This window comes from Salmo salar, chromosome ssa25 (genome assembly GCF_905237065.1).
Source record: "Salmo salar chromosome ssa25, Ssal_v3.1, whole genome shotgun sequence".
In the NCBI taxonomy this organism is placed as follows: Eukaryota; Metazoa; Chordata; class Actinopteri; order Salmoniformes; family Salmonidae; genus Salmo; species Salmo salar.
In genome coordinates this window covers 28277438-28565795 of record NC_059466.1, presented here as the reverse complement: position 1 = coordinate 28565795, position 288358 = coordinate 28277438, and the positions used below count along the sequence as shown (strand labels likewise).

At 43.0% G+C, this 288358-nt stretch overlaps 8 protein-coding genes, 1 long non-coding RNA gene and 3 other non-coding genes across 27 annotated transcripts in view; 6 read left to right on the top strand and 6 right to left on the bottom strand.

The window, feature by feature from the left end:
• The window catches only part of LOC106586506 (matrix-remodeling-associated protein 5), an 18911-nt gene extending 6842 nt beyond the window's left edge, over positions 1-12069 (bottom strand). The window contains exons 1-8 of the mRNA XM_045707430.1: positions 11740-12069; positions 10044-10243; positions 6608-6737; positions 6156-6394; positions 5877-6028; positions 5315-5768; positions 1094-5222; positions 217-880 (exon numbers count right to left, since the gene is read on the bottom strand). Of these exons, the coding sequence (XP_045563386.1) occupies positions 217-880; positions 1094-5222; positions 5315-5768; positions 5877-6028; positions 6156-6394; positions 6608-6737; positions 10044-10222 (5947 nt within the window). The 5' untranslated portion in view covers positions 10223-10243; positions 11740-12069. The remainder of the gene's footprint in view (positions 1-216; positions 881-1093; positions 5223-5314; positions 5769-5876; positions 6029-6155; positions 6395-6607; positions 6738-10043; positions 10244-11739) is intronic.
• A 49522-nt stretch (positions 12070-61591) lies between these two features.
• On the bottom strand, positions 61592-84657 carry LOC106586504 (neuroligin-4, X-linked). 2 transcript variants are annotated; one of them, XM_014173887.2, is made up of 9 exons: positions 84235-84657; positions 81006-81660; positions 80406-80558; positions 74431-74616; positions 74010-74290; positions 66843-67004; positions 66308-66669; positions 66038-66184; positions 61592-64241 (listed from the first exon to the last, which is right to left on the bottom strand). In XM_014173887.2, exons 2-9 carry the CDS (start codon positions 81490-81492, stop codon positions 63422-63424), a joined length of 2598 nt encoding a protein of 865 aa, XP_014029362.1. In that variant the 5' UTR covers positions 81493-81660; positions 84235-84657; the 3' UTR covers positions 61592-63421. The 2 variants fall into 2 exon arrangements, with proteins under 2 accessions (XP_014029362.1, XP_014029364.1); XM_014173889.2 differs by having other exon boundaries at positions 74010-74275; positions 84235-84655.
• An 8373-nt stretch (positions 84658-93030) lies between these two features.
• On the bottom strand, positions 93031-104129 carry LOC106586502 (serine/arginine repetitive matrix protein 1). Of its 9 annotated transcripts, XM_014173882.2 has the most exons (10): positions 103991-104129; positions 102945-103054; positions 102452-102508; positions 99861-100068; positions 99309-99385; positions 98461-99223; positions 96164-98427; positions 94672-95150; positions 93918-94025; positions 93031-93795 (listed from the first exon to the last, which is right to left on the bottom strand). In XM_014173882.2, the coding sequence occupies exons 2-10, from the start codon at positions 102970-102972 to the stop codon at positions 93793-93795; spliced, it is 3987 nt and encodes a 1328-aa protein (XP_014029357.2). In that variant the 5' UTR covers positions 102973-103054; positions 103991-104129; the 3' UTR covers positions 93031-93792. The 9 variants fall into 9 exon arrangements, with proteins under 9 accessions (XP_014029357.2, XP_014029353.2, XP_014029356.2 ...); XM_014173878.2 differs by having other exon boundaries at positions 96164-99223; XM_014173881.2 differs by having other exon boundaries at positions 96164-99220.
• Positions 104130-109393: 5264 nt separating this feature from the next.
• Positions 109394-149581, top strand: LOC106586501 (WD repeat and FYVE domain-containing protein 2). Its single transcript, XM_014173877.2, has 12 exons — positions 109394-109925; positions 115737-115804; positions 116072-116145; positions 116832-116886; positions 117164-117314; positions 128197-128309; positions 137582-137708; positions 138035-138140; positions 138583-138684; positions 138927-139057; positions 146673-146781; positions 146917-149581. Exons 1-12 carry the CDS (start codon positions 109789-109791, stop codon positions 146944-146946), a joined length of 1203 nt encoding a protein of 400 aa, XP_014029352.2. The 5' UTR covers positions 109394-109788; the 3' UTR covers positions 146947-149581.
• Positions 149582-152716: 3135 nt separating this feature from the next.
• Positions 152717-158517, top strand: LOC106586500 (uncharacterized). The gene is made up of 3 exons (XR_001324209.2): positions 152717-152962; positions 153334-153431; positions 156362-158517. It is a non-coding gene; the product is annotated as an uncharacterized lncRNA (long non-coding RNA).
• On the bottom strand, positions 153984-160053 carry LOC106586499 (dehydrogenase/reductase SDR family member 12). The gene is made up of 10 exons (XM_014173876.2): positions 159422-160053; positions 159014-159147; positions 158562-158644; positions 157771-157863; positions 157479-157560; positions 157293-157354; positions 156903-157007; positions 156665-156755; positions 156385-156522; positions 153984-156226 (listed from the first exon to the last, which is right to left on the bottom strand). The coding sequence occupies exons 1-10, from the start codon at positions 159475-159477 to the stop codon at positions 156114-156116; spliced, it is 957 nt and encodes a 318-aa protein (XP_014029351.1). The 5' UTR covers positions 159478-160053; the 3' UTR covers positions 153984-156113.
• trnal-caa (transfer RNA leucine (anticodon CAA)) lies at positions 159828-159936 on the top strand. Its single transcript has 2 exons — positions 159828-159865; positions 159891-159936. It is a non-coding gene; the product is annotated as a tRNA-Leu (tRNA).
• Positions 160054-160405: 352 nt separating the features above from the next.
• Positions 160406-160515, top strand: trnal-caa (transfer RNA leucine (anticodon CAA)). Its single transcript has 2 exons — positions 160406-160443; positions 160470-160515. It is a non-coding gene; the product is annotated as a tRNA-Leu (tRNA).
• A 531-nt stretch (positions 160516-161046) lies between these two features.
• rubcnl (rubicon like autophagy enhancer) lies at positions 161047-169100 on the bottom strand. Of its 2 annotated transcripts, none has more exons than XM_014173873.2 (14): positions 168789-169100; positions 168448-168555; positions 167468-168131; positions 167249-167325; positions 165386-165578; positions 165001-165055; positions 164725-164860; positions 164321-164460; positions 164123-164187; positions 162549-162787; positions 162076-162137; positions 161580-161733; positions 161358-161448; positions 161047-161260 (listed from the first exon to the last, which is right to left on the bottom strand). In XM_014173873.2, exons 2-14 carry the CDS (start codon positions 168469-168471, stop codon positions 161157-161159), a joined length of 2004 nt encoding a protein of 667 aa, XP_014029348.2. In that variant the 5' UTR covers positions 168472-168555; positions 168789-169100; the 3' UTR covers positions 161047-161156. The 2 variants fall into 2 exon arrangements, with proteins under 2 accessions (XP_014029348.2, XP_014029349.2); XM_014173874.2 differs by having other exon boundaries at positions 168448-168552; positions 168789-169098.
• Positions 169101-170634: 1534 nt separating this feature from the next.
• On the top strand, positions 170635-270962 carry LOC106586495 (leucine-rich repeat and calponin homology domain-containing protein 1). 6 transcript variants are annotated; one of them, XM_014173865.2, is made up of 20 exons: positions 170635-170977; positions 212059-212203; positions 226767-226893; positions 227402-227507; positions 240337-240473; positions 240898-241028; positions 241936-242023; positions 242469-242574; positions 245345-245463; positions 246626-246693; positions 247414-247494; positions 253803-253880; positions 253955-253997; positions 255518-255634; positions 257103-257172; positions 258462-258578; positions 264390-264499; positions 264631-264768; positions 264883-264960; positions 269003-270962. In XM_014173865.2, exons 1-20 carry the CDS (start codon positions 170761-170763, stop codon positions 269114-269116), a joined length of 2190 nt encoding a protein of 729 aa, XP_014029340.2. In that variant the 5' UTR covers positions 170635-170760; the 3' UTR covers positions 269117-270962. The 6 variants fall into 6 exon arrangements, with proteins under 6 accessions (XP_014029340.2, XP_014029337.1, XP_014029342.2 ...); XM_014173862.2 differs by lacking the exon at positions 269003-270962 and adding an exon at positions 266922-268705; XM_014173867.2 differs by lacking the exon at positions 258462-258578.
• trnat-ugu (transfer RNA threonine (anticodon UGU)) lies at positions 180968-181063 on the top strand. The gene is made up of 2 exons: positions 180968-181006; positions 181027-181063. It is a non-coding gene; the product is annotated as a tRNA-Thr (tRNA).
• LOC106586496 (S-formylglutathione hydrolase) lies at positions 270179-277307 on the bottom strand. Its single transcript, XM_045707591.1, is given in 5 exon segments — positions 270179-272460; positions 272596-272701; positions 272703-272752; positions 272878-273138; positions 273237-277307. Coding segments are annotated over 4 exon segments (345 nt in total). The 5' UTR covers positions 272986-273138; positions 273237-277307; the 3' UTR covers positions 270179-272379.
• Between the last annotated feature and the right edge of the window lie 11051 nt (positions 277308-288358).

The following is a 288358-nucleotide window of genomic DNA, read 5'->3' as shown; positions in this document are numbered from 1 at the left end:
GATTAACTGTCAGGAATTGTGAAAAACTGAGTTTAGATGTATTTGGCTAAGGTGTATGTAAACCTCCAACTTCAACTGTACATATTGAGTGGCGTATTGTGTGACAGTAGTGAGTGCATTGAGTAAGGTGTATGTATGACAAAGTACGTATTATATGTATGTGAGTGACAGTAGCATGTATTGTGTGTAGAATTGAGAGTAGAGTATGTGGCGTACCTGTGGAGACCTTGATCCAGGTGATTGTCGGAGGAGGCTGTCCAATGGCCTCGCATGGCAGGAGGGCGTCACTCTCAGCTGGGACAGACATGGAGCGCACGTGGGGGGGAGTGATAAGGGGCCTGACACGCAGGACAGGGCTCTGAGGGAGGCGTTGGGCAGTCACACTACGGTGTGGAGAGAGGGGAGGGGAACGAGGAGTAGAGCAAGTGTTGACCTCGGCCTGAGGGTCTGTGGTGGGTGGGGAGGTGTTGGGGGGGCTGGACGGAGCTCTTGTGGTGGGGACTACAGAGGAAGGGGTCTCTAAAATGTCTGGGAGAAGAAGTTTGGGGTTGACATGGTGTGGGAGAGAGGGTGCGTGTTTTATTGGGGGTGGAGTTCTGACTGGGTCAGGCCTAGTGATAAGGTGTTGTGGGTAGTTGGGGTAAGGTGGGGGGTGGTAGCGACTGCCATGTGAGTCTGGGATGGAGTTTAGCCCAGGATTCCTCCAGACTGTTGTAGTAGTAGGAGTGGTAGTAGTAGTTGTAGGAATAGTGGTAGTAGTTGTAGGAATAGTGGTAGTAGTTGTGGGAATAGTGGTAGTAGTTGTGGGAATAGTGGTAGTAGTTGTGGGAATAGTGGTAGTAGTTGTAGGAATAGTGGTAGTAGTTGTAGGAATAGTGGTAGTAGTTGTGGTAGTAGTTGTGGGAATAGTGGTAGTAGTTGTAGGAATAGTGGTAGTAGTTGTAGGAATAGTGGTAGTAGTTGTAGGAATAGTGGTAGTAGTTGTAGGAATAGTGGTAGTAGTTGTGGGAATAGTGGTAGTAGTTGTAGGAATAGTGGTAGTAGTTGTAGGAATAGTGGTAGTAGTTGTAGGAATAGTGGTAGTAGTTGTAGGAATAGTGGTAGTAGTTGTAGGAATAGTGGTAGTAGTTGTAGGAATAGTGGTAGTAGTTGTAGGAATAGTGGTAGTAGTTGTAGGAATAGTGGTAGTAGTTGTAGGAATAGTTATAGTGTTAGTTCTTCTAATGGAGGTGATGACTGTAGAGGAGGTGATGGCTGAAACAGTGGCAGCTACTGTATCAGTTGTGTTTGGGGACAGTAGTTGTGTTGTAGATGAAAGAGAGCTGTTTATTTCTGACTCTGGCTGTCTCTCCTCTGGTTTATCAGGTGCTAGATAGACTGGTTCCATCTCTCTGTGTTCTTCATCAGTGGCTGGTGTTTCCATCTCTCTGTGTTCTTCATCAGTGGCTGGTGGTTCCATCTCTCTGTGTTCTTCATCAGTGGCTGGTGGTTCTCTCTCTCTGTGTTCTTCATCAGTGGCTGGTGGTTCTCTCTCTCTGTGTTCTTCATCAGTGGCTGGTGGTTCCATCTCTCTGTGTTCTTCATCAGTGGCTGGTGGTTCCGTCTCTCTGTGTTCTTCATCAGTGGCTGGTGGTTCTCTCTCTCTGTGTTCTTCATCAGTGGCTGGTGGTTCCATCTCTCTGTGTTCTTCATCAGTGGCTGGTGGTTCCATCTCTCTGTGTTCTTCATCAGTGGCTGGTGGTTCTCTCTCTCTGTGTTCTTCATCAGTGGCTGGTGGTTCTCTCTCTCTGTGTTCTTCATCAGTGGCTGGTGGTTCTCTCTCTCTGTGTTCTTCATCAGTGGCTGGTGGTTCTCTCTCTCTGTGTTCTTCATCAGTGGCTGGTGGTTCCATCTCTCTGTGTTCTTCATCAGTGGCTGGTGGTTCTCTCTCTCTGTGTTCTTCATCAGTGGCTGGTGGTTCTCTCTCTCTGTGTTCTTCATCAGTGGCTGGTGGTTCTCTCTCTCTGTGTTCTTCACCAGTGGCTGGTGGTTCTCTCTCTCTGTGTTCTTCATCAGTGGCTAGTGGTTCTACCTCTCTGTGTTCTTCATCAGTGGCTGGTGGTTCTACCGCTCTGTGTTCTTCATCAGTGGCTGGTGGTTCTACCTCACTGTGTTCCTCATCAGTTGCTGGTGGTTCTATTTCACTGGGTTCTTCATCAGTGGCTGGTGGTTCTTCCTCATTGGGATCTTCATCAGCAGCTGGGTAGAGGGGTTCTATCTCACTGGGTTCTTTCTCAGTGCCAGTAGGTGTTGTTCTGCCTGGTGTGGTTCCAGACTGAGGGGGAGCTGTTTTGATATCCTCTGGGTTGTGTTGGTTGAAGACAGATGGAACCTGCTCTTTTGGAGTGGCCCAGACCTGAACCTCTGTTTCAGCATAACTCTGTTTGTCTGTATCACTGTGTGTAACTGTGGGTGTATGTTGGTCTGTGTGTGTACTAGTTGTTGTGACTGTGGGTGTATGTTTGCCAATGTGTGTGTGAGTGTGTGTGCAAATCTGTGTGTGTGTGCTAGTCGTTTGGGACCTGTCAGGGAGCCAAGAAGCAGTGTTTGCTGAGTGAGTCACCCTGTCTGTGTGTGTCTGGGGGGGAGAGGCAGGAAAGAAGGCAGGGGGGGAGACGGATGTGCTTGATGGAGCAGTGATCCTAGTAGAGGATGGAGCAGTAGTTATAGTAGTGGTTGTAGCAGCTGCTGGCAGTTCCCTGGGGTCTGCAAGTGCTGCTCTGGGTGTATTGTGGAGAAGGGAAGTTGGACCTGGGGTATTCTGGTGAGGGGAGGTTGGACCTGGGGTATTCTGGCGAGAGGAGGTTGGACCTGGGGTATTCTGGCGAGAGGAGGTTGGACCTGGGGTATTCTGGCGAGGGGAGGTTGGACCTGGGGTATTCTGGTGAGGGGAGGTTGGACCTGGGGTATTCTGGCGAGGGGAGGTTGGACCTGGGGTATTCTGGCGAGGGGAGGTTGGACCTGGGGCATTCTGTGGGGCGGTGGGTCGTCCTCTGGGTCTGTTGATGCGTCTCCTCTGGGCGGGCCTTCTCCTGGAATTCCAGGGGATTCTGGATTGCGACGGGACAGAGTTGGAGAATGTTACCTGTCCAGAGTTTGTTGTTCCATACCTTCCCCTCTCACCTGTGGTCCTTACAGGATTAAGGACCACCTCTTTGCTAATGTCATTGATGCTGGAGGTTGGCTTTGTGCTTTTAGGAGAACTCTCTGTCTCTGTTCCTGTCCCTGTATCTGTGTCTGTGTTTGACTGAGGGGTCTGGGGGAAGTTATTGGTCTGATCTGCAGTGTTTGTTGTCTCTGGGGCCACTCTATCCTTTGTTAGCAAGTCTGGGATCAGTGATGTGTGGACAGTGTTCAACCCCTCTTCCTGTAGACTGGGGACATCTATGGAAAAACCCTCTGTGGTATCAGCCTCTGACTCCAATACAGTACGTTGAGGGGATTTTCTTCCCACTGTAACCTCTGGTGTGCTCTTTGGTAGTGTGGTGTTTGGTAGTGTGATGTTTGGTTGTGTGGTCTTTGGTTGTGTGCTGCCTGGCTTTATTCTGGTTGTCTTTGCTTCAGTTGGGGTTGAGGTGGTTGTCTTTGCTTCAGTTGGGGTTGAGGTGGTTGTCTTTGCTTCAGTTGGGGTTGAGGTGGTTGTCTTTGCTTCAGTTGGGGTTGAGGTGGTTGTCTTTGCTTCAGTTGGGGTTGAGGTGGTTGTCTTTGCTTCAGTTGGGGTTGAGGTGGTTGTCTTTGCTTCAGTTGGGGTTGAGGTGGTTGTCTTTGCTTCAGTTGGGGTTGAGGTGGTTGTCTTTGCTTCAGTTGGGGTTGAGGTGGATGTCTTTGCTTCAGTTGGGGTTGAGGTGGTTTCCTTTGCTTCAGTTGGGGTTGAGGTGGTTGTCTTTGCTCTAGTTGGGGGGGCTGAGGTGGTAGTACGTGTTCTAGTTGGGGTTGATATATATAGGGAGTCTGTGATTTTAGGGGCAGTCCTTTCACGTATCTTAGCCAGCAGCTCGGCCCATTTCTGAGGGTCAATCTTGTGTTTGGCCAGGTTAAACCTCCGGCGGCCCTCCAGCCTGTTCCTCTTCTGCTCCACAGGGAAGCCTCTCCTCAGGGGCCTCCTGCCCCTCTGAGGGGGTCCGCCTCCCTCCACCCTCACCATGTGGGATCTGATGGGGGGGCGCCGTGTCAGGGGAGGTTTAGGTCTAAGACCTCTCCTCCTGGTGTTACCTGCCCTGGTGGACAGTATGTTCTCCTCCCCCCCCTTGTCATTTCCTGACACCCCCTCTTCAACCTCCTTGACCCCTAGAGGGGCTGGTACCCTGTTGGACAACCCCACCAAAGACTGTGGCCTCATGGGATATCTCATGCGTGATGAGGTGTCAGAAGGACGTGGGGTTAGAATCAGTCTGGTGGAGTGAGAGTCAGCACCGTGCTGGTTCACCGCTACACAACGGTATAGTCCTGCGTCTCTCTGCCCAGGGAAGGGGAGAGACAGGGTACCATTGGCTAAAACAGTCACCCCTGCCTCCCCCGTTCTTCTCCCCTTGTTCCTACTCCCTACCACTCCCCCGTCAGGAAGAACCCAGTTCACCTCAACCCTCGGTGAACCAGAGGCCTCACACGGTAGACTGACAGGGTCTCCAACCAATCCAGTCACAGCAGGGCCTAGCTCCTCCCCTGGGGGAGGGTTGGATGATTCTACTACCACCAGACGGAGGGGGAGAACATCAACATTTCCCCCCGCCCGCGCCACGCAGTAGTACAGTCCAGCATCAGAGTGATCCACTCTCTGCAGGATCAGCCCTTGGCCAGACACCCGTACCCTACCATCTGAGCTGTGGTAGGGGAAGGAGACTGTTGAACCATCTGGAAACACCCATTGGAGCCTGGGGTCTCCAGAGCTTAGGTCTGCAGCAGAGCTAAGGACAGGACAGGGCAGGTGGACCTGGCTGTCTGTGGCTGCTGTAAAAGCTGTGTGGGTGTGGTTGGTCTGGATGAGGACCCAGGGGTGTGGGGATGGGGGGTCTGGGGGGGCAGACACCAGGGTGGACAGGGTCAGTTTAACCCTGTGGGTGCTGGACTGAGCTCTGTTGAACTGGAGACTGACATGGGGCTGCAGTAACCAGGCAGGCTGGGCTTGGACACTGGCTCTGACCCCTGTATGGTAGTAGCCCTCTCTCTCTGCTCTCTGTCTGTACCTGAAGGACATGAAATTAATGTGTTGGGGTTAAAACAAAATTGTAGGATAATAACAGAGGAATGTGTTGTCTGTGTTTCTGTAATTTCATACCTGTAGGCAAGTGTTGGGGCTTTACTCAACATGATTTCTCTCTGAAGCCTGGCAGGTGTCTCACTGTAGTAGGCCATCAGCCTCCACAGCCTCTCATAGCTGTGCCCATCCACCCCACAGACCAGGGAAAGGGAAAGAGAGAGGGAGAGGGGGGTGAAGGAGGAGGAAAGTTGTGGTGGGGTAATGTCAGGAGTCTGTGAGGAGTGTGTGATGTTACACTTCAGATCAACGGCATTCCCCTGTTGGTCGGACATCCCCAAGAAGGCGTGACCTAAAGCCTCCCTAAAAGTTTCTATTGACTGAATTTCGCCATCCTCCTGAGATGAGGCTCTGGAATTGGTGGCAATTACAGGCGAGGTGCAGGATAAGTCTTTCTGCTGCAAAAGACCACGTCCCTTCAGGTGATTGGGTGAGGCACAGACCAGGCACTGTGGCCCCGGACATTTCAACAACCCTGAGAGAGAAGAGAAGAATCAGTATTTCCTCACCCAAATAAGCATCCCAGTTCCAGTGATTTTGAGACTAGTGTAAGGACTAGGGGTTAGTGTTGTGTGATTGTCACCTAGGTGAGAGATGCTCCAGGCCTGCAGCCAAGCCATGCTGCAGTCGCAGGTCCAGGGGTTGGCCTGCAGAGCTAGGGACTCCAGAAGAGGGGCGGTCCTCAGTATGTCTCTGGGCAGGTTAGTCAGACTGTTGTTGGACACGTCCAGATGCCTGGGGAGAGGAGGGGGATAGTCCAATCACAAATGACACCCTATTCCCTAAGTAGTGCACTACTTTTTAGGTGTGACCTATGACTAAGAGTGAATAAATGAATAAATTAAGACTGTAGAAAACCCACCTGAGGGTGGAGTAGCAGAATGTCTGCAGTAGGGACAGAGTGCAGAAGGCCTGGGGATGCAGCTGGTGGAGCCGGTTCCCCTGCAGCCGGATCAGTCTGAGGTTGGGGAGGCGGAGCAGGGCCTGGGGGTGGAGGGACTGCAGCCAGTTGTGATCCAGGTGGAGGCGCTGTAGAGAGGACAGGCCTGAGAAGCTCTTTGCTGAGATCTCCCTCAGCTTGTTATAGCTCAGCTTCAGGACCTGGGGGGGAGAGGGATGGATGGATGGATCATTGAATGAAGGATAATTGAAAATACATGGTATAAACTCCTCCAGCTATAAACAACAATACATACACATCAATGTGAGTCAAATGAACACAAATACACAATACAATAACAGTGTCTAAGCGCAATAGAACAATTGACATTTGCTTCCAATTATTAGCTAATTTGACCCCTCTCCTCTCAGTACCTGAAGAGAGGACAGATCTTGGAAAGCTCCGTCAGGAATCTCATGGATGTCATTCCCATGAAGCATCAGCAGCGCCAGCCTCCTCAGACCAGCCAATGAGCTGTCTGGGATCCTGCTGATACTGTTGAACCTTTTAGAGACCAGAGAGAAACAGCATCAACCAATGGAATGCCTTTAAAATGTGTGTGTGAGAGTGAGAGTGAAAGTGAAAGTGAGAGCGAGAGAGAAAGAGCTAGAGAGAGAGAGAGAAGTACAAACCCTCCAACCCAAAAAGGCCTGTGGTGTTGATGGTATCCTCAATGAAATGATAAAATATACAGACAACAAATTCCAATTGGCTATACTTAAACTCTTTAACATCATCCTTAGCTCTGGCATCCTCTCCAATATTTGGAACCAAGTGCTGATCACCCCAATCCACAAAAGTGGAGACAAATTTGACCCCAATAATTACCGTGGGATATGCGTCAACAGCAACCTTGGGAAAATCCTCTGCATTATCATTAACAGCAGACTCGTACATTTCCAATGTACTGAGCAAATGTCAAATTGGCTTTTTACCAAATTACCATACGACAGACCACGTGTTCACCCTGCACACCCTAATTGACAAAGAAACAAACCAAAACAAAGCCAAAGTCTTCTCATGCTTTGTTGATTTAAAAAATGCCTTTGACCTTTTAGCATGAGGGTCTGCTATACAAATTGATGGAAAGTGGTGTTGGGGGAAAAACATAAAATCCATGTACACAAACAACAAGTGTGCGGTTAAAATTGGCAAAAAACACACATTTCTTTCCACAGGGGCGTGGGGCGAGACAGGGATGCAGCTTAAGGCCAACCCTCTTTAACATATACAGCTCTGGAAAAAAATTAAGAGACCACTGCAAAATAATCAGTTTCTCTGGTTTTACTATTTATAGGTATGTGTTTGGGTAAAATGAACATTTTTGCTTTATTCTATATTCTATAAACTGAAAGCTGTGATTGAAAATCAGGGTTATTCCACCAAATATTGATTTCTGAACTCTTCCTAAGTTAAAACATTAGTATTGTGTTGCTTGAAAATGAATATGAACTTATTTTCTTTGCATTATTCGAGGTCTAACAACACTGCATCTTTTTTCTTATTTTAACCAGTTGTCATTTTCTGCAAATAAATGTTCTAAATGACAATATTTTTAATTGGAATTTGGGAGAAATGTTGTCAGGAGTTTATAGAATAAAACAAAACAATTTATTTTACCCAAACACAAACCTATAAATAGTAAAACCAGAGAAACTGATTATTTTGCAGTGGTCTCTTAATTTTTTCCAGAGCTGTATATCAACAAATTGGCAAGGGCACTAGAACAGTCTGCAGCACCCGGCCTTACCCTACTAGAATCTGAAGTCAAATGTCTACTGTTTGCTGATGATCTGGTGCTTCTGTCACTAACCAAGGATGGCCTACAGCAGCACCTAGATCTTCTGCACAGATTCTGTCAGACCTGGGCCCTGACAGTAAATCTCAGTAAGACAAAAATAATGGTGTTCCAAAAAAGGTCCAGTTGCCAGGACCACAAATAGAAATTCCATCTAGACACATTCACCTAGGGCACACAAAAAAACTATACATACCTCGGCCTAAACATCAGCGCCACAGGTAACTTCCACAAAGCTGTGAACAAGCTGAGAGACAAGGCAAGAAGGGCCTTCTATGCCATCAAAAGGAACATAAAATTCGACATACCAATTAGGATCTGGATAAAAATACTTGAATCAGTTATAGAACCCATTGCCCTTTATGGTTGTGAGGTCTGGGGTCCGCTCACCAACCAAGAATTCACAAAATGGGACAAACACCAAATTGAAAAAATATCCTCTGTGTACAACGTAAAACACTAAATAATGCATGCAGAGCAGAATTAGGCTGATACCCACTAATTATCAAAATCCAGAAAAGAGACCTTAAATTCTACAACCACCTAAAAGGAAGCGATTCCCAAACTTTCCATAACAAAGCCATCACCTACAGAGAGATGAAACTGGAGAAGAGTCCCCTAAGCAAGCTGGTCCTGGGGCTCTCTTCACAAACACAAACAGAACCCACAGAGCCCCAGAACAGCAACACAATTAGACCCAACCAAATCATCGGAAAACAAAAAGATAATTACTTGACACATTGGAAGTAATTAACCAAAAAACTGAGCTGAACTAGAATGATATTTGTCCCTAAACAGAGAGTACACAGTGGCAGAATACCTGACCACTGTGAGTGACCCAAACTTAAGGAAAATGTTTGACTATGTACCCAACTCAGTGAGCATAGCCTTGCTCGGGGCTCCCGAGTGGAGCGAGCCGTAGGCAGACCTGGCTCTCAAGAGAAGACAGGCTATGTGCACACTGCCCAGAAAATGAGGTGGAAACTGAGCTGCACTTCCTAACCTCCTGCCAAATGCATGACCACATTAGAGACACATATTTCCCTCAGATTACACAGATCCACAAAGAATTTGAAAACAAGCCCAATTTTGATCAACTCCCATATCTACTGGGTGAAATACCACAGTGTGCCATCACAGAAGCAAGATTTGTGACCTGTTTCCACAAGAAAGGGGCAACCAGTGAAGAACAAACACCATTGTAAATACAACCCATATTTATGTTTATTTATTTTCCCTTTTGTATCTTAACTATTTGCACATCGTTACAACACTTTATATAGACATAATATGTACATTTGACATGTCTTTATTCTTTTGGAACTTCTGTCAGTGCAATGTTTACTGTTAATTGTTATTGTTTATTTCACTTTTGTTAATTATCTACTTCACTTGCTTTGGCAATGTTAATATAGAGAGAGAGAGAGAGAGAGAGAGAGAGAGAGAGAGAGAGAGAGAGAGAGAGAGAGAGAAAGAGTGTGTGTAGAGAGAGAGATTGTGTGTGTGCAGAGAGGGAGAGAGAGAGAGAGAGAGTGTGTGTGTGTGTGTGTGTGTGTGTGTGTGTGTGTGTGTGTGTGTGTGTGTGTGTGTGTGTGTGTGTGTGTGTGTGTGTGTGTGTGTGTGTGTGTGTGTGTGTGTGTGTGTGTGTGTGTGTGTTTGTACACAGTCCTTACCCCAGGTTGATGTGTAGTGTGTGTAGAGAGAGAGAGAGAGTGTATGTATTTGTACACAGTCCTTACCCCAGGTTGATGTGTAGTGTGTGTAGAGAGAGAGAGAGTGTGTATGTATTTGTACCCAGTCCTTACCCCAGGTTGATGTGTAGTGTGTGTAGAGAGAGAGAGAGTGTGTATGTATTTGTACACAGTCCTTACCCCAGGTTGATGTGTAGTGTGTGTAGTGTGTGTAGAGAGAGAGAGAGTGTGTATGTATTTGTACACAGTCCTTACCCCAGGTTGATGTGTAGTGTGTGTAGAGAGAGAGAGAGTGTGTATGTATTTGTACACAGTCCTTACCCCAGGTTGATGTGTAGTGTGTGCTGCGGTAGGGGCTGTGGTATGTTGACCAGAGATCTGAAGGTGCAGTGTAGTTCAGTGGGCTGGTAGCAAGAGCAGGGCAGAGGGCAGGCACAACCAGGGGACACCAGGGTCAGCAACGCCACAGCCAGGGACACACCACACACACTGGGAACCATCTTATATAGGAGGGCCGCTCACTGACAATATAGAAATATATATGTCAATGTGTCACACACACACAGTCTCTGCAGTAACAACTATAATGCAGGGTAACACTTTATTTGGATAGTCCATCTGTAGATGCTCTACAGACTATCAGTAGCATTTCAACTAACTATCTACTAACCCTAACTCTTATCCTAACTCTAAATTTAACCCTTACCCTAAACCTTATTTTAAACCTAACCTTAGCAAGCATTTACTTATCAACATATAGTTTGTTAATAGCAGTGGTGGGAAAAGTGCTCAATTGTCCTACTCGAGTAAAAGTAAAGAGACCTTATTAATAGAAAATGACTCAAGTAAAGTGTGAATGCCACCCAGTAAACTTGAGTAAAAGTCTAAAAGTATTTGGTTTTAAATATACTTAAGTATCAAAAGTAAATGGAATAGCTAAAATGTATGTAAGTATCAAAAGTAAAATAATAAACCATTTCAAATTCCTTATATTAAGAAAACTAGCCCTCATCATTTTCTTGTTTTTTTATTGACGGATAGCCAGGGTCACACTCCAACACTCAGACATCATTTACAAACGAATAATTTTTTTTTAGTGAGTCTGCCCAATCAGAAGCAGTAGGGATGGCCAGGGACGTTCCCTTGATAAGTGTGTGAATAGGACCATTGTTGTGTAAAAATGTAACGAGTATTTTAGGGTGTCAGGGAAATTGTATGGAGTAAAAAATACATGATTTTCTTTGGTAATGCAGTGAAGAAAAAATATTTTTAATTAAGTACTTTACACCACTGGTTGATAGTATGACCATCTGTAGAGTATCTAATTCCGGACAATCCTAATTAAGTGTGTCCTAATGCAGCTACAGTTTCTGCATTCCTAAACACTCTGGGTCAGTAACTGTGTTCAGTTGGCCAGTGTTCTACTGAGAGATGATGGCACTGACACACGGCACTGACAAACACTCTAAAGGCATGTGCTGACGTTCCCGTGCAAATTACAGTCTGAGTCTGGTTATTCTAACGTCTTGACCAGCTATCTTTGACATTGCTCTGACATTTAAATATATGTGAATAAATGTAAACAGTAACGTTCACAAAGGAGAAGAACGAGCTATCTAAATTCAACAACTAATAATTTACACCATCTGCGAGCAGAAGCGCCAACTGTTTCCAATTGTTTGTTTCCTATTGTTTTATGCGCGAGTGGCTTTCCTCTAATAATCCACAACCAAGCATTTAACCATCATCATCTGACTATTAACACTCTTGACCCGATTCTGATACTGACTATTCTGTGACTGACTGCAAAACCAGCTGCCACAGAGAGTGATGAAATTGAAGAAAAGCATACATTTTCCTCGGTGCGTAAACGCATAAATATGATACAACTTTACATTGCATTACGTACATTTTAAATACATTTTATCATCTAGCGGGAATTTCACAGAAGTTTCCCCGGTCATAATATGAATAGTAGGATGAGCATTTCATTTGGGAGCTATAACTTTCAATTTACCTGTCAATCCTTCAAATCGAAGATATCAAGATTCTTCATTTCCTTATAGTCCAATTTCCATCAAGTGCTCATTTTTATCCAAATGACGATTTGGCAACGGTAGAAATGATAGAAAGCCTTATCATTTATGTTGTATAATATTGGCATTCAAAATGTTACTGACGTTTCAATAGACTACAACTTTATCCATTGAAAATAACAGAGTTGAAAACCAGTAGCCTATACAATCCAAGAAAAAACGAATATATCTATATTTGGTATTCCCACACAGCACGTCTTGTGCAGTTGAAAGGAAGGGAAGGGATAAGAAAGAAAGGATTGTAACAAATAATCTCGATCCCACGCGCTGTGCGCAATAGCCAGGGGACGAGGTAACTTCTCTCCGGATAGCCTGGTCTCATAAACTACACGTAACATAGTACATTTAAATCAGGGTCATGCAAATTAGTATGATAGGTTATGTTTGGAATGGTTACGTAACACAAAAGGTTACTTAAGGCAAAGACAAAATGAGGGTGGTTGGTTGGGTGTATAACACGAATGTCTAGCAACCCAAAGGTTGATTGTTCGAATCTCATCATGGACAACTTTAGCTAATTAGCAACATTTCACCTACTTACTACTTTTAAGCAACCTAACTAAAGTTAGCCACAACAAATTGAAATTCATAACATATCATGCATTTTGCAAATTCATAACATATTGTATGTTTTGCAAATTCGTTACGTATCATACAAGTTGTAATTCATAACACATTATAAGAAATGGATGATGGACATCCACAAATTAATACATACTATACAAACTGTAATATATCATACTAAATGGAGTGTCTTGGATTTACAGACAGAATAATATGAAATGCTCTGAGACCAGGTTGCTGAGGAGGGGGTCTGAGTGGGTGACTTCCTCTTTCAGAGAATTGTATCTGGAATGAAAAGTGAGACCACCTGATAAGTTTGCCCATTAGTCTATATTTAACCTTTTGCCTACCCTGACTAGAGCTGTGGAGCATGTGCTGTGGCAAGTTGGAGACTGTGCCTGTGTTATGTTGTGATGCAACTGGGGGGTCTGATGATGCTGGGAGAGTTCAGACAGGTGTGTGTTGTGGCAGGGGTGGTCCCACGCCCTCACACCTCCAGAGCTAAAGGGGGAAACCTGGAGGTGTGGAAATATCCAAGGGCTCCTCAGCTGTTGTTCTCAGGGCCTTGGCCACGTGGGTGTGTCCGTGGGTGTGTCCGTGGGTGTGTCACATCTCTAAATCTCTCTCTCTTTTTCTTCCTCTTTCTCTCTGTCTGAGATATCTCTGTTATAGGTATCAGTAGTTCTGTAGCTGCTCTCCTGTTCTAGTGAAACCCATCCAGCCAGGCTGTAGAAAGCATTAGGCCCAAACCCATTTAGGCAGTCCCTCAGTCCCACACAGTTACATAACAGCAAAGCAGTGACCCAGTCCCATTCAGTCCAACACAGTCCCCATTATAATATGAGGTTGCCATCATAATGCAGCTGGAATTCATAGTGTCTGACTGTCTGGCCTGCATGCTGTAATGGCATGATGTCGACAGAACAGCACCGCAGTGGCACAGAAAGCAGAAAGTATATTCTCGTTTCCCTCTGAGGGGTTTCTGGACATTGTCTGAAGCAGTCATTTGTGATAGCTCATATTGGGCATGGTTCGAAGCCGTAGGTTTTAGGGTAGGTCTATATAATGTTGTAATATAGCCTTGGGGCTGGTCAGAAGCAGAGTAGAGTGTAATATTGGGCATGGTCAGAAGCACAGCCCTGTTAAATGATTTCCCTTAAATCAATGTGGATTCTCTCAGAGTCATGAGCTAAACTAATGGAGGTAATAAACCTCGTCATTGGTCAAAGGGTGGATAACATGAGCCATGATCGAGGATTCCGTAGGACTGTGGTTATTTGGCTGAGGCTGTTTAAGTATATATATTATGGACTACGGTATATAATATGTATTTGTGTAGATATTTCTGAATGTGTAGGCAGCATTATCCTGTACATCAGACATGTCTGAGTATCAGCATGCCTGGCTGGCCCTGGCTAATAGCCTGGGCTGGGTTGGGGGGGTCAGGAGGCTGGTCAACTGGGCCAGCAGGAGGCTGTAAGATTAGCCTGGTTCTGACTGGCTCCATGGGGTCAGGGCTGGAAGTCCGCCTGCTCAGTTAGGCTGGGGAAGGGAAGGGTCAGCGGGGTCAGGGCTGGGAGGGTGCCTGGCTGTAAAGATGTAAGTCAGGGGTAAGGGGCCTGGTTCCAGAAGGGTGTAAGGCTGGGTCAGTGGTCTCAGTGGCCTGGGGCAGGTGGTTAAGGTTAGCCTGGGGCTAGGGCTAGGGCAGTAGCCTGGGTGGGCCTGGGGTAAGAGTAGAGGGGTTAGGCTGGGACAGGGGTAGAAGTAGAGGGGTTAGGCTGGGACAGGGGTAGGAGTAGAGGGGTTAGGCTGGGACAGGGTAAGAGTAGAGGGGTTAGGCTGGGACAGGGGTAGAAGTAGAGGGGTTAGGCTGGGACAGGGGTAGGAGTAGAGGGGTTAGGCTGGGACAGGGGTAAGAGTAGAGGGGTTAGGCTGGGACAGGGGTTAGAGTAGAGGGGTTAGGCTGGGACAGGGGTAGGAGTAGAGGGGTTAGGCTGGGACAGGGGTAAGAGTAGAGGGGTTAGGCTGGGACAGGGGTAAGAGTAGAGGGGTTAGGCTGGGACAGGGGTAGGAGTAGAGGGGTTAGGCTGGGACAGGGGTAGGAGTAGAGGGGTTAGGCTGGGACAGGGTAAGAGTAGAGGGGTTAGGCTGGGACAGGGGTAGGAGTAGAGGGGTTAGGCTGGGACAGGGGTAGGAGTAGAGGGGTTAGGCTGGGACAGGGGTAAGAGTAGAGGGGTTAGGCTGGGACAGGGGTTAGAGTAGAGGGGTTAGGCTGGGACAGGGGTAGAAGTAGAGGGGTTAGGCTGGGACAGGGGTAAGAGTAGAGGGGTTAGGCTGGGACAGGGGTTAGAGTGTAGGGGTTAGGCTGGGACAGGGGTAGGAGTAGAGGGCTTAGGCTGGGACAGGGGTAAGAGTAGAGGGGTTAGGCTGGGACAGGGGTAAGAGTAGAGGGGTTAGGCTGGGACAGGGGTAGGAGTAGAGGGGTTAGGCTGGGACAGGGGTAGGAGTAGAGGGGTTAGGCTGGGACAGGGTAAGAGTAGAGGGGTTAGGCTGGGACAGGGGTAGGAGTAGAGGGGTTAAGCTGGGACAGGGGTAGGAGTAGAGGGGTTAGGCTGGGACAGGGGTAAGAGTAGAGGGGTTAGGCTGGGACAGGGTTTAGAGTAGAGGGGTTAGGCTGGGACAGGGGTAGAAGTAGAGGGGTTAGGCTGGGACAGGGGTAGGAGTAGAGGGGTTAGGCTGGGACAGGGATAAGAGTAGAGGGGTTAGGCTGGGCCAGGGGGAGAAGTAGAGGGGTTAGGCTGGGACAGGGGTAGAAGTAGAGGGGTTAGGCTGGGACAGGGGTAAGAGTAGAGGGGTTAGGCTGGGACAGGGATAAGAGTAGAGGGGTTAGGCTGGGACAGGGGTAGGAGTAGAGGGGTTAGGCTGGGACAGGGGTAAGAGTAGAGGGGTTAGGCTGGGACAGGGGTAGAAGTAGAGGGGTTAGGCTGGGACAGGGGTAAGAGTAGAGGGGTTAGGCTGGGACAGGGGTAAGAGTAGAGGGGTTAGGCTGGGACAGGGGTAAGAGTAGAGGGGTTAGGCTGGGACAGGGATAAGAGTAGAGGGGTTAGGCTGGGACAGGGGTAAGAGTAGAGGGGTTAGACTGGGACAGGGGTAGGAGTAGAGGGGTTAGGCTGGGACAGGGGTAAGAGTAGAGGGGTTAGACTGGGACAGGGGTAAGAGTAGAGGGGTTAGGCTGGGACATGGGTAGAAGTAGAGGGGTTAGGTTGGGACAGGGGTAAGAGTAGAGGGGTTAGGCTGGGACAGGGGTAAGAGTAGAGGGGTTAGGTTGGGACAGGGGTAAGAGTAGAGGGGTTAGACTGGGACAGGGGTAAGAGTAGAGGGGTTAGGCTGGGACAGGGGTAAGAGTAGAGGGGTTAGACTGGGACAGGGGTAGGAGTAGAGGGGTTAGGCTGGGACAGGGGTAGAAGTAGAGGGGTTAGGCTGGGACAGGGGTAAGAGTAGAGGGGTTAGGCTGGGACAGGGGTAGGAGTAGAGGGGTTAGGCTGGGACAGGGGTAGGAGTAGAGGGGTTAGGCTGGGACAGGGGTAGGAGTAGAGGGGTTAGGCTGGGACAGGGGTAAGAGTAGAGGGGTTAGGCTGGGACAGGGGTAGAAGTAGAGGGGTTAGGCTGGGACAGGGGTAGGAGTAGAGGGGTTAGGCTGGGACAGGGGTAAGAGTAGAGGGGTTAGGCTGGGACAGGGGTTAGAGTAGAGGGGTTAGGCTGGGACAGGGGTAAGAGTAGAGGGGTTAGGCTGGGACAGGGATAAGAGTAGAGGGGTTAGGCTGGGACAGGGGTAGGAGTAGAGGGGTTAGGCTGGGATAGGGGTAAGAGTAGAGGGGTTAGACTGGGACAGGGGTAAGAGTAGAGGGGTTAGGCTGGGACAGGGGTAAGAGTAGAGGGGTTAGGCTGGGACAGGGGTAAGAGTAGAGGGGTTAGACTGGGACAGGGGTAGGAGTAGAGGGGTTAGGCTGGGACAGGGAAAGAGTAGAGGGGTTAGGCTGGGACAGGGGTAGGAGTAGAGGGGTTAGGCTGGGACAGGGGTAAGAGTAGAGGGGTTAGACTGGGACAGGGGTAGGAGTAGAGGGGTTAGGCTGGGACAGGGGTAAGAGTAGAGGGGTTAGGCTGGGACAGGAGTAAGAGTAGAGGGGTTAGGCTGGGACAGGGGTAAGAGTAGAGGGGTTAGACTGGGACAGGGGTAAGAGTAGAGGGGTTAGGCTGGGACAGGGGTAAGAGTAGAGGGGTTAGACTGGGACAGGGGTAGGAGTAGAGGGGTTAGGCTGGGACAGGGGTAAGAGTAGAGGGGTTAGGCTGGGACAGGGGTAAGAGTAGAGGGGTTAGGCTGGGACAGGGGTAAGAGTAGAGGGGTTAGACTGGGACAGGGGTAAGAGTAGAGGGGTTAGGCTGGGACAGGGGTGGAAGTAGGAGGGTCAGGCTGGATGTTTGCCTCAGGGCCTTTGGCTCCATGGGTTCAGGCTTCCTTTTGTCATACCCTCCCTCCTCACAGATTTAAATCAGCATGACTACAGCTAGTTAGCATAACAGCGCCAGTAGCCTCGGCACTACAGCAGACACTGCTCTATACTGACAACACTGATGTGACAATACAGCATTAGTCACGGTTATACAGTAGGGAGAACGGCTAGGGACCTGCTCTGTTGGCTCCGCTGTCTGTCCATGTTGGTCTGAGTCTGACTTACAGCACTGCTTTCCAGGTTTACATTTGCTCTCGTTAAAGAAAATAAACATTTCAGTAAGTCAACACTTCACTTTAGTCAGTTGAAACATAATGATGTGAATTAGGCGACGTTAAGGTGTGTCGTTTGACGATCCAGTCAGGTAAGCTGTTCCCAAGAACATGTGAGAGAAGTCCGGTCTAAAGGGCAAAACCAAACCAAGGACTTTTACCCGGGCTTTGTAGTAGCATACAGATGTAGGATAACATGGATTTAGCCTATAGGACAGAAGTTCTGCAAACCAGTCTATCATTGTTTAGGACATAAATCTTGATCTAATTCAACACATTGAAGAGAGAATTATCTACGAATATCCTTTATAACATGCAAGGGATTCCAGCTCTATGGGAGGCCTGGGTATTGTGGCCATTAAACAAAGAATTATGACATTTGAGAAAATGGGAAACAGTGATTTCCCAGAGGCTGAAACAGAGACTGTCCTCAGTGAAACATTGAGAGGAAGAACAGAATGACAACAGAGCAACATTGACAGAGCTACAGAGGGTCAAGTCAAGTACCTCTAGTCTAATGACCCAGTAATTCACTATTCATTGTTGTGGATGTATTATAGCTGATGACCGTCAGATAGACAGTATGGACAGTTCCACTCCATCTTTGTTCTCTGACATAACTAACACCACAAATTGGTTTCATTGGATCTGACTTTTTATTTAATGGCCATACTGAATTGATTGAATGATTCTTCATAACAACATATTCTGCCTCTATTGTGATAGCAGTAATATAGTAACAATACAGTAATAACAGTAATTGGGGCAGACACCATGTGTCCCAGTCCCGGTCCCAGCTAGTGTCCAGATGGAGCTGAGCTGCTGACATAGCTGATGACTCCACATGGTCGTCATTACACCAGGAACAACAGGAAGTCTCACAGAAAGATATTTTGGAAACACCAGCCAGACAATCACAGATATGGAGAGCAAAGCAAACTTTAGAGTTCACATGTTAACACCACCTTTCTACATGTGAGGAGAAAAACATGTTTCAATGAAAATCACATTTGCAGTTTCTCATGTAAGAAAATCCACGTGGGGGTGAAATAGTGTTAGTTCACATGAAGGATGAAATAGTGTTATACTCCTCATGTGAAAAGGTGGTGATAACATGTTGCAGTTGCAATGTTTCCACATGTGGAAATGCACATTTTGTAATGCCATTCTGTTAAAAGGTTACTTAGCCTACCGGAGTATAATAATTGAAGTGCGTTAAAAATCATTATTTATTCTCTCCCGAGTGGCGTAGTGGTCTAAGGCATTGCATCGCAGTGCTGGCTGTGCCACTAGAGATTCTGGGTTTGAGTCCCGGTGTCACGACTTCCGCTGAAGTTGGTGTCTCTCCTTGTTCAGGTGGCGGTCGACGTCACCGGCTTTCTAGCCGCCACCGATCTACATTTCATTGTCCATTTGTTTTGTCTTTATTGTACACACCTGGTTTCTATTACATTATTATTTATTCCCTATTTAACCCTCTGGCTCCCACATGGTTTTGTGCGTGTTTGTTCGTTGTTAAGTGTTCACTATTTCTGTGAGCTGGAGTATTTTCCCTGCGTGGAATTATTTTTGTTGGTTTATTCGAGTAAAGTACGTTTTTTACTCAGTTCTGTGTGCTGCGCCTGACTCTGTCCTATCCGCTGCACATTGACACTTGACAGAAACACGCACCTAAATATGGAGTCAGCAGGTGCACCCAGTCCTCCGTTACCAGTGGAGGAGCGATGGAGCGATGGGAGAGAGGGGGTTTTCCCACATCCCTATCTACTTCACCCCAACCCACACTGCTGTCCACCCCTCCGTCACCTGGACCCAGTGGGATTCGGCTCTCGCTCACGAGGGCATATGATGGGACGGCTGCCGGGTGCCAGGGGTTCCTGCTCCAGTTGGAGCCCTACCTGGTGACCGTCCACCCGGCTCCCTCGGGACACGAGAGCGTGTCCGCCCTCATCTCCTGTTTGTCGAGGAGAGCACTTGAGTGGGCCAACGCCGTATGGGGGAGAGAAGGCGCAGCGTTGGTCCACTATGAGGATTTCACCCGCCGCTTCCGGGCGGTCTTCGATCATCCACCTGAGGGGAGATCGGCGGGGGAACGCTTGTTCCATCTTAGACAGGGGATGAGGAGAGCACAGGACTTTGCACTGGACTTCAGGACCCTGGCAGCCAGCGCGGATGGAATGAAAGGGGCCTGATCGACCATTACCAGTGCAGTCTACGTGAGGACGTTCGTCCGGAGCTGGCACGCAGGGACACCACCCTTACCCTCGACCAGCTGGTGGATTTATCCGTGCGATAAATCTCCCGGTAGACACAGCACTTCCCAGGAGTCACGTGTATCCTCTCTCACAGGAGGAGACGGCGGCTATGGAAACATATGTCTCCGAATCTCTGAGACAGGGATACATTCAGCCTTCCACTTCACCTGCCTCCTCGAGTTTCTTTTTTGTGAAGAAGAAGGATGGAGATTTACGCCCGTGTATTGACTATCGAGGTATAAATCAGATCGCTGTGAAGTACAGTTACCCGCTGCCTCTCATAGACAGTGTGACAGAGTCAATGCACGAGGCTCGCTTCTTCACAAAATTGGATCTCAGGAGCGCTTACAACCTGGTGCGTATCCGGGAGGGGGATGAGTGGAAGACGGCATTAAGTACCACCTCTGGGCACTATGAGTACCTCGTCATTCCGTACGGGTTGATGAATGCTCCATCAGTCTTCCAATCCTTTCTAGACAAGATTTTCAGGGACCTGCACAGGCAGGGTGTAGTGGTTTATATAGATGAAATTCTGTTATACTCCACTACACGCGCTGAGCATGTGTCCCTGGTGCGCAGGGTGCTTGGTCGACTGTTGGAGCATGACCTGTACGTCAAGGCTGAGAAATGTCTGTTCTTCCAACAGTCCGTCTCCTTCCTAGGGTACCGCCTTTCCGCGTCAGGGGTTGAGATGGAAAATGACCGCATTTCAGCCGTGCGTAATTGGCCGACTCCAACCACGGTAAAGGAGGTGCAGCGGTTCTTAGGGTTTGCCAACTACTACCGGAGGTTTATCCGGGGCTTTGGTCAGGTAGCGGCTCCCATTACCTCATTGCTGAAGGGGGGACCGGTGTGACTGCAGTGGTCAGCTGGGGCGGACAGGGCTTTTTGTCACTTGAAGGCTCTGTTTAACCTCGGCTTCCGTGCTGGCTCATCCTGATCCCTCCTTGGCATTTATAGTGGAGGTGGATGCGTCCGAGGCTGGGATAGGAGCCGTGCTCTCTCAGTGCTCGGGTACACCACGAAAGCTCCGCCCCTGTGCTTTCTTTTCGAAGAAGCTCAGCCCGGCGGAGCGAAACTATGATGTGGGGGACAGGGAGCTGTTGGCTGTCGTCAAGGCTCTGAAGGCGTGGAGGCATTGGCTTGAGGGGGCTAACCACCCTTTTCTCATTTGGACTGACCACCACAATCTGGAGAACATCCGGGCGGCGAGGAGACTGAACCGTCGCCAGGCAAGGTGGGCCATGTTTTTCACCCGTTTTGTTTTCACCCTATCCTACAGACCAGGTTCCCAGAACGCTAAGGCAGACGCACTTTCCCGGATGTATGACACAGAGGAGCGGTCCACGGATCCCACTCCCATACTTCTGGCTTCTTGCCTGGTGGCACCGGTGGTATGGGAGGTGGACGCGGACATCGAGCGGGCGTTACGTACAGAGCCCACTCCCACCCAGTGTCCAGTTGGGCGTCTGTACGTTCCGTCTGATGTCCGCGACCGTTAGATCTATTGGGCCCACACGTCACCCTCCTCTGGTCATCCTGGCATCGGTCGGACAGTGCGCTGTCTTAGTGGGAAGTACTGGTGGCCCACTTTAGCTAAGGATGTGAGGGTTTATGTTTCCTCCTGCTCGGTGTGCGCCCAGTGCAAGGCACCTAGACACCTGCCCAGAGGGAAATTACAACCCCTACCCATTCCACAACGGCCGTGGTCACACCTATTGGTGGATTTCGTGACGGATCTTCCTCCGTCACAGGGGAACACCACGATCCTGGTCGTTGTGGATGGGTTTTCTAAGTCCTGCCGTCTCCTTCCTTTGCCCGGTCCCCCTACGGCTCTACAGCCTGCGGAGGCCCTGTTCACCCACGTCTTCCGGCACTACGGGGTTCCTGAGGATATAGTTTCTGATTGGGGTCCCCAATTAACGTCTAGGGTCTGGAGGGCGTTTATGGAACATCTGGGGGTCTCGGTCAGCCTCACATCAGGTTTTCACCCCGAGAGTAACGGGCAGGTGGAGAGAGAACCAGGATGTGGGTAGGTTTCTGCGGTCCTATTGTCAGGACCGGCCGGGGGAGTGGGCGGCTTTCATCCCCTGGGCAGAGATGGCCCAAAACTCCCTCCGCCACTCCGCAGTACACCGGGGGACCGGGTCTGGCTCTCGACCCTTCACCTTCACCTGCCCTGCCGGAAGCTGGGTCCGCGGTTTGTGGGGCCATTTAAAGTCCTGAGGAGACTGAACGAGGTTTGTTATAGGTTACAGCTCCCCCCTGATTACCGTATTAACCCCTTGTTCCATGTGTCTCTCCTCAGGCCAGTTTTGGCTGGTCCGCTCCAGGAGTCTGAGGTGCGGTAGGTTCCTCCGCCCCCTCTGGACATCGAGGGGGCCCCGGCGTAAACTGTTCGAGCCATCATGGACTCAAGGCGTCAGGCGAGGGACCTTCAGTACCTCGTGAAGTGGGAGGGGGACGGTCCGGAGGAGAGATGCTGGGTGCCAGTAGAGGACATCCTGGACCCTTCCTTACTGCAGGAATTTCACCGTCTCCACCTAGATCGTCCTGTGCCTCGTCCTCCGGGTCGTCCCCGAGGCCGCAGTTGGCGCGCTGCTGGAGCCGCGCGTCAAGGGGGGGGTATTGTCACGACTTCCGCCAAAGTTGGTGCCTCTCCTTGTTCGGGCGGCGTTTGGCGGTCGACGTCACCTGCTTTCTAGCCGCCACTGATCTACGTTTCATTGTCAATTTGTTTTGTCTTTATTGTACACACCTGGTTTCCATTACATTATTATTTATTCCCTATTTAACCCTCTGGCTCCCACATGGGTTGTGCATGTTTATTCGTTGTTAAGTGTTCACTATTTCTGTGAGCTGGAGTATTTTCCCTGTGTGGAATTAATTTTGTTGGTTTATTCGAGTAAAGTACTTTTTTACTCAGTTCTGTGTCCTGCGCCTGACTCCGTCCTACCCGCTGCACATTGACACTTGACACCCGGCTAGCGACTCCTGTGGCGGGCCTGGTGCAGTGCACGCTGACACGGTTGTCAGGTGCACAGTGTTTCCTCAGACACATTGGTGTGGCTGGCTTCCGGGTTAAGTGGGCATTGTGTCAAGAAGCAGTGTGGTTGGGTTGTGTTTCGGAGGACGCACAGCTCTCGACCTTCGCCTCTCCCGAGTCCGTATGGAAGTTGCAGCAATGAGACAAGACTGTAACTACCAATTGGGGAGAAAAAGGGATAAAAGTAAAATAATAATAATAATTCTTATTTATGAGTTATTTCTGAGCCATTATTATTGTGGTCATGTTGCATTGATATACATGTATACTTAGCGCTATCACTAGGGAGAGGCAATCAAAGTGTTACTGCTGATGCCGCGTGGCTCTCTTTGTCATATGTTGCTCTGTGACCATTGAAAGAAGCCCAGTGAAAGAACAGAGACGCTTGCTCTCTGTCTCCTTATTTTTATCCTGTTTACGGTTTGTACTCATTGTTACGTTTTCGAAATCTAGAGCTAATATATTTAACTAAACAATGTTGAGTTTTCATTTTGATGTATAATTTTGGAATATGAGTGAGATTTTCCCATTTAGATAACAGTAGTCAAGCTAAGTCGCTAGTTAGGTCACTTTGGTATGCAAGTCAATGAGAACAAGATGGCGTTTGGATAATTTATTATTTCCACTATAAATATTTTGGCTCTTAAATGGTTATATATTTACAAACGAGGGCTCATATTGAGTGTATTTAAATGTGTACATATGAACCATGCTAATGATAAGCATTTTAGAAAGGTTACTTTTTATGAAATTTGTATCCAATGGTCACATAATAATTGCTAACTACTAGCTAGTGTGACACACACAAATATGTATGGTCATATTTTTGATGTTTTATTTCGTTTGTTATTTTATCGGCCGATCCCGTGTATCATTTTCTAGTCCTCCTAGGTATTTGCATTTAAATGAATGTGTATGAGTACTGCCACTAGGGGGAGCTGTGATGTCAAATGGGAGCGTTAGTGAGATCATGAGATCTCGGAGGTTTCTTCATCAATCTTGTAGAATGCCTACTACTGTCCCGCCCTGACCATAGAGAGGACGTGACTGGGTTCTTTCTAGGTATTGTGTTTCTATGTTGGTGTATGTGTATGGTTCCCAATTAGAGGCAGCTGATAATCGTTACTTCTAATTGGGGATCATACTTAGTGTGTTCTTTTTCCCACCTGCGATGTGGGATATTGTTTGTGTGAGTGCTTATGTGCGCTACGTATTGCACGTTCGTTAATTCTTTGTTGTTTTGAAGTTTCACTAATAAATATGTAGAACTCTACTCACGCTGCGCCTTGGTCCGATTATTTATACAACGATCGTGACAGAATATCCCACCATTACAGGACCAAGCAACGTGCCCAGGAGGTAAAGGAGAGTTGGACATGGGAAGAAATACTGGGTGGATGCGAGACCCTTCCTTGGCAGGCTTCGCCAAGGCGTAAAGGGGACAGCGACGATGCCGGGGTACGCGGCCACAAACAGCCCAAGGGCAACCCAAAGATTTGGGGGAAGGGCACAAGGGGCGGTCGGCCGAGGAGAGAGCCAGAGACCGTCTGGGAGTCGATGGAGCAGTTGGAGGAGGGAGATCGGAGAGAGATGTTGGTTAGGTGTATTCTGCAGCACAGGCACCCTGAAGAGCGTGTCATCAGTCTGGTTCAACCTGTGCCGGCTCCACGCACCAGGTCTCCAGTGTGCCTTCCCAGCCCGATACGTCCTGTGCCGGCTCCCCACACTCACCCTGAGGAGCATGTCATCAGTCCGGTGCAACCTGTGCCGGCTCCACACACCAGGCCTCCAGTGCGCCTTCCCAGTCCGGTACGTCCTGTGCCGGCTCCCCGCACTCGCCCTGAGGAGCGTGTCATCAGTCCGGTGCAACCTGTGCCGGCTCCACGCACCAGGCCTCCAGTGCGCCTTCCCAGTCCGGTACGTCCTGTGCCGGCTCCCCGCACTCGCCCTGAGGAGCGTGTCATCAGTCCGGTGCAACCTGTGCCGGCTCCACACACCAGGCCTCCAGTGCGCCTTCCCAGCCCGGTACGTCCTGTGCCGGCTCCCCACACTCGCCCTGAGGAGCGTGTCATCAGTCCGGTGCAACCTGTGTCGGCTCCACGCACCAGGCCTCCAGTGTGCTTTCCCAGCCAGGTATGTTCAGCGACGGTTCACAGTCCAGAGCTTCCAGCGATGGTTCACAGTTCAGAGCCTCCAGTGACGGTCCACAGCCCGGAGCTTCCAGCTCCTGGTGCCATGGCCGGAGCCTTCCACTGCACCGATGCCCAGTCCAGGCACGGCGTCCAGTCCCGCTCCATGGCCGGAGCCTTCCTCTGCGCCGGTGCTCAGTCCAGGCACGGCGTCCAGTCCCGCTCCATGGCCGGAGCCTTCCTCTGCGCCGGTGCTCAGTCCAGGCACGGTGTCCAGTCCCGCTCTATGGCCGGAGCCTTCCTCTGCACCGGTGCTCAGTCCAGGCACGGTGTCCAGTCCCGCTCCATGGCCGGAGCCTTCCTCTGCGCCGGTGCCCAGTCCAGGCACGACGTCCAGTCCCGCTCCATGGCCGGAGCCTTCTTCTGCGCCGGTGCTCAGTCCAGGCACGGCATCCAGTCCCGCTCCATGGCCGGAGCCTTCCTCTGCGCCGGTGCTCAGTCCGGGCATGGAGTTCAGCCCGGCTCCATGGCCGGATCTGCGGTCTGAGCGGGTGCTACGTCCCGCACCAGAGCCGCCACTGACGCTAGTTGCCCACCCTAACCCTCCCCATCTAGTTTCAGGTTTTGTGGTCGGAGTCCGCACATTTGGGGGGGTACTGTCACGCTGATAATCGTTACCTCTAATTGGGGATCATACTTAGTGTGTTCTTTTTCCCATGTGGGATATTCTTTGTGTGAGTACTTATGTGCACTACGTATTGCACGTTCGTTAATTCTTTGTTGTTTTGAAGTTTCACAGTAATAAATATGTGGAACTCTACTCACGCTGCGACTTGGTGCGATTATTTATACAACGATCGTGACAACTACTGAACACCACTAACGTTTCTCCGTCTCATAATTCTATCCTATTAATTCAGGTATGTAATGTGCAAAAGTGCAATATGACTCTCAAAATATTGAAGTTACATGTTTAATTACATAGTCCATGAGTTTGGTGACGTTTGAAGGCAATTGTAGGGAGTTTTAATTGAGTGAAAAACTCATTGGTATGTTCCCCATTGTCAGTAATGGAGGATGGCTAGGTTGCTAAAGGTTTACATGTAAGAGAAGGGATTAAGATGCCGCCCAAACTTTTTGTACTTTTTTTCAACATTTTAGCACCTATTTGTTTTATTTTCTATGAAGGAAGGCTCAGTTTAGTTCAGGGAATATATGTAAATATGCAATGTGATGACAACATGTGTAAAAGTGTTAATATTTGTAAAAAAAGTCATGTTTAACAGTTCGCTACATTTTTGCTAACCAAATGTAGCTATGCTAAGCGCTAGCTAGTTCTAGGCTAGGGGTTTCAGCTATTGTTAGATTACGTGTTAATGGTTTAGAAGGTAATGCTTGTAGCATTGTTTAGCACAGGCCTCCAGTCATTTGTAGCTTTTGAAAATGGACACTGCTAGTACAGTGAGTTATATACAGTCATGGCCAAAAGTTTGGAATGACACAAATATTAATTTTCACAAAGTTTGCTGCTTCAGTGTCTTTAGATATTTTTGTCAGATGTTACTATGGAATACTGAAGTATAATTACAAGCATTTCATAAGTGTCAAAGACTTTTATTGACAATTACATGAAGTTGATGCAAAGAGTCAATATTTGCAGTGTTGACCCTTCTTTTTCAAGACCTCTGCAATCCACCCTGGCATGCTGTCAATTAACTTCTGGGCCACATCCTGACTGATGGCAGCCCATTCTTGCATAATCAATGCTTGGAGTTTGTCAGAATTTGTGGGTTTTTGTTTGTCCACCCGCCTCTTGAGGATTGACCACAAGTTCTCAATGGGATTAAGGTCTGGGCAGTTTCCTGGCCTTGTTCCCTGAACCACTTAGTTATCACTTTTGCCTTATGGCAAGGTGCTCCATCATGCTGGAAAAGGCATTGTTCGTCACCTAACTGTTCCTGGATTGTTGGGAGAAGTTGCTCTCGGAGGAGGGGTTGGTAACATTCTTTATTCATGGCTGTGTTCTTAGGCAAAAATGTGAGTGAGCCCACTCCCTTGGCTGAGAAGCAACCCCACACATGAATGGTCTCAGAATGCTTTACTGTTGGCATGACACAGGACTGATGGCAGCGTTCACCTTGTCTTCTCCGGACACACTTTTTCCAGATGCCCCAAACAATCGGAAAGGGGATTCATCAGAAAAAATGACTTTACCCCAGTCCTCAGCACTTCAATCCCTGTACCTTTTGCAGAATATCAGTCTGTCCTTGATGTTTTTCCTGGAGAGAAGTGGCTTCTTTGCTGCCCTTCTTGACACCAGGCCATCCTCCAAAAGTCTTCGCCTCACTGTGCGTGCAGATGCACTCACACCTGCCTGCTTTCATTCCTAAGCAAGTTCTGTACTGGTGGTGCCCCGATCCCACAGCTGAATCAACTTTAGGAGACGGTCCTGGCGCTTGCTGGACTTTCTTGGGCGCCCTGAAGCCTTCTTCCCAATTGCACCGCTCTCCTTGAAGTTCTTGATGATCTGATAAATGGTTGATTTAGGTGCAATCTTACTGGCAGCAATATCCTTGCCTGTGAAGCCCTTTTTGTGCAAATCAACAATGACGGCACGTGTTTCCTTGCAGGTAACCATGTTTGACAGAGGAAGAACAATGATTCCAAGCACCACCCTACTTTTGAAGCTTTCAGTCTGTTATTCGAACTCAATCAGCATGACAGAGTGATCTCCAGCCTTGTCCTCGTCAACACTCACATCTGTGTTAACGAGAGAATCACTGACATGATGTCAGCTGGTCCTTTTGTAGCAGGGCTGAAATGCAGTGGAATTTTTTTTGCGATTCAGTTCATTTGCATGGCAAAAGGGACTTTGCAATTAATTGCAATTCATCTGATCACTCTTCATAACATTCTGGAGTATATGCAAATTGCCATCATACAAACTGAGGCAGCAGACTTTGTGAAAATTAATATTTGTGTCATTCTCAAAACTTTTGGCACGACTGTATATATATATATATATACGTACAGTACCAGTCAAATGTTTGGACAAACCTACTCATTCAAGGGTTTTTCTTTAGTTTTACTATTTTCTACATTGTATAATAATAGTGAAGACATCAAACCTATGAATTAACACATATGGACTCATGTAGCAACCAAAAAAGTGTTAACAAATCCAAATATATTTTATATTTGAGATTCTTCAAGGTAGCCTTGATGATAGCTTTCACACTCTTGGCGTTCTCTCAACATGATTCCTGATGTAGTCACCTGGAATGCATTTCAATTAACAGGTGTACCTTGTTAAAAGTTCATTTGTGCATTTTCTTTCCTTCTTAATGCGTTTGAGCCAATCAGTTGTGATGTGACAAGGTAGGGGTGGTATAGAGAAGATAGCCCTATCTGGTAAAAGACCAAGTCCATATTATGGCAAGAACTGCTCAAATAAGCAAGAGAAAGACAGTCCATCATTACTTTAAGACATGTCAGGAACTTTGAATGTTTCTTCAAGTGCAGTCGCAAAAACCATCAAGCATTATGATTAAACTGGCTCATGAGGACCGCGACAGGAATGGAACACCCTGAGTTACCTCTGCTGCAGAGCATAAGTTCATTAGAGTTAACTGTACCTCAGATTGCAGCCCAAATAAATACTTCACTGAGTTCAAGTAACAGACACATCTCAACATCAACTGTTCAGAGGAGACTGTGTGGATCAGGCCTTCATGGTCGAACTGCTGCAAAGAAACAACTACTAAAGGACACCAATAAGAAGCTGGGCCAAGAAACACAAGCAGAGGACATTAGACAGGTGGAAATCTGTTCTTTGGTCCAAATTTGAGATATTTGTCTCTAACCGCCGTGTCTTTGTGAGACGCAAAGTAGGTAAATGGATGATCTCCACATGTGTGGTTCCCACCGTGAAGCATGGAGGAGAATGTGTGATGTTGTGGGGATGCTTTGCTGGTGACAGTGTTGGTGATTTATTTCAAATTCAAGGCACACTTAACCAGCATGGCTCCCACAGCATTCTGCAGCGATACCTCATCCCATCTGGTTTGCACTTAGTGGGACTATCATTTGGTTTTCAAAAGGACAATGACCCAACACACCTCCAGGCTGTGTAAGGGCTATTTGACCATGAAGGAGAGTGATGGAGTACTGCATCAGATGACCTGGCGTCCACAATCATCCGACCTCAACCCAATTGAGATGGTTTGGGATGAGTTGGTTTGGGATGGGTGAAAGAAAAGCAGCCAACAAGTGCTCAGCATATGTCAACTCAAATAAAATAAAATGCTATTCGTCACATACACATGGTTAGCAGATGTTATTGCAAGTGTAGCGAAATGCTTGTGCTTCTAGTTCAGACAGTGCAGCAATATCTAACAAGTAATCTAACAATTCCACAACAACTACCTAATACACACAAATCTAAGTAATGGAATGGAATAAGAATATATACATATAAATAAATATATGGATGAGCAATGACCGAGCAGGATAGGCAAGATGCAATAGATGGTATAAAATAGGGTATATACATATGAGATGAGTAATGCAAGATATGTAAACATTATTAAAGTGCCATTATTAAAGTGACTAGTGATCCATTTATTAAAGTGGCCAATGATTAAGTCTGTATGTAGGCAGCAGCCTCTCTGTGCTAGTGATGGCTGTTTAACAGTCTGATGGTCTTGAGATAGAAACTATTTTGCAGTCTCTCAGTCCCAGCTTTGATGCACCTGCACTGACCTTGCCTTCTGAATGGTAGCGGGATGAACAGGCAGTGGCTCGGGTGTTTGTTGTCCCCGATGATCTTTTTGGCCTTCCTGTGACATCGGGTGCTGTAGGTGATGAGTTGTGCAGACCGAACCCCGCTCTGGAGAGCCCTGCGGTTGTGGGTGGTGCAGTTGCTGTACCAGGCGGTGATATAGCTTGACAGGATGCTCTCAATTGTGCATCTGTAAAAGTTTGTGAGGGTTTTAGGTGACAAGCCACATTTCTTCAGCCTCCTGAGGTTGAAGAGGTGCTGTTGTGCCTTCACCACACTGTCTGTATGGATAGACCATTTCAGTTTATCCGTGATGTGTACGTCGAGGAACTTAACTTTCCATCTTCTCCACTGCTGTCCCGCCGATGTGGATAGGTGGGTACTCCCTCTGTTGTTTCCTGAAGTCCACGATTATGTCCTTTGTTTTGTTGACATTGAGTGAGAGGTTGTTTTCCTAACACCACACTCTGAGTGCCTTCACCTCCTCCCTATAGGCTTTCTCGACGTTGTTGATAATCAAGCCTACTACTGTTGTGTCGTCTGCAAACTTGATGATTGAGTTGGAGACATGCCTGGCCATGCAGTCATGGGTGAACAGGGAGTACAGGAGGGGGCTGACCACGCACCCTTGTGGGGCCCCAGTATTGAGGATCAGCGAAGTAGTAATGTTGTTTCCTACCTTTAACACCTGGGGGTGGCCCATCAGGAAGTCCAGGACCCAATTGCACAGGGCGGGGTTCAATCCCATGGCCCCGAGCTTAATGATGAGCTTGGAGGGTACTATGGTGTTGAATGCTGAGCTGTAGTCAATGAACAACATTCTTACATAGGTATTCCTCTTGTCCAGATGGTATAGGGCAGTGTGCAGTATGATGGCGATTGCATCATCTGTGGACCTATTGGGGCGGTATGCAAATTGAAGTGTGTCTAGGGTGACAGGTAAGGTGGAGGTGATATGATCCTTGACTAGTGTCTCAAAGCACTTCATGATGACAGAAGTGAGTGCTAAGGGGCGATAGTCATTTAGGTAATTTTCCTGTCCTGCTAGTACTTTTGGGTGTCAGGGAAACTGTATGGAGTAAAAACTACAGGAATGTAGTATACGCAAAAGTAAAAGTTGTCAAAAATATAAATAGTAAAGTACAGATACCAAAAAAAAACTACTTAAGCAGTACTTCAAAGTATTTTTACTTAAGTACTTTACACCACTGCTAAACTGTTTGTAATCGTCCATATTCCCAGTCACCTTTCCATGGTTAAATGCGAAGGTTCGCGCTTTCAGTTTTGAGCGAATGCCACCATCTATTCACGGTTTCTGGTTAGGGTAGGTTTTAACATCTCCTATGCACTTCCTTATAAACTCACTCACCGAATCAGCTTATAAATGGATATTATTCTCGGAAAACATGTTCCAGGCCGTATGATCAAAACAATCTTGAAGCGTGGATTCCGATTGGTCTGACCAGCATTGAATAGTCCTTATCACAGGTACATCCTGTTTGAGTTTCTGCCTATAGGAAGGGAGGAGCAAAATGGAGTCGTGGTCAGATTTGCCGAAAGGAGGGCGGGGAAGGGCCTTGTATGAATTGTGGAAGTTAGAGCAGCAGTGATCCAGTGTTTTGCCAGCGTGACTTCTACAATCAGTATGCTGACAGAACAAATTTGCTTTGTTAAAATCCCCAGCTACAATAAATGCAGCCTGGTTTCCAGTTTGGTTTCCAGTTTGCATCAAGTCCAGTGCAGTTCATTGAGCACTTTCGTGGTATCGGCTTGAGGGGGGATATACACTGCTGTGACAATAACCCTTGAGAATTCTCCTGGGAGATAATACGGTCGGCATTTGATTGTGAGTAATTCTAGGTCAGGTGAACAAAAGGACTTGAGATCCTGTATGTTATTACAATTACACTGTGTGGGAGCTCCTTCAAGACTGTTGCAAAATCATTCCAGATGAAGCTGGTTGGGAGAATGCCAATAGTGAACAAAACAGTCATCAAGGCAAAGGGTGGCTACTTTGAAGAATCTAAAATCTAAAATATATTTTTGGTTGCTACATGATTCCATATGTGTTATTTCATAGGTTTGATGTCTTCACTATTATTCTGCAATGTACAAAATAGTAAAAATAAAGAAAAACCCTTGAATGAGTAGGTGTGTCCAAACTTTTGACTGGTACTGTATACAGTTGAAGTCAGAAGTTTACATACACTTACACTCATTAAAACTTGTGTTTCAACCACTCCACAAAATTCTTGTTAACAAACTATAGTTTTGCCAAGTCGGTTAGAACATCTACTTTGTGCATGACACAAGTAATTTTCCCAACAATTGTTCATTTCACTGTATCACAATTCCAGTGGGTCAGAAGTTTACATATACTAAGTTGACTGTGCCTTTAAACAGCTTGGAAAATTCCAGAAAATGATGTCATGGCTTTAGAAGCTTCTGATAGGCTAATTGACTTTGCCATTGTAATTGTTTGTAAGCTTGTGTAGTCTAAAATGAATCTATGATCGTATGCTATCCATTTGTTTTTTTGTATGCTGTTCTTTGTTTGCCATTTTTATATTTGAGAATTAACCAATGATATTAGGCCACACTTGGCCATGATTACAGACACCTGTGTGTCTTTTGACACTATATAAACGAGTCATCTCGCAGTGTTTGTGATCAAACCCTGATGAAGACAGCTTGGCTGTCAAAACGTTGGATATTACATTTTTGCATCTGAGCTCCTAGAGTGTGCGGCTCTCCCTTATTTTCAAGTTTTCCACTTTGCTAGCCAGCACCTCGCCTTAATAGGTGTGCGTTTCTTTTTCTTCTAGATCATCACAAAGCCCTGACCTCAATCCTATGGATCATTTGTGGGCAGAACGAGCAAGGAGGCCTACAAACCTGACTCAGTTACACCAGCTCTGTCAGGAGGAATGGGCCAGAATTCATCTAACTTATTGTGGGAAGCTTGTGGAAGGCTACCCGAAACGTTTGACCCAAGTTAAACAATTTAAAGGCAATGCTACCAAATACTAATTGAGTGTATGTAAACTTCTGACCCACTGGAAATGTGATGAAAGAAATAAAAGCTGAAATAAATCATTCTCTCTGCTATTATTCCCACATTTCACATTCTTAAAATAAAGTGGTGATCCTAAGTGACCTAAAACAGGGAATTTTTACTATGATTAAATGTCAGGAATTGTGAAAAACTGAGTTTAAATGTATTTGGCTAAGGTGTATGTAAACTTACGACTTCAACTGTATATATATATATATATATATATATATATATATAAATGTAATGTAGCCTCTTATGGTACAATTTGATGGTTTTACATGCCAAATAGATTTTGTTTCTAGATGCTAATACTACTGATTGAATAGCCTCAGATTATATGCACTATTGATTTGACCATTAGTGAAAGGTAATATGTGAATGTGTTTGAATGTGTAGATGTATGGTGATAGTTTTTTGAACTTGTGACCTTTTATTTTTGATACTGAAATATGGAATGTAACAACGTAATACTACAATGCAATTGTAATGTGTCATTGATTTTGACAACAAAAAGATAGAAAAAGAAGACAAAATAGTTTGAGTTTATTTTTTACAGGGACAGTGCACATTAATCAACATTTCAGTAAAAAGTGCCGGTTTTAGCCAGCCGGCTAATTTTCAACCGCAGTCCCTGGTCAGGTTATTAAAAACCATTACAATACAGACAATCAATGAGCAGTGAGCACACGCAGAGCAACATAGGACAAGCAAGACATAGCATACAGACAGAGCAGCATAGCACAAAAAGCAACAAGACAAAATCCATAAAAGCAACAAATGTTTCCACACCTCACAAGCTACAGACAACAGACAGCATGGAAAGCGGCAATACACAGCTAGGGATTATGTTCACAAATCTGATTGACCTTTAGCCATGTCTTTATGTTTTTGTGAAGGTGTGATAGGTGGTGCAGTTAGGAGTGTCTGATGGCAGTGTATTCCAGACATGGGAAGCTCTCACAGAGAAAGCAGATTTACTAAAGGTGCTTTTCCTTAAGGGAACTATACAGTCACCTCTCATGGCAGACCTTGTGGATCTGCTGCCATATGTTTGGGTTTTCTGTTTAACAAAAATACTGAGTGGAGGGGGAGCCAGGGCATTTAGGATCTTGAATACAAAGAGAACAAGAGAACAATATTTTAATACATCTTATAGAATGCCTACTACTGAACACCACTAACGTTTCTCCATCTCATCATTCTATCCTGTTAATTCAGGTTTATTATCTGCTGATCACGTCTCAGTCCGAGGCATGTAACACTAGCTTAGTGATAGGCGATAGCTAGCCTTCCATTTCCTTCTAGCTAGCTATGTTTAACTTCTGTTGTTGTTACCTATCTATTGGTTTTTGTTACATTTAATACACAGGCCTAAAATATATTTTTATTTATTTGAAAAGGTGTGAATGTGTTTGCTTTTGGAAATCAATGTAAACAGATACGTTTCAACTAAGAGATGATTTTGTATTAGAGCTAATCAGTTAACTCCTGTTAACTTTTTGTAATTTTACTGCACAATTAACTAAACGCATTAACTAAAAGCATTCAAAATGCACTGAAGACATCCAAAAAAACGTTACCCACACAGCTAAAAACAAGAATGTGATGTCAAAACAAGTTGACATTAGGTTAAAGAAAGTGTGCTTCATCAGTTTACTAGATTTTGCAAACCGTTACTTTGGCCAAAATCAAGACGTCAATATTCTTGTAATGCTTTGTATATAAACAATCTTAAATTACAGCGAATTTTTGTTTTCACGTGACATTCATGGTATTTGTTCATACATAAGTTCATGTGTCAGAAAACCAGGTGTTTTTTCTTACATTCGTTTTTTCACATTCTTTTTTCATATTTTGGGGGGTTATAAGGGTACTTTCAGCTCCTCCAAATGACTGTCAAATACAGCTGACTCCTCATTGAAATACCAACAAGATCTCACGGTTTGATACGGTCTTCAGTATTCAACGTTTGTCCAAGGGGACGATAAACATAGAGTTTTGATGGTTAAGTTAAGGCATTAACTACAATTGGTTAAGTTAAGGGTAAAGATTTGGGACAGGGTTTCAACAGAAACAACTCAACGGTTAAGTTTAGGCATTCATTCTGTTTGGTTAAGGGTTAAGGTTTGGGATAGGGTTAAAACAAAACAAAAACAAGTGGCTAGCACTGGGATTGAACCCGCGATCCTCAGAGCTGGAACTCATGGCTTATGCTCATCCGCCATATTACAGGCTGTAAAAGCTGTAATACATAAAACACATGTCAAACGCAGCCATAGCTTTCCCAAGCACAAGATGGACAGGTTAGGGTGAGGAGTGGGAGATGTTGCGTGGGAGGTGTGTGTGTGCATGTGTGCATGACTGCCATGCTGACATCAGCTTGAGCCATAAACCCTTACAATCTGACCATTAATGTAAGTTGGATGAAACCTCCTGAGATAGAAAATGGGGAGAGCGACTGTCGGAGAAAGAGAGGAGAGAGCAGAAAGAGAGAGTTCAAAAAAGAGGAGGGAGCAGAAATAAAAATAGTGTGAGTGAGACAAGGTGAGCAGTGATCTGAGGTAATGTTTGCATGTCATATTGGGGTGTCATGCTGTGGCTCCAGGGCTTGGCCTGTTTGAAAGGTGAAATCACAGTAAACCCACGGTAACACACTAACAAGCACAGAGAGGCATGTTCAGCAACATATTAACAAGCAGAAAAAGGTGTGTAATATAACATACTAACTAGAGCCATGGACACAAGCATGCAGACAAACATTAACCCCTAACCCCCAAACCCAACCCAAACCCTACAGGACACCACAGGAGCAGACACCAAAAATGCTCCTGATTCCCTCTATTATCAGGGGTCTGCAACAGGTTGATCACCAGCTACCAGTAGCTTGCAGCCAACATATGAGTAGCACACCAAACAAATCTGAAAGTACATGCAATTTTCACGTGTTCCACTGCAAACTGTCCTAAACACATCTCAGAAGTTGCAGACACCACATCTCCCAGGTACTATCTAATCAATGCAAAATTAACATTTTGTTATTTCTCTATGAACAATAGTAATTTTAAAAAATAAACTGAGATGGAAAATATACAATATAATTTTGAGGGGGTGGGAAATCACAGATATTACAGGGCCCCCCTTGAGTTTATTACCATTGTTTTACCAGGTATATTGACAGAAAACATAGTGCACTACTTTCTCTTGTACACTAAGAACCCAAGGGAAAAGTTGCAGGAGAGAGGAGAAGAGAAGAATATGCTTATTTGAAAGATAGAAAAAAATGAGTAGCTCGCAACGTTTCATTTTTTGAAAGTAGCTCTCATGCTAGAAAAGGTTGGAGACCCCTGCTCTATATAATGCACTACTTTTAGTCATAGCCCAATGTGGCTAACAATACAAGGCTTAAGCTAACAGCAGCTTGGCATCAGGGAAGATATGAAGTATGTGTGTGAATGAGCTTCAATCCCAAGGTGTGTGTTTTCTCTCTAATCTTTACCCATCTGGTTCATTAGCTTTGTGTGTTTGTGTGTGTGTTTGTGCGTGTGTGAGTATGCACGTACGTGTGTGTGTGTGTGTGTGTGTGTGTGTGTGTGTGTGTGTGTGTGTGTGTGTGTGTGTGTGTGTGTGTGTGTGTGTGTGTGTGTGCGTGCTTGACTGCGTGGGTGTATTGTGCAGGGAGTGGGTTGGGTGCAGGGGTATAGTAGTGCATCAGGGGGGAAATGAGGTCATTATGACTCTCCCAGTGCTGCTGACTGAGCTCTGTGTGTGTGTGTGTGTGTGTGTGTGTGTGTGTGTGTGTGTGTGTGTGTGTGTGTGTGTGTGTGTGTGTGTGTGTGTGTGTGTGTGTGTGTGTGTGTGTGAACCTGCCTGCCTGTGCGTGTGCGTGTGCGTGTGTGTGTGTGTGTGTGTGTGTGTGTGTGTGTGTGTGTGTGTGTGTGTGTGTGTGTGTGAATGTGTGTGTGTGTGTGTGTGTGTGTGTGTGTGTGTGTGTGTGTGTGTGTGTGTGTGTGTGTGTGTGTGTGTCACCTACAACTGGATGTAAAGCCAGCTCAGTTCTCTGGTAGACACAGCAGACCCTGAGGGGGGGGGAGCATGGAAGGAAAGGTGAGTAATGACAAAGTAGAAGAGAGGGAATGAGGAGGAGAGATGGGAATGATAGTCTGATGATGTATTAATCCTACATATGTTTGTGTGTTTATACTGTACAGAGATTTCAACACATACTGATGATTTCCCTGTGCACTCAGTTAATCATACTCTAGCACCCTGGCCTCAGTAGTTTACAGCATCTCAGAGATCATTAGTCTGCTAAGCTTGATATTCTGCAGCAAATATCCTAGGCATCTTTCTAGGAGAGTAGTGATGTTACTGCAACTCATTGAATCCCAATAGGTGATAAACTATCCAGTATTTGAGCTGGGTTGGAGGATAGAATGATCTGTCCATCCCTTTGTTCTCTCCTCCTGGCCTTTGTCCCACCTCTAATTCCTCTCTGGGTTAAAGACAGCAGGCTGCACACTGACTGATCTGAATCAGATACACATGCAGCACACACAGACAGCTTTCTGAGGTGGACACCTGCCATTATCAAGTGTTTTCTCTGAGATATTATCACCTCTGTTGCTAGGTCCCTCCATTATCACCACTGTTACTTCTATTAGCATCCAGTGGGTATTCCCAAAGCCTTCATGGCTAAAATAGTTTATTATTCTACTCCACAACCCATCCCCAAGAGAGTAATAATTATAATACTGATAAAATATTATATGCGTAAGTAAAAAAAAACATTGGTGTTGTAGGACATGCGTGAGTCTGTGTCCTCAAGAGATGAGGCTCGGGGACCCCCCCCAAGCTGTATAGAGTTTATATATAGACATTCTCACTGTTATCATTAGACCCTGGCAGAGGAGTGAGACAGGCTTTTACCTCCAGTCAAGAGTCGGAATAGATTTGAGTATTACTACAAAACTACTGCTGCTATCAAGACTTGTCCATCCGCTTACTGGGGTCCTTAGACATTGATAAATATGAGACTTGAGCTCTAGATTTGGAGAGAGAGGGCTAACTGGCTTATGTAATGCAGGTATCTTTGAGTTTCTTGGAGAAAAATGTGTTTATATAAGAACAGATGAAATGCTGTTCCATCATGTTGTAAACTGGCCGGACAAACAGTAGACAGATGGTTTAGTAACACTGGTCTCTGGGAGAAGAACAACATTTACTATTAACATGACCACCTGGCGAGAGGAGAGGAGAGGAGAGGAGAGGAGAGGAGAGGAGAGGAGAGGAGAGGAGAGGAGAGGAGAGGAGAGGAGAGGAGAGGGAGAGGAGAGGAGAGGAGAGGAGAGGAGAGGAGAGGAGAGGGGGAGACAGAGAGATAGGAAGAGCAAATATGGGAGAGCAGGGAGAAGAGCGAGCACATGGAAATGAGAGTTTGTACCATGGCCATTATATACTGGAGTTTTAAGTCTCCTCTACTCTGTTAATTCTCTCCTCTCCCCTCGCCTCTCCTCCTCTTCTCTCCTCAGCAGTGAAAGCAGCTTAGCTAAACTCTGGTCTGCCTGTTTATATGAGATGATTGAGATGTGGATAAGAAGTGTGTGTGTGTGTGTGTGTGTGTGTGTGTGTGTGTGTGTGTGTGTGTGTGTGTGTGTGTGTGTGTGTGTGTGTGTGTGTGTGTGTGTGTGTGTGTGTGTGTGTGTGTGTGTGTGTGTAAAATAAAAAGTGAGAGGGTGTTTTAGGGACTTACCTCGAGGGACAGTTTCTCAGCTCATGGCTTGCTAAAGTCTGGAAAACGTTACAGTGGACAGGAAGTGCAGAGAACAATAATAATCAAGTAGTTGTGTTTCCATCATGGTTGTTTTTACACAGCCACTGTGCTGGCAGTATCCTCTCAGAGCCCAGCGATCGCATGGACTGAGATATCTAAGCTACTTAATCCTGATGGAATGGACATTTATAGTGAAAACTGTTCTTCAGGGGGAAATAGTGTCCAAATCCATTCACATTCCACTTCCTGCTGTCTCTACTCTCTTCTGGGCTGGGTAAGCTCCAGGGGGAGGTGTGTGTCTCTTTGTTAACAACAGCTGGTGCACAATCTCTAATATTAAGGAATGTCTCAAGGTTCTGCTCGCCTGAGTTAGAATGTTAATTGTTATTTATTTATTTAACCTTTATTTTAACAGGGAGTCAACACTGAGACCGAGGGTCTCATCTCCAGATGAGCCCTGTGTACACAATACACATTGAGATAAAATATACACATTTAAAACTACACATGCATAAATAAATGTTAAAATATAAAAAAATATGAAAAAAGCTAAAACACAATCGTAAACAACAGTTTATCAAAGGCCTTGGATAGATCTATAAATATGGTAACACAGTTATTCCTATGATCTAACAATTTAATATATAATTTAAGACAAACGTAGCTGCTGAAACAGTGCTATGTACAGGTCAGAAACCAGACTGGTGCTCATTAAGAATTTAATTTGAAGTTTAAAAAAAAGTTCTTAGCTGAGAGTTTGCCAGTGATTCTAATATTTTTGCAAAGCAATATAGTTTAGAGATTGGGCAGTAGTTATCCAGGTCAGAAAGATCCCCACCAGATCTTAGGGATAGCACCAGAAGCAATTATTAACTAGAACATGTGAGTCAAAGGTTCTACAAGGAAGGGGGCAGAAAGCTGCAGTAGAAAGGGATCGAGTCAGCTCAGATCAAGCGAATTAGATTTTCTTTACATACATTTTTTGCAAGTCAAGGCATCATTGGCATAAAATGGTTCAATTGAAAAAAAAGAGTTAGTGCTTGGAAGTGGATCATTCTCTGCTATTTCTGTAGAGGTGAATAAAGGACTCCCTCTAGTGGAGGTTGAGGTATTTTCAGAAATCTTTTTTTCAAATAGATCGCCAGTTGAGGCAAAATGGTTATTAAAAGCACCACAAATGTCATGTTTGTCTGTTATGGGACCAGAGGCTGTCACAACCTGCTGGGGAAATGAGGAGCTGGAGTTCTTTTCTCTAAGACTTGACCACATTCCAGAATTTAGCTGGATTTCCACCACTCTCAGATTCACAATTCAAGAAGTATGTTGACCTTGCTTTTCTACCCAGAGTAAGACATCTATATCTCAAATGTCAAAAGGACTACAAGTCACAGGAAGAATCAGTCAATCTAGTCTTAGCCCAAGTTAAGTTTATTTCATGAAATCTTTCAGACAATTCATGCATGGAGGATTGGTTAGATCTGTCCTTTACCCGTAATCTCTTATATGGGGCTTGCTTATCTACAACAGAGTTAAACAGAGAGGTAAAACATTTAAAGGCCTGATCTGAATCAGAGATAGAGGACACACCCTCCCAATCATACAACCCCAGGTCATACAGGAAATGTTGCTCATTGAAAGTTGTAACATTTATATTTGTAATAATGTGTGGACACGATTTAGGTAGCTTAGTATCTCTATTGTAGACAATGGGAAAATGGTCACTGAGCTCGTTAGCAAAGATTCCATTGGCTGTATACTTATGAGGGGCATTTGTCAGAATGATATAAAAAAAAAGCTTATTTTTCAGGGTGTTTTAAGTTGGGGAGGGTTGATTCAGTTGTGTTAAATTTAGCTCAGTACAAATATATATTTTTGTCTATCTGATACTGCCATAAATCAATCCAGGTTAAGATCACCCAATATTAATAATTCAGAATTAGTATAGTTAGATAGCAAGTCAGACAATTTGCTAAGAGCAATTGGGAGGGATGAGGGAGGTTGATAAACTCCCACTCACGTTAGTTGGGTATTATTACCAAGGCCCACATTTAGGAAATATTTTCTAATTGCTTGGGGACAGAGGTGGTAATACACACAGTAACATTCAAGTCAAACACTCAAACACTAATCAAACACTTCATGAGAGCCCATGAGCGCATGTTGCCCTTCATTTCTATATGCTATGCAATTGCTTTAATTAAAAGAGGAGGATCCCATCAGTTTTCTATAGACTAGGCCGACTATATAAAAGTACTACTTGGCCTACTACTAAAAGTGTCCTCCATTTGCTATTTAAATGCATAGATTACATGTATATTTCCCGCTGCCCCTGTTTCGATACAGGTGCATGATAATGGTCCATTCTACATCAAAACAACTGTCACACATATATTATTTCATATATGTAAATACAAGATTAAATCAAGAATAGTCTGATGGGTGACAATATTACAATATCACTTGTGAATTATATATTATCACTTGTGAATGATGCCCAGCAAAAGAAACAAAGTCATTTTTTGCTACTTTTTCTAATCATAGTCGCACAGCTCATGTAGCCTAGCCCTTAGGCCTATATGTTTTAATAAGGTTTGTATCACAACTAAAGTGGCCAAATAACTTCTAAAAATTAAGCACATTAATCCTCTTTACAAGCGGTGTAGAGCCTAACTGGCATACATAAGCAGCGCGTGAGTTTCAAGTTTGGGGAAGATAATTTTCACCATAGAAATGCACCTTTATAGTAATAATTGCATTTGCGGTCACTTTTGATAATGGTGTTTTCTGCTAATGGAACTTTTGCGCTTATCGTGTGCGCATTGCTGCGCTTATAATGTGAAGAAATAGCATAATAGTTTATCAGCATTTTAAACGTTCTGATCTGTTGCGTCAGCCTCATTGCTTTAAAAAAAAAATTGACTCTAGTGGTTGTATAAATTTGGGATCTATCGCATCCCACAAGTCTCCCAGACTATGTTTGGAATATATATTTCACGCACAGAATAGAATAGATTGACACAGGCTAGTGCTTTTGCTGTCCGTTAGGCCTACTCATCTTGTTGGCTGATTTTGTTAGGGTGCATTACGACCACACGAAGGTGATACCGCCGTGAAATTCTATTCATTATCAAGTGCTTGTCAAATTGTAAATGAGTGACTGATGTAGTGTGTACAAACCTGCACAATAAACAAAGCAGAGCTCCTGCCTTTCAAGCATCTTTTTCAAATCATCATTAGTCACAACATGCAACCTTACAATGTATGAAAAATCAAAACATATAGCCCAACATTTGTAGAACAACTAAAGTTACATTAATAACTCTAAATTAAGCATATAGGAGTACCTATTTCTTTGTTAACCGCTCAACACATAGTAGCCGTATGTGCGCACTCCCTGAAATCGTTTGGAGAAAATATCCTTTCTATTTTTTTCAGCTTTGTTCAGTTGTATTCTACATACTATAAAATAATGCCACGGGAATTCTAAGCAAATCTTGTCTGCTAAATCAACTAGTGTAGCCCACAGCAATTTGGCATAGCCAGATCAGGACCTAACATAAGGACAACTCAGAGTATGCTATTCTGTTCTTCTGAAATAGACTAGATTTTCTTCCTATCATGCTTCTTTAGACCTGTCTAAAATAAATAATAGATTTATTGTGAAGGTGTAGGCTATATTACATGGATTTATTAGACTTTTTAAATGTAGATGTTCTGAAGGTCTGCATCAGTGTCTTGTAGGAAGCCAGGAGATGCTAAATGTGTTTATGTTAATTAGTGGTAAATTACCGTGAGACTGACAGTTATTTGCTTGACAATCACCGGCAGACAAAATTTTGTGAACGCCACAGCCCTACTCATGATAAATTGTAGACCATACTATTCACCAAGAGAGTTTTCATCTATATTTTTCATAGCTGTCTATTTACCACCACAAACCGATGCTGGCACTAAGACCACACTCAATGAGCTGTATAGTGCCTTGAGCAAACAAGCAAATGCTGATCCAGAGGTGGCGCTCCTATTGGCCGGTAAATTTATTGCAGGAAAACTGAAATCCGTCTTATTGTTATGTCCTGACCAGCAGAGGGAGCAATTGTAGTAGTTTTGGTCAGGACGTGGCAGAGATTTTTATGTTACGTGTGAGTTGGATGTTGGACTCCCAATTGAAGGCAGGTGTGTTGAGTTGCCTGTGAGTAACTGTTTCTGTTCAGTGTAATGTAACAGAAGCAAGTGGCCACTGCACTGGTCTGACCACCCCATTCCACTCCAGGGTGAAGTTTTCCCAAGGTGCAGATTTAGGATCTGTTGAGCTGTCGGTGGTTTCTTGTTTTGTAGTGTTCCAGTGTTCTTTTTTTTAATTAAATCATGAACACTAACTCCGCTGCACCTTGGTCTTCTTCTCTCCATGACGACAGCCCTTACACTTATCTCATTTCTACCATCATGTCACCTGTGCAACTAAATGCAAAATAACTCTAGACGCATTCAAAGCTCTCCCTCCATTTGTAAAATCCTGCTTATAAGCAAAAATCAAACAGGAAGTACCAGTGACGTGCTCAATAAGGAAGTGGTCCGATGATGCAGGTGCTAAGCTACAGGACTGTTTCACTAGAACAGACTGGAATATTTTCCAGGACTTATCCAATGGCATTGAGGAGTTTACCACATCAGTCAGCAGCTTCACTGTCCCGTGTGGCTCAGTTGGTAGAGTATGGCACTTGCAACAACCAGGGTTGTAGGTTTGATTCCAATGGACGACCAGTACAAACAAAATATGAAAATGTATGCACTCACTCTGTAAGTCACTCTGGACAAGACTGTCTACTAAAATGTAAAAATGAATAAGTGCATCGATGATGTTGTCCTCACAGTGACCGTATGTACATATCCCAACCAGAAGCCATGGATTACAGGCATCATCTGCACTGAGCTAAAGGCTGGAGCTGCTGCTTTCAAGAAGCGGGACACTAACCTGCACGCTTATAAGAAATCTCACTATGCCCTCCGATGAACCATTAAACAGGCAAAGTGACAATACAGGACTAAGATCGAATCCTACTGCACCGTCTCTGATTCTTGTCGGATGTGGCAAGGTTTGCAAACTATCACCGATTACAAAGGGAAACCCAGCTGTGAGCTGCCCAGTGATGCAAGCCTACCAGATGAGCTAAATGCTTTCTATGCTCGCTTCGAGGCAAGCAACACTGAACCATGCTTGAGAGCACTAGCTGTTCTGGATGACTGTGTAATCACACTCTCTGTAGCTGATGTGACTAAGACCTTTAAATAGGTTAACATTCGCAGGGTAATGACGGATTACCAGGATGTACTTAGAGCATGCGCTGGCTGACCAGCTGGCAAGTTACTTCACTGACATTTTCAACCTCTCCCTGACCCAGTCTGTAATAAATTCACAGTAAAAAAGGGGGTGTAAAAATTACAGTTTTGACTTATTTTAACCCATGATGAATATTTTCAACGTTATGAGGAGTCATTAAATCGGAGTGTAAATTAAATCGGAGTGTAAATTAAATCGGAGTGTAAAATGATGCAGTCATTGCAGTGTAAATTCAACTCAATTCAGTGGAATTTTAACACCATTTTGAGTCAAATTAACTCTGAAAATGTGACACTACCAGTAGAGTAACTTCAACGATATGTAGACTGGGACCAAATGTTATCTGAAACAGTGTTGAATTCAACTCTATAAGAGTTAAATTAACACTTTTATTTTTTACTGGGTACATGTTTCAAGCAGACCACCATAATCCCTGTGCCCAGGAACATCAAGGTAACCTGTTTAAATTACTATCGCCCCATAGCACTAACATCTGTAGCCACTAAATGCTTTGAAAGGCTGGTCATGGCTCACATTAACACCATCATCTCAGACACCCTGGACCCACTCCAATTCACATACCGCCCCAAAAGATCTACAGATGACGCAATCTCAATTGCACTCCACACTGCTCTTTCCCATTTGGACAAAAGGAACAGTTACATGAGAATGCTGTTCATTGACTACAGCTCAGCGTTCAACACCATAGTGCCCTCCAAGCTCATCACTGAGGGCAATGCATTTTCCCCCTCAGGAGCCTGAAAATATTTGGCGAGGACCCTCAGATCCTCAAAAAGTTATACAGCTGCATCATTGAGAGCATCTTGACTGGCTGCATCACTGCTTGGTATGGCAACTGCTTGGCATCCGACCTCAAGGCATTTCAGAGGGTAGTGCGTACTGCCCAGTACATCACTGGTGCCGAGCTCCCTGCCATCCAGGAACTCTGTACCAGGCGGTGTCAGAGGAAGGCCCTAAAAATTGTCAAATACTCCAGGCACCCAAGTCATAGACTATTCTCTCTGCTACCGCACGGCAAGCAGTATCGATGCACCAAGTCTGAAACCAACAGGACCCTGAACAGCTTCTATCCCCAAGCCATAAGACTACTAAATAGTTAGTTAAATAGTTAACTAAATAACTACCCAGACTATCTGCATTGACACTTTTGGCACTAACTTTTTTGACCCGTCACATACACTGCTGCTACTGTTTACCATCTACCTTATTCCTAGTTTTATGTACAGTATACTGTATATCTACCTCAATTACCTTGTATCCTTGCACATGGACTCAGTAATGATACCCGTTGTATATAGCCAGGTTATCATTACTCATTTTGTATCTATTATTACTTTATTATTTCTCTATTTTCTTTCTCTCTGCATTGTTGGGAAGGGCCTTTCACTGTAAGCATTTCACTGTTAGTCCACCACACCTGTTGTTTACGAAGCATGTGATGAATACAATTTGATTTGATTTGATATAATGTATACTTTATATACACTGTATCAGTTCTGTTTCAGACTAGAGAGAGGAGAGGAGCGAGTAAGAGAAGAGGAGAGAGGGGTTGCGAGGGGACTCTACTTCAGTCACCTCTACATCTCTCCTTCTTTCCCTATCTTCTGACACAAGGCTAGCTGTTGATATGTGTATCCAGTTAATGTGGAAGCTTTAAAAATGGTGAGAAAACTACCGAACACTAAATGAAAGGCACAAAAAACAGAGACTGCAATAAAGATCAAGCACAAACGCTATGTGTACACACACACTTCATTTGATTCATTGTAATCTGATTGCAGTTTGCTAGGTCCTTTGTTAGACTTTTTCCTCTTTAATTCGGTCCATTCAAACTAATTACCCTGAACTACCTAAAGTGCAGTTTAGTTTTTGTAACCACTAATAGCATTTTACTTTGGTTACTACCACTAATAGCACATCATGATAGTGCTTTTTTCAACACAGAAGTGATAGGATATCAGGCCTCAACTGCAGCTGTGTACTGTATGAATTACGTGACTAGAGTCACTTACATTCACAATACAGTTACAACACTCAAACATCAGTTGTAATAGCGTTCAGACAGACATGGCATTGGTTGCAATGGTGACAATAGTTATCTGTGGTAACAGGGGATGTAGACTAGTCTTGAGGATGGTAAAGTCATAAAGGCTGTGGCCTCCTCCCTGGGTTTCTACACTGTGATGGTTGCAGCCTATGAACAACTTCTGTGTGTGTTACTTCTTAATGGTTTTCTAATAGATTTCAGAATAGATTTTCAGATTTTTTTTTACGTGCAGTAAATCAAGTCATTTAATTTACTTTGCCAGTGAAAAGCAGGGAAACAGTGAGTGTGGTTACATGCACACAATAATACAATTATTATGGATAGTCAGATTTATTTAATAGTTTGATTTAAATGTTTAAACTCTTTGCAAGAAGAACAATGTTTACATGGACTGCTTTGCGTGATGTATTGTTGTCTCTACCTTCTTGCCCTTTGTGCTGTTGTCTGTGCCCAATAATGTTTGTACCATGTTTTGTGCTGCTACCATGTTGTGTTGCTACCATGTTGTTGTTATGTTGTGTTGCTACCATGCTGTGTTGTTGTCTTAAGTCTCTCTTTATGTAGTGTTGTCTTTATTGTTGTGATGTGTGTTTTGTCCTATATTTATATTGTATTTATTTTTTATTTTTAATCCCAGGCCCCCGTCCCCGCAGGAGGCCTTTTGCCTTTTGGTAGGCCGTCATTGTAAATAAGAATGTGTTCTTAACTGAGTTGCCTAGTTAAATAAAGGTTAAATAAAAAATATACATATAAACTAAGCAAAAAAAGAAACGTCCTCTCACTGTCAACTGCGCTTATTTTCAGCAAACTTAACATGTGTAAATACTTGTATGGACATAACAGGATTCAACAACTGAGACATAAACTGAACAAGTTCCACAGACATGTGACTAACAGAAATTGAATAATGTGTCCCTGAACAAGGGGGAGGTCAAAATCAAAAGTAACAGTCAGTATCTGGTGTGGCCACCAGCTGCATTAAGTACTGCAGTGCATCTCCTCCTCATGGACTGCACCAGATTTGCCAGTTCTTGCTGTGAGATGTTACCCCACTCTTCCACCAAGGCACCTGCAAGTTCCCGCATTTCTGGGGTGAATGGCCCTGGCCCTCACCTGCAGGAAGGGTACCACATGAGGGAGGAAGATGTCTTTCCTGTAACGCACAGCGTTGAGACTGCCTGCAATGACCACAAGCTCAGTCCGATGATGCTATGACACAACGCCCCAGACCATGACTGACCAAATCGATCCCGCTCCAGAGTACAGGCCTCGGTGTAACGCTCATTCCTTTCGACGATAAACCCAAATCGGACCATCACCCCTGGTGAGACAAAACCGTGACTCGTCAGTGAAAAGCACTATTTGCCAGTCCTGTCTGGTCCAGCAACAGTGGGTTTGTGCCCATAGGCGACGTTGTTGCCAGTGATGTCTGGTGAGGACCTGCCTTACAACAGGTCTACAAGCCCTCAGTCCAGCCTCTCTCAGCCTATTGCGGACAGTCTGAGCACTGATGGAGGGATTGTACATTCCTGGTGTAACTCAGGCAGTTGTTGTTGCCATCCTGTACCTGTCCCGCAGGTGTGATGTTCGGATGTACTGATCCCGTGCAGGTGTTGTTACACGTGGTCTGCCACTGCGAGGATGATCAGCTGTTCATCCTGTCTTCCTGTAGCGCTGTCTTAGGCGTCTCACAGTACGGATATTGCAATTTATTGCCCTGGCCACATCTGCAGTCCTCATGCCTCCTTGCAGCATGCCTAAGGAATGTTCACGCAGATGAGCAGGGACCCTGGGCATCTTTCTTTTGGTGTTTTTCATAGTCAGTAGAAAGGCCTCTTTAGTGTCCTAAGTTTTCATAACTGTGACCTTAATTGCCTACCGTCTGTAAGCTGTTAGTGTCTTAACGACCGTTCCACAGGTGCATGTTCATTAATTGTTTATGGTTCATTGAACAAGCATGGGAAACAGTGTTTAAACCCTTTACAATGAAGATCTGTGAAGTTATTTGGATTTTTACGAATAATCTTTGAAAGACAGGGTCCTGAAAAAGGGACGTTTCTTTTTTTGCTGAGTTTTATATATATATAAAAACAGGGTACCTGATGGAACTTTGATAAATGTTATTTTTGGGAAGCATCGATGATTCTGAGTTGGGGCATATAAAGTTTGTATGTGCAAACTATTTCTAAGATGCATGCTTTCAGTTTTTCTGAACTCACTTCACTTGCACATAAGAGGGAGGTCTGCCACATGCACAGATCTAATACACCGCTTGAACTCTAATTAAGCTGTTTACATGTCTTAATAATTTGAAAGATTGCTCAGAAAACCGGGTGTTATAATCAGTGTATGCTTACTTCGATTATGACCTTAAACCGATTAAGATAAGAAGAGTAAGGTGTTTACATGACTAATGCCATACTCGGCCTACTCCCATAATCAGTTTAATATTGAATTATTAGTGTGCATGTAAACGTACTCCGTTGAAGCCACTGGAGGGGAAGAGAGGATAATGAATGAGGCCAAAGTTAATAAGAGGCAGAGGGTTATTAGCCTGTTAGTAAGGGGCTCTGCTTAACTGTAATTAAACTTAATCCCAAGATATTGTTATATTACCCCGGGCAGATGTGGCCATAGAAACCATAATGGTATTCTGGACAACCCTGCTTACCACTAACAACTAATGATTCACACAAGGAAGGACTTTCAACCTGGGGAGGTCACACAAGGACAGGACAGGCAGAAAAATGGATGATTGGCTCCATCTGTCCGTCATCCAACATATAAAGCACCTTTCCATGTGTGATGGCTCACACTGAATCATGACAGCAAAACCTTTCACTGGACAGATGCACAGACACACTCCAGCCTGGACAGACACACAGGCATTCTAGTCTAGAAACATCAGACTGACATCTAGCACTGTGTGTGTGTGTGTGTGTGTGTGTGTGTGTGTGTGTGTGTGTGTGTGTGTGTGTGTGTGTGTGTGTGTGTGTGTGTGTGTGTGTGTGTGTGTGTGTGTGTGTGTGTGTGTGTGTGTGTGTGTGTGCGTGTGCGCGTGCGTTCGTGCGTGTGTGTTTGTGAGTGAGGGTAGGACGTGCTGACATCAGCTTGGGTCATAAACCCTTACAATCGGACTGTTCATGTGGGTTGGATGGACCCTCTCTGTAAGATAGAAAACGAGGAGAGGGACTGTCGGAGAAAGAGAGGAGAGAGCAGAAAGAGAAAGAGAAGAAGGAGAGTCAGAAAGAGAGGAGGGAGCAGAAAGAGAGGAGGGAGCAGAAAGAGAAGAGGGAGCAGAAAGAGAGAGAAGAGGGAGAGTCAGAAAAAGAGGAGGGGGCAGAAAGAGAAGAGGGAGCAGAAAGAGAAGAGGGAGTGTCTCAGCAGGTGAAAGCAGGACAGCTGGATGCTTTTGGTAAAAATATAAAGACAAACACACACGCACACACACACACACACACAAAACCTCTACTGCTAGAGCTGTCATATGTCTTTGGAGCAAGAAGAGTGATGCTCTCCTTTCCTGAGTCCTGACCTAGAGGCTGGTTCTGTGTGTCTGTGGGTGTGGGATGATTTAGTGAGCGAAACACTTCACAGTATGTTATCACTGACAGTTCCTCCCCTAACAGCTGTTTAGCAGTTGCAACACACACCATCTGAATGACGCCCCACACCAGAGTTGACCACGTCCCAGGGCACCTAGCCCTAAAACTAACCCTACCCCTACCACCACATACAGCTCCTCCAGAGTGGGTTATGTGAGTGTTACACTGCTGAACCGAAGGAAGACAACTAACTGACAGAATTACACACACACACACACACGCACGCACGCACGCACGCACGCACGCACGCACGCACGCACACACACACACACACACACACACACACACACACACACACACACACACACACACACACACGGCTAAGATATCAGAGGTGAAAGTTATAGAGGCTGACCTCAGTAGGTGGGGTTACTCTTGTCTTTATAAAGGTCATCACCTCTGACCTCTGTAAATCCAGTCTCTGTATCACTTTCGATCTCTCTTCCCCTCTGTCTCGCTTCCCCCTCCCCCCACACTTTCCTGTTTCATGTCTACTGATACAGTCGTTTTCCCACTGCTGTAGAGGTCCCCTCTCTTTATTCAGATGGGACAGTGTGTGTGTGTGTCTTGACTTGGACATATGGAGTGTTTGCCATGAGGAGAGTAAAAGCAGAAAATCCAAACTTCCTTCCTGTCTGAATGAGAGTACACACACACACACACACACACACACACACACACACACACACACACACACACACACACACACACACACACACACACACACACACACGTGCACGCATGCAAACACACACACACACACAGCGAGTGATCAGACATCAGTCAGGACAACACACGCACATGCACCCACACACACAGACATCCTGTGAACGGTACACACACTCATCAACCAGAAGACAGGCCATGTGAACGGTACACACGTACACCAGCAGGAACACACACATCAGGCACAGCCATACAAGGCCCTGTGAAGCGAACATAGACACACAGTCTGTGAAGCTGTAGGTCTTACCATTTTTTATTGTTGATATAAACCCTTCAAGGCTTGTCTAAAATGTGACATGTTTTTGAATAATTATTAAACATTTTAGGCTGAGCTGAAAAGATTGAGAGTACCATAAAATGTTTGATATTGTACTCTTGTGCAGTTGTGCGTTTCTTCACTGTTTCACTGGCTTTATTGCAGTAACATCCTCTTGGGTTTATGAAGCAGGAATGACATCTAGTGGCATTTGTTGATGTTAGAAGCACACAGATAGTTGGACAATCACTTGAATGGTTTATTTATTCATTTTGAAACTTAAGTCCAAACCACAGGAGGCTGGTAAGGGGAGGAGAGCTTATAATAATATCTGTAATAAAGTGATACAGTTCCATTCATTTAGTTCCAGCCATTACTATGAGCCCTTCGTCCCCAGTGAAGGTGCCAGCAGCCATCTGTGAATCAAAACATATAGCACGTAGAACCTAGTGTCCCTTTATGCAGTGTTAATACAATCATCTTTGGACTATGGAGCTTTTTGTCAGTGTGTGGGGTGTGGATATTGATATGTACAGTTGAGGATGGCATATTAGACCTAAGTTTTCTTTATTTGTGCCTTTATATTTGGTGGATATGTCTCTAATGGACTAATAAACTACATTATCCAGGCAGATTATCTCTGATAGACGAACTGTTCATAAATGTCATAACTACTGAGTTAGCCCTGATGGACTGATGACTATGTTATTCTCATTGTCTGTAGACCTGATGGACTAATGACTATGTTATTCTAATTGTCTGTAGACCTGATGGACTAATGACTATGTTATTCTAATTGTCTGTAGACCTGATGGACTAATGACTGTCATTCTAATTGTCTGTAGACCTGATGGACTAATGACTATGTTATTCTAATTGTCTGTAGACCTGATGGACTAATGACTATGTTATTCTAATTGTCTGTAGACCTGATGGACTAATGACTATGTTATTCTAATTGTCTGTAGACCTGATGGACTAATGACTATGTTATTCTAATTGTCTGTAGACCCGATGGACTAATGACTATGTTATTCTAATTGTCTGTAGACCTGATGGACTAATGACTATGTTATTCTAATTGTCTGTAGCCCTGATGGACTAATGACTATGTTATTCTAATTGTCTGTAGACCTGATGGACTAATGACTATGTTATTCTAATTGTCTGTAGACCTGATGGACTAATGACTATGTTATTCACATTGTCTGTAGCCCTGATGGACTGATGACTATGTTATTCTAATTGTCTGTAGACCTGATGGACTAATGACTATGTTATTCTTATTGTCTGTAGACCTGATGGACTAATGACTATGTTATTCTAATTGTCTGTAGACCTGATGGACTAATGACTATGTTATTCTAATTGTCTGTAGACCTGATGGACTAATGACTATGTTATTCTAATTGTCTGTAGACCTGATGGACTAATGACTGTCATTCTAATTGTCTGTAGACCTGATGGACTAATGACTATGTTATTCTAATTGTCTGTAGACCTGATGGACTAATGACTATGTCATTCTAATTGTCTGTAGACCTGATGGACTAATGACTATGTTATTCTAATTGTCTGTAGACCTGATGGACTAATGACTATGTTATTCTAATTGTCTGTAGACCTGATGGACTAATGACTATGTTATTCTAATTGTCTGTAGACCTGATGGACTAATGACTATGTTATTCTAATTGTCTGTAGACCTGATGGACTAATGACTATGTTATTCTAATTGTCTGTAGACCTGATGGACTAATGACTATGTTATTCTAATTGTCTGTAGACCTGATGGACTAATGACTATGTTATTCTAATTGTCTGTAGACCTGATGGACTAATGACTATGTTATTCTAATTGTCTGTAGACCTGATGGACTAATGACTATGTTATTCTAATTGTCTGTAGACCTGATGGACTAATGACTATGTTATTCTAATTGTCTATAGCCCTGATGGACTAATGACTGTCATTCTAATTGTCTGTAGACCTGATGGACTAATGACTGTCATTCTAATTGTCTGTAGACCTGATGGACTAATGACTGTCATTCTAATTGTCTGTAGACCTGATGGACTAATGACTATGTTATTCTAATTGTCTGTAGACCTGATGGACTAATGACTATGTTATTCTAATTGTCTGTAGACCTGATGGACTAATGACTATGTTATTCTAATTGTCTGTAGACCTGATGGACTAATGACTGTCATTCTAATTGTCTGTAGACCTGATGGACTAATGACTATGTTATTCTAATTGTCTGTAGCCCTGATGGACTAATGACTATGTTATTCACATTGTCTGTAGACCTGATGGACTAATGACTATGTTATTCTAATTGTCTGTAGACCTGATGGACTAATGACTATGTTATTCTAATTGTCTGTAGACCTGATGGACTAATGACTATGTTATTCTAATTGTCTGTAGACCTGATGGACTAATGACTATGTTATTCTAATTGTCTGTAGACCTGATGGACTAATGACTATGTTATTCTAATTGTCTGTAGACCTGATGGACTAATGACTATGTTATTCTAATTGTCTGTAGACCTGATGGACTAATGACTATGTTATTCTAATTGTCTGTAGACCTGATGGACTAATGACTATGTTATTCTAATTGTCTGTAGACCTGATGGACTAATGACTATGTTATTCTAATTGTCTGTAGACCCGATGGACTAATGACTATGTTATTCTAATTGTCTGTAGACCTGATGGACTAATGACTATGTTATTCTAATTGTCTGTAGACCTGATGGACTAATGACTGTCATTCTAATTGTCTGTAGCCCTGATGGACTGATGACTATGTTATTCAAATTGTCTGTAGACCTGATGGACTAATGACTATGTTATTCTAATTGTCTGTAGACCTGATGGACTAATGACTGTCATTCTAATTGTCTGTAGACCTGATGGACTAATGACTATGTCATTCTAATTGTCTGTAGACCCGATGGACTAATGACTATGTTATTCTAATTGTCTGTAGACCTGATGGACTAATGACTATGTTATTCTAATTGTCTGTAGCCCTGATGGACTAATGACTATGTTATTCTAATTGTCTGTAGACCTGATGGACTAATGACTATGTTATTCTAATTGTCTGTAGACCTGATGGACTAATGACTATGTTATTCTAATTGTCTGTAGACCTGATGGACTAATGACTGTCATTCTAATTGTCTGTAGACCTGATGGACTAATGACTATGTTATTCTAATTGTCTGTAGACCTGATGGACTAATGACTATGTTATTCTAATTGTCTGTAGACCTGATGGACTAATGACTATGTTATTCTAATTGTCTGTAGACCTGATGGACTAATGACTATGTTATTCTTATTGTCTGTAGACCTGATGGACTAATGACTATGTTATTCTAATTGTCTGTAGACCTGATGGACTAATGACTATGTTATTCTTATTGTCTGTAGACCTGACGGACTAGTGGATATCTCAATAAAGAGCCTATAAGCCGGATGCACAGCACCAAGAGGTTTGGCGTTATTCTGCAGTTTCATTTCATCTTTAAAGAATATGTTTTGTTCTTGTATCAGCTGCGGCATCAGAACAGAAATAGAACAGAGGTGGTTTTAAGGAGAAACATCAAAGCACAGCTCAGTCACTGAGCCTCAGGGAACAATTAAACACAAACTCAAAGTAAGGGAATAAGGATTCTCAAAGGATTTAACATGGAATTACTCCATTACCATTCCATACCTAATGAAAATGTAATCTCAGATATAATAATGTAATTACTAGTTTCACTTCAGTCTCAGGCAACATTCAGCACCTGCACCCAACCTGTATGTATATATACTGTAGTTTGTGTGTGTGTGTGTGTGTGTGTGTGCGTGGATGTGTGTGTGTGCGCATGTGTGTGCAGCAGTATCTATCTAGGGTAGAGAAGGGCTCCATGAGAAAATGCATTGTGTTCAGGTCACTTTGTGTAGTTACTGTTGCCAGGAAGGGAGGGATGGTGAGAGCGAGAGAAATAGAAATGGAGAAGTTTTGCGTCTTTTGTGACAACTCCAGCCCTGCTAACAAATTATTATGAGAAAATATTAAAATGTATTAATGGTAGTGCAGTGTAATTGGATAATAAATGTTGATGTCGAACAAATATTTGAACATTTCACACTGTCAATTTTGGGTAATTTCTGGGGCTAGCCCCAAATAGACAGTAACGGACCAGGGTAGGTTAGGTTCCAGTGCTGGATTAGGCAGGAAAATGTGCAATGTGAAAAGACCCCTTTTTTCTCATCCCTGTTGTTAGAAAACTCCCCTTCAGTGTTTGTCTGGAGGAAAATAATGTTTTTTTTGCAAGGTCACAGCATCATGCTTGGTCACGTTTAAAGGAGGGCACAATCCGAAAATAGTGAGGCAGAGGGGGGGCTTAGTGATGAGTGAGAAAAGAGAGATGGAGGAAGGAGCAAATGTTTAATCACTACATCTCCAGCTTCACATTTTCCCTCAATTCCTCTCCAGAACAGCACTTTAATTTCCACCACAAAGAGCACTGATGATTTTCTTCTCATAATTCATGAAGCACACAGGACATGTTAGGGAGAGAGGAGAGGAGAGGAGAGGAGAGGAGAGGAGAGGAGAGGAGAGGAGAGGAGAGGAGAGGAGAGGAGAGGAGAGGAGAGGAGAGGAGAGGAGAGGAGAGGAGAGGAGAGGAGAGGAGAGGAGAGGAGAGGAGAGGAGAGGAGAGGAGAGGAGAGGAGAGGAGAGGAGAGGAGCACAGGGTCTTTAAACATGTAACTTCAATCAATCAAATGTTTTTATTGAGCCCTTTTTACATCAGCAGATGTCACACAGTGCTTATACAGAAACCCAGCCTAAAACCCCTAAGAGCAAGCAATGCAGATGTAGAAGCATGTGGCTAGGAAAAGGAAAAACCGAAAGGCAGGAACCTAGGAAGAAAGCTAGAGAACCAGGCTCTGAGGGGTGGCCAGTCCTCTTCTGGCTGTGCCGGTGGAGATTATAAAGTACATGGCCATTAAGGTTAGATCGTTCTTCAAGATGTTCAAACATTCATAGATGACCAGTGGTTATAGAGGGTGCAACAGGTCAGCACCTCATGAGTAAATGTCAGTTGGCTTTTCATAGCCAAGGATTTTAGAGGTCAAGACAGTAAGTACGCTAAACTGAATACAGTAGATTACCGTAGAATGCACAATAAAATACTGCACATTTGTTTTACAGCACACTAAGATCTTTCTGTAAATTCAACAGTAAAACACTGTATAATGCACAGTAAAATACAGTAAATGGGTTTTACAGTATTAATTATGGTGCATTGTGGGGAAATGTTTTGGTCGGGGAAAGAGAATGGCGAATTAACATATTTTAAGGCGTGTCTTGTAAGAGTCCCATGCGTGAGAATGCTGTACCCCCACAGAATATGGTAATATACTGTATTTTAGGAATTCTACAAACCTTGTCCTGAAACTTTACAGTAACTTACTGGCCAATTGATGCCAGTCATTTATTGTAATTCAGAATACACTACCATACCGCATTTTTGGAGTGCCAAAAACCTTTTGAACGCTAGTGAGTGCATGGTATTGTTGTTTCTCACTCATTTTTTTGAGGTGTGTCTTGTAAGAGGCTATACTGTATTTGTTGCACCTGTTAGTGAGAGTGCTTTATCAATTGAAGTGATATGTGGTAGTAGTTCCCTATTAATTCCATGTATTTAGGGGACAGATCAGAGTGCTAGAAAGTCTCAAGCCTTTATTGATTGAGTGGCTTGACATGTCCTTTTGATCCGTTTTGCCCTGTAGTCACTGTCAGTCTAGAAGCATTTGTTAAGGCCTAAAGTGCAAGTGATATTTCCAACACCAACATCAGTTGGTATAGTGTAATATATAATAAAATATTCACTATTAGCAATTGCTGATTTTATTTACAATACAATTCAACAATAAAGTACTGTATTGCTGTTTTGCTGTATATTTACTGCAGCATACTGTAAATGATGATGCATTTTGGAAAAATATTGTGGGAGGAGAAATAATCGTTGGCTCATTAACATATTTAAAGGCGTGCCTTGTAGGTGGCTATATTTGAGTCCTGTGCCAATTTAAGTGATATGGCGTAGTAGTTCTCTAACAATTAAATGTACTGTATATAGGGACCAGATCAGAGGGTATTGGGTTTAAAAAAATGTAATGGTTGAATATTTACCCATTTGATCTGTTTTGCCTGTAATCAGTTTGGAAGCCTTTGTTAGGCCTCTGGAAATGAAAGTGATACAAAACACCTAGTATTCATTAATGTGCTGTAATATGTAAATACCTACAGCCAACCTGCTTGCTTTCTCTAATCCCCTGTAATTATAGTAAAATACTTTAAAAAAAATCTTACAGTTTAATAATTACTTTTACTGTATCGAGTACAGTTACATGCACACTAATAATACGGTATTAAACTGATTATGGCAGTAGGCCGAGTACGGCAATAGTCATGTAAACACTTTACTCTGTTTATCCTAATCGGCGAAAGGCATAATCAAAGTAAGCATACGCCGATTAAAACACCTGGTTTTGTAATCAATCTTTCAAATTAATAGGACATGTAAATGGCAATCCAGTGGTGTATTTGATCTGTGCATATGCCAGCACTGGTAGCGCAAGCCTCCCTCTTATGTTATGCACGAGTGAAGTGAGTTCGGAAAAACAGAGATAGTCAGATAGTCAGTGCATTTGGAAAGTACTCAGACCCCTTAACTTTTTCCACATTTTGTCACGTTACAGCCTTATTCTAAAATTGCTTAAATAGTTTTTTTCCCTCATCAATCTACACACAATACCCCATAATGACAAAGTAAAAACTGGTTTTCATAAATTTTACCATATAAAAAATATAATAAAAAATGAAATATCACATTTACAGAAATATTCAAACCCTTTACTCAGTAGTTTGTTGAAGCACCTTTTGGCAGCGATTACAGCCTCTGTCACGACTTCCGCCGAAGTCGGCCCCTCACCTTGTTCGGGCGGCGTTCGGGGATCGACGTCACCGGCTTACTAGTTACCACCGATCTATGTTTCCCTGTTCGTTTGGTTTTGTCTTTATTATACACACCTGTTTCATATTCCCTGATTATGTTCATTATTTAACCCTCTGGCTTTCATGTTTGTCTTGTCTGTGATTGTTACCTGTTTTGTAGTTGTTGGAGGATTTTCTCCCAGCCATGTTTTATTGTTGCGGGAGAAGTTGGATTATCGTTTTTGAGTAAAACGTTTTGTTTGCACTCATCCCTGTGTCCTGCGCCTGACTTCGATTCTTCTCCTATGAAAAAGCATTACAGCCTCGGGTCTTCTTGGGTATGACGCTACAAGCTTAGCACACCTATATTTGGGGAGTTTCTCCCATTCTTCTCTGCAGATCCTCTCAAGCTCTGTCAGGTTGGATGGGGAGAGTCACTTCACAGCTATTTTCAGGTCTCTCCAGAGATGCTTGATCTGGTTCAAGTCCGGGCTCTGGCTGGGCCACTGAAGGACATTGAGAGACTTGTCCTGAAGCCACTCCTGCATTGTCTTGGCTGTGTACTTAGGGTCGTTGCCCTGTTGGAAGGTGAACCTTCGTCCCAGTCTGAGGATCTGAGCACTCTGGCGCAGGTTTTCATTAAGGATCACTCTGTACTTTGCTCCGTCCCTGCCACTGAAAAACATACCCACAGCATGATACTGCCACCACCATGCTTCACTGTATATATTTATTTTTATTTAACCTTTATTTAACTAGGCAAGTCAGTTAAGAACAAATTCTTATTTACAATGACAGCCTACAACAGCCAAACCCAGACGAGGCTGTGCCAATTGTGCGCCACCCTATGGGACTCCCAATTACGGTCGGTTGTGATACAGCCAAGTTTGGTGCCAAGTTGCCTCCAGACGTGACGCTTGGCATTCAGGCCAAAGAGTTAAATCTTGGTTTCATCAGACCAGAGAATCTTGTTTCTCATGGTCTGAGAGTCTTTAGGTGCCTCTTGGCAAACTCCAAGTGGGCTGTCATGTGCCTTTTAATGAGGTGTGGCTTCCATCTGGCCACTCTACCATAAAGGCCTGATTGGCGGAGTGCTGCAGAGATGATAATCCTCCATGAAGGCTTTCCCATCTCCACAGAGGAACTCTGGAGCTCTGTCAGAGTTACCATTGGGATCTTGGTCACCTCCCTGACCAAGGCCCTTCTCCTCCGATGGCTCAGTTTGACCGGGCGGCCAGCTCTAGGAAGAATCTTGGTGCTTCCAAAGTCTTCCACTTTAGAATGCTGGAGGCCACTGTGTTCTTGGGGTGCTTCAATGCTGCAGACATTGCTTTGGTACCCTTCCCCAGATCTGTGCCTCAACACAATCCTGTCTTGGAGCTCTACGGACAATTCCTTCAACCTCATGGCTTGGTTTTTGCTCTGACATGCACTGTCAAATGTGGGGCCATGTATAGACAGTTGTGTGCCTTTCCAAATCATGTCCAATCAATTGAATTTACCACAGGTGGTTCCAATCAAGTTGTCGTAACATCTCAAGGATGATCAATAAAAAACAGGATGCACCTGAGCTCAATTTCGAGTCTCATAGCAAAGGTTATGAATACTTATGTAACTAAGGTATTTCTGTTTTTAATTTTTGATACATTTGCAAAAATTTCAAAAAAACTGTTTTCGCTTTGTCATTATGGGATATTGTGTGTAGATTGATGGAAAACATTTATTTAATCAATTTTATAATAAGGCTGTAACGTAACAAAATGTGAAAAAGTCAAGGGGTTTGAATACTTTCTGAATGCACTGTATATCATAAGGTATCTAATTGTAATTACAGTTATTTTGAAGACCAATGTATCCCTAACTACAACAACATTTTGAGTCACGGTTACAGAAACATTTGACTTACTTTGACTGTGATATGTTATTTTTTTTTATCAACCTTGGTTGAATGCACTGACTGTAAGAATGCCAAGCTAAATGATCAAAATGTAAATATTAAAACATGCAAAGAACACTGGATAATATGTTGCTGCGTGGGTAATTCCAGTAATATACCTGTAAATTAGATTACCATAAAATGGATTACTGTAAAATAAATGACAGTAACTTACCGGCCAATTGCTGCCATAAATTACTGTACATTTTACATTAAATGTTTTACAGTGCAATATCTCCTCTTTTACACTCAGCTCTCGTTGGTATTCTCCAGGGCAGAGGGGAGAAATCATGACTGATTCAGTTTGAAGGTTTTTCTCTGAAAACGGCTGGTCTGCTCCTCAGCTACTGTGATCCTTCAAGATCAGCTGAAGGGCATCAGATAACCACACAGCCATTTAGTAGAGAGAGAGAGAGAGAGAGAGAGAGAGAGAGAGAGAGAGAGAGAGAGAGCGAGAGAGGAGAGAGAGAGAGAGAGAGAGAGAGAGAGAGAGAGAGAGAGAGAGAGAAAGTGTGTGTGTCCTGAAAAACAGTGGGTTTGTTTATGAACATCAGGATTTTTATTCCAGAAGACAGAATACCTATGAGAGTATAGTATCAGGCCTTTGGAAAGTATTCAGACCCCTTGACTTTTTCCAACATTTTTTTTCCAACAAATCTTATTCAAACATGGATAAAAAAAAGTTTCTCAAACTAGACACACTAATGTACTTGTCCTCTTGCTCAGTTGAGCACCTCCCAATCCTCTTTCTATTCTGGCTAAAGCCAGTTTGCGCTGTTCTGTGAAGGGAGTAGTACACAGCATTGTATGAGATCTTCAGTTTCTTGGCAATTTCTCGCATGGAATAGCCTTCATTTCTCAGAACAAGAATAGACTGACAGGTTTCAGAAGAAAGTGCTTTGTTTCTGGCCATTTTGAGCCTGTAATCGAACCCACAAATGCTGATGCTACACATACTCAACTAGTCTAAAGAAGGCCAGTTTTATTGCTTCTTTAAACAGAACAACAGTTTTCAGCTGTGCTAACAGATTTGCAAAAGGGTTTTCTAATGATCAATTAGCCTTTTAAAATGTATAAACTAGGATTAGCTAACACAACATGCCATTGGAACACAGGAGTGATGGTTGGTTCTAAGTGACCCCAAACTTTTGAACGGTAGTGTAAGTAATCAGATCCTTTGCTATGAGAGTTGAAATTGAGCTCAGGTGCATCCTGTTTCCATTGATCATCCTTGAGATGTTTTTATAACTTGATAGGACATGATTTGAAAAGGAACACACCTGTCTATATAAAGGTTTCACAATTGTTAGTTCATGTCAGAGCAAAAACCAAGGAATGTCCCGAGAGTTTCGAGACAGGATTGTGTCGAGGTGCAGATCTGGGTAAGGATACCAAAACATTATTGCAGCATTGAAGGTCCCCAAGAACACAGTGGCCTCCATCATTCTTAAATGGAAGAAGTTTGGAACCACCAAGACTCTTCCAAGAGCTGGCCACCCGGCCAAACTGAGCAATCGGGAGAGAAGGGCCTTGGTCAGGGAGGTGACCAAGAACCCGATGGTCACTCTGACAGAGCTCTAGAGTTCCTCTGTGGAGATGGGAGAACCTTGCAGAAGGACAACCATCTCTGCAGCACTCCACCAATCAGGCATTTATGGTAGAGTGGCCAGATGGAAGCCACGCCTCAGTAAAAGGCACATGATGAAACCAAGATTTAACTCCTTGGCCTGAATGCCTGAACGTCACATCTGGAGGAAACGTGGCACCATCCCAACGTTGAGGCATGGTGGTGGCAGCACCATGCTGTGGGGATGTTTTTCAGCGGCAGGGACTGGGAGACTAGTCAGGATTGAGGCCAAGACGAACGGAGCAAAGTACAGAGATCCTTGATGAAAACCTGCGCCAGAGCACTCAGGACCTCAGACTGGGGTGAACGTTCACCTTCCAACAGGACAATGACCCTAAGCACACAGCCAAGACAATGCAGGAGTGACTTCGAGATAAGTCTCTGAATGTCCTTGAGTGGCCCAGCCAGAGCCGGACTTGAATCTGATCTAACATCTCTAGAGAGACCTGAAAATAGCTGTGCAGCAACGCTTCTTATCCAACCTGACAGAGCTTGAGAGGATCTGCAGAGAAATGGAAGAAACTCCCCATATACAGACTCGATGCTGTAATCGCTAACAAAGGGTGTTTAACAAAGTACTGAGTAAAGGGTCTGAATGCTTATATAAATGTGATATTCCCATTTTTTATTTGTAAGAAATTTGCAAAAATTTCTAAACCTGTTTTTGTTTTTGTCATTATGGGGTTTTGTGTGTAGATTGATGAGGGGGAAAAAACGATTTTAAACAATTTTAGAATAAGGCTGTAACGAAGCAAAATGTGGAGAAAGTCAAGGGGTCTGAATACTTTCTGAAGGCACTGTATATGAGAAACATATGAATGGTAAAATACTGATACTTTATTTAACAAAATGGAGCAGAAAGTTCATACAGTACATACAGCAAAGACTCCTTCCATCCGTTAAGGCAGAAACTGAAAATATTTTGAAAAAAATAAACCTTTTAATCTAGCCTATGGTAGTATTTAAAATAAGATTCATTGTTTCAGATCCACTATTTCAGCTTTCAGTGTATGATTTCATATTAGTTTTATTTTATGGTTCAAAAAGCTCACAAAAAATCGGGACGGATTTTAATCGCAACGTTTTAGACTTCAGTATGATTGAATTAGGGTCTTGGGTCAACTGATCAGTTTTGTCTCTGGGAGACATGGTGGAAGCAGGTAGGGTCAGGATCAGGGTTAGAAGACAGGGTTAGAGGTAAGGGGTCAATAAGCGTAAGGACTGAAATAAGAGTTCATAGACAGGTTGAGGTTAGGATGAGGGTCCAAGTTAGGATGCAGGTCAAAGTTAGGATGAGGATAAGGTTAGAGGTCAGGGTCAGAGGTTACAGGTCAGGGGTATGGACAAAAGTAAGGGTCCATGGTTGAGAGATGGGGCCAAGGACAGACCCAGTTCAATTTCGGGACAGGTCAGTTTCAGATCAGGGAAGAGGTTGGGCATAGATGTGGTCTGGGTTAGTGTTAGGGTCAGGGTTTACATCTTGTTAGATGTGGTCAGGGTTAGTGTTAGGGTCAGGGTTTACATCTTGTTAGATGTGGTCAGGGTTAGTGTTAGGGTCAGGGTTTACATCTTGTTAGATGTGGTCAGGGTTAGTGTTAGGGTCAGGGTTTACATCTTGTTAGATGTGGTCAGGGTTAGTGTTAGGGTCAGGGTTTACATCTTGTTAGATGTGGTCTGGGTTAGTGTTAGGGTCAGGGTTTACATCTTGTTAGATGTGGTCAGGGTTAGTGTTAGGGTCAGGGTTTACATCTTGTTAGATGTGGTCAGGGTTAGTGTTAGGGTCAGGGTTTACATCTTGTTAGATGTGGTCAGGGTTAGTGTTAGGGTCAGGGTTTACATCTTGTTAGATGTGGTCAGGGTTAGTGTTAGGGTCAGGGTTTACATCTTGTTAGATGTGGTCAGGGTTAGTCAAGCGTCAAATTACATCTTATTCTGGGGACCTATACATTTATAATCAACTCAAATTAAAAGCTACGGTCGTTAAATAACATATTTGAATGCAATAAAACAGTAAAAGCTTTAAATCTTACCATCTTTTCTCCATTATGTTTACAAGTTATTTACATATTTGAACAGACTGCTGGTTGGTAGATCTTCGGACTGTTGAACTTGTTATTGTTGAACCATTCAGAGGAATTTGTCCCAGGTGCTATGAATACAGTCTGTTTCTGTCCCTGTCCATCTGTCTGTCCATCTGTCTGTCTGTCTGTCCTTCAGACCACATCCCTGGCCTGGCTGAGCACAGAGCTGCAGGGAAAGTTGATCCTCTGAAGGATTTCATTGCAATTGAAATATTCTACATTCACATTTCACAGGTTCTTCAAGTTGTTCCCAGAGGGTTCAGTCAGTAGTCTGATCTGGACATCACAGCAGCCCCGCTCCAGGGCAAGTCACATGGCAACTTTGGCCATTTCGGACGCAGCTTATAGAAGCAATGTTTCCATGATGTATGGACCAAATTGGCAGCCATATTGGATGTTCTCATTTATAATGTTCTTTTTACTGATGCACATTATTTCATCTCCCAGAGTTCATCACTTCTGCTCCCTCATTGTTCTATTCATGCAACACGGCAGACTGGATCGTTCCGCCATCTTAGGTGCTGGAGAAACTATCCTGCTTCGTTCTGCCCCATCTCTGTCTGTGGTTATACGCGTGTGGTAGAATGTGTGTGTGTGTTGGGGTGTGTGTGCGTGTGTGTATGGGGCAGGTGAGTGTTACTGTAAGGACTATAGCACTGCATGGGCTGCACCCCCACAACAGATCCAGGGGTCATGGGGGTCATGGGGGTGGCAGGGTGAGAGCCAGGGGTCATGGGCAGGGACCTGGGGGTCATCAGAGGCACGTCGTCAGGGGAGCGTCTCAGGGTCAGGGTGTAGTCAGGTGGACAGGTCAGTCGCAGGGTGTCCAGAGTGTTGTAGATGTCCTGTGTGTCCAGCGTGTCCAGAGCCTCCAGTGTGTGGTGTATGTTATGTGTGTCGTGTATCTCCAGCGTGTTGTGTTGGTGCAGAGCCTCAGCCTCCAGCTGCTTCAGAAGTCCCTCCCCCTGCAGCTGGTGTGTGATGTCAGCGTTCATGATGTCACGGCGTGGAGGTGGGCGTGGCAGCCTCCGGTGTTCCATCTTGCGTTTGTCCTTCTTGTAGAGCAGAGCTGCAAAGGCCAGGATGTTGAGGAAGAGGAGTGAGGCTCCCACTGCAATGGTAACACTCAGCTCAGTGGAGTAGTCCTCCATAACGGGGTGGGGGACCTGGAGCTCCTCCCCCTGCAGTGCTGGAGCCTGGGGCGTGGCCGGGGGGTTGGGGTGGCGCGTGCTACCCAAGCCCAGGCCTTTAGACAGCCGCTTGGTGTAGGAGTGGGGGGTGGTGTCCTGGGGAGGACTGTGGGTTGCAGAGGACACGTACTGCAGCAACTCGTTGATGTTGTGGAGGTGGGGCACCAGCTGTAGCCAGAAAGCTGTCTTGGCGGCCCTGGAGTCAGAATCATCATCCATACAAAGAAAAAATACATTTCACAAGGAATCGGATAATATACACAATAAAGTAAGATAACATCATACATTATAAATTATAGTTATTATACATTAAACAGTCAGAAGGGGAAAGTGGCAAGTGCTGCTAGCATGAAGTGCTAACACTGCAAAGTGGTTCATTATACATAATTTAACAAGATATGGAAGCAGCAAGATATCTGTTGCTCTTGGAAAGGTAGGCAAAGAAATACCTACCTGTAGTAGTCTGTGATAATCTGATCTACCTGTAGTGGTCTGTGATTGTCTGATCTACCTGTAGTGGTCTGTGATAATCTGACCTACCTGTAGTGGTCTGTGATAATCTGATCTACCTGTAGTGGTCTGTGATTATCTGATCTACCTGTAGTGTTCTGTAGTGGTCTGTGATAATCTGATCTACCTGTAGTGGTCTGTGATAATCTGATCTACCTGTAGTGGTCTGTGATTATCTGATCTACCTGTAGTGGTCTGTGATAATCTGATCTACCTGTAGTGGTCTGTGATTATCTGATCTACCTGTAGTGGTCTGTGATAATCTGACCTACCTGTAGTGGTCTGTGATAATCTGATCTACCTGTAGTGGTCTGTGATAATCTGATCTACCTGTAGTGGTCTGTGATTATCTGATCTACCTGTAGTGTTCTGTAGTGGTCTGTGATAATCTGATCTACCTGTAGTGGTCTGTGATAATCTGATCTACCTGTAGTGGTCTGTGATAATCTGATCTACCTGTAGTGGTCTGTGATAATCTGATCTACCTGTAGTGGTCTGTGATTATCTGATCTACCTGTAGTGGTCTGTGATAATCTGATCTACCTGTAGTGTTCTGTAGTGGTCTGTGATAATCTGATCTACCTGTAGTGGTCTGTGATAATCTGATCTACCTGTAGTGGTCTGTGATAATCTGATCTACCTGTAGTGGTCTGTGATAATCTGATCTACCTGTAGTGGTCTGTGATAATCTGAGCTACCTATAGTGGTCTGTGATAATCTGATCTACCTGTAGTGGTCTGTGATAATCTGATCTACCTGTAGTGGTCTGTGATAATCTGATCTACCTGTAGTGGTCTGTGATAATCTGATCTACCTGTAGTGGTCTGTGATAATCTGAGCTACCTATAGTGGTCTGTGATAATCTGATCTACCTGTAGTGGTCTGTGATTATCTGATCTACCTGTAGTGTTCTGTAATGGACTGTGATAATCTGATCTACCTGTAGTGGTCTGTGATAATCTGATCTACCTGTTGTGGTCTGTGATAATCTGATCTACCTGTAGTGGTCTGTGATAATCTGATCTACCTGTAGTGGTCTGTGATAATCTGAGCTACCTATAGTGGTCTGTGATAATCTGATCTACCTGTAGTGGTCTGTGATTATCTGATCTACCTGTAGTGTTCTGTAATGGACTGTGATAATCTGATCTACCTGTAGTGGTCTGTGATAATCTGATCTACCTGTAGTGGACTGTGATAATCTGATCTACCTGTAGTGGTCTGTGATAATCTGATCTACCTGTAGTGGACTGTGATAATCTGATCTACCTGTAGTGGTCTGTGATAATCTGATCTACCTGTAGTGGACTGTGATAATCTTATCTACCTGTAGTGGTCTGTGATAATCTGATATACCTGTAGTGGACTGTGATAATCTGATCTACCTGTAGTGGTCTGTGACTATGTGATCTGTCTGAAGTGGTCTGTGATTATCTGATCTACCTGTAGTGTTCTGTAGTGGACTGTGATTATCTGATCTACCTGTAGTGGTCTCTGACGCGTGGCTTCAGGCCGATGTGCAGGTACAGCTGTTCCTTGGGGGTGTACTTGGCCCAGGCCACCTCCTCAAAACGGTTGGGTTTGGTGTGGATGAACTTGGTGTCCTGGGGCACCGGCTGGTTAGGATCTCTGAGACACAGCACAAACACAATCAGAAAACGTGATCTTAAAAGTGAACTGTGGTTACTTTACCATTCATTAGAGGAAAGTAAGATATTTCTTAGCAAAGGAGTTAGACGAGATTTTTCTCACCCTGTCTTGGCGAAGTTCGTCCAGTATGTCATGACCACGGCGCTGAGCATCACATCGTTCTTAGAGAAGTTACAGTTGAAGAGGTCCGTTGGGCCGATCAGCGGCAGACCGAACACATACGGCACCTCATCTCCATGAGCGGAGTCAGCCCAGGCGGGCGATGCGTCACTCTGACAGTGGTGGTAGAAGGAGTAGAAATATGTTGGCGATCCGTACTGGGCGTGGAGGTCTGCTGTGGCCACCGCCGGCGCCACCCACTGGTGATCAGTAAACAGCGCGACTAGCGTCTTCCGCCGGGTTTCAGGGTTCTCCCGGTCGGCCCAGTCTGTGTACATGAACTTGATGCTCTCTCTCAGTGTGTCCTGCCGCAAGGATAAAAACAAGGCAAAAAAAGACCTTGTCAATAAAGCACATGAGAGCATAGACAGATTTCAGTATGCAGAGTGTAGTTCTACTTTTTGCTGAACATATTCTTTGCCCTCCAGCACATTGCGTAGAAACACTGGATGGGCATATACATTTTCCTACAGCCTACCTTCCCCTCTGGGTAGCCGTAGAGACTGTCCACGAAGTCTGACACGGCAAAGTCAAAATCGTCGCTGGAGACACCGTCCTCACTGTCCACCATCCCGTCAACGAACTGAAGCCCCTCCCCCTGGTTCACACCCAGCATGATGTCGTAGTTGAGGAACTCTCCCTATGTGTGACGAACAGGGTTGACAATAACAGTATTATGCATCCTTAACCCTGACTCAGAACCAAATCTTGCTAAATCTAATAAACCATATTTTATTATTAACTTTTATTTAATCAGGGGAGCCAATTATATTATAATTATTTTTTACTCCATATACAAACTTATACACACGAACATCAACTTACAGACACACAAAAAATGAGCACATATCATCTGCCCGGACCCGCATGCTAACACCTCCATCCCTAGTGCCTGATCACACCTCCATCCCTAGTGCCTGATCACACCTCCATCCCTAGTGCCTGATCACACCTCCATCCCTAGTGTCTGATCACACCTCCATCCCTAGTGCCTGATCACACCTCCATCCCTAGTGCCTGATCACACCTCCATCCCTAGTGCCTGATCACACCTCCATCCCTAGTGCCTGATCACACCTCCATCCCTAGTGCCTGATCACACCTCCATCCCTAGTGCCTGATCACACCTCCATCTCTAGTGCCTGATCACACCTCCATCCCTAGTGCCTGATCACACCTCCATCCCTAGTGCCTGCATTATTGTTTGCTACTTGGCCTGCAATTGTATCGATTTGTTTTTCTCAGTTGCCCATGCTATTTAAATATTTGAATAATAAATCAGTGGATTTTTCCATTGTGTTAATGATGGCGGATTGATTTATTTCCAAGTTTTTACAATACGTTTTTTCAAGTGATGAGAAGAGAATCGTCCAGCCCACTGGTATCTTACTACACCCCAATATGCCATGTCTTGAAATATGCAGATAGACGGATTAAAAGTAAGTTTACATTGAAATACTTCTGACAGCAAACTTTATAGCTCCGCCCACAACTTCCGGACTTTATAGCATTCCCAAAAAGCATGGATTATTGAGTCATTATTAGTTTTACACGTAAGACATGAATTTTGTATCTTGTATAAAAAATTCTATACAGTAGTTTATACCTCCATCTTGTACCAACATCAGTTCTTTATAAGACTTGATTCCAATAGTTTATATATTTTTCTAAAAGACAGTCAGTTGGATATGCCCTCTGCAAGGTTTTGTATATTCCCTATAATTTGAGCATCTGTTTCTGTAACTTTTAAGTTGCATATATTTAAAACTACTGTATCTTCATTGGTCAGTCCAAAATTACTTTTTAATTCTGTCATGGAAATAGATTCATTTTCTGTTACCAAGTCATTTAGGGTTTCTATGCCTTTAGTTTTCCATGTGGACCAATTCATCTGTGAACTCTGAAAAGCTATCCAAGGATTGTTCCATAAGGTTGTGTTTTTAGGGAATAATATTGTTTCTTTTTCTTGGATATTGTTATAGTGTTCTTAACTATGAAGTTGATTCTGGGGATGAGCATCTGCATCTTCAATATGTACCCATTGTTCCTCTTTAGTGCATTTAACCATATGTTGCAAATAACAGCCCTGGGTAGTGAGTTGATACAATTCCATGTCTGGAAGGTTATAACCACCCTCAGACTTAGGAAGATGTTAAACTTTCTTTTTTATTCTATACATTTTATTTGCCCATATAAAGTCTGTTATCTCAGTATACTTTTTAAAGAATGTCTTCGGTGCGGTACTTGGTATTAAATACAAAAACATTGGCAGCCATGCCATTCTAAAGAGGTTTATTCTACCTGTAAGATTTATGGGAAGATTTTTCCATTTAATTAGACCTGCTTTCATATTGTTGAGTAATGGAATAAAGTTATCTCTATATATTTGTTGTTACTTATTAAGCATCCTTAATATTTCATATTTTTTGTGGTCCACTTAAAGGATTCCTGTAGATCGTGACTTATTCTTTTACTTTTTCCTAATGCCATTATTTCATTTTTTCCCACATACACTTTTGATCCTGAGATTTTTGAGTATTCATAAAATATTTTTTGCAAAAGGGGGCATTACGTTTTCAATATTGGTCAGGTATATCAGGAGATCATCTGCAAATAAGTTTATTTTTATTCATGTTTACCAATACTGATACCTGTTACGTTTGGGTCCTGTCTAATTCTTTCTGCAAGTAGTTCAATAGCCAGTGCAAACAGGAGTGGGGAGAGGGGGCATCCCTGTCTTGTGCCCCTTTCTAAAGCAATTTCAGCAGATAATGTATTATTTGTGTATATTTTGGCTTTAGGACATTCATGCAATATTTTTTATAAATCTATTATTTCAGCTGGAAAGTTGAAAGCTTCCAAAGTTGTGAATAGAAAATATCATTCAAGATGGTCGAAAGCCTTTTCGGCATCAACAGCCATTATTGATAAATGTAAATTTTGTTTTTTGGGGTATTGTATTAAACTGAAACATGTTCTTGTATTTGTTTGTGTATATTTTCAATAAACCCTGTTTGATTAATATATACTGTATCAAGTCTGTTAAGACTTTTGCCATTCTATTGCTTATAAGCTTTGTTATTATTTTATTGTCACAATTTATTAAACTTATGGGTCTATAATCAGCAGGGGACTGTCCAGGTTTTCCTGGTTTTAATATAACTGAAATAACTGTTTGATACATGAAACTAGGAAGTATTGAATTGAGTGAAATGTGCTTTGTCATTTGTGTGGGGCTATTTTGTCCCAAAACGTTGAATAGAATTCTATGTGAAAGCCATCCATTCCTGATGCTTTTCTCCATGTGAATGTTTTAACAGTATCTAATATTTCTTCTTGGGTGATCTCTGTTTTTTCGATGGTGTCCTGAGGACATAAAATAAAATATAAAAACAAGTACATTACATTAGAACATCACAGGCATCATTAACAAATTATTAAAGTCAATCAAAACAATTGCACACCTCAGTGAACTCATTCATCATCAGAGTTTTAAACTGCCCTAGTGGCACCAGGGAATCCAGGTGTAATCAATTTTGTAAGTGATTCCAAAAATGTGGAGCATTAAAACAAAAAACAGATTTACCTAGTTCGGTGGAGACCAACCCTGTGAACGGGTTTGGTATCTCATGTTTTTATACTTTAAAAAACGAAGTTAGGTAAGTCAAGAACTTGCATAGTAGAGCTTTGAACACAAAAAGGGACTAATGAAGTGATCTATGAGACTTTAATGAGGACCAGCCAACCTTTTAATACAGGATGCAGTGATGCGTATTACACCTATCACCTATGATAAAGCGAAGGGTGCTATGGTAGACGGCATCCAAAGGGTTAAGAGTAGTGCCTGCTGCATTCCAATAAATGGTGTCACCTTAGTCAAGCTCTGGCAGGAAAGTTGACTATACAATCTGCCTCTTGTTGTTCAGGGAGAAGATTGATCTATTTCTATAAAAGAAGCCTACTTTAAATGTCAGCTTCTTAACTAGCTCATCCATATGTTTTTTTAAATGTCAAATTATTATCAGTCCAAAAGCCCAGATATTTATAGGCGGAAACCTGCTCAATGACCTGTGAATGACCCAAGCCCAGCTCAGTTAATCCCTACCATTGTGTCGCTGAGTCATCATAATGCTTTAGCAAATGTACATTATACCAGGGGCATTGGTAGACACAACGTAAGTAACCTAATTTATGTCCCTCTAACTGCCCTGAATGCCTCTGCTGATCCTACAGCTATTGTATGCAGCAATCATGTGTCTATGAACCAGATTTATGCTGTTAGCACTGAGGCGGTGTGCCCTAGTAGGAAGTCCACTGTGTGCAGGTCACCCTGCACTAACTTAATACCATGAGAATGTCTACTTCTGCTAAACTTCCCAGTAAAGCAATGAAAAGAAACAAGCCTCACAGAAAAGTGCTCAAAATAGCCCATGTTAACATATGTAGCTTATGAAACAAGGTTCATGAAATTAATAACTTGTAGTAACAGATTACATTCATTTTCTGACTATCTCTGAAACTCACTTAGACAATACCTTTATTGATTCAGTGGTAGCAATACAAGGTTATAACATTTACAGAAAATACAGAAATGCCAGTGGTGGAGGTGTTGCTGTTTATATTCAGAACCACATTCCTATAAAGATTAGAGAGGATCTCATGTTAAATACTGTTGAAGTAATATGGCTACAGGTTCATCTGCCTCATGTAAAGCCCATTCTTGTGGGAAGCTACTATAAGACCACAGAGTGTTAACAGTCAGTAGTAGCTGGATAGCATGTGTGAAATGCTTAATAATGTATGTGTCAAGTTCGTTGTATGAAGGAGCGGACCAAAGCGCAGCGTGAGTTTCGTTCCACATCTTTTATTTTGAATGTGAAACTTTGCAAGACAACCAATAAACGATAAACAAACAACAAACCGTGACGAACGAGGTGCAACATGTACTAACTCAAAATAATCTCCCACAAACACAGGTGGGAAAAACAACTACTTAAATATGATCCTCAATTAGAGACAACGATGACCAGCTGTGCCTCTTATTGGGCATCATCCAAAAACCCCAACATAGAAAAACAGAAACTAGGTCAGGTCACGCCCTGACCTACTCTACCATAGAAAATAAGAGCTCTCTATGGTCAGGACGTGACAGTATGCTATATCAACAGAGAGATATATTTTCTAGGCGATTAAAATATGGCTTTCATCAAGCTGCCCACTCAAGAAAAAGCTTCAAACTGTAACCAGTGCCTGCAACCTGGTTCAGGCTATCAGTCAACCTAACAGGGTAGTTACAAACAGCACAGGAATTACATTTACAACATGTATTGATCACATATATACTAATGCTGCAGAAATATGCTTGAAAGCAGTATCTAGCTCCATTGGATGTAGTGATCACAATATAGTAGCCATATCTAGGAAACCCAAAGTTCCCAAGGCTCGTGTATAGTGTATAAGATGTCATACAATACATTTTGTAGTGATTCCTATGTTGTTGATGTAAATAATATTTGTTGGTCTGTGGTGTGTAATGAGGAGCAAACAGACATTGCACTTGAAATTGAAATTAAATTGCTTATCCCAGTTACTAATAAGCATGCACCCATTAAGAAAATTACTTTAAAAACGGTTAACTCCCCGTGGATTGATGAGGAATAGAAAAATTGTATGGTTGAGAGGGATGAGGCAAAAGGAATGGAAAATAAGTCTGGCTGCATAACCGATTGGCAAACGTACTGCAAATTGAGAAATCATGTGACTAAACTGAATAAAAAGAAGAAGAAACTACACTATGAAAGATAAATGACAAAGAACAATAGTAAAAAGCTTTGGAGCACCTTCAATGAAATGTTGGGAAAAAAAGCAAACTCAGCTCCATCATTCATTGAATCAGATGGCTCATTCATTACAAAACCGACTGATATTGCCAACTATTTAAAAAAAATTATTGGCAAGATTAGCAAACTTAGGCATGACATGCCAGCAACAAATGCTGACACTACACATCCAAGTATATCTGACCAAATTATGAAAGACAAGAATTGTACTTTTGAATTCTGTGAAGTGAGTGTGGAAGAGGTGAAACAATTATTGTTGTCTATCAACAATGACAAGCCACCGGGGTCTGACAACTTGGATGGAAAATTGCTGAGGATAATAGAGGACGATATTGCCACTCCTATTTAACATATCTTCAATTTAAGCCTACTAGTATGTGTGTGCCCTCAGGCCTGGAGGGAAGCAAAAGTAATTCCGCTACCTAAGAATAGTAAAGCCCCCTTTCATGGCTCAAATAGCCAACCAATCAGCCTGTTACCAACCCTTAGTAAAGTTGTAGAAAAAAATTGTGTTTGACCAGATACAATGCTATTTTACAGTAAACAAATTGGCAACAGACTTTCAGCATGCTTATAGGGAAGGACATTCAACAAGCACTGCAGTTACACAAATGACTGATGATTGGCACAGAGAAATTGATGATAAAAAGATTGTGGGAGCTGTTTTGTTTGACTGTTAGTCGGCTTTTGACATTATCAATCAGTCTGCTACTGGAAAAACTTTATGTGTTATGGCTTTACACCCCCTGCTATATTGTGGATAAAGAGTTACCTGTCTAACAGAACACAGAGGGAGTTCTTTAATGGAAGCTTCTCCAACATAATAAAGGTAGAATCAGGAATTCCCCAGGGCAACTGTCTAGGCCCCTTACTTTTTCAGTCTTTACTAACGACATGCCACTGGCTTTGAGTAAAGCCAGTATGTCTATGTATGCGGATGACTCTACACTATACACGTCAGCTACTACAGCAACTGAAATGACTGCAACACTTAACAAAGAGCTTTCAGAATGGGTGGCAAGGAATAAGTTAGTCCTAAATATTTCTAAAACTAAAAGCATTGTATTTGGGAGAAATCATTCACTAAACCCTAAATCTCAACTAAATCTTGACATGCCACCAGAGGTCTCTTCAAGTCCAGAACATACTATTGGAGGTGCACAGTACTACATAGATCCATGACTACATGGAACTCTATTCCACATCAGGAAATTGATTAAAGCAGTAGAATCAGATTTAAAAACAGATAAAAACACACCTCATGGAACAGCGGGGACTGTAAAGCAACACAAACATAGGCATAGACATATGCATACACACATATGATAACATACGCACTATACACACACACATGTATTTTGTGTTGTAAATATGTGGTAGTGGAGTATGGGCCTGAGGGCCCACACTTAGTGTGTTGTGAATTCTGTAATGAATGTATTGTAATGTTTTAAAAATGGTAAAACTGCCTTCATTTTGCCAGACCCCAGGAAGAGTAGCTGCTGCCTAGGCTTTAAATCAACCTCAGTAGGACACCTTTAGTAATATCGAGGAAACTTGACCTGACACCATCAGAAAGCACACATTGTGTCCTATCTGACAGATAGTTCCTAAACCACTTGCAAGACGCCTTGGATAGGTCTATAAATATGGCAGCACAGTGATTCCTATGATCTAAGCAATTTAATATATAATTTAAGACAAGCGCAGCTGTTGAAATGGTGCTAAGGCCAGGTCTAACATTTTAAGAATAACTTGTAATACATGTATAATCTATATAAAACATAGAGTGTTCTATATTTTCTCACCTGCTCCATGAGTATCTGGGGGTCATCAGGGATGACATCACCGTCGATGACAGGTCCGAAAGCGGTGTGGTATTTAGCTGGAGTGATATTCTGTTCCACCAGCTCCTGGTAGGTCTTCCCCTGCAGGCAGACGATCAGCTCTGATGAGTCCTCCAGGCTGCAGCCCACCTTGTCCCCCAGCAGCCTTGCATACTTCCCTGGCTGGTAGTTGACCGCCCAGCTGGACAGGGCTGTCCCACTCTGGATGATCGCCTTCTGGAACAGATCTGATACACAGCATGCTGACAGAGGTTAGAGGTCAGAGGTTATGGGTCAAGAATTGGAGGTGACTCTTTGAGAAGTGTGACCAGGCTGACAATTAGAAGTTAAAGGTCAAGGGTAAGGGTTCAGAGGTTGGGTTCAGGGGTTAGAGGTTACTTACCCTCAGAGTAGTGGGACAGAGTTAGCAGGCTGACACAGGAGGCTCCAGCCCCGGAGCCAAACACGGTGACTCTGTCTGGGTCTCCGCTGAATGCAGCAATGTTCTCCTTCACCCAGCGCAGAGCCTGGATCTGGTCCAACAGACCGTAGTTGCCTTTAGCTGCCTGGTCACCCGTACTGAGGAAACCTGAGGGAATAACACATATAAAATACACAACAATATAGAAGGAAAGTCTAGTAGATATTAGAGTAAAAATATATATATAACACAACAAACAGAAATACAGTGCATTCGGAAAGTATTCATACCCCTTGACTTTTTCCACATTTTGTTACGTTACAGCCTTATTTTTTAAATTGATTCAATTATTGTTTTTCCTAATCAATCTACACAAAATACCCCATAATGACAAAGCAAAAACCTTTTATTTTTTTTATTTTAGCAAATTAAAAATTGAAATATGACATTTACATAAGTATTCAGACCCTTTACTCAGAACTTTGTTGAAGCACCTTTGGCAGCGATTACAGCTTTGGGTATTCTTGGGTATAACGCTACAAGCTTGGCAGACCTTTGGGGAGTTTCTCCCATTCTTCTCTGCAGATCCTCTCAAGCTCTGTCAGGTTGAATGGGGAGCATCACTGCACAGCTATTTTCAGGTCTCTCCAGAGCAGAGGTCGACCAATTAATCGGAATGGGCGATTAATTAGGGCCGATTTCAAGTTTTCATAACAATCGGTAATTGGCATTTTTGGACACCGATTATGGCCGATTACATTGCACTCCACGAGGAGACTGCGTGGCAGGCTGACTACCTGTTAGGCGAGTGCAGCAAAGAGCCAAGGTAAGTTGCTAGCTAGCATTAAACTTATCTTATAAAAAACAATTAATCTTAACATAATCACTAGTTAACTACACATGGTTGATGATATTACTAGTTTGTCCTGCGTTGCATATAATCGATGCGGTGCCTGTTAATTTATCATTGAATCACAGCCTACTTCACCAAATGGGTGATGATTTAACAAGCGCATTCGCGAAAAAAGCACTGTCGTTGCACCAATGTACCTAACCATAAACATCAATGCCTTTATTTAAAATCAATACACAAGTATATATTTTTAAACCTGCATATTTAGTTAATATTGCCTGCTAACATTAATTTCTTTTAACTAGGGAAATTGTCACTTCTCTTGCATTTTGTGCAAGCAGAGTCAGGGTATATGCAGCAGTTTGGGCTGCCTGGCTCGTTGCAAACTGTGTGAAGAACATTTCTTCCTAACAAAGACCGTAATTAATTTGCCAGAATTGTACATAATTATGACATAACATTGAAGGTTGTGCAATGTAACAGGAATATTTAGACTTAGGGATGCCACCCGTTAGATAAAATAAGGAACGGTTCCTTATTTCACTGAAAGAATAACCGTTTTGTTTTCAAAATGATAGTATTCGGATTTGACCAAATTAATGACCTAAGGCTCATATTTCTGTGTGTTATTATATTATAATTGAGTCTATGATTTGATAGAGCAGTCTGACTGAGCGGTGGTAGGCAGCAGCAGGCTCGTAAGCATTCATTCAAACAGCACTTTCCTGCATTTGCCAGCAGCTCTTCGCTGTGCTTCAAGCATTGCGCTGTTTATGACTTCAAGCCTATCAACTCAGGAGATTAGGCTGGCAATACTATAGTGCCTATAAGAACATTCAATAGTCAAAGGTATATGAAATACAAATGGTATCGAGAGAAATAGTCCTATAATAACTACAACCTAAAACTTCTTACCTGGGAATATTGAAGACTCATGTTAAAAGGAACCACCAGCTTTCATATGTTCTCATGTTCTGAGCAAGGAACTTAAAAGTTAGCTTTATTACATGGCACATATTGCACTTTTACTGTCTTCTCCAACACTTTGTTTTTGCATTATTTAAACCAAATTGAACATGTTTCATTATTTATTTGAGACTAAATTGATTTTTAATTATGTATTATATTAAGTTAAAATAAAAGTGTTCATTCAGTATTGTTGTAATTGTCATTATTACAAATATATATATAAAAATCAGCTGATTAATCGTTATCGGCTTTTTTTGGTCCTCCAATAATTGGTATCGGTATCAGCGTTGAAAAATCCTAATTGGTAGTCCTCTACTCCAGAGATGTTAGATCAGGTTCAAGTCCGGGCTCTGGCTGGAGCACTCAATGACATTCAGAGACTTGTCCCCAAGCCACTCCTGCGTTGTCCTGGCTGTGTGATTAGGGTCATTGTCCTCCTGTTGGAAAGGGAACCTTCGCACCAGTCTGAGGTCCTGAGCGCTCTGGAGCAGGTTTTCATCAAGGATCGCTCTGTGCTTTTCTCCGTTCATCTTTCCCTCAATCCTGGCTAGTCTCACAGTCCTTGCCACTGAAAAACATCCCCACAGCATGATGCTGCCACCACCATGCTTCACCGTAGGGATAGTATTGGCCAGGTGATGAGCGGTGCCAGGTTTCCTCCAGACGTGATGCTTGGCATTCAGGCCAAAAAAGTTTAAAATTGGTTTCATCAGACCAGAGAATCTTGTTTCTCGTGATCTGAGATTCCTTTCGGTGCTACTTGGCAAACTCCAAGTGGGCTGTCATGTGCCTTTTACTGAGGAGTGGCTTCCATCTGGCCACTCTACCATAAAGGCCTGATTGTGGAGTGCTGCAGAGATGGTTGTCCTTCTGGAAGGTTCTCCCATCTCCACAGAGGAACTCTGGAACGCTGTCAGAGTGACCATCGGGTTCTTGGTCACCTCCCTGACAAAGGCCCTTCTCCCCCGATTGGCCGGGCGGATAGCTCTAGGAAGAGTCATGGTGGTTCCATACTTCTTCCACTCAATATGTTGGAGGTAACTGTGTTCTTAGGGACCTTCAATGCTGCAGACATTTTTGGTACCCTTCCCCAGATCTGTACCTTGACACAATTCTGTCTTCGAGCTTTACGGACAATTCCTTCGACCTCATGGCTTGGTTTTTGCTCTGACATGCAGTGTCAACTGTGGGACCTGATATAGACAGGTGTGTGCCTTTCCAGATCATGTCCAATCAATTGAATTTACCACAGGTGGACTCCAATCAAGTTGTAGAAACATCTCAAGGATGATCAATGGAAACAGGATGCACCTGAGATCAATTTCGAGTCTCATAGCAAAGGGTCTGAATACTTATGTAAATAAGGTATTTATGTTCGGTTGTTTTTATTAATTTACATACATTTCTAAAAACCTGTTTTCGCTTTGCCATTATGGGGTATTATGTGTAGATTGATGAGGGAAACATTTTATTTAAACCAACTTAGAATAAAGCTGTAATGTAACAAAATGTTGAAAAAGTGAAGGGGTCTGAATACTTTCCGAATGCACTGTATCGTATTTAAAAAATACTTTTCATCAAAGACATGAACAGCAGGATGTAAATATGGACTTAGAACTAAAGGCCGATCTCCACTTCAAACTAGGTTTGATTCCTTACAATTATGGGACTAGTAGGCTCACTGGGGATTGGTTAATACGGCAGATACTTATAAATGTCTCATTAATGATTTTAATAAATCAATAATAACAAGTATTACAGTATGCCGTTATAACCTAAACCTAATCCAGTAAGTGGCTAAAGTTGCGCACTAACCCTTATACTGTAGAACAAATTAATTGTCTAAACACAGATTGACAGACATGTTTTACAGTGTAGCCAAACCCTGAGGACCCTGGGTAATGTGGTGACATGACTCAGTGACTGATGATGTCATGTGACCGTTGCTCACCACCCTCAGTCAGACCTGGGGTAGACCTGGGACAGCAGAACATCAATGTGTCACTGAACACATGCACACGCAAAATGAGTGTGTCACTAATTCACATGCCACACTAGGGACATGAGTGTGTCACTAACAGGATGAACTGGAGTGTGTGTGTGTGTGTTACTGAGGGCTGAGCCACAAGATACATGTGACCTTCAATGATTATAAATCAGATCACTTAGCCCTCCTCTTCTCCCCTCTTGTTTTCCTCCTCCTCCCCTCCCACTCTTTTCCTCTTAACCCTTCCCGCACTACCTCTTTCCCTAAATCACCTCCTCTCCTCCTCTCTTACCCTCTCTCTCATTCCCTCCCCCTCTCTTACCCTCTCTCTCATTCCCCACCCTCTCTTACCCTCTCTCTCATTCCCTCCCCCTCTCTTACCCTCTCTCTCATTCCCTCCCCCTCTCTTACCCTCTCTCTCATTCCCTCCCCCTCTCTTACCCTCTCTCTCATTCCCTCCCCCTCTCTTACCCTCTCTCTCATTCCCTCCCCCTCTCTTACCCTCTCTCTCATTCCCTCCCCCCTCTCTTACCCTCTCTCTCATTCCCTCCCCCTCTCTTACCCTCTCTCTCATTCCCCCCTCTCTTACCCTCTCTCTCATTCCCCACCCTCTCTTACCCTCTCTCTCATTCCCCACCCTCTCTTACCCTCTCTCTCATTCCCTCCCCCCTCTCTTACCCTCTCTCTCATTCCCTCCCCTCTCTTACCCTCTCTCTCATTCCCTCCCCCTCTCTTACCCTCTCTCTCATTCCCTCCTCCTCTCTTACCCTCTCTCTCATTCCCTCCCCCTCTCTTACCCTCTCTCTCATTCCCTCCCCTCTCTTACCCTCTCTCTCATTCCCTCCCCCTCTCTTACTCTCTCTCTCATTCCCTCCCCCTCTCTTACCCTCTCTCTCATTCCCTCCCCCTCTCTTACCCTCTCTCTCATTCCCTCCCCCTCTCTTACTCTCTCTCTCATTCCCCACCCTCTCTTACCCTCTCTCTCATTCCCTCCCCCTCTCTTACTCTCTCTCTCATTCCCCACCCTCTCTTACCCTCTCTCTCATTCCCTCCCCCTCTCTTACCCTCTCTCTCATTCCCCACCCTCTCTTACCCTCTCTCTCATTCCCTCCCCCTCTCTTACCCTTTCTCTTATTCCCACCCCTTCCTTGCCTCACACCCTGCTTCTCTTATCTCAATTCAATTTAATTCAAAGCGCTTTATTGGTATGGGAAACATATATTTACATTGCAAAAGCAAATTAAATAGATTTTTTTAAAGTGAAATAAATGATCAAAAACGAACAGTAAACATTACATTAAAAAACGTTTCAAAGGAATAGACATTTCAAATGTCATATTACGGCTATGTACAGTGTTGTAACGATGCGCAAATAGTTAAAGTACAAAAGGGAAAATAAATCAACATAAATATGGGTTGTATTTATAATAGTGTTTGTTCTTCACTGGTTGCCCTTTTCTTGTGGTAACAGGTCACAAATCTTGCTGCTGTGATGGCACACTGTGGTATTTCACCCAATAGATATGAGTTTTTTTTATCAAAATTTGATTTGTTTTCGAATTCTTTGTGGTTCTGCGTAATCTGAGGGAAATATGTGTCTCTAATATGGTCATACATTTGGCAAGAAGTTAGGAAGTGCAGCTCAGTTTCCACCTCATTGTGTGGGCAGTGTGTACATAGTCTGTCTTCTCTTGAGAGCCAGGTCTGCCTACGGCGACCTCTGTCAATAGCAAGGCTATGCTCACTGAATCTTAACATCGTCAAAACCTTCCTTCATTTTGGGTCAGTCACAGTGGTCAGGTATTCTGCCACTGTGTACTCTTTATTTAGGGTCAAATAGCATTCCAGTTTGCTCTGTTTTTTGGTTAATTCTTTCCGATGTGTCTAGTCTCTCTCTCTCCTCCTTCTCTCATAAAAGCTTAATTTAACCCTACCTACTGTGAGCCATAAACACAAAGCTGATGGCTCTCCTCTAACCAGGCGTACACACAGATGAATCTGGCTGTGTACAGGCTGCTAGCTTCTCAGTGGCAACACAGACCGATGACATTTCAACCAGTGAGAGAGTAAGCCAGAAAGGTGATTAGGAGGAATCTCACGATGATGATGGTAAAGATGACGACAACGCTGATGAAGAAGTTGACTAACCCAGTACTCCCAGCCTGTAGTTGATTGTGATGACAATGACGTTTCCATAGCTAGCGAGGACACTGCCGTCCATCATGTTGCCGCTCCCTTCAGAATAAGAACCTCCATGGACATACACCATCACTGGCCGCAGACCGCCCTCATCATGGATGTCTGGAATCCCACACACACAAGCCAGATTTTCAGAGCGTTCAACAGCTCTTGCAGTATGCAAAGAAACATATGTGGGTGCATGCATAAATATGTAGAGATGGATGCATACACCCGCCAACCCCTCTTTACGCTTCTGCTACTCTCTGTTCATCATATATGCATAGTCACTTTAACCATATCTACATGTACATACTACCTCAATCAGCCTGACTAACCGGTGTCTGTATGTAGCCTCGCTACTGTTATAGCCTTGCTACTGTATATAGACTTGCTACTGTTTTTCACTGTCTTTTTACTGTTGTTTTTATTTCTTTACTTACCTATTGTTCACCTAATACTTTTTTGCACTATTGGTTAGAGCCTGTAAGTAAGCATTTCACTGTTGTATTCGGAGCACGTGACAAATAAACTTTGATTTGATTGTGTGTGTGTGTGTACTGTACATACCTTCCTCAGTAGGGACGTATATATTGAGGTAGAGGCAGTCTTCACTCTGCTGTGCCAGGTATGCGCTGGCTATGTCCAGGTTGGCAGAGTACCAGAGAGGTAACATCTCTGTCAGCAGGCTGTGTTCCTCTACAGGCTGGGGGCAGACAGGGGAGAACTGGGTGGCGTTCCTCACCCCCGGCCAGGACAGGGGGGGCTCGGGGGGCTGGAAGCGTCTCTCCCCGGTGGGGGGGCGGGCGTAGGGGACCCCCAGGTACTGGACCACAGGGCCCAGCAGGTCAGAAGGCAGGGGGGTCAACAGACCCCTCAGTCTGCCCTGGGATGTGGTGATGACTGACTGGCTAGCAGCAGGGGGGAGGGACAGGACAAGGGAGAGGAGAGGGGGGAGGATGCCCCTCAGTCTGGACAGGGACAGGAGCATGGAGAGGACACACAGTAGAGAGGAGGGCAGAGAGGGGATAAGGTTGGGGGTAGACGGGGGAGACATGTGGGAGTGTCGGCGTTCGGTTTAGATCAGGACTCCGTCTGAGAGTCTAACACACGCTCACACAGCCCTGCTCAGTTTTGTGTGTGTGTGTGTCTCAGAATATGTCTCTCTCCTCCCTGGGTCAGCCAGTCACCTCCCGGTTCTCTTCGTACAGTCACACTGTTCTGCCTGGAGGGAGGGAGAGAGACAGAGACAGACAGAGAAAAAGAGACAGAGCTTGAATTATATATACATACCGCATGTACAATGGTTCTCCTCCAAGCGTGCGGTCTGAACTTGGAAAATTCCCTCTTCTACTGCCAGTTGAAAGAAAATCATGCAAGTTTTGACACAGCCTAGTCTGAAAGAGTACAATACCACAAATAAAGGCGGACTTAAAGTATAGACATGAAGACCCCATTAAAACAACATGACTGGCCAGGGAGAACAGGCTGCAACCTCTCAGGGTATAGAGTGGTAGAAACTGAGAGACATTTTCTCCTCTCATGCTCCAACTGAAGAGAAACTGAGAGCAATCTTGGTATAATTTTACATTGCAGCAAGTGGCGACCTGTCATTTTGAGCCCCACTTGTTTTTTGTTGCCTGTTTTGCATATCATTTTGGCAAACAATGTAAAAAAAAAATGTATTGAGTTAATAAAGCCGCATACAAACATGCAAGTGCTTCAGCCTAGCTCAGTGCTTTCTGTGGTGTAGGGGCAGCTAGCAGAAAATACAGAGCATAGGGGTTGGTCATCTTCTCTAGTTGTGCCGTGATTGGCTCAGTGTTCCTTCACTCATGGGACACTACATCACCTCAAAATCTACAGGGAGAGATAGAAATTTCAAGCCCCCTTGGGTGCTGCCATAGATTTACATTTGAAGTGCACATCCAAGAAGGCTCAAGGTTATTGGCCACAGATAAAATGATGTCAAATCACATTATATCTACCGTAGCTTTGATTGAACTGATCATGTCAATATAATACTTTCAAAATCTTAGCTAGCAGGCTGGACAAGCAGTCATCATCATGACAAAATTTGCCCACAAGAAGGACCGCCGCACCACCTTCCTGTTCAAGTGAGCACAACAGTGATTCCAAAAATGTATTGTACGTTGCTGCATAAATAATGTAATATGCCAGGGAGATATGTATACTGTAGCTAAGAAAGTAATACTACGTGTATGTTGTGTAGTAAGCTGTTAGTAGCCCATGTGTCACACCCTAATAATGTGGTCCCTTTCCCCCTCAGAACTTAGCCTACTGTTCTGACTTGGTGGTGCACATGTAGCCTATAGCCTGTTTTAGAGAAATGTCATCATTGAATATTGAAACCGCTTTCATTGTCTGCTTATATGCCCCCTTTATTTATTCTAAGGTTCTGACTTGGTGTACTGGGAGAATACGTTAAGAACGGCCCATGATCTGAATTCTGTCGCTGTACATTTCAAAAGTGCTGAACAAATAGTTGTATTGACTACGTCCGTCTTAGCTCGTCATAGTTTGTACATCTCAATTGTCAGTAGAAATCGCATTTGTTTAAGCAAGTCAACCATATCAGCTAAGTTTTTTAAAAAGGCAGTAAATGAGGCTGAATGAACTGTTTCGCTGCCAGACAAGGCTCCGCTGATAGCCAGGTGTAGCAGTGGTAAGGATTCACTCCATGGTGCTGAAAAGAAAGCTCTGCTGTTGGGACAGCTTTATGTAGGCCCTAACAGTTTGTGGGCACCGTTTGTCACCGTTATAGTGCAATTAATGTACTGTTTAGTGTTGTGTTGTGTAGTGGCTTTGCTGGCATGCATCTAAAAAAAATGTGGGGAGTTAGCCCCACCAAGACTTACATGCTTAAATCGCCACTGATTACAGCACAGGATAAAATGGTAATAGCATTGCAATATGATGGTAACAAGTTATAGTTACTCACCATTAGGGCATTATTTTGCCCAGTTACCACTTAACTTCAGTGTAATGATCTATATTATTATTTCAGTGGAATAATAATTTGTGCCTACATTCAAAATCGACATGCCAACAGTCTTGGAGCTGGCAGCACAATATGTGCTAGTTATTGCAATTGTCATTAATGTAATTTCCTTATTGTAATTTTTGTTAAATATCAGTCGTTGGTTTCTAAATCTCAGAACCCCCCTGGCCTTTCGGGGAAATTAGTATGAATGTTTATAACGTCCGCACAAGTAGTTGTTGTTTCTATAGCATTGATATTGTATTGGTCGTTCGAATTCGTGCCAATAAAGGTAATTTGAATTGAATCGATTTTAGAGAAAGAGATGTAGAGAGCGCGCGCACGCGCGCGCGAGAGAGAAATTAATATGTAACATTTAAATGTTATCTCTTGGCTGTGACTGGTACTGCAGCTGCATCATCAGGTATCCTATATCTGGCCCTGTATCAGCTGCATATGGCTGGATATTTTAATCAGAGACCATTCCTCTCCATTCGCTGCAGTGACACCCCCCAGGTGCTACAGGGGCCATGACACCGGCTGTGTTGCTTAAATCATGACGTTTAGACTCAGGACATGTCTAAAGAAAATCAACCTGTTATCCATCTGAAATCCAGCTATATATCTATTATATACCACCAATAGTGAAATACATTCTATAGCGGGGTTTTAGTCACAACAATTTGACTGTGAAGCGCAACATCAGATGAATAGTAATGAGCGTACTGTAGCCTACAGGACCCCCCCCCCCACACACACACACACACACAGTAGAACATGGTGATAAATGAGACTCACCGACACACACGTCATTGCTCCATTGGTCTGTTCACGCAGCTGCTGCAGTAAAAATGTCAGCTGACAGAGCGTTTCATTTCTCACTGCGAAGAAAGCTGAAAAGAAGATGGGGAGAGAGGACAGGGGAGCAGCGGTGAGAGAAATCCTGGGACCGTGTGTCGATGACTGCAGAGCCTCGTGCACCAGCGACGTGCCTGGGGTAAATTCCACCGATGCCGTGAGCTCCCGGGAATAGCCTAAGTATTTGTGGTCTGAACCCCGCAACAACTGAATACCGTACAGGACGTGATTATCGTTAACAGAAGAAAAAACTACGACGTCCACATCTTTCTCGCTCTCTTTCTCCCTCTCCCTCTGTCTCTCTCCAGATGCTATTGGACAGTGTTGAATGGAGCCTGCAGCCAATAGATTCATGCACCCTCATCAGCTGGGACAGACACACACACACACACACACACCACAGGACAGGCTATCAGTAATCACAACAACACAGCCCATCTTAGCTTCTGAATCCATGTTGGGAGAACTGTGTCTCAGACAAGATGGAACATAAAATGAATGGGATATCTTCAAAATACTAGGCTTTGCCAAAACCACACATTGTATCATTGCAGCACCAAGGTAAAATGCATACAATCACACACACACAGCTTCGTGACAAACAACCTTCAATCAAACAATCAAACTAAGTCACAAGATGACATCACATTAGTGTGTTTTTCTGTCTCCAATAACTACCCTATGTCTGTATTCTTTCCTGGGGCCATTCCGGTGGACAGTGGTGTGTGTGTGTGTGTGTGTGTGTGTGTGTGTGTGTGTGTGTGTGTGTGTGTGTATGAGTGAGAGAGACATGACATGACTCACCCAGTCACCTCAATCCCTAACCCTTAATGTCAGCTCAGTGATTCATGTCCCCTCCCATGATGCTACCCTAACTCTAACCCTAACCCACGATGCCACACAACAAAGCTGATTCTCCCTACATAGACGATCTGGTTCTATAAACAAATTATACACTGCACATATCTGACTTTGCGGCCCCCAAGAGCTAGAACGCTGGTAGGAGCAGTAGGCCTCAGTATGGATGGGATCCTGAAGACGTAGAGGTGTAAATGGTAACAGCTATACTAGAAATACTGTTGTGTGTGTCTGTCATTCTTTCAGTGTATTTGGGAACATTCCCCATGTCAGACACATTTAGTTTCCTCCACACGTTCTCTCCATCCTCTCAGAAACCTGTGTTCCCGCCATCCTCGCTTCACCTTCTCAGCAAACAGAAAAACATTAACCAAAAACAGGGTATGCAAACATAAGCCCAAAACAGTACAGTGCATGAGGGTACTTTTATAAACACACAAATCCCTAAAAAGGGTGCCTAGGAGGACAGAGTGCAGTCCTTGTCATTCAGTAGCCTGATATGTCTTCCAATATAAAGCCTGCCTCAGGTGTCTGCTGTGAGGCAATGTGAGGACTAGCTCCCTGCTGTGGCCTTTTAGGAACGCTCATCTCATCTGCAGGTTTCACACACACACACACACACACACACACACACACACACACACACACACACACACAGAGGGCCGAGCACGCCCCCATCCACATCGACGGGGCTGTAGTGGAGCGGGTTGAGAGCTTCAAGTTCCTCGCTGTCCACATCACTAAGGAATTAACATGTTCCACACACACCAACACAGTTGAGAAGAAGCCGGCACAACAACGCTCCCGAGTGGCGCAGCGGTATAAGGCACTGCATCTCAGTGCTAGAGGCATCACTACAGACCTGGTTTGATTCCAGGCTGTATCACAAACGGCCGTGATTGGGAGTCCCATAGCACGGCGTACATTTGGCCCAGAGTTGTCCGGGTTAGGGCTTGGCCTGGGTAGGCAGTCATTGTAAATAAGAATTTGTTCTTAACCGACTTGCCTAGTTAAATAAAGGTTCAATAAAAAAAAAAACGCCTCTTCCCCCTCATGAAGGTCCTCAGATCCTCCAAAAGTTATACAGCTGCAGCACTGAGAGCATCTTGACTGACTGCATCACCGCTTGGTATGGCAACTGCTTGGCATCCAACCGCAAGGCGCTACAGAGGGTAGTGCGCACTGCCCAGTACATCACTGGGGCCAAGCTTCCTGCCGTCCAGGACCTCCATACCAGGCGGTGTCAGAGGAAGGCCCAAAACATTTTCAGAAATTCCAGCCACCAAAGTCCTAGACAGTTCTCTCTGATACAGCACGGCAAAGCAGTATCGATGCTCCAAGTCTGGAACCAACGGGACCTTATACAACTTCTACCCCCAAGCCATAAATCTACTAAATAGTTAACCAATAGCTACCCAGACTATCTGCATTGACCCTTTTTGCACTAACTCTTGAATCATCACATACGCTGCTGCTACGGTTTATTATCTATCCTGTTGCCTAGTCACTTTATCCCTAACTACAGTTGAAGTCGGAAGTTTACATACACTTAGGTTGGAGTCATTAAAACTTGTTTTTCAACCACTCCACAAATTTCTTGTTAACAAACAATAGTTTTGGCAAGTCGGTTAGGACATCTAATTTGTGCATGACACAAGTAATTTTTCCAACAATTGTTTACAGACAGATTATTTCACTTATAAATCACTGTATTACAATTCCAGTGGGTCAGAAGTTTACATACACTATGTTGACCGTGCCTTTAAGCAGCTTGGAAAATTCCAGAAAATTACGTCATGGCTTTAGAAGCTTCTGATAGGCTAATTGACATAATTTGAGTCAATTGGAGGTGTACCTGTGGATGTATTTCAAGGCCTACCTTCAAACTTAGTGCCTCTTTCCTTGATATCATGGGAAAATCAAAAATCAGCCAAGAACTCAGGAAAAAAAATTGTAGACCTCCACAAGTCTGGTTCATCCTTAGGAGCAATTTACAAACGGCTGAAGGTTCCACATTCATCTGTACAAACAATAGTACGCAAGTATAAACACCCTGGAACCACGCAGCCGTCATACCACTCAGGAAGGAGACGCGTTCTGTCTCCTAGAGAGGAACGTACTTTGGTAAGAGAAGTGCAAATCAATCCCAGAACAGCAGCAAAGGATGTGGTGAAGATGCTGGAGGAAACAAGTACAAAAGTATCTATATCCACAGTAAAAGGAGTCCTATATTGACATAACCTGAAAGGCCGCTCAGCAAGGAAGAAGCCACTGCTCCAAAACCGCCATAACAAAGCCAGACTACGGTTTGCAACTGCACATGGGGACAAAGATCGTACTTTTTGGAGAAATGTCCTCTGGTCTGATGAAACAAAAATAGAACTGTTTGGCCATAATGACCATTGATTTGTTTGGAGGAAAAAGGGGGAGGCTTGCAAGCCAAAGAACACCATTCCAACTGTAAAGCACAGGGGTGGCAGCATCATGTTGTGGGGGTGCTTTGCTACAGGAGGGACTGGTGCGCTTCACAAAATAGATGGCGTCATGAGGAAGGAAGATTATGTGGATATATTGAAGCAACATCTCAAGACATCAGTCAGGAAGTTAAAGCTTGGTTGCAAATGGGTCTTCCAAATGGACAATGACCCCAAACATACTTCCAAAGTTGTGGCAAAATGGCTTAAGGACAACAAAGTCAAGGTATTGGAGTGGCCATCCCAAAGCCCTGACCTCAATCCTATAGAAAATTAGTGGGCAGAACTGAAAAAGTGTGTGCGAGCAAGGAGGCCTACAAACCTGACTCAGTTACACCAGCTCTGTCAGGAGGAATGGGCCAAAATTCACCCAACTTATTGTGGGAAGCTTGTGGAAGGCTACCCAAAACGTTTGACCCAACTTAAACAATTTAAAGGCAATGCTACCAAATACTAAGACAGGGAATTTTTACCAGGATTAAATGTCAGGAATTGTGAAAACTGAGTTTAAATGTATTTGGCTAAGGTGTATGTAAACTTCCAACTTCAACTGTATATGTACAGTACCAGTCAAAAGTTTGGACAAACCTACTCATTCAAGGGTTTTTCTTTAGTTTTACTATTTTCTACATTGTTGAATAAATATATGAAATAACACATGGAATCATGTGGTAACCAAAAAAGTGTTAAACAAATCAAAATATATTTTAGATTTTAGATTCTTCAAAGTAGCCACCCTTTGCCTTGATGATAGCTTTCACACTCTTGGCGTTCTCTCAACATGATTCATGAGGTAGTCACCTGGAATGCATTTCATTAACAGGTGTACCTTGTTAAAAGTTAATTTGTGCATTTTCTTTCCTTCTTAATGCGTTTGAGCCAATCAGTTGTGTTGTGACATGGTAGGGGTGGTATACAGAAAATAGCCCTATTTAGTAAAAGACCAAGTCCATATTATGGCAAGAACAGCTCAAATATGCAAAGAGAAACGACAGTCCGTCATTACTTTAAGACATGAAGGACAGTCAATCTGGAAAATTTTAAAAACGTTGAAAGTTTCTTCAAGTGCAGTCGCAAAAACCATCAAGCGCTATGATGAAACTGGCTCTCATGAGGACCACCAGAGGAAAGGAAGACCCAGAGTTACCTCTGCTGCAGAGGATAAGTTCATTAGAATTACCAGCCTCAGATTGCCACCCAAATAAATGCTTCACAGTGTTCAAGTAACAGACACATCTCAACATCAACTGTTTTGTCTGATGAGTCCAAATTTCAGATTCTTGGTTTCAACTGCAGTGTCTTTGTGAGAGAAGGTGGACGGATGATCTGCGCATATGTGGTTCCCACCGTGAAGCATGGCGGTGGTGGTATGATGGTGCTTTGCTCGTGACACTGTCAGTGATTCATTTAGAATTCAAAGCACACTCAACAGGACAATGACCCAACACACCTCCAGGCTGTGTAAGGGCTATTTGACCAAGAAGGAGAGTGATGTAGTGCTGCATCAGATGACCTGGCCTCCACAATCACACAACCTCAATCCAATTGAGATTTGGGATGAGTTGGACCGCAGAGTGAAGGAAAAGCAGCCAACAATTGCACAGCATATGTGGGAACTCCTTCAGGACTGTTGGAAAAGCATTCCAGTAGAACCTGGTTGAGAGAATGCCAAGAGTGTGCAAAGCTGTCATCAAGGCAAAGGGTGGCTACTTTGAAGAATCAAAAATCAATTTAGATTTGTTTAACACTTTTTTGGTTATTACATGATTCCATATGTGTTATTTCATAGTTTTGAAGTCTTCACTTCTATTGTACAATGTAGAAAATAGTACAAATAAAGAAAAACCCTTGGATGAGTAGGTGTGTCCAAACTTTTGACTGGTACTGTACATATCTACCTCAATTACCTCGTACCTCTGCATATCAACTCGGTACTGGTACCTTGTGTATATAGCCAAGGTGTTGTTAACAATTGTGTATTTCTTCCTTGTGTTATTATTTTACTCTCTGCATTGTAGGCAAGAGCCGGAAGTAAGCATTTCATTGTTCATCTACACCTGTTGTTTTCGAAGCATGTGACAAATAACATTTTACTTGATGACACACAGGGAGTGGAGCGATGCTGCACTCTGCTGGATCATAAACGTAGAGGCAGTTGATATGTGTTATGAAAATTCAAATCTATGAAACTTTTTAACCAACATTTCAACAGACGCAACAGTGTATGCAACATAATAAACTCAAAACCTGATTCAGTAAAGAATAAATACACTTGTGACTTGTTTAATAAGGACATTCATTTTCTGATGCAAAATGTTCTGCTATGCTGTGCCCTACTGAACACACTCTGTATTGGTTTTACAGTGCATTCGGAAAGTATATTCAGACCCCTTGACTTTTTCCACATTTTGTTAGGTTACATCCTTATTCTAAAATTGATTAAAAAAATTCTAATAATTGTCATCAATCTACACACAATACCCTATATTGACAAAGGAAAACCAGATTTTTAGATCTTTTTGCAAATTTATAAAACTTAAAAACTCATATCACATTTACATAAGTATTCATACCCTTTACTCAGTACTTTGTTAAAGCACCTTTGGCAGCGATTACAGCCTCGAGTCTTCTTGGGTATGACGCTACAAGCTTGGCAGACCTGTATTTGGGGAGTTTCTCCCATTCTTCTCTGCAGATCCTCTCAAGCTCTGTCAGGTTGTGTGGGGAGCATCACCGCCCAGCTATTTGATTGGGTTCAATACCAGGCTCTGGCTGGACCGCTCAAGGACATTCAGACTTGTTCCGAAGCCACTCATATGTTCTCTTGACTGTGTGCTTAGGGTCGTTGTCCTGTTGGAAGGTGAACCTTCGCCCCAGTCCGAAGTCCTGAACGCTCTGGAGCAGGTTTTCGTCAAGGATCTCTCTGTACTTTGCTCCGTTCATCATTCCCTCGATCCTGACTCGTCTCCCAGTCCCTGCCGCTGAAAAACATCCCCACAGCATGATGCTGCCACCACCATGCTTCACCGTAGGGATGGTGCCAGGTTTCCTCCAGACATGATGCTTGGCATTCAGGCCAAAGAGTTTCATCTTGGTTTCATCAGACCAGAGAATCTTGTTTCTCATGGTCTGAGAGTCCTTTTGGTGTAGGGAAGTAGGGGTTAGTAAGCATGACTCCCAGCTGACCTTGATGCAGTGAGCTCTTTCTATGGTTGGCCAGCACTGCAGAAGGTGGGGCCAGTGGGCCTTCTTCAGATAATAGTTGATCAGCTCCAATGTTGGAACAAGTTCCGCCTCCATCACACCTTCCACCGTCTCTATGGCAACAACAAACAATGTCTCCCTCCACACACTTTGGCATCCTATAAAAGACAAACATACAAACGCACGCACATCAATAGAGTTATTTGAGAATATTTAAGACATTTTACTGGCTAACTCTTTGACATCCTACCTGCAAGTCCTGGGCGGGTCTTGTGAAGCTCTTCAGCTGCAGCCATTGGTAGAGTTTCTCTGTCTCGTGGGGAGGATTGAGCCAGTCAGAGAATTGTATCTCTACCAGTGGAGGCTGCTGAGGAGAGGACGGCTCATGAATGGCTGGAACGGAGTAAATGAAAGCCATGTGTTTAATGTATTTGATACCATTCCACTTATTCCGCTCCAGCCTTTACCTCGAGCCCGTCCTCCCCGGTTAAGGGGGTGATCTTCACTGACAAGTCACATGCTCATGATATCCAATCAACCCTCTCACCGGAACACTCACCAATACCATGCTGGGAGTCAGGACCTACACACACAATCATCAGACCCCTCACAGGCACACACACAATATTAACACACACGATATTAACACACAATCATCAGACCCCTCACAGGCACACACACACAATATTAACACACACAAGCACAGTGGCCCCATTTAGACGCCACAGAAAGGCTGGTCCTGAACACACAAACAGAGATGGGATCCCATAATTCTGTAGATTGACATACTGAAGGCTACTGTGTGAAAGATATCAAAGTCGTTGTGTTATCTTGATGTTCTCGTTGTTGACTCCAGCGTGGGAAATGGCCTGGAAGCATCCATCTATCTTGCTGACTTCAGCGGTCAGATCTCTGACCACCTTCAGAACCTCAACACGCCTGTCCACAATTCGGTACCACCAAGTCCACCTAACACACACACAATAAGCACAATTACACAATAATCACAACACACACACACTATGTAGCAGCATATGATCCTCACCTGATTCAAGAGGTAGTGGTCCAGCCCATCCTCAGAAAAGTCTGTCATTTTCACTATCTAACTCTGAGAACAGTTCAGCTCTGATCTCTCCACCAGAATTTAGCGGACTGACTGGGGCTGACTAATGAGTGTGTATGACCCGTTTTCCTGGGACTATGGTCCGGCTGTCGAAAGTGTTCCACCATAATTTTTTTTATACTAAAGAGCTTCCATGAGCCACCATGGTGACAACGACTTGATCGTAGCTGGGGTGTATTCATAATTTTTTTCTGTTTTGCAACAGAAACCATTTTTTCCCAAACTGAAAACAAGTTTCTATTGGACAAATTGAGGTAGGTCCCTCAACATTTTATTTTGTTTGCTCCGTTTGTTTCCGTTCTTGGTTCCTAGAATAAACGGTTAATGGTTATCGTTGCAACAGAGTCTGAATAATGAATACACCCCTGGCCCTGCTCTGAACGTGCGGTCTGAAATGCCCAAATAAGGGCCAGTAAAACAATGAACTGTGGATCTTTAGAACCCAACGAAGTGCAAGGCAGAAGGACCTCCAGTGCCTCAGGACCCATTAGCACTAGATCCCTGGCTGAGGTCAATGGGGTTGTCCATTGGAATAGGAATGAGGTTCAACTTACTTACACAGCTCAGAGTTAGTCATATAGCTGTGAGGTCAGAAATAACAAACCTGAGCTATGTTCAATACGTTTTTAAGTTGGGAAAGTTCACCTGAATGGAAATGGTGCTGTACTGAACAACCAGATGAAAAACAGGGATACTGTTAAATACGTCACTCATTGGTTCAAGCCACACCTCACCACACTCATCAAACGGGAGCAAACGTACCTCAAAGTCTGTTCAAGAACATTTTGGTGTAAAGTATCGTTCAATAGAAACTGTTTCAAAACATAGCAAGTGTTCAAGCAAACTAAAAAACTTGTGTTCCAGGTCTGAATCAGTCTCTGATTAGAATCAAAGAATATATAATACATCAGCAGTAATTAATACAAACAATTAAAACAAGTTTCTATTGGAGAAACGTTTCGCAACAGAATCAGCGTAATGAATACACCCCTGCAGTACTGACCACAAGGTAAAGATTTAGAAAAAAAAGTGGACCTTAACAGTTAGGCTCCTACATAAAGAACATTAAACAACAGGTCATTTACTGGTTTCCTTTAATAATCAACATATTATGTACAAAGCCAGCCAAATAATATTCTACTACTGATCACGGAAATTCTAAAATGTATTTGTCATTAAAATAGCTAAAGATTACATCAGTTAATATATGGAGAAAAAGTGACAAAACATTTAGAGTGGATCCTACAAAGACCTGATAAGTTTGTCTTCTCAATGGAGAGACCTGGTCGGTCTGCCCGTCACTAAAGACACACCTGACCATCATATTACTGATGTGTGTATTTGTGTGCCCGTGCGTGCTGAGGGCAGACCGAGCAGTTCACTTAATTACAGGTTAAAATGTCACTAAAGGAACCATGAGGTGGAAATATTATTACTGAACACAATAAAAAAGAAACAGAAGTTTAACATTAGAAAGGGTTGACAAAACATTGAAAATATGTTCCTATATCATTTTGCTTCAGTCATTGTCCAGAGAGCTCTGTCTGAGCAACGTGTAGAAGCTAGGGATAACCACACTGTACACACTGCAATCAGTCCAATGACACACAAGAACACTCAGGCCAGTCTGTCCAATGGGACACAGTATCACTGACGTTTCAAACACTTCCCCAGACAGCTAGAATACTGATAGGAGGGGCTGGGGAGGGAATGATTATCCAGAGAACAAGGGCTGGCAGTATCTGATGAGGTTCCTGCTCTATAACCACAACAACCTTGACTTCTGTCCACCTGGTGATGGTATCCATGGGGAGTACCTCTGATGCGCCCCAAAGAAAGTTACTGCGGAATAGAGAGAAAAATTAAAGTTACTAAATCACTCTACTACTCATCATTCATCTAATATGCATGAATGTTTGAATGTATGGTGGGTGAATGCTAGAATGAAGCTTGGGAGTTCTTACACTTAAGAAGCTTTTGCCACAGGGCTTCCTGTCCTCATCCTCGTCATCAGACACGTGCGGCTTCGCTACGGCCATCTCCTCTTTACTTGCCGCTATCATCTTACATTTCTACACACACAGAATGATATTAGAAACGTAAACAAATCATTGTGAACACAGTCAGAATAATACAAGAGAACACCCCAAACAACACAGTTGTCCTCACATTCGAGTCTTGTCGTGCTTGTAAACTCAAGACACTACATAAAACATCTGGAACCGGGTGACTCGTCAGTAAGATGCAGGTTCATTCTCTTCATGTTTGTAACCTTTAAGGATATTTTGTGATTTTGGCAATGAAGCCCTTTATCTACTTCCTCAGAGTCAGGTCTCTGCAACCAGTATGAAGGAAGTTAGAGGTAGTTTTGTGAGCCAATGCTAACTAGCATTAGCGCAATGGACTGGAAGACTATGGCATCTACTAGCATGCTAGCAGTTACCATAGACTTCCAGGCATGACGGTAACACTAGTTAGCAATTGCACAGTTAGCAAATTCCTTCAAACTGCATGCAGAGACATAAAAATGGTATCCACAAGATCATGACTCTGGGGAAGCAGATACAAGGCTTAATTGCCAAAATCATTACATAAAACAATACAAATGGAGCTAAAGTTTGAAACTTGCTGTAATACATCAAGGGGGGTGTCTACATCCTCAATTGATAAAGTAAATCTTTGTTATTACATACAGTACAGGTCTCTTGTAAGTCTTACCTCAGTGAGCTCCTTGATGCTGTAGATGTTGGCCTGCTGAGTCACCTTCCTCTTCACCTCCTCTATGTGGTCCAGGTTGAGGGGGGGGAGGGTTGTTTGGGGAGCCTGGCTAGGAGGGGGCTTGTTGGTGATGGTGGGGAGGGGAGCCATCTGGGGCATGTTTGACATCTGGGCCATGTTGGTGAGGGCTGCAGTCATGGTGGCAGCTTTCATACTGGCCATGGCAGCACTCATGGCCATATTGGACATGTTCATGTTGGGCATGTTCATGTTGGGCATGTTCATGTTGGGAATTCCCATGCCGGGCATGTTGAGAGGCAAGGGCAGGGGAAGAGGCAGATTCAGAGGGGTTGGGGCTGGGTTGGGCAGGGGAAGCTGGAGGATGGCCTTGGGTCTCAGACTCTCTGGAATGGGCACACCTGCTTTAGCACACATGGCTGCTGCATTGGCCTTCGCTATCTCCAGGAGCTGGTCTTTGTCTGTGAAGAGAGAAAGGGGAGAGGAAAGGGGAGAACAGACATCTGTCAACAGTGGAATTTTAGACTACATTATCACACCTAATCTGTTCTAAGGTGCCTAGAACAGCCACCATTAAACTGAGGGTACATAACTATGACAATACATTGGATTGGTGTATGTATATACGGAGTGGCTGCGGATCCAAGTTCTTTGGTACCCTCTTTCCGACAGCTAAAGGTACTAAGCTTCTGCACATGTGTGGGATTCTCTACTTTACACCCAGTCTCTGCTGTACTCGTTCAGCTGTCCAGAGAACAGGCTACTCTGGCGAATGGTGCTTGTTTAATAAAGTTCGATCAAATCTGAAACAATGTCTGCTAGATAGCATGATAGTATTCTATATAACAGAACCAAATATAATAGCATAGTATTACGTTACTGTAAGACAAAAAACACCCTAAAATATCATAAGAAACTAGGTGATGATTGTGAGAATGCTCACATTCAAGTCTAAGTTTTACTGATGAAACGTCCATGCAGCATCAATTAGTTTCATGGGGATATGCATTTAGATCTTCTTGAGCTAGCAACAGTGTCGTTCGAAGTAACCTAGTGTTGTTTTGAATTATGTACAATGAGCGAATTCTATTGCAAATTTTGTTAAACTGTAGCATACCTGTGTTTTGTTTCAATCAAAGCACATATTTTGCTTAGTGGTGCACGCGGTTGAGTTTTGGCTGCATGAGAGAAGTGCGACCATTCGCACAATCGTCCAAAAATCTCGTAAGAAATTAGGTGGTTATTTTTGTCTTACAGTAACGTTATACTATGCTATTATATTCGGTAAAACACTATCATTATGTGATCTTGCAGACATTGATTCAGCTTTCGCCAGAGTAGCCTGTACTCTGGGCAGCTGAACAAGTAGAGCACAGATTGTGTGTAAAAAAGAGAATCCTGCACATGCGCAGAAGCTTCGTAGCTTTAGCTGTCGGGAAGAGGGTTCCAAAAAACCCCATACTTGTAGTCTTACCCAGCTCAGTGAGACGAGGAGGGGTCTTGCTGGCACTGCGGCGGGTTCGAGATGTGGACCGGCGCTTGCGGAGGATGAGGATGGGTGAATGGCTTGGTTCCCGTTTCCATCGGTCGCGGCGGTCAAACGAGCGATTTCGCATGATGGGTCGGCGCCGTCGCGACCCGGACCTTCTCCTCCGGCCTGGAGAGCGAGACTTGAGGCGTTTGCTCCTGTCTGTGGATTTGGACCTCTTCCTTCTGGCCGGGGAGCGGGACTTTGAGTGCTTGGCCCTGGACTTGGAACGCGATTTCCTGCGCCGTGCTGGTGACTTAGAGCGTGATCTCCTGCGCCGGACAGGACTTCTGGACTTGGACCTCTTCTTCCGTCTGGCAGGCGGGGAGACAGACTTCCTTTTCCTGGATGGGGACTTGGAACACCTCCTTCTAGAGGCAGATTTGGACTGAGAGGGAGAGGTAGACTTGGACCGGGAGCACCTCCGTGAGGGAGAGGTGGACGTCTTTCTGCCGGCAGGTGAGTGGGACTTCCTGGCAGGAGATGCTGATTTTGAGGACTGACGTTGTTTCAAGGATGATGCCTTCTTGATGGAGGATTTAGAAGATGATGCCCTGTAGCGACGATCAGCACAAACGGTCTCTGGTGAAACAGACCTGGAGATAGCATGCTCATCTGGCTCTTCTTCAGAGGAGCTTGTTGGGCTTCTTGCTCCCTTTGGATATTCTGCTGCGGAGTCATGGTCTTCAGATGGAATCTCAGAGCTGCTCTCGTCAGCCTGCCCAGCCACTGGCTTGCCCTGTATGATAGAACTGGAGGCTGCAGCCCAAGGGAAGGGCTTCCAGGGCCCTGCTGCAGCTGCTGCTACAGCCTCCCCAACAGGCTTGGTAGGTGCTTCATCATTCACAGTCTTGTCTGCAGTATGTTTGACCGATTTCAGGTCTTTGGCAGCAGACCTGGATCTTGAGCGTTCTGGGGATACGCTCTCAGATTGCCTGTCGCTTAAGACAGACCTGGATTTCGATATGTCTCTTTTGGGCGATTTTGACAGTGAACACTTGTTTCTTTTCAGGGATTTGGATTTAGGAGTACGAGACCTGTTACATGGCGATGGTGATCTTGATGGTTTACTGCGTCTTGGGGATCTGGACTTTGTCCTGCTCCGCTTTGGTGATCTAGAAAGTATTTTCTGTACTGGTGAACTGGATTTCCTGCAGCTCCTGGAGCGGGACTTGGTGTTCTTGCCGGTTGGGGATTTGGACAGTGAGCCTTTCCTGTTCCTCTTCAGGATCACGACAGAGCGGGAGCGAGTACGCTTGCCTCTCCTGACTGGAGACCGGGACCGTCGTGTCCTGGGGGGGGACCTCTTCCTGTGAGACGGGGAGCTGCTCTTGGAGCGCCGACCTCTTCTCCGGGACCGGGAATGACGGAGCCGTCTAGATTTGGAGCGTGAGCGGCGAGTCAGCCTCACAGGCGAGCGGGACCTCGAGGGTCTACCACGACGAGGGGGAGGGGTCCTGATCCTCGACCTCCTGACACGACCACGAGGCCTGGACTCAGACCGCCGCCCTCGTCTTGGAGACGGAGACAGTTTGCGGCCCCTCCTAGGGGACAAAGGAGAAGACTTGCGTCCCCACCTGGGGGACAAAGGAGACGACTTGCGTCCCCTCCTGGGGGACAAAGGAGACGACTTGCGCCTTCTCCTGGGGGACAGAGAAGGGGACTTGCGCCTTCTCCTGGGGGACAGAGAAGGGGACTTGCGTCCTCTCCTGGGGGACAGAGAAGGGGACTTGCGTCCTCTCCTGGGGGACAGAGAAGGGGACTTGCGTCCTCTCCTGGGGGACAGAGAAGGGGACTTGCGTCCTCTCCTGGGGGACAGAGAAGGGGACTTGCGTCCTCTCCTGGGGGACAGAGAAGGGGACTTGCGTCCTCTCCTGGGGGACAGAGAAGGGGACTTGCGTCCTCTCCTGGGGGACAGAGAAGGGGACTTGCGTCCTCTCCTGGGGGACAGAGAAGGGGACTTGCGTCCTCTCCTGGGGGACAGAGAAGGGGACTTGCGTCCTCTCCTGGGGGACAGAGAAGGGGACTTGCGTCCTCTCCTGGGGGACAGAGAAGGGGACTTACGTCCTCTCCTGGGGGACAGAGAAGGGGACTTACGTCCTCTCCTGGGGGACAGAGAAGGGGACTTACGTCCTCTCCTGGGGGACTTGCGTCCTCTCCTGGGGGACAAAGGTGACTTGCTTCCTCTTCTAGGGGACAGAGGAGACTTGTGTCCTCTCTTAGGAGTCAGAGAATGGGACTTAAGTCCTCTCCTAGGGGACATAGAAAGGGACTTAGATCCTGTCCTTTTAAGGGACTTAGACTGCTTCCTCTTGGGAGTCATGCTCTTTGAGAAGGATCGAGACCTGCCCCTGCTAGACACAGGCAGACCAGACAATCGCTTGGGGCTTTGTGAACGACTGCGGCTTGATCTGGACCGCTTGGAGCTTGTCGAATGACTAAGACTCGATCTGGCTCTTTTAGTGTCCGTCAGTGACTGTGACCTTGACCGTGACGGAGCATGGTTATTCACCTTTGACCTCTGCCCTGCGTTTGTCTCCTCTCTCTGGCCGCCTTGCTTGGGGATGATGTCTGGAAGCTCCTGGGTGTGACTGAAGCACCTGTCGCTCCGTGAATCTTCTGCCTTTATGACGGAGACTGTCTGTTCCTCCCTGTCAGCAGGGGGCGCCTTCTCTTCTGTCTTTCCTCGTGCATCCGCAGAGTGCTCATCTGAGGTTTGACACATTTTCAGAGATCCCTCTTTTTGGCCGAGAGTTAGGCGTAGGGAGGACACCCTTTCCTCTTGTTTGGCTTTAGACAGGATGGGAACTGCTTGCACAACCGTGCCAGCTGGCTTCTCCTCAGACTCAGAATCTGTCCCTGACATAGATTCGCTCTCTGATGGGGAGTGTAAAGGTGAGTTCTTCTCCTGCTTCTCTTCCCCTTTTCTCCTCCTCTTTTTCTTCTTTTTTCCAACATGTCTTTTGTGTTTTCTGGCTTTAGCATCACATACCTCAGGTTTATCTGCTTGGACCGGTACACAGGCATTAGCAACAAATAACTTTAGCATCTATTCATTTCCTACACCCGAACCCCGAGCCACACTCCTTACCTGTGATCAAGCCCTTTGTTGCCTCATCTTTTGTATCTGCTCCTGCATCAGAAACCACTAGGCCAGCACTCCTCAAGCTAAAAACAACAAATAAAACATTTATTATAACAGCAAATATTCACAATCGTCCCAATAGTATGAAGACAAACAAGAGCCTGTTGGCTGATTAGTGCAACATTTCTGCTGCTTTGTCTCCTATATTCCAGTCAGGAAACCATCTACAGGTGACCAGGCAACACCCTGTTCTGTATAGCACAGGTCTGGGTGTAATGGGCAGAGTCTAGCAGTGAGTGCATTCAATTATTTGGCCCATGTTGCTCTGGTGGGAGGAGTATGCGCCGGGTGAAAAGTAATTGCATTCGTTTTGGAACTGCGCTGCCTCCCAGGCGTGAGCCAGGTGCCATGCTCTGGCTGACGGCGAAGTCTTCTCAAAACAAAAGTGGCATAGGTTAAGCACGTGCACAGCAGTTAAGCTTAATCTAACTTCCTCATTGTTGTGGTTCTAACGGGAGTCGTCAAACAATGTTCTGGTTCTAATGGGAGGAGCCTCACCCTGCTCTGGTTCTGACTGGTGGCTTCTCTACGTCGGATTCTGGGACCGACTCTGAGCTGGTCTCCCGCTCTCCCTTGCCGCGTTTCTTCTTCTTCTTTTTGCCCTTGTGTTTTTTGTGCTTCTTGTTCTTCTTGTGCGGCATCTCACTTCCTTCTTTTGCAGACGTTTCCTCTAGAGTGTGTTCACTCTCTGCTGCCTCGTCCCCACCTGCACAGATTAACCAATCATATTCCTTATTTACAGATTAGCCAACCACATTCTTTAGTCACAGATTAACCAATTGATTTCTTTGTCTGGATAAATTACGAGTATGGTGAATTTCATCAGCAACATGGGACATACATTCCTAACGAAAGGTGGCCAGGAAGAGAATTGGCAACCTCTGGTGTGTGTGTCGTTGGCATTTCATGATCTAGCCAATCCAGCTCGAACCTCCAGCGGCATAGCTATAGCTATCTTGAGGTCAAGACGATAGTCTACTGAAAGCACGGCAAAGAAATGTTCACCAAACATTTACTTGCGGCAGTGTTTCCTCTAGGTTCACTTAAGTGTTGCACTGCTCCACGGCAGAATCATTTCCACCACACCAAAATAAACTTTCTAACAAATATAGTTTCAATAAACTTCTGTAAAGCACATTCACTTTTCTTGGTAAAAAGATAATCTGTCTGGGTTCAACACAGTTCTGAAGGTTATTCAGCTCTGTGAGCTGTGGCAGGCAGCCTACAACTCAAGAAACACCAGTGCCAGTGACAAGTGCACGAGTGACCCATGCTCGATACAGACACACTCTATGGCTCGAAAACACAATTCACTTGAATCACTTCAGAATGCACCTGTGCGAGAAATGGCACGCCAGGGACCAGTACGCGAGTGACCAATGCGCAATACAGAAGCTCTGCGGCGTGAAACACAATTCACTTGAATCCCCTCAGAGTGACCCTGCATGAGAAACTGCAAGAAAGGTAAGTTAGGTTGTTTGACTAACATTAGCTAGCCAACTAGTTAACTACATAAGCTAGATATAACCTAAAAACGAACATCATTTAGCTCTATAATATTGCTGCCACAATTGTAATGGCAATTAGCTATCAAATATTCACAAGTATGTTGATGATAGAAACATGATTAACTAATGTTACTAGACTAGCAAGTTAGCTAGTTTGTTTGGAACTGTATAAAGTGCAAGCAAGATAGCTACATTTATCTGTCTTCAATTAAAAAAAATTCTCAAGTGAGTGAAATATTTCCAGCCACAGCAGCAAAAGAGAAAGGGGGAGCAGGGACAAGAGTGTCAGGTAACGTTAACTTCCCAAGCTAACGCTCAAAATTCTAAAAGATGTGCAACATAATAGTGAAGACATCAAAACTATGAACACATATGGAATCATGTAGTAACCAAAAAAGTGTTAAACAAATCAAAATATATTTTAGATTCTTCAAAGTAGCCACCCTTTGCCTTGATGACAGCTTTGCACACTCTTGGCATTCTCTCAACCAGATTCATGAGGTAGTCACCTGGAATGCATTTCAATTAACAGGTGTGCCTTGTTAAAAGTTAATTTCTGCAATTTCTTTCCTTCTTAATGCATTTGAGCCAATCAGTTGTGTTGTGACAAGGTATGGGTGGTATACAGAAGATAGCCCTATTTGGTAAAATACCAAGTCCTTATTATGGCAAGAACAGCTCAAATAAGCAAAGATAAAAAACAATCCATCATTACCTTAAGAGATGAAGGTTAGTCAAAAATGTCAGGAACTTTGAAAGTTTCTTCAAGTGCAGTCGCAAAAACCATCAAGCGCTATTATGAAACTGCCTCTCATGAGGACCGTTAGTCTTAATTTTAGATTTTTGTTAAAACCGCTGTGTCTTTGTGAAACTAAATGGATTATCTCTTTATGTGTAGTTACACTGTGAAGCATGGAGGTGGTGGTGTGATGGTGCTTTGCTGGTGACAGTGTGATTTATTTCGAATTCAAGGTACATTTAACCAGCATGGCTACCACAGCATTCTACAGCGATTCACCATCCCATCTGCTTTGTGCTTAGTGGGACTATCATCTGTGTTTCAACAGGACAATGACCCAACACACCTCCAGACTGTGTAAGGGCTATTTTTCAAAAAAAGAGTGATGGAGTGCTGCATGAGATGACCTGGCCTTCACAATCACCTGACCTCAACCCAATTGAGATGGTTGGGATGAACTGGACCGCAGAGTGAAGGAAGAGCAGCCAACAAGTGCTCAGCATATGTGGGAAATCCTTCAAGAATATTGGAAAATAATTCCTCATTAAGCTGGTTGAGAGAATGCCAAGAGTGTGCAAAGCTGTCATCAAGGCAAAGGGTGGCTACGAACTTTGAAGAATCTCAAATATATTTAGATTTGTTTAACACTTTTTTGGTTACTACATGATTCCATATGTGTTATGTCATAGGTTTGATGTATTCACTATTATTTTACAATGTAGGAAATAGTCAAATAAATTAAAACCCTAGAATGAGTAGGTGCGTCCAAACTTTTGACTGGTACTGTATATACTGCACATTTACACATGCAGCCCAAAGCGGGAGGTTTAAAAAATACTTACTAGCCGCCAAAGTTTCGGAGTATGTCTGGGCATGGGTTTCCAGTTGCTGGTGAAACTCTGATAACCAGAGAATATTCAGAAAGATATTAAATCCACCTTTTGTACTGAGTGAGGAGATCCCTCGTCATTTTAGCTGCCAGACATATTACATTTCCCAACATCTAAACTGGAAGTAGTTATTTCTAAAAGACGTGTCCACATGTATAAATAGGTGACAGCACAGCACAACCCAATCAAAGGTCTACGTCACACACGAGAAGCATTTCTCACTTGGTACAAAATGTTGATTTAATATACTTCTGAATATTTCCTAATTATTGGAGTTCTACCAGCAACTAGAAACAGGTGTTTATAAGACACCGGTGCATTCCAAATGAGAATTTAAGAAGCATTGCCAAGTAAGTGAATTTCCCGTATTTAGGTATAACCCTCTATGTGAGGATAACCATCCATCGCATTACAGGCATATTTCTATAGTAAATCTTTAACACACCTTGCCGAGTGTCCATCGCACACTCCATTTTATCAGCTCTGTGTGGGGGTGAGTGATGGCCTGAAAACCTCGGGCCCCTAGCACTGTTCTCCTGGCCCTCGTCTCTCACTCTGTAAGGAAAAACAGTACAGTTACTCCAAGGCACTCAACAGGGATGTGTTGATTAGTTGGATTCCGTTGCTAAATGTTCCATCTGTTGCAAAACCGTTTATAGGCCTACTCTGAACTGAAACCTTTTGCAACGAAAATGAGTGTTTCTATTGGACAAATTCAGGTAGGTCCTTCCTCTTTTCTTTTGTGTGGTTACTACTTTCTATAATAAACGGTTTCCATTGTAAAACGTTTTGCAACTGAATCTGACTAATGAATACATCCCTGGCTGTTTCAGAATGTCAAGACAATACAAATGAATTACATTACTACCGTTAAACAAACAGCCATGAATGTCCTCTTGGTTACACTGAGTCTGGGCACACAACAAAAAGAAACACACTGCAGCAGTATTACATAACCAATGACCCACTTACGTGCAACCTTTTTGTAATCGTCCATCTCAACTGGCAATAACGCTTGCTCGGTAACGTTAGATAAAAACAACTGTGCTGAACACTGGCTAAGAGTTAGAAAGGTACTTTGCTGGGCAGCTACATAGCAACTAAAGTAGCCAAGTAAAGTAACGTTACCCCGCTAGCACTAACGTTAGCTAGTTGGCGTATAGTTAGCTAGCGTAGCACGCTAATGCTAGCTAGTTATCAACGGGAGGATTGTGTCGTTTTTAAACCCACCCAATGGTCCAAAAAAGTTAGCAGTCTTAAGCGTGGCAACTTTTAATACTTGAACTTTAAAATTACTAATGTAGCTAGCTAGTTAGCCACTACGGGTTATCTAACAAAGACACGCCGTATCAGCACCCGCGGCCTCATTCATTCGACTAGCTTGCTAGCAGTTGGTAGATTACTTGACTCGTCGCACAAAACCAACAATATGTATGCAGACAACCGATGCTTGCGCTAGAACACATTTGTACACCGTTTTTTTTTTTTTACCTATGTCTCCAATTCCTTGAATTTAAATAGTTAGGAAATCCAGCAACGCCTGTTTAATGGTAGTCGCCATCTTCACAGGACGCCATGATAGTTTGGGGAGACCCAGTAATCCCAGAATGCTGTCCTGGGCGGCAAATTCCGAGAGGAATCTCCATGACAACAAGATGAAGGCTCTTCTTTAAAAATCAACAAATAATCAAAGAAATCATACATTCTATTATTAATTCGACCAATATATTCTATATATTTCTATGACAGAGGCATATGGCACAGGGGCCATATAAATAGACACTTTAGCTGAGACAGGTTGTAAGTTTTTTTTCTCTACAACCCAATATGTAGGCCTATTCTATACAATAGCCTATATACAGTGTATTTATTGCATTGGGGCACGGGGCAGAGTAAAAAGCCATGCAGCAGACCGTGTGACACAATGTCCCTCAAAAAACAAAACATATTTGGTTAGCAGAGACCTCAATTAATAATTACCACCCCAGTTTTGCTGAGACTAAACCAAGTTTCAATCCTACATTATATGTGATTAAAGTAGGCCTAAAATAGGCCTGATGGAAACAGCACATTTGCCAGTAAACTTTCCAAATGTTGACAAAACAAAATACTCTAGATAAGGTGGGTTCTTCTTGTGTAGGTAAAATAATTTATACAAGAACAAATGTTGATATATGTTGTGTGGTCCTCCCACTTGACTCTGTCAAGCATGGAGTTTATTAGGCTACATATGAAATATGTTATGATGAACTTCATGGTGGTGAAATTGCACGCTGTTTAGCTTGATGCTCCTTTCCAAGAAATATTGAGGGTCTTATTCTGGTGACATGATGTCGATGCTTGACTGTCGTTACACAAATAAAACGAATCTCTCTCTTTTGTCCATAATAATGTTATCATGTATACTATAGGCTATATATGCAGTGTAGCCTATCTGCGAGCTGTTGGCTAGTGCAGCGCCAATACCGGTGGGCACATTCACTAGCCTATATAAGGCAACATTTTTTGAGACAAACCATCAGTGGAGTTGAAAATGAGATGGAAACCCAATTAACTAGTATTTTTTTATTCGGTAGGCTACTTGGGAATGTAACCACAGCATGCGCTGACCAACTGGCAAGTGTCTTCACTGACATTTTCAACCTGTCCCTAACTGAGTCTGTAATACCAACATGTTTCAAGCAGACCACCATCGCCCCTGTGCCCAAGACTAAGGTAACCTGCCTAAATGACTACCGACCCGTAGCACTCACGTCTGTAGCCATGAAGTGCTTTGAAAGGCTGATCATTGCTCACATCAACACCATTATCCCAGAAACCCTAGACCCACTCAAATTTTCACAGTGCCCCCAACAGATCAACACTGCCATTTCCCACCTGGAAAAAAGGAACACCTATGTGAGAATGCTATTCATTGACTACAGCTCAGCGTTCAACACCATAGTGCCCTCAAAGCTCATCACTAAGCTAAGGACCCTGGGACTAAACACCTCCCTCTGCAACTAGATCCTGGACTTCCTGACGGGTCGCCCCCAGGTGGTAAGGGTAGGTAACAACACATCCGCCACGCTGATCCTCAACACGGGGGCCCCTCAGGGGTGCGTGCACAGTCCCCTCCGGTACTCCCTGTTCACTCATAACTGCATGGCCAGGCACAACTCCAACACCATCATCAAGTTTGCAGATGACACAGTGGTAGGCCTGATCACCAACAACGATGAGACAACCTATAGGGAGGAGGTCAGAGACCTGGCCGTGTGGTGCCAGGACAACAACCTCTCCCTCAACGTGATCAAGACAAAGGAGATGATTGTGGACTACAGGAAAAGGAGGACCGAGCACGGCACCATTCTCATCGACGGGGCTGCAGTGGAGCAGGTTGAGAGCTTCAAGTTCCTTGGGGTCCATATCACCAACAAACTATCATGGTCCAAACACACTAAGACAGTCTAGGCACGACAAAGCCTATTCACCCCCAGGAGACTGAATAGATTTGGAATGGGTCCTAAGATCCTCAAAAGGTTCTACTGCTGCACCATCGAGAGCATCCTGACTGGTTGCATCACTGCCTGGTATGGCAACTGCTCGGCCTCCGACTGCAAGGCACTACAGAGGGTAGTGCGTACGGCCCAGTACATCACTGGGGCCAAGCTTCCTGCCATCCAGGACCTCTATACCAGGCGGTGTCAGAGGAAGGCCCTAAAAATTGTCAAAGACTCTAGCCACCCTAGTCATGGACTCTTCTCTCTGCTACCGCACGGCAAGCGGTACTGGAGCGCCAAGTCTAGGTCCAAAAGGCTTCTTAACAGCTTCTACCTCCAAGCCATAAGACTCCTGAACAGCGAATCAAAGGGCTACCCAGACCTCTCTTTTACACTGCTGCTACTCTCTGTTTATTATCTATGCATAGTCACTTTAACTCTACCTACATGTGAATATTACCTCAATTACCTCGACTAACTGGTGCCCCCGCGCATTGACTCTGTACCGGTACCCCCTGGATATAGCCTCGCTATTGTTATTTTACTGCTGCTGTTTAATTATTTGTTACTTCTATTTTTTATTTATCTATTTTTTTACTTAACACTTTTTTCTTAAAACTTCGCAAAGCATTGTTGGTTAAGGGCTTGTAAAGCATTTCACTGTAAGGTCTACACCTGTTGTATTCGGCGCATGTGACAAATAACATTTGATTTGATATGCACTACGGAATTACGCACAGCCAATTTTATCCGCAACAAGTTAATTTGATGGAAACACATCACTAGCTAGGTTTCCATCCAATTGTCTACAGATTTTCATGCGAATATTCTAAAATCTGTATTTTCACACCAGTGGTGTGTTTCCACCAAATGGACACAAAATGTAACCTACTTTTCCGCTTAAGTTTTCATGTAGCCTACCGAATAAAAATCAAAAGTTCAATGTGTTTCCATCACCTTTTCAACTCTATTGATAGTTCTGTCACAAAAACTGTGTAATTGTGTCAAATAGCAAATGTGCCTACTCTGGTCCTGGCACGTGCGCTCTAGCCAGCAACTCGCAGATACAGTGCGGTTAGGCTAGTCTACATAATGAGATTTTTATGGATATAGGCCTAAAAACGAGAATATTTGTATTTGTCAAACGGCAGTCAAGGATCAATCATCGTGTCACCAGAAACAAAATACCCTTTTCAAACATCTTTCTCATAAATACAGGTATTTTATCAACCGCACATTTGAGTTCAGCCATACTATTTGTTGTAATATTTGCTCTATCTTTTCAGGGGGATGAAATTGACATTGTAGCCAGCTCTGCAATGCTTGTTTGAAAAAGAGAGATACTTTGAAAAAAGTATCATTTTCAATAAATCAAAAATGAGACATGGCAATCTGCATAAAGGCAAAAAGGACATTTTTAAACAATGGGTGAGCTTTTCTTAGTAATCTACTTGAGAACCATTTAGGGTACAAGTAAAACTTTTGAATAAGTGAAGCTTTTAGAGAGAGGTTTAGTGTTTTTATATTTAATAATCTCAACCCACCCAATTCATGTTCATTATATACAGTAGATAGGCACGCTTTATTTTGTCTGGTTTAGCATCCCAAATAAAGCAAAATATTTTTTGCTCATATGATTTTGAAAAACGAATCATCAGGAGTAGGCAGCGCCATAAGTAAGTGAGTAAACTGAGATATGACTAAGGAGTTAATCAGGGAAATTTTTCCATAAATAGACAGGTATTTACCTCTCCATGGTTGCAGGATCTTGTAAACATTTTACACGTTTTCTATTGAAATTCATTGTGGAGAGCTCATTAATATATTTTGTGATATGAATACCAAGTATGTCTACTTCACCGTCAGCCCATTTTATAGGTAAACTGCAGGGTAATGTAAAAAGTTGTATTTTTTAAAGATTCAATACATAATATTGTTCACTTATCATAATTAGATTTTAGTCCAGAGAGTTCAGAAAAGTAATCTAGATCTTCAATGAGACATTGCAGGGATCTAGCTTGTAGACTTAATATAAAACTTGAGTCATCGGCATACATGGACACCTTTGGGGCAATGGAGGGGGCGGAGTAAAAAGCCGCAGCAGGCCTTGCCACACAGTCCCCCTAAAAAAAAAAACATGTCTTTGTAAAAAAATAAAAATACACACGTATATAATTTTAAAAACATATTTGGTTAGAACTAGAGACCGTACTGAATAATTCCCACCCCACTTTAGCTAAGACAGGTGTTTCCTCTACAGTCCAATATTATCAACATACCAGTCTCAACATTGTATCTTTCATTATTGGTCTTAAAAAAGTGGCCATTGGTTGAAATGCAATATCAATATTGCAATGTGATGAAATGCTAGATTTTATTTTGAAGGTTTCCTCATTACCATACGAAAGTGATGTTCTCGTTTGTGCATAATTTTCAATTTTCATTTTTTTCCCCAATGGGATAATAATACTGCAGCTGCTATAGCCTAATTTATTCAGAAATGTTTTATTCAAGCCAATCAATAGAGCTTGCCAGCTTGTAGTCCTAAAAAACGGAAATGAGTTAGCATTTTCTACCTCTGGTTCGTTGAACATTCCTATTGGGGAAATTAATGGGAAAAGAATAGTTTTGGGATAATCACCAGAAATTAGGTTTGAGGTAAACTGCAGGCTTAGGAAATCTTATACGTTTTGTTCTATATGAGACAATAGCATTCAGTTAACCTTTGTGCTTGTTTTGATTACATAAATGCTTCAAAATTCACAAAAAGTGATGTTAGCTGATGAAGATTATCTCATAGATAAAAACGTATAAGATCTCCTAAGCCTGTCTTTAACACTGACCTTATTTTCGGCGTTTATCCAAAAACCCTACAAAACCCCCATTCATTTCCCCATAAACTTTGAAATGTCATATGTCATTGCTTTGACCATGGCGGACGGAGTTAGCCTGCCTCCGTTAGTGCCTACAAAAATATGGCAATAATATTGCTCTCTATTTAGCATTTTTTTTGCAGAACTGTTTACATAGTAGGGATGCTGAATATCACATAAGTGAAATGATTTCATCAGTATGTGATCATTTTTAGAATTTGTACTATTTGCATATACAGTAACAAGTAAAACTTGTATAATATATATTTTCCGGTAGCCTTTCCATTCTATTTTTTTCGATATCTATGGCGCGAACATGGGCGTCGTTGTTCAATGTCCTGTCAGCTGACTAGCAGCATCTTTGGCTGTTACAACACACGAGTCGCTGTGTTCAAACAGTTTCTAGCTTGCTAGCTACTACAACCTCGAACACCCATGCGGCTTGACTAGGGTGTTATGTTACGAAGGAGCTAAATACCCCCCATCCGGCTTTGCATTTCCCCATAGGCTTTGAAACGTCATTGCTTTGACCTATGAGCCATTGCAAATGTTGGCCTGCCTCCGTTAGTGCCTACAAAAATACGCCATTAATATTGCTCTCTATTTAGCATTTTTTTGAAGAACTGTTTACATATTAAGAATGCTGAATATCACATAACTGATGTGATTTCATCAGTATGTGCTCATTTCTATTTTGTTTTAACCATTTGTACATACAGTAACAAGTAAAACAATAATATTGCAACTTCCGGTAGCCTTGCGTTCTAGTACATGCGCGTCGTAGTAGGTGAATGTCTTGTCAGCTGACTAGCAGCAACACACGGGTCGCTGTGTTCAAACAGTTTCTAGCTACTACAACCTAGAATACCTATGCAGCTCGACTAGGGTGTTATGTTACGGAGAGCAAAACTGGCGAAGGAGCTATACCTCCAGCATGGCGGAAGAAATACAACCCAAACCGCAGACTCGGACGCCTGTTCTGCTCAATAAAATTGAGGCTTCCCAAGATGTTGTGAACACGGCAGTTATAATTCCAAAAGAGGACGGGGTGATCAGCGTCTCTGATGACAGGTAGGATGATACTGCTTTACTATATCCTTTTATGAGACCATGTTTTCAAATATGTGACTAGCTAACGTTACAATATTACATGCATTTTGCACAATTTCTATTTAAACATGTCGCTACTGACGCTATAAGATCCCTATCGCTAAGTGGGTTTTCCCTGTGAACAGACCGCTCGGTCATTGCTCGAGTTTATTTATGTGACGTTAGCTGACTAAACTCAACGGTGAATAACATTTCTTATTAACTCCACAAACGTTGAGCAGAGACCAAGCTTTGTGTAATTCAGTTCCGACGACATCGATTCGGTTTTTGTGTGTATATATATATATATACCTCTTCCCTTGTTCTTATGTTTGTCCTCTGTAGTAGGGTGTTGGGGGGTAAAATAAACATCGCTTGAACTGAGCATACCCAATGATACAACAGAATCTCAGAAGCATAGTACACTTTGCTTCATGTATGTAATTTATTTCACCTTTATTTATCCAGGTAGGCAAGTTGAGAAGAAGTTCTCATTTACAACTGCGACCTGGCCAAGAATAAAGCAAAGCAGTTCGACACGTACAACAACACAGAGTTACACATGGAATAAACAAAACATACAGTCAATAATACAGTTGAAGAAAATCTTATCATTGCTGAGATAATACAATTTGTGTGTCTGAATTCTGGGTCAAAGGTCGCTAGAGAAAGTGTATAAACAAAAATGGCACCAAAATGACAAAGGTGGGCTCAGATTAACTAGCAAACATTTCAGGATATGAATTTGCTATCAAAATGACATTCAGGGTTATACAATGTGCATTTTAAAATGAAATGGGATTAAATATATATACGTTTGCATTTGGGTTCCCGAGTGGCGCAGCGGTCTAAGGCACTGCATCTCATTGCAAGAGGTATCACTACAGTACCTGGTTTGAATCCAGGCTGTATCACATCCGGCCGTGATTGAGAGTCCCATAGGGCAGCGCACAATTGGCCCAGCGTCATCTGGGTTTGGCTTGGGTAGGCCGTCATTGTACATAAGAATTTGTTCTTAACTGACTTGCCTGGTTGGATAAATAAATGAAATATGCACATTGGCATGTAATATGCAAATTAGCTGTTAATTTATGCACATTTCATGTTGTACGCAATAAATCATTGACATTCAAGTTATTTATTTTGACCTAATGCAATTAATCACACACACATGCTACTGAACTAACTAACTACTAACTAACTTTTAGGGTTTTAGTGTGTTTATAACAGCAACTCTTATGTAATTCAACTCAACATACTCATATTATTTTTCTTCTGCCCATCCCTGCTCAATAACATTTGAGCTAGAGACACCAAGCTAACATTACTGACTACTTCAGACTAGATTATCTGACAAAATATTTTTGATACTATTTCTACTTTTTAAACCATAGCAATATATGCATACAATTTAATGCATTCCAAAGGCCATAGACTTTCAATGGGGAAATTTCCGTTCGCAGCTCCTCCCACACCTTCTATGCTAGTCTCACTAGATTTACCCCCCCCAGGCTACACAAAGTGTGTGTGTGTGTGGTGGCGGCTAAACTTCCTGAGCTACTCTAGCAAAGGTGAGATTGCAGGTGTTCATAAATGTGTGCACAACAAACCACTTCCCAAAAATAGATTCTTGGTTGGCCCAATTTTTGTTTTAGCAGTGAAGGTATAATATTTCATACAAGCAGGTGTCATTACAGTAGGTACATATCTTAAGTGGCAAAAAAACATGCCTATTAATATCAAACTAAAACAGAATGAGCATCTGTGCTTTTCACACAACATTAAACTGTGTGTGTGATTACATTATATACAGACTAATTGGTCAGAAGAGGAGTAGAAGAGGCCATCTAGACAAGCAAGATATCTGTTAAACATGTTTCAAGTTTGAATGTCACATCCACAAGTACGGTGCAATGCCTTTCTTGCAATCTGTAAACCCAACAATGCAGTAATCAATAAAAACGGGGAGAATATCAAACAAAGTAGAATGAGCATCTGTAATGTCACACAACAACCAATGTGTAGATTGATAAGTTTAAGCTCTGAGCATAATGATCATTAACATCTGTCCCACCTTACCCCTCCCTCACATAGACTTAGACTGTGTGTGTGTGTGTGTGTGTGTGTGTGTGTGTGTGTGTGTGTATACAGTTGAAGTCGGAAGTTTACATACACTTAGGTTGGAGTCATTAAAACTCGTTTTTCAACCACTCCACAAATTTCTTGTTAACAAACTATAGTTTTGGCAAGTAGGTTAGGACATCTACTTTGTGCATGACACAAGTCATTTTTCCAACAACTGTTTACAGACAGATTATTTCACTTATAAATCACTGTATCACAATTCCAGTGGGTCAGAAGTTTACATACACTAAATTGACTGTGCCTTTAAACAGCTTGGAAAATTCCAAAAAATGATGTCATGGCTTTAGAAGCTTCTGATAGGCTAATTGACATCATTTGAGTCAATTGGAGGTGTACCTGTGGATGTATTTCAAGGCCTACTTTCAAACTCAGTGCCTCTTTGCTTGACATCATGAGAAAATCAAAAGAAATCAGCCAAGACCCCAGAAAAAAATTGTAGACCTTCACAAGTCTGACTCATCCTTGGGAGCAATTTCCAAACGCCTGAAGGTACTACGTTCATCTGTACAAACAGTAGTACGCAAGTATAAACGCCGTTGGACCACGCAGCCGTCACACCGCTCAGGAAGGAGATGCGTTGTCTCGTAGAGATGAATGTATTTTGGTGCGAATCAGTGCAAATCAACATATATAGCACAAACACACAGTACCAGTCAAACGTTTGGACACTTACTCCATTCAAGGGTCTTTCTTTATTTGTACTATTTTCTACATTGTAGAATAATAGTGAAGGCATTAAAACTTTGAAATAACACATGGAATCAATGCAGTCTCAATTGCTGTATCTTTTTCCACAAAACCCATATCGTCCAAAAAGTTAGACTTTTGAAACATCTGTCCATAGAACATTCTTCCAAGAGTCCAGATGCTTTTTTTTTTAAGCAAAGTTGATTAAACTTTTTGGATGACATGGGCCCCATTATGCCTGGCAAAAACCAAACACAGCGTTATACAGTAAGAACCTCATCCCAATGGTCAAGCATGGTGGTTGTAGTGTGATGGTTTGTGGATGCTTTGCTGCCTCAGGACCTGGACGACTTGCTTTAATAGAAGGAACCATGAATTCTGCTCTGTATCAGAGAATTCTACAGGAGAATGTCAGGCCATCTGTCTGTGAGCTGAAGTTGAAGCGCAGCTGGGTCATTCAGCAAGACAATGATCCAAAACACACAATCAAGTCTACATGGAAATGTCTAAAAAGCAACAAATTTAACGTTTTGGAATGGCCTAATCAAAGTCCAGACCTAATACCAATTGAGTTGTTGTGGCAGGACTTAAAATGAGCAGTTCATGCTTGAAAACCCCAAAATGAGTTAAAGCAGTTCTGCATGCAAGAGTGGGCCAAAATTCCTCTACAGCGATATGAGAGACTGATCAACAACTACAGGAAGCATTTGGTTGCATTCATTGCAGCTAAAGGTGGCACAGCCAGTTATTGAGAGTGTAAGGGGGCAATTACTTTTTCACACAGGGAATTTGGGTGTTGCAGAACTTTGTTAAATAAATAAAATATGTTTTTTTCTCTTATTTGCAAGCTCAGGTTCCCTTAACCTAATAATAGATATTGGTTGAATATCTGGTTCCATTCAGTATAAAAAAAAATATGCAAAATCAGAGAATCTGAAAGTGCAAATATTTTTTCCACGACGCTGTATTTCCGTTACATTTATTGAAAAAGTATGGTTTTCAGCAAACAACTACAGAAGACAAAATTGGGCACAAGCATCTCATATTTTTTGTTGTTGAAGTATTGACCTTGGGTGAAATCGCTGTATCCAAAGCTGAATTCCACAAAGCCTGGTCTCTGCTCAATTCCGTTGGTTGAGGTCATCAGAAACTTCCTTCACCATGGAGTTTAGTCAGCTTGAGCTTATTTTGTATGCAGCATGTCGTCATGGCTCTTTCTGGCTGGTCGTGGTCACCTAGCGTCTTCACTCCGTTAGACCTGTACACATTGGTCTTGATGTGTACCAATGTCACCCCGCTTTAAAACTGAGGCAGAGAGAGAGATGTATCTTATCAGAAACCTGACTTCTACACTGTCTGTCTATCGACCACTGATGTACTGTCATGCAGACGTTGCATAAAAACAACCGGGCTTGTCAGTCAGCTGACATGAAAGCCCACTGGTCATCTCTCTCTAGTGTGTAATAAAATTCCCACATTCTCAACCACATGCTCATTCCAGTCATTCAAAGGTCACATAAGTAACAAGTAATGATCGACCTGTCAATTCGTTATTGTGATTTTACTCGTGTTCATTTTCTTTATGAATTATTAAAGGGAAATTTAAAAAATGTTCAACTTCATATTCATCATTTCACCAGCCCAACATCATACAGTATGTGAAAATTGCACATTTCTATGTTTTGTATTAAAAAAGATGGAGGAAGATAAGTGTTTCCAAAGACAGAATCAACCAATTTAGTAGGCAATGCCTACTCATAATTGGTTAAAATAACATGATGTAATTGTTAACACTTATATTCCCCTCGTATTTTCCACAAAACATAGAAAACGCTCCATTTTCACATACAGCTCTGGAAAAAATTAAGAGAACACTGCAGAATTATCAGTTTCTCTGGTTTTACTATTTATAGCTTTGGGTAAAATGAACATATTTATTTTATTTTATAAACTACTGACAACATTTCTCCCAAATTCCAAATAAAAATATTGTCACTTAGAACATTTATTTGCAGAAAATAATAACTGGTCAAAATAACAGAAAAGATAGTGTTGTTAGACCTCGAATAATGCAAAGAAAATAGGTTCATATTCATTTTTAAACAACACAATACTAATGTTTTAACTTATGAAGAATTCAGAAATCAATATTTGGTGGAATAACCCTGATTTTCATTCACAGCTTTCATGTGTCTTGGCGTGCTCTCCACCAGTCTTTCACATTGATGTTAGATGACTTCATGCCACTCCTGGCACAAAAATTCAAGAAGCTCGACTTTGTTTAATGGCTTGTGACCATCCATTTTCCTCTTGATCACATTCCAGAGGTTTTCAATGGGGTTCAGGTCTGGAGATTGGGCTGGACATGACAGGGTCTTGATCTGTTGGTACTCCATCCACACCTTGATTGACCTGGCTGTGTGGCATGGAGCATTGTCCTGCTAGAAAAACCAATCCTCGGAGTTGGGGAACATTGTCAAAGCAGAAAGAAGCAAGTTTTCTTCCAGGACAACCTTGTACGTGGCTTGATTCATGCGTCCTTTACAAAGACCAATCTGCCCGATTCCAGTCTTGCTGAAGCACCCCCAGATCATCACTGATCCTCCTCCAAATTTCACTGTGGGTGTGAGACCTGGAGAGGCCTACAAGCCAGTGTTTCGCACCCACTGTGAAATCTGGTGGAGGATCGGTAATGATCTGTAATTATGAATTTCTGTGTAGTACAGATCAGGGACCCATGATGCAATTTCGTTACCGGGTCTAAATCCACTTTAACAAAATCGCTTTTTTTTTTCAAACTCAAGGTGCCATGTTATAGCTGACACCCCATTCTTTCTGCAGACATCTTTTGAATCTTAATTCGGAGCAGATATTTAAGAGTTTTTGGGAAACGTGGTTGCATAAAAACCTAAGGGAGATTTTACCGTAATACCGTTACCAAAGTTTGCATCTGACCCGCAGGACGATCCGGATATGGTTGAAGAGAGACAGTGGCCAGTACTGGCCCAGCATCTATCACACTATGCCAGGTGAGTACTCATCTCTCATTAGCTACTTATGCATGCATGCATGGAGTTAAGCATCTAGGCCTAGCAACTCCATTGGCCTCATTTTGTGAGCTGTCATTAGCTATTCTGTCTGTATGGAATCTGTTTTAGCATCTGTTCCAGTTTTAATAAAGTACATAACCGGTTAGGATATATTTCATTGTAACGTCATGCTGGGTGCCTTTTTGCTCCCACACACTTATATACACACCAACTTTTCTTAGACTTGTCATTTCTTTCTTTTTGTAGCTTCATGCTCCTGTATGTCCTTTAACCCAGAGACCAGGAGGCTGTCTGTGGGAATGGAGAATGGAACCATCTCTGTAAGTGACAATTTCTGTAGTTTTAACATGCACTCATGTATGGGCGTTACATACATACTTTTCTACTAAGCACCCAGCCTCAATCCTGACACACTGGCTACCAAAGCTTGTACCCCAGTGTCAGGGTCAGATTGGGGGCTGGTTGTCATGGTTTCACATCAGCGGGTCACTGAGTAGCTACTGTGTGTTACTCTTTCACCGAGTCTTTGCTTCTCCAGACATCCAGCACTGATCGATACTCCCAGAGGGTTTGCATCTCTGAGTAATCTCTTGCATGATTGGCTAAGCAGTTAGGTGGATCAATCAACACTGGGATAGTAAATATGCTTTCATCTTCAGGAATGGCTTGGTCATCCAGGCAGTTTCACTGGGAAATTTAAGCAAGTTATAGAATAATTGCCCTCACAGTTTTGTAATTGGTGATCTCATTGGACTTGTAGGCCTGGGTTGCTGTAAAACCCTTTGTCATTATGTGTAGATTATGGGATTTATTTGCAGAATAAATTGCATGTCTAAAAATAACATGGATATAATTTTAAAGCTAAGCATTTCCCTTTTTGCTTAGGGCTCATCGTAAGGTTATTTTAAGCGTTGGGTAATTTTAACCCAAAAGTATGTCCCATATCAAATAAATATTGCGCTACTTCTTGGGAAAACCTGTGAGTGACATACTTCCTGTGTTTCAGGAGTTCATCCTGTCTGAAGACTACAACAAGATGACCCCAGAAAGGACCTATGAGGGTGAGAAAGGAAGTGTAGACAGGCTGTGTTCTCTGTGTGACTCAGCTGACTCCGGTCAATGGCAGGAAGGGATTAAACCAGTCAAAATAATGGATTTTTTTCTGTTCATGGCACTTTGCTTGGTTTTATCTGCAAGACTTCTAAAAGCAATAAGCTAAGATTGAGGATGCAAAGAACACCAGTCCATCTACTGTATACTATGTTTGGTCATATTTACCTGAATCTTTTTGTTTATTATCATGACATTGTGTTTCATAATTGTTTTTGTTTTTTTTAGCCCACCAGGGCAAAGTGACAGTGGTGCTGTTTGTGTTGGAGATGGAGTGGGTCCTTAGTACAGGACAGGACAAGAACCTCACCTGGCACTGCTCTGAGAGTGGAACACAGCTGGGGTTATACCGCACCATAGCCTGGGTCTCTGGACTACAGTATCCTTCATCAGTTAGAAACAACCTATTCTACTCTTTCTATGCTATTCACATGATGTTGCTATGCCACACATGCAGTCGTGGCCAAAAGTTTTGAGAATGACACAAATATTAATTTTCACTGAGTCTGCTGCCTCAGTTTGTATGATGGCAGTTTGCATATACTTCAGAAAGTTATGAAGAGTGATCAGATGAATTGCAATTCATTGCAAAATCCCTCTTTGCCATGCAAATGAACTGAATCCCCCAAAAACATTTCCACTGCATTTCAGCCCTGCCACAAAAGGACCAGCTGACTACATGTCAGTGATTCTCTCGTTAACACAGGTGTGAGTGTTGACGAGGACAAGGCTGGAGATCACTCTGTCATGCTGATTGAGTTCAAATAACAGACTGGAAGCTTCAAAAGGAGGGTGGTGCTTGGAATCATTGTTCGTCCTCTGTCATACATGGTTACCTGCAAGGAAACACGTGCCGTCATCATTGCTTTGCACAAAAAGGGCTTCACAGGCAAGGATATTGCTGCCAGTAAGATTGCACCTAAATCAACCATTTATCGGATCATCAAGAAATTCAAGGAGAGCGGTTCAATTGTTATGAAGAAGGCTTCAGGGCGCCCAAGAAAGTCCAGCAAGCGCCAGGACCGTCTCCTAAAGTTGATTAAGCTGCGGGATCGGGGCACCACCAGTACAGAGCTTGCTCAGGAATGGCAGCAGGCAGGTGTGAGTGCATCTGCACGCACAGTGAGGCGAAGACTTTTGGAGGATGGCCTGGTGTCAAGAAGGGCAGCAAAGAAGCCACTTCTCTCCAGGAAAAACATAAGGGACAGACTGATATTCTGCAAAAGGTACAGGGATTGGACTGCTGAGGACTGGGGTAAAGTAATTTTCTCTGATGAATCCCCTTTCCGATTGTTTGGGGCATCTGGAAAAAAAGCTTGTTCGGAGAAGACAAGGTGAGCGCTACCATCAGTCCTGTGTCATGCCAACAGTAAAGCATCCTGAGACCATTCATGTGTGGTGTTGCTTCTCAGCCAAGGGAGTGGGCTCACTCACAATTTTGCCTAAGAACACAGCCATGAATAAAGAATGGTACCAACACATCCTCCGAGAGCAACTTCTCCCACCATCCAGGAGCAGTTTGGTGACGAACAATGCCTTTTCCAGCATGATGGAGCAGCTTGCAATAAGGCAAAAGTGATAACTAAGGAAACTCCCCAGACCTTAATCCCATTGAGAACTTGTGGTCAATCCTCAAGAGGCGGCTGGACAAACAAAAACCCACAAATTCTGACAAACTCCAAGCATTGGTTATGCAAGAATGGGCTGCCATCAGTCACGATGTGGCCCAGAAGTTAATTGACATCATGCCAGGGCGGTTTGCAGAGGTCTTGAAAAAGAAGGGTCAACACTGCAAATATTGACTCTTTGCATCAACTTCATGTAATTGTCAATCAAAGACTTTGACACTTATGAAATGCTTGTAATTATACTTCAGTATTCCATAGTAACATCTGACAAAAATATCTAAAGACACTGAAGCAGCAAACTTTGTGAAAATTTATATTTGTCTCATTCAAAACTTTTGGCCACGACTGTACAATGCCTTCAGAAAGTATTCACACCCTTTTACTTTTTCCACATTTTGTTGTTACAGCCTGAATTTAAAATTGATTAAATTAAAAACATTTCCCGGCCTACACGCTACCCCATAATGTCAAAGTGGACTAATGTTTTTTTTAAAAATGTTTACAAATTAATTAAAAATGAAAAGCTGAAATGTCTTTAGTCAGTAAGTATTCATCCCCTTTGTTATGGCATGCCTAAATAAGTACAGGCGTAAAAATGTGCTTAATAATATCTCACAAGTTGCATGGACTCACTCCTGTGTGCAATAATAGTTTTTAACGTGACTTTTGAATTACTATCTCATCCGTACCTGACACATACTATTATCTGTAAGGTCCCCCAGTCGAGCAGTACATTTCAAACACCGATTCAACCACAAAGACCAGGGAGGTTTTCCAATACCTCGCAAAGAAGGGCATCTATTGGTAGATGGGTAAAAAAACAGACATTGAATATCCCTTTGAGCATGGTGAAGTTATTAACTACACTTTGGATGGTATATTAATACACCCAATCACTACAAAGATACAGGCATCCTGACTAATGCAGTTGCCAGAGAGGAAGGAAACTGCTCAGGGATTTCACCATGAGGCCAATGGTGACTTTAAAACAGTGTTTTTTTTTAATGGCTGTGATAGGGGGGAAAAATGAGGATGGAGCAACATTGTAGTTACTCTACTATACTAACCTAATTGACAGAATGAAAAGTAAGCCTGTACAGAATAAAAATATTCCAAAACACGCATCCTGGTTGCAACAAGTCACTAATGTAATATTGCAAAAAAATGTGGCAAAGCGCACAACTTTTTGTCTTGAATACAAAGTGTTGTGTTTGGGGCAAATCCAACACATGACTGAGTACCACTCTCCATACTGTCAAGCATAGTGGTGGCTGCATCATGTTATGGGTATGTTTGTAATTGTTAAAGACTGGGGAGAAGAAATGACGCTAAGCACAGGCTTTCCACCAGACACTGGAAGATTAATTCACCTTTCAGCAGGACAATAACCTAAAACACAAGACCAAATCTACACGATTTGCTTACCAAGAAGACAGTGAATGTTCCTGAGTGGCCGAGTCACCCTTTGCCTTGATGACAACATTACACACTCTTGGCATTCTCTCCACCAGATTCATGAGGTAGTCAACTGGAATGCATTTCAACTAATAGTTGTGCCTTTGTTAAAAGTACATTGTGGAATTTCTTTCTTTCCTTAATGTGTTTGAGCCAATCAGTTGTGTTGTGACACGGTAGGGGTGGTATACAGAAGATAGCCCTATTTGGTAAAATACCATGGACATATGGCAAGAACAGCTCAAATAAGCTAAGAGAAACAACATTCTGTCATTACTTGAAGACATGAAGGTCAGTCAATGCGGAAAATGTCAAGAACTTTTAATTTTTCAAGTGCAGTTGCAAAAAACATCAAGCGCTATGATGAAACTGGCTCTCATAAGGACCGCCACAGGACAGGAAGACCCAGAGTTAGCTCTGCTGCAGAGGATAAGTTCATTAGAGTTACCAGCCTCAGAAATTGCAGCCCAAATAAATGCTTCACAGAGTTCAAGTAACAGACACATCTCAACATCAACTGTTCAGATGAGACTGCGTGAATCAGGCCTTCATGGTCGAATTGGTGCAAATAAACCACTACTAAAGGACCCCAATAAGAAGCTGAGACTTGCTTGGGCCAAGAAACACGAGCAATGGACATTAAACCGGTGGAAATCTGTCCTTTTGTCTGATTAGTCCAAATTTGAGATTTTTGGTTCCAACCACCGTGTCTTTGTGAGACGCAGAGTAGGTGAACGGATGATCTCCACATATGTGTTTCCCACCGTGAAGCATGGAGGAAGAGGTGTTGGGGTGCTTTGCTGGTGACACTGTCAGTGATTTATTTAGAATTCAAGGCACTCTTAACCAGCATGGCTACCACAGCATTCTGCAGTGATACGCCATCCCATCTGGTTTGTGCTTAGTGGGACTAGCATTTGTTTTTCAACAGGACAATGACCCAACACACCTCCAGGCTGTGTAATGGATATTTGACCAAGAAGGAGAGTGATGGAGTGCTGCATCAGATGACCTGTCCTCCACAATCACCCGACCTCAACCCAATTGAGATGGTTTGGGATAAGTTGGACCGCAGAATGAAGGAAAAGCAGCCATCAAGTACTCAGCATATGTGGAAACTCCTTCAAGACTGTTGGAAAAGCATTCTAGGTGAAGCTGGTTGAGAGAATGCCAAGAGTGCAAAGCTGTCATCAAGGCAAAGGGTGGCTACTTTGTAGAATCTGAAATATAAAATATATTGAGTTGTTTAACACTTCTTTGGGGTACTACATGATTCCATATGTTATTTCATATTTTTGATGTCCACTATTATTCTACAATGTAAAAAAAATAGTTAAAATAAAAAACTCTTGAATGAGTAGGTGTGTCCAAACTTTGGACTGGTACTGTAAATCTGCTTTAGAATCTATGGCAAGACTTGAATGGTTGTCTAGCAAAGATCAACAACCAATTTGACAGAACTTGAAGTATTTGGAGTAGAATGGGCAAATATCTTTCTACCCAGCTGTGCAAAGCTCCTAGAGACTTATGCAGAAAGACTCACAGCTGTAAATGCTGATTAAGAAGATTCTAACATGTATTGACTCGGGTATGAATACTTATGAGATATTTCTGTATTTCATTTTCAGTACCTTTTCAAAATTGTCAAAACATGTTTTCACCTGTTTATTTAACCCTTATTTTACCTGGTAAGTTGACAACCTGCGGAATAGTTACAGGGGAGAGGAGGGGGGGTGAATGAGCCAATTGGAACTGATGGGGTATTGTGTGTAGATGGATGAGGAAAAAATAAATACATTTAATCCATTTTGAATTCAGGCTATAACACAACAATGTGGAATAAGTCATGGGGTATGAATACTTTCTGAAAGCACTTTATCTTAACAGATACTTAAGTGAAATATAAAGCCACAAAACATACACTGCTCAAAAAAATAAAGGGAACACTTAAACAACACAATGTAACTCCAAGTCAATCACACTTCTGTGAAATCAAACTGTCCACTTAGGAAGCAACACTGATTGACAATAAATTTCACATGCTGTTGTGTAAATGGAATAGACAACAGGTGGAAATTATAGGCAATTAGCAAGACACCCCCAATAAAGGAGTGGTTCTGCAATTGGTGACCACAGACCACTTCTCAGTTCCTATGCTTCCTGGCTGATGTTTTGGTCACTTTTGAATGCTGGCGGTGCTTTCACTCTAGTGGTAGCATGAGACGGAGTCTACAACCCACACAAGTGGCTCAGGTAGTGCAGCTCATCCAGGATGGCACATCAATGTGAGCTGTGGCAAGAAGGTTTGCTGTGTCTGTCAGCGTAGTGTCCAGCGCATGGAGGCGCTACCAGGAGACAGGCCAGTACATCAGGAGACGTGGAGGAGGCCGTAGGAGGGCAACAACCCAGCAGCAGGACCGCTACTTCCGCCTTTGTGCAAGGAGGAGCAGGAGGAGCACTGCCAGAGCCCTGCAAAATGACCTCCAGCAGGCCACAAATGTGCATGAGTCTGTTTCTGACCGTTTGAGCAGACTCCATGAGGGTGGTATGAGGGCCCGACGTCCACAGGTGGGGGTTGTGCTTACAGCCCAACACCGTGCAGGACGTTTGGCATTTGCCAGAGAACACCAAGATTGGCAAATTCGCCACTGGCGCCCTGTGCTCTTCACAGATGAAAGCAGGTTCACACTGAGCACGTGACAGACGTGACAGAGTCTGGAGACGCCGTGGAGATCGTTCTGCTGTCTGCAACATCCTCCAGCATGACCGGTTTGGAGGTGGGTCAGTCATGGTGTGGGGTGGCATTTCTTTGGGGGGCCGCACAGCCCTCCATGTGCTCGCCAGAGGTAGCCTGACTGCCATTAGGTACTGAGATGAGATCCCCTTGTGAGACCATATGCTGGTGCGGTTGGCCCTGGGTTCCTCCTAATGCAAGACAATGCTAGACCTCATGTGGCTGGAGTGTGTCAGCAGTTCCCGCAAGAGGAAGGCATTGATGCTATGGACTGGCCCGCCCGTTCCCCAGACCTGAATCCAATTGAGCACATCTGGGACATCATGTCTCGCTCCATCCACCAACGCCACGTTGCACCACAGACTGTCCAGGAGTTGGGGGATGCTTTAGTCCAGGTCTGGGAGAAGATCCCTCAGGAGACCATCCGCCACCTCATCAGGAGCATGCCCAGGCGTTGTAGGGAGGTCATACAGGCACATGGAGGCCACACACACTACTGAGCCTCATTTTGACTTGTTTTAAGGACATTACATCAAAGTTGGATCAGCCTGTAGTGTGGTTTTCCACTTTAATTTTGAGTGTGACTCCAAATCCAGACCTCCATGGGTTGATAAATTGGATTTCCACTGATTATTTTTGTGTGATTTTGATGTCAACACATTCAACTATGTAAAGAAAAAAGTATTTAATAAGATTATTTCTTTCATTCAGATCTGGGATGTGTTGTTTAAGTGTTCCCTTTATTTTTTTGAGCAGTATATTTCAAGTGGTAATGGTTTTTGACTGTCTCCTTCACCTCAAACAAGTGTATGTTTTTATAACAACGAAGCGCTGTGGGGTAGACCAGAGAGGGAGCCAGATTAGAGTCCAAGTAGTTTTTCTTATTGGGGGATGCTAACAACAGCCTTCAGTCATACGGTCACCAAGGCAACAGTCCAGAGAGTTTTCTGTAATGGTGAGATGAAAGGTTTGGGTCCACTCCACTGTGGAGGGCACTCAATCCCAACCAGCTCTGTGAGGTCATAAGACTGACTGCTTCTTCAGCCAGGGATAAACACTTCCCATGTTAAATACAGCAAAGCAAAACGACGTCGGATTTCAGCTGACATCATTCATATGGGAGCCATTTTTTTTGCTTTGTTTGCCTTATTACAATCCTAAAGGAGGCACTGTCCAAAATTGTTGAAATTTAAAAAAATCGACTTGGAACGTGTACTTTCTTTAGTATGTCATCCAGCTAATTCTCCATAACAGCCACAGTTCTGAGTTGGCCTAGGGTCAGATTAGTACAGCAACCTTTTTCAGAAGAAGGAGAAATGACATGCTCTGTGAGAAGATTTGTATTTTTTTCTCTCTGACTGTTATTGTTCTGGCCTCTTGTATCCAGGTCACAGGGAGAACTGTGTTCCTGGCTGCGCCCTCAGGTCACTGAAAGGACTCTCTTGAGCTCAGAGACTAAGTATATATGATTTTGTAGCTAATGAACAGTTGATTGTTGTGGTAAGTTTACTGAAATGGGATCTTTAGTTTTTGTTGGATATGCAGTCAACCTTTCTCTGACTAGAATGAACCACATACACAGATCAGATCCAGGTTTCAACAAGGTAACACTTTGAGAATAGAGTAAATGTGTGTGAAGTTGCTCAGATGCAAATTGTTCAGTTAAAGCAGCAATCCGTAGTTAAACGATAACAAAGCATTTTCCCGCCCATGTTTAGGTAAAAAGATTAGAAATGTAACTACTCTCCAATTCATAGACAGAGCTATGGATGCAAGGACTGACCATTCATGATATCAAGTTTATAGTTTTAACCATGTTCTTTAAAAAACAATTTACATTTACTTTATTTACTTACATTGGAGTCAAACAAGCTCATTATTTTCAGTTCTGATGTGGTACGACAGTTGAACTAAGGTCATGAGGCATTTATACGTTATATTCTTCCTTAATCTATGGGTACATATCATTCATTTATAAAGCCAAAAATTAAAAAAAATATATATATATATATTTCACCTTTATTTAACCAGGTAGGCAAGTTGAGAACAAGTTCTCATTTACAATTGCGACCTGGCCAAGATAAAGCAAAGCAGTTTGACACATACAACAACACAGAGTTACACATGGAGTAAAACAAACATACAGTCAATAATACAGTAGAAAAATAAGTCTATATCCAAAGTGAACAAATGAGGTGAGATAAGGGAGGTAAAGGCAAAAAAGGCCACGGTGGCGAAGTAAATACAATATAGCAAGTAAAACACTGGAATAGTACATTTGTAGTGGAAGAAAGTGCAAAGTAGAAGTAGAAATAATGGGGTGCAAAGGAGCTAAATAAATAAATAAATACAGTAGAGGAAGAGGTAGTTGTTTGGGCTAAATTTTAGATGGGCTATGTACAGGTTTAGTAATCTGTGAGCTGCTCTGACAGCTGGTGCTTAAAGCTAGTGAGGGAGATAAGTGTTTTCAGTTTTATAGATTTTTGTAGTTCGTTCCAGTCATTGACAGCAGAGAACTGGAAGGAGTGGCGAACGAAGGAGGAATTGGCTTTGGGGGGGACCAGAGAGATATACCTGCTGGAGCGCGTGCTACAAGTGGGTGACCAGCAAGCTGAGATAAGTGGGAACTTTACCTAGTAGGGTCTTGTAGATGACCTGGAGCCAGTGGGTTTGGCGACGAGTATGAAGTGAGGGCCAGCCAACGAGAGCGTACAGGTCGCAGTGGTGGGTAGTATATGGGGCTTTGGTGACAAAACGAATGGCACTGTGATAGACTGCATCCAATTTATTGATTAGGGTATTGGAGGCTATTTTGTAAATGACATCGCCGAAGTCGAGGATCGGTAGGATGGTCAGTTTTACGAGGGTATGCTTGGTAGCATGAGTGAAAGATGCTTTGTTGCGAAATAGGAAGCCAATTGTAGATTTAACTTTGGATTGGAGATGTTTGATGTGAGTCTGGAAGGAGAGTTTACAGTCTAACCAGACACCTAGGTATTTGTAGTTGTCCACATATTCTAAGTCAGAACCATCCAGAGTAGTGATGCTGGATGAGCGGGCAGGTGCAGGCAGCGATCGGTTGAAGAGCATGCATTTAGTTTTATTTGTATTTAAGAGCAGTTGGAGGCCATGGAAGGAGAGTTGTATGGCATTGAAGCTCATCTGGAGGGTAGTTAACACAGTGTCCAAAGAAGGGCCATAAGTATACAGAATGGTGTTGTCTGCGTAGAGGTGGATCAGAGACTCACCAGCAGCAAGAGCAACATCATTGATGTATACAGAGAAAAGAGTCGGCCCAAGAATTGAACCCTGTGGCACCCTCATAGAGACTGCCAGAGGCCAGGACAACAGGCCCTCCGATTTGACACACTGAACTCTAACAGAGAAGTAGATGGTGAACCAGGCGAGGCAATCATTTGAGAAACCAAGGCTATTGAGTTTGCCGATGAGGATGTGGTGATTGACAGAGTCGAAACCTTTGGCCAGGTTAATGAATACGGCTGCACAGTATTGCTTCTTATCGATGGCGGTTAAGATATCGTTTAGGACCTTGAGCGTGGCTGGGGTGCACCCATGACCAGCTCTGAAACCAGATTGCATAGCGGAGAAGGTGCGGTGGGATTCGAAATGGTCGGTGATCTGTTTGTTAACTTGGCTTTCGAAGACTTTAGAAAGGCAGGGTAGGATAGATATAGGTCTGTAGCAGTTTGGGTCAAGAATGTCCCCCCCTTTGAAGAGGTGGATGACCGCAGCTGCTTTCCAATCTTTGGGAATCTCAGACGACATGAGAGGTTGAACAGGCTAGTAATAGGGGTTGCAACAATTTCTGCAGATAATTTTAGAAAGAAAGGGTCCAGATTGTCTAGCCCGGCTGATTTGTAGGGGTCCAGGTTTTGCAGCTCTTTCAGAACATCAGCTGACTGGATTTGGGAGAAGGAGAAATGGGGAGGGCTTGGGCGAGTTGCTGTGGGGGGTGCAGTGCTGTTGACCGGGGTAGGGGTAGCCAGGTGGAAAGCATGGCCAGCCGTAGAGAAATGCTTATTGAAATTCTCAATTATAGTGGATTTGTCGGTGGTGACAGAGTTTCCTATCCTCAGTACAGTGGGCAGCTGGGAGGAGGTGCTCTTATTCTCCAAGGACTTTACAGTGTCCCAGAACGTTTTTGAGTTTATGTTGCAGGAAGTAATTTTCTGCTTAAAAAAGCTAGCCTTGGCTTTTCTAACTGCCTGTGTATATTTGTTTCTAACTTCCCTGAAAGGTTGCATATTACGGGGGCTGTTCGATGCTAATGCAGAACGCCACAGGATGTTTTTGTGTTGGTTAAGGGCAGTCAGGTCTGGAGAGAACCAAGGGCTATATCTGTTCCTGGTTCTAAATTTCTTGAATGGGGCATGCTTATTTAAGATGGTGAGGAAGGCATTTAAAAAAATTAACCAGGCATCCTCTACTGAAGGGATGAGGTCAATATTCTTCCAGGATACCCGGGCCATGTCGACTAGAAAGGCCTGCTCGCTGAAGTGTTTCAGGGAGCGTTTGACAGTGATGAGTGGAGGTCATTTCACCTCTGACCCATTAAGGATGCAGGCAATGAGGCAGTGATCGCTGAGATCTTCGTTGAAAACAGCAGAGGTGTATTTAGAGGGAAAGTTGGTTAGGATGATATCTATGAGGGTGCCCGTGTTTACGGCTTTGGGGTGGTACCTGGTAGGTTCATTGATCATTTATGTGAGATTGAGGGCATCAAGCTTAAATTGTAGGATGGCTGGGGTGTTAAGCATGTCCCAGTTTAGGTCACCTAGCAGCATGAGCTCTGAAGATAGATGGGGGGGTAATCAGTTCACATATGGTGTCCAGAGCACAGCTGGGGGCAGAGGGTGGTCTATAGCAGGTGGCAATGGTGAGAGACTTGTTTTTAGAGAGGTGGATTTTTAAAAGTAGAAGTTCAAATTGTTTGGGTACAGACCTGGATAGTAGGACAGAACTCTGCAGGCTATCTCTGCAGTAGATTGCAACACCGCCCCCTTTGGCAGTTCTATCTTGTCTGAAAATGTTGTAGTTAGGGATGGAGATTTCAGAGTTTTTGGTGGTCTTCCTAAGCCAGGATTCAGACACGGCTAGGACATCCGGGTTGGCTGAGTGTGCTAAAGCTGTGAATAAAACAAACCGAGGGAGGAGGCTTCTAATGTTAACATGCATGAAACCAAGGCTATTACGGTTACAGAAGTCATCAAAAGAGAACCAGAACAGCAATGGACAAGGCATATTGACATTATGGAGAGGCATGCTTAGCCAAGTGATCAAAAGGGACCAGTGAGTAGTGAGGTCGGTTGCGGTCACGTCGATTCAGACAAAAATGAATGTAGCAACTGCAGATTGCCTCTTTAAACAGTCATTGCCACTGTCATGTTTTTGCTGGAGACCGTCCTTGACACAACCTCTCCCAGGTTTGATGTGGAGACAAGGCACGCCTTTGTGGGTGACCACTCTGGTCAGGTGACCATCCTGAAGCTGGAGCAGGACAGCTGTAGTCTGGTCACCACCTTCAAAGGACACACAGGTACTACTACTACATCCCACATTGGAACACAACACTCGTCCCCTACTATCCCATCCTCCACCAGCCTTAAAACTCCAGCTGGGGGGGTTCGCCCTTTTTGGACTACTCCATTGGTTCATTACGCAGTGGAAACCAAATAAAGTGACCCTTAATATTTGAAAGAAAACAAAATACTATTTTAAACCCAGGTCTGGAAAAATCATGTAGATTTTACAAGTAGGTCTGTTACCCACTGACTGTCCCTCCCGACCACTCGATCCCCTGCCAGCAGTGACAGAGCTAATGAGCTGTGTGAGATATACACCCCTGCGGACAACCCTCACAGCTATTTACAAACCATATGTTCTGATCTGGGGTCAGCTGTTGTAGCATAGTCACATCTCCTCCTTCCTATATTGACAGAAGCGCGTGTGACTGACAACTGCTGACAGCACCACTATTCCAGGCCTGTCTCTTATCAGTAGAGTTACACATTAGGGTTGAATATTTTCCCTGTATTTTACAAATGTTCCATCCTGAGAATAAATCACTTTTCTCCTGGGTAACCAAGTATTTCCCTACAAAACCGGAAGTGTCATTCAAAAGCATTATAAAGCATATAAATATGTCTGGGTTTTATTAGAGCTTTGATCAGCATGAAAATTCAAACCTGATGCTACCTGAGTCTGATGATCCATATATTAAATACATTTTATGAGCCCTACATTAACATGCTGTATTATATGGATTGAAATTGCGCACATCGCTCAAACCATGATAAAGTAGAAGAGAACACGCTGCCTACAAATGTACAAGTATAGGCTAGTGAATTTCATTTTAATTTAGAAAAATAATATGGCCTATTTCTATAATTAGTAGGCTGACTCATTTATACCTTTCATAATATTTCCCCTAATGTTATTAGCCTACCTCTTTCTCTCTCTGTTGCTTCATTCCTTCGTCGCTTTCAACATTTAAATGAAATACATTTCGTTGTCCTTATCTTCATCATTCTAATGGGGTCTTTGAATAATATAGGACTAGTATTAGATGCAGAAGGCTTTCACTTGTCTTCATGAAGATTGAATGGTTATGGGTCTGAATAAATAACTGCTATAGCCTACCGCCATCGTGCGTTCACTCTTCTTTCTAACTACCCATGAGTTCTATTGGCTGCTGTATTTAACATTCAGCAAAAAACAGCTTGCATCTCTCCTCGAATAGTCTATTGGTATAAGAAATGCTAAAGAAGTTATGTCCAGCAAGCTATTCTAGTCTAGCTGTTCCTGCATGGGACTCTAAGAGTTAAGGAGTGTTTTTTAAGGAGAGGCCAGCAGAGCACAAGTGCTTACGTATTGCGCAAGAGACAGAGGCTATAAGTTAGAAGCTTATAATGCATAACCCATTAATTAGTTCAACATAAGGCTAATACATTGAATTTATTACCTGAAAGAGTAGGCTAGGATACAGTGCCTTCTGAAAGTATTCAAACCCCTGGACTTTTTCCACATTTTGTTAGGTTACAGCCTTATTCTAAAATGTATTAAATCGTTTTTTCCCCTCATCAATCTACACACAATACCCCATAATGACAAAGCAAAAACATTTTTTTGTTGTTGCCATTTTTGCTAATTTATATACTTTTTTAAAACTGATATCACATTTACATAAGTATTCAGACGCTTTACTCAGTAGTTTGTTAAAGCACATTTTGGCAGCGATTTCAGCCTCAAGTCTTCTTGGGTATGACGCTACAAGCTTGGACCACCTGTATTTGGGGAGTTTCTCCCATTCTTCTCTGCAGATCCTCTCAAGCTCTGCACAGCTATTTTCAGGTCTCTCCAGAGATGTTCGATTGGGTTCCAGTCTGGGCTCTGGCTGGGCCACTTGAGGACATTCAGAGACATGTCCCGAAGTCACTCTGGCATTGTCTTGGCTGTGTGCTTAGTGTCGTTCACCTTTTGGAAGGTGAACCTTCGCCCCAGTCTGAGGTCCTGAGCGCTCTGGAGCAGGTTTCCATCAAGGATCTCTCTGTAATTTGCTCCGTTCATCTTTGCCTTGATCCTGACTAGTCTTCCAATCCCTGCCGCTGAAAAACATCCCCACAGCATGATGCTGCCACCACCATGCTTCACCGCAGGGATGGTGCCAGGTTTCCTCCAGACGTGACACTTGGCATTCAGGCCAAAGAGTTCAATTTTGGTTTCATCAAAACAGAAAATCTTGTTTCTCATGGTCTGAGAGTCTTTAGGTGACTTTTGGCAAACTCCAAGCAGGCTGTCGTGTGCCTTTTACTCTTTTACTGAGGATTGGCTTCTGTTTAGCCACTCATAAAGGCCTAATTGGTGGAGTGCTGCAGAGATGGTTGTCCTTCTGGAATGTTCTCCCATCTCCACAGAGGGAATCTAGAGTTCTGTCAGAGTGACCATCGGGTTCTTGGTCACCTCCCTGACCAAGGCCCTTCTCTCCCGATTGCTCAGTTTGGCCCGGGCGGCCAACTCTAGGATAGAGTCTTGGTGGTTCCAAACTTCTTCCAGTTAAGAATGATGAGGCCACTGTGTTCTTGGAGACCTTCAATACTGCATAAATGTTTCTGTGCCCTTCCCCACATCTGTGCCTCGACACAATCCTGCCTTGGAAGTCTACGGACAATTCCTTCGTTTTTACTTTGTCATTATGGGTTTTTGTGTGTAGATTGAGGAGGAAAAAAATAATTTAATACATTTTAGAATAAGGCTGTAACATAACAAAATGTGGAAAAAGTCAAGGGGTCTAAAATTCTTTTCAAATGCACTGTATAGAGTAGAGGTCGACCGATTTTATGATTTTCCATCGCCGATACCGATCAATCAGCCGATTTTAAAAAATCAATAAATAATAATAATAAATCAATAAATTACAAAAATATCTATAAATAAAGATTTTTTTTATATATGTATGTAATAATGACAATTACAACAATACTGAATGAACACTTATTTTAACTTAATATAATACATCAATAAAATCTATTTAGTCTCAAATAAATAATGTAACATTTTCGGTTGTAGTTATTATAGGAATTATAGGACTATTTCTCTCTATACCATTTGTATTTCATATACCTTTGACTATTGGATGTTCTTATAGGCACTATAGTATTGCCAGCCTAATCTCAGGAGTTGATAGGTTGGAAGTCTTAAACAGCGCAAATCCGGAAACTATCATTTCGAAAACAAAATGTTTATTCTTTAAGTGAAATACAGAACCGTTCCGTATTTTATCTAACGGGTGGCATCCCTAAGTCTAAATATTGCTGTTACATTGCACAACCTTCAATGTTATGTCATAATTATGTACAATTCTGGCAAATTAATGGTCTTCACACAGTTCGCAACGAGCCAGGCAGCCCAAACTGCTGCATATACCCTGACTCTGCTTGCACAGAACGCAAGAGAAGTGACACAATTTCCCTAGTTAAAAGAAATTCATGTTAGCAGGCAATATTAATTAAATGAGCAGGTTTAAAAATATGTACTTGTGTATTGATTTTAAAGAAAGGCATTGATGTTTATGGTTAGGTACATTGGTGCAACGACAGTGCTTTTTTCGCAAATGCACTTAAATCATCACCCGTTTGGCGAAGTAGGCTGTGATTCGATGATAAATTAACAGGCGCCGCATCAATTATATGCAACGCAGGACAAGCTAGTTAACCTAGTAATATCATCAACCATGTGTAGTTAACTAGTGATTTATGTTAAGATTGATTGTTTTTTATAAGTTTAATGCTAGCTAGCAACTTACCTTGGCTCCTTGCTGCACTCGTGTAACAGGTAGTCAGCCTGCCACACAGTCTCCTTGTGGAGTGCAATGTAATTGGCGTCCAAAAAGGACAATTACCGATTGTTATGAAAACTTGAAATCGGCCCTAATTAATCGCCCATTCCGATTAATCGGTCGACCTCCAGTATTATTTTATTTTATTTATATATATATATATATATTTTTTTTTTACCTTTATTTTACTAGGCAAGTCAGTTAAGAACAAATTCTTATTTTCAATGACGGCCTAGGAACAGTGGGTTAACTGCCTTGTTCAGGGGCAGAACGACAGATTTGTACCTTGTCAGCTCGGGGATTTGAACTTGCAACCTTTCAGTTACTAGTCCAACACTCTAACCACTAGGCTACGCTAGTGGTTAGTATAGGGTTAGTATAGGGTTATACTGTATATCAATCTAGACCAGGATAAAAAAAAATGGATGCAATTTGAATGGAGTTGATGGAGAGACTGCTGGAGTGTGCTCGCTGTGCACTGATTTAAACCGACGATAATCGAGTGAAAGGATGTTTTAAATCTCTGCAGCTGCAATAAAAAATGTTATGTTTACAATTGAAAAAACAAGGTAACCCTGAAAGTCAGATGGAGATTGTTAAGTTGGCGCTGGAGGGGATGGCTGTTTCATGGGTTCTTAACCAACCGTGCTATTTTGTTTTATTTTTGCATGGTTTGTAACTTATTTTGTACATAATGTTGCTGCTCCCGTCTCTTATGACCGAAAAGAGCTTCTGGACATCAGAACAGCGATTACTCACCTTGAACTGGACGAATATTTTGTTTTAAATGAGTCGGACAAGAGGGATTTAATCAAGACACCTGAACAGGCCCTCATCCCCGTCATTTGCAGGAGAAATAGACAGAGGTTTTGTAGAAGGAGATCGGGGTGCCTTGTGAGGATCCGGCGACGAGTTGCTAATCTGCCTTTGCCGTCAGTACTACATATTATTTTTTTTGTCTTTTTAGTATTTTTTATTTTATACAACTTTTTTTTGGTGGGTGGATCAGCTTTGATATTGCAGATGGTTGCTTCCGTCAATGTAATTGTCTGCATCATTTCCAATCCCCCATATATTTTTGTGGTAAATATATACACACACACTACCATTCAAAAGTTTGGGGTCACTTAGAAATGTCCTTGCTTTTGAAGGCAGAGTTCCTCTGTCCAGTGTCTGTGTTCTTTTGCCCATCTTAATCTTTTCTTTTTATTGGCCAGTCTGAGATATGGCTTTTTATTTGCAACTCTGCCTAGAAGGCCAGCATCCCGAGTCGCCTCTTCACAGTTGACGTTGAGGCTGGTGACGTTGAGACTGGTGTTTTGCGTGTACTATTTATTAATGACGCTGCCAGTTGAGGACTCAATTACCTCGACTAACCAGTACCCACTGTATATAGCCTCTCTATTGTTATTTTACTGCTGCTCTTTAATTATTATTATTATTTTTGTATTATTAAACTGCATTGTTGCTTAAGGGCTTGTAAGTAAGCATTTCACTGTAAGGTGCATTTCACTACACCTGTTGTATTTGGCGCATGTGACAAGTAAAATTTGATTTTATTTGGAGATGGGTAAAATAGACACGCATTCTGTCTTTAGATTACTGTAGCATAGGCTATGCTGCAGCAAATGTAGGCCTACCTGTCACAAGAAAAAGAAGTGACCGTGTTGGAATGATAGGTCTACATGCATTGTGAACTGCGCTCCATACTGAGATGGGTCTGTCCCCACTCTGAGCGTTGATTCAGCATGCAGAGGTGGTAGAGAAGCCAGATTTAGACATGGAATATAATTGAACTGTTCCATTTCACGCCATGCTGTTCATATAAATAATTTATTATAATTTACCGGTTTCTCTCAGTTATTTATTCCGGGAAAAGGGAGTGGTTTTGGGCGGTAAATCTCGGTAACCGGGTTCTCGCCATTCAACCCTATTACACATTTGCCATTATGCAATTATCTGCCTGTTAAACACACCTGAACATAAGTAAGAATTAAACACGAGGGTGCTCAAGCATATGTTTATTACAAGAAACACATCTAACTGACCTTGAACATGAAAAATTACAAATAAAGTGAATAGGCCAATTTTACTATTCTTCCTTTAACTCCCAAGAGCAGAGGGGTTGCCATCCTCAAAAAATAAACACTATTTAAACGCATTTATTTTTTTTAAAGACAGAAGGGCACTTCATCTTAATTCATGGTACAATCAACAATCAATCATACACAATCATACTGAATTTATATGGTCCCAATACTGGCTGTCCTCAATTTTTGTATTTCGTCTTCAAGCATTTAGAAGAATTCTAATTGGGGACTTTAACACTGTTCTTGACCCACTAGTTGACAGATCCCATGGCACATGCATTCAACAAGCGCCCCAGGACCAATCCAGACGAGAGAGTATACCTATTTCTCACCTCATCATAAAACGTATTCCCGTATAGACCTTTTCATCAGTAATGCATCTTTGATGTCCCAAATTTCCAATGCTACGATGGGAAACTGCTAAAGTTGTACTTAGAGTAAAAATGATCTCATTCTGCTCAGAAAAGAAGGAAAATAAAATAGGAACTTGAGAAAAATGTCAATGCTCTTGATACCCTCCTTGCATCCATTCAAACCAATGATATTCCTAAGCGACTATTACAGGCCAGACTCAAACTTATATAAATTCTTATTTCGGCAGAAACGGGCGTTTAGTTATAACACAACTAAATAGCCATGAACTCAGGAATAAGTCTGACAAGTTCTTGCTCTTGAACAATTAACACATTCTGTAGTATCTCAGGATATAAGATTAACTGGGGCAAATCAGAGATCCTCCCTATAAATCTATTTTATTGTTTGAATATAATTTCCCTCAACTATTGAAATTGGTCAAAGAGGATCTCGAAAGATGGACCTCTTCCTCTGTCTCTTGCTGGTCGTATTAATACATTTAAAATGATTCCAGTGTCCCCCCCCACAGAAATGGTTTGATACCCTTAATACCCTTAACCATTCATAAAATCTCAAGATTTTATTGGAGACAGAGAAAGGCCAGAATTAAACTTACTATATTACAATGCTGTAAAACCAATGGCAGACTTGCAGCACCAGACTTTCTAAATTATTATTTGGCCTTTGAAATTAATAACATAGCCAAATGACTCAATTATCGAAGTGTAAACTCTCCTTCCTGGATTGATATAGAAGACTCCTGCGTAAAACCACTTAAGATTCAAGATCTTCCCAATATTTTTCAATCTGTTGAAAAACTGCCCTTTTCCAATCCCTTTACATTAAATACACTGGAAGCATGGACAAGCATCCACCAGTTACTTGATAAAGGACATTTAATTTAAGTACTGAACAAAAATATAAACGCAACATGTAAAGTGTTGGTCCCATGTTTCATGAACTGAAATAAAAGATCCGAGAAGTTTTCCATATGTACAAAACGTGTATTTCTCTCAAATTGTGTGCACAAATTAGTTTACATCTCTGTTAGTGAGCATTTCTCATTTGCCAAGATAATCCATCCACCTGATAGGTGTGGCATATCAAGAAGCTGATTAAACAGCATGATCATTACACAAGTGCACCTTGTACTGGGGACAATAAAAGGCCACTCTAAAATGTCACACAACACAATGCCACAGATGTCTCCAGGTTTTGAGGGAGCATGCAATTGGCATACTGACTTCAGGAATGTCCACCAGAGCTGTTGCCAAAGAATTTAATGTTAATTTCTCTACCGTAAGCCGCCTCCAACGCCGTTTTAGAGAATTTTGCAGTATGTCCAACTGGCCTCATAACCGCAGACCTCATGTAACCAGCCCAGGACCACCATATTCGGCTTCTTCACATGCAGGATCGTCTGAAACCATCCACCCGGTCAGCTGATAAAACTGAGGACTATTTCTGTCTCTAATAAAGCCCTTTTGTGGGGGAAAACTCATTCTGATTGGGTGGGCCTGGCTCCCCATGGCTGCGCCCCTGCCCAGTCATGACATCTATTGATTAGGGCCTAATTCATTTATTTCAATTGACTCATTTCCTTCTATGAACTATAACTCAGTAAAATCGTTGACATTGTTGCATGTTGCGTTTTATATTTTTGTTCAGTATAGATATAGAAAAGGATTCATTTGAATAGCTCCTCAAGTGTTCAGTACCTACAGATTAAACACCTACTTAAATCTAAATCGCAATTCAATCCGAAGCAACAACATATCTCAGAGCTAAGCCGATTGCTCTTAGACAACCCAAGTTCAATAAATATTACTTCCGAAATGTTTCAAAAACTGACAGGAGTAGGTGATGCTCCATCCTCCCTAGAGAAATGGAACCAGCGATTTGGACATCTCCCTTAACAGGGAAGCCCAGAAGAAAGTATTTACTACCGCCCACAGCATCTCATGTAATAAGAAAATTAAACTTATCCAGTACAAAGTCCTACATAAATTCCACAATATCTATGGAACTTGGTGGCTGATGGGGCTTGTTGATTCGCTTCTGTGACTTTTCTGCCAAAAAGACCTTCCCAACACTCATCTCCATGCGTTCTGGCTTTGTCCCATCATTGAGAATTACTGGAAAAAAGTTCTCAGCATTGTCTGTCATCCTCCATATTACCATGTTTTCATCCCCTTCACTCTGTATACTACACTATTTTGATGATGACGACCCCTGTGTTTCTTCTAAGGACTATTTTGATCTCATTAACAATCAGAAAAAAAGTGATACTGTTCAACTCGAAAAGCAGATCCAATGTTTCAACCATACACTGGCTTAGTTTATGGTCTGACCTAGCCTCCCTGGAGATATCCATCTTCAAACTAAATAACAAACTGAAGGACTTTTACACAATCTTGGAACCATTTCTATCCTACACTGCCCCCAGGCAACCCCAAATATGGCACTTCCTACCTAATTATTATATCTCTTCTAACTGGCAACTTATCTACTAGTCTGGTCCTTTGTTGCCCCCTCCTGTCCCGTCTTGTCCTGTCTGGTCGTCTCTTGTTTTGACTTCTCCCTATTTTCTTTAAATCATTTTTCTTTCTTTTTACCCTACTTTTCTGCTCTTTCTTACTTTTTGGTGGTAATTTACTTTCACAATAATAAACAGTTATATGTACATGGGATGGTGGAAGAGCTACGGGACTTGAGTGGGTGTTAAGAGGACAATAGATAATATTTGGTGCCTGGTGTACTGGCTTATATATATATTTGACGTGATGAATTTGCACCATATTTTAAAATTACAAGTAAATAATCAAGTTCTCCTTCTGTTATGGGGGGGTGGATGTGCATTTGCTGTCTTACCAAGAAGTAGAAACTCAGTGAACAGTTTTAGTTTGTTTCTTTAGTTTGTTCCACTTGGTGCAGCCTTGACCAGGTCAAGTTAAAGATCCAGTGGCTGGGAATGTTCGTTATCTCCAGCACGATCTAAAGAATGTGTGTTAAGTGTTCTGCTCTCTCTAGGCAACGTGACGGCACTGTGTTGGGACCCGGCCCAGAGAGTGTTGTTCTCTGGCAGCTCAGATCACTCCATCATCATGTGGGACATCGGGGGACGCAAAGGCACCGCCATAGAACTGCAAGGACACAAGTAAGACTTGCACACTGAACGTCAAAATGGTCGTCCAATATAGTCTTCAAATGTAATCCCAATGTAGTATTAAAACCCCAATGTATTCATCTGGATGATACGGTCTTAGAAACGGTGGAAATGCCTCCAGTAGTCTCCTAAGGGGCGTTTCTGTTGAGTAATGATCCATAACTTTAGGCTGATACATGTACAGTCATGCAGTTGGAGAAGGTGTCTGAGTCCGCAAAATGGAAAACCGAGAGCACTTGTGGATAGAATGTGTGAAATGTAATCGTGAAATCAAGCTTTATATACTGTGTGTGTGTGTGTGTGTGTTAACTATGCAGTGATAAGGTCCAGGGCCTGTGCTATGCGCCACACACACGTCAACTGATCTCCTGCAGCTCAGACGGCGGCATCGTCATCTGGAACATGGACGTGACCAGACAGGAGGTGAGGGAGGGATGGACTGATAAAGATAGAGGGATGGAGCAGAAGGAGGGAGGAAGAGAAACCTCAAGGCAGTGAGACGGATGGCGGGGGGGTGTGAGAGATAGACCTGAAACAGACCGAGTGGCTTTAAACCACAGCCATAGATGCACAGACAGAGAGAATGACAAACTCTGAATGAAAATTTGAATGTTCATGTACTGAATGCAAATGAGGTGTTCAGTGCCAACATGGCAGGTAGTTTGCTGAATCTGTGTAGACTACCTATGGCTTTGGTTGGCTCTAACCATCTCTCACTTAGGTTATACCTAAGCACTGATTATGGGTCAGTTCCCTTTATTAACTCCCAATGGTTAAAGGTAGGATTGAGAAAGGGAAAGCTGATTCTAGAAAATTACTGTATTCAAGGTCTGTTTTCAACCTGTCTATCTGTGTGTTCCCACAGACCCCAGAGTGGCTGGACAGTGACTCGTGTCAGAAGTGTGAGCAACCATTCTTCTGGAACTTCAAACAGATGTGGGACAGTAAGAAGATCGGCCTGCGCCAGGTACAGTGGGCTCCATACTGTCACTGTCACTCTGGGGTGTAGTTCACCTATTGTCCACAAAAGAGCAGGAGAAGTCCTTATTTTATGTTCTTCCTATGGCATGGTGAAATACAGAAAAACAGCCCTGGTGTGGCCTCATCTGTTTGTGAGTCTACATGAGTGAGATATATGCACATTGTCGTTATCTTCCAGCCGAGTAGGCCCAACCCAAGCCTCAGTATATCCTATCTCCTCTCCCCCAGCACCACTGCAGGAAGTGTGGGCAGGCTGTGTGTGGAAAGTGCTCTGCCAAGCGCTCCACCATCCCTCTCATGGGCTTCGAGTTCGAGGTGCGGGTGTGTGACAGCTGCCATGAGTCCATCACAGAGGAGGAGTGAGTAACACACACAACTGTGCACAAAAAAGCTAATAACATCAGTGGTGTAAAGTACTTAAGTCGAACATCTCATTTCAAAATCATGGGTATTAATATGGAGTTGGTCCCCCTTTGCTGCTATAACAGCCTCCACTCTTCAGGGAAGGCTTTCAACTAGATATTGGAGCATCCATTCAGCCACAAGAGCATTAGTGAGGTTGGGCACTGATGTTGGGTGATTACGCCTGGCTCGTAGTCGGCGTTCCATTTCATCCCAAAGGTGTTCGATGGGGTTGAGGTCAGGGCTCTGTACAGGCCAGTCAAGTTCTTCCACACCGATCTCGACAAACCATTTCTTTATGGACCTCGCTTTGTGCACGGGGGCATTGTCATGCTGAAACAGGAAAGGGCCTTACCCCAAACTGTTGCCACAAAGTTGGAAGCACAGAATCATCTAGAATGTCATTGAATACTGTAGCGTTAAGATTATGTCTGAGTGTTGGAGTGTATCCCCTGACTATTCTTTAATAAAAATAAAATTGTGCAGTCTGGTTTGCTTAATATAAGGAATTTGAAATTATTAATACTTTTACTTTTGATACTTATGTATATTTTAGCAATTACATTAACTTTTTGATGCTTAAGTATATTTTTAAAGAAAATACTTATTTAGATAGGTAGCTCTCTATCCACAAGATAGCAGAGTATGTAAAGCCATAACACATACTTTTTTTCAGCAACATATTATGATCGATAATATCGAAAGCTGAACTGAAGTCTTAACAATACAGCTCCCACAATCTTCTTATTAATTTCTTTCATCCAATCATCGGTCTTTTGTGTCGGTGTGTCAGTGCTGTACACCGTTCTGTGCCATACATGTTAGGCGACCTTCCCCATAACAGCATGCTGCTGTTAATCAGTTTACAGTGAAATAAAATTGTATCTGGTCAAACACAATTTTTTCCAAAAGTTTACTAAGAGCCGGTAGTAGGCTGATTGGTCGGGTGTTTGAACCAGGTAAAGGGTGCTTTGCTCTTCTTGGGTAGCTGAATGATTTTTGCATCTCTCCAGGTCTGAGGTCACACACCTCTTCCACACTCACTTTACAGAATTCAAAATTACAATGCTTGTCTTTCATTATCAGGTTAGTTCTGCATGAATATGAAGACTAAGTTTGTTGTTGGCATGTCATGCCTAACATGCTGACCAAACCGGCCATCGTGCGCACGTTGATTTTGTTCACTCACACCAGAAGCGATCAGGACACGCAGGTTAAAATATCAAACAAACTCTGAACCAATTATATTAATTTGGGGTCAGGTCAAAAAGCATTAAACATTTATGGCAATTTGGCTAGCTAGCTTGCTGTTGCTAGCTAATTTATCCTGGTATGTAAACATTGGGTTGTTATTTTACCTGAAATGCACAAGGTCCTCAACTCCGACAGTTAATCCACAGATAAAACGGTCAACCAAATTACTTTCTCGTCATGTCTCCTTCCTTAAGGCTTATTTTTCTTCTTTGGACTTTATATGGTGGTTGGCAACCAACTTTACAGCATTACTACAACCTACTGGAGTGTGGATCTAAGTTCATCTTTCAATCACCCACATGGGTATTTGCTCCTAAAAACCAATGAGGAGATGGGAGAGGCCGGACTTGCAGCGCGTTGAGCGTCATAAAATAAAACAATTTTTTATATTTTAGCACCTGGCCATGCAGACGCTCGCTAAGGTGTGCGAGCAGTGTGGGTGCAATGATTGAATAACATGTATGTGTACATTTATTTTGCAACGCTCGCGCACGCGACCCGAGCGCTGTGGTCAGCATGTAAGTTTGCTAATTTGGGCATTGATAAAGTTATTCAAGTAGTAGGCAATATCAGAGGGTTTTGTGATGAATGAGTCATTTGATTCAATGAAGGATGGAGCAGAGTTTGAGGTACTCCAAAGCTTTTTACCATCATCCTTTATCATTTATCTTTGTTTCGAGGTACTGTTTCTTATTTTTGATTAGTCACATGACTTCTTAATTTACAGTATGTTTTCCAATCAGCTGTGCTGCCAGACTTAATTGACATACCTTTTTCCTTGACCCTCTTAACCATATCGTTTTTCAATTCCTCATTAATCCACTGGGATTTAGCAGTTTTGACAGTCAGTTTCTCAATGGCTGAATGCTTATTGGTAACTGGAAGAAGCAATTCCATAAGTGCGGTATCTGGTTGCTCCACATTAAACACAAAAGACCAGCAAATATTTTTTACATCTTCAACATAGGAATCCCTAGAAAACATTTTGTATGATCTCCTGTACACTTTTTTAAGCCCAGCCTTTGGAACTTTGTTTTTTCTAGATATGGCCACTATATTATGATCGCTACATCAGATGGGTGAGGATACTGCTTTAGAGCAGATTTCTGCAGCATTAGTAAAGATGTGATCAATACACATGGATGATTTAGTACCTGTACTGTTTGTAAATACCCTGGTAGGTTGACTAATAACCTGAACCAGATTACAGGCACTGGTTACAGTTTGAAGCTTTCTTGAGTGGACAGCTTGATGAGAACCAGTCAATATTTAGGTCACCCAGAAAATAGACCTCTGTTGATATCACATACACTTTCAAGCATTTCACGCATGTTATCCAGATACTGACTGTTAGCACTCGGGGGTCCTTATAGCAACTTCCCACAAGAATAGGCTTTAGGTGAGGCAGCTGAAATTATATTAAATCAACAGCATTTGATTTGAGATCCTCTCTAAGCTTTACATGAATATGACTCTGAATATATACAGCAACACCTTCCCCATTGGCATTTCTGTCTCATCTGTAGATGTTATAACCATGTGTTGCTACCATTGTGTCATCAAATGAATTATCTAAGAGAGTTTCAGAGATACCCAGTATATTTTTTATTTTTTTATTTCACCTTTATTTAACCAGGTAGGCTAGTTGAGAACAAGTTCTCATTTACAACTGCGACCTGGCCAAGATAAAGCGAAGCAGTGTAACAGAGACAACAACACAGAGTTACACATGGAGTAAACAATAAACAAGCCAATAACACAAGCAAGTCAATGACACAGTAGAAAAAAAAGAAAGTCTATATACAGTGTGTGCAAAAGGCATGAGGGGGTAGGCAATAAATAGGCCATAGGAGCGAATAATTACAATTTAGCAGATTAACACTGGAGTGATAAATGAGCATATGATGATGTGCAAGTAGAAATACTGGTGTGCAAAAGAGCAGAAAAGTAAATAAAATAAAAACAGTATGGGGATGAGGTAGGTAGATTGGGTGGGCAATTTACAGATGGACTATGTTCAGCTGCAGCGATCGGTTAGCAGCTCAGGTAGCTGATGTTTAAAGTTGGTGAGGGAAATAAAAGTCGCCAACTTCAGCGATTTTTGCAATTCGTTCCAGTCACTGGCAGCAGAGAACTGGAAGGAAAGGTGGCCAAATTAGGTGTTGGCTTTGGGAATGATCAGTGAGATATACCTGCTGGAACGTGTGCTACGGGTGGGTGTTGTTATCGTGACCAGTGAACTGAGATAAGGCGGAGCTTTACCTAGCATAGACTTATAGATGACCTGGAGCCAGTGGGTCTGGCGACGAATATGTAGCGAGGGCCAGCCGACTAGAGCATACAGGTCACAGTGGTGGGTGGTGTAAGGTGATTTGGTAACAAAACGGATGGCACTGTGATAGACTGCATCCAGTTTGCTGAGTAGAGTAATGGAACCTCGCCGAAGTCGAGGATCGGTAGGATAGTCAGTTTTACTAGGGTAAGTTTGGCGGCGTGAGTGAAGGAGGCTTTGTTGCAAAATAGAAAGCCGATTCTAGATTTGATTTTGGATTGGAGATGTTTAATGTGGGTCTGGAAGGAGAGTTTACAGTCTAACCAGACACCTAGGTATTTATAGTTGTCCACATATTCTAGGTCGGAACCGTCCAGGGTGGGGATGCTAGTCGGGCGGGCAGGTGCGGGCAGCGAACGGTTGAAAAGCACGCATTTGGTTTTACTAGTGTTTAAGAGCAGTTGGAGGCCACGGAAGGAGTGTTGTATGGCATTGAAGCTCGTTTGGAGGTTTGTTAGCACAGCGTCCAAGGAGTATATAGAATGGTGTCGTCTGCGTAGAGGTGGATCAGGGAATCGCAAGCAGCAAGAGCGAGATCATTGATATATACAGAGAAAAGACTTGGCCCGAGAATTGAACCCTGTGGTACCCCCATAGAGACTGCCAGAGGTCCGGACAACATGCCCTCTGATTTGACACACTGAACTCTGTCTGCCAAGTAGGTGGTGAACCAGGCGAGGCATTCATTAGAGAAACCAAGGCTATTGAGTCTGCCGATAAGAATACGGTGATTGACAGAGTCTCAAGCCTTGGCCAGGTCGATGAAGACGGCTGCACAGTACTGTCTTTTATCGATGGCGGTTATGATATCGTTTAGTACCTTCAGCGTGGTTGAGGTGCACCCGTGACCGGCTCGGAAGCCGGATTGCACAGCGGAGAAGGTATGGTGGGATTCGAAATAATCAGTTATCTGTTTATTAACTTGACTTTCGAAGACTTTAGATAGGCAGGGCAGGATGGAAATAGGTCTGTAACAGTTTGGGTCTAGGGTGTCACCCCCTTTGAAGAGGGGGATGACCGCGGCAGCTTTTCAATCTTTAGGGATCTCGGACGATACGAAAGAGAGGTTGAACAGACTGGTAATAGGGGCTGCAACAATGGCGGCGGATAGTTTTAGAAAGAGAGGGTCCAGATTGTCTAGCCCAGCTGATTTGTACGGGTCCAGGTTTTGCAGCTATTTCAGAACATCTGCTATCTGGATTTGGGTGAAGGAGAAGCTGGGGAGGCTTGGGCGAGTAGCTGCGGGGAAATGCTTATTGAAATTTTCGATTATCATGGATTTTTCGGTGGTGACCGTGTTACCTAGCCTCAGTGCAGGGGGCAGCTGGGAGGAGGTGCTCTTGTTCTTTATGGACTTTACAGTGTCCCAAAACTTTTTGGAGTTAGAGCTACAGGATGCAAATTTCTGCTTGAAAAAGCTAGCCTTTGCTTTCCTGACTGACAGCGTGTATTGGTTCCTGACTTACATTACATTACATTACATTTAAGTCATTTAGCAGACGCTCTTATCCAGAGCGACTTACAAAATGGTGCATTCACCTTATGATATCCAGTGGAACAACCACTTTACAATAGTAATACAATACAATAGACTTCCTTGAACAGTTGCATATTGCGGGGACATTTCGATGCTATTGCAGTCCGCCACATTATGTTTTTGTGCTGGTCAAGGGCAGTCAGGTCTGGAGTGAACCAAGGGCTATATCTGTTCTTATTTCTGCATTTTTTGAACGGGGCATGCTTATCTAAGATGGTGAGGAAATTACTTTTAAAGAATGACCAGGCATCCTCGACTGACGGGATGAGGTCAATATCCTTCCAGGATACCCGGGCCAGGTCGATTAGAAAGGCTTGTTCGCAGAAGTGTTTTAGGGAGCGTTTGACAGTGATGAGTGGTGGTCGTTTGACCTCAGTCCCATAGCGGATACAGGCAATGAGGCAGTGATCACTGAGATCCTAATTGAAGACAGAGGAGGTGTATTTGGAGGACAAGTTGGTCAGGATAATGTCTATGAGGGTGCCCATGTTTACGGATTTAGGGTTGTACCTGGTGGGTTCCTTGATGATTTGTGTGAGATTGAGGGCATCTAGCTTAGATTGTAGGACTGCCGGGGTGTTAAGCATATCCCAGTTTAGGTCACCTAACAGAACGAACTCTGAAGCTAGATGGGGGGCGATCAATTCACAAATGGTGTCCAGGGCACAGCTGGGAGCGGAGGGGGGTCGATAGCAGGCGGCAACAGTGAGAGACTTATTTCTGGAGAGATTAATTTTTTTAATTACAAGTTCGAACAGTTTGGGTATAGACCTGGAAAGCATGACAGAACTTTTCAGGCTATCATTGCAGTTGATTGCAACTCCTCCCCCTTTGGCATTTCTATCTTGACGGAAAAAGTTGTAGTTGGGTATGGAAATGTCAGAATTTTTGGTGGCCTTCCTAAGCCAGGATTCAGACATTGCAAGGACATCAGGGTTGGCGGAGTGTGCTAAAGCAGTGAGTAAAACAAACTTAGGGAGGAGGCTTCTGATGTTGACATGCATGAAACCAAGGCTTTTTCAATCACAGAAGTCAACAAATGAGGGTGCCTGGGGACACGCAGGGCCTGGGTTTACCTCCACATCACCCGAGGAACAGAGGAGGAGTAGGATGAGGGTACGGCTAAAAGCTATCAAAACTGGTCGCCTAGAGCTTTGGGGACAAAGAATAAAAGGAGCAGATGAATGTTGGGGACAAAGAATAAAAGGGGCATATGAATGTTGCCTACTGTTAGAAAGTTATCGATTTTATGAATTTGTTTGATGTGGGCTATTTTTAGCCCTTTTCTGTGCTGCGTGTTAGGCTTCCCAAGGAAAGCACAAAAATAACTATCAGAGGTAGACATGTCAATGATATTTCCATTTGAGCCAATAGTACTGGGTGAGCTGCACACAGTGGGCTTCCTAATAGTCCAGACAGTTTTTGCTAACAGTGTAATTCAGGTTTATAGGCACAATATTACTGGTATCAACAAGGTCCTTATTTTAAATCAAACTCTGCACGTTTAAGTGCAACATCCCAATCCTCTTACCTGATTTGATAACCAAGGGAATATCCGTATTTATGGAATTCACATTTGAACTAATAGCTCTGGTTGAGCTTGTGCTAGCCACAGTGGGCTTCCCATTTGATTTAACGGTCATGGAGCTAACAATGGGAATCAACTCTATGGGTACAAGATTATGACTGACAACATCTTGGAATATGAACATCTGTAACAGTCTTAGGATGGCGCTGTGATATAATGGTAGGGATTACCTGAGACAGCACCGATTTCTGCTGCTGTGGTGGAGGGAAGGTGATAGACTCATGAGGGCTTGGGCTGTGACTGTCAGAGTAAGCAGCTGTTTTATGCTGGAAGAGAGCCTGTGCGCCGCGGTAGTTGGGATGTATTCTGTCCTCACTGAAACAATCCCTCATTTTCCAGAACCGGTCAAAATTGTCAATGAACGCCACTTCCACTGAGGCACAGTACATTTTCAGCCAGTGATGCATTTGGAGGAGTCTGCTGATGCAGTTAGACCCATGGGCAATTTTCTTATTTATTTAACCTTTTTATTTAACTACGCAAGTCAGTTAAGAACAAATTCTTATTTTCAATGACGGCCCACCCTGGACGACGCTGTGCCAATTGTGCTTCTGGATTGTGGGAAGCTTCACTAAAATATCATGAATTTTCGCTCCAGGAAAGCACAAGGTTCTGGCATCCTCAATAGTTACATGTCTTACCATGGAGCATCCCATGGTATGGGGGGTGGGGGTGCTGCTAGGAGTACTGTTGCCTATAGGGCCACTGCCTCGGAGAGGGGGGGCTGTCGCAGGGAGCTGTCGCGGGGATCGACGAGGGCCTCTGTTGGCTCGGTGGATCCGATGTCCTATTGGTATGGTGATCCTTTGTTTTTTCCTATACGTTTGGTGATAACTGTTTTCCCCCCTCCCCGTCTTACAGCCGGGCGCCCACGGCGACATTCCATGACAGCAAGCACAGCATAGTTTACATGCACTACGAGCCCACCACAGGCTGGCTGCTGACCTCTGGGGCCGACAAAGTCGTCAAGGTGAGACAGACACGACCAGACACTTTGTATCTAATACAGGAGGATACATTTATACAAAGTATTTTCTTGGGTGCGTATATGTGTATGAAGGAGTCTGCTTTTTTATACAGCTTATGTGTGTGTGTGAGTCAACAGCTCTGGGACATGACTCCAGTGGTCTCCTGAGGGTCATCGTTGACAGGGAGCGACATGGAGCTCCATCCACCTATCAGGGTAGAGCTTACAGCCTGGTGGCTGTCATCCTGAGAGGAAGAGGGAATGTCAACAAGAACAACCACCACCACAACAACAGCTAAACAACTTACAACAGCAGAGCAACATCCACAGAACCTAGAAACACCAGGCCTTTCTTGCCTGTCCTCGTCCCTCTTGGTGACTAAACGTGAAAAGCTTTACACTGGCTGCATAAATAATTCCCTATATTCTTTGGTTTATTATTATATTTATAACAATAGTTTTGTAGTAAAGGGAACTCAGTTTACCTACTGAACATCAAATACAGCTAGGTGGGCAAATATAAAGCTTATATTGAAGTGCCTTCCTCTTCTTATAGCTTTCCCTCCGGTAAACAGAAAGAATGAACCAATAGTCCTAAAACAAATTGAAGCACGAAATGTACCTGGGTTGTGAATAACAGTTAGATATTTAACTTGTATGTACAGCAACAAGATGGAATACTCTAATATATTCATGAAACTCCAGAAGGTCCCAAAGTTGACCTTATAAGGCTCATTGGATTGACTCTTTGCTTTTAAGCTGCTGTAACATTGTTGCAGTCTGCAGAGGGCAAAATACCACTGTTTCTAGGTGGACCCTGTTTCAGTTGGTGTCAGGAGGGTCATAGCATTATTTAGGGGAATTGAGCTCTTACCCTACGAGGTATGAAGCCTGCTGGTTTCCTGTTGTACCTGATAATTAATTGCAACCACCTGGTGTCCCAGGTCTAAATCAGTCCCTGATTATAGGGGAGCAATGAGGTCCAGAGGTGAATGTGAGGGTACTACTGTATAGCTTCTAGGCTCTCTGAAAGTCATCATACATACACACACAGCTGGTGAACAAGTCTACATATGGTATCTCACTGTCAGGTAATGGTTGACCGCCACAGATGTAGACTTGGAGAAAGAAATGTTTTTCTTTTGTCAATTTTTTATGAATACTGTATTACAAACTGAAGTTGTAGTTTATGCTTGCCAATTGAAATTGTAAATCATAAAGAAGTTCATTACTTTACTTTATTGTAGAGTTATTGAAATGTCACTTACTACACTTTTGACTTTGGTAGTGGACTTAGGGTGGCAAAATTCCAGAAACATTCAATAAATTCCCTGATTTTCCAGAAATCCTGGTTGGTTGTTGGATACCCGATTTCCTGCTTATTCCGGGAATCTTCCAACCGGAATTTCGGGAAAACCAGGGAATTTATTGAAAGTTCCCGAAATGTTGCAGCCTTACTTAAACATGATTCACCACTTGTAGTCTCTTCTAGATTATTTGCACTTCAGTTGTTACGGTTCAATTTCTCAGAGAACAAAATCATAACAAAGCACTTTTTATTGTCCAATACATACACTTACATATGTTGTCTACAGACTCAAATGACACAGGGTTGTAGGCTGAAAAGATTTATTTTCCATTGATGTGAGGGGTATACCAGACTGGTGATCTGTTGTTAGTGGATGTGTGTGTGTCAAATGTATTTGTGTTATGATGAGTTTATTTATTGCTGTGCGTGTGTGTGTTACTGTAGCCTCCAAGTTAGACATCTCTCATGTACTACACACACGTCATCAAGGTCATTATCATTGACTGATAGTGTGGCTATGAATCAGGACATTTGTGTGTATTGATGGTTATGATATGTGTCATATCCTGGATATAACTACAGTTGTTCAAGTTAAGTTCATGCACTGGATTTGTTTTCTAGGCAGAGCCACTATTGTAAAACCACAACAACCTGTCTGCATGTTTATGTTATACAACCATAAATAGCCATGGTAATTTTTCATGAATACTAGCATGTTGATTAATCCGTCACACATATCTTGGGCCTAAGCTAATACATATCTACTGGTGGAGAATGGCTGTATGAGGCTATAATGCTATTTACTGTATTAGTCAATCACTGACTTGAGAATTATACTATTCCTATCCGTTTCCTCATTTAATGACCTCTACAGTTATCATTGTTGGGAGGCAAAAAGGTATGAGTTCCATGTTGATTCATAAACCAAGACTGATTTACAATATCTGAATGACTGCTGATTTGATTTGAAATACGTTTATCGTGTTGTTTTTATGTAGCCTGGATACCAGTGTCTTTCTCTGCTTTCGTCAGCATGTTGTCATTGGCAACACTGATACTAGTGTTGTTAAGTGGATGAACTGTCAGTCTGTCACCTAGGCATACCGGTTTTGTGTGATGCAATATGATTCTCACAGGTTGGTGCTGTACTGTGTGTATGTAACCCAGGGGGGTTATCACAAAGCAGGATCTGGAATCATAAAATCAAGAGCTACAGTATATCTGTTTATCAAAGCAAGGTAGCTAACTCCTTGATCCTGCTCTGTGCCATTTCCCTCAGGTCTTAATGTGCAGTTTGTCCAAGCAGTAGATTGGAGATTTTCTAGTCTTTTAGGATATCATTCCTGCATGTCTCATCCTAGTCCTAAAGCTGATCTGGGTACAGGTCATCTGAGTAGAGATGTGTGCTCATATCATTCCATAATTTTATTTCCCCTTGTTGTACTGCTGCTGATGTACTCATGTTTGTATTTCATAAAATGTATATGAGTGTTACGTACTTTGTTGGAATGAGACCAAGGTGCAGCGTGGGAAGCGTACATCTTTCCTTTATTAGATGAACACCAACAAAATACAAAAACCGAACGTAACGTTCTGCAGGCTTTACAGCAGCTATACAAAAACAAGATCCCACAATCACAGGTGGGGAAAAAGGGCTGCCTAAGTATGATCCCCAATCAGAGACAACGATAAACAGCTGCCTCTGATTGGGAACCATACTAGGCCAACAAAGAAATATAAACATAGATATGCCCACCCAAGTCACACCCTGACCAAACAAAATAGAGAATAAAAAAGGCTCTCTAAGGTCAGGGCGTGACAATGAGGTGACTGAAAGACAGGATGTGTCTTCATGTGAATGCCTAGTATTCATGTAGAGATTCAGCTGAAGTCTTCATTTAAAACAAGTTATTCAGCTCATCAGCTCTCTCCATTGTTCAATCTATCAATCAAGCTTTGTCCAGAAAGTCAATGCAAGGTTATTCAAACAGCAATCACAATGAGTTACAAATCGTCAAACAAATTTGCTGACGAGATGTTTGAAGAGAAAAAAACAATGGTATTGGAGCTAAAGTTTTACTGTAGTCCTCTAACAGAAAAGTACAAAACATAAAGAATTTTATTTTTATTCTAATCTAAGAGTGTCGGTTATTATCTATTTTATTTATTTAACCTTTATTTAACTAGGCAAGTCCGTTAAGAACAAATTATTTTTTACAATGATGGCCTTGCAGAAGACAAAAGGAATCCAGCGGGGACGGGGCCTGGGATTTGTTTTTTAAATGAATACAAAAATATATATAGGAGAGCTCTTCTTTGTCTACACCCATTCAGCATCGTTCACACCCTCTTAAAGCTTTAGCCTCACCCATGTCTTTAACGGTTGATCCGGGCGTTCTGTCCTAACACAGCAGTCAAGCACCAAAGCTAACTGGTTTACTATTTAACTTCATATGGAGGAACAGGGTTGGGGAGTAACGGATTAAATGTAATATTGAATTCAGATTACATATACTTTTGAAAAACTAGATTACTTCGAGGATTACTTTTGAATTCATTAAGGATGTTTGCGAAAAAAAATCTTTGAAACTTCTCTGTTTTCTCAATGACATTCAAATCAGCATTTTAAAAAAGCGCAAATTTAAGTTTGTTCCACCTGAGTGAGTCTGAAAACAAGTCAGAGACCCCTATGATGACACATGATGGATCGTGGGAAAAGAGCAGGAATAGGTTTATGTAGGCTAAAGTCCAAGCTATGTCTTCCAATGGTGCGACTGCTGTCAGCATCCAAAGATTATCCAACTTGAATAAACGCTTGGAAGTAAAGATGACAGCAGTGGTGTAGTCTATGGCGATACGGATATAACGTATTATTGATATCTCCATTGCGCATTGATGTGGTACACTGCTTCTCTCTCATTTAGCTATTTGCGCCTTACTAATTGTGGTTGGACACATGCTCAAACTTGCACTTTTGATAGACTTGAAGGGGCAATATGTAGTTGCTACATCCATTTTTGGACATATCCAAAAGAATCCATTGATTCTTGAAGAATATAACTTATAAATGCCTCATGAGCTTAGTTCAACTGTCACACTCAACCAGAACCCAAAATATAAGCTTTTTTTACTCCAATGTTTGTAAACATTGTAAATGTAAACAAACACTGTATAGCCTCAAAATGATTAAAACAATACTTTTTATATCATGGATGGTCAGTCCTTGCATCCATAGCTGTCAATTAATTTGAGAGTGGTTACATTTCTCCAGGCCCACCCCTCAGCAAAACAGAGGCGGGGCGTTCATTTTGTTATTGTTTCATTTGTGGATTTGCCCTTTAAACAGCTGCATATTATCAAGATATCAAAGTGTCACCAACAAAAAGGTAAACAATAGGTCTATAGCAAATGCAGCATATGGCATTCATTTTTCACATGTAAATAGTAGTGCTCAAAGCATGCCATTCCATGAGCACAGCGTTTATTTTTCAACTCGAATCAATGAGCCATTTTTGTATTCTTCTAATGCCTCCTAAGGGGAAAGTAAACTAAAAGTAATGGAATGTAGTCAGATTACATTACTGAGTTTGGGTAATCCAAAAGTTACGCTACTGATTACAATTTTGCACAAAACTATTTAGGAAATAAGGATTGCATTTGGAATATAATCCTTCATTTCATTTTCAAAACAGATTGGTGGTCTAGAGTTCTTACTCAAATGCAACGTTGATGTGAGTAAGATCCCTATTAGGCTTGCTAACTTTCATAAACAAGTACTTCTAACTTGGAACCTCATGTACAACAATAATTTCCTGTTTGACAACAGTATTATCTGGGTTAAAACATTATTGAATAACGATGGACAACTATATGATTATCCAGAAATCATGAGAACACACAATGTTACATTCACTCCTGAGGAGTTTCAAATAGTTGTTAGAGCTGTCCCTAAAGGTGCTATTCTTCTTTTAGGAGAATATAACAGTACTCCAAGTTCAACTGTTGAGGATTTTGTAGCCTCAATACAGCTAGAAGGAGATGACATTTTAAACTATAAATGTAATAACATGTATGTAAGAAAACTATATCAAGATGTTACTATTCCCTCTGCTAGAATATACTGGAATACAGACCTATGACAAGTAAACTGGAACAAAGTATCGTTGTTGTCTGGCAAATATTGCATATCTAATAAGATGAAAGAAGTATCATACAAACTCATTCATAGAATCTACCCTGTAAAGACATTTATTATACACAGATTTAAAATAGCTATCGATAACAAATGTGTATTTTGTGGTTGTGACCCAGAGACTCGACCATTTATTTTGGGACTGTTATTATGTCAGAAGATTTTGGAATGAGAATATTTTATATTTTAAAAGAAACTAGTATTAATGTTAATTTCAAAGACTGATATTATGTTTTATTTTGATCCAAATGATATGGACGATTTAACTTTCATTGTTAATTTGTTTAGTTTTCATGGCAGATTCTTTATCCATAAAATAAAGTGGGCGGAGAAGATAATTTAAATATTACTTTGAAATTATCTTTAAGTGTAAAAAAATATATAAAAAATAAGAAGCTAACTGGCTTACGTTGGCTAGCTTGCTAGCTTCTTCCAGACACAAACGAGAGAACAGCTCACTGACCATTTTACTTGCCCTAACAGATCTGGCTAGGCTGTTTTTATGTCATCCAGGGCGTTGGTGACTGCAACTGTGCTGCTGGCAACAATTTACGCTTTTTTCCAACGTTTACTGACACCGCATATAGGGTGTTGAGCATAAATTCGTCAAATATTCTGCGCTCTGGCACACACAGACGAAAGTGCTCTGAAATCGGAGTAGATAGCCAGAGCGAATTTACGAGGTATGTATATCAACAGTTGTCGAAATGACATTCTACTGAAATCTTTACTTGTATAGTGGAGTCTTTTTTTGTTAAGACATGTAGCTAGCTAGCTAGGTAAACAATTAACCATAATCCCAACTCATGACGTTACTACCCTGCATAAATCTGCAGGTAGCTAACCAACCAGGTTCAGTGTTAGCTAGCTAACATTCGGCTATAACTAGCAAAGCAAATGGCTCTGAGATACGAATAATAAGATCATACCTGTAACGTTAGCTAGCTAAAAGTATTAACATGAAATGAAAACAACTTTGTCTAAATTAGAAACGTGTAATATGTTGAACTGATGTGATGTTGAAAGTTAAACATACAGTGTGTTGTGGTTCCAGACTGAAGATGCACTGAAGGAATACCTGGAAAGAAAGGCCAGCATTGGCCAAACCATCCTGTAAGCAGACCAGTCCCTCACTGAAGCAGAGAGCAGAAGGTGATATAATAGATATAACTCAAATCTGCCAAATCAGTGTGCTAAAATCCAAATGACAATACACATTTACCCCCACCCGCATGTACATACTGTATTACCTCAATTACCTCGTACCCCCTGCACATTCACTCGATTCTGGTACTCCTTGTATATCGCCTCATTGTTTTTAATTGTGTTACTATTTCCTTTTTAGTAAGCAAATATTTGTATTTTTAAACTCTGCATTGTTGGGAATGGGCCTCTAAGTGGGCCTCTCTACTGGGGCAACAGTGTAGCCTAGTGGTTAGAGCATTGGACTAGTAACCGAAAGGTTGCAAGTTTGAATCCCCGAGCTGACAAGGTACAAATCTGTCGTTCTGCCCCTGAACAAGGCACTGTTCCTAGGCCGTCATTGAAAATAAGAATTTGTTCTTAACTGACTTGCCTTGTAAAATAAAGGTAAAAAATAAAATAAAAAATACTAGAGGTCGACCGATTAATCAGCATGGGCGAAAAAAATATATATACACCTATGTTTTATAAGTAATTTGCATGATAAATCATGACAAAATCAAGCTTTTAGAAGGCATGCTGAAAATATAAGAGAAATATTTATTGGTGCCTTTTATTTATTATTTAATGGACCGGACATTCTACACTAGTGTGTACAGTGGTATGTTAATAAAAAGATCAATAATAGCCTTGACTTTATTTGTGCTCTTAATAAAACACATTTCTGCTCACAGGTCCTGGTTTGATTAACAAGGATAAAATAATTTTAAAGAAAGTATGTCAACTTTCTAAACCACGTAAAACAAGACAAACAACATGTAGCTTTAAGAACAGTATCTCAATGATTCTCTGGACAAGTCAAATATAAAGACTGACTGTTTGTTCTGGTTGTACTGTAAACTAACAATAACAGAATACAAAACAGTTGTAATGACACTATTACCGCTGACAACAGCCAGAAGCACCTTTGAACATGAGCCCTTGTTAAAACCTGATGAAAACCTGTGTGTATATGACCAATAAAATTTGATTTGATTTTGTAAAAATGCTGTGGACAGTATACACTGCTAAATCTGAGTAAAACATGATTTATTCATCCATCAACCTAAACCAGCTGCCAGGCTAGAGCACATTCTGAAACGGAAGGTCCAGTTTCCATAGAAGTTCTGACGTAATCACTATGTACTGTATTAGTACTGAACTGTACGTAGTATGCAACATTCAAGCTAATGGAAAAGCCTTTGTAGAATAATTTTAGAGGAAAGTAGTATGGTGTAAAAAGTTATGAAGCGTCAGAAGACACCAAACTAGAGGTCTTCACGGATCCCCCTGTACCCGAATTCCTGATACCCGGGTCCAGATCCAGAATTCTAAATAATGTCACGGGTCTGGGTTGGATCTGATTGTCACTGGTCTCGGGTATGTGTAATGTTAACTGACTTGTCCAGAATGACCATAGAGATCTGAACGCGACTGCTGCAGTAGAGAGAAATTGTATAATTTATGCAGCTGCTCTTTCCTCTTCCGGAGAGTGGCGCGTGTAGCTTGTTGTTGGCCAGTCATAAGTCATCAAAGTGGCAATAGGCTATAGTCATAGAGCCTCCGTGTGGGGCAAAAGTTAGGAGACAGCTAATCAATGGAAGATGGAATTAAAAGTTAAGAGGAGAATGATAGGCTACAACGACGAAGAGCCCACAGGTAGGCTGCTACTTTATATTCTGAATGGAGCAGTGGAGGCTGCTTAGGGGAGAAGGGCTCATAATAATGATGGAATGGCATCAAACACCTGGAAACCATGTGTTCAGTTGCGGATTTAGGCATAGGCGACATGGCCAGCATCTTGCCGGGGCGGCCGCACAATTTTATTTTAATAATAATAATCCGAATGGTGACATTGGCCCGATCGGTTTTCTATCGCGCATTTGCACATCACGTCAGTGATATCATGTCACCGTGTCGGAGTGGGCGCCCTGATTCTAGTTTGTGAGCTAGGCAGGCAACTCCCTGCGAAGGTTTCACACTCAGAAGTACAAGATGGGGAGGGGGCGGAGGTAGGTTGACCCCAGGTCTTCCCACTGGAAGCCCGACGTAGGGGGAGCGGGGGAATCTATCAAATAGCGCACCTCTAACTTTGTACAGTACTAATACAACTAGTTGTGCAATTTAGTTTGTGTGTTTCTTGTTTGAAGTGCAATAATCTGGTTCTCTTCTTTATAAGTGTGTTGTGTATTTGTGTGATATAGGATTTGTGCAATTTTAGTTTTATTTGTGTTTTTGCTTCGGTTAATAAAGTAGCTTAAAAATGGACTTTTCTGCTGCTTGTCTTACTCGGAACGGACCGGGTCTGGATCGGACCAGACCAGGTCTATACGGAACGGGTCTAGTTGTCCACGGGTCCTTTCGGAACAGGCCTCTTTTTTTTTTTTTAAACAAACTTATGCATATCAGGTCTGGATGGGAAAGCCCCAGGTCCATTTCAGAATGACCAGTGAAGGCCTCTACCCCAAACATGAGCCATTTAAATGTTCTGTGTGGCTACACAGATCATCATCATAAATACAAAATGGTTGTAAAAATATTAACGCTATGTCCGCTTTATACAGTGCATATCTATAATGAGGAGTGTTTATCAACGGACACATGGGCTTGAGGGTCTGTCTGTTCATAACCTTTTGACCGCTGTAGGAGAGGTCAAGGTTTGAACTTGTGTGCGAGCTGCTCCAGTATTGCCTGCAGTTTCTCCTCATCGGCTGGAGAGGACCTGGATGAAGCCAGCGGAAGGTGTGTGGGCACCGCCATTCGGTCTGGGGCATTATGGGAAAGAAAATAGAGGAGCAGATGTAAGAGATCGCACGACGGTATCTGAACAGCTAGGATGTATCTATCAAGGAGGCATTTCTAAGCAAAAATCCCCCCTCCCCTTCCTGTTCCACCCTCAGCTCTCTCCATCCTGGTGTCTCACCCTGGAAGAAGAGTCCACTTGGCTGCTTGGAGGCCACTGCTGAGACAGCCAGCCACACCACCGTGTCGGCCCCCATGGACTCCGTACGCAGCTTGTTCTTCATCTTAGCATGGAAGTCAGGCATGGACAACTGGACAGCTACAGGGAACACAGAGACACAGATACATTAGCAAGTCAACAGATGCAGGGAGTTTTTCCAACACAGAATAATCATTAAGAAATGCATGGAGGCTTGTACTGATGAATATTTGTCTAGATTTCTGACTTTAGATAAGTGTACCTGGAGTATCAGCCCAGCCAGGGTGCATTGATGAAAAGTGGATCTCTTTATGCTGGGACGCCCATCTCTCGGTCAGTATCACCTGTTGTCTCTGTCACCACAACACACAGCACATCACTTTCACAGAGAATATAACAGAACTGTAACATACTTTTTTACAGATTTATTTTGTGGTCATAGGCTAGATAATGCATTTGCTCAGGGGTGAGTGGGTAGTAGAGCTGCACCATATCCTAACTTTATTCTGAGCGTAGGCCATAGTGCCGTCGAACATCCCCTTTTCAGACTGCAGGTCGTCTACTTTCATCTTCTGGACCAGCATGCCCCCTGAAGACACTGTGATCTGGAGGAGAGGGGTGATTATCATCATGACAATATGGGCTGTTAGACTGCTAGACAGATGGAACATGTCCTTTTGTTGTTTTTGTAATATGTAATAGATTCCTTTGATGCATTTGTTCAGACACACTAGGCCCTCTGCTGGTCAATTAGACATTAATACAAGCGCAAACAAACACAGAACTAATGGCAAACACAGAACTAAAGGCCATACAAGAGCCACTTTTCAAACTTTTCTCATTTCATTGATTGGGCCAATGTCATCTGTCTAAGGCAGGACATTACTCACCACTCGTGGGTCCTGTGCCTGTTTCAGGGCTGGTATCAACGCTGTGGTTAGGATGAAGGTACCTAACCAAGTGAACAGTAATGATGAGGAAGAACATTGTGAGAAAACATATCAACCTATATAGGTAAGTGGTGTGCATTGTTTCCAATGAGACGTGACTACTGCCCTTGGGTTGATCTTACTTACCGAGAGTGTTAGTAGCAAAGTTCTTCTCTACACCTTCCTCTGTCAGCTCTTTCTGGTTTACCATACACCCTGCATTGTTGATCTGGGGAAGAAAGAATCATAATTAATAAACTTGTATTGAATTAATTCAATGAATCTAATCACTCATGTGGAATCATACCCAATCACTCATATTGAATCATTCATATATCATCCTATTCAAACTAGCAGCCCATCAACCCTTTAATCTATTCAATGGACTAACCCATGTGTGGGGCTTGGAGATGATTCACCCACCTAACAGATACCTTACCAGTACATGAATGCTGTTGCTTTTTGAGAAGCTCTCTGCAAACTCCCACACTTGTCTTGCACTGGACATGTCAACGATGTGAACATGGACATTCTGCAGAGACAAAGAAAATGTAAATGAAAAAGAAACCACATAGAAGCACATTAAGTGCTTCTACATCTGCATTGCTTGCGGTTTGGGGTTTTAAGCTGGGTTTCTGTACAGCACTTTAAGATATCAGCTGATGTAAGAAGGGCTATATAAATATATAAATACATTTGATTTGATTTGATTCTGAACTATTACGCTGGCAGTTGGAAAGATTGATTACAGTATTCAAATTGGATCACAAAGAAGCCAAACATGGAATTTTGGGAGTGTGAGCCGGGGACTTGAGTATAGACACAGCAGTGTTACTTTTCTACCAAACCAGAGGCGTAACAACCCCCAGACATGATTGTGCAGGAACTATCAAACCATCCTCTGTTTCTGTTTGACTAAGTGCTTGTCCACAATAATCAGTCTAAGCAAGGCAAGAAGCAGATCATCTCATCTGTAAATCACCTCAACTTCCACCCAACTGGGCATAAAAGATCCTTATCATTGTTAGATTAGCCAAACTAATCTGTGCAGCACCTAACTCATGATGACCCCATGAATATGCCACATTGTGACCCCATGAACAAAGCTGATCACAATTTACTCAATGGCTTGCTCTTCATCATTCACCAGACCTTTGCTGGGCATGAATAAACATGTGTGGTGTTATTTTCTGTACTGATTCCTTCTTTGTGTCGTTCAGTCCTCGTTACCTGGTTTTTACTATGTTCCACTATCTCCTCTTTCGCCTCCTGTGCCCGTTCCTTGTTACGACACACCAGGTGGACAATCCCTCCTGCAATAAAACCATAACCGTATATCAAACACTGGGTAAACTATAGTGACCTCAAAGAACCCCTTCACGCAACTAATGATCAGCCACCTGAGGAGTTGAACACCATATTGTCCTCATGATTGGTCTGTGAGTCTGTCTATATAAACCTCTATGAGACCTCACCTTGAGGTTAGTTGCCATCTGGCCCACCTACTAGCACTCACTCATAAATCTACTGTTAATCAACTAGCCTTTCACTCACTGTAATGGAATCTAAAAATGTGTACAAACAATGGTCAACAGTTATATTAGATTAGTGGCGTACATTTCAAGGTGAAAACCATATTCATTGTTGTTTTAAACACTCATAGGACATTGACTTTGCCTTACCTCTTTTGGCTATTTCATGGGCTGTAGCTTTTCCAATGCCGCTGTTGGCCCCAGTGATTACAAAAGACCTGCCACTCAGGTTCACGTCCAGGTCCCCAGTATTAAACTGCTTAGCTGCTGCTTCATATCCGCTTCTGTTGATCAAAAGAAAAAGACATCTCAACATAAGGTTAATGGTGATTAAGGAACTGAGATAAAATAAAGCAAACACATGTTTAAAAAGGCAACGTAAAGGCAGTTATATTGAGGTTGTCAGCATAGTAATTGTATGACTACTAACAAATACATGGATTCTTTAGTAACATCAATATGTACTGTGAAGGCATGTGCGCGTGTTAGTCATTCAAACCTATAAAATTCCAACCTTCTATTTTTGTGCAACACTAGCTAGCAAAAACCGATACTCACTTTGTGTATTCTTGAAGTCCTTTTACGAACCAAACGGCGTTTCTGTAAAACGACATCTTTAGGAAGCTAGCTGCTTTAGCTGGATAATTATTTTAAGTAGAGTTATATAGCTACTGTAACATTGTATAACAACACTAGACAAAACACGCCTCTTTTTACATTTCATAAGAATGACTCGTTACTTCGTCCAACGCGGGTGGGGCAAACAGTCACATGGGGTAACGCACACCTCTGTCTTTAGTTAAATACAGCTAAAATAACAAATGTGTAAATACTGGTAAGTGTTTAGTCAACAGTAAACTGTGTAGCGAACATAGAACCCCAACAAATCTAATTATTACCTAACTTGTAAAATGGCTGCTATATTTATCTTTATAAGTAATATTGCTCTCTTCAAAGTTCAGTTGTCAGGATGGCCGAGTGGTCTAAGGCGCCAGACTCAAGGTTCAACCTTCCATAGTAATGGGGTTTCTGGTCTCCGAATGGAGGCGTGGGTTCAAATCCCACTTCTGACAGTCTTTTTTTTTCGGGGACAAAATTAGTAAAAAACAGTAACCAACGACAATTTATCAACCCTTAAGAGCAAAGCCGATAAAGTGCCATATCTTGTACAATGTTGATTTTAAACTAAGCTCAACCACTGACAATGCATACATCATACCAAATAAAATGTTTTTCTACAACTTAAGTTATTATAATATATTATTACTTCATTTCCAGTGTATATGTTACATGTATGTTTGCAATAACACTAGTAGTACGATATCTAGCTAACGGTAGCTATTTCCAAACAAAATGCTAACTAGCCAGCTAGATTTGCTAACAAAAAGGAAATGGTTAGCTAGCGATATCGTAAGGTTCACGTTTTTTGGCTGTGAAAAGCTACTGTAGCTATCATGAAAATGAGTATCTTTAAGAAATTATCTCGATAATCACTCATCGTTGAATGAATAGATGCTCTGTTTTCTCTCACTTATCTGAGTTGTCAGGATGGCCGAGCGGTCTAAGGCGCCAGACTCAAGGTGAAAATCCTTCCTGGAAAGGGGCATTCTGGTCTCTGCATGGAGGCGTGGGTTCGAATCCCACTTCTGACAATACTTTTTGACCTTTCATCCTTCAATATAGGCTAGTAGGTGAGTATATACATGTCTTATTGTGATAGTTACAAGATAATGTCAATTGTAAAGTGGATGATATTTCAAAGCTTGATATTAGGGCATGTCAACTGGGGTTATTCAGCAGACTGCTTTAGGCTATTTCACCCAATACAAATGTTACAGCCCTGGGATACAGCATAATGAGTGAATAGAGGTCGAAATTATATCACTCTGACATCAGTGCATGGCATTGTTTTATGGCCATTAGAATGGGAGGTGATTCACTCAAATGTCCAACAGATGTCGCTATGTTCCACATTTTTTGTTGTAATACTGAGCAGAAGGTACAGTATTGTAAATCCGAAAATGATAGATAAACACAATCCCACTCTGATTCATAAAACCCATTGTGATATTCGGTCTAAGCAGCATCTTCTCTTCTTGGTAAAATGGGGAGGGTCCGTACCTGACTCAGTACCTGCTCCTTTCATGTGACATGCTTAGTGAATTCAAATATAAATGATACTGTTACATTTTAATGCACAGCATTTTATTATTGGGAATACTCTGTATTCAGATTCAAAAGACAAACACATGTAACAATGTGAGGATATTTTCCCACACTTCCAACATGTACTCTAGAGGCAGAACGTGTCCATCAGCTTTTTTCGACATTGGATCCGTGCACATTTAGGGCACTCCTCATCTCTGAAGCAGTCTTTGTGGAAACAGGCCTTGCACACTAAAACGAGAGAGATGCATCGTTATCAGATTTATATGGATTTAAAAAAAAGTAAAGGTGAAGAGCGGGCTGTCTGTCTGATCAGAAAAACACTTGCCTTGACAGCGTGTGCAGGTCTCGCTCTGGAAGGGAAATAACACATCCTTCTGCTTGCAGAACTCACAGATGAAGCCTCTAGCCAGGCAGACCTGGGGTAAAACGCAACAGATCTTAGTCTCAACAATTGAACACTGCATAACTACTGAGGTTATAGGTGAAGTCAAGATATTAGAATATAACTTTATTTGTCCATCAGTGATTTTGCAACTGGTGGATATACCTGACAGCTCTCCACGTGGTCGATGGCCACCCGGAGCACGGCCCTGGCCAGCGGCACCAGCTGACCCCGTTTAACCCTCAGGAGGTCATCCATGGAGAACACGTGTGGCTCTTGTGTCAGGTGATCAGGAAGCTGCTCAAACTCCTTCAGGACCCTGAGCATGATAACAACAGCACAAGGGGGGGGGGGGATTAAGAACATTGTCAAGCACCAAGACTATTATGGCTATTCATAATAAATCTAAATCAATACCCAGGCTAGATCATAACCCTTTTATCTGTCCAGATAAAAACGTTCTTAACTTCATCTGTACAACGAGTTATGGCTCAATCAATTAATACTCGGATGGTTGCCGTCTGCAACCTACAGCCAACAGATTGATGCAGTTTAACTCTAAATAAGGCGAAAAGTGCCATGTGTGGTGAAGAAGTTGGCATGAGAAAGTAGAGTGTGAGAGATATTGGTGAAGGGAGAATAATTAAGTGGATGTCTTTACCCCTCAGATAATCTGCATGCTTTCAGCAGTCTCTTAATGCCTAGTAGCTGCTCCTGCAGGTCCTTGGGAGGGGAGAAGAGTGTTAATGTAATCAATATGTGTGTGAGGATTTGCCTCGGCAACATTCCATGCATGTCGCCACTGAACATTAGGAGAACTAATCAAAGTCACATACTAATCCACATTCTCCCAGTGACTCCGAGATCCCTATTCTGAGTTTCCTCTTCGTACAGACATGAGCACCCCAGACACCGCTGAAGAAGAGGATTCACCACTGCTGTAAAACTGATCCCAGACCATATCTCTCATTGTCTATAAGCCTGCAGCTGTTAGCTTGAACCTAAACCACTGACATGCCCAGTTTATATTCTCAGTCGACAGTCACACCACACTCAAGCACAATAATAAGAACTGACCCCAGACTAGTTGAAACCCTGTATACAGTATCTTAGCTCCTAAAGGAGTCTACTTACCCTGAACCTGCCCAGTTCTCGCACCCTGCTGTAAAGGGTCTTGCCAACACAGGTCAGGTCGAAGAGAGGCTGGTGCCACACAGAGTCTAGCAGCTGCTTGGAAAAATCACTGACTGGGTACCTTCCAAAGTCCCACTGGGTCAGCACCCGGCCTGGTATCACAGACTCAGCACCGCCATGGCAACAGTCACAGAAGTACTTGCTCAGGTATTCACAGTAGCGCAGCTTCTTGATGTATCCTGAGGTATGAGAGCAATGTGATCTAGATGGACTGATATTCATATAATGTAGAAAGCAACAGGATAGATCATACTAAGGCTTTGATAACTGCAACACTGTATGATTTTTGTTTAGTTCAGAAATGAATTCACGAGGTGGAGTAAAAAGGCTACAGTTAAGCAGTTAAACTTGGATCTTCAACCTTAACAACAACATAATCTCCTAGCAGACCAGCAGGCCTCTGTCAGTGAAAGCCCAGCAGTGTGTGTGTGTGTGTGTGTGTGTGTGTGTGTGTGTGTGTGTGTGTGTGTGTGTGTGTGTGTGTGTGTGTGTGTGTGTGTGTGTGTGTGTGTGTGTGTGTGTGTGTGTTTGAGAGAAAGAGTGAGACGGTATATATCCTGCCTGTTTGGCCCTGTCCGGGGGTATCATCGGATGGGGCCACAGTGTCTTCTGATCCCTCCTGTCTCAGCCTCCAGTATTTATGCTGCAGTAGTTTATGTGTCGGGGGGCTAGGGTCAGTCTGTTACATCTGGAGTATTTCTCTTGTCTTATCCGGTGTCCTGTGTGTATTTAAATATGCTCTCTCTAATTCTCTCTTTCTCTCTTTCTGTCTTTCTCTCGGAGGACCTGAGCCCTAGGACCATGCCTCAGGACTACCTGGTATGATGACTCCTTGCTGTCCCCAGTCCACCTGGCCGTGCTGCTGCTCCAGTTTCAACTGTTCTGCCTGCGGCTATGGAACCCTGACCTGTTCACCGGACGTGCTTGTTGCACCCTCGACAACTACTATGATTATTATTATTTGACCATGCTGGTCATTTATGAACATTTTAACATTTTAACATTTTGACCATGTTCTGTTTTAATATCCACCCTGCACAGCCAGAAGAGGACTGGCCACCCCTCATAGCCTGGTTCCTCTCTAGGTTTCTTCCTAGGTTTTTGGCCTTTCTAGGGAGTTTTTCCTAGGGAGTTTTTCCTAGCCACCGTGCTTCTTTCACATGCTTTGCTTGCTGTTTGGGGTTTTAGGCTGGGTTTCTGTACAGCACTTTGAGAATATCAGCTGATGTACGAAGGGCTATATAAAAATAAATTTGATTTGATTTGATTTGATTTGGTATGCAGTGTGTGTGGTCCTCTCACAGGTAATATACAGCAGGTGAGCTCCGTAAATCATCCAGTCACACACGTCAGAGAATTCCTCCACAACCACCCAAAAACATGAAAACTCAGAGAGCCACACAGCAAAGGAAATATGTACAGAGCTCTGCCTCAGATTTGACATTAAAGGGCTTGCTGTGGCTCCAGGTGGATCACCCAGATTGTCCAGCTCTCTGGACTAGAGTAGTACTTACTGGGTTCTATTTCAGTTCCACAGCCTGCACAGAGGAAGTGCTGGGAGGCAACAACCTCACTGCGCCTGGGCAGGAGACAGAATTATGAGGAAAACTGATTAACAGACTTATTGCAGATTGATTCATATACAAATGAAGAGAACAAATGTATTGTAGGAATAGTCATCATCAGTGAAGTCAGTGTGACCCCATACTGACCTCTGGCTGGGGTGGACGCTGAAGATGATCTGGAACCGGGGCGGGGCCCAGTTCAGAGTTCCCCTCATCCTGGTTCTCTGTCTGATCTCCTCACTCAGACTAAGACGGGCATCACTCACCATACAAACCCCACCAGGAAGCTGTGGATTGAGTAGGACAATCAGTCAAATTGCTACAGTGATTGGTAAACACTCTTCCTGTCTGGTGTAAACATCCTATTGAAGTCATTTCCATTTCACAGTCATTCCTCATGTGTCAGTGACGATATTTCACAAATCTACTCTATTGCAATTTTCCAGCTAGCCGGAATAGAACTGTCAACAGAAGGTTTGCCTGTTAAAATGTGCTTTTGTATTTGTGTTTTTGACTGCAGGGGCACATTTTGTAACCACAGTGATTCTCACTTCCTGCAGCGAGGTTCTGATGCTCTGACGGCCGCGTTTCAGCTCCTGTGTGGGAAACCACTGCTTCCTGAAGTCACACACCAGCTGCTGGGCTAGGCCCTCAGCAGAGCAGCACATTATGGGAAATCCCAGGGAACTGAGTATGGACATAATGGGGGTAAGAACAAGACTCAAGATGAATAGGAATGATTTTGTAGGCTGTTGTATGAAGACTATGATGAATACGATCACAGTTAATCAGAGGTGTGATGGTTGTAGCTGTTTGTTTGTTTCTACCTTTTAAAGGACATATTAGCGCCTCTGGTTATTGGTCTATTGTTTGCGCCGCAACCTACAATGCAAACAGAGGTGATATGAAACACATTAACTCAGAGAACACTCTTCTCTCACATGGTCCCACTGACACATCCTTCTCTGTCAGGGCCTTGTCTCCCACACCCCTAAATGTCTTTCTATCTAAATCCTCTATGACCACGCACCTGATATGACCGGGTGGGTTGGTTGTGTTTGCATAAATTCTCTACACACCAAGAACATTGGTCGGCAATGAAAGGAAAGCATTCAAGATGATCTTGTCCAAAATGTTAATGACAATTTCATGACAATTCATGACTATTTTAAAGCCCCCTTCCATTACTACATCCTCTTGCTCCCTACCTACCTTCATATCCACTGTCAGTGGAAACAAGAGAGTGTGTCTTTGAGGGATGGATGCAGATTTGGGCCCCTGAGTCCTCCGAGGCCTCTGTATGGTTCCCCATAGCCCCACAGTTCTTCTGACTCAGACTCACAGCCCACTTCACCCCCTCCAAGGCCTCCAGCACCATGTCCACCACTATGAAATGAGCATTCTCCTACACACCAGGCAATAAGCATAATGTCAGAGTTCATATTGTGCCTTTGGAAAGTATTCAGACCCCTTGACCTTTTCCCCATGTTGTTATGTTACAGCCTTATTGTTATACTAAGGATGTAACCCCCATAATGACAAAGCAAAAACAGGTTTTTAGACATTTTTGCAAATGTATATATAAAAACTAAAATAATGAAATATCACATTTACATAAGTATTCAGACCCTTTACTCAGTACTTTGTTGAAGCACCTTCGGCAGCGATTTCAGCCTTGAGTCTTCTTGGGTATGATGCTACAAGCTTGGCACACCTGTATTTGGGGAGTTCCTCCCATTCTTCTCTGCAGATCCTCTCAAGCGCTGTCAGGTTAGATGAGGAGCATTGCTGCACAGCTATTTTCAGGTCTCTCCAGAGATGTTCGATCAGGTTCAAGTTTGGGCTCTGGCTGGGCCACTCAAGGACATTCAGAGACGTATCCCGAAGCCACTCCTGCATTGTCTTGGCTGTGTGCTTAGGTTGTTGTCTTGTTGGAAGGTGAACCTTCGCCCCAGTCTGAGGTCCTGAGCGCTCTGGAGCAGGTTTTCATCAAGGATCTCTCTGTACTTTGTTCCATTCATCTTTGCCTCGATCCTGACTAGTCTCCCAGTCCCGGCCGCTGAAAAACATCCCCACAGCATGATGCTGCCACCACCATGCTTCACCATAGGGAGGGTGCCAGGTTTCCTCCAGATGTGATGCTTGGCATTCAGTCCAAACAGTTCAATCTTGGTTTTATCAGACCATAGAATCTTGTTTCTCATGGTCTGAGAGACTTTAGCTGCCTTTTGGCAAACTCCAAGCAGACTGCTATGTGCCTTTTACTGAGAAGTGACTTCCATCTGGCCACTCTACAATAAAGGCCTGATTGGTGGAGTGCTGCAGAGGTAGTTGTCCTTCTGGAAGGTTCTCACATATCCACAGAGGAACTTTAGAGATCTGTCAGAGTGACCATCCTTCTCCCCCAATTGCTCAGTTTGGTCAGGTGCCCAGCTCTAGGAAGAGTTTTGGTGGTTCCAAACTTATTCCATTTAAGAATGATGGAGGTCACTATGTTCTTGGGGACCTTCAATGTTCCAGAAATGTTTTGGTACTGTTCCCCAGATCTGTGCCTCGACACAATCCTGTCTCCAAGCTCTACGGACAATTCCTTCAACCTCATGGCTTAGTTTTTGCTCTGACATACATTGTCAACTGTGGGACCTTATATAGACAGGTGTGTGCCTTTCCAAATCATGTCCATCAATTGAATTTACCACAGGTGGACTCCAATCAAGTTGTAGAAACATCTCAAGGATGACCAATGGAAACAGGATGCACCTGAGATCAATTTCGAGTCTTATAGCAAAGGGTCTGAATACTTATGTAAATAAGGTATTTCTGTTTTTTATTTTCAATAAATTTGCTAAAATGTCTAAAAAACGGTTTTCGTGTTGTCATTATAGGATATTGTGTGTAGATTGCTGAGGGAAAAAATATTTTATCAATTTTTGGAATAAGACTGTAATTTAACAAAATGTGGAAAAAGTCAAGGGGTCTGAATACTTTCCGAATACACTGTAGATGCTTAAAAAATAAACAAATATAAATAAGCAAATATAAATAACCGAATATGTTTCAGAGAGGGTAATTTACCTTGTCCAGGTCACAGCCAGTCTTAATGTCTGCAGAGCAGTGTGTAATATCACTTGATCTTTTATCCTTAATAGGCACTTTAATGTCAAAGCACAATGACAAAAACATATCAATCAGTGAACCTGACATAAGGAACCTTGAGTTCTCACTTTCTTATTTTCCCTCTGCACCTGTAAAGACCTGTAAAGTCTACCATATCAGGACAGCTGAAAAGGTTACCTAATTGTGGATGGGCATCAGAGGTGGAGCGTAGTCGGGGACCCTCCTCCTGGTCCAGCCCTGGCCCCTGGGAGCCCCTGAAGGGCAGATGGAGCCCGCTGGTAAGCAAGCGGTTCAGGTTGGCAGAGATGGAGACACAGCGTGGCTTATCTGACTGAGATATAGTAGGACAGTGACAGGGGGTAGACTCTGCCTTTACAGTACCAGTCGACCTCTCTGCTGCCAGTGGGGGCTCAGTAAGATGAAGATGATATCGGTCAGATGTTGATGGGGGGTCACTACTAAGACCCAGAGGGGCCACAGTAGTAGGGGTCAATGCAGACAGAGACAGCCCTGTATCTCCATGCCATGTTAAGGACTTCCTCCTGCGGGAGATAACGGAGCTACTTCTGGGCAGGTGATATTGGTCATCACCTGGGGTCAGCAGAGAGGTGTCCTCCCTGTTTGAGTAACTCCCTGGTGCTTCATTACTCTTAAAGTGTCCTTCATCATCATCATCATCATCATGAGAGGACTGCCCTGTGCTCTTTTCTTCCCCGCTGCTTTCTGTGTCAGTGCAGGGTCTGTGTTGTGGACTTAGATAGGGGGATGTGGGTACAGTGTCCACATACCAGCTCACATAGTTTGACTTCCGTAGAGGAGAGGCAGTGCCTCGACTGACCACCTTTACACAGAGAGAGAGAGATTTTCTATGAACGCAGTTATACCTCAATTTCCTTCAAAACAACTGCTCTTGTTATACTTCCTGAATGGAAACTACCAGATCAACTTGAAATTTATAAGACTTGCATGGTGGCATTGTTTGAGTTAGTATTCACAGAATATATTCTCATCTTTAACATTACAAGTTCATTTGACAGATGATTTGACTTCATATGACACTTTCCCATAAATGCAGATACAATAAAAAGTTGTAAAAGATATTAATATTACAGCCATATGTCTATTGTGAAGGGGGATATTTCCACATGAACACCAACCTTTTTGATATGCTGTGAGTCCATATTAGAGTTGGACAATCAAGTGCAGGTCAGAGCTCACTGTTTGACTGACGGATGGACATGAAGGACATTGACTTTGTAGAGCTTCTGAAATGATACAGAATTATTCTAATAATAATCACTTGGATATTTAGATTTTTTTTACTGTCATTAGAATATTACAAATGAACAATATATCAATGGGGACGTCAAACCTATATGTATGCTGAAGTTAAGATACACCTACAAGTAGTATTGAAACCATCAGAACAGTCACATATGTGATCCCCTTTAGAATCTCTAAAACTATTTCAAATTCTGTCAAACTATAAAGTACTCACCATTTTGTATGATTCCAAAATGAAGGACATGGTTGAACCTGAGTCTTTTTGTCGTGTGACATCTGAAATAACACAGCTGTAAAACGGTCAACTTGTTGAGTAAGGAGTTGGTCGGAGGATATCTTTACTTCCTGTATTTAATGTTGGGTTGAAATTTCTGTGGTAAGGCAATACCCTTTTCAAACCAGACGCAAGAAGCCTCTCTGTGGGTGTTCCTCAACGAACGATGAAATGAACGACAACTTTAGATAAACAAGCTATTTTTAAATAAGCTCTTAATTTCCAAACTCCAAGTTCAAATAGCGAGTGAGCTATGTCTTTGTGTAATAAATGATTTATCAAAGGTCAAAGGCTCAAACTCCAAGAAGTGTCTCAGAACTACACATTATTATATGTTTGACTTGACAAGTAGGCCTACTAAATCTTATATGCATTAATTCCAACAGCTCACACATCTCTGGTGGGAATTGAGTTTTCATGCACAAAGAAATAGATTGAACCTAATCCATATGTAATAGTCTTCCTTATTAATGTTTGGGTCAAGAGTAGTGAATTCTGCTTTGTAGTCCTGATAGGTTCCCTGCAGTGGCAAGTAATGCTTTGTTCAGCATGAAGGAGATGTTGCAGAAATCAGCCTTAAGCCTATCGAACCCTGTGTCACTGCAGAATGCAGCTTGAACAGAAAAGAGGAACTATCGGGAGTATCCATTTATTTGCATTGTACTTATCATCTGATAATAATAGAAGATGAAGTACGGGGGTGAAAGTGACAAATAACCCACTGGGCACAGACGTCAATTCAACGTCTATTCCACATTGGTTCAACGTAATTTCATTGAAATGACTTGGAAACAACATTGATTCCACCCGTGTGTGCCTAGTGGGAAGTGACATGAAGATGTGGACTGGCTTTTCAGGCCCTGAAAAGAAATAGTCACACTGTCATGAATATTGGGAATAGTAGAACTATAGGCTATTTCTCTTAAGCAGGATTAGTCTGGAATAGAATACCAGAAGCCTTTACTAACTCCAGATGTAACCAGACTGAAAGATGACAGGATGAGAAATGAGATATGACAAAACAGAGACGAGCCTGTCACTCCACCACTCTCACTCACTGTCTTCTTTCGGTTCTGTATCTGAAGGCATATATCTCTGCCTCTCTGTTTGTCTCTCTCACTTTATGTGCGTGTGTGTCAGTGTGTATGTGTGTTTATTGTGTAGCCCCCATAGTGATCATTATATCTGCTGATGCAAGCAGGTTATTCAAGCGCTTGACTCAGCACTCTCATTGGCAGTGAGGCCTCTCTCTCTCTCTGTGTGTGTTTCCCTCTCTCTCTCTCTCTCTGTGTGTGTTTCCCTCTCTCTCTCTCTCTCTCTCTCTCTCTCTGTGTGTGTTTCCCTCTCTCTCTCTCTCTCTCTCTCTCTGTCTCTCTGTGTGTGTTTCCCTCTCTCTCTCTCTCTCTGTCTCTGTGTGTGTGTTTCCCTCGCTCTCTCTCGGTTTCTCTATCAGACTCAACGAACTCCAGGAATCCTCATCCAAGATATAACATGAAATGAATGGTATGAAAAGTTTTTCTGTAATTGTAATTCTGTAAAGTTATTGTGCAGGCCTTTCAATCATTCAAAACCCATACTCACTGTGACTGCATCCCTAAGATATGTTATTGTTCTGTATCACTCAGTTCATATGAACTACATAGGTAGGCTACAGTACAGATAGTCATGTCATAGTAGGTCTTGGAGATAAATTATGGAAGTTTTATGTTTCGTCAGCAGGGGTCGCAAAATCCAAATGTACCAGTATGCCGTTGGTCTGGCTAGAGTTCAATGTAGTACTGTAAATAGCGCAGTCGCAGTGGGAGCGGAGGCAGTCGAAGAGGAAATTCTCAAACCGTTGGAGTCTCTCCCATAGTTTGTGCTTGGATACAGTCATTGCAGAGCATTTATTTTAAATAAAGCAGGGGCTAATATGGCGACGTTGGGACCAGACCCTCGTCCCCATTCCCAGCTCGCTTCTGCCTCGATACAAAGTAACATCAGTGGCAATAACCTGCCTCCCAACCGCGGCTTGGAAAGAGCGTTGGAAGAAGGAGCGAACTCCGGGTTTATGAACCTCAGCGCCAGGAAACTCAAAGAATACCCCAGGACAGCGTCTAACTACGATTTATCAGATACGGTGGAAGCAGGTAAGAATAGACAATGCCGTATAATTCTTCTGAATCTCTTCCGCTCCTGCGCCCAGGAGTCCCGACAGAATGCATATATTTTTGGAATTCGGGTAGTCTATTGGAGACGAAGGGTTTTTGTATTCTGTGTAAGCGATAACTTGATGTGTGGAGTTTGTTTGAATTAATAAGTTTCAATTCCAGAGACATTAACATGACAATGATGGAGAATTTTATGGACATGCCGTGTCTAGCGCACGATTAAGCTTTTCTCGATGCGGAGAATCAGCTTTGGGACAGATGTTCAGTATTGTGCGTAGGCAACGAAATGTGGGCCATTATAGATAGCATGGCCATAATGCTCCTACAAGGCTACTACTATAAATGCCCCAGTGAGTATGTTTATGTCAAACAACGACGGAACAGCACGCTGCCTTTTCCTTTGAATTTTGTCCGGAAGATGTCGTGGAAATACCCATATTATTTCCCAGAACCATACTATTCCCTTTTCGGTGTCACAGCCTATCATGGACAAAGTTTCTATGGTAGGCTGTCATACAACGAGCAGGCACGTTATTAACTCCATTATTTTATACTGAAGAAAAATAGAAACGCAACATGCACGAATTTCAAAGATTTTACTGAGTTACAGTTCATATGAGGAAATCAGTACATTTTAATTAATTAGGCCCTAATCTATGAATTTCACATGACTGGGAATACAGATATGCACCTGTGCATCCTTTAAAAAGGATCATTCAAATTGCCATAGATAAAAATCAATTATGTTCATTGTCTGTAGCTATGCCAGCCCAATACACAACCCCACCACATGACGGCCCTTTATTGTCCACAGCACAAGGTGCACCTGTGTAATGATCATGCTGTTTAATCAGCTTCTTGATATGTCACACCTGTCAGGTGGATGGATTATCTTGGCAAATGAGAAATGCTCACTAATAGGGACATAAAGAAATGTGCACAAATGGAAAATTGAATGGGAAAATGTCTGGTATCTTTTAATTCAGCTCATGAAACATGGGGTCAACACTGTTGTTTATATTTTTGTTCAGTATAGATTGGCTGGGCTATGCATGACTGCACACTGCAGCAATTAAATCCATTGATCTGTCAGTAGGTTATCTTAGTAATTGCCTGGAAACCCGATGTTGAATTGCATTAATCTACGTCGGGCAGAAATGGGCATTTGAATCAGGAAAGTTTCCTCTCGTGACCTCTACGTGCCAGAATGTTGAATACAAGTATATTTTAATTTACTTCACCGGTTGTTCATGTGGTTGGTCCTTTTGGCGGTAGTAATGTGGGTCAATATCCACAGGAAAGTATAATTACATCAACTTTTCAAAGCGCTGGTAGTGCGTTCAGATTTCTATCACCCAAAGCATGTGAGGGTCCCGAAAGGAAACTGTCCTGATTCAAATGCTCATTTCTGCCTGACGTAGAATTCAATGCAATTCAATGTCGGGTTTTCAGGCAAGCTGAATATGTAAGGGCTGTCTATGGGTTTGACAGTAAATCCTAGTCTTTGTGTTTTCTCCTTATGTGCATGTGTTTAGGATTGCACACAGCATCATACATGATTCATGTGTATTTAGTTGTGTCTTTGACCATTTCAGTGAGGAGTCAACTTATTGGCTCTAGTTTATAGTTTACATTTAACTATAACAGAGCGACCATAATCCATCCTCATAACCTGGAGTAGAAAATAGATCATTGCATTAGTCTCATGCATTTGGACGTAGTAGCAGGGAAGTTCCAGTCCATCTTACGCAATCTGATACTAAATTACAGTTGGCAAGATTCCATCAGCCTTGTCATCATGAGGTAATGTCATGAACATTGGCATAACGTTGCAGAAAAGTTATTAGAGCGTATTGAACTCATGTAAATCAAATGTATTTATAAAACCCTTTTTACATCAGCAGATGTCACAAAGTGCTTATACAGAAACCCAGCCTAAAACTCCAAACAGCAAGCAATGTAGATGTAGAGACACAGTGGCTAGGAAAACCTCCCTGGAAAGCAGAAACCTAGAGAGGATCCAGGCTCTGAGGGGTGGCCAGTCCTCTTCTGGCTGTGAGGGGTGGCCAGTCCTCTTCTGGCTGTGCCGGGTGGAGATGTTAAAACGTTCATAGATGTCCACCATTGTTCCTGTACCCAAGAAAGAAAAGGTAACTGAATTAAATAACTATCGCCCCGTAGCACTCACTTCTGTCATCATGAAGTGCTTTGAGTGACTAGTCAAGGATCATATCACCTCTATCTTACCTGACACCCTAGACCCACTTCAATTTGCTTACCGGCCCAATAGATCCACAGACGATGCCATCACACTGCCCTAACCCATCTGGACAAGAGGAATACCTATGTAAGAATGCTGTTCATTGACTACAACTCAGCTTTTAACACCATAGTTCCCTCCAAACTCATCATTAAGCTTGGGGCCCTGGGTCTGAACCCCACCCTGTGCAACTGGGTCCTGGACTTCCTGACAGGCTGCCCCCAGGTGGTAAAGGTAGGAAACAACACCTCCACTTCGCTGATCCTCAACACAGGGGCCCCACAAGGGTGCATGCTCAGCCCCACCGTGTACTCCCTGTTCACCCATGACTGCGTGGCCATGCACGCCTCCAACTCAATCATCAAGTTTGCAGACGACACAACAGTAGTAGGCCTTATTAGCAAAAACGACAAGACAGCCTACAGGGAGGAGGTGAGGGCCCTGGGAGTGTGGTGCTAGGAAAATAACCTCTCACCCAATGTCAACAAAACAAAGGAGCTGATCATGTACTTCAGGAAACAGCGGAGGGAGCCCCCCCCCGTCTCCACATCGACGGGACCACAGTGGAGAAGGTGGATGGCTTCAAGTTCTTTGCTGTACACATCACTGACAAAGTGAAATGGTCCACCCACACAGTGTGGTGGTGACGGCGCAACAGTACCTCTTCAACCTCAGGAAGCTGAAGAAATTTGGCTTGTCACCAAAAACCCTCACAAACTTTAACAGATGCACAATTGATAGCATCCTGTCGGGCTGTATTACCGCCTGGTACTGCAACGGCACCACCCGCAACCGCAGGGCACTCCAGAGGGTTTTGCGGTCTGCACAACGCACAACCTGCCCTCCAGGACACCTACAGCACCCGATGTCACAGGAAGGCCAGAAAGATCATCAAGGACAACAACCACCTGAGCCACTGCCTGTTCATCCCGCTATCATCCTGAAGGAGAGGTCAGTACAGGTACATCAAAGCTGGAACCGAGAGACTAAAAAACAGCTTCAATCTCAAGGCCATCAGACTGTTAAATAGCCATCACTGGCACCTCAGAGGCTGCTGCCCTATATACATAGACTCAAGATAACTGGTCACTTTAATAATTGGAACACTAGTTACTTTAATGTTTATATATTTTGCATTACTCATCTCATATGTATATATTCTATTCTGCTGTATTTTAGTCTATGCCGCTCCGACATTGCTCGTCCAAATATTTATATATTCTTAATTCTATTCCTTCACTTTAAATGTATGTATTGTTGTGAAATTTAGATATTACTTGTTAGATATTACTTCACTGTTGAAGCTAGAAACACAAGCATTTCGCTACACCCGCAATAACATCTGCTAAACATGTGTATGTGACCAATAAAATGTTATTTGAGATGACCAGCAGGATCAAATAATAATCACAGTGGTTGTAGAGGGTGCAACAGGTCAGCACCTCAGGAGTAAATGTTAATTGGCTTTTCATAGCCGAGCATTCAGAGGTCGATTCACTGTTATTCCAGTGTCACATTAACGGCCTGAACACACACGCATTCTTGTATAGCTAACTTTGTGGGGACATATAATTCAGTCCCATTCAAAATCCTATTTTCCCTAACCTTAACCCCAAAACCTAACCTTAACCCTAAAACTAACCCTAGCTCCTAAATCTAACACTAATTCTAAACTTTATCCTAAACCCCCTAGAAATGGCATTTGACCTTGTGGGGACTAACAAAATGTCCCCAGTTGGTCCAATTTTTGTTTGTTTACTATTCTTTTGGGGACTTCTGGTCCCCACAAGTATAGTTAAACATGTACACACACACACACGCACACACACACACACACACACACACACACACGCACACACACACACGCACCAGAGGCTACAAACAGGCCTTTAGCTACTCTTCTGTCATCGGCTGTCAGTCTGTCTGAGGGAGTGTGTCTTTACAGGCACACAGCACCACTATAACCCAGCCTGAGGAAGGGATTAGTCTACCTGACAGGCTATACTGATGAGGGAATGTGTGTAATAAGCACTACACGGTGTATGATTGGAGAGTGGGATCGAGGAAGGGTCAAATCCAAGTATGCTTGGTTATGCTGCATGAGAAATCCATTGATGGCAGTTGATTTCCCCAGCAGTTGAAATACCCCCTTATCCCACTGTTAATGAAATTACATATGGCATAGCACCATTAATTATAACATGAATAGGCTGTAATAGGCTAAGATCACTTAAAATGGTGCCGGAAGAAATGGCAGCAGTTTTACGGGCGCCCAACCAATTGTGATATTATGTGTTTTTTTTCCACTGTTTTTGTAACTTATTTTGTACATAATGTTTCAGCGACCGTATCTTACGGCAGAAAAGAGCTTCTGGATATCAGGACAGCGACCACTCACCTCGGATTAGACAGATTTTTTCTTCAACAAGCAAGACTCACAGGAAATTCTCCAAACAACCAACAGGGCCAACATCCCCGTTATTTGCAAGAGGAAGCAACGCAGGTACAGAGGACAAAGAGCCGGATGCTTGGTAAGGACCCAGCGAAGGCGACTGGGAAAGCTGCCGTTACCGTCAATACTACTCGCCAACGTACAATCATTGGACAATAAATTAGACGAGGTACGATTACGAATATCCTACCAAGGGGGCATCAAAAACTGTAATATCCTATGTTTCATGGAATCGTGGCTGAATGACGACATGGATATTCAGCTAGCGGGATATACGCTGCACCGGCAAGATAGAACAGCACACTCCGGTAAAACGAGGGGGGGCGGTCAGTGCATATTTGTAAACAACAGCTGGTGCACGAAATCTGAGGAAGTCTCAAGATTTTGCTCGCCTGAAGTAGAGTATATTGTGATAAACTGCTGGCCACACTACTTGCCTAGAGTTTTCAACTATACATTTCGTGGCTGTTTATTTACCTCCACAGACCGATGCCCGCACTAAGACCGCACTCGGTCAGCTGTATAAGGAAATAAGCAAACAGGAAACCACCTAACCAGAAGTGGCGCTCCTAGTGGCCGGAGACTTTAATGCAGGGGAACTTAAATCAATTATACCAAATTTCTATCAACATGTTAAATGTGCAACCAGAGGGAAAATAATTCTAGATCACCTGTACTCCACACACAGAGACACATACAAAGCTCTCCCTCGCCCTCCATTTGATAAATCCGACCACAACTCTATCCTCCTGATTCCCGCTTACAAGCAAAAATTAAAGCGGGAAGCACCAGTGACTCGGTCTATAAAAAAGTGGTCAGATGAAGCAGATGCTAAACTACAGGACTGTTTTGCTATCACAGACTGGATCATGTTCCGGGATTCTTCCGATAGCATTGAGGAGTACACCACATCAGTCACTGGCTTTATCAATAAGTGCATCGAGGACGTCGTTCCCACAGTGACTGTATGTACATACTAGAGGTTGACTGATTATGATTTTTCAACGCCGATACAGATTATTGGAGGACCAAAAAAAACCGATACCGATTAATCGGCTGATTTTTAAATATTTGTTAAAAAAAAAATGTATTTTTTCTTTTCTTTTTTGAAATTTTTTAAATTTATAATAATGACAATTACAACAATACTGAATGAACACTTATTTTAACTTAACTAATACCTAAATAAAATCAATTTAGCCTCAAATAAATAATGAAACAGGTTCAATTTGGTTTAAATAATGCAAAAACAAAGTGTTGGAGAAGAAAGTAAAAGTGCAATATGTGCCATGTAAGAAAGCTAACGTTTAAGTGCCTTGCTCAGAACATGGGAACATATGAAAGCTGGTGGTTCCTTTTAACATGAGTCTTCAATATTCACAGGCAAGAAGTTTTAGGTTGTAGTTATTATAGGAATTATAGGACTATTTCTCTCTATACGATTTGTATTTCATATACCTTTGACTATTGGATGTTCTTATAAGCACTTTAGTATTGCCAGTGTAACAGTATAGCTTCTGTCCCTCTCCTCGCTCCTACCTGGGCTCGAACCAGGAACACATCGACAACAGCCACCCTCGAAGCAGCGTTACCCATGCAGAGCAAAGGGAACAACTACTCCAAGTCTCAGAGCGAGTGACGTTTGAAAGACTATTAGTGCGCACCCGCTAACTAGCTAGCCATTTCACATCGGTTACACCAGCCTAATCTTGGGAGTTGACAGGCTTGAAGTCATAAACAGCGCAATGCATTGCGAAGAGCTGCTGGCAAAACGCACGAAAGTGCTGTTTGAATGAGTGCTTACGAGCCTGCTGGTGCCTACCACCGCTCTCAGACTGCTCTATCAAATCAGACTTAATTATAATATAATAAACACACAGAAATACGAGCCTTAGGTCATTAATATGGTCGAATCCGGAAAACTATAATCTCGAAAACAAAACGTCATTTTTTTTTCAGTGAAATACGGAACCGTTCCGTATTTTATCTAACGGGTGGCATCCCTAAGTCTAAATATTCCTGTTACATTGCACAACCTTCAATGGTATGTCATAATTATGTAAAATGTTGGCAAATTAGTTCGCAACGAGCCAGGCAATGAACGCAAGAGCAGTGACACAATTTCATGTTAGCAGGCAATATTAACTAAATATGCAGGTTTAAGAATATATACTTGTGTATTGATTTGAAAGAACGGCATTGATGTTTATTGTTAGGTACATTGGTGCAACGACAGCTCTTTTTTTCGCAAATTGGCTTGTTAAATCATCACCCGTTTATCGAAGTAGGCTGTGATTCGATGAGAAATTAACAGGTACCGCATCGATTATATGCAACGCAGGACACGTTAGATAAATTAGTAATATCATCAACCATGTGTAGTTAACTAGTGATTATGTTAAGATTGATAGCTAGCATTAAACTTACCTTATAAAAAACGATCAACTTACCTTGGCTTCTTGCTGCCCCCGCGTAACAGGTAGTCAGCCTGCCATGCAGGCTCCTCGTGGAATGCAATGTAAGGCAGGTGGTTAGAGCGTTGGACTAGTAACCAGAAGGTTGCAAAAAAGAATCCCCGAATCCCCCCTGAACAAGGCAGTTAACCCCCGTTCCTAGGCCGTCATTGAGAAAAAGAATGTGTTCTTAATCTGACTTGCCTAGTTAAATAAAGGTGTAAAAAAATAAATAAAAATAAATAATAATCGGCATACCGATTGCCGATTGTTATGAAAACTTGAAATCGGCCCCAATTAATCGGCCATTCCGATTAATCGGTCGACCTCTAGTACATACCCCAACCAGAAGCCATGGATTACAGGCAACATTCGCACTGAGCTAAAGGGCAGAGCTGACGCTTTCAAGGTGCAGAACTCTAACCCGGAAGCTTACAAGAAATCTAGCTATGCCCTGCGACGAACCATCAAACAGGCAAAGCGTCAATATAGGGCTAAGATTGAATCATACTACACCGGCTCCGACGGTCGTCTTATGTGGCAGGGCTTGCAAACTATTACAAACTACAAAGGGAAGCACAGCCGCGAACTGCCCAGTGACACGAGCCTACCAGACGAGGTAAATCACTTCTATGCTCGCTTCGAGGCAAGCAACACTGAGGCATGCATGAGATCGTCAGCTGTTCCGGATGACTGTGTGATCACACTCTCCGTAGCCGATGTAAGACATTTAAACAGATCAACATACACAAGGCTGCGGGGCCAGATGGATTACCAGGACGTATGCTCCGGGCATGTGCTGACCAACTGGTAGGTGTCTTCACTGACATTTTCAACATGTCTGTAATACGAACATGTTTCAAGCAGACCACCATAGTCCCTGTGCCAAAGAACACTAAGGCAACCTGCCTAAATGACTACAGACCCGTAGCACTCACGTCCGTAGCCATGAAATGCTTTGAAAGGCTGGTCATGGCTCACATCAACACCATTATCCCCGACACCCTGGACCCACTCCAATTTGCATACCGCCCAAACATATCCACAGATGATGCAATCTCTATTGCACTCCACACTGCCCTTTCCCACCTGGACAAAAGGAACACTTATGTGAGAATGCTATTCATTGACTACAGCTCAGCGTTCAACACCACACTACCCTTGAAGCTCATCACTAAGCTAAGGATCCTGGGACTAAACACCTCCCTCTGCAACGGGATCCTGGACTTCCTGACGGGCTGCCCCAGGTGGTGAGGGTAGGTAGCAACACATCTGCCACGCTGATTCTCAACACTGGAGCCCCCCAGGAGTGCGTGCTCAGTCCCCTCCTGTACTCCCTGTTCACCCACGACTGCATGGCCAGGCACGACGCCAACACCATCATTAAGTTTGCAGACGACACAACAGTGGTAGGCCTGATCAACGACGAGACAGCCTATAGGGAGGAGGTCAGAGAGCTGGCCGGGTAATGCCAGAATAACAACCTATCCCTCAACGTAACCAAGACTAAGGAGGTGATTGTAGACTACAGGAAAAGGAGGGCTAAGTACGCCCCCATTCTCATCGACGGGGTTGTAGTGGAGCAGGTTGAGAGCTTCAAGTTCCTTGGTGTCCACATCACCAACAAACTAACATGGTCCAAACACACTAAGACAGTCGTGAAGAGGGCATGACAAAGCCTATTCCCCCTCAGGAGAAACAAAAGATTTGGCATTGGTCCTCAGATCTTCAAAAGGTTCTACAACTGCAACATCGAGAGCATCCTGACTGGTTGCATCACTGCCTGGTACGGCAACTGCTCGGCCTCCGACCACAAGGCACTACAGAGGGTAGTGCGTACGGCCCAGTACATCACTGGGGCTAAGCTGCCTGCCATCCAGGACCTCTACACCAGGCGGTGTCAGAGGAAGGCCCTAAAAATTGTGAAAGACCCCAGTCATAGACTGTTCTCTCTACTACCGCATGGCAAGCGGAACCGGAGTGCCAAGTCTAGGACAAAAAGGCTTCTCAACAGTTTTTACGCCCAAGCCATAAGACTCCTGAACAGGTAATCAAATGGCTACCTGGACTATTTGCATTGGGTGCCCCTCCCAACCCCTCTTTTACACTGCTGCTACTCTCTGTTTATCATATATGCACATTCACTTTATCTATACTTTCATGTACATACTACCTCAATTGGGCCAACCAACCAGTGCTCCCGCACATTGGCTAACCGGGCTATCTCCATTGTGTCCCGCCACCCACCACCCGCCAACCCCTCTTTTACACTACTGTTACTCTCTGTTCATCATATATGCATAGTCACTTTAACCATATCTACATGTACATACTACCTCAATCAGCCTGACTAACTGGTGTCTGTATGTAGCCTCGCTACTTTTATAGCCTTGCTACTGTATATTGTTTTTCACTGTCTTTTTACTGTTGTTTTTATTTCTTTACTTACCTATTGTTCACCTAATACATTTTTTGCACTATTGGTTAGAGCCTGTAAGTAAGCATTTCACTGTAAGCTGTTGTATTCGGCGTACGTGACAAATAAACTTTTGATTTGATTTGTCAATACAGGATAGCACTGTCTGTGCCACTTCTGCTTTTGCAGTGAGACGGTTATCAAAAGTATACACACGTTCTCTCACACACACATTCTTACTCGGCTAAGGAAAATCCCAAACACAGTTTCATATTTGCTCATCTGCCAAAACCAAAATCTTACTTCTACATGGTACCTACATGTTAGGACCTATGTGCAGACTGACACTGCTATGTAATACTACTGTATGTGGCCTGAATCTGATGTTGGCTCCCTGTGGCTCAGTTGGTAGAGCATGGTGTTTGTAATGCCAGCATGGTGTGTGCAACGCCAGGGTTGTGGGTTCGATTCCCACAGGGGGCCAGTACAAAAAAAAAAGCATTCACTACTGTAAGTCGCTCTGGATAAGAGCGTCTGCTAAATGACTAAAATGTTGGTGCCATTTTAACCCCCTCCCCACTGCCCCTATTTCCCTGTCAGTGGAGCTCAATGACTGAGATTAAGCCGTGGCCCAGGTCAGCTGACACAGCAAGGTGGCCAGGGGATCGCTAGATATTACTAGCAGTGATAATTACCCTACTACTGTCTGACTGGGTTTACACACTGATAACATTACTCCCAGTTACACACACAGACACACACCTGCTGTTATTAATATCCTGGAATGTCACTTCTGACTTTCATCTGCTCTGCACCCTACCTGACGCGCACACTCTCCTACTACTGTGTCCGCTCACTATAGACATCACTCACAGTTAACACAGAGACGAGCCCTGTGCCACACAAACGATGACAGTTCTATTGAGAGAACATTGGAATGGTAGTGTACTATCCTCCTCATAGTGGTCGGTTTGGCCACTCTGTTGTTTATAGATATCAGCTGGGTATATCACCATTGGGAATTTGCACTAGGATGACGGAGGGAACTATATTTGGATTAAAAATATAGTTCATCTCAAATTAGTGGTCGCCATCATTTTTGTTTTTAACTGAGTTATGTACAAAGATGAAGCTCTGTGTTACTGTTTGATGTTATGATGGTCCTAAAGGTGTTTCGCCTTACAAGGTCCTGTGGGTCTAATCAGATTGCTGGTCGGATTAGAAAGAGGAGGAGGACACTCCGGGCAACATTACCATTCTGCCTTCCTGACCTCAGAGCTCAACTCACCCAGACTAGAGCGAGACCTTTTTTGGTTGTCTCCAGAAATAGCCTGATTGATTTCATAATGATTCCCAGGGGAGGTTTTTGAGGAAATGGGAACCAAGCTGAAATGTAAGAAAGGCGTCCATTCGCCACCAGTTGAAGTGTTCTCTGAATGTTGTGGTGACGTTATGTATCTGATTGTAGTATTGTTCTCTGTGGTTATTTATGTTTGAGTGTAATAGTCAGTTCTAGAGATTTTATTGGCCTGTTCTGAGGAATATGTCAGGAAAGGAAACAGCCTCCCATGACAAAGGGCATTTCTGGCATTGTTTCACACCGTTCACTCACATTCTGGAGCTACAGCCTGACTCTCTCTCTTTCTCTCTGTGTGTTGTGATGTGTTAGGGCTCAGACACACCAATAGCGTTTGCTGGCTGAGAGTACTTAGCACCTCGATGAAATTTGCGAACCGAGTGCACAATGATTACATGTAGAATCGCATGAAAAGTCCAGGCAGTCAGACGTCTACAGCAGTTGCTACTTTAGACACCACACGCTGAACGATCGGCACACCAACGAACGCAAATCCACATTCGGTGCGATGTGTGCCAGCCCTTAGCCTGGTTCCTAAAGAGCCTCCTCCCCAGTGCGTGTGTGTGTGTGTGTGTGTGTGTGTGTGATCCTGTATTACGACCCTCCGCTCCAGTCCAGCCCCAGCACTCTTCCTTCACCACTGGGCTGGCTGCCAGGATACACTCTGATGCCCTGTAAACACAGACACCTGCTTTAATTTCTCTGTCCCCTCCCTGGGATGTCCTGTCAGACGTGCACACACGTACGTCTCTCTCCTACAGGAAGCTGTGAATTCTCAGGAATGCAACCAGGGATAGGGTGTTAGGGTGTTGGAGGGTAGAGTTTGTCTCTTCTGTGTACGGACCACACCTGAGAACTGTCATAAACCACAGCTGAGTTAAAAACACACTCACACATCTACTATCCCCCTCTCTCTTCCTGTATCTCTTACACACACATTTACTGCCTATCTCACTAGTGTCTAGCGCTCCTTTTCTCTCTCCAATTTATATCTCCCTTACACACATGTTAAGTTTTAGCATGGGGGGGATAATATGAGTCTTAGACAGACCTCATCACCTCCAGCTAGTAAACTAGCTTCAAAAGTGAATTGTTTATCCTGTAGCCTTAGTATCGCTCACTCACTCACACACACATCCTTATATCACCAGGTCTAGATCTTAGACAGGACACTGTGGGCTAGACACCGTGACGGTAACCGTGGTGATGGGATAAACAGGTTGCGGCGGGTGCTATGGTGGAGTATAGTCGGGGGATAGGAGAATAATGAGCTAATGCATTGTTAATGGAGCTGTTACTGGTCCTGTTCAGAGGAGGTGATGCCCCAGAGACCAGGCCAGAGACGGGCTGGAACAGCAGAAGATTGGGTTTCAGTATAGCAGGGGTCGGCAACAGGTGGCTTACGGGCCAAAACTGTCAGAGTGATTTTATAAAAATTTATTTGGCCCCCCAAAGTTTTCAAAAAAGAAAAGAGTGTAAAATCACCAGTAATTCAGCTAAAACTGAGTTTTATTTAGGACATCTGTTTCCAAGTATTCCCACATATAAAAAATATGTGATTGTGTCTCAATGTAATCAAGGTATGAAATTATTATTTTCAAATACATTTTTTTTGTTGTGGTCAATTTGCAGTGAAAAAAAACCTCAGGCTGAATCTAGTAGCCTACACCTGCACTACAGTATAACTAGTGAAATAAAGGTTTACTGTGGTGAGATGCAGGGCAGAAACTCCACAGGGCCTAACCTATGGAATGTGGACAGATGCAGTAGTAGTGGAATGGATGGCAATGATAGACTATGTTGCTTTGGCAATTTATTACTGAATTATCACTACTGATTTATTAGGTCAGTAAAGTTAATTGAATCAAAACAATGGAATTTAGATGCCTCTACCCTTTCTCTTGCTTTGTTGGTACAGCTGTATAGATCCTTAATCTTCTGTTACTGTGTTTTAATCAAGTTCATTACCTCAGTGTGTGAGGTGTTTAAAAAAATATTATATATATATATTTTTAAATCTGGAGTGTCACCATGGAGCACGGAATACACACGCTGCTCTAGAAACCATTTGCTGTGACCCAGTGAGTGGCAGACAATCAAGGATTAGGACTAGGGATTATATGGGCTGGTTGTAATCCCTCCCTCCGTCTTTGACATGTCAGTCCCTGGTAACACTGTACTGGTACCATCAGACCTATAGCTCTACAGACACACTTTGACGTTGTCTGTGTGTCTGACTGACTGGGTTTAAGTAAGTGTGTGTGTGTGTGTGTGTGTGTGTGGGGCTGAGGATGGTAATAATGTGTTTTTTTGTAGTTGGTACATTTGGGTGTTTTTTAATGAACTCTCCAGAGAAATGTGTAAACTCTAGAGGTATAGCGGAATAGACGAGGACAGGCAGATGGTATTAACTCCATTAGAGGGTTAATTGCCTCTGGCTGTGATGTTTCGCTGGCAACCCTCGACACTGTATTTTACACACACACAATACCCTCACAAACACACACACACAATACCCTCACAAACACACCACGCCACTACACACTCCTCCCCACTCCTACAAGCACTGACCCGTGTCTTATCAGTCTCTCCCCTGCCTCTGTATCAGTGCCCTGCTCTCTCTATCTATCCTATCCACTGGGCTTTATTGGCATGGGAAACATATGTTAACATTGCCAAAGCAAGTGAAGTAGATAATATACAAAAGTGAAATAAACATTCCCTGCTCTCTGCCGCTGGCTGGGATGTGCTGTAGGGGGATGTGCTGTAGGGGGATGTGCTGTAGGGGGATGTGCTTTAGGGGGATGTGCTGTAGCGGGATGTGGTGTAGGGGGATGTACCCTCCTCTGCCTCTTCACCTCCCCTTCACACAGACACAGTGTGACAGGATGGCATGGTGCCCTGCAGAACACACTCATAGGGTGGGTGGGTAGGTCAGTGGGGGAGGAGGGGTGCAATTATGATGCCAGGGGCAGAATCTGGGTTATGTTGGGGAAGGGGTGGTGAGGTTCTAGTATGTGGGGGTGGATGAGAAGGGCTTACATTTTGGAGGATGACATTTTTATTTTTAAAGGAGCTTATGTCTTCACATCATACACCCACCCACAGCCTTGAGCAAGTGCCAAATACTGTCTACAGTCCATTTAGCACTATGAATGTTGGAATAACGTTTAGGGCTTTTTGGAGGCTCAATAACATGTTTGTTGCTTTATAGAACTCTGTTATGGTGAGGGTTCGTAAATGTGCGTGGGGTATTTGAATGGCCTTGCTAAATATCATTGATTCTAGGAAACCACGAGTTATTTTGGTCATCCTGGATATTGTCTCAAGCCAGCAGATGACCCAAAACCATGCTGCAACGCCATAACAACATTGGTAACATTGGTTGTTGGTCAGAGCTGTTCTAATAGAACTCTTCAGGCGTGTTTGGTTGCTAAGAGAGGGAGAGGTTCTTGTCTGGCGGATATGAGCGTCTGTGTTTGTTTCACGCTCCACAGGCTGGGTTCAAAGCTCTGCTCTGTGGATGCATGAGGGTAGCAGCATACCACCCTGCATCCCACTGCTGGCTTGCTTCTGAAGCTAAGCAGGGTTGGTCCTGGTCAGTCCCTGGATGGGAGACCACATGCTGCTGGAAGTGGTGTTGGAGGGCCAGTAGGAAGCACTCTTTCCTCTGCTCCAAAAATAAATATCCCCAATTCCCCAGGGCAGTAATTGGGGACATTGCCCTGTGTAGGGTGCCGTCTTTCAGATGGGACTTTAAACCGGTGTCCTGACTCTCTGTGGTCACTAAAGAGCCCATGGCACTTATCGTAAGAGTAGGGGTGTTAACCCTGGTGTCCTGGCTAAATTCCCATTTTAACCCTCATACCATCACGGTCACCTAATCATCCCCAATTTATAATTGGCTCATTCACCCCCTCTCCTCTCCCCTGTAACTGTTCCCCAAGTCATTGCTGTAAATGACAATGTGTTCTCAGTCAACTTACCTGGTAAAATAAGGGTTAAATAAATTAAAATGTGTACAGCAGATAGGACCTGTATAAAATAGTTATTTTAGCCTGGTAAACACAGTCTAGTTAAATGGTATTGGTTCTGGGGAAGTGGTGCACTCATAAAGATGACAGGAACTGGAGTTTCTACACCATTCCTGATGTGTATCTCTCTCTAGGGGGTTTCTGTGTGTGTCATTAACACCCCTGCCGTATTGGTGTGAGGTGTCACCAGAAATCCCCTTCTAAAGGGTCAGTGACAGTACTGTCTCCCAGTGTTCTCAGATTCACTTGTTCTCTTGAGTCGGGGTAGCAAGGATGGCCTACATTGCAGTAGGGGCAGGGAGGATGGTAGGATGGTGTGATATAAGGTTCGGTGTACGGGGGGGTATGCAGTGCCTCAGCATTTCCCAGCCAGGAAATGGCCTTAGCTGCTGCCCTTCCAAACAATGAGCCAGGCGGGGAGGGACTAGGATGGCTTCCTGCCTCTGTTACAGTACAGACCTGCCTCAGCCTCACAGCCCTCAGATACAAAACATCACACAGACAGCAACACCGTGTACCAGACCAGTACTGACCAGTAGAGAGCAGAGCAGTAAGAGAGAAGCTGTGTGTGTGTGTGTGTGTGTGTGTGTGTGTGTGTGTGTTGGAGCCAGGTGAAAATGTGTGATGGGTGTTTTCCCTGCTGCTCTGAGGCTGTCATGTGGCTAAGGTAGCAGCAGCCTCAGCTGGGTGATGGGTGTTTTCCCTGCTGCTCTGAGGCTGTCATGTGGCTAAGGTAGCAGCAGCCTCAGCTGGGGCCCAAATGTGGTGAACTCATCATCACTCGGCAGCATCAGTAACTGCATGGAATAGATGGGCAGAGAGGAGGGCAGTAAGCCTGGGCATTAATTTGATAGGTACTTCAGCTACAGATTAAAACATTTAAAACATTGAATTCTACTTCGGCTGTGCTGTTTGCGGTGGGTGTGATTTTAGTTTCTATGTTATATGGAAAAGGTCTACAGACAGATGAGGACAAACTCATGCAATCACAGCTTTAAGGTCCAGTATACAAAGAGAGACACAAGAATAGCTCTGTATCTCGCACGCACACACACAATGGGAGGCTCTCCTCACTACATTCTTTACGTCTATCCTGCTGGTATTACTATCCTGGAATGTCACTTCTGGCCTTCACATCAGCTCTGCACTAGAGGTCGACCGATTTAATGATTTTTCAACGCCGATACTGATTTATTGGGGGACCAAAAAAAGCTGATGCATATTAATTGCCCGATTTTTTTGTTTTAAAAATGTTTATATATTTGTAATAATGGCTATTGCAAAATAGAAGTGTTCATTCATTATTGTTAACTTAATATAATACATAAAATCTATTTAGTCTCAAATAAATAATGAAACATGTTCAATTTGGTTTAAATAATGCAAAAACACAGTGTTGGAGAAGAAAGTAAAAGTGCAATATGTGCCATGTAAAAAAGCTAACGTTTAAGTTCCTTGCTCAGAACATAGGAACATATGAAAGCTGGTGTTTCCTTTTAACATGAGTCTTCAATATTCCCAGTTAAGAAGTTTTAGGTTGTAGTTATTATAGGAATTATGACACGTCGACTATTTTTCTCTATACCATTTGTATTTCATATACCTTTGACTATTGGATGTTCTTATAGGCACTTTAGTATTGCCAGCTTTATCTTGGGAGTTGATAGGCTTGAAGTCATAAACAGCGCTGTGCTTCAAGCATTGCTAAGAGCTGCTGGCAAATGCAATAAAGTGCTGTTTGAATGAATGCTTACGAGCCTGCCGCTGTCTACCTCCGCTCAGTTAGACTGCTCTATCAAATCATAGACTTAATTATAATATAATAAACACACAGAAATACGTGCCTTTGGTTATTAATATGGTCAAATCTGGAAACTATCATTTCGAAAACAAAACGTTTATTCTTTCAGTGAAATACGGAACCATTCCATATTTTTTTGAACAGGTGGCAACCCTAAGTTTAAATATTACTGTTACATTGCACAACCTTAAACGTTATGTCATAATTATGTACAATTCTGGCAAATTAATTATGGTCTTTGTTAGGAAGTAACACAGTTTGCACTGAGCCAGGCAGCCCAAACTGTTGCAAATACCCTGACTCTGCTTGCACTGAACACAAGAGAAGTGACACAATTTCCCTAGTTAATATTGCCTGCTAACATGCATTTATTCTAACTAAATATGCAGGTTTAAAAGTACAGTATCTCTCAAAAGTTAGTATACCCCTCACATTTTTGTAAATATTTGAGTATATCTTTTCATGTGACAACACTGAAGAAATGACACTTTGCTACAATGTAAAGTAGTGAGTGTACAGCTTGTATAACAGTGTAAATTTGCTGTCCCCTCAAAATAACACAACACACAGCCATTAATTTCTAAACTCCTGGCAACAAAAGTGAATACACCCCTAAGTGAAAATATCCAAATTGGGCCCAATTAGCCATTGTCCCTCCCCGGTGTCATGTGACTCGTTAGTGTTACAAGGTCTCAGGTGTGAATGGGGAGCATGTGTGTTAAATTTGGTGTCATCGCTCTCACACTCCCTCATACTGACTGGTCACTGGAAGTTCAACATGGCACCTCATGGCAAAGAACTCTCTGAGGATCTGAAAAAAAGAATTGTTGCTCTGCATAAAGATGGCCTGGGCTATAAGAAGATTGCCAAGACCCTGAAACTGAGCTGCAGCACGGTGGCCAAGTCCATACAGCGGTTTAACAGGACAGGTTCCACTCAGAACAGGCCTCGCCATGGTGGACCAAAGAAGTTGAGTGCACGTGCTCAGCGTCATATCCAGAGGTTGTCTTTGGGAAATAGACGTATGAGTGCTGCCAGTATTGCTGCAGAGGTTGAAAGGGTGGGGGGTCAGCCTGTTAGTGCTCAGACCATACGCCGCACACTGCATCAAATTGGTCTGCATGGCTGTCGTCCCAGAAGGAAGCCTCTTCTCAAGCTGATGCACAAGAAAGCCCGCAAACAGTTTGCTGAAGACAAGCAGACTAAGGACATGGATTACTGGAACCATGTCCTGTGGTCTGATGAGACCAAGATAAACTTATTTGGTTCAGATGGTGTCAAGCGTGTGTGGCGGCAACCAGGTGAGGATTACAAAGACAAGTGTGTCTTGCCTACAGTCCAGCATGGTGGTGGGAGTGTCATGGTCTGGGGCTGCATGAGTGCTGCCGGCACTGGGGAGCTACAGTTCATTGAGGGAACCATGAATGCCAACATGTACTGTGACATACTGAAGCAGAGCATGATCCCATCCCTTCGGAGACTGGGCCGCAGGGCAGTATTCCAACATGATAACGACCCCAAACACACCTCCAAGACGACCACTGCCTTGCTAAAGAATCTGAGGGTAAAGGTGTTGGACTGGCCAAGCATGTCTCCAGACCTAAACCCTATTGAGCATCTGTGGGGCATCCTCAAACGGAAGGTGGAGGAGTGTAAGGTCTCTAACATCCACCAGCTCTGTGATGTCGTCATGGAGGAGTGGAAGAGGACTCCAGTGGCAACCTGTGAAGCTCTGGTGAACTCCATGCCCAAGAGGGTTAAGGCAGTGCTGGAAAATGATGGTGGCCACACAAAATATTGACACTTTGGGCTCAATTTGGACATTTTCACTTAGGGGTGTACTCACTTTTGTTGCCAGCGGTTTAGACATTAATGGCTGTGTGTTGTGTTATTTTGAGGGGACAGCAAATTTACACTGTTATACAAAGCTGTACACTCACTACTTTACATTGTAGCAAAGTGTCATTTCTTCAGTGTTGTCACATGAAAAGATATACTCAAATATTGACAAAAATGTGAGGGGTGTACTCACTTTTGTGAGATACTGTATATACTTCTGTGTATTGATTTTAAGAAAGGCATTGATGTTGATGGTTAGGTACATTTGTGCAGCGATTGTGCTTTTTTCGTGAATGCGCTTTTGTTAAATCATCACCCGTTTGGCGAAGTTGAAGTAGGCTGTGATTCGATGATAAATTAACAGGCACTGATATGATTATATGCAACACAGGACAAGCTATTTAACCTAGTAATATCATCAACCATGTGTAGTTAACTAGTGATTATGTGAAGATTGATAGTTTTTTATGAGATAAGTTTAATGCTAGCTAGCAACTTACCTTGGCTCCTTGCAGCCACAAGGTCCTTTTAACGCTGCACTCCCGTAACAGGTGGTCAGCCTGCCACGTAGTTTCCTCGTGGATTGCAATGTAATCGGCGTCCAAAAATGCTGATTACCGATTGTTATGAAAACATGAAATTGCCCCAATTAATCGGTAGACCCCTACTCTGCACCCTACCTGACACACACACGTATTAATAACATTGCAGTAACTTTAGAACCCAATAGGAATCAATGTTTGGGTAAAAACAGCTAAGCCCAGATTCGTGTGTATGTGAGGCTGACCCAGATACTGTAGCCCAGATACACCTCATCCTGGTCTGTAGTAAATCAGCTGTGAGGCTGACCCAGATACTGTAGCCCAGATACACACCCTACTGGTCTGCAGTAAATCAGCTGTGAGGCTGACCCAGATACTGTAGCCCAGATACACACCATCCTGGTCTGTAGTAAATCAGCTGTGAGGCTGACCCAGATACTGTAGCCCAGATACACACCATCCTGGTCTGTAGTAAATCAGCTGTGAGGCTGACCCAGATACTGTAGCCCAGATACACACCCTACTGGTCTGCAGTGAATCAGCTGTGAGGCTGACCCAGATACTGTAGCCCAGATACACACCCTACTGGTCTGCAGTAAATCAGCTGTGAGGCTGACCCAGATACTGTAGCCCAGATACACACCCTACTGGTCTGCAGTAAATCAGCTGTGAGGCTGACCCAGATACTGTAGCCCAGATACACACCCTACTGGTCTGCAGTAAATCAGCTGTGAGGCTGACCCAGATACTGTAGCCCAGATACACACCCTACTGGTCTGTAGTAAATCAGCTGTGAGGCTGACCCAGATACTGTAGCCCAGATACACACCCTACTGGTCTGTAGTAAATCAGCTGTGAGGCTGACCCAGATACTGTAGCCCAGATACACACCCTACTGGTCTGCAGTGAATCAGCTGTGAGGCTGGGTGGCCTGAACTACCCTACCTTTAGGGAGCTGGCCTACGTGATTGTCTCTGATGAAGAGACTGGAGTCACATGTTATTTCTGGTTTCTGCCCTAGTTTACTAAACTGGGATAGAAGCACCAGGACACTATGAGTGGATGACTTAATAGAGCACCACGTGTGATGTGTGTTTAGACGGGTCAGCGCCACCATAGTCCAAGCTGTGTTTACTATTCAATCAAAATCTGCACGGAATTGACATTGTCATACAAATCTCTTATTTATGTCAATGTAGGATTGACGTGAAAGTCTGAGTTCCACATTGATATCTCAAGTTAGGGTTCAGCTCTTATCAATAGGAGCTTTGAGGTGAGCTGAAGACTGAGGTTGTCACATACTGTAACAGAATGTTAATGTGATCTGTGTTGTGGAGTGAAATGCCCAACAGTACGAGAGAGCGTGTTTGTGGGTGTTTAACATTGCTCTGTTACATAACATGGCCATCTCCTAGTGTGCTGCTATTGTAGTGGTACAGAGGGAGTGATTGTGTGAGGGAGAGAGCTACAGTATACTGTTTTTAGAAGAGAGGCAGCAGATGGTCAGTGGCTGGCAATCAGGTCATTCAGAATTCTTGTGGAAGTACGACTCTGGTCATCCGCTATGGGTTACAGCTAGGGTTGCACATTTTGGGGAATATTCGGAGGTGGAAACTTTCCATGGGAAAGTATTGGAATTAACGGGAATATATGGGAATTAATATTAATACCATTTAAATGTAGAGTTTTTTTTCCCCCATTGGATATATTTACCATATCATATGGAGACAGAAACATTAACCTTTTACCTTATCATAAGTAGACATAATTGCAAATGATTAAATCCTTCCAATAGAAAAAAAAAAAAATTGTTACAAATTGAACTTTAATTAAATGAGTTGACTCTTCACATGGGATGATTTCACTGAACAACAAAAGAAAGGGAATATTGAATGATCCCCAATGATCTCCCAAAAACGTTTAACATACATCTGTAAAATGATAGTCTAGAAACTAAAGCTTTGGTTGTCTTCCTCTCAGGCTTCCATGTCTTCTCCCTGGACCTCCTCAATGTCCACCTCTTGAAAATCTGACTCTGAGTACTCCTCTTTACTGTCATTTTCCAACCTTGTTGAGGATGGCTCGTTGTCAGGCTCAAAAAGCCTCAAATTTGCCCAGATGGCCACCAATTTTTCAACCCTTGTATTGGTCAGCCTGTTGCGTGTTTTGGTGTGTGTGTTCCCAAACAAGGACCAGTTGCACTCTGAGGCAGCTGATGTTGGTGGGATTTGGAGGATGATGGAGGCAACCGGGGAAGAGTCTCAGATCCACAAAGTCCCTTCCACCAGATGGCTGATGAGATATGTTGGCACGACTGCCATATTGCATCTCCATCCCAAAGCCCTTATTTGGAAGTGTACTTTGCCAGACTGTCAAGAACCTTGCCCTCATCCAGGCCAAGGTGGCGAGATATGGTAGTGATGACATCATAAGGCCTTGTTGAGCTCTGCACCAGACAGGATGCTCTTGCCAGCATACTTGGGGTTCAACATGTACGCTGCGGCATGTATGGGCTTCAGGCAGAAGTCTTCACGCTTTTTGATGCATTTCAGAACTGCAGTTTCCTCTGCTTGGAGCAACAGTGAAGTGGGCAGGGCAGTATGGATTTCTTCTCTTACATCTGCAAGCAGAGTCTGAACATCAGACAGAATGGCATTGTCTCCTTCAATCCGTGCAATGGCTACTGCTATAGGTTATAGAGTTACCACTCTCTCCCAAAAATACATCATCCAGGATGATCCTCTTGATGAGGCTGTCCATATCGGCAGACTGTGTTATGGCCATTTCTTGGAGAGACTCCTTCCCCTCCAGGAGACTGTCAAACATGATGACAACGAACATTCGACCACCCATCAGAGATGATTGAAATACAGTCTGCTTTCTCTATGATTTGCTTGACCTTCACTTGACCTCTGTTGAAATCGGCATCCAGCAAATTAGTAAATAAAGCATGTCTGGTTGGAGTGGTGTATGCTGGGCGTAGAACATTCAGAAATCTCTTCCAATACACATTGCCTGTGAGCATCAGAGGTAAACCAGTTGCATACACAGCTCGAGCAAGACATTCATCAGCATTTCTCTGACTACATTCCTCCATTGAGTCAAAAAAACTTCTGATTCCAGGAGGACCATGAGCTATTGCTATTGATAAGGTGTCTGATTCATCATTTTCACCTCGAATAGAAGTAGAGGGACTTTTGTCAGAGGTTGCTTGTCGTGAGCGCTGAGGGAACTTTATGCACTTGGCCAGATGATTCCGCATCTTTGTTCCATTCTTCACATATGATTTGGCACAGTATTTGCAAATGTACACAGCTTTTCCTTCTACATTAGCTGTAGTAAAATGTCTCCACATCAGATGTGTGGTATTTTCCTGGAAAGATTAGAAAAAAATGAGTAAAAAACACCCAAATACAATTCCATGGACAAAGCAATAGTTGAGCAGTTAGATAAAACATTAATCTTACAAAGGAGTTGTAAGATAAAAATAAAAAAAATGAATGGAAACAGGTGAATTAACACTCCTCAGTTAGCAGGCTCAAGCAATCTAAAACCCACATGGTAGCAAAAACTAACTAGCAGAAATTGTTAACAAGTTAGAAATTATTTAAGCACACTTTGCTGTATGCTACTATTTACTAGTTAACAACAACAATGAATATAAAATATATTCCCCCCCCCCAGTATTGTAATCAAAACTTACCAGAAAGCATGTAGTCCTTGGCTCAGACAGTGTAGTAGTGTGGGTTCAATAGCATATCATTAGTGTGCAAGAGCTTGAGAATCAGCTGCACATGTGATGGAAGAATGCACTGTTCATGCAGAGGGTTGCAATTCCATTGAATTGGGGATATTTTGGTTAAACTATGCCACAAGACCTAAAATTGCTTTATGTGTATCCCACAAAAAAGGTTCACTGTTATAAGCTCACTTTTTTTTGATGAATTTAAGCAAAATTCCCGGGCGTAACTTCCCATGGAAAATTTCCGACCCTTTGCAACCCTAGTTATACAGTTGAAGTCGGAAGTTGACATACACCTTAGCCAAATACATTTCAACTCCGTTTTTCACAATTCCTGACGTTTCATCCTAGTAAAAATTCCCTGTCTAACGTCAGTTAGGATCACCAATATATTTTAAGAATGTGAAATGTCAGAATAATAATAGAGAATGATTTCAGCTTTTATTTCTTTAATCACATTACCAGTGGGTCAGAAATGTACATACACTTTGGTAGCATTGCCTTTAAATTGTTTAACTTGGGTCAAACGTTTCTGGTAGCCTTCCACAAGCTTCTCACAATAAGTTGGGTGAATTTTGGCCCATTCCTCCTGACAGAGCTGGTATAACTGAGTCAAGTTTGTAGGCCTCCTTGCTCGCACATGCTTTTTCAGTTCTTCCCAAACCACTACTCAGCCATGTGAGTTGGGTCCCATGGGACTGCCCTGTTGGACAACTCATACACATGGTGCATACTATAAACGATAGGTGTATTAGTCTATATCAAAGAAACTGTGTGAACAAATATTATCAGTGAGATGCAGAGATTTTTGTGTGTGTGTGTGTGTGTGTGTGGGTCTTTTCTATAAGCTAGGATACAAGTGAGGATTTCCTATGCTGTATAACTTGTTACAGCTGTTAAGTCATTGATGATAATCTACCAATTTGTTTCATGTCTTACATTAAGATAAGGTGGATCATAGCTATAAGATCATAGCTATATTCTATACAATTCATGTTTAACCCTTTATCATGGTTGGTGTCTCGATGGATTTGTCCAAAATCTTGTAACATAAAATATTTCGTTTTCTGTCCTTGCATGTATGGCAGTGTAAGTTATCGTTAAATGAGACATTAAACTTAAACCCTGTAAGAATCCTGGATCTAGCTGTTGGACAGTTTTATGTATAGGGATCTCAGAAATGCAGTGTAACTCCGTAACATTTTGTGTCTTATGTTACGGGGTGAAAACTGTTTTCATGGGCACACAAAATCAAATGCTTCTAACTGAAAGAGTCACCTTACCTTGATACTTAACCTAAATCGATACTGTCATTAACATGGTTCTTCAATAATTATGCATAATACTTGTTGGCTGTGCATTTGGTGTCCAGCTGATTAATTACGCCTTGACAGTTTCACACATCATCATCTGATCCTGGAAGGAATTTTCTGAATGACAGTCAAGTGATGAACAGCTGTTGTGATGGGCTTTTGCATCACATAGCGAAGTGCTAGAAAAAGGGTGTTCGCGAGGAATGTCCAGAATATTTTGGTGTCATTCGTTATGCTGGTGAAGACCGTTGTGCCTGTATCCACGTTCGATCTAATATCCCTAGCGAATTGATGTTGATCGTCTGTTGATTTACAGCAGGGTCTCGTTAGATATAACAGAAAAGCATCAAGTAATGTGTATCATGTTTTCAGATGTCTACTGTGTGCAGTTGTGTAGGCTAGACTATTGCGCAACACCCAACACTATTCCTAATAATTATTCTGGATATAGTGACAACAAATTACATAGCCCAGTGGGCTTATTGACAATATGATCTAGTAATGAAATAACATTAAAAAGGAACCTGGTTTTTGGTAACTTTCTCATTATAAAAACAACGATGGTGAGATTAAAATGGTAAGATTCATGCTACCACTAATATTCATGGCTTTATTATGTTTCCCTGCGTCGGCCACATGGGCTACAGAAAAATCATTTACATTTACATTTTAGTCATTTAGCAGACGCTCTTATCCAGAGCGACTTACAGTAGAGTGCATACATTTTATTACGTTTTAAATACTCATCATGCAAACATCCAATCTATTTAGTCAGGCAATGTCCATATTGTTCTCACATATTTTAGAATGTAATAATAATTTGAATATCAATTAGTGATGCACCGATGTGACATTTTAGCCGATACTGATATCCAAAATTTTCCGTGGCAAAAAAAATGATACCAATAAATTTTAGCGGCTTTTTAAGCATTCTAGTACAGTTAAATAGTTAACACACACACATGGAGGCAGCGGTCTAAGGCACGGCATCTCCGTGCAAGAGGCGTCACTACAGTCCCTGGTTCGAATCCAGGCTGTATCACATCCGACCGTGATTGGGAGTCCCATAGGGCGGCGCACAATTGGCCCAGAGTCGTCTGGGTTTGGCCGGGGTAGGCCGTCATTGTAAATAAGAATTTGTTCTTAACTGACTTGCCTAGTTAAATAAAAGTTACACACCACACTGACCAAAAGTTATTTTGTTGGCATTTACGTATGTCCCCATAACCAGTAAAACAGAATCAAAACCTGGTTCTTTCACTTACTTGCTGTGTTGTTCATTTGTTCAGTCGTTTCATTCTCAAACAGGATTCATATGGAACGCCGTTTAGGTCTTTGCTATGGAACGCCGTTTGGGTCTTTGCATGTCAAAAAGAAAACAATGACCAGGAGAACACTATTTGATGTGTCAAATAAGCTTGTTGACCAATCAGGACCTGAATATGACTGCACGTCACATAATTTAATGCGTTCATGAATTTTTTACATTGTGTAATAACTATCATTTGTACTTCATGTCACAACGATTCATTGATACGTATGCTATGGTGCTGGTAAAGTTGTCTCGCGCACCTACAGTGCTGATCATTAAAAAAAAAGCTAGCTAGCTCATGGATGCATATAAAAGTTCCTCCCCAAAAACATAGCAAAGCGACAATCTGTTTCTGTAGCTATAGTTAGCTAGCTAACTGTATAGCTAGGTGTCATCATCTACAATAACCCTAATTTATCAGACAGTTATTATTTGATTTAATGGTGGTCGGACTCATCTATGTGAAGCTAGCCACAATAAGGATTAGCCACAATAGTGGATTTTCTGTTAGCCTTCTCAATAAAAGTGTGGCGTAATTCTACTATTTGTATTCAGTTGCAGCACTGTCAATGACATACTTTTTTTATTTTGAAGGCAAACTGCAAATTCCACTATTGTGCCTAATTCATATTGTGGCAAGCTTCACAACACATAACCAGGTCAGGTCGAGCCTCACTAGCCAGATGAAGCAAACTGGCTGCTTATAACGTTAGCTTTGGGCAACAGGGTTAAGTAGCTGGCTGCGATTTATTTTCATGAACTGAAGTTCAATTTCAATAGGCGAACAACAAGTTAATAACTAACCTAGCTAATACTTACACAGATTCCTAAATCATTGCTAATAATAATGAAAATGACTGCAGTTTCTACTGGTCATTGTTTTCAGGCTGGTTGAATTGGTGCTATCTAGGTACCAAGCTAAAGCTAGCTACCCCAGAAGTTGCGGTCGAACAAATTATGCTTTATTACCAACGCGGTATTGTAAACACATCTTTCGTGGCCGGTGTTTGCTTGTTTGCAGACTTTTTTGTACAGCTTTGACAGTGCTACTGTATCTTCTTTGACACGCAAAGACCCAAATGGCGTACAATAGTATGTATGTTGTGAAGCTAATAGCAGTGACGCTATTACTGTGTAACTCCGGTAGGGCAACATTTTAAAAATAGCGCACTTGGTAGTGTGTACCGGTGCTCGACCAGTCGGCGAAAGCCAACATCGCCCAACATTTACATTTACATTTTAGTCATTTAGCAGACGCTCTTATCCAGAGCGACTTACAGTAGAGTACATACATTTTTTTACATACTGGCCCCCCGTGGGAAACGAACCCACAACCCTGGCATTGCAAGCGCCATGCTCTACCAACTGAGCTACAGTGGTAAGTCTACAGTGGGTAGACGTCCACAAACTTCCCACAATAAGTTGGGTGAATTTTGGCCCCTTCCTACTGACAGAGCTGGTGTAACTGAGTCAGGTGTGAAGGCCTCCTTGCTCGCACATGCTTTTTCAGTTCTTCCCAAAAATGTTCTAAGGGATCGAGGTCAGGGCTTTGTGATGGCCACTCCAATACCTTGACTTTGTTGTCCTTAAGCCATTTTGCCACAACTTTGGAAGTATGCTTGGGGTCAATGTCCATTTGGAAGACCCATTTGAGACAAAGCTTTAACTTCCTGACTGATGTCTTGATGTTGCTTCAATATATCCACATAATTTTCCAGCCTCATGATGCCATCTATTTTGTGAAGTGCACCAGTCCCTCCTGCAGCAAAGCACCCCCACAACATGATGCTGCCACCCCCGTGCTTCTTGGTTGGGATGGTGTTCTTTGGCTTGCAAGCCTCCCCCTTTTTCCTCCAAACATAACGATGGTCATTATGGCCAAACAGTTCTATTTTTGTTTCATCAGACCAGAGGACATTTCCCCAAAAAGTACGATCTTTGTCCCCATGTGCAGTTGCAAACCGTAGTCTGGCTTTTTTATGGCGGTTTTGGAGCAGTGACTTCTTCCTTGCTGAGCGGTCTTTCAGGTTATGTCGATATAAGACTCATTTTACTGTGGATATAGATGCTTTTGTACCCATTTCCTCCAGCATCTTCACAAGGTCCTTTGCTGTTGTTCTGGGATTGATTTGCACTTTTCGCACCAAAGTACGTTCATCTCTAGGAGAGAGAACATGTCTCTTTCCTAAGTGGTATGATGGCTGCGTGGTCCCATGGTGTTTATACTTGCGTACTATTGTTTGTACAGGCATTTGGAAATTGCTCCCAAGGATGAACCAGACTTGTGGAGGTCTACAATTTTTTTTCTGAGGTCTTGGCTGATTTCTTTTGTTTTTCCCACGATGTCAAGCAAAGAGGCACTGAGTTTGAAGGTAGGCCTTGAAATATATCCACAGGTACACCGCCAATTGACTCAAATGATGTCAATTAGCCTATCAGAACTTTATAAAGCCATGACATCATTTTCTGGAGTTTTCCAAGCTGTTTAAAGGCACAGTCAACTTAGTGAATGTAAACTTCTGACCCACTGGAATTGTGATACAGTGAAATACTCTGTCTGTAAACAATTGTTGGAAAAATGACTTGTGTCATGAACAAAGTAGATGTCCTAACCGAATAGCCAAAACTATAGTTTGTTAACAAGAAATGTGTGGAGTGGTTGAAAAACGAGTTTTAATGACTCCAACCTAAGTGTATGTAAACTTCTGACTTCAACTGTAGCTAAGTAAGAACAATTCCTTGAATTCCCTTTCTACAATTGAATTGACCCACACAAACTCTAGACCAGATTTGATTAATTTGAACCAAGGCACTCAATAACCATGCACTTTGAAATGTATCAATCAAATTGTCTGTCAGCAACAGTGATACCGACAAGGAATGACATTGACAATGTGATATATAATTCCGAAACACAATTCAGCTCGTGACGCAGTTGATGCTCACGGCCATTTGTTTTCTCTTATTCACTCCCATCCATTCTATTTCCAGCGTAAACACACTCATTCATGCGCATAAAAAAATAAAATTAAACACTACCCGTGTGATTTGGACTTAATCCGTGGTTGGGTTTTCTTCACTAAAAACTTCAGCTATCTTAACCTCTTGAGGATACCGTAGGATAGGGGGCGCCACAGCGCATTTTGAAAAAAAATCGTTCCCATTTTCAACGGCCTACTAATCAAACTCAGAAGATAGGGCATGCATATACTTATTATATATGGATAGAAAACACTCTAAAGTTTCTAAAACTGTTTGAATGGTGTCTGTGAGTATAACAGAACTCATATGGCAGTCAAAACCCCGAGACCGATTGAAACAGGAAGTGTAATTCTGAATTGTGGACTCGACTTCATCACTTTGCCTATTAATCACACCGTGAGCAATGGTTCACTGAGCACTTCCTATTGCTTCCACTAGATGTCGCCAGTCCTTTCACAGTGGTTTGAGCCTTATAGAGTCAAAACTCAGTGAATGACACGAGTTTGAAATTGGTCACAGGGGATGGGCCATCACCATTATGACGCCGGCGGCCATGTCTGCCCCCACCTTTGGATACGGTTTTAAAGGCCATGACATCATCCCCCTCGAATCTTATTGGCTCTCTTGGTGTTAGAGGCCCTGAAGATTTATTTTATACAACGTTTGACATGTTTGAACGAACCTACATGCGCGAGCATTGCATTTATTCTGAACTTCAGAGCTGCGCTCGAGAGAGCCATAGGACACGCTACCAACATCAGGTTAATGGAACGTGAAGTATGGACTTTTTGACCGAAAATACATCTGTTGTGGACCTGGGATGCTTTCTGATGAAGACAACTAAAGGTAGGCGATTATTGACAATATTATACAAGATGAGATGGTACATTCTATTGCTTCCAAGATGGCGCCGAGCTCTGTATATTAGCTCATTTTCTGAGTATCGCATCTCCTTTTATCGCAAAGTGTGATTACCCAGTAAAGTTAATTTAAAATCTGGTATGACGGGTGTTCTCAAGAGATATTCATCTATAAATGTTAGATTGACAATATACATTTAAAAAATCGTTATAGTATAGTAATTTATTGAAATGTAGCATTGTTTACCGGGACGCTTTTGAGGGGAAATTATGTAGTCAACGTCAGACAGAGATGTAAAATGCTGTTTTTATATATAAATATGACCTTTATTGAACAAAAGAATGCATGCATTGTATAACATGATGTCCTAGGGGTGCCATCTGATGAAGTTTGTAAAAGGTTAGTGCTGCATTTAGCTGTTTTTTGATTATATGTGATGCAAGTGGTTGGTCGGAAAATGGCTATGAAGCTGCTTTTTACGATGGGCTCATCTAATATAATCTAATGATTTGCTTTTCCTGTAAAACCTTTTTGAAATCGGACGACGTGGGTCGATTCAGGAGAGGTGTATCTATAAAAAAAAAATATATATATTATTTTTTTTTTTTTTAAATTATGATTTTTTTTTAATGCTAATTGGCAATATGATTTTTCGCTGGATTTTGATCCCGCTAACGGGATCAGATGCTGAAGAGGCAACCCAGAAAGTGCATGGTTATTGAGTGCCTTGGTTCGATGTATAGCGGCAACCCAGAAAGGTTTCCCGCCCGGGGGGGGGGTGTGACTTTTCCAAAGCTAAACAACCGTATCCCATTCTGCTCCCCCTTCCATTTTCTCACTGTCATTCGTGAGCGATAATTATTTAAGTTTTACCGGTGAAATCTCCATGCAGCATCTGCATGGCAACCATATAATCTCATTCAGTTTCATGGGAGAACGGTTGATTGTCAAGGGCATTGAATTCCATTATCTTGGCTTTAATGGATTTCGTCTTTGAAATGTCTTACTCTTTCAAATGACTGCTCGACTTGTTGACTGCTCAGTCCACACAGCAGACATTGTGGGCTAGGTTAGGAATACTGTGCTGCATGTGTAGTGCAAAATTTAACGTGGCGTCATTACAGCATGTACCTACGTTGTATAGGTATGCACGTCAGCTTTGACATCTGTTTTTCACATCAGCGTTAAACTAGACGTTGGCCGATACCGATGTTGGCATTTTTAGCCAATATTGTCCGATTCCGATATGTTCACCGATATATTGTGCATCCCTAATAGCAATGCATTGGCAAGGCCCCCCAAAAATGTAATTATTCTTAATGGTAATGGCCTTAATTTTTGACACTTTTTGCATGTTGTTTTTGGGGGGGGGGGGGATTATATTAGGCCCTATATGTACAATTATATAAATTATACAATTGTGTAACATTAAGGTCCTTCAAAAAGTCCTTGAACTGGACTTGCCAATGTCTCAATGAACCCTGCTTAACGGGGGAAAGGCCTATATTGTAGGTGGAGTTATGTGAATATATGCAAATTTACACATTTATTCCTCTTAAGTACACATGTTGAACTACATGAAAATCCTTTTTATTTTTGTTTCAAACCATTTTGAAATGTTGATCCCAATGTCACACAATTGGCCCCATTATTATAGAAAACCCATGTGCTCCTGATTCTCCAGATTCCTCAGTGAGTCCAGTGAGGGCTATAGTGGGCCCACAGTTGAGATAATGTTAGCCTTTCAGCTGATTTCAATGACCAGCCTGTTCCTCTACCAGACTGGAGTGGGACTCAAAGAGAGAGAGAGAGAAACAGTCTTTAAGTGAGTGGGCCCTCCAGCAGAGGGAATTGAGAGCAGCAGTGATTTAGAGTGCTGTGGAATCTGTTAGGCTTGATATAGACCCTAACTCCCTTAAGATGCTGGATATCATCTGATTGACAATGATGCTTCTACACAGCAACAGGGAAACAATGAATTATCAGAATACCCACTAGAAATCATTAGACTGCAGTCATGGCAGAAGGCGTGTGTTTTTTGAGCTGTTTCATTGGAGCGTCCTTCCTTCCCCCTGACAAGCAGAGTTGAGGGTTGACACTGATGGATGGACACGTCCTGTGTCTTCCTGTTTTAGTCACACACTCTATCAGGTGATTGGTCTGTGAGGTCAGACTCATGTCATGTGGGGGAGCGTTGATGTGGATACAGGGGTGTGTGTGAGTGAGAGAGAGAGAAAGAGAGTCAGCAGGTTTTCTCTCATGCTCATTCTCTTAAATTCCACTGTGGTTTTGATTCAGTTGTAGTGTTCATTTGGAGGGATTCCTTGGAAGCTGGCCTCAGGATGGGAAAACCCTGGGAGGGCTGATACACTGTAGGAGGAGGCCCATGTCAGGGTATGGTGTTGGACCCACACAGTCATATGAAGAGTGAGGGAGATAAAGACCAAATGAAAGAGGGGGAGAACAGAGTGAGACTGTGTGTGTGAGGGAGCTAGCGAGGGCCAAGGTCACGCCATGTCTTGTTTATGTCTTTCGTTCCTGTCTGTTCCTGTCTGTAGTGAACCCTGCCGCTGAGGGATGTCCTGAGAGCATACTGGAACTGATAATGAACACGCAGCCCTCTATGGATACACAGCCAAGTCAGAGAGTAGGAGGAAGGCCCTGTCCTATCTGTAACTCTTCTTAACACTCTCCCACGTCAGTCTTTGGTATGTGGTATTCCTGAGAATGTTTATCAGGAATCATAAACATCACTGGCCTCAGCCATTTCTGCTGCCATGACAACCAGCTCAATGCTACCTTTGTTTACCAGTGAGTTATGAGCTAACCTGTGCCCCTGTGCCACCACTAGTCCGGTGGACTGGCACCACATGAACGGCGGAGCAGAACAGAAACTCACTTTCTCTGCCTCTGAAGACACTGGAGCCAACTGACAGGCCTTTTTAAGGCATCTAGGCTCTAGACGTTGTTTGATGTGCCTGTGGTGGCCATTTTGTCGCAGTGTCGGTAACAAAGTGGTGGAACTGATGTGAGGTTTACATTTTCAGTAGAGTAGGGGGACCATGACTCAGTCCTAAGCCTTCCACGACAGTGTAAACATATGTTTTGAGACCTTCTGGAGAAGTATAGAGTTTGGAGCTGGGAGATACAGTAGTGATGGGAAAATCCATACAGTTACATATCAGGATATTATTTTTGACAATGTATCATTTTGGCAATATTATTTTTGCGCTACTAGGCAGTACCTGCACCAAAATCTTTCGTTCATAGCTTGTTCTCCAGCTTTTTAAATAAGGAGCCAATTTTGTTTTCAGCACTTATTTCCATGACGGATCAAAACTTGTTTTCTCATGGCTCCCTCTTGTTCCTCTGCAATACACACATGGTAAGCAATATATTTGGAACATCAAATCGCAATAAAATCACAGTATCGAATCGCAATGCATATATGTAGAATCTTGAGTATCGTGATAATATTGTGTCTTGGCAATTCCCAGCCCTAAGATATTGTGTGTAAGTGGTTGAGGCTTGTCACACTGTTGAAAGGTAGGCCCTCATGCTGCAGTCATAGTGTTAGTAGGTTGTAGTAGTGTTGAGGGGTTTGGAGGAAATGTTATGTTGTGTAGGTGGAATGCCATGCTTATGATTGAGGTTGGTTGACACAAGCGGAGTACAGTGACTTCATATGTGCTCCCCTTTTCATACTGTCTGTCATATTGTTTATTCCACAGAGGTCATGTGCAGGAGAAACAGTTTATACAGAGCTGCAATTTAGTCTGAAAAACATGTAATTCAGGTTCCCCCCTGTGACGAGTCACCTAATATATGGTTGTGCCCAAATGATTGTGGGGCGGGTCGTTGTACGTCTGGGGCGGGGGTGTAAACAAGGTCCTAATGACAGGGTCTCGCACCATACAGTGAGAAATTCCCGTGTCTAACCCTTTTATCAGAAACACACACACACACACACACACACACACACACACACACACACACACACACACACACACACACACACCAGTCCCGTGCCCTAGTAGTAGCAGCAGCAGCAGCAGTTGAAAACAAAACACATTTACTGGAAGAACTGTGCAGATGCAAAGTTTGGTAACAGAATTTCGGTAAAATCTCCCTCTGTTTTTTTTTTTTGTGTCCATGTTTTACAAAATATCTCCCGAATTAAGATTTAACAATGTCTGCAGAAAGAATGGGTGTCAGCTATGACATCACACTTTGAAAATCTCTCTTGGTGAACTACAGTAAATGAAGTGGATTTACACCTGGTAACGGAATTGCAGTAAAGGAATTTCATCATGGGTCCCTGATCTGTACTACACAGAAATGCATAATTATGGATATGATTGTCGTTCTCTTCATGGTGATGCATCCTACAGTAAATAGGGACACAAAGGCAGAAATATTCGATATCCTCCTTTGCAGATTTGCATATTATTCTACACACTGGCTATTATTTTAATAAGCTCTGCCCCCAAACAAGACCAAATTTGGTTGGTCCAGACCAAATCTGAACCAATCAGATAGATGTCTATGTTTCACAAGTTTGGAAAGCACAGTACAGCACAGTGGAGTACAGTTCAGTAGATTTCAGTACAGGACATTTATACTGCCATACAAAGGCAAAACGCAGTAACTACATATTTGGTCAAATCTCACGATGTGTTTACAATACCGCATTGGTAATAAAGCATAATTTGTTCGGCCGTAACTTCTGGGGTAGCTAGCTTTAGCTTGGTACCTAGCTAGCCCCAATACAAATACAACAAGCTTGAAAACAAGTAGAAACTGCAGTCTTTTTCATTATTCTTAGCAAGGATTTTAGGAATCCTTGTGAGTAAGTATTAGCAAGGTTGCCACTTGTTGTTCGCCTATTGAAATTGAACTTCAGTTCATGAAAATAAATAGCAGCCAGCTACTTAACCCTGTTGCCCAAAGCTAACGTTATAACAGCCAGCTAGCTTCATCTGGCTAGTGATGCTCGACCTGACCGGGTTATGTGTTATGAAGCTAGCCACAATAAGGATTAGGCACAATAGTGGAGTTTGGTTTGCCTTCAAAATGATGGGTCCGACCACCATTAAATCAAATAAGAACTTTCTTATAAATTGTTTGAACACTGAACAGGGTTTGCATCCATGAGCTAGCTAACTTTTTTTTAATGACCAGCACTGTAGGTGCGCGAGACAACTTTACCAGCATCATAGCATACGTATCAATGAATCGTTATGACATATGAAATACGTGTAATCAATGTGTAATAACTACGTAAAAAAATTATGAACGCGTAAAATTATTGTGAGGTGCAGTCATATTCAGGTCCTGATTGGTCAACAAACTTATTTGACCCGTCAAATAGTGCTATTTGACATGTTAAATAGAATATTTTTTGACATGCAAAGACCCAAACGGCGTTCCATAGAAATCCTAGTTGAGAATGAAACCACTGAACAACGAAACAACATAGCAAGTAAGTGAAAGAAATAGGTTCATGTTTTGATTATGTTTTACTGGTAATGGGGAACATATGTTAATGCCAACAAAATAACATATTTTTTTGTGTGTGTAACCTTTTATTTAACTAAGCAAGTCCGTTAAGATCAAATTATTTTTTACAATGACGGCCTACCCAAGCCAAACCCGGTCGACGCTGGGCCAATTGTGCGCTGCCCTATGGGAGTCCCAACCATGGCCGGATGTGATACAGCCTGGATTCGAACCAGGGACTGTAGTGACACCTCTTGCACTGAGATGCAGTGCCTTAGACCGCTGTGTGTGTGTGTGTGTGTGTGTGTGTGTGTGTGTTAACTATTTAACTGTACTAGAATGCTTAAAAGACTGCTACAATTTTAAGTATCGGCATCAGGTTTTTTTTGGCAAGGAAAATATCGGATATCGGTATCGGCCAAAAATGTCACATTGGTGCATCACTAGTAAAAACACAAACTATTTGATAGGTCTACCTTTACTTGTTACTTCTGTGAATTACATTATACTTCCTCCTCATGAGGGAGAGGAATTAGAAACTATCTTAAGGATATGTGGGTTTTGGTAATGGGATTTCAGCAGCAAAAAATGTCTCAAACTAAATGTGTTGATATTAATTCAACATTATTTTTTTTCAAATATCTTTTTTAAGACTTTTTCTGGTAGATGTTTTCTAAGACCCCTTTTCCATCTGTTTGACCAGAAATCAAAGCCTTTGCTTATTTGTTTTGTTGGGGGGGATAGTAATGGTAGAAAAATCTATATATGCCTTAATAATAATAAAAAAGGAATGAAAAGACTCTTAGCTTTCATTTGACATCCTCCTATGAACTTTACATGTGGATGCTCTTGGGTCCTTTTTACATGGAAATGACCTGTATTCAATGCTCAGCTCTTCAGTGTTGATTGCTATTGAAAACATGACATCCGCGAGGCCTACACACACATCCTAGTTCTCATATTTGTAAAAAAATAAATATAAAGCTTTGAGTTTGCTAAGCTTATTTGGGTAAGGAGGACATAGTTCCTGCTTTGGTGGGATGGGAACTGTGTGAGTTTAACCTCCTTTCCAGTAAATCTCAAATGTGACACTGGATTGTCTGAAGAGGTTAGGGATAGAATTGTCTCTCATAGCACCTTTAGCATCGGGCAGCCTTAAGAGGATGAGTTGTGTGCATGTTCAAGGCGTGTTTCTCCAGTCACATGAGTGTGAGTCAGAGAGGTTGTTTTTTTCCTCACGCTTTGTAAGCATTATAAACATTGCTGCGTAACCCACAATTATTCTGGTGTTCTTGGTGTTGCTGTTGATGTCTATTCTAAGCTGTTGTCAAGAACTATACAGGACTCGGGTGAACATCAAAGCCATTTAGGTGATTTACTAGTCCTGTTCAGAAGAGTATTCAGGAGGTAAGAGGCAATAGGGGACAGCTTTGACTAAGCGTTTGCGCCTCTGGAAGGTTGGCACCAAAACTGAAAACATGACACTAGCAGTTTCTCAAACTTTTGGCCATATTTCATTCTCGTAACCTTTACTTGTGTTTTTGTCTGCCTTGTTTTTCTTTTTTTGGTTACTTTTTAAAAAACAAACGACTCACTTTATATCAACTGTACATTGTCTTCATCACTCTGATCTGGATACAGCCTGTTAGAATCAGCTAAAATGGCCCTGCAGACTCAACCCTGTGTGTGGAATTATTGTGCTATTTTTTTTACAATAAGAAAAATTCATAAAATTCCATGGGAATTCACCAAGCAGCTGCCAGCAACGGTTTGGGTCTCAGTTTGTCCCTTTCAGATGGTTCAGCATTGCTGCTGTACTACCATTACTGTACCACAATTCCACCTCGCAAAATGTGCGTTTCCTTCTCATTTAACTTCTAAAGTACTGCCATATAGGACTTGTCTGCTGTCGCTTGCCTTTCTCTGCCATTTTTCCAGCTGTTAACGACGATGACTTAGTGGTGGAGACTTAACAAAATAACCTGTACCTCGACTGCACGTCGACTCCCATTTCAGAGTGTCATAATTCAATTCCCTTAGGAATCGACTCCTAAGATTCAGTATTTTTAGAACGGAGGAGACTGATTAGTTGCCGTACTTCCGAGAACACAAACACTTCCATCTTTCACAGCGAGCTAGCGAGGGACGGGGAGAGAGAGGGGAAGGGCACAGTATAAGCAGGTCAGCCACCAGGCAGACCGAGTCTGAACCGTGTACTAGGCCTATCTATCGGCAATAAAAAGCTGCATCTCTCAATGGAATGCTGTATCTCTCAATAAAAAGCTGTATCTCGCCATGTCTTGTCTTGTATCCCTCACAAATTCACCAAAGTATCCTAAAGTTTGCCTCGTCCTCTCTGGTTTTATTTATTTAAAAAAAATTGTGATGACTGCATTGTGATTTTTAAAGGGACATTTCAAAATTGTTCAACTTCATATTCGTCATCTCCAGCCCAACATCGACATACTGTATGAAAATGGCGCATTTCTATGTTTTCTTGAAAAAAAAGATAGAGGAAGAGAAGTGTTTTCAATGACATCATCAGTGTGCATCGTGATTTTAACCAATAATGCCTACTAATTGTCTACTGATTGGTTGATGTCACTGGAAACACTTATCTTCCTCGTTATCTTTTTGACTACAAAACATAGAAACGCACTATTTTCACATGCTGCTGTTTGGGTGGTGCTAGAAATGATGAATATGAAGTTGAACATTTTAGAAATGTCTCTTTTTAATTTTATGGGGGAAAAAATGATTTTTGGTTGGGGATCTTCTTAACGTTAAGGATTCCAATTTAATTGAAACGTTCACATCCCTAACATTGGTGTGTGGTTCCCAGCACTTTAGGGTCATGTAAAGGGCAGTGGGGTAGAATACTGACACATCTCACCCTTGGGCCTTGAGCATGCACTGTGTGTGTGTGTGTGTGTGAAGGGGAATGTTTTTTGGTTTGGCAATGGCATATGGTACTCCTCTTTATTTATTTATTTATTTATTTATTTATATATATATATATATATATATATATGGTGTGTGTGTATATATTTATTTATATATTTCTAGGTAGCGACATGGAAAATTGTTGTGGAAATCTGTTGCAGCTCAAGACTATTACAAAATCCATAATGCAATGCTCGTTCTATGGGCTTCACACAATAATACCAAAGACAATATCAGCATGTACCGTAGATAGTTAGCTGTAAAATCACCTAAATAAATGGCATTATCAAGGATTATTTAGGAGTCTACAATCTCATCATGTTCAACCTGCAGATCGATGTGCCTTACAGAGTGGAGTCTAACATTCACAATGGCATCCGTGACATCCGTCAATGGACCACACAGTGCATTCTGGGTGATTTCTGGGACAAGGAGCACTCTCCTTCAAGGAGTGAATGGGAATCTATTGGGCACTAGCTCAAAAACCCAACAAAAATTAGAACATCAAAAATCCAATAAAAAATGGGTGACCCTTTCCTTTTTTGAATCTGTCCCATGGGGATTGTTGTTCCCTTCACTTCCTGTACTGGGTCTGGTGGAGTTCCCTTCCCAGCATGCTCTGCATTGACTGATGGCCCTCTGTGTGTGCATGCTTGTATGAATAGGTTTCTCAGATGTTTGTGGGTGCGCGTAAGTATATAGGTATGACTCTAAACTAACTAGACCCCTAGCTGTGTCTATGTATTTAGTCTACGTGCTGAGTGAGTGAGTGCTCCTGAGAGTTGATGGCTAACTCTGTTGGGACAGCGAGGGAGAGCTTGGAAAGCGATGGAGAGGAAGGAGGGATATTATTTCTCCTCCACTTCTGAGGGAGATGTGGTTCAGCTGCTGTACAGTGGAAATATGAGGCACTTAGAGGGCTGTAAAAGAGCGAGGGAGGGAAAGGGGGGGGGTTAAGAGGGCTGTAAACTTTTTTTGCTTTCTGGATCAACACTTCAGTCTGGCTGGAGTCAGTGCAGGGGAATGGACACAGCTTTAGAAGAGTAGCACAGAGAGAAGATTATGTGTGTGACAGGAGGAGGACACTACTCCTAATACTAGAGGTCTTCATCCTCCAGACAGTCTGGGTTGTCATGGAAGCTATCTGAACTAGCCTAATCTGAAGATAAACTAACCAGAGTGAATTGCAGCGAGATGCAGGATATGCTGGTCTTAACTTTGTCACAGTCACATGGTTGTCTCCTTGCATGGAATGTCACGCATGCACACATTTATGTGTCTCAGTTTGAGCCTTAATCGGTCTGTCATGCTGCATAGTAGGATGGGGGTCATAGTGATGCTGACTGTCATGCTGCATAGTAGGATGGGGGTCATAGTGATGCTGACTGTCATGCTGCATAGTAGGATGGGGGTCATGGTGATGCTGACTGTCATGCTGCATAGTAGGATGGGGGTCATGGTGATGCTGACTCATGTTGCATAGTAGGATGGGGGTCATAGTGTTGCTGACTCATGCTGCATAGTAGGATGGGGGTCATGGTGATGCTGACTGTCATGCTGCATAGTAGGATGGGGGTCATGGTGATGCTGACTGTCATGCTGCATAGTAGGATGGGGGTCGTGGTGATGCTGACTGTCATGCTGCATAGTAGGATGGGGGTCATGGTGATGCTGACTCATGTTGCATAGTAGGATGGGGGTCATGGTGATGCTGACTGTCATGCTGCATAGTAGGATGGGGGTCATAGTGATGCTGACTCATGCTGTATAGTAGGATGGGGTGATGGTGATGCTGACTCATGCTGCATAGTAGGATGGGGGTCATGGTGATGCTGACTGTCATGCTGCATAGTAGGATGGGGGTCATGGTGATGCTGACTGTCATGCTGCATAGTAGGATGGGGGTCATAGTGATGCTGACTGTCATGCTGCATAGTAGGATGGGGGTCATGGTGATGCTGACTGTCATGCTGCATAGTAGGATGGGGGTCATAGTGATGCTGACTGTCATGCTGTATAGTAGGATGGGGGTCATGGTGATGCTGACTGTCATGCTGTATAGTAGGATGGGGGTCATGGTGATGCTGACTGTCATGCTGCATAGTAGGATGGGGGTCATGGTGATGCTGACTGTCATGCTGCATAGTAGGATGGGGGTCATAGTGTTGCTGACTCATGCTGCATAGTAGGATGGGGGTCATGGTGATGCTGACTGTCATGCTGTATAGTAGGATGGGGGTCATGGTGATGCTGACTGTCATGCTGCATAGTAGGATGGGGGTCATGGTGATGCTGACTGTCATGCTGCATAGTAGGATGGGGGTCATGGTGATGCTGACTGTCATGCTGCATAGTAGGATGGGGGTCATAGTGTTGCTGACTCATGTTGCATAGTAGGATGGGGGTCATAGTGATGCTGACTGTCATGCTGCATAGTAGGATGGGGGTCATAGTGATGCTGACTGTCATGCTGCATAGTAGGATGGGGGTCATAGTGATGCTGACTGTCATGCTGCATAGTAGGATGGGGGTCATGGTGATGCTGACTGTCATGCTGCATAGTAGGATGGGGGTCATGGTGATGCTGACTGTCATGCTGCATAGTAGGATGGGGGTCATAGTGTTGCTGACTCATGCTGCATAGTAGGATGGGGGTCATAGTGATGCTACATGATACTGACACCACTGTGGGTATTTGGTCTTTCTAAATACATAGTACATATGTGCACACACACCGTGATGTTTTTTCCAGGCCTTAGTCATTATTTCCAGTCAGTGCTACTAGTGCTAGCAGGGCTTTGAGTCACACTGAAGCTGTTTTGTTAGAGCGGAAGATCAACTATGAGTAGCCTTTTGTCTCTGAGTGTTTTTAACAGAACTTCCTTCCCCTGTGGTGTCCATAATGTAACACAGGCTTCTATATTGACTGAGTGCTTTAGGTCATCCCAGTTGAATTCACTAAATCACCTTGGAACAGTAGGCAGGAGTGGAGTGGAGCTAATCTGAACACAGTGGCTAATTGTTATTATGGCCTCAGCTGATATCAATGTTGTTATTTGCTGCTGGGAGCCAGTACAGGAATTATTGTGTTAGCCTGTAGGCTTTGGATAGCTTGGCTGAACTGGGTTGTGTGGAGGGGAGGTCCTGGGCCAGGGAGAGAGACACCTAGTGGCACTAGTATATAACTACAGGTGATATCTGTCTCTTCCCATTTTCTCTCTCTCTCTCTCTCTCTCTCTCTCTCTCTCTCTCAGACCTGTCGAGGAATCGTTTGGCGGAGGTCCCCTTAGAGGTGTGTCACCTGGTTGCCTTGGAAACGCTGAACCTCTATCACAACTGTATCAAGACCATTCCTGACACCATCATCAGCCTACAGTCACTCACCTCCTTAAACCTCAGGTAAGACTTGAACCTACAGTTAACAGGTGACTGTGTTGAGTGAGAAGCACATTTTGTTTTCAATGATTAGAAAGAAAATGTAGGCGTTTCTAAGAGTTGCTGAATATCAGTGGTTTATAAAGTTGTTTGCACAGTTATCCCTATAAAGGCGGCAGTATTGGTTCAGTGAAGAGTTAAGTATATTAGATGTCAGTTGATATTTGATAAGCAGCACAGAAGGTTGGCAGTAGTCTGATTTGGACCAGGGCTTGTTTACACTCAGGTGTTTGATCCCAACTGTTTCCCAGGACAGACACGCTTGTCAGGCTTCACGCATCACAGACGCCTCTCAATGGGCTGATGTCACCGCTTCCAACCTCCAGGCAGGACCGCAGAGCAATAGCATATCGTGTCTCTGTGTTTGTGCAATGCGCTCAGATCACATATTGGAATGGTGCACGACACTACTTGTTTCATTTTATCTCTCTCCACTCCCGCTCTATCTAGCTATCGAGAGACAGAGGGAGACATAGAGAAAGAAGGGGAGAGGGAGAGCGACAAAGAGAGAGATGGGGGAGGAAGATGGTAGAGAGAGACAGGGAGAGTGCGAAAGAGAGACCGAGCGAGATGGGGAGAAGGTCATCATATCAGTGCTAGCCTGGTTCTTTACTGCCTGCTGTACGCATCATCAACCTGCGACCGACTCGGTACTCTCTGTCTCTAATCTCTTCCTCTGTGCTCACACCACCGTGCAACTGAGGGAGATTCATTAGTCATATCTCTGACAGACACACACAGAAGAACAAACCCACACGCATTCATGTGGGGTTACGGTCATATCATTTAACCTGAGTTAATAAGTGATTCATTGAATTTAAGCTGAGTTAATAAGTGATTCATTGAATCAGTTATATAAATGCTACATCTGAAGGGGGAGGATGTAAAATACCCTCGGTGGAGGGTAGCTGATGTAGGTTAACGTGAGTCCGTGGCGTGGCGTGTGTCTGAGTATAATGTGATGTGAGCACCACAGTGACCGCACCAGGGTATGTGTTTTACACCACTAGACAGGAATGTTATCAGACGCCATGGAGACACTGGCAGATAATCTCATTTGAATTTGTGGCTTTTCATATTGCTGTCAAAACAGGAAATAGACAATGTTCTCCATGTCTGCACCAGGAACACATGAAAAGGAAGGCTTTATTTTTAGGATCGTTCTGTTCCTGGCCTGCATCATGGTTGAAAGAGGATAAAGGCTCTTTGTTGTCTAGATAGAACTTTGGCAGTTGTGGAATAAAATGTCTTATTTTGAAGTTAATGGGATGGAGGCAGTTTAGAGCTGTCAGCTGTTGTTGTCATTGAGTTTGCTGATTTTGTTTTGCTGCTTTTGTTCTCTTATTATTCAGGCAGGCAGCTTTTACTGTGACTGTTGGCCTGCTTGCTTGTTACTCTATTGTGTTAGCTTGTGCTGCTGTGCTAGCTGCAGTGCAGTGTAGTGGTTTTCAGATCGACACACTAGCCACTTGAAATATAATAGCCATAAAACATATCACATGACTCTTCATGAGGGGTTGTAAAAAGCTATGCTTAATATGAGTGTTCACAGAACAATAACATCTAACATACACCAGACAACACATTGTTTCAGGGAGGGAGGGAGGGAGTCAGGAGCCAAGGTCATGGAATGCCTTCTACCTACTATGGGCCTGCTGTGTATCTGGAGCTGAAAGGTCGTCTCCATAGCAGAGAGAAAGGCCTGCCCTCCCTGGTATATGGAAAGATTAAACACAGAGAAAGACGATAAGGAAACAGAAAAGGAGAGAGAGAGAGGTTCAATTAGGAGCGTGAGACGGATCACCAGGAAGCGTATTCAAAGCATGCGCGGACCAGCTGCTGGGTGTCTTCACTGACATGTTCACCCTCTCCCTGACCGAGTCTATAATACCGACATGTTTCAAGCCGACCACCATAGTCCCTGTGCTCAAGGAAGCTAAGGTAACCTGCCTAAATGACTACCGCCCCGTAGCACTCACGTCGGTAGCCATGAAGTGTTTTGAAAGGCTGGTCATGGCTCACATCAACAGCATCCTCCCGGATACAGATCCACAGATGTAAGAATGCTGTTCATTGACTACAGCTCAGCGTGCAACACCATAGTGCCTACGAAACTCATCACTGAGCTAAGGACCCTGGGATGGCGCCTCCCTCTGCAACTGGATCCTGGACTTCCTGACGGGCCGCCCCCAGGTGGTAAGGGTGGGCAACAACACGTCTGCCACGCTGATCCTCAACACTGGGGCCACTCAGGGGTGTGTACTTAGTCCTGTACTCCCTGTTCACCCACAACTGCGTGGTCAAACACGACTCCAACACCATCATTAAGTTTGCTGACGACCGACAGTGGTAAGCCTGATCACCGACAACGATGAGACGGCCTATAGGGAGGAGGTCAGAGAACTGGCAGTGTGGTGCCAGGACAGCAACCTCTCCCTCAATGTGAGCAAGACTTGCTGATCGTGGACTACAGGAAAGACGGCCAAACAGGCCCCCATTAACATCAACGGGGCTGTAGTGGAGCGGGTCGAGAGTTTTTCAAATTCCTTGGTGTCAACATCACCAACGTACTATCATGGTCCAGACACACCAAGACAGATGTGAAGAGGGCACGACAAAACCTTTTCCCCATCAGGAGACTGAAAAGATTTGGCATGGGTCCTCAGATCCTCAAAGTTCTACAGCTGCACCATCGTGAGCATCCTGACCGGTTACATCACCGCCTGGTATGGCAACTGCTCGGCATCTGACCGTAAGGCGCTACAGAGGGTAGTGCGAACGGTCCAGTACATCACTGGGGCCAAGCTTCCTGCCATCCAGGACCTATATACTAGGCGGTGTCAGAGGAAGGCCCATAAAATTGTAGAGACTCCAGTCACCCAAGTCATAGACTGTTTTCTCTGCTACCGCACAGCAAGCGGTACCGGAGCGCCAAGTCTAGGACCAAAAGGCTCCTTAACAGCTTCTACCCCCAAGCCATAAGACTGCTGAACAATTAATCAAATGGCCACTGGACTATTTACATTGACCCCCCCCCATTTGTTTTGTACACTGCTGCTACTCGCTGTTTATTATCTATGCATAGTCACTTCACCCCTACCTACTGTACATGTACAAATTACCTCAACTAACTTGTACCCCCGCACACTCAACTAACCCCCGCACACTCAACTAACCTGTACCCCCACACACTGACTCAGTACCGGTACCCCCTGAAGTGGGAAGTTTACATACACCTTAGCCAAATACATTTAAACTCAGTTTTTCACAATTCCTGACATTTAATCCTAGTAAGATTTCCCTGTCTTAGGTCAGTTAGGATCACCACTTTATTTTAAGAATGTGAAATGTCAGAATAATAGTAGAGAATGATTTATTTCAGCTTTTATTTCTTTCATCACATTCCCAGTGGGTCAGAAGTTTACATACACTCAATTAGTATTTGGTAGCATTGCCTTTAAATTGTTTAACTTGGGTCAAACGTTTTGCGTAGCCTTACACAAGCTTACTACAATAAGTTGGGTGAATATTGGCCTTGGTTTGTAGGTCTCCTTGCTCGCACACACTTTTTCAGTTCTGCCCACAGATTTTCTATAAGATTGAGGTCATGGCTTTGTGATGGCCACTCCAATACCTTGACTTTGTTGTCCTTAAGCCATTTTGCCACAACTTTGGAAGTATGCTTGGGGTCATTGTCCATTTGGAAGACCCATTTGCGACCAAGCTTTAACTTCCTGACTGATGTCTTGAGATGTTACTTCAATATATCCACATAATTTTCCACCCTCATGATGCCATCTATTTTGTGAAGTGCACCAGTCCCTCCTGCAGCAAAGCACCCCTACAACATGATGCTGCCACCTCCGTGCTTCACGGTTTGGATGGTGTTCTTCGGCTTGCAAGCCTCCCTCCTTTTTCCTCCAAACATAACAATGGTCATTATGGCCAAACAGTTCTATTTTTGTTTCATCAGATCAGAGGACATTTCTCCAAAAAGTACGAACTTTGTCCCCATGTGCAGTTGCAAACCGCAGTCTGGGTTTTGTATGGCGGTTTTGGAGCAGTGGCTTCTTCCTTGCTGAGCGGCTTTTCAGGTTATGTCGATATAGGACCCGTTTTACTGTAGATACTTTTGTACCTGTTTACTCCAGCATCCTCACAAGGTCCTTTGCTGTTGTTCTGGGATTGATTTGCACTTTTCACACCAGAGTACGTTAATTTCTAGGAGACAGAACGCGTCTCCTTCCTGAGCGGTATGACGGCTGCGTGGTCCCATGGTGTTTATACTTGCTAACTATTGTTTGTACAGATGAACGTGGTACCTTCAGGCGTTTGGCAATTGCTCCCAAGGATGAACCAGACTTGTTGAGGTCTACACATTTTTTTCTGAGATCTTGGCTGATTTCTTTTGATTTTCCCATGATGTCAAGCAAAGAGGCACTGAGTTTGAAGGTAGGCCTTGAAATACATCCACATGTACACCTCCAATTAACTCAAATGATGTCAATTAGCCTATCAGAAGCTTCTAAAGCCATGACTTCATTTTCTGGAATTTTCCAAGCTGTTTAAAGGCACAGTCAACTTAGTGTATGTAAACTTCTGACCCACTGGAATTGTGATACAGTGAATTCTAAGTGAAATAATCTGTCTGTAAACAATTGTAGGAAAAATGAATTGTGTCATGCACAAAGTAGATGTCCTAACCGACTTACAGTTAACAAACTATAGTTTTGGCATGTAAACCTCTGACTTCAACTGTATATAGGCTTGTTATTGTTATTTTGTGTTACTTTTTATTCTTTTTTACTTTAATTTATTTGGTAAATATTTTCTTAACTCTTGAACTGCACTGTTAAAAAGGGCTTGTAAATAAGCATTTCACGGTAAGGTCTAAAGTTGTTGTATTCAGCGCATGTGACAAATAAAGTTTGATTTGAGAGTGCGTGTCAGTAAGGAGAGGGGGAGAGAGGTTCAATAAGGAGAGGGCGAAAGAGCAGGGTCTATAAGGAGAGGGAGAGCGAGAGAGGGTCTATATGGAGAGGGAGAAAGTGGATCTATTTGGAGAGAGAGATTTAATAAGGAGAGGGGGAGGGAGTGAGGGTCAATACGGAGGGAGTGAGGGTCAATACGGAGGGAGTGAGGGTCAATACGGAGGGAGTGAGGGTCAATACGGAGGGAGTGAGGGTCAATACGGAGGGAGTGAGGGTCAATACGTGGAGAGAGCGAGGGAGGGGGTCAATACGTGGAGAGAGCGAGGGAGGGGGTCAATACGTGGAGAGAGCGAGGGAGGGGGTCAATACGTGGAGAGAGCGAGGGAGGGGTCAATACGTGGAGAGAGCGAGGGAGGGGTCAATACGTGGAGAGAGCGAGGAGGGGGTCAATACGGGAGAGAGCGAGGAGGGGGTCAATACGTGGAGAGAGCGAGGGAGGGGGTCAATACGGGAGAGAGCGAGGAGGGGGGTCAATACGTGGAGAGAGCGAGGAGGGGGTCAATACGTGGAGAGAGCGAGGGAGGGGTCAATACGTGGAGAGAGCGAGGAGGGGGTCAATACGGGGAGAGCGAGGGAGGGGTCAATACGGAGAGGGGGGGGTCAATACGGAGAGGGGGGGGGTCAATACGGAGAGGGGGGGTCAATATGGAGAGGGGGGGTCAATACGGAGAGGGGGAGGGGGTCAATAGGGAGAGTGGTAGGGGGTCAATAGGGGTAGGGGGGTCAATAAGGAGACGGTCAATAAGGAGAAGGAGGGGGTCAATAAGCAGCGGGAGAGGGTCAATAAGGAGAGGGAGAGGGGGTCAATAAGGAGAGGGGGTCAATAAGGAGAGGGAGAGCGAGAGGGGGTCAATAAGGAGAGGGAGAGCGAGAGGGGGTCAATAAGGAGAGGGAGAGCGAGAGGGGGTCAATAAGGAGAGGGAGAGCGAGAGGGGGTCAATAAGGAGAGGGAGAGGAGAGGGGGTCAATAGGAGAGGGGTCAATAAGGAGAGGGGGTCAATAAGGAGAGGGGGTCAATAAGGAGAGGGTGAGGGGTCAGTAAAGGAGAGGGAGAGGGTCAATAAGGAGAGCGAGGGTCAATAAGGAGAGCGAGGGTCAATAAGGAGAGCGAGGGTCAATAAGGAGAGCGAGGGTCAATAAGGAGAGCGAGGGTCAATAAGGAGAGCGAGGGTCAATAAGGAGAGGGAGGGTCAATAAGGAGAGGGAGGGTCAATAAGGAGAGCGAGGGTCAATAAGGAGAGGGAGGGTCAATAAGGAGAGGGAGGGTCAATAAGGAGAGGGAGGGTCAATAAGGAGAGGGAGGGTCAATAAGGAGAGGGAGGGTCAATAAGGAGACGGAGGGTCAATAAGGAGACGGAGGGTCAATAAGGAGAGGGAGGGTCAATAAGGAGAGGGAGGGTCAATAAGGAGAGGGAGGGTCAATAAGAGGGTCAATAAGGAGAGGGAGGGTCAATAAGGAGAGGGAGGGTCAATAAGGAGAGGGAGGGTCAATAAGGAGAGGGAGGGTCAATAAGGAGAGGGAGGGTCAATAAGGAGAGGGAGGGTCAATAAGGAGAGGGAGGGTCAATAAGGAGAGGGAGGGTCAATAAGGAGAGGGAGGGTCAATAAGGAGAGGGAGGGTCAATAAGGAGAGGGAGGGTCAATAAGGAGAGGGAGGGTCAATAAGGAGAGGGAGGGTCAATAAGGAGAGGGAGGGTCAATAAGGAGAGGGAGGGTCAATAAGGAGAGGGAGGGTCAATAAGGAGAGGGAGGGTCAATAAGGAGAGGGAGGGTCAATAAGGAGAGCGAGGGTCAATAAGGAGAGCGAGGGTCAATAAGGAGAGGGAGGGTCAATAAGGAGAGGGAGGGTCAATAAGGAGAGGGAGGGTCAATAAGGAGAGGGAGGGTCAATAAGGAGAGCGAGGGTCAATAAGGAGAGGGAGGGTCAATAAGGAGAGGGAGGGTCAATAAGGAGAGGGAGGGTCAATAAGGAGAGGGAGGGTCAATAAGGAGAGCGAGGGTCAATAAGGAGAGGGAGGGTCAATAAGGAGAGGGAGGGTCAATAAGGAGAGCGAGGGTCAATAAGGAGAGCGAGGGTCAATAAGGAGAGCGAGGGTCAATAAGGAGAGGGAGGGTCAATAAGGAGAGCGAGGGTCAATAAGGAGAGCGAGGGTCAATAAGGAGAGCGAGGGTCAATAAGGAGAGGGAGGGTCAATAAGGAGAGGGAGGGTCAATAAGGAGAGGGAGGGTCAATAAGGAGAGGGAGGGTCAATAAGGAGAGGGAGGGTCAATAAGGAGAGGGAGGGTCAATAAGGAGAGGGAGGGTCAATAAGGAGAGGGAGGGTCAATAAGGAGAGGGAGGGTCAATAAGAGGGTCAATAAGGAGAGGGAGGGTCAATAAGGAGAGGGAGGGTCAATAAGGAGAGGGAGGGTCAATAAGGAGAGGGAGGGTCAATAAGGAGAGGGAGGGTCAATAAGAGGGTCAATAAGGAGAGGGAGGGTCAATAAGGAGAGCGAGGGTCAATAAGGAGAGCGAGGGTCAATAAGGAGAGGGAGGGTCAATAAGGAGACGGAGGGTCAATAAGAGGGTCAATAAGGAGAGGGAGGGTCAATAAGGAGAGGGAGGGTCAATAAGGAGAGGGAGAGCGAGGGAGAGAGTATATAAGCGGTGCAGTTTTTGTATAATTATTTGTCTTATTTTGTGGTCCACGCTGATTGCTCCTCTCTTGGCCTGTATGTTTATGTTACTGCTCCACTGGGGATTCCATTCTGCATACACAGGTAGCTGGAATTATTGGATGGGCGGTTGTTAGAATTTTTCTTTCAGACAGTCACCATGTTATGTCTATACCTTCTCCCTCATCATATGGAGTGGATCAATAGAGAGTGGATCAATAGAGAGTGGATCCCAGAGAGGAACTCATGCCGTCTCTCATCTCTTGGGTCGGAGACAGAGACCGTGTTTGACATCTCTGGCTCCGTGGCGCTTCTGGACTGCACAGTGATACGGCTCGATCTGATGCAACGCACGCATGCAGGCACGCACGCTCACACATACATGCAGAAAACACCGCTGAGTGGTGTGAAAGCATTCCGTTTTCTAAAATGTTCCCATACTGTAAGTCCTCACCACTCTCAATGTTCTCCAGCACAAAATAACCAGTAACTCAGGGAAGTGTAATCAAAGTCTTTGCACACACTCCAGAACAAGAGGCTTTCCTGTCTGTGTGCATGTGTGTGTACCAATGGGTCATTTCCAGGATATTATTTTGCCTTTTGTTGTTGTTGTGGAGAGCTTGTTTTCTCTGGGTCATCTGTAATCAGCTCTGCTCATGCTGGCAGCCTCTCTACCAACCTCTTTGTCTGTTAAATATCTCTAAATGATCTCTGTTAAAGGCTCTGTTCCAGTCTCTCTGTCTGTCTACATATTAAGGCCTCTCACTTGCTCTGCCACAGACATCCTGCTGCGTGCTGGCTAACTGCAGCTGTAAGCCGGAGACAACCCCAGAAGTCTGTTTTTATGAGGTTCAAACTGTTTTGGAAGAGTTCTGATCTGTTTTGGAAAGGCTTTGGATTGTTTTCGAGCATTTTGTTTAACTGTTCATGTAAACCAGGGAGGAACACCAACATCCTGTTTTTATGAGGGGTTTTGAGCTGTCGTGCTGGACTGAACTGAACTAGATTGGAACTGTGTGTTTTATGTTTTGCACAAGTACGAAAGTGTTTATGGGAAAGCTAATGAGTAGTTTTGTACAGTAGTGTTGCACGGTATACTGAAACTGCTGTACTTTTTTCGATGCTAGAACATGAAAAACGTTTCAGTACTAGAATTTCTGTTATTTTCGGTACTTCCCTCAAATTCTTATTTATAATGACGGCCTACCCAGGCTAAAACCTAACCCGGACGACGCTGGGCCAATTGTGCGCCGCCCTGTGGGACTCCCAATCACGGCCGGTTGTGATACGGCCTGGAATCAAACAAGGGTCTGTAGTGACTAGGGTTGCACATTTTGGGGAATATTCAGAGGTGGAAACTTTCTGTGGGAATTAACAGGAATATATGGGAAATAATGGAAATATATGCAAATTAATATTAATACCATTTACATGTAGATGTTTTTTGCATTGGATATATTTACCATATCATATGGAGACAAACATAAACCTTTTACCTGATCATAGACAAATTGCAAATTATTAAATCTTTCCAATAGAAAAAAACGATTTAGTTATGAATTGAACTTTAATTAAATGAGTTGACTCTTCACATGGGATGATTTCACTGAACAACAAAAGAAAGGGAATATTGAATGATCCCCAATAATCCATCGCATCTTCCAAAAACGTTTTCTGTAAAATGATAGTCTAGAAACTAAAGCTTTGGTTGTCTTCCTCTCAGGCTTCCATTTGTTCTCCCTGGACCTCCTCAATGTCCATCTCTTGAACATCAGACTCTGAGGCCTCATCTTCACTGTCACTTTCCAACCTTGTTGAGGATGGCTCGTTGTCAGGCTCAAAAATCCTAGAATTTGCCTGGATGGCCACCAATTTTTTCAACCATTGTATTGGTCAGCCTGTTGCGTGCTTTGGTGTGTGTGTTCCCAAACAAGGACCAGTTGCGCTCTGAGGCGGCTGATGTTGGTGAGATTTGGAGGATGATGGAGGCAACAGGGGAAAGAGTCTCAGATCCACAAAGTCCCATCCACCAGGTGGCTGATGAGATATGTTGGTACGACTGCCATATTGCATCTCCATCCCAAAGCCCTTGCTTGGAAGTGTACTTCACCAGACTGCCAAGAACCTTGCCCTCATCCAGGCCAAGGTGGCGAGATATGGTAGTGATGACACCATAAGGCCTTGTTGAGCTCTGCACCAGACAGGATGCTCTTGCCAGCATACTTGGTGTCCAACATGTACGCTGCGGCGTGTATGGGCTTCAGGCAGAAGTCTTCATGCTTTTTGATGTATTTCAGAACTGCAGTTTCCTCTGCTTGGAGCACCAGTGAAGTGGGCAGGGCAGTATGGATTTCTTCTCTTACATCTGCAAGCAGAGTCTGAACATCAGACAGAATGACATTGTCTCCTTCAATCCGTGCAATGGCTACTGCTATAGGTTATAGAGTTACCACTCTCTCCCAAAAATACATCCAGGATGATCCTCTTGATGAGGCTGTCCATATCAGCAGACTGTGTTATGGCCATTCCTTGGAGAGACTCCTTCCCCTCCAGGAGACTGTCAAACATGTTGCTGGGCAGCTTCAATGTGATGCTCTTATTCTTCTCACTTTGCTTGGTGAGGTAGATTGCTGCTATAACTTGATGGCCCTTCACATACCTAACCATTTCCTTGGCTCTCTTGTAGAGTGTATCCATTGTCTTCAGTGCCATGATGTCCTTGAGGAGCAGAATCAGTGTATGAGCAGCACAGCCAATGGGTGTGACGTGAGGGTAGGACTCCTCCACTTTAGACCAAGCAGCCTTCATGTTTGCAGCATTGTCTCTCACCAGTGCAAATACGTTCTGTGGTCCAAGGTCATTGATGACTGCCTTCAGCTCATCTGCAATGTAGAGACCGGTGTGTCTGTTGTCCCTTGTGTCTGTGCTCTTGTAGAATACTGGTTGAGGGCTGGAGATGATTTAGTTAATTATGCTGGGCGAAGAACATTCAGAAATCTCTTCCAATACACATTGCCTGTGAGCATCAGAGGTGAACCAGTTGCGTACACAGCTCGAGCAAGACATTCATTAGCATTTCTTTGACTACGTCCCTCCATTGAGTCAAAAAAACGTCTGATTCCAGGAGGACCATGAGCTGTTGCTATCGATAAGGTGTCTGATTCATCATTTTCACCTCGAATAGAAGTAGAGGGACTTTTGTCAGAGGTTGCTTGTTGTAAGTAAACATTAGTAAAAAAAAAAATATAATACAATTCCATGTACAGATCAATAGTTAAGCAGTTAGATTAAACAACTCCTTTGTAAGATAAATGTTTTAAAATAAAACATGTATGGAAACAGGTGAATTAACACTCCTCAGTTAGCAGGCTCAAGCAAGCTAAAACCCACATGGTAGAAAAAACTAACTAGCAGAAATTGTTAACAATTTAGAAATTATTTAAGCACACTGCTGTATGCTACTATTTACTAGTTAACAAAAAATAATGTATGTCATATAAAATATATTCATCCCATTCTCAGACAGTGTAGTAGTGTGGGCTCAATAGCATCTCATTAGTGTGTAAGAGCTTGAGAATCAGCTGTACATGTGATGGAAGAGTGCACTGTGCATGCAGAGGGTTGCAATTCAATTGAATTGGGGCTAGTTTAACCAAAATATGCCACAAGACCTAGAATTGCCTTATGTGTATCCCACAAAAAAAGGTTCACTGTTATAAGCTCACTTATTTGATGAATTTAAGCAGAATTCCCCATATTCCCGAACTTAACTTCCCGTGGAAAATTTACCGGAAAGTTTCCTTCCCTTTCCAACCCTAGTAGTGACTCCTCTAGCACTGAGATGCAGTGCCTTAGACTGCTGCGCCACTGGGGATCCCCAGTTGGATTGGTAAAAACAAGAGTCAAATTGATTGTAGAATTGATTCATTAATGCAACATGGATGTTGACGTAAAACATTTCTTCTAATGATATTGAACTCATAAGATGCCCCACGATTTAACAGAGCAGTTTCTGTCTGGATCACGTGTCATTCTGTGACTGGCTAATATGCTTTATTTTTTTGCTGTGTTATTGTTTTGGTATTATTTATCGTGATACTATACCTTGTACCTAACCATTTCTGGTATCATGAAAACAGTACAGCACATTACACACAAGCAATCACACACACTGAGCCATCTACATGTACTGTTAATATGAATATGTCAGGGATGAGCAACTTTGATGGGGTGGGAGCCACAAACTCCTCATGAGTGGCTGCAGTGGCTCGTGGGTCTGTGTACCCACATCCAGACCCCCCCCCCACCTTAAACATTAAAGTTAAACATTTTAGCGGGCCCCCCTTGTGACAGCGAAGACAAAATACGTTTTGCAGCTAATATCCTGCTATTCTACAAATGTTGCAATAGGGTGGATGTTTGCAGTTTTTATGTTGATAACTGGTTATCAATTAATTCGACCATGCTTACTACACGTCTTGATACATAGTCTAGCGGCTAACTTAATGTTTTTCTGACAAATTTCAAAATTGCACCTTGTGTTTTCTGTTATTCTAACTCTCAACAGTAGGTTGAAACCCCAACTGAGTCCCCCCCCCAAAAAAAAGCAACAGAATTGGTCCGCGGGCATACAAAAGGGGGGCCACCAGTTGCCCATCCCTGGAATATGGCATTACATTCTTAGAATGCAGATAGTGTGCTTTGCCTTTACCCTCTTAATCTTCATTGGTTTAAAATGATTCAAAAAGCTTTTGTTTACATAAGAAAATAAACGAGGTCTGTCTCCTGTTGGGTATAACCATGTACAGCGAATTCGAAAATGATTGACACCCCATAACTTTATCCACATTTTGTTCCGATAAAGCCTTATTCTAAAATGGATGAAATAAATAGAAAATCCAAATTTAATCAACACACAATACCCCATAATGACATAGCAAAAACTTGTTTTTTTAGATTTTTTTGCAAACGTATTACAAATAAAATACAAATATTTTTACATAAGTATTCAGATCCTTTGCTATGAGACTCGGAATTGAGCTCAGGTGCATCCTGTTTCCATTGATCATCCTTGATGTTTCTACAACTTGATTGGAGTCCACCTGTGGTAAACTCATTTATTTGGACATGATTTAAAAAAGCACGCACCTGTCTATATAAAGGTCCCACAGTTGACTGTGCATGTCAGTGCAAAAACCAAGCCACGAGGTCAGAAGAATTGTCCGTAGAGCTCTGAGACAAGATTGTATCGGCACAGATTTGGGTAAGGGTACCAAAACCTTTCTGCAGCATTGAAGGTACCCAAGAACACAGTGGGCTCAATCATTCTTAAATGGAAGAAGTTTGGAACCATCAAGACTCTTCCTAATGCTGGCCGCCCGGCCAAACTGAGCAATCAGGGTAGAAGGGCCTTGGTCAGGGAGGTGACCAAGAACCTGATGGTCACTCTGACGGAGCTCCAGAGTTCCTCTGTGGAGATGGGAGAACCTTCCAGAAAGACAACCATCTCTGCAGCACTCTACTAATTAGGCCTTTATGGTAGAGTGGCCAGACAGAAGCCACTCTTCAGTAAAAGGCACATGACAGCCTGCTTGGAGTTTGCCTAAAGTCACCTAAAGGACTCTGACCATGAGAAACAAGGTTCACTAGTCTGATGAAACCAAGATTGAACTATTTAGCCTGAATGCCACGTGTCACGTCTGGAGGAAACCTGGCACCATCCCTACGGTGAAACATGGTGGTGGCAGCATCATGCTGTGGGGGATGTTTTTCAGCATCAGGGACTGGGAGAATTGTCAGGATTGAGGGAAAGATTAGCAGAGCAAAGTACAGAGATCCTTAATGAAAACCTGCTCCAGAGTTCTCAGGACCTCAGACTGGGGCGAAGGTTCACCTCCCAACAGGACAACGACTCTAAGCACACAGCCAAGACAATGCATGAGTGGCTTCGGGACAAGTCTCTGGATGTCCTTGAGTGGCCCAGCCAGATCCCGGACTTGAACCCGACCGAACTTCTCTGGAGAGACCTGGAGAGGGTTTTATAAATAAGCATCAACCAGTGGGTCTTGTGACGGGTATACAGAGAACCAGTTTACAGAGGAGTATAGAGTGCAGTGATGTGTCTTATAAGGAGCATGGTGGCAAATCTGATGGCCGAATGTTAAAGAACATCTAGCCGCTCAAGAGCACCCTTACCTGCCGATGTATAAATTGTCTCCGTAATCTAGCATGGGTAGGATGGTCATCTGAATCAGGATCATAACCAAGAAGACTCGAGGCTGTAATCGCTGTCAAAGGTACTTCAACAAAGTACTGAGTAAAGGGTCTGAATACTTATGTAAATGTGATATTTCATTGTTTTATTTTTAATGCATTTGCAAAAATGTCCAAAAACCTGTTTTTGCGTTGTCATGGGATATTTTGTGTAGATTGATGAGGGGGGGGGAACAATTGAATCAATTTTACAATAAGGCTGTAAAGTAACAATGTGGGGGAAAAAAATCTCGATTTCTGAATACTTTCCGTATGCACTTCCTGATTCTACCAGTGAAATGAAAATGTGCTGGTTCTAGCTTGTGGTTTGGATAATTGTGATGTTTATGATAAAAACGTAATGTTGTTAATATAGTAATGAGTATAGGCCATGGCAGAGCCAGGATGATATTCCCCTTTAAGGAAATGGGTTCAGTTGGTATGGGGTCATATTCATGCATATTAGAGTACATGACACAAGGTCCATCACACATTTTTATTGAAGTTTCCATCCAAGTGGATCGTCGTCAGGTCTAGATTGTAGACACTCTGGACATCCTATGTATCACTCTTTGATCTGCATCTCTCTGCTGGTGTGTAATATAATACCTCTGTGTTTGTGTTCACAGTCGGAACCAGCTGTGTGCTCTGCCAGCCTCCCTGTGTGGGTTACCCCTACGAGTCCTCATTGCCAGCAACAACAAGCTGGTGTGTATACCTGAGGCCATCGGACAGCTCAGGAACCTCATGGAGCTGGTAAGAGATGATCTTTCTTTCGCTCTTTCTTTCTCTCTCTCTTGTGTGTGTGCCAGTCTCTGACTCAGCTCTTAGTTTCCTGTGTGAGCTCCTAGCCAGGCCTTATGTAACTGTTCTGTTCTCCACTGAGGGGTGAAATTAATGGAACCGGCCCTCATGCAGCTAGAGCAGGGAAGGAGAGGAGAGACATTGTCTGACTCCATGTGAGGAGACAGGGAAGAACAGTGGGATAGGGAGCATTTAATATGGACGTGTTATGAGCCATACAAACCCCTAGTCCTTACCATAGCTCTTGTACACAAGGGGCGACTAACTTTCCTCCTGGAGAGTTACTGGGTGAGCAGACCAGCCCTTCTCTAACACACCTGATTGTCTTATCTGCAGTTCATCAGGACCATGATTAGATGAATCAGGTGTGTTTGAGCAGGGCTGGAACAAAATCCTGCACACCCACCAGTAAAGCGTTAGTGCGTGTGTGAGTTAACTCAGTGTGTTGTGCCCCCTACAGGATGTGAGCTGTAATGAGATCACTGCTCTGCCCCGTCACATCGGCCGACTCAAGGCCCTCCGAGAACTCAACGTCCGCAGGAACCTGCTCTGTGTCCTACCTGAAGGTGAGTTTAGAGCCATTAAACCATATTACCTGCCATGTCTTTCCTGTAAGTGAGTTTTGATACCTAAGGAAGTGTTTTCCAGATGGGTCACGAAGAGACTCGGATGTTTTGTCGCAGCTGAGTCATGTCTGGGTTGTGTTTGGAAACAATCGTTTGTTTATTTAGCTGAATCACAGAATATTTAGGGAACCAGTTACCTAAAGAGGAATTCTGTTAGTTTCCACAGATTGTAATTCAAAAACAATGAGAATAGAAAGGTTCAGGACTTTTGTAAAGCAACACAGTTGAAAAATATATGGCAAATCGAAATCATACTGGATGGACATCAGAAATAGACGGGAGAGGTTGACGTTAGAGGAAGGACAAGACAAAAAACAAACAAAATATAACAATTGTAATATAGATTGTGTCCTTAAAATGTATATAGTGTGTGTATAAGCTGGAAGTAGAAGCCTAAGTGTTGTTCATTAGTTTACTTCAATTAGGGGAGGGGTGGTAGGGTTAGCGGAAAATAATAATAAAGCGAAATATATTTTTCAAATATATCTGTGTGGATATATACAGTACCAGTCAAATGTCTGGACACACCCACTCTAGAGGTAGTTTTGAGTTGAGAACCGCCACGGGATTTACGGTCTTGGAATTGGAGGTTACAGTTAGGGCATCCCGCGGGACCTGCGTGTCCCGACAGAGATAATCGTGGCGCTATCTGCATTTTTCATGCTGCGGGCGGCGGGAGCAGTCAGACAGATGACTTTGCGATTAAAATATTTTTGTTGTCCCGCAGATTATTATACAACTGTCATTTTTCTGCTTTGTATGCGTCAGCCTGAGCCTAACTATTGTATTAAAACACATACTTCATTATTCACACACAGAATTTGCTGCTTTAACTTCAGTAGCCCACCTTTCCTCTCCTAGTATGTGTGGTCTCATTAAAAAATAGTACACTGCCTACATAGGCGGAGAATCGCGTGGCAGTTAACATAAATATGATTGTAATTTACTACAGTGTGTAAATAAATATTGATAATGAAAAGAAGTGGAGGCTGCTCAACCAACATGAGTCGAGGTGCAATCAGAAACTGTCATAATTTAAAAGGAAAAGACACAACGCACTCATAGGTTTGGCTGCTATGGTGAGCGAGCATTGTGCCTTTTCATTTTCAATACGTATTGATTACTCATGTATTTGTCTCTGCTGGAAAATCGTCCTCCTAAAAAGGTAGGCTATATCCTATATGCAAAAGTAGCAATTGTAGCTGTCATCATTCTTGCTGCTCCAAGTTCAGTAGCCAGACATTAGAGATCAGGTGTGTTGGTCTCAATTAAATAAAGTAGGCTATAGCCTATGCAGGTGTAGTTGCACTACATGACCAAAAGTATGTGGACACCTGCTTGTCAAATTTCAAAATCATGGACATTAATATGGAGATGGTCCCCACTTTGCTGCTATAACAGCCTCCACTCTTCTGGGAAGGCTTTCCTCTAGATGTTGGAACATTGCTGCTGGGACTTGCTTCCATTCATCCGCGAGCATTCAGGCCCGCAGTTGGGGTTCCAATTCATCCCAAAGGTGTTTTTCCATCAATCTACACACAATACCCCATAATGACAAAGCAAAAACAGGTTTAGATTTTTTTGATCATTTATAAAAAAGAAAAAACTGATATCACATTTACATAAAGTATTCAGACCTTTTACTCTGTACTTTGTTGAAGCACCTTTGACAGTGATTACAGCATTGAGTCTTCTTGTGTATGATGCTACATGCTTGGCACACCTGTATTTGGGGAGTTTCTCCCATTCTTCTCTGCAGATCCTCTCAAGTTCGGTCAGGTTGGATGGGGAGCGTCGCTGGACACCTATTTTCAGGTCTCTCCAGAGGTCTCCAGAGGTCTCTCGGATTCAAGTCTGGGCTGTGGCTGGGCCACTCAAGGACATTCAGAGACCTGTTCCGAAGCCACTCCTGCTTTGTCTTGGCTGTGTGCTTAGGGTCGTTGTACTGTTGGAAGGTGAACCTTTGCCCCAGTCTGAGGTTGTGAGCGCTCTGGAGCAAGTTTGCTCCGGGTCTGAAAACTTAAGTAAATATGGTATTTAAAAAAAAAAAATTATACGTTTGTAAATATTAAAAATAAAACAGTTTTTACTTTGTTATTCTGGGTTATTGTGTTTAAGATTAATTAAAATTGTAATGTATTTAATCAATTTTAGAATAAGGCTAAAATGTGGGAAAAGGCAGGGGTCTGAATACTTTCCGAATACACTGTACATCTTTATTTTCAGTTCGTCATAATTCTGCCTTGCTAGAGCTGCCCCGGTAAACTAAGTGCTGTTATTGTGACGTGGCAACGTCTAGCAGCAACATTGGCTCAGCCGCGAAGTGGTAGGCCACACAAGCTCACAGAACGGGACCGCCGAATGCTGAAGCGCGTAAAAATCGTCTGTCCTTGGTTTTAACACTCAATACCGATTTCCAAACTGCCTCTGGAAGCAACGTCAGCACAAGAACTGTTCGTCAAGAGCTTCATTAAAGGGGTTTCCATGGCCGAGCAGCCGCACACAAGCCTAAGATCACCATGCGCAATGCCAAGCATCGGCTGGAGTGGTATAAAGCTCGCCGCCATTGGACTCTGGAGCAGTGGAAACGTGTTCTCTGGAGTGATGAATCACGCGTCGCCATCTGGCAGTCCAACGGACAAATCTGAGTTTGGCGGATGCCAGGACAACGCTACCTGCCCCAATGCATAGTGTCGACATTAGAGTTTGGTGGAAGAGGAATAATGGTCTGGGACTGTTTTTCATGGTTCGGGCTAGACCCCTTAGTTCCAGTGAAGGGAAATCTTAACTGCATGCAGTGCCTTCGGAAAGTATTAAGATCCCTTGACTTTTTCCACATGTTGTTACTTTACAGCCCTATTCTACATTTGATTTTTTTTTTATCCTATTAAAAAATTAAAACTACCATATTTACATACGTATTCAGCCCCTTTGCTATGAGACTCGAAATTGAGCTCAGGTGGATCCTGTTTCCATTGATCATCCTTGATATGCTGTTACAACTTGATTGGAGTCCACCTGTGGTAAATTCTATTGATGGGAAATTATTTTGAAACACGCACACCTGTCTATATAAGGTCCCACAGTTGACAGTGCAATTCAGAGGCAAAACCAAGCCAAGAGGTCAAGGAATTGTCTGTAGAGATCCGAGACAGGATTGTGTCGAGGCACAGATCTGGGGAACGGTACCAAAACATTTCTGCAGCATTGAAGGTCCCCAAGAACACAGTGGCCTCATCATTCTTAAATGGAAGATGTTGGGAACCACCAAGACTCTTCCTAGAGCTGGCCACCCAGCCAAACTGAGCAATCGGGGGGGAAGGACCTTGGTCGGGGGAGTGACCAAGAACCTGATGGTCACTGACAGAGCTCTAGAGTTCCTCTGTGGAGATGGGAAAACCTTCCAGAAGGACAATCATCTCTGCAGCACCCCACCAATCAGGCCTTTATGGTAGAGTGGCCAGACGGAAGCCACTCTTCAGTAAAACGCACATGACAGCCCACTTGGAGTTTGCCAAAAGTCACCTAAAGACTCTATGAGAAACAAGATTGTCTGTTCTGATGAAACCAAGATTGAACTATTTGGCCTGAATGCCAAGCATCACGTCTGGAGGAAACCTGGCACCATCCCTAATCAGGTCAAAACAAATTTTATTGGTCACATACACATGGTTAGCAGATGTTAATGCAAGTGTAGTGAAATGCTTGTTCTTCTAGTTCTGACTAGAGGTCGGCCGATTATGATTTTTCACCGCCAATACCGATTATTGGAGGACCAAAAAAAGCCGATAGCGATTAATCGGCCGATTTTTGTTATTTATTTGTAATAATGACAATTACAACAATACTGAATGAACACTTTTTTTTAATATAATACATAAATATAATCAATTTAGCCTCAAATAAATAATGAAACATGTTTAATTTGGTTTAAATAATGCAAAAACAAAGTGTTGGAGAAGAAAGTAAAAGTGCAATATGTGCCATGTAAGAAAGCTAACGTTTAAGTGCCTTGCTCAGAACATGAGAACATATGAAAGCTGGTGGTTCCTTTTAACATGAGTCTTCAATATTCCCAGGCAAGAATTTTTAGGTTGTAGTTATTATAGGAATTATAGGACTATTTCTCTCTATACGATTTGTATTTCATATACCTTTGACTATTGGATGTTCTTATAAGCACTTTAGTATTGCCAGTGTAACAGTATAGCTTCCGTCCCTCTCCTCGCTCCTACCTGGGCTCGAACCAGGAACACATCGACAACAGCCACCCTCGAAGCAGCGTTACCCATGCAGAGCAAGGGGAACAACTACTCCAAGTCTCAGAGCGAGTGACGTTTGAAACGCTATTAGCGCACCCTGCTAACTAGCTAGCCATTTCACATCGGTTACACCAGCCTAATCTTGGGAGTTGACAGGCTTGAAGTCATAAACAGCGCAATGCATTGCGAAGAGCTGCTGGCAAAACGCACGAAAGTGCTGTTTGAATGAGTGCTTACGAGCCTGCTGGTGCCTACCACCGCTCAGACTGCTCTATCAAATCAGACTTAATTATAATATAATAAACACACAGAAATACGAGCCTTAGGTCATTAATATGGTCGAATCCGGAAACTATCTGAAAACAAAACGTTTTTGTCTTTCAGTGAAATACGAAACCGTTCCGTATATTATCTAACGGGTGGCATCCCTAAGTCTAAATATTTCTGTTACATTGCACAACCTTCAATGGTATGTCATAATTACGTAAAATTCTGGCAAATTTGTTCGCAACGAGCCAGGCAATGAACGCAAGAGCAGTGACACAGTTTCATGTTAGCAGGCAATATTAACTAAATATGCAGGTTTAAAAATATATACTTGTGTATTGATTTTAAAGAAAAGCATTGATGTTTATGGTTAGGTACATTGGTGCAACGACAGTGTTTTTTTCGCAAATGCGCTTGTTACATCATCACCCGTTTGTCGAAGTAGGCTGTGATTCGATGAGAAATTAACAGGCACCGCATCGATTATATGCAACGTAGGACTCGTTAGATAAACTAGTAATATCATCAACCGTGTGTAGTTAATTGGTGATTATGTTAAGATTGATAGTTTTTTATAAGATAAGTTTAATGCTAGCTAGCGACTTACCTTGGCTTCTTGCTGCCCTCGCGTAACAGGTAGTCAGCCTGCCATGCAGGCTCCTCGTGGAGTGCAATGTAAGGCAGGTGGTTAGAGCGTTGGACTGGTAACCAGAAGGTTGTACAAACGAATACCCGAATCCCCCCTGAACAAGGCAGTTAACCCCCATTCCTAGGCCGTCATTGAAAATAAGAATGTGTTCTTAATCTGACTTGCCTAGTTAAATAATTTTTATTTTATTTTTTTTTTTTTTTTACACAATCTGCAAATCGGTGGCCATAAATACCGATTTACCGATTGTTATGGAAACTCGAAATCGGCCCTAATTAATCGACAATTCCGATTAATCGGTCGACCTCTAGTTCTGACAGTGCAGTAATATCTAACAAGTAATCTAACAAATCCACAACAACTACCTAATACACACAAATCTAAAGGGAAAGAATAAGAATATGTACATATAAATATATGGATGAGCGATGACCGAGCAGCATAGGCAAGATGCAATAGATGGTATAAAATACAGTATATACATATGAGATTAGCAATGTAAGATATGTAAACATTAAAGTTGCATTATTTAAAGTGACTAGTGATCCATTTATTAAAGTGGCCAATGATTCGAGTCTGTATGTAGGCAGCTGCCTCTCTGTGTTAGTGATGGCTGTTTAACTGTCTGATGGCCTTGAGATAGAAGCTGTCTTTCAGTCTCTCGGTCCCAGCTTTGATCCACCTGTACTGACCTCACCTTCTGGATGGTAGTGGGATGAACAGGCAGTGGTTCAGGTGGTTGTTGTCCATGATTGCCTTTTTGGCCTTCCTGTGACATCGGGTGCTGTAGGTGTCCTGGAGGGCAGGTAGTTTGCCCCCGGTGATGCGTTGTGCAGACCGCACCACCCTCTGGAGAGCCTTGTGGTTGAGGGAGGTGCAGTTGCCGTACCAGGCGGTGATACAGCCTGACAGGATGCTCTCAATTGTGCGTCTGTAAAAGCTTGAAGGATTTAGTTGACAAGACAAGCTCAGGAGGCTGAAGAATTTGAAGAAGTGTTGTTGTGCCTTTTTCACCACACTGTCTGTGTGGGCGGACCATTTTAGTTTGTCCGTGATGTGTACGCCGAGGAACACTTTCTCCACTGCTGTCCCATCGATGTGGATAGGGGAGTGCTCCCTCTGCTGTTTCCTGAAGTCCATGATCAGCTCCTTTTGTTTTGTTGACGTTGAGTGGCAGGTTGTTTTCCTGACACCACACTCTGAGTGCCCTCACCTCCTCCCTGTAGGCTGTCTCGTCATTGTTGGTAATCAAGCCCACTACTGTTCTCTGCAAACTTGATGATTGAGTTGGAGGCGTGCATGGCCACGCAGTCATGGGTGAACAGGGAGTACAGGAGGGGGTTGAGCACGCACCCTTGTGGGGCCCCAGTGTTGAGGATTAGCGAAGTGGAGATGTTGTTTCCTACCTTTACCACCTGGGGGCAGCCTGTCAGGAAGTCCAGGACCCAATTGCACAGGGAGGGGTTGAGACCCAGGGCCTCAAGCTTAATGATAAGCTTGGAGGGTACTATGGTGTTGAATGCTGAGCTGTAGTCAATGAACAGCATTCTTATGTAGGTATTCCTCTTGTCCAGATGGGATAGGGCAGTGTGATGGTGATTGCATTGTCTGTGGACCTGTTGGGGCGATATGCAAACTGAAGTGGGTCTAGGGTGGCAGGTAAGGTGGAGGTGATATGATCCTTAATTACATTTAGATGTTCCGCTAGCGGAACACCGCTCCAATATCCAATGATAGGGCGTGGCGCGAATTACAAACTCCTCAAAAACTTCAATTTTTCAAACATATTACTATTTTACACCATTTTAAAGACAAGACTCTCCTTTATCTAACCAAATTGTCCAATTTCAAAAAGGCTTTACAACGAAAGCAAAACATTAGATTATGTCAGGAGAGTACCCAGCCAGAAATAATCACACACCCATTTTTCAAGCTAACATATGTCACAAAAACCAAAACCACAGGTAAATGCAGCACTAACCTTTGATGATCTTCATCAGATGACACTCCTAGGACATTATGCTATACAATACATGCATGTTTTGTTCAATCAAGTTCATATTTATATCAAAAACCAGCTTTTTACATTAGCATGTGACGTTCAGAACTAGCATACCCACCGCAAACTTCCGGTGAATTTACTAAATTACTCACGATAAACGTTCACAGAAAACATAACAATTATTTTAATAATTATAGATACAGAACTCCTTTATGCAATCGCGGTGTCAGATTTTAAAATAGCTTTTCGGTGAAAGCACATTTTGCAATATTCTGAGTAGATAGCCCGGCCATCATGGCTAGCTATTTTGACACCCACCAAGTTTGGCACTCACCAAACTCAGATTTACTATAAGAAAAATTGGATTACCTTTGCTGTTCTTCGTCAGAATGCACTCCCAGGACTTCTAGTTTACACCCAATGTTGTTTTGGTTCCAAATAATCCATAGTTATATCCAAATAGCGGCGTTTTGTTCTTGCGTTCAAGACACTATCCGAAGGGTGACACGCCGGCGCGTATCGTGACAAAAAAATGTAAAAATATTCCATTACCGTACTTCGAAGCATGTCAAACGCTGTTTAAAATCAATTTTTATGCGATTTTTCTCGTAAAATAGCGATAATATTCCGACCGGGAGACGTCGTTTTCGTTCAAAGACTGAAAATGTAAAATGGACTCTTCACGCGCGCACCCGTTTCATTGTTTTCAGATCGACCACTATCCAAATGCGCTACTGTTTTTCGCCCAGGGACTGCAGGGTCATCATTCCCCGTTCTGGTGCCTTCTGAGAGCCTATGGGAGCCTTAGAAAATGTCACGTTACAGCAGAGATCCTCTATTTTCCATAAAGAGGCTATAGAAGGCCAAGAAATGGTCAGAGAGAGCACTTCCTGTATGCAATCTTCTCAGGTTTTGGCCTGCCATATGAGTTCTGTTATACTCAGACACCATTCAAACAGTTTTAGAAACTTTAGGGTGTTTTCTCTCCAAATCAAACAATTATATGCATTTTCTAGTTTCTGGGCAGGAGTAATAACCAGATTAAATCGGGTACGTTTTTTTTATCCGGCCGTGAAAATACTGCCCCCTATCCTAAACAGGTTAATAACTAGTCTCTCAAAGCACTTCATGATGACAGAAGTGAGTGCTATGGGGTGATTGTCATTTAGGTCAGTTACCTTTGGTTACCCTTGGGTACAGGAACAATGGTGGCCATCTTGAAGCATGTGTGAGCTTTTCTCTTTTGCCAAGATAATCCATCCAGCTGACAGGTGTGGCATATCAAGAAGCTGATTAAACAGCATGATCATTACACAGGCGCACCTGTGCTGGGGTACAATAAAAGGTCACTCTAAAAAACAGGGGTGGGCAATTCCAGTCCTCGAGGGCCTGATTTGTGTCACAGTTTTGCCCCAGCCCCAGCTAACACACCTGACTAGAATAAACACCTAATCATGATCTTCAGTGTAGAATGCAATTTGATTAAATCAGCTGTGTTTGCTAGGGATGGAGAAAAAATGTGACACCAATCAGGCCCCCGAGGACTGGAGTTGCCCACCCCTGCTCTAAAATGTGCAGTTTTGTCACAGAACACAATGCCACAGACGTTCCAAGTTGAGGGAGCGTGCAATTGGCATGCTGACTGCAGGAATGTCCACCAGATCTGTTGCCAGAGAATTTAATGTTAATTTCTCTACCATAAACTGCCTCCAACGTCGTTTTAGAGAATTTGGCAATACGTCCAACCTGCCGCAGCAGACCATGTGTAACCATGCCAGCCCAGGACCTCCAAATCCGGCTTCTTCACCTGCGGGATCGTCTGAGACCAGCCACCTGGACAGCTGATGAAACTGTGGGTTTGCACAACAGAAGAATTTCTGAACAAACTGTCAGAAAGTCTCAGGGAAGCTCATCTGCGTGCTCGTCGTCCTCACCAGGGTCTTGACCTACTGCAGTTTGGCGTCGTAACCGACTTCAGTGGGCAATTGTTCACCTTCAATGGCCACTGGCACGCTGGAGAAGTGTGCTCTTCATAGATTAATCCCTGTTTCAACTGTACCGGGCAGTTTGGGCGTCGTGTGGGCGAGCGGGATGTAAACAAATGTGTGTACAAAATTTGAGCGCAATAAGGGTTTTGTGCATATGGAACATTTTGGGAATGTCTTATTTCAACTCATGAATCATGGGAACAACACTTTTACATGTTGCATTTTTTATATTTTTGTTCAGTGTATGTCTGTCTCAGACAGATATATGATGTCTATGATCCAGTCTCCTGGTATGTCTTAGGGCCTAGGGGTATTGTAGCAGTGGTCTTTGTGGTTTCAGAGGTCTAGTAGAGTAAAAGACGTCTGTAACAGGACAGCTCTCTAAATCCCAGAGACGCCACCCGCCATCTGTCAGAACCTCTTGTTGTCTGAATGATGGACGAGAGTATTTTTCCGAACAGTCTTACTACATATTTTCCTCGTGTGCGTTTCTGTTGCAGATTTACAGAAAGTGCTTTATGATCCCGCTGCAGATGCTCCATCCTCTCTGGGTTTGATTGATGAGCCTTAATCTGGCCAGGAGGCTCGAGTCCGTTAGTGGAGGACAGGAGAGGAGATAGTGGATTGGACGAGAGCCCTGGGGAGGAGGGGATGTTGGGAAATCGTGTTTTAGATGAATGGTGGTTGAACTTTCGGGGCGTCCCTCCTCAAATGTCTTTTTGTTGAGACCCCCTTTCTGGACCACCAAGGCACTGAATAATTTTAGTCATCTTGTCTTAGAGGTTTCTTTGTTGGTTTTTGGAAATTCCTATGGTTACTGATTCAGTAGGTCAGTGGTTTCCAAACTTTTTATAGTCCCATACCCCTTCATTCAACCTCCAGCTGCATACCCCCTCTAGCACCAGGGTCAGCGCACTCTCAAATGTTTTTTAGTTGTTGCCATCATTCTAAGCCTGCCACACACACACTATACGATACATTTATTAAACATAAGAATGAGTGTGAGTTTTTGTCATAACCCGGCTTGTGGGATGTGACAAAGAGCTCTTATAGGACCAGGGCACAAATAATAATAATCAATTATTTTGCTCATTATTTAACCATCTTACATATAAAACCTTATTTGGGGCCTCCCGAGTTGTGCAGTGGTCTAAGGCACTGCATCACAGTGCTCTCTGTGCCACAAGAGATTCTGGGTTCGAGTCCAGGCTCTGTCGCAGCCGGCTACGACCGGGAGACCCATGGGGTGGCGCACAATTGGCCCAGCGTCGTCCGGATTAGGGGAGGGTTTGGCCGGTAGGGATGTCCTTGTCCCGTCGCGCACTAGTGACTCCTGTGGCGGGCCGGGCGCAGTGCAGGCTGACACGGTTGCCAGGTGTACGGTGTTTCCTCTGACACATTGGTGCGGCTGGCTTCCGGGTTAAGTGGGCATTGTGTCAAGAAGCAGTGTGGCTTGGTTGGGTTTCGGAGAACGCATGGCTCTCGACCTTCGCCTAGTGAGGGCCGAGAATCCACTCTCACATACGCTACCGGTCAAAAGTTTTAGAACACCTACTCATTCAAGGGTTTTTCTTTATTTTTCACTATTTTCTACATTGTAGAATAATAGTAGATACATCAAAACTATGAAATAACACACATGGAATCATGTAGTAACCAAAAAACTGTTAAACAAATCAAAATGTATTTTATATTTGAGATTCTTGAAATAGCCACAAATGTAAAAGAATGTGAATCACATTTTTTATTTGGGGTACCCCCGACGGCATTGCGTGTACCCCAGTTTGGGAATACCTGCAGTAGGTGATACAGATTCTGAAAATATTGTCTGGAGGTTGAAATCCTGTTGTAGAAAATGTTGGTAAAGTTCTTGAAAGCTTGGGAAATGGAAATGATTTACTGTACTATTCAGAATGAGATATCTCTCTTTTTTGACTGAATGATAGTAGAAGTCCCTCATAAGTTATTTTAAGGGGTGACCTTGAGGGAAGAGGATGTGACAGACTTTCTCATTTCAGCTAATTAAGAAAAGTAGAATACTGGTTGGTTAAAAAAATGATATTTGGAGCTCACCCTCATGTCCTCCAAGACAAGGTTTATCTTTGTCATCTCAGCGATTTTAATTATAAAAGGTTGTCAGAGAGATATAGTCGTCATTGTTTCGCTTGAATTTCGACCTTTTGAGGAATGTGTTGCTGGCACAGAATCTCTGAGACTCTCTAGCTCTGAGAGACTCTTTCTCTCCTAGCTAGCACGTAACGTTCTGAGAAGCATGTGTTTTGTTAGAGCTTTGTGAGAGCTTGCTTGTCCTGTGATTTATTTTGCATACAACACTCCCACAAACTTATGGGAATGGTGCAGGATACCCAGCTAGCTCATAATGTTCTGAGAACCATATGTTTCTTAGCTGAGAATTTCTGTACTTCAGCATAAGGTTTCCTCTTGGTTCTATTTAAAGTCATGTTCTCAGAACGTTCAGAGAACTTTAAGAAACAACGTTCTTCTGTGGGAATTTCAGTACTTATGCTTTTTACAGGTTTCCTCATTGTTCTATTTAGAGTCATGTTTTCAGAATTTCTGTGCTTGGAGTTCAAACATTTAACCCAAACTAAGCTAACGGTGTTATAAAAAGTCTTATTAAAACATGTTCTCAATGTTATTTAATTACCTTCCAATAACCTATAATTACCGTTCTCAGAACATTAATAAAACCTCCCAGGAAAATGTTCAGGGAACCATATTAAAACGTTCTCAGAACCTCCCTTCAACCTAAATATTTACAGGTGAAATTTTCACTTTTGTTCTTAGCTTTGTTCCCAGAACCAATGCGAAACCAAAAACTTAAGTTTCCACAACTTCCAAGGAACCAAATGTGCTGGCTGGGCTGTTAATACATTTACTATATTTCTCTCTCTGTCATTGACCTTTCACTGTCTGTTTTCTCTCTGTCTGATTTCAGGACTACTTTATCCAATGTTGCCCATTTAAATGCATATGATACGACAACGCTTCACCAGTAACACCCAGCCTAATAGCTGCTATTTATTTTATCAGTATTTTCCAATGTTGTGATAGTCAGCCTCTCTGTCTGTGGTTTTCTTCTGTTCCCTAGCTATGTCTCTCCTCCCACATGGACAGAGCCATAGTGGTTTGTGCCGAGGTTAGTGCATAAGATGCGTTCCTCCAGTTTATTTTTAACTTTTGGCACGGTCCATGTTAGTGGAACTTTGGCAGTGAGGGACCCTTGAAGTATCAGGACTGCTCCTGCTGAGCTGTGGGAGTTTCTAGAGGGGAAAGTTCTGTCTGATGATCCTAGTCATGACCTTGTCAACCCACACACTCTGGATTCTGTGGATGTTGCTCAGAGGTTGTCTGGGTGTTTATACTGGGTTGTTGATGTGGGTTATGTAGATGTTGTTCTTGTGGACAATTCTCTCTTCCTCAGGATGACGGCCACAGGGCTGTAAGCTCTACCCTGATAGGTGGATGGAGCTCCATGTCAACGATGACCCTCAGGAGACCACTGGAGTCATGTCCCAGAGCTGTTGACTCACACACACAATTACTCCTCTAACTCTAGGAATTGTGTGTTCGCCCTCAGACTTGGCGGAGCTTCCCCTGGTGAAGTTTGATTTCTCCTGTAACAAGGTGTCCACCATCCCAGTGTGCTACAGGAAGATGTCCCAGCTCCAGTCACTACAGCTGGAGAACAACCCCCTACAGAGCCCCCCTGCACAGGTCAGTCTGGTTTAGGGATGGGCACAGATAATCAAATATCCCAACAGACGTTAGTATTCGATCACTTGCAAGTAGGCCTATTCATAAAAGTACAAATATATAGCCCTATTTTAACAATGAAAAGGCTTTGTCTGAGCACATAATGTTCACAAAAAACACACTGTATTTCAACTATCCGGATATCTGAAAAAATTTCAAATGTCCGTCCCTAGTCTGGGTCTGCATGGGGCTATGGCTTTCTCCACAGCTTGGCATGACATACGCTGCAATGGAATGTAGCGTTCATCATAGGACATTCTAGTTGACCATGTCACTGTGTTTATTTTGTTTTAGCTTTCCATATAGTGGAATTATTTGTGTACCTTCTACTTTTCTATCATCATCTAGTTGCTCTAATTCATTCATTTGATGATCTGTTTTCTAGATCTGCATAAAGGGAAAAGTTCACGTATTTAAGTACCTGAGCATCGAGGCGTGTCGGAGTGACAAGATGCCTGACTCTCTCTACCTGCCTGTCATGGAGCGCCTCAGCCTATCACGTCCCACCACTGGCAGGTGAGTTGCTATGGCAACCATACTGGAGACAACTGATAGTGCTGGGCTGGTACAAAAGCCTGCACACACTTTGGCTCTCTAGGACCAGTATTGGCAACCTCTGATTTATTTACCACGGAGTGTTGCCAGATTCTCCATTTCTACCTGTTGTTATAGTGCTGCTGCTGAGCCTTCCTCTCACAGTGTGTATGAGAGTGAAGTGTTTTACAGGGAGGGAGGATGTTCTGTAAGGTGCCCTGTAATGTCCGCCCCCACCCCTATAACCCTCCCCACTGCAAAGCGTGGGCAGGACAAATGTTCCTTTTGTCCTGGAGAGCTTAGAGACTCACACTCACATCCCGCTCTCACACACACACTCCTGGCAGTGGAGGAAAAGAACAGCAGAGCTATTTATAATTCAGCCATAGAGCCATAGTAGAAGGATCCAACACCCTGGCCCGATGTTTCAGTAGAACTGTATTCACATGGATTCTCATAAAGTTTATATATTGAATGGTAATAACGATTAAGTAGGTGTGAGGCCAGAATTGGATTTAGCGTGTTTATGTGAATGAAGATAAGGACAGAATGCCATATGCTTCACTCTGATCAGTGAACATGCTCCCTTGGGATGCAAATGTAGGTGGCCTAGAAACGACAAGGTGTGTGTGTGTGTGAGAGCGAGAGAGAGAATCTCGGTTCAGTTGTCTGGAGACTATGTTCAGTGGATCACTTCTCTTAAACCTAGCTTCCATGTGTGTGAGAGACAAAGCGAGAGAAAGAGAGAGCGTGACAGAGCCCTGCTTCTCCTCTGCGATCGGAGCGATTAGACTCTGCTCTGTCACTTTCTCTCCTCTTTCTTCCTCCGCGTGCGTTTTTACATCCTGACCCTGGCCGTCCCATAATCCTCTCACCCCTCTCCTCTCAGCACGGAGGACATTGACCAGAATAAGAAACAGGACACTGACTCAGGAGTTGGCAGTGACAACGGGGACAAGAGACTGTCTGCCACCGAGGTAGAATGAGTGTGTGTGTTTGTTTGTGTGCGCACCCCGCATGCATTTTTGTGTAACATTTGCATTGATTACACAGTATGTGTCCGACATTATACATTGCCATTGAACGTTCCCTTCATTTTCTGCGCCATGACTTCAGAATGTTTAGAAATGTTTGTTCTTTTTGTTCTTTCTTACTTGTCTACCGGTATACATTCATCCATGACCTCAGTGTATTTTGTGATGATCAGATAAAAGTAGTGAAGAAGATATTGTCAGGTGTGATACAACAGTTCTCTGGAGTGATGCATTTGACAGAATATCTGGTTGTTTTTTGTCAGCTGAAACATTTGGCTGATTCTGACTGAAATACTGTTGAGTTGTATCAGCTGAAGTGCTTAGATTTCTGTTGGTAACAGAAATGTTTGCTAGTGTTTTTGGTAACTGGGCTGTGTGGTTGTTTCAGCCCTCAGACGAGGACAGCTTGAGTCTCAATGTCCCCATGTCCCACATCACAGAGGAGGAGGGGCTAAGCAAAGACGACTCCAGCGAACACATCAGCGCTCTCACAGGTAACACACACACACACACACACACACACACACACACACACACACACACACACGCCACACGTCTCCGACACTCTCAGTAAGGATATCTCCACCCCACTCCACCCACCGACCCTGTCAATGAGTAGCCACCCATCACCGATACCAGCCCTCCTGAATGGGAGAAGAGAACAGCCAGCAGGGCTGTGTGTTACATCCTCAGATTAGGATAACACAGTAACACTGCCCAGATAGACACTGTAGAGAGGCCTCTGGTTTATGTTACTCCCCTATCTGCCACAAGAAAAAACAGAATAGAAACATTGTCACTTTCTGTTGCTCTAAAGAGAGGACGTGGGATAAAAGAGATGTTTCCGGGGGCCTTCATGGTGTCTATGTGGCTCAGTGGGAGTTTTTCCAGATTGTTGTTTTTGAGAAAGACGGAGGGAGCTCTGGGGCAGTGTTGACCCTGGCTAAACTCTGTGTGTGTGTGTGTGACGGGGACAGGAAGTAAAGATATACACCAGGAAGGCTATGTCAGCACACACAGGGAGTAGTCTGGGAGGGGGGTCACTGATATGCTGGCGGTCCTCAGACTGGGTAGGAATGGTGTTGAAAGTGAAGGTGGTGTGAGAGTGTAACAGTACTAATGAAGTGTATGTGTAACATGTAAACTCAGCAAAAAAAGAAACGTCCCTTTTTCAGGACCCTGTCTTTCAAAGATAATTCGTGAAAATCCAAATAACTTCACAGATCTTCATTGTAAAGAGTTTAAACACTGTTTCCCATGCTTGTTCAATGAACCATAAACAATTAATGAACATTCACCTGTGAAACGGTCGTTAAGGTACTAACAGCTTAAGGTCACAGTTATGAAATCTTAGGACACTAAAGAGGCCTTTCTACTGACTGAAAAACACCAAAAGAAAGATGCCCAGGGTCACTGCTCATCTGCGTGAACGTGCATTATGCATGCTGCAAGGAGGCATAAGGACTGCAGATGTGGCCAGGGCAATAAATTGCAATGTCCGTACTGTGAGACGCCTAAGACAGCGCTACAGGGAGACAGGACAGACAGCTGATCGTCCTCGCAGCGGCAGACCACGTGTAACAACACCTGCACAGGATCGGTACATCTGAACATCACACCTGTTGGACAGGTACAGGATGGCAACAACAACTGTCCAAGTTACACCAGAAACGCACAATCCCTCCATCAGTGCTCAGACTGTCTGCAGTAGGCTGAGAGAGGCTGGACTGAGGGCTTGTAGGCCTGTTGTAAGGCAGGTCCTCACCAGACATCACCGGCAACAACGTTGCCTATGGGCACAAACCCACCGTCGCTGGACCAGACAGGACTGGCAAAAAGTGCTCTTCACTGGCGAGTCGCGGTTTTGTCTCACCAGGGGTGATGGTCGGATTCGCGTTTATCGTCAAAGGAATGAGCGTTACACCGAGGCCTGTACTCTGGAGCGGGATCTGGAGGTGGAGGTGGAGGGTCAGTCATGGTCTGGGGCGGTGTCACAGCATCATCGGACATAGCTTGTTGTCATTGCAGGCAATCTCAACGCTGTGCGTTACAGGGAAGACATCCTCCTCCCTCATGTGGTACCCTTCCTGTAGGCTCTTCCTGACATGACCCTCCAGCATGACAATACCACCAGCCATACTGCTCGTTCTGTGCGTGATTTCCTGCAAGACAGGAATGTCAGTGTTCTGCCATGGCCAGCGAAGAGCCCAGATCTCAATCCCATTGAGCACGTCTGGGACCTGTTGGATCGGAGGGTGAGGGCTAGGTCCATTCCCCCCAGAAATGTCCTGGAACTTGCAGGTGCCTTGGTGGAAGAGTGGGGTAACATCTCACAGCAAGAACTGGCAAATCTGGTGCAGTCCATGAGGAGGAGATACACTGCAGTATTTAATGCAGCTGGTGGCCACACCAGATACTGACTATTTGTTCAGGGACACATTATTCAATTTCTGTCACATGTCTGTGGAACTTGTTCAGTTTATGTCTCAGTTGTTGAATCTTGTTATGTTCATACAAATATTTACACATGTTAAGTTTGCTGAAAATAAACGCAGTTGACAGTGAGAGGACGTTTTTTTGTTGTTGCTGAGTTTGTGTTAAATGGCAGGCTTGATCAAACTGACTCAGATGAGATGAGGGGCGTCACCTTTTAGTCACTAAGCCCTCTAATTTATTGGAAGAATGTGGCCTGGTACAACATGGTGGACTCATCAATACTGTGGAAAAGTGTAGCAGGGCTGTTATATTAGCAGAGCTCGGATGGATGCGAGAGAGCGAGCTTTGCCTTAACAGCAGACTCTTACATTTCCTCAGCGAAAGCAACGTCAAATTGGCTTTTTACCAAATTACCGTACAACAGACCACATATTCACCCTGCACAGACCACGTATTCACCCTGCACACCTTAATTAACAAATAAAGGCAAAGTCTTCTCATGCATTGTTTATTTTAAAAAAAAGAGAGAGATTTATGGATGGTTAAACAGATATGCATGAAAATGCCCTCAAATACTGTACTGTCACCTTCTGTACATTTCAATAAAAATCGATTGCTGACATATAGAGACACATAAAAACATAAATATTCACTGTCCAAATACATATGGAGGGGAGTGTAATGTTTCACTATCCACCCAAATCTCATAAACGAGCGATCATACACTATATTTTCTACATATATAAGGGAAGTGTCTCCATACAGTACAGCCTTTCAACTGTGACATTCTTTCCATTGATCTCTGACCTCGATCTCTGCCCCCTGTAGCGGACCCCCACGGGGACGGGGTGCGACTGATAGAGGAGAGGCCCACTGAGGCCCTGAAGGAACAGTTTGGCTACAGAGACTCTTCTGCTCTCAGCAACTGCTTTGTCAGCTACATCAAGGCAAGGCCATTCTCTCTCTCTCGCACTCACTCACTCCCTGAAAGATTTGGTTTAAAGTTAATTAGGTGAGCAACTTGCTGAATTCATACATTTTGACATTTTGGGTGAACTACCCCTTTAATGGGTGATTTTTGGGTCAACCTTTTCAACCTGGGTCTCAGCATCATCCATTATGAGCTAGATGTCTAGACTGACTCTGGAGCTGTTACTAAGGATGATAATGTTCATATCTGCACCTCCACTTCCATTAAGGCTGTCTGTATTGTCAAAGATTCATGGGGAAATGGCCGTGCTGTAAATCATGAATGGATTGGTGTTTTTAACAAAATGAAAAGTGTAGCTGATGTGTTCAGACTTCCAGTCTCATGTATATTACATTCGTTCTCTATGATCCAATACTGTTTATCCGGTCACACTTTTATCCAGCTCTTGGTGAAGACCTTTGGATGGCCGGTAGGCTTGATTAATGGCCCTTAATGATACTGTAACGTTAATGCATATGGATGGAATATGAATCTTCAGTAATCATTTAGATTGTAATTTAGATCATGATATATTGATATCTCAGTCATCTCAATAGGCCAGTATGGATGATATCTCAATAGGCCAGTATGGATGATATCTTCAGATTAGGGGCAGGAAAAACTCCTGGTACTCTTGATTGCTATTCCCACCATTCTCCGTCTTTCATTCTCTATCTATCTCCCTCCCTCCCCTGCTGTCCCATGGGCGTGTGACATCGAGATATAAAACTGTACATAGCCATAATGACATTTGAAATGTCTATTCCTTTGAAACTTGTGAGTGTAATGTTTACTGTTAATTTTTGGTTTGTTCCACTATAGTTTATCTATTTCACTTGCTTTGGCAATATAAACATGTTTCCCATGCCAATAGAGCCCATGAATTGAATTGACAGGATGGTCTCATCTTCAACCCCATGTGGATTGTGTCAGCAGGTCTTTGAACGAGGGAGGGGGAGTGTGAGGGGTGGCACACTGGCCTGCTTATTCACTCTCTCACTCACTATGGAAAAAGTCTAGTGATGGTAATGTTGAACCGCAACCAATCGCTGGCTGGTCCTCTGGATCATGTGACCTGACTGCAGCTGATGTCGCGTGTGTGTAACTCGGTGTGTGTGTGTGTGTTCCTGCTCATGCAGGGACGGACGGCAGACTACGACGAGCCCCTCAGGATAGAAGAAGAAACACACTGGGCCTCTGAACAGACGTGAGTATCCCTCCATCCATCCGTCTTTCATCTCGTCATCCATCCAGTTCTCTCCTTTTCGCCTCCCTCTCTCTGTTCACTGTAGTGGGTGTGTCTCTGTGTGTCGGTCTATTTCTATCTTTTCTTTCTCTCTCTCTCTCTCTCTCTCTCTCTCTCTCTCTCTCTCTCTCTGTCTCACTTTCTCTCTATCTCGCTCTCTTTCTCTCTCTTGCTTTCTCTCTCTGGGCTACAGTATAAAGTGTTATTTTTGTCTTTATGCATCCATAGGCCGTAGTACTCTTTGTCCATCTGTATTCACGTTGATTGATGTACACTGTCAGCACTTTACTGTAGGCTAAAGTAGAAACGTCTTTGGTGTTTTTTAAGAAGCTGTGCTCCTCCCAAGTTGTTCTTGGCTCTTCTATACTGTGGTCGCTGTTTTCTTAGATGAAAGATAGACCCACGCTGTCGAATGTGGCCCAAAAAGAGGCTTGAAAAATGCTCTTTATTTAAACAGACCATCACCATACTATTTTCTTGCCACAGCAAAGCTATGTGTGTTCTGCTACAAACCACATGATGTATTTTGGTTGTGCCTTTGATATCTATACCAGGGCAACATTAGGTTAGCATTTAAAATATTCTTCACATGAATGTCGTATTCCAAAAATATTATGTATTGGTGAAACATGGTTCTGAATTGTAAACAAGATGACTCACTTCCTGTTTCCTGGCCCATAGGTCAAAGGTCACAGAAGGAACACACATTGCCATGATCAACCAGCTGAAGGAGGCTGTGGAGCTACTACAAGACCCTAACAGGTGGGCACCATTATGATACTTAATTAACATTAAACATGTTTAGCACCTCCAGGCTTACATGCTGTTGATGCACGCCTTGAGAACATATTTTTAAAAGTTGGGAAAATCTATTGAATATACAGTAGCCTACACCATCACAATACAACTGTTATTTATTTAGTTGTGATAGGCTAATAAACTTGGGAATGTCTTAGAAGTCAAAACATATGGGCTGCATGATGCGGCTCTATATTGATGATTTGGAAAAAGTTGCAAAAAAAGGCATGCGCTCCCAGAGAGAGACAATTACATCGTTGCTCGTCTTGTGTAGCAAGCAAGTTAGGGTATATCTAATCAATGGAAGATGGAATTAAAATGGCAGAATTAAAACTGAAATGAGAAAGACCAAAAGCCTACAGGTAAACTGCTATTTAGGCTATAATCTGAATGGAGTTGTTATGTGTAGGCTAACTGTAGGACGGTGAGAAGCGCAGTAATGTTATGGCTAGCCTCAGTTAGCCTAGTTAGCTGCTTCCGCTTGATTTGATGCAGTCAAGACAGGTACTATGTAATCGGATGGGATGATAAATAACTAGCAAGAAGTTAGTCTAGTGGGAGTTAACAGCGGTTGCGGTCTCTCCCTCCATGCCTGCTCCGGTGCTCCGCGTGTCTTACACACACATTCACACACACACACACTGTACGGCCTCCGCTCCCTATAGCCTACAGCTGCTTGCTCTGTGCCTCTCCCTCTCTCCCTTTTCTCCATGGCTCCGGTTTAATAAAGTAGCAAAACAATTGGCTTTTCTGCTGCTTCTCTCACTCGGACCAGACCGGGTCCATAAGGGGATGGGTCTGGTTGTTCTTTCGGGAACAGGTTTTAAAAATGTATTTATGCATATTAGGTCCTGGACTTTTCCGTGTCTATTTCGGAACAGGACCTCTAACTTCCATCTAAACATATTTTTCCATATATAGACAGACACACCCTATATGTTTGAATAAAATCAACTACATATGCACTGAGCTTGTCTGATGCTTTAAGCACACTATTTGATTAAATAATTAAGACTCACAAATGACTCGAGCCGATGCCACAGCATAAAAAAAGGCACTCTGTCTATGTGACTGGCGCACGTTGTCTCGCTCTCCTCCCCACTGCAGAGAAAAGGCACCACAGCACAGCAAGTGTTTATTGCGCTGTCCGTGCTGAAGCTTCAACATCAATCAGATTTATTTTTAAAGCCCTTTTCACATCAGCAGATGTCACAAGTGCTTATACAGAAACCCAGCCTAAAACCCCAAAAGGCAAGCAATGTAGATGTAGAAGCAATGGTGGCTAAGAAAAACTCCCTAGAAAGGCAGGAACCTAGAGAGGAACCAGGCTCTAAGGGGTGGCCAGTCTTCTTCTGGCTGTGCCGGGTGGAGATTATAAGAGTACACGGCCATTAAGACCAGATTGTTCTTCAAGATCGATACATGACCAGCACGGTCAAATAATAATCACAGTGGTTTTAGAGGGTGCAACAGGTCAGTACCTCAGGAGTAAATGTCGGTTTGCCTTTCATAGCCGAGCATACAGAGGTCGAGACAGCAGGTGCGGTAGAGAGAGCAAGAGAGAAAAACAGCAGGTCTGGGACAAGGAAGCACGTCCGGTAAACAGGTCAGGGTTCCATTGCCGCAGGCAGAACAGTTTAAACTGGAGCAGCAGAACGACTAGGGTGGACTGGGGACAGCCAGGAGTCATCAGGCTAGGTAGTCCTGAGGCATGGTCCTAGGGCTCAGGTCTTCCGGGAGAGGAGGAATATATAATTAGAGGGAGCATACTTAAATTCACACAGGACACCAGATAAGACAGGAGAATTACACCAGATATAACCGACTGACCCTAGCCCCCCGGCACATAAACTATTGCAGCATAGATGCAGGCTCTCGAGTGTCACTACAGACCCGGGTTCGATCCCGGGCTGTATCACAACCGGCCTTGATCGGGAGTCCCATAGGTAGGCGCACAATTGGCCCAGTGTTGTCTGGGTTAGGGGAGGGTTTGGCCGTGGTAGGCCATCGTTGTAAAATATGAATGTGTTCTTAACTGACTTGCCTAGTTAAAGAAAGGTTAAATAAAAATGGATAGTGGAGGCTGAGATAGGGGGGTCGGGGTACACTGTGGCCCTGTCCGACGATACCCCAGATAGGGTCTACCGGGCAGGCTATAACCCCACCCACTTTGCCAAAGCACAGCCCCCACACCACTAGAGGGATATCAACAGACCGCCAACTTACTACCCTGAGACCAGGCTGAGTATAGCCCACAAAGATCCCCTCCACCGCACAAGCCCGAGGGGGAGCAAATCCAGACAGGAAGATCACGTCAGTGACTCAACTAGAGGTCGACCGATTAATCGGAATGGATGATTAATTAGGGCCGATTTCAAGTTTTCATAACAATCGGAAATCGGTATTTTTGGATGCCGATTTGGCCGTTCTTTTTTTTTTACACCTTTATTTAACTAGGGAGGTCAGTTAAGAACAAATTCTTATTTTCAATGACGGCCTAGGAACGGTGGGTTAACTGCCTTGTTCAGGGGCAGAACGACAGATTTTTACCTTGTCAGCTCGGGGATTCAATCTTGCAACCTTACGGTTAACTAGTCCAACGCTCTAACCACCTGCTTTACATTGCACTCCATGAGGAGCATGCCTGTTACGCGAATGCAGTAAGAAGCCAAGGTAAGTTGCTAGCTAGCATTAAACTTATCTTATAAAAAACAATCAATCATAATCACTAGTTAACTACACATGGTTGATGATATTACTAGTTTATCTAGCCTGTCCTGCGTTGCATATAATCGCTTAGGTACACGTTGCTCCAACGTGTACCTAACCATAAACATCAATGCCTTTCTTAAAATCAATACACAAGTATATATTTATAAACCTGCATATTTAGTTAATATTGCCTGCTAACATGAATTTCTTTTAACTAGGGAAAATGTGTCACTTCTCTTGCAACAGAGTCAGGGTATATGCAGCAGTTTGGGCCGCATGGCTCGTTGCGAACTGTGAAGACTATTTCTTCCTAACAAAGACAGCCGACTTCGCCAAATGGGGGATGATTTAACAAAAGCGCATTTGCGGAAAAAAACACAATCGTTGCACGACTGTACCTAACCATAAACATCAATGCCTTTCTTAAAATCAATACACAGAAGTATATATTTTTAAACCTGCATATTTATCTAAAAGAAATCCAGGTTAGCAGGCAATATTAACCAGGTGAAATTGTGTCACTTCTCTTGTGTTCATTGCACGCAGAGTCAGGGTATATGCAACAGTTTGGGCCGCCTGGCTCGTTGCGAACTAATTTGCCAGAATTGTACGTATTTATGACATAACATTGAAGGTTGTGCAATGTAACAGGAATATTTAGACTTAGGGATGCCATCTGTTTGTTAGATAAAATACGGAACGGTTCTGTATTTCACTGAAAGGAAAAACGTTTTGTTTTCGAGATGATAGTTTCTGGATTCGACCATATTAATGACCTAAGGCTCGTATTTCTGTGTGTTAGTTATAATTAAGTCTATGATTTGATAGAGCAGTCTGACTGAGCGGTGGTAGGCAGCAGCAGGCTCATAAGCATTCATTCAAAAAGCACTTTCGTGAGTTTTGCCAGCAGCTCTTCAAGCATTGCGCTGTTTATGACTTCAAGCCTATCAACACCCAAGATTAGGCTGGTGTAACCGATGTGAAATGGCTAGCTAGTTAGCGGGGTGTGCGCTAATAGCGTTTCAAACGTCACTTGCTCTGAGACTTGGAGTAGTTGTTCCCCTTGCTCTGCATGGTTAACGCTGCTTCGAGGGTGGCTGTTGTCGATGTGTTCCTGGTTCGAGCCCAGGTAGGAGCGAGGAGAGGGACGGAAGCTATACTGTTACACTGGAAATACTAAAGTGCCTATAAGAACATCCAATAGTCAAAGGTATATGAAATACAAATCGTATAGCGAGAAATAGTCCAACAATTCCTATAATAACTACAACTTAAAACTTCTTACCTGGGAATATTGAAGACTCATGTTAAAAGGAACCACCAGCTTTCATATGTTCTCATGTTCTGAGCAAGGAACTTAAACGTTAGCTTTCTTACATGGCACATATTGCACTTTTACTTTCTTTTCCAACACTTTGTTTTTGCATTATTTAAACCAAATTGAACATGTTTCATTATTTATTTGAGGCTAAATTGATTTTATTGATGTATTATATTAAGTTAAAATAAGTGTTCATTCAGTATTGTTGTAATTGTCATTATTACAAATAAATAAACAAATGTAAAAAATCTGCCGATTAATCGGTATCGGCTTTTTTGGTCCTCCAGCAATCGGTATCGGCGGTTAAAAATCATAATCGGTCGACCTCTAGACTCAACCCCTTCAAGTGACGCACCCCTCCTAGGTATGGCATGGAAGAGCACTCTTAAGTCAGGATTTAAGCCCCCGTAATGGGGTCAGATGCAGAGAATCTCAGTGGAGAGAGGGGAGCCGGCCAGGCAGAGACAGCAAGGGCGGTTCGCCTTGCCGTTCACCTTCGCATCCCTTGGCCAGACTCACTCAATCATAGGACCTACTGAAGAGATGAGTCTTCAATAAAGACTTAAAGGTTGAGACAAAATCTGTGTCTCTCACACATGGAAGGAGAAAGCCCTGCCTCCAGCTGTTTGCTTAGAAATTCTAGGGAGAATTAGGAGGCCTGCGTCTTGTGACCGTAGCGTATGTGTAGGTATGTACGGCAGGACCAAATCGGAGAGATGGGTAGGAGCAAGTCCATGTAATGCTTTGTAGGTTAGCAGTAAAACCTTGAAATCAGCCCTAGCCTTAACAGGAAGCCAGTGTAGCCATTTAGTTTCTTACTTGTTTCTGACTGACAAGTTCTGTTACCCAAATCCCTAATATGTTTATGAAATACAATCCCTATTCCCTCAACCCTTGCTCTCTTTACGTGAAACATTTAAGAGTTGTATGCACGTAACCAATAGGGCCTGACCTATAGCCTATCATAATCACATCAATAAATTGGTTATAACAAACTCCAAACACAGTAATGTTGACAGCAAAATGGATGCGGAGGACGTGGAGGACGTGAAAGCAACTTGAAACGGGTGAATGTTAACTGGTTGCTCAGGAGGGAAAGGTGAAGTCAGATCTGTGGAAGACATTTGACTTAGTTGTAGAAACTACTGGAGATCCAGAAAAAGGAGGGTATAGCAGTAGTGTTGTGTGAGTTATGTTGCTGTTAGATTACAATAGTATTTTGTTTCTGGCCATTTGTAACAGTTTAGACAACACTAAATATGTGTATCAGAGAGGCTGTTCTAATGGAAAAATATATAATCTATAAAGCCTTTATTATAGCAGACTAAAAACAGCTGCATGCATTTGGGAATTGCAGTTTATTTATTGTTTAGGCAGCTCCTTTTCATTTTTTTTTTTAAACTAAAATGCTTGATTGCATTTCAAGCATTTAATATCTCGTATGCTGTGTGATGGCATGAACAAATGAATGATTGATTGATTGATTGTATTAATCCACTGAGACAGGCGGTAATCAGACAACTGCCGTTAGCTAGTTTGGTAGGCTACCTATCAGCTCCATTGTGCACTTTTGGATGGGATTACCGTGACCAACAGTCACATGGACTGTGGGGGTGACTCGTGACTGCTGGTGTGGCGGTAATAAAGTCACCGGACAGCCCTAGACATGATTATCATAATTTGTTGTCTTCTATATGAAGTACCGTTGGACATTGCATTGAAAACTTTGGAGTACCATTATCCCTACTGAGTCAGAGGTTACATTTATGACAAGAACAAGTACATCCCCCAACCCAACAGATGGCTCATTATCATATGCAGATAGAGGCAGTCAAAATCTCCCATACACAGCCCAATGCTCACTCTGAAAAATATATTATCCACCATGTGTCATCTAATCATATTTCAGGTCAATGTTGTTATTGAAATGTCCCACTTGGCCATATCAGAATGTTGTCTTTGTAGCTACAATTCCGTATTTGTCTTATTCTTTCAGAGCCCAGTCATTGGCACACACTGTACCGCATGCTGCTCCCTCCTGCTCTCTAACATGTATATGGTAGCAGAAATGGCACATTTGACTGTCTTCCTTGGTTCTGTGAACATCTAGTTCAGTACAGGGACTGGATAACTCTGGGGCTGTCTCAGTGGAGGTGAAAGACAGTCATTGGGCATTGAGCGGTAAAACTTGTGTGTAGTTGCTTGACGCTACTCTCTCTTTCTCTCTCTCTGCTCTCAGAGTGAATATGGAAACAGAGGACCTGTCTGGAATTCAGCTCTACCCTGTTGAGATGGTCATGGTGGAGGACTCTCTCAAGTAAGGCTGTGGTGTGTGTGTGTGTGTGCGTGTGTGTGTGTCTTAGTCTTACTCAATCTCTTCTCTCACTACAGTGGCCAAGACAGTGACAGCAGTGAAGGACAAACTACATCCAAGGTGAGACCTCTTTCCTATGAGAATCACATGGTTTTACTACATAATGCACACACCAACGAGCACCTATATTGTATGAACTCTGACTATGACCATTGTGTGAGTATGCGTATCATCTGTATGTGCAGTGAAAGGGTGTGTGTGACGGTGTCAAACTGTAAAATACATCAGTAGCATCTGTGTTAGACTAAGACCCCTCTCCTGGGTTAGTGTGTGTTTAGTTTCCCTCCCTGAGCAAGCAGCCCTGCCCTTCCTCCTCCTCTGATGTAATTTCCTGTCTAATGTAATATAGCTCTGCTGCTCATTGGTATTTGAATATTGTTAAGATGACTTGTTTGTAGTATAACATATTTGAGCTGTGGTGAAATAAAGCTTGAATTGCTGTGGAGATTTACACTACATTACCAAAAGTATGTGGACACCTGCTTGTCGAACATCTTATTCCAAAGTCGGGCACTAATGTTGGGCGATTAAGCCTGGCTCGTAGTCGGGATTCCAATTCATCCCCCAAACGTGTTCGATGGGGTTGAGGTCAGGGCTCTATGCAGGCCAGTCAAGTTCTTCCACACCGATCTCGACAAAACCATTTCTGTATGGACCTCACTTTGTGCATAGGGGGCATTGTCATGCTGAAACAGGAAAGGGCCTTCCCCAAACTGTTGCCACAAAGTTGGAAGCACAGAATCATCTAGAATGTAATTGTATGCGGCAGTTTTAAGATTTCCCTTAACTGGAACTAAGGGGCCTAGTCCAAACCATGAAAAACAGCCCCAGACCATTATTCATTCTCTACCAAACTTTACAGTTGGCACGATGTATTCGGGCAGGTAGCGTTCTCCTGGCAGCCGCCAAACCCAGATTCGTCTGTTGGACTGCTAGATGGTGACGCCTGATTCATCACTCCAGAGAATGCGTTTCCACTGCTCCAGTGGCTACGATCTTTACACCATTCCAGCCGACGCTTGGCATTGTGCATGGTAATCTTAGGCTTGTTTGCAGCTGCTTGGCCATGGAAACCCATTTCATGAAGCTCCCGACGAACAGTTCTTGTGCCGACGTTGCTTCCAGAGGCAGATTGGATCTTCGGTAGTGAGTGTTGCAACCTAAGACAGACTCAACGGTCCCGCTCTGTGAGCTTGTGTGGCCTCCCACTTCGTGGCTGAGCCGTTGTTGCTTCTAGACGTTTCCACTTCACAATAACAGCAGTTACTGTTGACCGGGGCAGCTCTAGCAGGGCAGAAATTTGACGAACTGACTTGTTGGAAAGGTGGCATCCTATGACGGTGCCACATTTGAAAGTCACTGAGCTCTTCAGTAAGGCCATTCTACTGCCAATGTTTGTCTATGGAGATTGAATGGCTGTGTGCTGGATTTTATATACCTTTATACACCTGTCAGCAACAGGTGTGGCTGAAAGAGCGGAATCCACTAATTTGAAGGGGTGTCCACATACTTTTGTGTGTATATATAGTGTACTAAGTAGATGTACAAATAAGTTCCACCGGTTGGTATGTTCTATCTAGTGGGACACTCCCGAAGGAGGCTTTGAGTTCCAGAAGAAACGAGAGTTGATTCTAGAGAGGGCCAGGCTGGAGGCCCAGCTTGCATGCCAACAATATGAGACACATATGTCCAACCAGGTAAACCTAGTAACAAGCCATGGATGGCCACTCCCCTCAGGCTTACCAGCCAATCCCTGCCTCTGACTTCCCTCATCTAGTGTGTGTGGTCACTGCATGCTCTTAACCACCGGTCCCAAGTCAGTTTTTGTGTGAAGTATTACATAGTTCAGACGAGGGCTATAGTAGGGGTAGCTGATCCTAGATATGTGGTTAAGGGCATTAGAGGCCAAATCCTAACTCAAGATCTGTGTGTAACTTGAGTTTTCTCAAAAATCTGCCATTGACTTCGGTGCAAGATTGCTTGAACGTTTACTTGGATCTCAAGTTAGGATTCAGTCTCGTGACCAGTAGTTGTTTGCTGGTGTGACCTCAATCCTGTTACCTAGTCACCTCATGACCTTTTAGATCTGTGTGTCGGTCAGCTGTTTTAAATGTGTGTAACTTTGATCTTACCTTTTTGTTTACGCTTCTAGAGGTAGATGAAGGGAATTATTTGAGGCAGGTGCTTGTGTGTAGTGTTGGTGTTTTTGTTGACTGTGTGAGATTTAGTTGTGTTGTATGTAGCATGGCGCTGTAGTTTGTGAAGTTGACCAATAGTTTACAAACATGAGGATTTGACCCCGCCCCAGTCTGCGTCAATACCATGGTAACTGTTGCCCAGATACAATATATAACAATAAATGTTGCCCAGATTGTTCCGATCCTTCAGAGCAAGACTGGGATTGGCTCACACACTTTAAAGACCTAAACAAATGCTTTTGAGCTTAAAAGTTGGTTTAATGTCATTAAAAAGCACTAGCTGGAGAGTTGACGACCCTGTAGTTGAAATAGACCAGCACCAAGGGAGGAGGAACAACAGCATGACACATAACAAGGAGAACAGGACTTCGTTGTATGTCGATTCTTTAAAAAAATCTTCAACAATGCCATAGCGTTGTCACACACACACAGAGAGAGAGAGACAGAGCCCACTATTGGGAACAGTACACACACAGCCAGCGCTGTCACCACATAGCGACAGTCTGTCCAATACAAGCAACATGGTCATAGCAACAGTTACCGCAGCACAATCAACTAATTAGAGTTGAAGCAATATTGATATTACCAAACCTCTAGATACTGTACAACCCATGAGATGTATTGACCAATCCAAGCTAGAGGACAACTGGCCATGCTAGTCAATCTGGGTGAGGGTCAGAGAAAGGGACAGAGTGAGTTGTGCTCTAGTTAAGCCAGCTCAGAGGTCATCTTTAGTGTTTCATAGTATAGGACGCCAAGCTCCAATCAAAATCCTGCACACACGTACATCATACACACATACACAGTGTACACACAGAGGTCACAAATATACACACATTCAACACCAGCTGTCTTGTCCCCAATTACCCATATAGACCTGGACAATGTGTATGTATTATGCAAGTGTACTCTCGGGATAAGAGGGTCCCTAACCTTTATGTTTGTACTCCCATGGACTCTCTACCAGGGAGAAGACAGAGTTCCAGGCAGCGGTCCCACGTTTACCACCCCTGCCTTTGGGCTGAAGCCCCGCTCTGGTGAGTGCAGGCTGGGCATGGCACAGTATGGAGGGTGGGTAGAGGCCTGGATGGGTGGTGAAGGGATGGGTACATCTCTATACCTACCACAATCCATAATTACATGATACTACTGTCCCTAAATCCATCCTTTCACTCCAACATAAAGACATGGATGCCCTCGATCCCCTCCGCTCTGCTTCTCCCCCAAACCCCAAATCCTCCCACACCTTGATCCTACTTTTATGGGGTTATAAGATTATCCAAAGGTAAGAAAGACCTGGGCAGTTCCTCCAATGGTCAAGAGTCAGTCGCCCCCCCAAACTACCCCAACTTGTTCCCCTCAGACTAGAACTTCTGAGACACACGGTATCTCATAACACCCTCTGTGCTTAAATCCCGTAAAGCAGCAGCAGCAGTTGGGCCATGCTGTAGAGGCTACCAGCCCTGTCCTGGCTAACATGCAATACTCCCACAATGTTTCTGTAATACTGTGTGAACAATATGGAAAAAGTGATGTGTGTTTGCTTAGAAGGCGTGGATGTGAGTACTCTGCACCCAATCCCAAAGAGTGGCTATGGAGGAAGACGCATACAAAGTGTCGTCCTTCTTTTAGCTAACTAACTGGAGGACTGGTTAGCTACCTCCCGTGGAACAGAGCAGGTCCACAGATTCTGAGTTGAGAAAAGAAATCCTTTACAAATCCTCTGTACCTGTTTGGTACTGCTCAGGGTCAGATGGCTTTGGGTGCAGGTTCACTGAAACGACTCTAGCATCTGATATTTGCTGCTTGTAGAAATAGAGCTAGCATCCATCCAGCTAGTTGCTACGTACAGTAGGCTACTACTGTATTGTGTCAAATTTAGCTGTAGGCTACCTGCTACCATTAACAGCATGTCATGAAATCTGTATTGTGAAATGGCACTAATATTGATTTATTTTATTTTTGTGTATATACTTTTTCTTCATGGCATCTCTTTCACATCTCCTTTGTTTCTTCCTTTCCTCCCCCTCTCCTTTACTCCCTTTATATTTTTTCACCGACTACTGCATGACCTCTTACACCAATTCTCACTCCAATCACACCCCTTTATCTAACCCAACCTGCCTTTGCATGCGATTATCAACTGCTGCTGCCTGTTTTATTCCCTTGTCTTTTAAAATTCACACTGTTTTTTTCCCGGAACTTTCTCTGGTGTCGGGGGGTGGGTGTGGTTTTGGGTTTTGGAATGGATCTGTCTTGTTCTACTTGGCCTCTCCCCCTATACCTTGCCCCACCTTGCCCTTCGCCCCTCCCCCTCTTCCTCTAGCCCCCGCCTCACTGCCCTGCTCGCCCCCGCTCTGTCTCCGCCCCCTCCTCACACAGGCCCTGTCCGTCGATAGAGACACTCCCCCTAGACCAGGCGATGGAGGCATGCACAGCAGTGGTAGGTCACTCCTCCCAACTAATTGGCCAATCGGAGGCCTCGAAACCAAACACAGCTAGACACAGTCAGATGTTTGCAAACCATTTGCATTGTGTGACTCCCTCCTGTTTCTCTCTCTCTCCTTCTCTCGCTCTCTCTCAACTCTTTCTTTCACTGTTTCCTTTTTCTATATTTCCACCTGTAACTCTTTTTACCTATTACACTCTGTGATCTCTCATCTTCTCTCTATCCCTCGTTCCAAGCCATGGGTGAGTGTGATGAAAGTGTGCGCTGTACTTTTGCAGTCACATCTGTGCCTTGGACCACATGTTTGTGGTGTTTTCGATTACCCCGTTCCGTGTGTGTGTGTGTGTGTGTGTGTGTGTCGCTGCAGAACTCTTGAGGCCCAGAGGATCAAAGGAGAGCCTCCACACTTCACACACTCCTCTTCCTTCATCTTTCCATCCCTCCATCTGTTCTCATGTTGGCAAGTGTGTTGTGGTGGCACATGGTAAAAGTTAAACCGTGTGTCTGTACGCCACTGCATCAATGTGGTTGCAGACATTGGAAGGGGGTCTGCTATACAGAAGCTAGTTCCAAGACCACCCAACAACACACACACACAGATACTCTCTGATGCACATACACATTTATACATACAGACGTATTTTGTCTAGCTCTGGACATTACAACATTCACTCTGACCGAGAGAGATTGTTCATTCCTCCTGCAGTCATAATCAGACCGTATGTTCACTCCCAGTACAACCACAGTCCAGATCTGGCAACACACACAGACGCCACCCTCCATTAAGTCCCCTTTGATACGGGCTCTGCCTAACAGTGCATTATAGCCTTTGGAAAACCAATTAAACACAGACACAGTATCTTTCATGCCAAGGCTGATATTGGTGGGAAAGCAGATTGGGTACTGAGATATCTGATGTCACTCACTCACTCACTCACTCACTCACTCACTCACTCACTCACTCACTCACTCACTCACTCACTCACTCACTCAGCCCAGTACGTACATACGGACGGAGTATCTTGCTGTTCCTCTCCCCTGGCTTCCTTTCTGTTGCTCATGGTATTTATAGTTTTATATTTTAACTGTTAGATAATGGTCTCACTGGGGATATCCCACTTCCATAAGGAGGGAAACAGAATGCTGCCGACAGCCATTTCCCCCAGGGCGACTCATGTTACAGGATTGTTCAACATTGTTCAAAGGGTGCGCTTTTATGATATCACCATGGATTCAAAGTCAACATTAACTTTTTATCACTCTCCCGTTGCTAATGATAATAGTTCAATAGGTAGATAATAATAATAATAAAGACATTCAAAAAGAATACCCTGAAGAAAGAAAATAGGAGTGTTCCAAGGAGCAGTAATGTTGGACAATCGGTCATGGAATTCCCAAGTTGTGAGAACAGTGGTGATAGTTTTGTTTTTCAATGAAGATATAACCAATCACCAGTAAATGGGTCAGGCCTCAGGGAGGTGACATCACCAGTAACCAATAGGTGAGATCATGAGTGGCTGACCTCATTAACAGCCAATGAGCTCTCAGAACCCAGTCTAAGGGCACCATTCCAACTCCAGGTGTGTCTAGGGCAGGTCTCTCCAATCATGTTCCTGGAGAGCTACCGTCCTGTAGGTTTTCACACCAACCCGAATCTGGCACACCTGATTCTAATAATTAGCTGGTTGATAAGATTAATCAGGTTAGTTACAACTGGGGTTGGAGTGAAAACCTACAGGAGGGTAGCTCTCCAGGAGCAGGGTTGGAGAGCCCTGGTCTAGCGTCACACCATCACCAGTCGTTGGTAGCACAGTTACACAACCTGTTTGTGTGTGGATGCTTGAGGGCTGAACGAGGAAGCAGAATGACTGTACTGATACTGAATGACCGTATGGTGCAGTAGATTTTATTGACCTTTGAACTCATAAACAACACCAGCTGTTGACAGTTTTATTCTCTGTGGGTCGATGATGTCACACAGTAGTAGCCCTGACTAGAGAGGAACCAAGATTTTAGACTTCCTCTCTGATACAGGATTTCCTTCTGGGCTAGAACGCCACTGGGCGACCATTAGACAGTGTTAAATTGGGTTTGTTGTTGAAAGCATGACACACACAATATTCCTCTTTCTCTCTCTCTCTGACCCCCTCACCAATCAGTGTGTGCCCTCAGAGGCCCAATCTGTGTTATTACTCTGCTATTACACACACACATACACTATATATACAAAACAATGTGGACACCCCTTCAAATTAGTGGACTCGGCTATTTCAGGGACACCAGTTGCTGACAGGTGTATAAAATTGAGCACACAGCCATGCAATCTCCATAGACAAACAATGGCAGTAGAATGGCCTTACTGAAGAGCTCAGTGACTTTCAACGTGTGCACACACACACACACACACACTCTACTGGTCAAAAGCTTTAGAACACCTACTCATTCAAGGGTTTTTCTTTATTTTTACTATTATTCTACATTGTAGAATAATAGTGAAGCCATCAAAACTATGAAATAACACATATGGAATCATGTAGTAACATCAAAATAGATTTTATATTTGAGATTCTTCAAATAGCCACCCTTTGCCTTGATGACAGCTTTGCACACTCTTGGCATGCTCTCAACCAGATTCACCTGGAATGCTTTTCCATCAGTCACGAAGGAGTTCACTCAAATGCTGAGCACTTAGCTGCTTTTCCTTCACTCTGCGTTCCAACTCATCCCAAACCATCTCAAATGGGTTGAGGTCGGGTGATTGTGGAGGCCATGTCATTTGATGCAGCGCTCCATCACTCTCTTTCTTGGTCAAATAGCCCGTACACAGCCTGGAGGTGTGTTGTGGGTCACTGTCCTGTTGAAAAACAAATGATAGTCCCACTAACCACAAACGCGTATCGCTGCAGAATGCTGTGGTAGCCACACTGGTTAAATGTGCCTAGAATTTTAAATCACGGCAGTGTCACCCACCAGCAAAGCACCCCCATACCATCACACCTACTCCTCCATGCTTCACGGTGGGAACCACACATGTGGAGATCATCTGTTCACCTACTCTGCGTCTCACAAAGACACGGTGGTTGGAACCAAACATCTCAAATTTGGACTCATCAGACCAAAGGACAGATTTCCGGTCTAATGTCCATTGCTCGAGTTTCTTGGCCCAAGCAAGTCTCAGCTTCTTATCGGTGTCCTTTAGTAGTGGTTTCTTTGCAGCAGTTCGACAATGAAGGCCTGATTCACACAGTCTCCTCTGAACAGTTGATGTTGAGATGTGTCTGTTACTTGAACTCTGTGAAGCATTTATTTGGGCTGCAAATTCTGAGGCTGGTAACTCTAATGAACTTATCCTCAGCAGCAGACGTAACTCTGGGTCTTCCATTCCTTACTTGAAATGTTCTGTATTGACTGACCTTCATGTCTTAAAGTAATGATGGACTGTCATTTCTCTTTGCTTATTTGAGCTGTTCTTGCCATAATATGGACTTGGTCTTTTACCAAATAGGGCTGTCTTCTGTATACCACCCCTACCTTGTCACAACACAACTGATTGGCTCAAACACATTAAGAAGGAAAAAAATTACACAAATTAACTTTTAACAAGGCATAACTGTTAATTGATATGCATTCCAGATGACTACCTCATGAAGCTGGTTGAGAGAATGTCAGTGTGCAAAGCTGTCATCAAGGCAAAGAGTGGCTACTTTGAAGAATCTCAAACATAAAATATATTTTGATTTGTTGAACACTTTTTTTGGTTACTAAATGATTCCATGTGTTATTTCATAGTGTTGATGTCTTCACTATTATTCTACAATGTAGAAAATAGTAAAAATAAAGAAAAACCTAGAATGAGTAGGTACTGGTACTGTGTGTATATAGATCATTTGTTCATAATTGTTTTACTCCAAACATAAACATAGAAACAACAACTTAAAGACACACACATACAGCTACATCTCGTCTGCCCACACCCCCATCCCTCGTGCCTGCATTATTGTTTGCCACCTGGACATAAATGTCATCAATAGTTTTTCGGTCACCCATGCCATTTCTATATTTCAATAATAAATCATTTGATTTTTCCATTTTATTAATGATGGCGAATTGATTGATTTCAAAAGAATCGTCCAGCCCATTTGGTATGTCACTACACCCCCATATGTCTTGAAATATGCAGACAGATGGATTAAAAGTAAGTTCACATTGTAATACTTCTAACAGCCAACTTTCTTTTCCGCTCATAACTTTTGGATTTAATAGCATTCCCAGAAATCTTGGATTATTGAGTCATTATTAGTTTTACACTTAAGACATGACTCTGCCGTTGTGCTGTAGAATTAGAGAATTTTGTCTCTTGTATAATGCATTCTATAGATTATACACTAGATTAGGCATACGTTTTCATTAACTGTAATTTCATTAGTTATGCTCCAACTTTCCCTCCATCTTGTGCCAACATCAGATCTTTTTAAGTCTTGGTTCCAATAGTTTATATATTTTTCAGTTGGATATGGGCTCTGCAAGATTTTGTATATCTTCCCTATCATAGGAACATCCTTCTATGACTCAAATAAGATTTCCTCAAGGTTGCTCTGATGTCCAAAATATTTCAAATCCAAATGTTGTGATGTGAAAAGTTACATGTCTCTTTCCATTGTATTGTTAAACGTTACTCTTACCCTTTGCTAACCACATTTACAACCTCTAATAATCAACATCCTGTTCTCTTTATGGCGAAAGTGGAGGGTGACCATCGCCCCTCGCTGTTCCCCTCTACCCACTCTGATAGTTATCAGCCAGTCATGCTTCTGGAAGAGGCCTGTATGTGTTTATCTCTAACTTCCTTGGATAGCCCCTCAAGGAGCCATTTCCCTATGAGAGATGATCAGATAGGCCCATGTGGCCTAGTGTGAATACTTCAGAAATGCATTCTCCTTCCCTTTTCCCCAAGCCTGGGTTGAAGTGTCCAGTGACTCTTGGGCTCCCTCGTGCGGTCTGAGTGTGTATCACAAAGCAGAGTTACTGAACATGTGGCGTGTCACTAAGCTGTATATGGTGGCTGTTGCAGAGGAGATTTATGACTAGAATATAGGCCACTGACTGATTTAGTAAATGATTCACTCCTATGTTTTAGAATGTGATCATAGGCCATGCCTGTTTTTCACACACACACACACACACACACACACACACACACACACACACACACACACACACTCTGAATACATTTCCTCCTCCCACACAGTTAAAAAGAAAAACCCACTAATTTCTCTGTAGCTTTGACTTCCATATTTTGTGCTTACCCAGTTTAAAATACTGATTTGAGATTTGAATAGAATACCAATGAGAGAAGACTTCTGCTTTTAATGTACAATAAGAACTGTCAGTTCCTTCAGGGCTTGCTATGCCATCTGTTGGTATGCAGGATTGACTAAGTGGAACGCCTTTTGGAAACCCAATCTTCCACATTCACTCCTCAGTGCAGATGACTGTTTCCATGACAATGAATGCAGCCCAGAGCCCAGCACTATAGAGTGCATCTGCATTAGTGGATATGAATAAGGGGTTATGCAAGTGTACGGTAACAGTAGCTACGCATCCACTTGTAAGTGAAAGTGTGTTTTCCGTGTCAGTGAATATTGCAGTATGCATTTATGTAGGCTACAGTATGTGTGGTTGTATGGGTGTGAAGTGTGGGTGTGAATGACTATATGTACAGTACAATATGTGTAGGTGTTAGTTACTGACTTCCTGTCTAATGGATGGCGGCTGTTGTTCCCTCCTCCTGCATGTTGGGGGCAGTATTCCTGAGGACCCATAAGAGCCTGGAGTCTGTTGACCCTCAGTTCACCATGAGGAGGAAGATGGAACAGCTGAGAGAAGAGCTGGAGCTGATGGAACAACTTAGAGACGTGAGAGCTTCTCTCGCTTTCTCTCTCGCTTCTGGAAGTTAACTCCCCAGTATTAGCATTATGTCCTCAGTTTGTGTGTGTGTTAAGGTGAGTGGGTTTTTACCCCTCTTACCCCTCTTGTCTCTCCTCAGAGCATAGAGAGCAGACTGAAGGTGGCTCTTCCTGAAGACCTAGGCTCCTCCCTCATGGACGGGGTGGTGCTATGTCATCTGGCCAATCACATTCGCCCACGCTCTGTGGTCAGCATCCATGTGCCCTCACCTGCTGTGGTACGTCTTGGGGGTCAATGAGGGATTAAAGAGGGATAAGTGGGAATGGATGATTATTTTTGTTACAGACAGTTCTAGTCTCCGTTGAGCTCTGCGTTCTGTGTGACCCCGCAGCCCAAACTCAGCATGGCCAAGTGTCGGCGGAACGTAGAGAACTTCCTGGATGCCTGTAGGAAAATGGGCGTTCCTGAGGTGAGACACACACCCTGCTTTCTGTTAGATAGTGACACCTCATTGATCCTGAATCAGCCACTGTATTTCAGATTCACTGTTAGTTAGGATTTAACTGAGGTAAACTGATCTTCGATCTGTTAAGAATTTGAATAAAAGCCACAGTGCATCATTGGGTTTGGAATCAAGTTGTGGGTGGGCTGACTGGGGATCAGTGATGCACACAGCCTGTATAGAACACAGATACTATACACACTAGTATTGAGGGTCAGAAAGGCTGGGTGCTAGTGCTGGGATGAAACTAGACCATTTGAGAAGTCTACAACTTATTTATTTTATACAGTATTACTGTTCTAGGATATGTATTTGACATCGGGACCAAACCACTTTATAATCATCGCCTCAAAACGATCTGCCCAGTCAGAGCACAGAGTTTGATCCCAGAACTGTCACATCTAGCCAATCACCTTCCCATCCTCCTCTACTCCTCCTCCTCTGAGAGATACATTGATGACACAAGCATTAAAGCTGCATTAAAGCTTCATCATCATCATCGCACTGGACTATGCTGTCATCATCGCTACTCACTACGGCTTTGGGCTTCCTCTATACTTTAGAACTTTGACCTGGCTCTTGCTTGGTTCTGACCCCAGCTAGTGCCAAAGAAAAAAAAAATTGAACAGGAGCTGGTGTGCTGTCATTCCTGCAGAAAAACATGGCAGAAATATTATATTTACTTGACTGAAAGATGTCCTGTGTGCATGGGATGGTTATATATATATATATATATATATATATATATATATATATATATATATATATATATATATATATATATATATATATATATATATATATATATATATATATATATATATATAGTGTATATATATATATATATATATATATATATATATATATATATAGTGTGTATAATATGGTAATATGTGTGCTTGTGTGTGAGAATCAAATTGACCCTGCTGACTCATTACTGTGTTGATTTCTCCTTTAGTAAATAGTCAGTAATTATAACCACTGTTTCTGTCACCAAGTGGTTGCACATACAGTGGTAGTGGGACTCTTACCATGATGTAGTAAGCCCTGCTGTGTCAAAACCTCACACTACAAAAGCTGCCTTTTGGTCACTGTGTTTGAGTAGCCTGCTGGGACTGTACAGTAGAATGCACAGTAGTACCAATACTAACAGTAGACTGTTGGCTGCTTCCTTAGACCTCCTGCTTGTTTGCTGTGGCTAGTCTGGTTCTCCTTGTATAACCTGGCCCTAGCCAGCTTGATTCTACTGCTGCTTGCTGGCTGAAATGTCACTGCCTCACTGAAACGGGTGCTTTGCGCTGGATTGAAAGCTAATGCTAGCGAATGCAAGCGAAGGTGTAGCTGGCTAACACCACCCGCATCCTCATTGCTCCTAACGCTCCACACCCCAGCATGGCCTGCTTTCTGAAAGAGAGACAGAGTTCAGTTTTATAAATGTAAGTCACACACTCACCCACACACACTCTCTCTCTCTCAAAAAGCAGCCCTGCACGTCGCCCTGGTAACCCACGCCTGCGCAGCCCTGCACATAAATACACCTTGACCTCTGTTCCCACCGGTTAACATCCTGCCTTGTTTCTCTCTGTTCTATTTTCCTGCCGGACCACCCTCCCTCTTTCTTCTCTTCCTCTCCTCTGCATCTCTACCCCTTATTTGTCTTTTCCTGGCACTCCCTTCCCATTTTCTTCCTTCTTCCTATGGTATTTTCTGTCCTCTTCTTCTTCCCTCTCTCATTGTTCTCCTCCACTTCTATCTGACTGGATTTCTCTTCTTCGTGTGCAATATCCATCAATGTTCCTCTGTGACCCCTTTCCTTTCATCCATCTGTATCATTCTTTCCCCTGTTTTTCATTCTTCTCCTTTCATTCCTTCTTCTCCTTTCATCTTCATTCACCTATGTTTCCTCCTCTTCCTCCTTGGGCCCTCAGTCTTCCCTCTGCTCAGCTTATGACATCATCCAGTGTCACCTGCGGCCGATCCGTGTCACCGTGTGCGCCCTGGTCGCCATGGAGACCCCCACAGAGGGGCGGGACTCAGACAGACAGGGAGAGGTCCCAAACCCAAGCCCTGCCCCCGAGGCTTCTACACAGGTGGCCCAGGCTCTGCCTCCAGCATGGCAGCCGTGGGACCTGATTTGCTCGAGCCTGTTACACATGTTCTGTCTTCTCCTGCTGTTTGTGGCATATAGCTGGAGCGAGCTGACGTAACACTACCTGTCAATCTCCTGTCAAAGCCCACCCTCCTCTCATCCCTGCCCCCCGCATGTGCCAACACTTCTCCTCCGCAATCCTCCTCCTCTTTTTCCTCAACCTCTTGTTTCTGTGCACTTCTCTGTCTGATTCACACACACAAGTGTCTCTCATGCACAGATTGCAGATGCGCACCATTAAACTCCAATAAATACCGACTCACAACCTCACACACATGCATTCGTATACTGTCCCCACCAATAACGCACATTCCAACTGTTGAAAAGAACCCTGGAGCTTGTACACAGAAGTTACCTGAAGTCTCTCTACAACTCTTTGGCCAATGCGTCAAGTCATGTCGGACTGTTCGTTTTATTAATGCCCTCCGGGGTCACACACTGATTCCCCATGTGGTCATACGGTCTCTTGGTTCCATACAGCTCATCTAGTTTGGGTCCAGTCCAGGTAAGCACAGAGCACTAGTAGAGCTACTCCATCATGCTGGATCTTGGAGCTTTTTTGGTTGTTGCATTGGTCAGTCCCTTCAAGACTCATCAGATACAGTATTGCAACTGTATTTATACCTGTACGTCTGTTTGAAAGAAATGGCAACGCTCAATAGTAATGCCATCCATGAGACAAAGACACAACAAACAGTGTATAGGTTTGGACCTAATAAACACACCACTTATGACTACACTGTAAAATGTCACACAGCACACTGTCACTAAATGAAGTTCAATAATGGCATCACTACTGCACCTCTCTACCACTCAACCATCTATGTTACTCTCATACTAATATAGTATATATACCCTGGGGTGACATGACGAAGGTTCAGTATGTATACTTTTTGGCCCAACTGTTGTACTATTCTGTTGTGGTTCAAGCCATATATTAATGTTCTTATTTTAAAACCCCAAGAGGGTACATTGGATGGAAGTTTGGAAGTTTTATTTTAGCCAACTTTCTTACTCCCAAGCATCTGGACTGAATACAAGGTGTGAAAAGATCCATCATTTCTAAACATACAAACCATTTGCACATGCAATATTACAGAACGGACTAATCTGGAGGTCTTATGTTGAAGGGCTAGTGAATATGACATGTGTTCAGTAATATGTGAACTGTACTAGAAGCTCATTAATTTAAATGAAAACGTTGATACTTTGTGGCCAGCAGTGCTGCTACTGTCCATTGATTGATGTATGTATGTCTGTAGTTGAATTTAAAGCAATGAGGGTTAACCTTCTTTTCTGACTTAATTTAAAAGCCATGGATGTAGTGTCCGTTTCTATCCATATTTTCTTTTTGACTCTGTTAGCTTATTCACTGTTGTCATGTCAACCTCGCCAGCGACTATGTTGGAGTGTAGCTGGTTCGCCATTACTGTATACTATTAGTTGGGTTTGTTTTAACTCTTAGTCAGTGCTGATTTTGATGGACCTTGAGGCTTTTTCTGACTTGTATATCTGATGGTGTGAATGGAACTGGTAATAAATGTACAGTTTGGGGTTATTCTATTCTGTCTCTGTGTTGCTGTTCTCTGAAGGAGGATGATGAATTCAGTGCTGTTTCTTCATATAGGTTATTCAGCATACTTCCACATACACCTGTACTGTATGTTCACTCATCACCATAGTTGCATTGAGGTGTCTTTTTGATTGACCAGTTTTTTTTTCTGCCTCCTCGTCTCTCTTTCTGTCCCACTCGCCATCTCCTCTCCCTTCTCCCCCGACTCTCGCTCCCTCCTCCCCCGACTCTATCTATCTATCTATCTCCTCTGTCTCTCTCTGTCTCTGTGTGTGGAACCTCGACAGGATAAGCTGTGTCTGCCTCATCACATACTAGAGGAGAAGGGTATGATCAAGGTGAGCGTGACGGTCCAGGCGCTGGTGGATGAGACCTCAACCAAGCAGGCTCTCTTCACGTGAGAGGGAAGGAGACCACTTAGTCTGGGGTTCATTTTGTCAAAGTGACGAAACAGTTGCCATTGTACCTCCTGAAATAGCCTTTTCCAAGGGACTGTAGCCTACATCTGTCTTCCTTTCGTGATTCTTACAACCAGGGTTTCAAGTTATAACGTGATGCATGGGGTGCCCTAAAACACAGTAGTGGGCTGTACTAATGTGGATATTTGAAGCTGACAGAGGTGTCCACATTGGTTCTTAATTCTTACAGGAGTGCCCTGGTTTGTTATGGGAGCCTCCAGTACCCTTGGACACTCCTGTAGCTTGAACCCTGCCTACAACCTCTAGCATGCTGCACTGTGTATGATTGACTATGCATTTCATGGGCTGTCAGTTTCCACCCCTCAAGGACAGCTATTATCACCCTCACTAATTTCCAACTAGACACCTAACACTCCAACATAGCGGCCTCTCTGCTACAGCTTCCCTATTTAAAGATATTTATAATAAATATGGTCAAGTGGTTGAGAGTTGTATCCATTGAAAAGAATCCCCCAAATATTTTTCTCTAAGTAATATATTTTAGGTATAGTTCTGTATATTGTATGTTTTACTTTGAATTTGTCTCTCACCTCGTCTGTAGAGATTGAAGTGTTGTCCTAAGATTGTGGGAACCTGGTGTTTTTGAATTGGAATCTGTGGGTATGTAACTCAGGGGAGGGTGTGGGCTTACACACTGTTATGATCCATTCCGTAGACTGCTTATTTGTCAATGGTATTACTTGCGTGCGTGTGTGTGTGGTGTGTGTGTGTGTGACTGCATGTGTGAGAGACAGAAGAAATGAAAAAGAGCAAAGCAAAGCGTTTATGTCCTAGTACATTCTATACTGCTAAAGAACCTCGAAGTGTCTGGTGATGCTGACCATGTCAGGTGGTCATGTAGGACCAGCAAAGTAACTAAAATGCATTCACTGATTTAGAGACACTGTTGGCAGCATCTGAAGAGTAGTGCTTGAGTGCCCAATATCCTACTACTACACAAACAGCAGAACACTCCAATATAAGCATACTAGGTGTGTGTGTGAGTGAGCGGTGGAGTTTTTTTTTATTGTACATATATAATGCATTTTCTACAGCTTGGTATCCAAAGCTTAAGCTTTAGCAGTAAAATCAAACACAATGTTTCTGGATAGATTTGACAGTTGCCAAAACAACTAAACAGTTTTTTTTCAGAGCCACTTATGATCTAATGTCTTTAGTATGGTAATATCTTTTTTTCTGAGAAGTTGTGATGTGATGATGGTTTGTGCAAGTGGGTTTCGTATTTAGAAAGTATTTAACTTTATTAATATTATTTAGTAAAATATTTTAGTTAAACTAACAGTCGCTGCCATACATAATCAGCCACACTCCTCAGGCAAAGTGAACAATCTCTTAGAATCAGGATCTGGAGTGATCTCGTTAACATGGCTATAATGCAAAGTAATAATATTTACAACAGTACTACTATTTATGTACAGCTAACTGCCAAAACAGCTTCAATGCACTTTAATGCGCCTTGGCATATATTCTACAAGTGTCTGGAACTCTTGGAGGGATGCAACACCGTTCTTCCACGAGTAATTCCATAATTTGGTGTTTTGTTGATGGTGGTGGAAAATGCTGTCTCAGTCGCCTCTCCAGGATCTCCCATAAGTGTTCAATTGAGTTGAGATCTGTTGACTGACACACACACACACACACTTAAAATGATGGGCAACTGGGAATTTTTCTACATGACCCTAAGCAGGATGAGATGTTTTAATTGCTTAATTAACTCAGGAATCACCTGTGTCGAAGCACCTGCTTTAAATATACTTTGTATCCCTCATTTACTCACGTGTTTCCTTTATTTTGTCAATTACCTGTATATAATGCAGCTTATATTTCATATAATTCACAATGCATAAATAAAATTTAAAAAATATGCACATTAATCCTACTTTAATACTCAAAGTAATTCCCTTTCCACTTAGCTACTAACGGGTAAAAAATACCAGTATCCCAGTTTTAACGTTTCCTTCAATATTTTGATGATCGACCAGAGAGATGTGGAGACTGAAGGGAAATGTGACAGGGATATTTGATAAGTAAGATAAAGTTGCTGTGTGGTTTGTTTCACTTAGTCATTATGGAGGTTTGGGCCATGCGCTGCAAACCTTTTTAGAACCTTAACGAGGGGATTTTACATGAAAAGAGATCATTACTTTACTATTCATTGATTAGTCAGTCAATCCCTTTGACCTTTTGGGAGGTTGATGTTTATTGTCATGAATCTTGCCCTGGAGACAGAATTAAGGATTTCTGCTAGATGGGCCAGCTGCAAAGTCAAAGTTGGCTATATTGAAAAAATTCATGAAAAAATATTTTTTTTACATTTATGGTTGGGCATTAGGGTTAGCGGTGTGGTTAGGGTTCAAATCTGATGTTATGACTTTGTGGCTGTGCCAGCTAGTGACCACTCTGCAGAGCTGCCTGCAGGGCAAGATTCATGACAATAAATGCCAACCTGCCTTTGGGAGTGGCTGTGTGGCTGCCTATGGGACTGAAATGATCTGCACTTTAAAAATAACTATTTATAGTTTTGTTTTGGCAACTAACAAATCTGAACTCCATTTTGATTTAGAAATGTGTGTATGGCATAATATGAAATTAATTTGAACTATATCATTGTGAGAAATGTTTTTACCACAGTGTAACTGTTGACTGCTGAGTGTTGAGCAGTTGTTTTCTACCTTTCTCTGTATATAGTCCTGAAAGCTTGTATTCACAGTTTTGTACTTATGATTGGGAGGACATTTATTTTAAAGTGAGTTTTTTTTTATTTTTTCATTTTTATGTACCATATACAATTTCGTACCTTTTGTCAAATTGGTGTATTTGTTGTACAGCAATTTGGATTTGATTGCATGAAACACAACTTTAACGTCACCGTAACTGCTGTGAATACTGTATATATTTCTCATCACTTTGAGTAAAGACCTACTCTGAAAAAAACTCTTATGTTTGGTCTTTAGTCCACGTGTATTTTGTATTGGTCTCAGATGTCAGTGTGTTGTCTTTTTCTCAGCTTGACTCAACACAGCAGGTGTGTTCATTTCAGCTCACCAGGCGTATCAGGTTAATGTCAGTTCACCAGGCACCTACGTCTCTCTGTATTGGACAGGTGCATAGTAGCAGGTGCACAGTTGGGAGGAGAAGGCATAGAGGAGAAAGCCTGGTTGGGTTCTGGTCCAGCAGTCATGGTCTTAAGCGTTGAGGAACTTGGCATGGTGCTTGACGTGGTCGTTGATGAAGGAAGAGATGAAGAAGTAGCTATGGTCGTAGCCCTGATGGAGACACGGACATTACAATAACACTGTTCATCTGGTACAATACACAATAATTCCAAACTAAAGTACAGTACATTAAATTGTTAAATATCAAGCAGTTGCTGTAGCTGGCCACTGGGTGGAAGCACTGACCGGCTGCAGCCTGAACACCACAGGGATCTTCTCTGAGCAGAAGGCGATCAGGTTGTCAGGAAGCAACTGACTGGCCGACAGGAACTAGTCATCACTGCCCTGGTTGATCCAGCTGAGGGCCGGAGTAGGACGCTGCCAGCACCGTGACATCATACGCCTGGAGAATGGGAGGAGAGCGAGCGGGATGATTCCATTTATTGGTCTGGAATTCTATTCCACCAGCAGGGATCTCTAGTTGGTGTTTAGTGTGAATTGATCCCCCCCCCCAGGCCCATACTATACCTCCCAGGCTTTCTTGTCTTTTGCCAGGTAGCCATTGAAGGCTTTCTGGCTGGGGTTGCAGATGGTGGCAAACAACAGACACAGACTGTAGAGGGGTGGGGGCTTCATTCACATGTGTATATTACATCATGACTATATCATGAGTTGTAAGACTGTGACTTGCCATGCCTTTTCCAGGGTTCTTCAGGGCTCCGTGCCCCCCCCCATGGAGTGGCCAGAAATAGACATCTTCTCTGGGTCAGTGGGGAAGTTAGCGTTGATCTAATGAGAGAGTTGAGAGAACGGGGGAGAGTTGTATCAGGGACAGCAGTATCAGGGGATTCACAATAGTAAATGCTATTATCATGTGACCCACACACCACCTCCGTGATGTAGGCGTACATGCGGTAGTTGCTCTTCCAGGGCTCCTGGGTGGCGTGGACATAGAAACCAGCCCCTGTGCCAAAGTCCCAGCTCTTTACCCTCAATGTTACAACCACCTGAACACCACAGAAAGAGAGGGAACAAGTGAGGGTGGGAGTGATAAATGTGTGTGCTGGTTGGTCATACGTGGGCTGGTGTCTGGTGCAACGATGATGATTCCATGCGCAGAAGCTGCCTGCCAGCATTGGTGATGAAGTTCTGCTCCATGCATGTCAATCCTGGTTAGTACAGACACATTAACATTCTCAGAGTCAAATCCATAGAGATACTGTGTGTTTCTCTGCAGATGGAGGTGCATCATACATTATGTTAGTTTGTAGAACTCACCTGAGAGCCAGTACAAGACAGGACACTTCCCATTCTCAGCCTTGGGAGGCAGGTAGATGGCAAAATTCATTTTACACTTGAGCTCAGTGCTAGACAACGACATGCATTATGTTACATTTATGAAATCAATGGTATATAATATATAAAACGACAATTAAAAAAAACTCTGCATTGATGTATTACAAATGTGGCTATAGTCACGTGAGATTTACCTTCTGGTAGCCACTTGGGTGAGGGCCATAGTTCAGTTACCTTTGACAAGCCCACGTAAGAAAGTGTTACATAATTATTGGAATTCTTTCAAAAATCTTGCCGCTAAAGTTTTGCTTAAAATATAACACTGCATTTTAAAACTACTACTAGAATGTTATGCATGCTAAAAATGAAAGTCGCGGCTCATAGTCCACAGCTGCATGCAAAAACTAGAATAGAAAATTGTTCGAATGTCATTGGACAGCCAGGGCAGAGGACTCGACCTAGACGAGGGTCCCAAAACAACACTAGCTGGATACCAGCCACATTAAGACTTCAGGTTTTCGGATTTTGCTTTCAAAATAAAAGTTCGTGATAAAACGCTATGCGTACGATACGAAATATTTTTTGTAGCTTTGCAATCAATGCATGTTAAAATTCTGTAAAAAAAGTAATAAAAATGAACAATTAGAAATACAATGGGTAAAATCTAAACTAAACTACTAAATAAACGACTTTATATAAGCTAAATAAAGCCTATATGGTGGAGCACATTGAGAAATGGTTGGAGCTTAAGTAGAGGAATGTCAAGAACATAATATACAATTCATTATTTTGATTGTATGAGTCTTATTTATTGGTGCTATTGTTCAAGGATGCAATTTTGAAATGTAATGTTTAAGAAAAGTATTGCTGTATTTTTGTTGTATTGCACAAACAAACTGCACTGTACAGGAAAAAATATAAGATTGTGTCTATAAAACCAGGGTCCAGTCTACTCACTAGGGTCCCTAGAATACAAATCAGATGTGTTTGAACAAAAAGCTAAGTAGTAGGAAGTGTTGCAGGACTTTTACTGTGGTCAAACAGCTTAAAATTGGGTGCCTGGACACTGTACAAATATAACACTGTATAGGAAAAACTATCATTTGTGCCGATGTAAAAGTGGGGTGGGAAGTACTCAGAATCTATATATGGTGTTAATTTGAGTGTTTCTGGCCTTTCACTCCACCCATTACATGGGCCACAATGCATTACATATGGGCTTATAGAGAGAGAAATATGATTTGTGCCGATGTAAAAGTGAGTAGGGGAGTATGCAGTAGGGTCTGTAGAATCTATATATGATCTCATTTCATGAGGTTCTGATATATACGGAGTGTTTCTGGACTTTTACTGTGGCCTAACAGCTTAAAATGGGGTGCATGGACACTACGGTACAAATATAGCACTGTACAGGAGAAATTATTATTTGTGCCATTGTTTCATTCTCAAGTTTTTCTTTCAGTAATTGCAGTGACTTGATTTAATCAGAATCCAAAAAGTTATTTATTTGTGCGTTGTTCAGATTTGATGTTTCTCAACACTGATGTATCTAGTCCAATGCCACTTCTGTTCTGAGCGGCCAAACATTGGAGGTCGACGTTGGCTATTCATTCCCTGTGCACCTTATATGCGGCAGTATTATGTAATGGCAATACAAGTTGGTCCATCTCTGGAGCTCGAAATGGTCTTTATACCATCTTCATCTGAATGTATGATATCACTTGAATATGAGACATGGAAATCTAGTGCATTCGCAGTGTCCAGAATAACACATTTTAGCTTGCATGAAGAATGGCTACAGTATCCATTTATTTTAAGATATGTATTTTTATATCCTTTTCTGAGACACTGAAAATTGATATCGAAAATGTACTACCCAGTAAGGATTGGACTCTTTAATATTTCCTGCAAATAGGCTTACCCATGAAAACTTTTTGAAATACCTACCACTTCAAAATTTGGCTCATCTGACAAAGCACATTTCAATGTATCCTCGCTTATTTCAATGTATGCTGCTCATCTGACTCAGTTGTCCTCATCTGATAAACCTCTAACAGTTTCATTCCCAATGTCTTGGGAATTAAAACGACCACTTTTACATCGGCACCACTGACACTTCCTCATACGAACTCTTGGCCACATCAGGATGAATGTAGCAGGTTCTATATCCTCAAAAGTGTATACATTTTGTATATTAAGTTTGCAGTCTGAGGGTCTTCTCTGAGCAGTTGACATTTCCTCATTTAAACTCTCCACAGGCAATAGGTTTAGAACCTGAGCCTCATTTACATGATCTGTTTGTACCATTTTGTTTAATTTCACCTTGTTGTCACTAGCAATATAATGTATAAATGTGTCACAGTCGTGTAGATATGACAGTCTATCTTTGTTGCAGTCTTTGAAGAAGTTGGCTTCTTAATAACGAATCACCTGTTAATAATCGGTATTTGGCACCTCCATTATTAGCGCAAGGCAAGTGCATGAAAGTCGTGTACGGAATGGCATTTTATTTCACAGTAGCTAAAAACATTTTTTTACTGTTAAGGTGTTTTGTGTTTCCAACTGATATTCAACAGAAAAATAGTAAATTAATATAACATGCAGGATTACATTTAAGGCATTACAAGAGACTGAACATTTTGGTTGGTAGAACCCCAACTGAGTATTTTCCACCCCAGTTTATTTGCAATTATTAAAATATTACATCACATTAATATGCTTTAGGGTCACATATTTGCCATGTATTTGGAGATAGGCTGACAGTGACAACTCTAAAAGTGTCAGCTGTCCATGGTGCAAATGTCAACATAAAACTTCTTATGACCTGTTTTGTATTGTAGGGATTCTAGTGAGTAGACTGGACCCTGGTTTTATGGACACACAATCTATTGTTTTCCCTGTACAGTGCTATACTTGTACCATATAGTGTCCAGGCAACCCACTTTAAGCTGTTTGACCACAGTAAAAAAACAGAAACCCATGACATGACACAATATATACATTCTACAGACCCAACTGAGTATTCCCTACAATAATTTTACTGTGGCACTTATAGTTTTTGCTCTATATGCCAATATGAATTCCATATTCAGTGATTCGCATTGTGGCCATTTATTTGACCTTGGAACATGTTTTAAAACCAAAATTGATTCATCGTTAATGTGTAGACAATTATAAATACAAGTTTTTGACACGTTTCTACTGTTACGTGGGGGACTTTTATTTTGAACGTTTCCGAAATTCCCTGAAGTACTTTTCTTTTAACGTTGCTGACGATACGCTGATCAATACAGTCAACGCTCTAGGTAGCCAACTTGAACAATAACATCTGCAAAAAGCACCAACTTGAACGTATGCAGCCTCTGGAAAGTGCTAGGTAAACTCACGGGGCTAAAAGTCTTAAGAGGATGAGCATGCAGCTACTGTAAATTACAGACAGAACGTGCAACATTGTATAGGTTTATGTATAGCTTGTCTGGCTTATTCTAGACATTCCTATCCTACAAGCAAGCTGCAATTTTGCATGTTCCCGTAACTTGTACGTTGTGATTATAGCTAGATACACTGCAAATAATGATATATGATGTACACTGACATACCTTGTTTAAATTACGACTGAAGGGAGTAACTTCACTTTGGCTACTTCCCCACTGGTTGGGTTCCAGAGTCCAGCGTGTGGTTAACGTAAGACGTCATGAGGACGTCTTACGCCCTTCCATCTCCATTCTATAAGTATATGACGACAAGCCACCGAAGGGTGGCGCTAATGTCAAGGAAAAGTTGAGAGGCCCCTGAGTAAACTGTAAAACTATTGCCATGTCTCCCTGTTGAAAAACATAACTATTTAAAAATGTTTGACTTAAAAAAGGAAGCAAATAGTAGCGTGATCTATTCTCTGTTCATCAGAGTCTGTCTGCCTGCCTTACTAATTATTATGTATTATTCTTTTAAATATTATGTAAAATGTGTTTTACTTGTCTGAGTCACTTCCTGTAATTAAACCGTTCAACTAAAATCATGTACTACCAGATAGCAATTGCTTCCTGGAATAAACAATGCTTACATTTTTGCTAGGACTAGGCCCACATGAGTGCCTCCCCACTGGGCAAAAACTGGTTGAATCAACATTGTTTCTACTTCATTTCAACTACAAATATTCCATGTGATTCCATTGAATCAGTGTGGAAAACTGATTACGTTTTCAAAAGTCATCACCGTAATGGAATTTAGTATTTTTTTCACCCAACTTTGAACCTAAATCCAATGACATGTTGACATTTTGTGTTGATTTCAAGTTAAATTCACGTCAGTTGACAACTCAATCAAATGTAAATCAAAACTAGATGTGGACCTGACATCTGTGCCTAGTGGGTCATCTCCCCGAATGCAATCAGGGCTGGCGGTAATACGTTATATTAGTACCTGTATTAACACGCCTCATCCAAAAACAAATTGGAACCTTGGAATAACAAGAAGCTCGCTGGAGCGAGATGACGTTAATCAGCAGAATAATTAGCTCTCTCCAATATAATGATGTGTCTTACAGACCTGAGGTCATTTAAGTTGCTGCAGCATAATCAAAGTGGAAATGCTCATCAGCTCAAAATAAACCTTGAACGGCTACAGTCTAGTTTGAAGAAGCCATCAGCCATCTCGCTGTTGTGGATGGTTGAATGATCCTCATTCACCAGCACTTTTATTGGTGACGCATGCATTCTGCGTAAAAGTGTCAAGTAGCCATTTGGATTGAGGGCCCTTCTCTTGTCAAATAAGGTTCTTTATGATTATGCAGCTGGGCATGTGCTTGTATATGAATCCTTTACAGTGACTTCAGAAAGTATTCACACCCGTTGACTTTTTCCACATTTTGTTGTGTTACTGCCTGAATTTAAAATTAATAAAATTGAAGAATTTTTGGTCAAAGTGAAATTATTATATTTTCGAAAATTTTACAAATCAATTAAAAATGAAAAGCGGAAATGTCTTTAGTCAATAAGTATTCAAGCCATTTGTTATGGCAAGCATAAATAAGTTCAGGAGTAAACATTTGCTTAACAAGTCACATAATAGGTTGCAATAATAATGTTTAACAGTGAATTTCAAACACAGATTCAAAGACAAAGTCCAAGGAGGTTTTGCAGTGCCTCACACAGAAGGGCACCTATTGGTAGATGGGCCAAAAAAATAAACAGACATTGAATATCCCTTTGAGCAGAGTGAAGTTATTAATTACACTATGGGTGGTGTATCAATACACCCAGTCCTAACTCAGTTGCCGGAGAGGAAGGAAACCACTCAGGGATTTCACCATGAGGCCAATGGTGACTTTAAAACAATTACAGATTTTAATGGCTTTGATAGGAGAAAAGTGAGGATGGATCAACAACATTGTAGTTACTCCACAATACAAACCTAACTGACTGAGTGAAAAGAAACATACATCCTGTTTTTAACAATGCACTAATGTAGTACTGTAGACAATGTGGCAAACCAATACATTTTTTGTCCTGAATACAAAGTGTTGTTATGTTCAGGGAAAATCTAATACAACACATTACTGAGTACCACTCTCCATATTTTCAAGCAATAGTGGTGGCTGCATCATGTTATGGGTATACTTGTAATTTTTAAGTACTGGAGAGTTTTTTTTCAGGATAAAAAAGGAAACAGAATGGAGCTAAGCACAGGCAAAATCCCAGAGGAAAACATGGTTCAGTCTGCTTCCCACCAGACACTGGAGAATAATTCACCTTTCAGCAGGACAATAACCTACTATAAAACACAAGGCCAAATCTTCACTGGAGTTGCTTACCAAGAAGGCAGTGAATGTTCCTGAGTGGCCGAGTTACAGTTTTGACTTAAATTTACTTGAAAATCTATGGCAAAACCTGAAAATGGTTGTCTAGCAATGATCAACAACCAATTTGACAGAGCTTGAAGAATTTTGAAAAGAATAATGGGCAAATGTTGCACAATCCATGTGTGGAAAGCTCTTAGAGACTCACAGCTGTAATCGCTGTAAAAGGTGCTTTTAAAAAGTATTGACTCAGGGGTATGAATACTTATGTTAATGAGAAATTATTAATATAATTATAAAACATATGTGTGTGTGTGCTTCATTTAGTCCTAGTTGAGCAATATAGTTGGGCAAGTGTTGGTCCCATGTTTCATGAGCTGAATAAAATATCCCAGAATTTTTCCATATGCACAAAAAGCTTATTTCTCTCAAATTTGGTGCAGAAATTTGTTTACATCTCTATTAGTGAACATTTCTCCTTTGCCAAGATAATCCATCCACCTGACAGGTGTGGCATAGCAAGAAGCTGATTAAACTGCATGGTCATTACACAGGTGCACCTTGTGCGGGGGACAATAAAACACAACTCAATGCCACAGATGTCTCATGTTTTGAGGGAGCGTGCAATTGGCACGCTGACTGCAGGAATTTTCACTAAAGCTGTTGCCAGAGAATTGAATGTTCATTTCTCTACCATAAGCTGCCTAGAACATTGTTTTAGAGAATTTGACAGTACGTCCAACTAGCCTCACAACTGGGATTTATTGCTTTGTTTTGTTTTCTATGCCTTGTGAATACAGGCCCACTAAGAGTCCTGAGGGTTGATAAATACTATTTTCATTGTCACTGTTTATGTAGTGTATCAACATCTTACATAATGTATGGAGTCAATATGAGACAAAAAATATGGAAAGATCCATCTCAATATCACGCATTGTGGATAATACTTAAGATATGAATACATTAACATGTGTGACATGGAATGTCAATGGAATTGTGCAGCCAGAGAAAAGAATTAAGGTATGTTCTTATTTTAAAAAGAAAGCATCTGTTTTTTTACAAGAAACTCATCTATCAGCATTAGAAAGTGAAAGGTTTGGGTGAGCTTGAGATGGATTGGCGTTCTCTTCCACTGACTCCTCAAGATTCTGAGGAGTATCAATTCTCATTACTAAAAAAACTCCCATTTAAGTCTACATAAATTACAACTGACCCAAATGGACGTTTTATAATGATAAAAGGAAACCTGTCACAAGAAAAAGTCACTTTATTGACTTGCTATTGCCCAAATGAAGACGACCCAAAATTAATTAACGACTTTATACTAAAATGATCTCAATGTTACAGGAATATTATATGGCGGGTGATTTTAACTGTGTGTGGGATGCAACTTTAACCAAGTCATCAACTAAACTATACCCTTTTCCTAACATGACCTGTGTTGCTCAGCTGGTAGCGCATGGCGCTTAGAAAGCCAGGGATGGGTGTTCCCCAGTTTCTGTGTTGTTGTGGGTTTGTATGTGTGTGTATTTCAGGAAATGGCTTCCTGGATTCTAAGCAGCTGATTGGTCGGCCCCATCGCAGGGGATACAGCCGTCTCTGCAATTACCAACTCCTTCTCCAGCTTGATAAAAGCCAGTGTTCCTTCCCCATGGAAGAGAGCTTCTTTTTATGTCCTGTGTTGATTGTTGTGGTGGTCAGTAAAGGTTTTGTGGATATTATTTTGCAGCCACTCCTTCTGAGTTATGTGTATGCCAATAGGACTTTGTGTTTTTTGGTTATTGAAATTGTTCACTTAAAGTATTAGTAATTATTCTGTTTAATTTGTTCCCAGGGGAGGAAGGGGAACACACCTTGGTCGTGTTTAAGCAAGAGTCCTGCGGGCATACACTCTCATGCTCACAACTCATATTAAAGAATTAACTTTTTTATTGTAAACTTGGCATGGGAAACATATGTTAACATTGCCAAAGCAAGTGAAGTAGATAATATACAAAAGTGAAATAAACAATAAAAATGAACAGCAAGCATTACACTCACAGAAGTTCTGAGTAAAGGGTCTGAAAGTACTGAGTAAAGGGTCTGAATACTTACGTAAATGTGATATTTCCCTAGTTTAAAAAAAATACTTTTGCAAACATTTCTAGAAACCTATTTTCGCTTTGTCGTTATGGATCGTGTGTAGATTGATGAGGGGAAAAAAACAATTTAATACATTTTAGGAAAAGGCTGTAACATAACAAAATGTTGAAAAATTCAAGGTGTCTGACATTTTCCGAATGCAGTACCAGTCAAAAGTTTGGACACACCTACTCATTCAAGGGTTTTTCTTTATTTTTACTATTTTCTACATTGTAGAATAATAGTGAAGACATCAAAACTATGAAATAACACATATGAAATCATGTAGTAACCAAACAAAGTGTTAAACAAATCAAAATATATTTTATATTTGAGATTCTTCAAAGTAGCCACCCTTTGCCTTGATGACAGCTTTGCACACACTTTTTTAAAACGTTTTTTTCTCACAAATTTGTTTACATCCCTCTTAGTGAGAATTTCTAATTTGCCAATATAATCCATCCACCTGACAGGTGTGGCATATCAACAAGCTGATTAAACAGCATGATCATTACACAGGTACACCTTGTGCTGGGGATAATAAAAGGCCACTCTAAAATGTGCAGTTTTATAACACAACACAATGCCACAGATGTCTCATGTTTTGAGGGAGCGTGCAATTGGCATGCTGACTGCAGGAATGTCCACCAGAGTTGTTGTCTTAGAATTTAATGTTAATTTCTCTACCATAAGCTGCATCCAACGTCGTTTTTGAGAATTTGGCGGTCTGGTGGTCTGAGCCGAGCCACCCGGACAGCTGATGAAATTATGGGTTTGCACAACCGAAGAATTGCTGCACAAACTGTCAGAAACCGTCTCAGGGAAGATCATCTGCGTGCTCATCATCCTCACCAGGGTCGTAACCAACTTCAGTTGGCAAATGCTCACATTCGATGGCCACTGGCACGCTGGAGAAGTGTGCTCTTCACGGATGAACACCTGTTTCAACTGTACCAGGCAGATGGCAGACAGTGTGTATGGCGTCGTGTGGGCAAGTGGTGAGCTGATGTTAATGTTGTGAACAGAGTGCCCCATGGTGGCAGTGGGGTTGTGTTATGGGCAGGCATAAGCTACGGACAACGAATACAATTGCATTTTATTGATGACAATTTGAATGCACAGAGATACAGTTCGTGACGAGATCCTGAGGCCCATTGTTGTGCCATTCATCCGCCGCCATCACCTCATGTTTCAGCATGATAATGCACCGCCCCATGTCGCAAGGATCTGTACACAATTCCTGGAAGCTGAAATGTCCCAGTTCTTCCATGATCTGCATACTCATCAGACATGTCACCCATTGAGCATGTTTGGGATGCTCTGGATCGACGTGAACGTCAGCATGTTCCAGTTCCCGCCAATATCCATGAACTTCGCACAGCCATTGAAGAGGAGTGGGACAACATTCCACAGGGCACAATTAACAGCCTGATAAATTCTATGCAAAGGAGATGTCACGCTGCATGAGTCAAATGGTGATACTGACTGGTTTTCTGATCCACGCCCCTACCTTTTTTTGTGACCAACAGATGCATTTCTGTTTTCCCAGTCATGTGAAATCCATACATTAGGGCCTAAATGTATTATTTAAATTGACTGATTTCCTTATATGAACTGTAACTCAGTAAAATCTTTGAAATTGTTGCATGTTGCACTTCTATTTTTATTCAGTATAGTTAATGTAAATTTGCGCGATTTAAGACCTCTGAAAAAACATCCAAATTAATTACAGATTTCTTGAGTTATCTTTAATTAATTCAGACGATTTTGAGGAAGTGTATACTGACTACGGCGTCACAAGAGGGACAAACAGTACTATTGCCACTTTATTCTCGTTTTTCAAGCAAAGGTCCTTAAGGGAGTATACGAGGCACAGATGTTCACTTTGCCTAGCTGAGTTCTGCTAGGAGAAAACAAAACCTAGTATGCAGATGACATTAGGACTCGCCACTCAGTGGTTGTGCTGTCTGTTTGGTTCAGTTGTTGTAGCCTTTGATGGACCAATATGTGCCGAGAGTAAATCTTTACTGTTTTTCTTCTGTTTGAACCATGTGTGGACAAAGTGATGCTCCTCTTCTAACTGTTGAGCACTGAAGACAGAGTGAAACACACTTGCCTGATTAAAGGTTTGTGTTAAATTACCTCCCTGACAAAGACACAAATGACCTAATAAATGGATTGTGTGTGTGTGTGTGTGTGTGTGTGTGTGCGTGCGTGCGTGCGTGCGTGTGTGTGCGTGTGCTGCTAACTCGCATGCACTCCCTTGAAGATGTAACCAAACAATCAAACTGCCCACTGCTAACAATGACTTCATTGGTTGTTGCCACATTGAGATGTACCGTGTGCCTCATAATCAAATACCACCACATTCCACCTCATGATGTAGGACTGCCAGTCGATGACTGCCATAGGCCAGAGAGTGAAGCTGTTTGAAATCCCGCTCTGTTTTTCAGTTATATCTCATTGCTGAGATCGAACATTGCTCATTGAGGTGTATTAAAATGCATATTGATATTTTTTCATCATAAAATCCATACTGATATTAATACCTACTCCAAGCACTTCATATGACTTTGTTTTTCCTTTGTCTATGGCGGAAGATTAAAAGGAATCGATTAAACTGCTCTGCTGCTGTGAAAATCCAAGCCAAATACACAGAAAAAAAAATCAGGAAAACAGCTTGAATGAGATGAATTAGAGATTAAAGCCCTTGATAGAAACAGTAATTATTTCTCCTCTGTGAGAACATTTTCAAAGGCTTATTGAAGTAAAGGATAAACACCTCAGCCTTGTTAAAAACCCATCACCTGTCCACCATTATGATTGACACTAGGGTCACAGTAGTCAGCACTCTGACAGCATCTCTCTCTCTCGCTCTCATTCTTCCCTCCATCCCACTGACTGTCTTGTTTTCCCCTTTTCAGTTGCTCTAGGTCTCTTACACTCCTTTCTCCCCATTCTTAATCAGTCCACACTCTAGACTGACACAAGCTCAGTCCCTAAAATAAATCATGGAGACTAGAATAGGAGCCTATCATACCCTTTCTCCTCTCTCCTTCCCTCTCTCCTCACATTTCTAATTAATTCATCCCTTCTCCCCACCCAGCTACTGAAGGAATTCCCAAATAATAATTTAATTAACGAGACCTAAATTAAACTCCTGTACCCCCTTCTTTTACTCCTCTTCACATTACCTTAGGTGGCCGTGTCTTGATGTAAGACAGGGAGGACCATCTGGCCCCAGTCTCCAGGCTGGGAATTGCCTTTGTTGTTTTTCATGTATATGTTATGTAGTTATGTTAGGCTTCAACTTGTTTTAATTGGGCTTTTTTATTATTTCCCTGTGAGAATATACTCATGATCCCATGACATTTGCTTTTTTCTTCCTGGCTAATTACCCATTTCTGTCTGTTGATGGATCACCCAAGTATGGTTTTAAATGGTGAAGAAGTTATAATGATCAGGGCTGATGGCCTTCGTGAATCATTTAGTGGAAGTTGGGTAATTTCAATAAAGAGGGATCGGGGAGCATGACAGGTGGGTTTAGAGATGGGTAATGATGATAGTGCATGGTGTATGTGTGTGTGGCGCTTTACTAATTCTAATACATAGCAGCCATCGTGGACTGGCATTTCACATCCCCACACACTATCTTCATGAATATGATTCTCATACATGAATGATTATCATCATCATTATCTCATATACTTGATCAGACATGCACCCAAACAAGCACTCAAACATGACAAGCAATTGGGGTGGGTGGGGGGGTGTGTGTGTGTGTATGTGCACATCTGCTTGAGTGTGCGTGCATAAGTGTTATCGAATAACACGTTTTATCCCCTGAGAGTTGGGGGATAAAACTCCTAAAAGAGATGTTCATTTTTACGTGACGAAAATGAACATTGCCCACACACTTAGACACTTTGCTTCTCCTTTGTCTGCAGTTTAAAAAAACAGGTTTGCTTTGACCAGTCAGATGTAGACACTAAAATGACCCCCACACACTCATAAAGGCTTCAATTTCTATTTTACTTTGATCGGAAAAAAAGAAATTCTCATTTGTGTCAAGAAAAAAAATAGACTCCATCAAATACACAAAACTCTCTCCGTCGGAGTTAAAGTGGTTACCCAGGCAACATCAACATTGTCTATGTTTAAAAAAGAAGCATCAGTTCAACGCTTGAGTAGGGTTGAGATCAGAGGAACTGGTGGTAGAGTGGCGATGGTGGGTTCCCTATGAAAAAGAGGGAGGGGTTATAACAGATCACATCAACCATAGGTACAACAACACTTAGTGCAAATGAGTCCCACGCCTTTAAAAAGAAGGCCCTTTAGCCCCCTGAGCTATGCCTAGGAATCTGACTACATATACACTACCGTTCAAAAGTTTGGTGTCACCAAGAAATGTCCTTGTTTTTGAAAGAAAAATGATTTATTTTGTCCATTAAAATAACATCAAATTGATCAGAAATACAGTGTAGACATTGTTAATGTTGTAAATGACTATTGTAGCTGGAAACGGCTGATTTTTTTATGGAATATCTACATAGGGGTACAGAGGCCCATTATCAGCAACCATCACTCCTGTGTTCCAATAACACTTTGTGTTTGCTAATCCTAGTTTATCATTTTAAAAAGCTAATTGATCATTAGAAAACCCTTTTGCAATTGTGTTAGCACAGCTGAAAACTGTTGTGTTGATTAAAGAACAATAAAACTGAGTTGAGTACCTGGAGCATAAGCATTTATGGTTTCGATTACAGGATCAAAATGACCAGAAACAAAGAGCTTTCTTCTGAAACTCGTCAGTCTATTCTTGTTCTGCGAAATGAAGGCTATTCCATGCGAGAAATTGCCAAGAAACTGAAGATCTGGTACAACGCTGTGTACCACTCCCTTCACAGAACAGCGCAAACTGGCTCTAACCAGAATAGAAAGAGGAGTGGGAGGCCCCGGTGCACAACTAAGCAAGAGGCCAAGTACATTAGAGTGTCTAGTTTGAGAAACAGACGCCTCACATGTCCTCAACTGGCAGCTTCATTAAATAGTACCCGCAAAACACCAGTCTCAACGTCAACAGTGAATAGGCGACTCCGGGTTGCTGGCCTTCTAGGCAGAGTTGCAAAGAAAAAGCCATATCTCAGACTGGCCAATAAAAATAAAAGATTAAGATCGACAAAAGAACACAGATACTGGACAGAGGAGCTGTGCCAAGAAGGCCAGCATCTGGGAGTCGCCTCTTCACTGTTGATGTTGAGATGGGTGTTTTGCGGGTACTATTTAATGAAGCTGCCAGTTGAGGACATGTGAGGCGTCTGTTTCTCAAACTAGACATTCTAATGTACTTGTCCTCTTGCTTAGTTGTGCACCGGGGCCTCCCACTCCTCTTTCTATTCTGGTTAGAGCCAGTTTGCGCTGTTCTGTGAAGGGAGTGGTACACAGCGTTGTACCAGATCTTCAATTTCTTGGCAATTTCTCGCATGGAATAGCCTTCATTTCTCAGAACAAGAATAGACTGGCGAGTTTCAGAAGAAAGCTCTTTGTTTCTGGACATTTTGAGCTTGTAATTGAACCCACAAATGCTGATGCTACACATACTCAACTAGTCTAAAGAAGGGCAGTTTTATTGCTTCTTTAATCAGAACAACCGTTTTCAGCTGTGCTAACATAATTGCAAAAGGGATTTCTAATGATCAATTAGCCTTTTAAAATGATTAACTTGGATTATCTAACACAACGTGTCATTGGAACACAGGAGTGATGGTTGCTGATAATGGGACTCTGTACGTCTATGTAGATATTCCATAAAAAATCAGCCATTTCCAGCTACAATAGTCATTTACAACATTAACAATGTCTACACTGTATTTCTGATCAATTTGATGTTATTTTAATGGACAAAAAGTTTGCTTTTCTTTAAAAAACAAGGACATTTCTAAGTGACCACAAACTTTTGAATGGTAGTGTGCATCTTCATTAGCCTACATCCCACCAATACACATTTCTGTATCTTTATACTGCATGAAGGAAACACAAGAAAACACAAAAATTAGCTCCGTATCTTCAGGTAACGACAACAAAAATACACACATTTATTTACGGATGGGCACAATGTATTTACACAAATATATATTTGTATATGGTGTATGATACAGTGCCTTGCAAACGTATTCACCCACCTTGATATTTTTCTTATTTTGTTGCATTACAACCTGTAATTTAAATGGATTTTTATTTGGATTTCATGTAATGGACATAGACAAAATAGTCCAAATTGGTGAAGTGAAATTAAAAAAATTACTTCTTAAAAAAAAAAAAATGGAAAAGTGGTGCGTATACGTATTCACCCCCTTTGCTTTGAAACCCGTAAATAAGATCTGGTGCAACTAATTACCTTCAGAAGTCACATAATTAGTTAAATAAAGTCCAACTGTGTGTACTCTAAGTGGCACATGATCTGTCACATGATCTCAGTATGTATTCACCTGTTCTGAAAGGCCCCAGAGTCTGCAACACCACTAGGCAAAGGGCACCACCAAGCAAGTGGCACCATGAAGACCAAGGAGCTCTCCAAACATGTCAGGGTCAAAGTTCTGGAGAAGTACAGATCAGGGTTGGGTTATAAAAAAATATACGAAACTTTGAACATCTCACAGAGCACCATTAAATCCATTATTAAAAAATGGAAAGAATATGGCACCACAACAAACCTGCCAACAGATGGCCGCCCACCAAAACTCATGGACCAGACAAGGAGGGCATTAATCAGAGAGGCAACAAAGAGACCAAAGA

What these genes read in the sequence shown, in the direction of transcription:
- LOC106586504 (XM_014173887.2), bottom strand. Translation starts at nt 81,492, where the DNA reads ATGTCTCCCCCGTCTACCCCCAACCTTATCCCCTCTCTGCCCTCCTCT. An exon ending in CCCAGATACTCATGGAGCAG is followed by an intron (nt 67,005 to 74,009) that starts GTGAGAAAATAT and finishes CGTCACACATAG; the next exon opens with GGAGAGTTCCTCAACTACGA. An exon ending in ACGGCTACCCAGAGGGGAAG is followed by an intron (nt 66,670 to 66,842) that starts GTAGGCTGTAGG and finishes TCCTTGCGGCAG; the next exon opens with GACACACTGAGAGAGAGCAT.
- LOC106586502 (XM_014173878.2), bottom strand. Translation starts at nt 102,972, where the DNA reads ATGGAGTGTGCGATGGACACTCGGCAAG. An exon ending in AACAAAGGGCTTGATCACAG is followed by an intron (nt 99,224 to 99,308) that starts GTAAGGAGTGTG and finishes TACCGGTCCAAG; the next exon opens with CAGATAAACCTGAGGTATGT. An exon ending in GCATCAAGGAGCTCACTGAG is followed by an intron (nt 94,026 to 94,671) that starts GTAAGACTTACA and finishes CTGTGTGTGTAG; the next exon opens with AAATGTAAGATGATAGCGGC.
- LOC106586501 (XM_014173877.2), top strand. Translation starts at nt 109,789, where the DNA reads ATGGCGGAAGAAATACAACCCAAACCGCAGACTCGGACGCCTGTTCTG. An exon ending in TGGACGTGACCAGACAGGAG is followed by an intron (nt 138,141 to 138,582) that starts GTGAGGGAGGGA and finishes GTGTTCCCACAG; the next exon opens with ACCCCAGAGTGGCTGGACAG. An exon ending in AGAAGATCGGCCTGCGCCAG is followed by an intron (nt 138,685 to 138,926) that starts GTACAGTGGGCT and finishes CCTCTCCCCCAG; the next exon opens with CACCACTGCAGGAAGTGTGG.
- LOC106586499 (XM_014173876.2), bottom strand. Translation starts at nt 159,477, where the DNA reads ATGTCGTTTTACAGAAACGCCGTTTGGTTCGTAAAAGGACTTCAAGAA. An exon ending in GCAACAGCATTCATGTACTG is followed by an intron (nt 157,561 to 157,770) that starts GTAAGGTATCTG and finishes TTTCTTCCCCAG; the next exon opens with ATCAACAATGCAGGGTGTAT. An exon ending in CTTTGCTACTAACACTCTCG is followed by an intron (nt 157,355 to 157,478) that starts GTAAGTAAGATC and finishes TCACTTGGTTAG; the next exon opens with GTACCTTCATCCTAACCACA.
- rubcnl (XM_014173873.2), bottom strand. Translation starts at nt 168,471, where the DNA reads ATGGACTCACAGCATATCAAAAAG. An exon ending in TCAGAACCTCGCTGCAGGAA is followed by an intron (nt 164,461 to 164,724) that starts GTGAGAATCACT and finishes CTCAATCCACAG; the next exon opens with CTTCCTGGTGGGGTTTGTAT. An exon ending in ACCACGTGGAGAGCTGTCAG is followed by an intron (nt 161,449 to 161,579) that starts GTATATCCACCA and finishes GTTTTACCCCAG; the next exon opens with GTCTGCCTGGCTAGAGGCTT.
- LOC106586495 (XM_014173862.2), top strand. Translation starts at nt 170,761, where the DNA reads ATGGCGACGTTGGGACCAGACCCTCGTCCCCATTCCCAGCTCGCTTCT. An exon ending in ACACATCAGCGCTCTCACAG is followed by an intron (nt 242,575 to 245,344) that starts GTAACACACACA and finishes TGCCCCCTGTAG; the next exon opens with CGGACCCCCACGGGGACGGG. An exon ending in ATGTGCCCTCACCTGCTGTG is followed by an intron (nt 264,769 to 264,882) that starts GTACGTCTTGGG and finishes GTGACCCCGCAG; the next exon opens with CCCAAACTCAGCATGGCCAA.